The sequence below is a fragment of the Fringilla coelebs genome (assembly GCF_963513975.1).
Source record: "Fringilla coelebs genome assembly, chromosome: 3".
Classification (NCBI taxonomy): domain Eukaryota; kingdom Metazoa; phylum Chordata; class Aves; order Passeriformes; family Fringillidae; genus Fringilla; species Fringilla coelebs.
Genome location: NC_140030.1, coordinates 68,651,775 through 68,940,132, shown reverse-complemented (window position 1 = coordinate 68,940,132; position 288,358 = coordinate 68,651,775). Strand labels below are relative to the sequence as shown.

The window sequence follows — 288,358 nt, the reverse complement described above, 5'->3', positions numbered from 1 at the left end:
GTTTTTTGTAATATTAGAACTGGAAACACATTTGAAAGAGAGTGGAAACGAAAACAACAATTCTTTATTTCACCATTTGTTTTACATACATACTTGGAGACAGACATTGCAGCATGAAGACAAATGGATTGCATAACGTAGGTTACTATCATTCTCATGTCAGCAGAAGAGATCATTTCAGGCTTTATAGCAAAGCTATCACATGGAAGAGGAATGGATCCCAAGGGGCTGGGAAGCAGAAAACAGTTCTGACGACCAAGACCTTCAGTGCCTGGGTGGAGCAGAGGGGGAGCCCCATGGCTCTTTCCTTCCAGGGAGAAGTCATGGGTGTGGCTGTGAACTCCCAGGCAGGCAGCAGAGCACCAGGGGATGGAGAGGAGCACAACGCTGCAGCTCTGTGTGTGAGACTGTGACAGCTCTGAAAATGTAAAATTCCAGGTGTGTCTATGCAAGTGTGCTGTATGTCTCTGTCCTTGTCTTTTACAGATAATGATTTTTCAGTGGCTTTTTAAAAATAGTTAGCTGGAAAAATTTCAGTCAGCGGATCGGCACTTGACAGAAAAGTTTTGGTGTAGCTGATTACATGTGTATTTCAGGCCAGATATTAAATGTGTTAGGTATAGACAGCAACATTTTTTAATGCATGTATTCTTCAGTTATCTCACCAGATAAATCCACTATCAGGGGCTGGTCTCTCTCACAGTCCCATGAGATTTCTAGAGGCAGAAATTTAGCAAGGAAAAGTTGTTTGAGTTCATTTTCCTATAAGCTTTAGGTAATGTGTTGCTAGATTTTCAGTTCATGCCATTTGGATAATTATTTTCCCTTTTTTCCAGCTAATCACTTTTAAAGTTAGAGGTCTGCACTGGACTCATGTGACGGCATTTCTGAGAGGGGACACCAGGATCTCTGCATACCCACATCAGTGGAGCACCTCATTTAGGGTCTGTGACTGAAGATTTTGTTTTCCTCTCATCCACCTTTCCATCCATTGTCTGTTTAAATAAGGTGCTCAGGTTAAGAAAATAACTCCAAACACTTCTTTTCCTACCAAAAAATCCCCTAACAAAAATGGATGGACTGAACACAATGGATTTTCATGATGGGGTTTTGTGGTCACTTCTCATTTATTTTCAGCTATTTGAAAATGCAAGGAAGATACCATGACCATGGTTTTAGAACAAAGTATCTGCTTTATTTAAAAGGATGAAATAGTGATATATGCTCTTATATTAATGAAAACTACTGTCTTATTTTCATGAAATAACTATTTCATAGTTATTCATTTCATAGAATAAATATTCAAGAATGAGATTTTGGACATATAACGTTAGAAGAAATCTTCCAAACTCCTTAAAATAATGTATATATTCAGTGAAAAAATGTACACTTTCTGCAAACAGCCTGTTAACATCAAATTTCTAGCACCTGCCAAACTGCAGCAATTTTTTTTTTTTCCTTTTTAAAGTCAAGATTCACTCTTTCACGTCATTTATGTCACTGTCTGGAGAAGATGACACACAGTGATTCCAGTGAAATCCTGTGTGTTGTGTCAAATCTATTGCTTGCTGCGCCTCATCAACCATAGCATTCAATTCACATCTTATACATTGTGTTATTGGAAAGGGAAAATATTTTCTCTTCTGTTTCCCCAGGTTATAGTGTCAGTGCATCACTGTATTACTCAGAGTATGCCACAGACCACACTCCAGTAAAGTGAGATCACCCACATCATGATTTTTGGGAGTTAAATCCCTATGCCTGAGTAATAAATCAACAATGCCAGATGTTTGCCAGCAACATTGTTTAAACCTTATTTAACAGGCTGCAAGGGTCCCACCAAGAGGGTCATCAAAATGTAAATGAGCATCTTGAACCGAGGGGCTTCCTAGAGATGGGCAATTAAAAAGCTGCAGTCTTCATAAAGGGAACGACAGAGGAAGTGGTGGCAAAACATTGAATTGGTTTGTGTCAGCCTCAGACTGCGTGGATCACCCACAGAGGTGCAAGGAGAACCAATTTTTCATGCTTATCTTGCAAGTCCTGACTGTGGCCATGAGTTTCGATTAACGTGGGCCACTAGAAACTGTTTATTTACACAGGCATGCTTTCTGATAAGCTATCTCCATCTTTTTCATCCTTGTGGCATCACATTGAGGCAAAACATTGGAAAGTCCCAACAGAATTAATTGCTGCAGAAAGAGCTCTTGACAATGACCTACCTGTGAAAACAGTTTCATGCTGAAACTCCCAAGCAAAGTACTTTACCTGATCAATGCTGGTCATATCTCCTCTTTCTCTTACTTCCATGAAGCCTGTGTCCTTACACCTCGCTGAAAAGTAGCAAAACCCCCACTGACAAATTATGGCTATGCATGATACATTTCAAAGAGCTTTCTTGCACTCTTGACTAGCTTAATCTAGACTTAAGTTGGATGCTGCACACAAAAAATTACATACTATTTTTAATCAGCCTATTGAAACATCTAGTCCTATAAAAGAGCCTCCTTCACATGCAGTTATTAAAATAAGGTGTGGTGTAAAAATGTCCTCCTCCTACATGACAGCCCACACCATGAGGCTACCAAGGAACTTTATGAATATTTTCAAAATATTTGCAAAACTACCTTTCACTTTGGCAAGAACTACTGAGAACTTCACCCAGAACAGTCTGTGACACAAAAAGCCTAATGGCTGCTTGCTGTGGTGTAAGAAGGAATCATCATTTTCCAGACTAGTGCAAACAATAAAGCTCATGGAGAAGGTGAACCAACCAGCTCCTTTCACCTCTTAAATTATTTTTGCTGTCTTAATTGACCTTAGCTCTGTTGCAGCCCTTCAATCAGATTTTTCACTTGCATCAGCCTTACTTTAAACACTTGTCTCTCTTCTGTTGCTCTGATCAAGATTGCAATGAAGAAGACATATCGATTAGTTTAACAAAACATAGTTGTGTGCCCACCATCCTTCTGGTTTGTGCTCTTTGTCCCAGTCACTAGGTACAAGATAATTTGGCCTGGAAAAACAAACCAAAACAAAATTTTTCACTGACTGACCTGTTGGGGTTTTTTACTGTTAAGTATATGAGTAAAAGAAGCTTGAAATTACACCAATTTCTCTTGACCTTTTGGGCAATTTACGTTTGCCCATTCTTGACTTGAAGCTCTCCTATGGCTGCAAGAGCTTTGTCCAACACATTGCTGCATCGTGCTGTAGGACTTGCATCACTCCTCAGTGAGCCTCCCTCATTGCACAGTGCTGTGTTTGATTGTACCTTCCTTCAGATTTTCCATTTGCATCCTCCAGTCAAGTTTTACACTCACTGAAGGATCAGAAAAACTCTCCTCAATTTAAGCTTTTCCTTGTAGATGATTGGTGATGACAACAATTCAGGAGCAGTAGGATAAATCAGACAAAGGAGGCCGTGAGGACCCTGAGTGCTTGTTCTGGTTTTGGCTGGAATGAAGTAACTTTCCTCATGGTAGCTTGCACAGAATCAAGGCCTTTTCTCCTTCTCAGCCCACCCCACCAGCAAGAAGACGAGGGGGTGGATAACAAGTTGGGAGGGGACACGACCAGGACAGCTGACCCCAGCTGACCCAAGGGATATTCTGGACTGTGTGGCATCGTGCTCAGCACATCAAGCTGGAGGTAGAAGAAGGAAGGGGGACTTGTTTATAGGGACAATATTTGTCTCCCCAAGTAACCATGATTTCTGACAGAGCCCTGCTTCCCCGGCAGTATGAGCACCTGCCTGCCTGTGGGGAGTGGTGGATGACATCCTTGTTTTGCTTTGCTTGTGTCCATGGGTTTTGCTTTATCTATTAAACTGTCTTTACCTCAATTGACAAGTTTTCCCACTTTTACCCTTCTGTTCACTCTCCCATCCCATTGGAGGGGAGTAAGCAAGTGGCTGTGCAGGACACAGCTGCTGTCCAGGAATTAACCATAATGATGCTTTTTAAAACAGCTACATTTTCAGCTAAAAAAATAAGAAAAATCTTTGTTTGTGGCCTTAATCTTGGACCATCCTTTAGATGAAATGCACTTTTCATTTTGGATATATAGTTCCTTCCAAAGCATTAGTGCTTTTGGCTGGCTGACCACTACCTTCTTCCTACCAAATAATTAATGGCACAATTTATCAAAGCAAGTAGTCAGATAAATGGTTTGTCCTGTCTCCTTTGCTTTTTTGCTCTGTCAAATCTTCTTCCCACTCACATGGAAGGATGAATAACACAGCATATTCTTCTTCAGCCTTAACCTGAAAGAATTTGGGATTTGTTGTTTATTACTTAAGTGGGGGAGGAAGGACTGAATTTTGGGGCAGTCTTTACATAGAAAGCTAATGTGGTGTTAACTGTCCTGAACCTGAATTTTCCGATATGAGGAAAGCCTGCAGGGAGTTTTGGAGGGAGGCATACTTGATAATAATTTTTTCTGTACTGTTGTGACACTCATTTCTCTACCATTGCCAGCTCATTTGACCCCGCTGAACTGGTGGAATAAGCTTTTCAGCAAGTAAGTTATTAACAATTTAAAAATAAAAATTGGTACTTTGGTTCTAATTCAGCAGTAAGAAAATTATTCTTCTTCTAAAACAAAGGGGCCTAATGTCTGGCAATTTGTATTTCACACTTCTTGATTGAACAGCAGAACTCTGCCCCCTAGGATGGTGATGAACTCCTTCCAGGGTCCATTACTAATAACACTATTCTATAACCCATTCTGTCTTTAATTCTTCTGCTATTTGTTCAAAATCATGCAAATCACACACAGCTCAAAGCTAAGTTTAAATCTTTGCCTTTGTCCCCATGTACAGCCACTAGCTACCCAAGTTGGTCAGCTTTCAGAGAGAAAAAGAAGAATTATTCATTTTGTTTGCTAGTCCTCTTTTCATTATTCTCCTTAGAAAAATAATCATTTCCCTGTGGTCTCCAAAAAACTTCATAAAGTAGTTTTATTTTGTAAGTTCAGCAGAAATTCAACTCTTAATAGTTCCTTCTGGGCCAAGGAATAAGTAATGAACTCAATCCCACTACACCTCTTCTTTATTAAGAGTGTGTTTTGCAAGGTGAAAAATACAGTCTGTCTTGCTTGATTGCTTGAAATACACACCCGTTCTGGGTTTTAATTTTGATCTTCTGATTACTATAAAAAATGCATTGAGTAAGTGAGGAATTTTCCAAATGCTCTCTTTTCTTACACTGTGTTCAGCACAGAGTGCCTCTTCCCCAGACCTACATCCTGCTGTGCCTGAAGCTCAGCCCTGATGATGATGGCATGACTACCTCCAGCTGCACAACACACTGACATCCCCTAATGAACCATCCCATCAGACCTACACAATAGAAGTGATAAAAATGTGTGCCTTTTGCTCCTCAACTCTTCTCTGTCAGAATGATTTGGACTAGAAAATACCTACCAGTGAAGGTGTCCAAGCCATGTCTCCTTGGAAGCCACCTAGATGCTAACATGTGCCACTGAGCTGTGCAGCTCAAGTTTTTTAATGTTTCTCTCACTTTGATCCCCTTCTGGAACATGGGTTGTACCAATCTAGCATTTGGCACTTCACATTTCACAAGTGGGGAAATTAGGCACTTGCAGAGTCTCCAAAGGCTGTGAGGGGATGATGATGGTGTTTCTACCAAAGAGCTGATGCTTTGCCTTGCTGCAGTGAAAATTGCAGCAATGCATGAAGAAGTCACCTCTGTAGCTGACAGAACAAAACATATCCAAAACTGTTTGTATGGGCTCGGACTGGTGTTCATTGTAATCAAGCCTTTCTGGATGGAGAATTCTCAAAGTAATTTTTCATTGAAAAAGTATTTAAAGGACAAAAAAAAAAACTGGAATAGGTTAGAATAAATCTTCCAGACTATCAGGGCTTTTCATATTATGCAACGGTTCTTGAGGTACAAAATTTAAAAATAAGTTTTAAAAAGTTTGATGCGGTCCTATTGATTGCAATGAGATGATACAGGCAGCTTAAACTTTACCTGTACACCTTTGTCACCAGTTACCCCTGCATTAGGAACACAGTTTTTTGTGTGCTGATGACATCAAAGAGAAGAGACAAGTTTTAAGGGGAAAAAACTTACGTTTCAAAGCCACAAAGGGCTCTTTAAATCTGTCTCTACATTTAAAAAAAGCAGTACTTTGCAGTAGAAAGCACTCAGTGCTTTCTACTGGCTAATGGAAGCTGTTCAACATGCAATATGATGAGAGTCTTTCTTCTGTGTAGATCACCATCCATTCACTAAGAGAAATACAGAACAGTAGGTCTCCGTTCTGGCTGCAGACACATAAATGTAGGTTTGATGACATTTGCTATACCATCCCCTGCTAAGTAGTACTCAAGGCTGCAGAGAATATTCTGAGTTGTTTTAAGAGGGAAGTGTTGCCTTTCAAGTGGAAGAGTTATAGTCTGTAGGACATTTGCTTTCTGTCTTTGGAGACAGCAAATGTATGCAGAATGAGAAAAAAAATTATGCTCACATAATGCTTTTGTCAGGTTAATTGGATCCAATCCAGCACGAGATTTCTAATTTCAATTTAGATTCTATTATTTTGACAAAGGTGCTGCATATGCAGGGCAAAAATAATAACTACATTATATTACCTGCCAGACTGAACTGATGGAAGTGATGATTTCTGAGTTTGAAGCCACAATAATTTTAATTAAAGTTAAGAACTCTAAAGCAGTCTGGCCACATTACTAAATTCACTGTCATACTGTTAAATACTTTTTTGCTATTAAAAGATAAGAAAGCTGTCATATGCATTTGTTTCATTTTAGTATGCTTTCGAATCTGTTGGTAACATTCAAATGTTGCTCTTAAATAAATAAGTTGTTTAAAAGTTTAGGAAATTTAAAGGTGTTTTGCTTGTTTTTAGTGCACTCATTAGTCCTCATGATATTATTTTCTTGCTACTGTTAGAAGAACTGATTGCTTTTTTAGTCAAATATTGACCAGGAGAGCATCTGCACTTGTAATCACCTAGTATGCTTTCTCCAGAATAAATATTTATAGATTAAAAAAAAAAAAATCCTATTCCTGTTACACAGTTAGTCTAACTTCATGGACTTGTCCACAGCCATTTTTATTCCTTCACTGTCACAATGGGAGCCTAATGTACTGTGCCTGCTAATAGCTTTTCACATTATTGCTGCCCTGTGTCTCCTGCTTCAGGCAGGCAAGTAACTCCTACTGCTGCTGATAGGTACTGCCTAAAAAGAGTGCTGAAACAGTGTAGAGGTTTCTTTTCTTTCAGTATCAGCCCTTTTTTACATATTGCCCCTCAGAAAAGGAGAGGTAGCAGCTTTTGGTTGATATGGGAGGGAATATAATAGCATTAGAAACAACTTAAGATTTCAAGTCCTTGTGCTCCTGTCTAATCTTTACCTGCAAGTGGTACTCCCAGGAGAGCCTGGGTTCAAGTCTTCCTTGCTGAGCCAGCGTTCCTAAGGTCAAGGAGCTGAGTTTGTCTTGCAGCTGAAGCAAGAGACTCTCAGATGGGGCTGCACAGAACTGTAAAGGGTATTTCAGAGCTCGAGGGAAGGCTGATGTTTATGTGCACATAGTTGGTGCCACAGATTTCTGATTACTGATGTCAGTCCACAGGTCACGTTTAGATGATACAGCTGCCTCAGTTCTCCACGATATACTACAGCTCCTGGAATAGGCTGTGTTCAATAAATGATGAGGGAAACATGGAAAAAAAGCTCCCCATCAGCTCTTTTATCCACCCAATCTCATTTTGTTCAGTTTAACTACTTTACACAATTCAATTTCTATGAAGGTTAGGAAGAAAATAAGCAGGTCTTTTACCTAGAAGGCAGAAAAAGATTTGAAAGAACTAAGGACTTACTCACCAAGTGTTGGCTTCCCCTCACCCTGAGATGCCAAGTTCTTTGTTCTGGGATTGGGATCTGAGACCTCAGGGTTTCACAGTAAATTCTGAAACATGGGGCACAGGAGAGACCTCTCCATATCCCCCATGCATTCACCTTGACTCCTTTCCTCCTTGACTTTTTGAGAACTGGTTTTGTTGTTCTCACTTGTTGACAGCTCTGCGCTTGCTTTATAAAGAAACATATTGGCAAACTGGATAAAAAGGATAAAATAAAACAAAACATGTCCTAAATGTATACACCTTGGCAAAAGCATGATGATCTATAAATAGCTAAGAGTTTAAAGGATGGATTTTAAAGACAGAGTTGGGATAACAGAAGTCATCTTTTATGAAACATCGAGATTTTATAATCAAGTTATTGAGGTATGTTTATAAATGCTTAAAAAGAATGAGCTATTGGAAGTCTCTCTCTCTCTTTGCCCTTCTCTTCCATATTTCCAAAACAGGGATGGAATAAGCCATCCTTTTCTATAGATTACAAAATTACATGCTAAAGCAGCATTTGAAAATATCTCAGTTAATACCCAAAGAAGATATTCTTAAATGCAAAATGTGTCCAGAAAATGAGGATGGCCATAATCAGAGCTAGAAGCTGCTAAAGTCATGATCAGGTATCAGCTCAATGCCTGTGTCAACAAGGAGTGGGACACAATCCCTACCCATGCTAGAAGGGATGGCTCAAGAGGGAGCATGGATCCATCAGCTCACATTTAGGGTGCACTCCTTGGGAGAAGTTCTCAGGAGCTAGGTATGAATTTTAAAATAATTTCTAGAGGAAAAATCTTGGCAGCCACTCCCAGAACTCCTTCTGCTCTGCAAGCAGTGCAGCCAAGCCTATGGGTCTGCCCAGCCATATTCCTTCTTATGCTTTTTGGGTTTATCACTGTGAATCTTTCATTGCCTCCTGAAGCTTTCATTGCTTTCTTCACTCTGCTGTGGTCCCATTGGGGGGACTAACATGACCCACTACAAATCCTGTGACTTGCACCGAGGGCCTGGCAATGGTTACAGCGCAGTTAATAAGCTCCTGGCAGATGTTCTTTGTCTTAGTTTTTCACAGAAGGACACCAGTTTCTGTGCTGCCAGGCTGTTCCACACTGCAACCAAAGTGTGGAAAAAGCTGATTAGGACATCTGCTTTGTAGGTGCACTCTTGATCAAATGAAGCTTTTAGCATATGTAAAAATCCTCTTCAAACTTGAGTATGTTGCTTGGGCACTTTGAGGATGACGAATCAAACTTCAGTCCATATCATCCTGTGTTTTAGTTGTTCAGGCACTGTGTTCAGGCACTAAAAAAAGAATAACTTTTTTTCCAGCAATCCTCCTCCAGGTCAGGGTAGGTTGGGGGTCATTGTTCCATCCATGGAAGTAGCTGTTCTTAGGACATTAGTCACTCTCCTTCTGTTCACCCACATACACAAGGGCAAATCCAGCTCAAATGACAAGATGAGCTTAGAAGAATTTTTCCCAGCTTTTGTGATTTTTATTGCAGAACATCCTATACTCTGAATAATAAGGGCTAGAGAAGTTCCTTTATAATTTGCATATACATATTGAAACTTCTACTTAATCTGCAGCATATCTTTTAGACTACCTTTTGGATAGTGAGCTTTAAAGACTGGAGAACCCTGTATTTTTCTAGGCAAATTAGTACAGTGTTTTTTACTCTTGCTTCTAAATTGCATATAATTTCTATTCTGAATTTGTCTAAATTTAATTTTCAGGCATTGGATTTCATTATCCTTATTTTACTAAATTAAAGAAGTCATTATAGGAAGTCTTCTCTCCACTGAAGTACTTCTGAAGGCCATGATCACATCACGTGCTTGACTAATTAACTACCCTGAGTCCCTTAATTCTCTCTAGACCTCAAATAAAGCTCGTAGGTCTTTCCTGAACTTTTCTAATCCTTCAGCATCCTTTTCCAAAGTGTGGGGAGAATCAGACCTGCCCCTGCTCTGTAGGAGCCTCACTGTGGTGACAAAGGACTGTTACTTTCCCATCCTTTCCTGGCAATTCTCATCCCAAACTTTCAAGGACTGAGTTGACCTTTGTGGCTTCAACACTGCAATGGGAATTTGTATGGAAAATATTTGGCTCCTAGATGTCTGACTTTTATTTAGATATGCCAAAAGGCATTTCTCTCTGCTAAATCTGCATAACTGCTTTGTCCTTAGCAATGCATAGAAAGCTACCTGGTTCTGTGTAATTTAGTACTTTTTCTGATAAGGACATTTTATATTTTCTCCAGGTCATGCTTAGTGTTGCTGGAAAGCACAAGGAGCTCAAAAAACATATATGCATATGAGGATTATATAATTTGAACATAATGTAGCAGTGTTTAGGTTGTACAATGGAGCTTGTTTGCTTTGTCAAACAACATAGACGACCAAAGTATTTGAAGATGTTTAAAATTGATATAATACACAGTTACTAAAAACATTTCTAGATTTAATTGAAAATGGAATCTAAATTGTTTGGGAAGACTTAATTTCCTGCTCAGGCTCATGTGAATTTGCATGAACTGAAATTCCACCCTTTGGGTTTGCCCTAAGGAACATTCCTATTAAGCACATATACAGCTCAGGCTGTACACCATGTCACATAGTCAAGGATGAATCCTTGACTCCTTTGGGAGTATTCTTTACTCCCAAATTTCTATAATTCTTCTGCAAATCTTTTTTCATCAGCGATCCTGAAATGTTTAAACACTTTCAGTACCATTCCTGTCCCTGAATTTTATTTGTGATGTTTATTTCAGGGCTGTATTTTAACTTCCTGTGCCCTTAAAAAGAGGCATCCTGCAAACTTAATCAGGAAACCTGATGCCTGCACAAACAGCAAACACAAGACTCACAGCAGACCCTACTTTGCTGTGGGTTTGACTCACATTTTCAGTCCTAAATACATTAAATGCTCACTCCAAAATGATTACTTCAGCGAAGGAAAAGCCATCATTTGAAATTGGTTTAGTCTGAAAGTGTACCTGTAAATTAGTTTCATTTCTGTTCAGAAGATCGAGTACCTAAAAGCAGCCAGTTAAATATCAGGCACCTAGCAGGAGTGGGATTGGTTGTCCTTTCGGAAGGGCAGTGTACCAAAAATGCCAGAAAGCCTAACTGGGTCTCAACTGTATCCCAGCTACCACTTCAGTCCTTCCTCATTCCTTCTTTGGGTCTCACTGAAAAAGTTGGGGCTGGAGAGCAGGGAATCAGAAAGATCTCAGCCCAATTTCAGTGTTTATTTGGGGCGTGTTGAACAGGGTGTTTGGAAAGAAGACTACTTTCTCCATGTAAATTGAACAGGAATTTAATCTTCAAATCTTAGACATAAAATGATAAGGGGAATCCACAATGTCACTTCCAAAGTAATTTTGTGAAATAGTTGTGCTTTCAGAGCATTTAAGAAGGTACTTTGCTAATTTCAACATACTTTAACTATAAAAACTATTAATTGAAAAATACATATGACAGATTTTCTGTAGATTTATTAATACAATCATATTGAGCAAATTCAATGAAGAAGACTTCCAGGGAGGGTAATTTCACTTAACAGTATAGAGAAAAGGTAATTTATACTCAAATAAAACTCTGATCGGGATGAGCACATACGAACCCGCGTTTTTTTTCCATATTTTGGGAGTTTCCTGTGAATCAGACTTCTTCAAATTTTTTATTTTCTTTTATGGGATACTTAAATGATAAAAAAAAAATCAGAAAAGGAGTTTTTAAGACTGTCAGGGTGTCAGGTTTTCTATTTCAGTATAGTGACATGATTCATTCCTGCCTGAGAAACAGGCACGTGTAATCACACTTAAGAGGTTTCCATGAGAGGGAAGGTACAATCACTGCAACCAATACAATAAAATTAAACTACATTCCAGTCTCATCTAATTTCGATTGTATACACTGAGGAGGCACTGGATGTTCTGTCAGAGCAAATAGATTATTTTCCTATATTCAGAATGCATAACTGAAGGAACAGCATGCTCAGACATTACTCTGTACACATGCATAACCCAAAGTTCAGGAGCATTCTTTCCATTATAGAAATGCTATTTCTTTTTGATTCCTGAAAATTCAAGAGATTTCTTCTCAAGTAGTCTGAAAAAAAAGTATTGAGATCATCTGAAAATTTCCCAGGCTAGGGACACAGGTTCCTGTGTCAAGTCTTATTAGAAGAATAACTCATAATTTCCTTTGACCTTAATGAAAGCAGTGTAGTTAAAGCCACAGTAATAATTTTATGAGACAGAGCTAAATCTCACTCAATAATCAGCTGTAGCAAATTTTCAGTAATGTCAGAGCAGCAGAAGCAGATCAGCAGAACATACCAAAGCCATGGTAGATAGGCTGGTATTTGCCATGTGTCTATCTGACTAAGCAGATCAATCACTTCCATCGAAGGTATCTGCAGTAGAGAAAAATCACTTGAGTTTATAAAACAGTTATTCTTATAGCTGTTACTCTAAGTGCTGCTTGACAAATAATGTATCAATATAATACGACAAATATGGACTTAGTCATACAACTGTTCCTGGGAATGTGCTCCTTATTTACCCAGCTGTGAAAATAAATTCAGTCATTCCCTTGATAATTGGCACAATTGTATCGTTATGTTAATGACATCTCTTGAGGATGAGCTACAAAATGAAGTTTACTTGGGAATATTCCAGCAACGTATATAATTGCAGATTTCAGAAAACATTTTCTTTGAACAACACGCACTACTTCCTATGATCATCATTCTTGTGAGTAATTATCTTTTGATAGTCCCTTTAGAAAACTGATAGGTCTAATCAAAGCTTGCATAATTTCTGTTTAACATTTAGGAAAGTTAGCAAGTCTTCACCAAAGGAAAACACCTCTTGCAAATAGTACAACTCAGCTCTTTACTGAAAGAGATACATGAATGTATTACTGAGAGTTTTTCTTTTCTGGTAAAATTCATGTTTTGTTAAATCAAACTAAATTTGACTATGGGAAGTCTGGAGATTTATAACTTTTTAAAATAAATATTAATATTCCTAAGTATGAAATATACAGGAAACTGAATTCTGGCCAGCAGACAGATATAATCATCTGTGTAATCAGCAAGAACACTGATTATAAATAAACAGTCTTTGCTTAATGGCTCCATCCCAGTGCTCTTCAGCTGGTGCTGTTCCAGAGGCAGCCCTGCACAGGGGCAGTCACAGACCTATACACTTCTACCAAAATGCAGCCTGGAGCTAGGGCTATTGTAGGGGCAGCCCTCTGGTTCTGTCACTGTGAGATTTACTGAAGGATAGTTTTCCTCTTTAGTTTATTGTTTCAAAAATTGCTTGCCAGAAATGCTTTGATTATACTCAACTGCCTTTAATTTTATAGAGGCAGAAGTGCCTTTTACTGATAATGTAAAGCCTTGCACCCTTCTTGGCCCCATGTCTACTATTGCTCTCAAAATCAAAGATTCTGATACAATGAGGTATTCATGCAGTCTGCAGTTTTACTAAATTTCTTTCCTGAATCTTATCAGGCATAAAAATATAGACTAGCCCACTGATATATGTGAATACAGACTATTTTACTGTTGGAGCCTTCTTTAATTCTGTCAAAATGTTTTTAAGACTAATACACAGATGGATGTTTACTGCATGTAGTTCCAGCATCTTGAACAAACAAGTTTGAAATGTTTTCAAAGCACATTGCTGGGTAAAAGCATAAGCAAAAAAATGTTGTTTGTGCAGTAGTGGGTGAGAGACTTTCAAGTGCACTTTTTTTAAAATTAAATTTAATTTGAAATGCTATCTGTATAGAAGATTTTATTGCAGACCAGACTGCTGATGCACTGTGGAAATCCAGATTGAACAGAGCTAAGAAACAAGGTACAGGATTACTACAGGACTAACTTTTTATGATGGGGGCTTTGAGCATTTTTTTGTTCATATTATCTTTAACCTACGGAAGATCTTCAAGTTGCAGCTAAATATGCTTCTTCTAAATGACAATGAATGTGATTTTAGCAAGACTTAGAATACAGGAGACATATTATGCCATAACTACAGTAAAAAAAAGAGATGGATTTGTGGTTAGGATGTAGTAGAGAAATTCTCAGACCCAGAGATGCATCTTCCTTTGTGTTGCATTCCACTGCATTATGTATGCTAATGTAAAGGCTACCATCAAAGCCATACCTTCTGAAAGTTAATGCTTTCAGGAAGAAAAGAACTGCATGACAAGAATTATGGAATACTGGATTGGAAGGGACCTCAGGGATCATCTAATCCAAATTTTTTTGCCAAAAACACAATCTAGACAAGGTGACCCAGAATCCTGTCTAGCCGAATCAGAAACATCCAACACCACGAAATCCACATTTTTGCTGTCCCCACCCCTGAAACATGGTGGTAAAATGTCCCCTGAGCTCTCTCTTCCCAAGACTGAATAAATGCAGTTTTCTCAGACTTTTCTCAAGTGACAGATTTTCGTGTCCTTTGGTCATCTTTGTGACCCTTCTATGGACACTACTAAATTTTCTGAAACTAATATTTGTTGCTACAATAATGGCCATTGTGAATTCCAGTGAGTTCAGAGGAAGTTATTCAACATCTCATCTGTTCCATGCAGTGTAAAATAAGCATAATACCTGTTAATCTGCCTGTCAGGTGGATTTGAGACAAACATACCTTGAAAGAAGAGGCTTCAAAAACACAAATCCAGATAAGCTATGCCCAGTCTTAGACACTGTCTAGATGTTGTGCATGCCTCTTCCTGACTCATCAGACAAATTAGATTTCACTCACCATACCTTTGACACTGGACTTGTGCCAATGGCCTTGGTAGTCACACTACCTTAGCTGTGCCTTTCTGGATTTGCTTCTTTGCCCTTCTCACTGCTATTTCTTTTCAGGCATCAGACATGTACATCATGTAACTACTTAAAGCTACTACCTGACCATTTTAAAATATTTTTTTTTCAACAGATTCTTACCACTTATAAGAGGAATAAAATTTTAGTTTTCTATGGTTTTTCTATGTCTTTCAAACATATGCAAAAGAAAGGGAAAGCACTGGCTTTCTGGATGTGTCATTTTAAAATAGAATCTTAAAATATAGTGCAATCTAAAAATTATTCCCTAGTGAAATTCTAGAACTTCCTTTTTTTCTCCAGAAAATGATTGCTTCTCATTTAATTCAGGATAATTTAAATATAACTTCCTTATGAGTTCAAAGTATTTATTTGTACATCAAAAATTCCTATTCAGAACAGGATTAACAAAAACTCCTTATAAGAGATAAATAGATCAGCCAATGGAGATTTGAGTCATTAAAGATGCAATAAACTGATATTCATCATGAGATATATAGCTCATTCTCAAAAAAATAAATTACTTCAAGACTTCCATTAAAATGCTTTGGGTACCTAAATTTTCTTATAAGGGATAATGGGTGTCTGCCTGAAACAAGGTGTTCAGCCCTGGGCTGATGGACTCCTTTACAATCCCAGCTCCAAAAATCCTGCTTCTTGCTTCCTATTCTTTTTTTCCTTAGAACAAAAAAATTAATGGTACGGAAGAAGTAAGGAGCTAGCCTCTCAATTTAGCACTGACTTAGCAGTTTTTAGAGACTTTGCTATATTTGGAAGGATACCAAATAATGACTATTTGAAACTAATACTTTTTTTCTTCTGTGGTCAAATGGTCAGACTGAATGGTGCTTCAGTCCTGGGGGGTGGTCTGGGTTTCCCCATGTCACTGTCCTGGCGCCTGTCTCTGTACTTCAGAGAAATCTCCGAGACTGGAACAATTTCCCCATATATCCTATTAAGGGCAGCGTTGGTAAAATACAATTGCAGCGCTGTTGCACTGTAACTTCATTTATGGTCTGCATACATGTGTGCATCTGTGAAGAGGAAAGCCTGTTCCTAGTGCTGTTCCCTGCTCCCCAGCATGGTCTGCAACAAACATTATCTGTCCAGCTGTGTCTCTACAACAGACACTCTGTCTGAGCAAAGACACTCTGTGAGCATGAATTAAGTTACCCTCAGTATGAAAAGCAATTTATTGATCCAGTCCCTGATAGATATCCTTTTGACTTAATTTTTACCTGCTGTTAGCAAAGCATAGAGCTTTAAAGGGAAAATTCAATAACTGCTGTTCCTCTTGGGTACTGTGTATCTGGAGCTTTAAAAGCATATAAACTTGTAAGAGGAGTCCTATTCTGCATGGGTGAAAAACAGGAATAAAGAAACAGAGAGAAAGTGGTACCTTGCTTATTTGGGAAGATCAGGTTTTAAATATTGGCTTTTTCTGAGACAAATTTGAGAGACAATTTCAAGGAGCATACTAATTCGCCACCATCAGGCTGTAAGCTATTTATTTTGCCACATCTCAAAGAAAAGAAGGATGTGTATCAATAGCTGGACAAAACAAACAAACAAAAAAAAAAAGCTGAAGTCTTCTAAATGCTTCCAGCTTTAAGATGCATACCTACTACTGGAATTTTCCTTTGGAAGAAGTATTCTTCAAATGAACAATGCCTTGATTTATGATAACAACACCAGGAAGATTCCTGCTTTTCCGTTTGCTTTAAAGTACAGCTAAAACACTTTTGAAAGCTTTCATGTCATCCTAGTGAGGTGTATTAGCCGGGGATTGGAAGCAGAGCTTCCCTTTTTCTGTGTTCGCCTCCCTTTTTCCTCCTCTCCCCCATGCCTAGGTGTACTCTTCCTTCCAGGAAAAAAAATATTCCTGTTCTTTCTCCATCCAGATGAGTGATTAGAAGTTCTAATCTTTCTCTAATAGGTGTGACAGGTTGGACCCTGGCCCTGTTCCATGTCTGGGTCCGTGTGTGCCCCTCTGCCGAGGCTGGCTCTGGTACGCTGCTGCCGGCGTGCCGCCGCTCCCGTCCGTGCTGCCTGCTGTGCTTCTTGGCAGTTAAACAAACAATAACTACTTTCTTTTCCCTCTTCTTTATTGCTTTCTTGTGATATTGCTGCTTTAGTAATAGCAGGTGAGTGATATTGGCAACAGGCTTCCCACAAATGCCAAAATACTAATTGCTGGCTGCCAGCAACGGGACAGTATAGGTTCAGATTCTCAGGAATCACTGCTCTAACACAAAACATAAGGACTTTTCTTAAGACAAATACAACATATTAATTAAAGAGAATGGTCATTAACAAATACAACATATTAATTAAAGAGAATGGTCATTAGTGATAAATGGCTCCAAGTGCCCATTATATAACGGACATATGCAGGGGTTTGTGACCTCAAATACTCACATGCACTCCATGTTTACAAAGAATTACATTCTTCCCCAATAGCAGTAATACAAGGAAGTTTATTTTGTCATGCTCAGATTTCATAGAATAACATCTTCAAGTATAACTTCCCTGTTCTCAGTAAAACAAGAAAGCTTTTGTGTATTTCAGCACAAACACAAAATTCAGATCCTGAGGAGCATCTTAAACATATTGAGATGAATAAAAGATTCTATGATTTTAATATGATTTATTACAGAATATGGCAAAAATTACGAGGCAGCATTTGCCAGAATTTTTTCAGCAAAGCCATAATCACCAGAGGAGACACTTACTATGAAAATCATACCATAGGCTTTGATGAATGGTGAAGATAAATTACCTGAGTTAACAAAAAAATTGGATCAAAGTATATTTGATGGATTTAGAACAGGACTTGAAGTTAAAGAATGACACATAGAGAGAAGGAAAGATTTCAGAGCACCAGAAAATGAAAAGCCCATATTTAAAGTAATAGACAGAGAGGCAGGAATTTCATTCCAGTTCAACACTTGACTTGCAACATGAGCTCAACATCTCTGACATTTCTAGATGTCTCTGTCAGGTTTGGTATAATGATGTGGTAGTTTTCTTGCAGAAAATGCCTATTAAAAAGATGCTTTCCACTGGTTTGTTTTTTTTTTTTTCTTTTGTTTTGTTTTCACTGGAAACAAACAAACAAGAAAAAAATCACAGAATTTCCAAACATGTTGAGTAATAGAAAACCTGAATACGTTAAAAAAAAGTTAGAAGTTCCAAAAGAATTCTTCCTTTGCATTGTCATCAAGGATTTTCAAGGAATGCTATCATTTTCTGGAAAAAAAAAACCAAAAAAGTGTTTGTCAAGAAACTCATCTTCCCATTAAAATTAAGTTTTACTAGAAAAACACAGAGCAAATTTGGCCAACCAACATCAGTACATGTCTACTCCTCTATCTATCATGAAACAAGAGTTTTCAGTGCCCAGAAGGATGTGGCTTTCAACTGACCAGGACTGAAAGACAGAGCTAGCACATGACAAGCTCCCTCCTGCTCCCTCCATCTCCCTCCAGCCTCTGACCAGCAGCATGCCATACCCTTGGATGCATCCATGACAAACCTCCTAAGAATACACACGCAAAACAATTTTCTCTCAGCAACAACTCAACACAATTCCTTCAATGCCACTCATTTATTTCAATCACTTTGCTTTTAATTAGCCCAAATGATTGTTCACTGCTTTCTCACACAGCTCCCACTACCTCATGTGTAAAGTGGCAGGGTAGTGACAAGACTGTCTGCTCAGCTGACAAGATAGGATTATTTCTGGATTCATTCATACTGTGCTAACTGTTCATGCATCCCTCCTGAAGATGTCTGTAGTTTTCAGCAACTGGTTTGTTTTTGACAGAGCCAAATTTGAGGTTCCCCAAATATTTTCCTGGCTTCAGTGAGACTGAAGTTAGTTTTTGAGACAGACAAGAGAGGGAGAGTTCACTGCTTTCAGAGTTCACAGAGTGCTGCCTTTACACCCTTGGTAAATAAATAAAGCATGGACAGTCATTTATAGCACCTGCAAGATAACCTGCTTATCATCTCCTTGTGCTCATTATTTCTTCTAATGAATCCTGCCTAAATAAACTTTTATGGGCATAGCTGAGCAGTTACACCTTTCTTCAGCAGAAAAAAATCCTAGATGACTGTGAACTTGATTCCTGCCTGACGTGTGTAGTCATGCACAGGTAAGTGGATATGATGAGGGATAGTTAAATTTGATTATAAGGAATTGATCAGTGCCTGCTTGAAACAAGGTGTTCTGCTCCAGCCTCATTATCTCCCTTATTAATCTTCCTTAATTTTTTTGAATATATGAGTTAATCATCAAGTCAAGAGACTCATTCCAGGTGTAATCAGACAAAAGTTTGTCCAGGTCTAAGCCAGACGAATGATTGCCAAGTTTTGTGACCTGGCTGTCTGGCTTGAACTACAGCTTTTGCAGTGATAATTTTTTAACTGTAATTCAGCAATACAGATTATGCAGTGCAGTCTATCATGACCAAGTACCATCCAGAACTTCCCAGCCATAGTTACAAGGTCTCACAGTTCCCCCCAAACCCCCTGCCTTTTCTTTCCTATTCTTGTTTTCCTCAATTTGAAAAACTAATGTTTCAGAAGAAGTAAGGAGCTAGCTTCTTAATTTAGCATTGTATTACTCAGCAGCTTCTAGAGGTTCAAAACTCATCTGCTTTTTATCTCATTGTGCTCATTATTGTTTCTGTAGAGTCCAGACTAAATAAACTCTTATGTATGGCCACAGCTGTGCAGTCACTCCTCTCTCATGAAGAAAAATCCTAGATGGCTGCGAGCTTGTTTTCTCTCTGTCTTGTACAGCCATGTATAGGTAAGTGTTTATGAACTGTTGCTTTTTCAATTTAATATTTTTCACTTATTTTGGGAAGACATAAACATAGGAAAGCAGAAAGTTTTTCAGAAAGATTAAATTACTGGAGAATAGGATAAATCTTTAACAACTCTATGTAATCTATATAATTAACCAATCTAGAGCAATTAAATTTCTTAGAAATAGCAGAGGCCTGTGCTGATAGCTTTTAAAATACTTTTTCTTTATTTTCCTTCAAAGGTTACCTTTGATAGCTGCAAACAAAATGAATCACGTGTTCTTTAGGAAAATATTTATTATAAACATGACTGGCCTTTTAGTTAATCTTTTTCTGACTTAAGTCATTATTTAGATAATAGAAAAAGTAAACTTTTTAGGCAAAGGCATTATTTATAAGACAAAATAGACTTACATATCCTTAATTGGTTACTCAAGATTTTTGAACACATGAGAATGATTCAGTTTGAGTCTACCCCTGAAATGGATGATACTGACTTTTGAAAAGCAGTCCTTCATAATGCTTGTTAACTTGTTACAGGTAGTCATGTAAAGGCTGTCCAAGAATCTCAAATGCTGCCATGACGTCTCTGAACTTCCTTGGCTGCTCCCTAACCAATAAATGTGCTCTAGCACCCTATCCATGGGCCATGCACCAACAGGAATGAGAGATAACGTGAACAGCCTCTTAAAGGTTTGGGGGGATGCACAGATGGAAAATCTCTGTTTGAACATAGCTTCAAGATCAGAATAACACCATGTTTGAGTAAGCATTTATTTGCTATTAACATAAAATTAATCTTTTTAGGGTAATTAATATCTAACATAAAAAATAACCATATGCATATAGAGATAAGATCCCTAAACAACCTTTGTGACCTTTATCTTGGCTGATTTTTTGCTTCTGAAACATTTCTGGTTTGAAGGTTCCCTATCAGATAATTTCCTGTTACCATAACAAAAATGAAGTCAAATGCTGCTTATTGTGGTTCCTGACATTTGCTAAGCTTTTGCTGATATTATATTCTCACTGAGGGATATTTTTTACTGTTCTTATATAGCCCTATAGTATTTAACACCTATAGACTGACTAAGTGAATGGGCATTGAATAACAGGGTAGTAGCAGGAACAAATGCTGCAAATGCAGCCTGCTCTGATCATCTGCTCAGGAAACTCTGCATTAGGGAGTTGATACCAAAAAATGCTGACCTTCACAGGCTCATCCTTTTTGTACTTGCTTCTTTTAGGTTTCCTATAGTATTTGCACCTTGCTCTCTGGTAGGCTTACAGTTCTTCAGAAAGACTTTCATGGGCCTGTGGAACTACACAGTGTATGACCTACAGAACTAATCTCCTGCTCTCAGGTAAGATTTATTTGTGTTTGTGTGGCATAACTTGTCCTGACCAAAGCTCTTCAGATGTGCTTCAAAATCAGAGGTTTTCCAGTCATTCTTCACTCAAGTGAATACTCAATATTCTTGCTGTGCCACAAGATAACAAAGCATATTACACTAAATTGTTATGTTTACATTTACAGTTAAGGCCATAATATTACAATGGCACAACTAAAGGCTGCAAGGCATAGAGTTCTTGAAAAAAATATTTATATGGCCTGTAACATTTCATTACTCCTGCTACTTCCTCAGGATCCAGGGTTTGCTTTCCTAGGGCTTCCTAAAAGGCTTCTGAAAGGGTCTATGTTTCCTTTCTGTAATAATTCTGAACATAATAAAGAAGGAAGTTAATCAGAGCAGTTAATCTGATAACTCCATATTCTGTCTTGTTTCTATATTAATATTCTATTTTAGCAGTCCCTGTCTACTAATATGTAAATTTGGAGTAGTTCTTTTTCTACATTTTAACTCATCATGATCCCTATGAACATATACATGCTTATCAGTATAAATATGTACATTTTAGGCCTTGGCTCCACAAACAATTAAACCAAATATTTACGAAATATACACAATAGAATTCTACATTTATTAGTGTGATTCACACTTAACACTAGCATGTAATAAATCCATCTCTGTGTTGGTATAACCATTTGCTTGTACTTTTAAAATTCTCAGGATTCAAAATAAGGAAATTGTCAGTCCTCTCTTTCAGATGTGTTACCCTGATGAAAAATATTTTCTAGAAAAAGTTCTCCACCAAACTTTGAGAAGAGTTTATTATGAGCAAAAATGAATGTGTGGGCATTTGGAATTTATGATCAGTCAAATTACAACAAGCACAGCAAACTGAAAAAAAAAAAGGAATAGGGAAAAAGTTCCATCTTGATTTGTTTGGGTTTTTGTTAATATAAACTGTGGCACATCCTCTGCCTGAATCTTAATCTGCATTAGTGCAAAGTGCTTTTCAAATCTGTTAGTTTCTTAATCAACTTTCCTAACTGATTACAATTTCTGCTGGAATGCCCCAGAAGAATATATTAGTTTATGGGCATGGCTTTTGAATATAAATATGAACATAGAAAATGTATGTAAAATCCATTACTGACTCTGAAGCAGATAATTAGCCTCAAACTGAAAGTTGTTTAAAAAACCCCAACAACTTGATTTGTGAACCTTTTGACTGCATAATTCTCATAAATTTAATTATACTGCAAATTCAGAAGAGTGGGATTTCAGCACTTATAGATTAGCACTTACAGCACTTTTATTATTCAGAGCCCTCAAAATAGATCACAAACACTGATTTATTACCCATGAACTAATGAAAAAAAAAAAAAGGTCTTTCTGCTCTTTCCATCTTTCCTTTCAAGAGCTGTTTCCCCTTGCTGCCTCAGTCCTGAAACCAGCATATTGCTGGCCCACTTGGAAATAACTTCAGCAATCCAGACTAACCTTTCCCTCTGAATAATTTCCACTTGAATATACATATCTTAGGGAAGCTGCCAAATCCTTTTCCTACACTGCTCAGCTGCAGGGATTTTGCTGCAGAGATGACATCTAACTATACCTCAGGGGACTTTTATGAGAATTTGTTAAGGCTCCTGAGGATGAAGGCCAATCATAATTGTTCACTCTTTTTTCAGATCTTAACAGGATCTCAAGTTATTGCTCTCTAATTTGCAGCAAGACATGCTCTTTTGAAATGATAGAGCACCAAAATACACATTTTTCTGTACCAAGTGAATTGGAAAATCATGTGGTTTTAATTAGCTGTAAAAGGACAGTACAGCAGCTGGTACTACAAAGCATATGAAAAGATTTGCCTTGCTTTGGTTTTGCACTTAGAGAATCAAAGAGTTAAGTGCCTGCTTTTGTACAGTGAGTGATGAATGTGAATTATGTGGATTGGAGGAGTGGTGGGGTTTCAAACACAGACTCTTCCCATTTCACTTTGGTGCTGCTGAGTGGCTGCTAATTAACTCCTGCTCTAGTGCCTCTGTCTGGATCATTACTGAAACTGTGTTAGTCACAGACTCCCTGAGATGTTTTACAACATTTCTTGAATAACAGGCAGCTGGTGCACAGTGACAGCACAGCATTCAGGCTCCAGTCACTGTGTACTCACTTGTATGTTCCCAGGCAGGGGCAGGCAAAACAGAGAAACCCACAGAAAAATCTCTGAGGGGTAAAAAAGGAGGTGTCTCCAGAGTGGGATTTCTGCCTCCCTTTTCTGTAAATTGCTTTGTGTGAAAGAAAGAAAACAGGAATTTCAGGTGGTCAGGCGGCACATTTCCCTTCCTTGAACGTCTGCTTTTGGAGAAGCTAAGGAGCAGTGCCAAATGTGCTCCATTAATATTTCTTGAGGCTGTATGAATTTCTCTCGTGTATTCAGTGGTACTCATTTTAGGAGAAACAAACTTGTCTCAAGCTCCAGCTTCCCAGCAATCTGCATTAGCCTTACTCAGGTGAAAAGGATACTGAACAGGGTGATTGAAGATTGGAATGTGCAAGAAATGAACATTAGAAGCCAATTAATATTTTCTCTGTTTTGCCAGAGTTTGCCTTCAAACTTTGAAAGTATATGCAAGGAACTTTTATAGAGTCAGAGAATCAAAATTCTTCCAAATATCTAACCTAAACCTACGCTCTTTCAGTGTAAAGCCATTTCCCCTTTTCCTGTCACTACATGCCCTTGTAAATAGTCTCTCCCCATCTTTCCTGTGGGCTCCTTTCAGGCACTGGAAGGCTGAAATCAAGCCCCAAGCCTTCTCTTCCCCAGGTTGAACAACCCCAATTCTCTTTGCCTTTCCTCATAGGAGAGTTGTTTCATCTTTCTAATCTACTCGGTGGCCTCCTCTGGAATCTCTCCAACAGTTCCATGTCCTTCCTGTGCTGGCACCCCAGAGCTGGATGCAGCACTGCAGGTGGGCTCTCACCAGAGCAGAGCAGAGCAGAGGGGCAGAATCCCCTCCCTGGATCCCCTCCCTGGATCCTGCCCAGGCTGTTTTGGGTGCAGCCCAGGGCATGTTTGGTTTCTGGGCTGTGAGCACACACTGCTGGGTCATGTCCAGCCTCTCATCCACCCCCAAGTCCTTGTCCTCTCAACCTGTTTATGCCTCACCTCCTATTGATGCTGGAGGTTGCCCCAACCCCAGTGCTTGCACTCAGTCTTGTTAAACCTCATGTGATGCCTGCTGGACCACTTGTGTCTGTCCAGGTCCCTCTGGATGGCATCCTGTCCTTCAGGTGTGTCAGCTGAGCCACTCACCTTGATGTCACCATTCCCATCATCTTCTGCCTTGTGGATACACACAAAAAAATGGGTTTGTAGTTTTCCATGTTGTTTCTCCTTCTCACTACCATTTGCAGATACAGGCAGCATTTGCTAAAGCTTGTACAACTTCAGCTCCCTTCAGGATCCAGCATCCCATCACCAGTTAGCAATATTGCACTATTATAATACTATGGAAATGGAAGATGTGTATGAGCATTAAATAGCCAATATTGTGTATTGTTATCAAATTTATATACCTTTCAAATCTGCAGCCTACAACCTTAAGGCTCTAGAAATTAATCACATTTTTTAGCATATTTATTGGGTTTCATATATCACATCCTAGGTACCAATGTGAAGAGTTTCCATGTTTTGATATCTGCTGTTATCACAGAATATTTTGCTGACATGCTAAGGTCCTGGCTAAAGTTGCAGTGACATAACCACAGATTTCCTATGTGTATGCCTACTTTAGTACAAATTTCACACTGATTCCTCTAAAGCCTTTTTCTCCTTCTCACAATTTCTGTGCAAACCACTATACTTTCAAAATAATCCTATTTTGAATAGAGGTTTTTTTTCATTGTTTCTGGTAAAAATAAGGGAAAGTGAATTATTTAAAATAAGGAGTAGCAAACACATAGTTTTAGAAAAATTTCCAGGTCAATGACCAAGAAATAGTATCTACATCCTAAAGGTGGAGTTGCATGAATTGGCAGAGCGCTGATTTGTTGCAATGTGAAGAAGTATCTCAAGCTCATTTGATACTTCACTGAAGAAATTCCTCAGTGTGTTCTCAATATGAGAATTGGACTCAATCAATTTCCATTAGTGGGATATCTACCTCTGGAGAAAAAAAAAAAAACAACCAACTAAACAAAAACCAACAAAAAACCCCAACAAATTTTTAACTCACAGAAACAGCATGTAATTTTCTTAAACCTGTCAAACATTAGAATCTTTGCTTAAACAGAACTCAAAAGTGGAGATACTAGGGATAAATGAATTGATATTTGTATGACACTATTCCAGAGTTAACTTTTGCTCCCCCAAAACTTCTGAACTTCATTCTTCCAAGGTATTCTTCCAAACAGCACCAAATAAGCCCCTAGATGTGTTGGCTTTTCCCCATATAGTACATGTACCATTGTGGCTGTCCACATAGATCTCCCAGCAGCATTGCAAATTCAGCTGTTGGGACATGGTAGCTTAACCTTGCACAACTGCCAGGCAGTTGCAGCGGCTCTCTCCTAAATCCCCTCCTAGACAGAGACCACTCACCAGGTATCCTCATGGGCAAGACACACTTGACTTGTTAAGTATTAATTTAGCTTATCACCAATTAGCAACAGTTCTGTATGGTGAGAAATGGAGGGCAAAAATTAAAACACCTTCCAACCACCTCTCACTTTTTTTCCCCCAGGCTCAACTTCACTCCTTCATTTCTAGCTCTGCTTCCTTTCCCCCAGTCCCGGGCAGCACAGAGGGTCAGGACAGGGATCGCGGTCTGTGCGCTGCAACTCTCCCATGCTGCTCCATCCCCTTTGCGCTGCTCGCTGCTGACCCTCCCCAGGGGCTGCAGGGAAACCGCGCTCTGGTGCCTGGAGCAACTTCCCCCACGTCCTGCCACTCTCTCTTTGCCGTTCATTTTGGTGTTTTTCACCATTTAAAAAAAGTTGTGTTTGCCCCATTCTGAAGCACGCTTTCCTGAAAGCAGCCGGAGCACAGGGGCAGAGCTCAGCCGAAACCTGCGGTGGCACCTTGGAGCTGGCTGGAACGGGCGGTGCCAGGCTGGATATGTTCTTCAAGACCTGAAGTGTACAAAACACGGAATAAGCTGAAGGTTTTATCAGTTTTAAATATTCTTTCATAAGTGCTTCAAAATTTATGCTAAGCAATATGATGTGCCTCTGCTTTCTGGCCAGCAGACCCTCTCCCAATGCTTCCATTACCAAGTCACCATCTACACCTGATTGATGGTACTTCAGGGTTTCACAGTCTGAGATTAATCACCAAGTTCCCACATCTTGGTCCTCTGATTTTGATGGAAGAAGCGGAATTTGAATTGTGGAGGTTAAGAAAGGAAAATATTTTTCCTGCCTTGCAATGGCTGAAAGGTCATTCTTGAGCTCAAGTTGTTTAAATAATTTATTGTGAGCTACTGAGTCATAACAGAGTTACTGATCTGTCTTTTACTACACTGACATTCTATTTTTTCAACTCTATATTTTTTTATACTGTGGTATTAAATAGCTCTCAGTCTGCAATAACCAGAAATGTTTAAGTGTGCTGCAACTGCATAATGAGGCAACAGATCTGTACCTTTTACAGTGCGTGTAGCAGAGAAGCGTCGTGGTGGGATTACATGCTAAAAAGAAGTGTTTTGCTTGGGAACAGCATTCCTCTACCAGCTTGAGTGTATCATTTATTTTCTAAGCAGCCTGTGCATACTTGCTTTGCAAAAGGAGATGACTGGAGACTCCAGTGCTGATCTATGTTTTTCATTTCTTCATTGACACTGAGAGCTTTCCTACCTCATTAAACTTGTTTTCTTTATTTTGTGTGCTTCAGTGTTTTGTGCAGTCTAGGGGTTGATATATACCTTATTAGTGTTTTTAGCAACTCTGAAAAGTTGCCTAGAAGATAAAATTGCTGGTATTTCACAAATTTAATTTTGTATTCAAGTTAAATAACAAAGTGTTTTTATTTTTCCCACCTAACTTAAAATATTTTTCAGTACTGAGGACATTGTGGGTCACATTAACTGAGAGAATATGGAAATCCAATCCCTTGAAAAGTGTTTCTACCAAAATTACTTTCCAGTTTCTGACTACTTTGATTGCAAACTCTTCCCTCACCATAACTGCAAATGCTTCTAGTTCCTGTTGAAAACAGTCAGAACACTTTTCCTCAAGAAAGACTGCACAATCCTCCTCTTCACACTTGTTTCTTTTTTTTCTCTCTTTTTTTGACCCTGAACAATGATTATGGACTGGAGCTATGGCATCTGCAGGGATATGGGTCTCATTATGAGAAATAAAAAGTAAATAGCAGAAAATAAAAAGTATAGGAGAAAAAACCACAACAACCCACATACAAAGAAGAAAAGAAATGCTGCATCCTATCATGAAGCTGTTGGGCTCCATGCAGAGCTGGCTGTATTTTGGCAGCATAGCCTGGTTGAGGACAGAAATGAATCAGTGTGGGCAAGGGACCCACAGGGTGCCACAGACTTCCACCCTTTCAGCTCTACAGTCCAATTCCCCCATCAAGGCACTGGAGTCCCACCTCATGCAGTTCCCTCTCACCCATCCTGCACAAAGTGCTCTGCCCAGACTGAAGTGTGGAATCCTTCAGAGTCTCTTCCCAGCACAGAAAGAGGTGGAAGCTTAAAACAAGAAAGGTAAAGAGTATGAGAAATCATAATCCTGAAAATGAGCTAGAGAAAAGCTGCTTTTAAAGGGAAGAACTGCTGTTAAAATGAGCATACACAGTTCATACTTCTGCTGGGCATTAACAGGTGTCAGGAGAGAAGGCAATAAATGTATTTTTTTTTTAATCAAGTTAAGAAAAAGCCCTTCATTTCTACTTACTTCATTGTTACATCTTCTATTGCTACTGCATGCATTTCACAATTAGGAAATAATGATATAAAGCTTACAAACATCTTCAAAATATTAATTAATTGTTTTGGATGTGTTTCCCATTATGTGAAATCAAAGTGTTACAAAAATCAAATTACTATGTTAACGACTATTTGGTCTAGAACTTGAATTGCTGTCTTGAGTAGACTAGCTTTATATAGACAAGGCCCCATCTGAACATGCTTTTCTGCTTGTATTTGTTTTCCTCACAAACTGTCAGATCTTATATTCAACGATGTTTGAAATTATCCATTTGGAAAATTTTGTACTACTGTCATCTTTCTTGGACATTTTCTGAAACCATTATGAAACCATATTCTTTGGATGTATTAAGAAATCAGCACAAATTGTGTCTTATTGTTTCAGCTGTGCTTAGTTGCTGGCTTTAGTGTGACCCTGATCATTAGCCATTAACACGACTTTTATTTTGCTTAAATGACAAGGATTACATGAGTTTATGGAGTGGTGTGTTACCAGTGATTTGCATGATGAAAATCAGATAAAAGGCAATTTTAGTAGATTGTGCCTAACTTGATCCCTTTCTTTATACAAGATAATTTTCTTGACAAGGATAATTCTGCAGACTTGATCTATTTGGCACTCAGTAAAGCTTTTGGCACAGTGACACATGGGAAGCTGTTAGTTAAGCTGAAGAGGATGAGGATTAGTAAAAGAATGTCAATACAGTAAGGCACTGGACAAGGAGGAGACAATGGGGTGTGTTGTGTTGTGTTGACAGATCAGCTGGCTAGATGCATACTGCTGGTGAAATTCCTTACAGAGCAGCAGTTGCTTGGCCTTGGCCAAAGGGAGGCATTTGCCAGCTGTACCTCTTGGTGAGACAAAGTTTAGAGATGCTGCCAGGGGCGACTGATGAGTATGGTGATTGGACCAAAAAAAAAAAATAAATGGAGTGCCCATAAGGTTGCAGTAAGACACAAAGTGAGAAAGACAGTGAAGCAAAACAGAAAGTACACATAGAAGCTAAAAACAGGAATTTCTGTTGTGAGCTGGACACTATCATTTAGAAACAAAAGAAGCAAAAGAAATTTTTGTCGATACTATAGGGCCAGAAGGTAACTATTAGCCAGCAATGTGATTGAGCTGTGGAAGCAGCAGAATGGGCACTGGTTTATAGTCTAGGGAACTCCCACCACTCTGAGCTCTTTCTAGCTGGGTGTATTTAGCACCTTGCCCAAAACTGGTATATAATTTCACCTATATTGAAGGAAACTCAACCCAAAAACCAAAAAAAACCCAACCAACCAAACAAAAAGACGATACAAAACCGCAGCTTGGATAAGCAGAAAAGAGAAGGACCCCATTTACAAAATAAGCCTATGAAAGCACAGGTTTAAAGGAGCAAAAGTACAGAGGGGGGATTATAAAGACATTAAAACACAGGAGAATGGTGAGCTAGCTCATGTCAGGCTTGTATCATCAGGCAAGACGAATGGGAATAAAGTACTCAGAAATAAATTAAAGCTTAAAATTAGAAGTTCCTAACTATTATAGATGTGAGGATCTGCTGTTCCAGAAGAACAGAATGGGCAGGAGCAAAAAGTAAAAGATGATCGTTATCATCTGATCTTCTGAATGAAATGACATGATTCCTGATTCCATGTAATGAATAAAACCACAGACAAGGAAGTGATGTCACCCAAGAAGGTCCTTCAAGGATAACTTCAAGGAGTGCTCAGTTGATTTCTTAATGAGCCTTTTTGTATCTTAGCTGCAAATACATGACCACAGAGTATCCAGAGGATGAATGCACAAATTCTGGGAACAGCAATGCCATGAACACAGGCACAAAAAGCACAGTAGTACCCCAGTAAGATTTCCTTGTTAAAAAAACCAAACCAAACTAAACAAACAAACAAAAAAAACCCACCAAAAACCCCAGCAGCCTTCTAATTCATCTCCATCTCTGTGCCTTCTTAGGAATATAATGTAAAACCTGTATTATACCTAAGAGCTGTACTGCGCAGGTTTAAACCTCTGGTCTCTGCTCAGCTAAAGAGCTTGTTAAAGTCAATGGATATTATCTGTAAAGAGTATTATTTAGCAGTATTATTGCAAAATTTATTCCCAAACCTTAGGCATCCCTAACCAGTTTGTTGACTGCCTTGAGACTTACTTCTTTATACAGACATTGTCCGATACGGGTTTTCTAGGATCATTGATTTTAGTGTGTATACACTTGCTTCAAAGGCTCACTTTGCATGACTCAAGGTTAAATACATTTATGTTACACAATTCTACTAGGCAACAGATCCCTGATTTATAAAGTATTGATATGTGCCTTAAAACATGGCAAATTCAAAACCAAGCTGATCTCAGCTTGCTTTGAATCTTAAAATTAATTTCTAAAATACATTCTGTGTTTTGTGCATAGATGACTTTAGCCACAGTCTCAGAAATTAATGAAGCTGTGGTAGGTAGGTACAAAGCTATGCATTTTTTGACACTGGTCTAATCATAACATAATTTACTATCTGGAGTGGTTTTCCTCCCCCTTATGAATCGTCTCTGCATTATAAAGATATCAGCCTGAGATTACCTTATCTATATTTAGCATTGTTACAGCTGGGAAGCCCTTACACAAATTTAACAGCTAATACAAGTGACAAAAGGGAAAAGATGGTCGAATTTTCGGCTACACCTCCAGCGGCACAAAAATAAATGCACTATTTCCAATATAATCTTAAAAGCCAGGGGTGCATCCTTTGAGCTCATCTCCAACATGTGGGGCTGCTGAGGCGCAGAAACACCGAGGACAATCACACTGTGAAGGGTCACCTGAGACGACTCAGAGGGGCTCACAGCTGTGCTGAAACCCCAGCTTCCTATTACACGGGATAGAGCTTTTTCTGAAGCTATTTTGAGATGCAAGGTAAAAAGAAAAGCATAGGCAGGTAGTAAAGCAACATACTCAGAGCTCAAAAGCAGGGGAATCTTTGCACAGCAAGGCGAGATCTTCATTTTTTCATATGTAAGTAGTTTGCAGTTTTTGCTTTTTCATCCCACAGGTATTTCTTTAGAGCGCCATTAATTACCATTGCATTAATTTAAAACCAGCAGATTAACAAATTTTCTTTCTAAGTGCTGAAAATTGATAGCTGGAATTTTACATATTCTTTCACAGGCTCTGGTCATGGTCATCCGTCACGACGGATCCGGTGGCTTGTTCTGTGAACAAGGACATAGAGCACGGGTGATTCTTCCTCACTGAACACATAAGGTGCAAGATTGACCCCAAGTTTCTAAGATTTTGTTCTGAAGGTAGTAGGTAATCTAAACAATACTATTTTTAAGAGTAACAGAGAATTGGTGCCCTCAAAAGGATATACTGCTGTTTTGTTTCTGTTCTCCAGAGCCCTACTTTGTAACTTTTCTCTTACACCTAGCCAAGAAATACACAAACAGGCAAGCAGAACACACCCTGCTGCCCTATGCCATAGCAACTTGGCAGCCAGCAATATTGCCCACAAAAACAACTGCTAAATGCTGAACTTCTTTTGTGTTGAAGGGTTTCAAGTTAAATTTATTAATCTCTATGACAGAAGAAACATGGCAGTGTGAAACACCTCAATTTGTCAGAGCATGTTATCACATACTTCTACAAAAATCTTTTAAAATGCAGATTTCTTACATTCTTCATGTTTTAATGGAGTATAGGCATATATTAATAAATTATTTGGCTTCCTATGAGTTTGTAGCATACCCTGATTAGCTGAGAGGGGAGAATATTTTAAGCAGACCTTTCGAAAAGTTGATAGTAATGAATAAATACCACATTAATATATATTACAGAGCTACATGAGGGTATGTGATTTGATGTCTCATTAAGAGGCATATTTAATATGCAACAGAGAATAATTTACTCTCCACAAATGGACCACAATCTTCAAGCAATAGCTGCTCACGCGTCTCAATTAAAACCAATAAAAATAGATTAGAAAATTTGCGTGGGGAGGAGGAAAAAAAAAAAAAGAAGAAACCATCGCAGACTGACGGAAGGTTTTCCCACATAACCTCGTCTGTGAGTCCTTGCTACTTCGCAGGTTGTTGGCAAGGGCGAGGGACGGCTTTGGCAACCCTGTGCTTTTAACTCCGTGCACGCCGGGGCGGGGGCTGCGGGCAGACTCCCTCTCTCTCGTCCCCGCCCGCCCTCCGCAGTGTCCCAGCAGCTCAACCTCGCACCTCGGCGGAGCGGCCGCCGCCCGGCAGCGCTGCCCGGGGCCGGGGTCGGCGGGCGGGGCGGGGCGGGCGCCGTGAGGTCACGGCGGCCGGGCCAATGAGCGCGCGGCGCGGCGGCGATGGGGGGTCCCTCGTGCGGCGGCCGCCCGGGGAGGGCGGCGGCGGGTCCGGGGCCGGTGGTCCCGACGCGCTCCCGCCCACCCTCGGGCCGGGACTGAAGGGGCGGCGCCGCTGCCGCTGCCCGAGCACAGGTGCGGCGGTGTCGGCGGCGTCCGCGCCGCGGGCGGGTGCGGAGCGCCCTCCTCCCGGCGGCGCCCGGCGGGGGATGTTCCGGCCGCCGGGGGCGCGCCGCCCGTGGGAAGCGCGCTCCCAACGCCACCTGGGCGTCGCAGGGAGCGCTCGGCGCGGAGCGGGCGGTGTGGGGTCTCCGGGAACCGGGCAGGTAGGAAGGAGGAGAAACGCCGGTTCGGGCGGGTCTCAGGAGCTTTTTGTGTGTTCGCCCTCCCTGGCGTGCGCGGGTGCCAGCGGTGGGGAGCGGCGTGCGGCGCAGCCCGGGCGACAGGGCTCGCCGCGGGGAAAGTTGTGCGGACGGTCCCCGCTTCGAAGCGGTTGAGGAAACGCAGAACCCTCCGTCCAGCCGGGGCGGGGGGCTGAGGCTGTGGCAGCGGCGGCGGCCGCCGGAGGGCTCCGCGTTCCGCGGCGGGGCTGCTCCGCTCCCGGGGGGACCCGGAGCAGCGGCCGCTCCCGGGGCTGCTGCGCCCCTCGGGCAGCGCGGCTCGGTGCCGTGCGCCCCGGGCTCGGTGGGGTCGGGGATCGCGGCCGCACGGTGCGGAATGCCGTCCTGTGGCGGCTCGCCCCGCAGCCCGGAGCGGGGCTCGACGTGCCGGCGGGTGTCGGGCTGGTCCCGCTGGGGCAGCGCGGAGTGCGCGGCGGTGCTTGGCCTGCCCCGGGCAGGTGGCCGATCGTCCCCGCGGCTGTGCCGTGTCCGCTCCGGTGTGGATCGAACGAGGTTCCCCGGGACCGCGCGGCGGAGTGCGGGCTGGCGTGCGGCTGGAGTTTGGGAAGGCAGCGGTGGGTAGGGTGTGCGCTGCCAGCGCACCCACAGGAGCGTCTGAAGCAGAGCCCAAGTGTTTACTTAAAACCAGAACTAGCCGTATTGCCTTCGCTGTGTAAGTGTCGGGGCAGAGAAACCCAAACGGACTCGTGCGTAGGGCTATGGATCGGCTAGTGTGGGTTTTCATACTGATTAACTGCCTTCTGATTGCCTGGGATTACTTTGGAAAAACGCAAATCCCAGCTAATATCTGTGCTGACCATATATAGAAGTAGTCACAGACAGAAGTACTATTACTTCAATATTGCTGACACAGGTCGAGAAACTTTAAAAACAGCGAGCAAAAGCTGGGATTTCTCCTGAGGATATTTTTGTCCAAGAGATATATTTTCCAGTGTTTGCATCCTACATTGACTGAATTATTTCTGCCTTTTGTTTGTTTGTTTACCTGCCTATATACCTCGAAGTTAGTGAATGATATATTGATTTTACTTTGTCTGCCTCTATTTAATCTGGCAGTGTTTGGTTTGCTTACTTGTGTTGGACCAGGACTGCAGTAGGGAATGCTGCTTTTTCTGGAATGGAAGCTTGGTTTGATGGCTTTCGGAAACGTGCCTCAGTTGGAAGCAAGCACGTTGCTCGTACAGTAGCAATTTTCCACGGCATGGAAGAAGTATTGTAGGGTTTTCTGATGTTGTGTGTTCTCTTTTTAAAAAAAAAAAAAAATACATTGGGTTGTTTGTTTTTTAAATAGCTCTGCAATTACCAGAAGCTTTTATGTGTACATTATTGTCCTGCAGAGCAATATGAAGACCAGTGCTGAATCTCATTCAAAGTGTTTTTATTTCAGTGTCATGAGCATGTTAACAGAGGAACTCCAGCAACAGGGAACAAGAGTCTGTTGACTTGAGCTGAAAGCTGAAAACAATTCTCTTGGACTGTTTTGGGTGTAGCAGTTTTGCTGGATTTTAGTAACAAAGAGATGAATTGCTCCGGGGATAATCCAGCATGAAATTCATCTGATTTACTGGCAGCTATATGAAAACATGTTGCAAGTTCTCATCTTCTACCAGATACACTATGCCATCAGAACTAGAAATCCAGTTTTGTACGTTTTCACATTTATTTCAAAAGAAATAGAACCTAACTTAACTTATTACAGAAACTGTTGTGAGGTGTAAATTCCTCTCATTTTCAAGTAGATGAATAGTAACTTTCTGGAAGGAGCTGATTGCATATGTTGTATCATACATCTGTATATTGTCAAGTACAGTGCATTTTTCTTTCTATTACTGAAAAAAAAAAATCTTGCTCATAGCAATATAGTCTGCATCCAACAGCTTATTAAAGTATTTTTAGAGCAGCAGTCTCAGAGGTAGGTTTTCACAGTGAAAACCAACCATGACCATATGAAACATCATAAACACAGTGCTCAATGGTGCCTTAAATTACAGTTCTAGGTATTAGTGTTAAGGAGTAAAGTGTGTTGGTTAATTTGTAAGCTGGTCTAAAAAATTGTCACACTTGCTACTCTTTTAATTCTAAACCTATAGTAACCGCTCTAAAACCATCCAGTCTCCCTCTCTTGAATTAGTATTTGGGTTTTAGCCCTAATGCCATGAATGTTTTCAGGGTCAAATCCTGAAACGCTAAAGCAAATCTTGTGATGACTAATGTGAAAATTTCTTCCACATGAATACTACAGCGTTATGGTTCTTATGTTCATATCTTCTATTCTTCCTCAGTCTTCATTGTAGCAGACAGCCTAATTGTGTACTTTGTGCCAGCAATTACTGTGCTTACGCAGTGTTATGTGACTCAAAAAGGAAGGGGTGCAAAAGGTGCCTGACACCAGGCAAATGTTTGAAGTGATCTGGATGACCTTAATTAATATTGTTCATTATCCTATTACGTCTTGTTTGCCATTAAGAGGAGATGGTGTTCTGAGGAGGAGGCAAAGTATCTGCAATATCTGAAGGCAATGAAAGCTCTGCTCAGAGCATGTCAACCCATGGCTGCTTAGTTTAGCCTGAAACATGGTTGAAGGGTTTACTAATACTAATTTTGCTGTAATGGCAGATTCCTATCTAATGAAGATATATAATTAATCTTTAAAATAAGGAGCAGTATCTATAGGATTATGTGGGGGGAGGATGTGCTATGACATCTCAGTATCCTTATTTGTATTTAAGTACCATAGTTTATGGCTAGGTGGCAGATGTTTGAATGGATCTGTAGGCTTGAAATAAAAAGAAAGAGCCTGGTAACACCAAAAGTTGTCTGTTTCACAGATCCATTCAACAATGTTGCTACTTTCTTTGTGACTTTGTTCTATGTCGTTTTCTATTGAAGAATATCAGTTCTGCTGGGCTGCATGGTAGCTGTAAGTGTGAAACTGTCAGAGGTGCTGGGAGAATGTCCATCACCTCTACAAGCAAAAAAATGGTGCCTCCCAGTCCACCCGACAGTGTTGCAGCATATACCAGGCTATGTTCCTGATGGTGTTGGAGTGCAAAACATAAATAAATTTACTGTAAACCTCGTGTGCCATGATTAGATTAAGACTTTATGTTCAGAAGTTGTTTATGTCTTATTTTTGTTTTAAGAGAGTTTAAGGCTGCAATATTTTCTATTTCTTGTGCCTTGGTTGAGTGCCAGCAGAATGCAACCTTGTCCGTGCACTCTTGGCTGGGAGATTCAGTGAGGGCAAAGACAGAATCCACTCTTGGGAATGTAAAATGTTGAAATTAATGACTGTAAAATAGGCGACGATGAGCGATTAACCCCCTCACATTTTCTAAGTATGTAGTTAGTTTCATGCTGGAGGCATCTGTTGGTGTAAAGGAGGGAAGGCTTGAGTGAGTTTCTTTATACAATGTTTGCAAACTGAAGGCAAAGTCTTTTCTGTGGTTGGAAAATCTTTGGAAAAACAAAAGATGTCAGTTATATTACAAATGATAAATAATTGGTTGCTGCAATGAGAGCAGGAGGTAGTTTCATACTTGTCTAAATTAATCCTGATGGAGATAGTTACAGAGAAATAATTAATAGTACAGCTTCAGTATGGATTATCAGAAAATGTTTTCCTGGGTATGAAAACACAGGTACTTGTCAATGCCATTACCTTTCCTTCTCTGTTTTCTGTGCCTTCTTGGTTGAGATGGAGTAAACAAAACCTTTTTAATTTAAAACAATTTCCTGCAAGCAAATTCAAAGTTTCATTCATTTAGCTCAGTGCAATACAGCATTTTAGCCACAGTATCAGAATTCCATGCCCACCAAATATCTGATAAATTGTCTATTCTCTGTGGTGGGTATTAGGCCCAGTCTTGGTCTCCAGGAGGTTGTGGCTGCTCTGCTAGTTTGTAGAGAGTTCTTGTGGGGGTAGGCAATGGGACAGGGGGCTTCCAGGATTATTGAGTTATGTTCAGCAAGTTGATGGACTTGTGCTCCATAATGATACATATTTCTATATTTTTCCTTTTGCTCTCAGGATAAGAAGGCTGTATGATGATGGTGTGTAAGGTTAACCTCTCGCATTATTTGGATGCTACTCTGTCCTTCTTCATTCCCGTGGGAAGAAGATTAATTATGGCGTACAAAGATTTGTAATAATGAAAGTCAAAGTTTACCTCTTACAGATAAGTTCGTAGACAACTGAGAAATTTGAAAGGGAGGGATTTAAAAATATGTTTGAAGCTACTAGGACATGTCTCTGTGCGTACATCATTTCTCTTAAAGAAAACCATCTAATCTTGGTGCTGGGGTTGGCCAAGGGGCTTTGTACAATGTTGTTTACCTGCTGAGCTCTAGCTGTGTTCGTGTGTAACATTTTGTCCATTACTACCTTGTTTGACAGCATTAGGTGTACTGGAGCCAGATGCTGACCACCTTTAAGGCTCCATGTGAAGTATGGAGGGACAACTTTTCAGGTGAAATGTATAAAGTCGTGACAACATACATCGTCCTGCAGGCTCATTAATCTTGTCTGTCCTTCTCATAAGCAGAAGAGGACCCTTCCATCATCTAGGATTAATGGGTTTTAAGAAAGCCTCCCAACATTCCTGCATGAAGGTATGAGGTTTCAGCTGTAGCACCTAAAGGAAATAAACCTGACAGTTGGGAAGGGTAAAAATGCTATCTATCATCCACAAGGATTTATAAAAAGCCTCCATTATTTCATTATGAAATAAGGAAATTTGAGTTCAGTAATTATGTGGGATTCTAATAGCGGGAAATACATTATTAAGGCTGTCAAATCATACATTAAGAAAAATCTCACTAAATATATACTGAAGAAGCAAAGCATTCCATTTTCTTCTGCCTTGCACTACAGTCACGTAGAGCCACACTGTATCCTTTATAGGATTGAAATAACAAGCCAAGCCGTTAAAAAAAATCTAAATACCGTGTAGAAGGTCCTGGGCTACCACAAAACCAAATAATTTGGTGAGATAATAGCAGTCTTGGTGTAGAAAATTAATTACCTCTTTTGGTTTTGTATGACCCGGAAAACACTTGTCTGCTTCATGGCTGTTAATCAAGGATGAGAATAAGCCGGTCATTACCTTGAAGCAACATACTTTGATTCACTAAAAATGCCAAAGAAAGGTCCCTGCAAAACACTGAAAGAACAGTGTCAAATCTGCAGAGAAAAGTATTCTATTTCCCTTCCTGATACTGTTGGAGAGGAGCTTGTCCTACAGGGTTCTGTTATGACTGAAAGGAGACACATCCCTGTGGTCTTCTGGGAATTCCTGAAACACAGCAGAGGCTGAGTCTGTCTCGAGCTTTTAAGGCAGCAATATTCATGCTGCATGTACTGAAGCATGAAATATCCATTATGCTTGTTTTATAGCTGCGAGCTCTGTAATGGTCACCTATGCAAAATCTTACTGCCTTTTTTTTTTTTTCTTCTTTTGGGGGCCAGAAGCCTTTTAGCACTTCCCCATGTTTCTCTAGTAAAAATTAATAGTGCTAATTGCCACTTCTTTTATCATTAATTTCTGAATCAACACAAAGTATTGCTATAGCAACAAATCCTTTTGAACTTCACCACAGACAATTGGTAAGAGAATTCAATCTCAATATGTAATAAGCACAATTGTAAGAACTATTCGAATGATTAAGGAACTTTCTTTTTAAAAAGAAGGGGAGTAATGCAAATACTCAAAACTGTCATGAAAGAACAGAACTTGAAAATTTTCAGCGTTCTCTTCTTATTAATCATCTCCAATTGCTGTACAAAGGTGCATAGTTGCTTTGAACAAAGTGTATTACAGCATGCTGATGCTCCTCAGAGAAAAAAAAAGCATCACTGTGGAATAGTCCAGAGATTTTTGTCTCTTATAATAAAGATTTGACATAAACTGCTGCATCTTCTCTCAAAGTATGGTTGTTCTTTAGCCCTGACAGTACATGTGCAGGAGAACCCTAAGTAGGTTTCAGGATTGGCTGGACAGCAAATAATCCAAATTTATGACATCAGAATTAGCTTTGCTTTTTCACCAGTTGAGGCATTTTTTTCATCAGAGTGGATTGTTATTTGCATTTTGCTTCGTCATCTCTCTTGATAACAGGGACACAAGGGAGGTTATGCATTATATGCACATAAAAAATCAGGAGGCATAAGGTGTGTGGAAGTGAGAAATACCTGAGGAACACTGGAAAAAAAGGGAAAGGTCTAGCACTGCAAGTCTATGATTGATGTTATTACCTGTGATAGATTTTGAGTCAGTGAAAGCTTATAAATCTTTAGGGGGAGCTATGCTTCTAAGGATGCTGATTGCATTGAAGAAAGGTTGTGTGAGAAGAAGCTGTAAGGACAGAGGAAGGATAAGAATGATAAAATCAGAAATTAAGGCAATTAAGAGGGTGGTCAAAGGAGGGGCAGTGCTTGTAAGAGGGGAGTCTGAAGGGAGTGTCCTGGGAGCCTCTGGCTCTTGCATACACACAGGACAGAGAAAAGAAAGAGCAACAGTGAAAGACCCAGAAAAAAAATGGAACAATGTGACTGACCCTGGCTGCTGAGGGGAGAATGTTCCTGTGGTAGACATCCTGGGAAGGTCATGGTGGTTTTCTGGGCAGTAAGGGTTGCTTTGTGGATTCTTCTTTCACCTCATGAAGTCAGTGGCTTCATAATGGTGCTTTGCTACCAAGGCTGCTTCTTCTGTGTGTTATCCAAGTATGTTTCTTTACTAGCAGTGCCCCCAGCAACCAGCAGACCATCTGTGGTTACCCTGGCCAGACTGTTTGCTTTGCAGACAATAATTGGGAGGAAATAAATACTGAAAATGCAACGGCATGCAGGGCCACACCTCTGTAACTTTCTCCTGTCAGAACACCTCTTCTTGGAGATCCCTTCAGAGCCCTCTGCAATTGTGTCAAAGTTAGCATTTTCAAGCAAAGTTTTAAATGCAAGTTGTTCAGGTTGTATCTCTTGGTTCTTCCTTTTACTAGCGTAGTGGTGTGGCTTTGTTAACTAGGAAATCTTAAAGAAAATTCTGAAATAAAGGTTAAAAGAACATTGCAAAAGACAGCAGTGAAGAAATTCTGAGTGTCTTAATTCCAGGATTCTTGGAAGACAAATGATCCCTAGGCTATTTATTCATGTGAATATTCTAAAATATCTCCTGCAGAAAGCATCTAGTAGCTCTGATTGCATCTGGGGAAAGTCAGTTTAGCAGTGTCTCTTAAGAAGGGATGGATAAAAAGGACTGGAGTCCTGTCTTGGGCTTGGAGCTACTGAGGTAAATTCAAGAAAACTTTAATCTAGTTTGGAGGCTTGCCGGGGAGACTTCTGGATTTCAAACGTCTTTGTATTATTTTTATGATCAGTTTTGTATAAAACTGTCTTTTATTTCCTGTGGAAAGAGATGGAAGAAAATCACTCTTTAAAAAAAGTCAGATTTTCTCTGGAAGAGGAAAGAAATTGATCTCTTGTGTCTGGATACAGTATTAAAAAAGCTAACAAAGAATGACTTTGGAGCAAACACTGGTGAAAGGTCTACACTGAAGCAAATATGTGTCAAAGAGAAACTTGTAAAACTACAACTCAAGGGGTAAGTGATTGTGCTGTAGAAAATAGCTGCTAAAAATACTGCTATAGAATGCCAAGGGAACTCATATAAGTAGAAAAGCAATGAGAATAGTTAGTACCTCCCATTTCTGGAAACTGCAGTTCAATAGCTGCTGGTGATGATGCGTTAGGCGCATCACTGGTTCTTCTTTTTCTTGGTGTTCATTGGCAGTGTGATATGGGATGCATCAACAAAATCTGAAGGCAGTGTCTGACTTTCCTGTTGATGGACAGTCACAGGTATGTGCCTTGGATTGTCAGGTGTTTCCTTTTCAGCCCCACATGCAGCTTTCACTGGAAAAACATAACACCTACTAAAACTTTCAAATAAAAATATGAGTGACTGTTAGTTTTCCTCCTGTTCCAAATCTCCAATTAAAAAAAAAAATGGTTGTTTTGTGAAAGCAGGGATATGGAAGGTGAAGATGAACTGTACTTTTTAGAAGCAGCAGACGGCGTTTATACTGTTCACTACGGAGTCAGTAATTTTCTTTCTCACTCAGCTCAATGAAAGCTGTGTTTGTTTGCCAAAGGGAATGCTAAAGAGGCAAAAAAAGAGGGCGAGCAAGATTGAAGAAAGGTTTATTGGGTTAATGTGGCTGGATTTTGGTGGCAGGGGGGATGCAGGGGCAGGCTCTTTGTGAAGCAGCTGGAAATGTCTCATTTGTCAGGTGGAGCCAGTGTCAGGCAGCTCAGAGGTAGTCCCACTGCTGGCCGTGCAGGAGGCCCCTGCCAGAGCAGGTGGATGCTCAAAAGAGACTCTGACTCTGTGCAGCTCCTGGTAGAGCAGGATTCTGGCAGGATCTGTGGGCCCACTCTGGAGTGGGTTTTCTGTCACAGAGTCAATGTGTGATGAACTGTGAGTTTTTCCTAATCAAGGGAGAAAAGTGTTTTTATGATTTGGGTTTAATCTTCATTATCCTACTCCACTTCTGACAGGGAAAATTTTACAACTTACTACCAAAGTGGACTTTCTTTTGCCCGTGTTGTCAGTCAGTGAGTGATTTCTCCCTGCCCTTATCTTAACCCTCAAGTCTTTTGCTGTATTTTCTTTGCCTTGTTCAGTTTAGGAAGGGAGTGATAGAGCAGCTTTGTGGGCATCTGGTGTCCAGCCAAGGTCAACAAAGGTTTATAAATACAGCAGTAGGCTGAAGCTTTACATGCTGAAGCTTTTCAGGGCACTGAAATCTGCTGCTGCTGTTTATCTGCCAGGATCAGCTCTTGAATTATGGTTATGGTAAAATCAAACTTTTAAATGTCTGAAATGGAAGAATGATGTTTATGTGACTCTTGTAGGCTAACAGCAACAATAAGGAGAAAAAACAAAAATGATCTCAACCTGAAATAAAATAGGACACCAAAAAGCTCATCTCGGCTAATTTCCTTCCCAGTTTTGGTAAATTTACACAATTTTAAGTTGTTGTCACATTTGCAAGCTAAGAAAATGGAATTTCAAATATAAATATGATTAGGTTTTAAATATGATTAGGTATGTTTCCATGAAGAAAATGTTTGAATTGAAACAATTTGAATGTACTGAAGTGTCTTTTTAATATTGCTGAATATCTAATACCTAGCAACCTGCTAGTATTGGCATGCAGAGGTCTTATCCTCATTACATCTGTTGGAAACTTTCCATGTACAGTGAGTCATGCAGGTGATCAGTATCCTTTTCTGTGTCAGATATGATCAGCTTTTTTTATTTGATATGTTGTTGCTTGGTGGATTTGTTTGGTTCTAGGAATAATGCATCCCTTTTACAACAGCTGTGCAGTCTTGCTTCTGCTTCTCTTAAATTTTGCTGTTGTACTGTTTTTATAGAAGGTAAGGAGAGCAAAGGTTCCTTTAAAAAAACCCAAAAAACAACAACCCCCACCAAAAAAACCCCAAACAAACAAAAACCAAAAACAATCCCAAAATATTGTTCTTTTGATTTACCAGATGGGAACATTTCCTGGGTATGGCTCACATAATGGGATGGATAATAATTTATTTGCGTTGTCTATTGATTTTTGTAACAAGAACACTAGAATCCTGAGGACACTTGGGCTGCAGTCTTTTGTGGTTTTGTGACTTGTATGACCCTGATTCTGCTTTCTGATTCTAGATGGCATTGGGTGTTGCAATGTCATTAAGGAGAGGGTTTCTGAATCTTAATGTTTGGCATACTGAAACTGTGGATTTCCAGACTGGTCCTTTGAATTACTCTTTTTTAATTTTTTTTTAATTGACCATGTGTTTGGACCTGCAGTTGTGTTTCTTTTTAGCCTGAGCAGATATTTTTTATTATATATTTATTTTTTAGTACTGTAAAAATAACGTTTGATGGTCTTTCACTTGATTTTTCAATTGGTAATGCTGCTGCTCCTGACCTGAGTGTAAACACATTCAAGTCTTTGTGGACTCATTGGTAAGTGACTTGAATCTACAATGTTAAATTGTTAATTTAATTTTTGCATGGATCATGAGAAGTTTTGCACCTAAGTCATGGCCAGTTGCAGGTTAACATTGTCAGTTTAGGGAATGTAAGATAATTACTGTGCTGGTTTTGACAGAAGTACTTAAAAGAAACATTTCTGTAGGGCTTTTGAGAATTCTAATGGTTAAGATGATAGGTCGTGCTTGGGCCTGAATGTGTTTACTAGAAAACTGTCTTGCCTTTTATCCTCCTGTTTCTCTCCTTCTCCCCCTCTCCCAATCTTTAATGCCAAGTGCCCTGGATTATTAGTGATCAAGAGCAGTGAATAAATGCAGAAGAGATTCACTAGTCATGTTTGAGTAGCTTGAGCAGAAGGTTGAACTTAAGAGGTACAACATAAAGAGGAAGCACTACAGGGGCATCCTTACTTATGGCAGTTGTATGTGTGCACCATCTGACTGTTTCTATTTTACTTAAACATTTGGGGTAGCACCAAACACTGTTAAGCTAAAGGTTGGGTTTTCTTTCTGCTTTGGATTTGGACAAGCTGAAGTTTCACTTTAGCCTATATTTTACTTTCTTTTACTTTTTTTTTTTTTTTTAAGCTCAGACGGAAGAAAGTGTGGGGGTTTTTTCTGCTCAGTTTTATTTGTGTGTTCCTTTATAATTGTTTTTGAGTTTTCAATTTTTTTACCAAATATATTACTCTCAGGTTAAACTGGAAGAGAAATCTGAATGTTAGAAGTGTGTGGCCAGTTGGTCTTGTTTTAGCTAATGATGTGCTTGGAGTGTACGTGTGCAAAATATACTTCAAGGCTTGTCCTAATCAACTTAAGAAAAATAAATTGAAATAAATATCCCCAAACTATTTGCAGCTGTTAAATTATATTAATTTAAATGAGATTAAAGCTATAATATGTGTAGCTATTTTCATATGAAGATAAGCTTAAGCAATGTTCTTCCACTGATCCTAGTTCAGAGTAAGAATCAGACCAGAACCTTTCATTTGAGGATTATAACTTCCCTTCTGAATTTCTGTTCTTGTCTTTTTTTCCTTCTGTACATTAGCTGTATGCAATTTTTCAAAATATTCTTGTTTATATGTTATCTGCAAATTTGTTTCTGATGCAGTGATCCATATATGTATATTAAGACTAGTGAGAATCATGGAACTGGAATAAACATTCTAAATAGGTAATTAAGCACAAAATCATAAGAATAGAGGTTTTTATTCATAACAGCTTGGGTAGGAAGGTTTGGTTTTGTGTGTGCTTGTTAATAGATGTCAAATGTGGAAAAAACCATGAACCATTGGAGAAGCTTGAGTGAAATGCCACACATGAAATGGAACTGAGGTTCTGTGGAAGGAATCCCTGTTGTGTTGTGTTGCTGTATTGTGCATGTGAAGGTATGAAAGTCATATTCTGAATCAGCCTGTGAGAGTGAGAGATCCTTGATACAGTGTAGCTGTATTAGTAGTAGAATTAATGATGGATTTGTTTTGTTTTGGCATCTGTTCATTCCAGCAATATTTGGACAGAGCTGAGAGGGCTGACTGAGAGCTGAGTAATACACAGAACAAAAAGATGAGCAGCTAGTGACTCTTATCAGTAGGCTGTTGAAAACTGCTCGGGGTTTAAATGATATTAATAGGTTATTTGACTGCATTATTTAGTAGCAAGGCTTCACCTTGCTTCTGAATTCTTACCATCTGGATTTAGTGAAATGTTGTGGCCGCTGGAATATCGTGTAAATATGTGCAAATGACTTCAGCAGAAATGTAGTGCAGAATTCTTTAAAATGACTATGTTAAAGTTTTATTCAAAATAGTTATTGAGTATTTGCTAGCCGTCTGAACTTTACCTAAATTGATGATCATATAAAGCTAACAAAAATTTCAGATATAGGCAGAGAAAAGGTGATTGAAACAAGGAAGTTATGTTCCTGAGTCTGCACTGTCACCACAAGATAATACAAAATTGAATGTACACAGTATGTTTGACTGAAAGGCTCGTTTTACTTCTGTAATTGTGAATATCGTGTGCAAACAGCCATAGAAGTATTTTGTGACATTTTATCCTGAGAAGCTTAATTTAAAAAAATGTGTGCTCACATCAGAGTGGTTATGAATTAGCCACGTCCCGTTAGTTCATAGTTACTAATATCAATTTTTAGCTCCTCTGAAATCATCTACAGAATACCAACTCTGTGCACTCAGCTTCTGCCACCCCTGAGAATTCTAAATAACTACAGCAGAAGCTCTTTAGGCCTCTTGAGGGGGGGAAAAAAGGCACACTGTAAACAGACCTGTGTACCAGCTGCTTTGTTTTCCTTTCACACACCCTTGGTGTTAAACACTTTTTGCTTCTTCCTGTATGTTTGTTGATCTTTCTGAGGTGGAAGTCACTGAAAATGTCACCTGAGTGTTGCAGTTCCCATACTGGAAAAGCAAGTGTGTGAGTAGCGAATTGTGAATTCCCCTGTTTATATTTATATGCTTTGACTACCAATCCTGTACTTCAGGAGTTCCTTGAATGAGAGGTGGGCTGAGCTACTACTAACTTTGAGTGCTACAAAGTGACTTCATTACATAGCAACTTCTACAAGAAACGTGAAAGAAATAACTCTGGCCTGAGGAATTTGTTTACTCTTCTGACAAAGTCTGTAAAAATTACCTGACTAGCTACAGTCAAGGGAACTTACCTGATTTTTCAGGCATGACCTGTGAATCTCTGCAGTTCCACAACAACTGTATTACTACCTCAGGAAACTTTTAAATTCTCTAGTTTACACAGCAGATGAACATGATACTGTCTATTTTTCACTGAGCTAGTGCTATGGGACTTCCCCTTTGCTGTTCCCGTTAATCCTCTAGGTTTAGTTAATATTCAGAGAAAGGAGCTGAGGACAAATATCTTACTGCAGAGATAGGCTGGCCACCCAAGAGAGTTCAAAGTTTATAATGACTCTAGTCATTGAGAAGGAACTGTCATTCATAGATCTGCAGTGTGATGCTTTCAAACTTTGCCATTCTCTTTATGCCTTGAAAATCTAGCCTTGAAAATTTAGTTTCCACGAGAAACTAAATTATCAAGTTGTCTGATAGTGAGCTATGGGTACCTGGGGATAATGGCAGGCATGAGATAGTGGGAAGTGATGTTGGAATAGTTCCCTAGCATGTATCCCTGACTTGGAAACGGGTAAGCATTCTCAAAGGCACTTCTCAATGAGGGGGAAATGTCAAGATTTGGCTCCCGGAAGTCTTTGTGTATAATTTTAACATGACTCTATCATGGTAGGATGCAGCTGTATCCCAAAGTACTTGTGAGTTTCTAAACTGCTCATTACTAATAAATCTTCAAGGATTAAATTTTTTTGTCCCCTGAAAAGTGGAGCTGGTAATCTACTTCAAAAAAATCTCCCCTCCTCCCAAAAATCCGCTGTAATTTTGTGGCAGCTAATCCAATGAAACATCGGCCTTGATGTGGATCATATGTTTGTGGTTTTTTCTGGGTGTTTAGCTTGAGGAAGTAGTTTGGAAGTGTTTCCAGTTTCCCAGCCACCTGTTACAGCTTTCTTTCTTGAAACTGTTTGTTATTTCTGAGGCTGCTGTATATTTCTCACTAAACTATAAGCCTGTAGTAGTCAAATATTTCCACAAGCTGGGCTGCTGAAAAACCCTTAGGTGACAAATGTAAGCCGGTACTAGGTGTCAGTATAGCAGGTGTGTTTCACCATTAATGTGAGCTACAAACAGAGCCATAAGCATGTTACAGGAGAGAAGCAAACTGTGTATATTGGAGAAAAAAGAGTGAGCACCACAAGGGTGGTTGTGGATTAAGGCATTTGGAAACTCTTTTACAGGGAAATTGATAGGTTTAGCAGTGCTCTTCTGCCCTATTGCTTTTGCTGGAATCAGGGTGTAAAGAATTCCTCTGCATGCTCAGACAAATTGATTCTCCTTTTTTTCTTTTTTCTTTAAATTTTATTTTTATTATCATTATCTGTTTGAGTCTGCTCTATGTAAAACATGTTCCTCAGTTGCAGACCACCTCTCCACCAGAAGCACAGTGGTCTGACAAGCCAGCAGAAGGGGTGAGGACATGGGCAGCAGTTGCCAGACCGTCATAGTACATTAATTTTACCTAGATTATACTTTGGCCCATGATTAATACAGGTCATTGCTGCCTGGTCACATTGTAGATCATGCTGAAAATTATACAATGACAAGTACAATTCCTCTGAGTCATTTTAACTCCATGGCTTAAATAATCATTGTTGAATCACAGTAAGGAAATTGTTTATTTTGAAAATGTTTCCAAGAATCCTAATCACCTTTTGGGGTAAATTGAAGAGTTTCTGCTATGGGATTACTCTTAGCTGTAGAAAGCAGTTAGGTTGAATACTGAAAAGGTAACAGAAAAGGTAGTTGTTTTCATTTCTCAAGAAGTAAAGCCAAAAAAATTTATTGGGTTGGGTAGATTTGCTCTTTATTCGCTCTTTAAGGGCTGAGTGGGATATCTTTGCAAGTCAAGACATGAGTTGATCAGGGAAAAAATGTGTTCTGGGGAGAAGAGTTTGGATGAGGAATGCTTAGAAGCAGTCTAGCTCAATGCCTGCATAAAATGATGGTAAAATCCATCACTGGAGAAGAAGGGGGAATCATTAGCTTAGGATAGATGGTTCATTTGCCATACAAGGTAGCATCAGGTGCCTTGTTCTTAGGAGTTTTCCATATTTCTCCTTTTCCCAGAGGCTTCCTCAAAAGGAACTCATATGCCTCATACAACTTTTCTGGTTTGCATTGCTTGTAGATCATGGTTATACCTTTTGTAACCAGCTGGCACATACCTGAGCAAGAACTGCAGCCTCGCTGTCATATCCCTCTTTGTTTCTTAGCAAGCATCCCTCTTTCTGTCTTCATTGTAAGCTGGATGTTTTCTTCCTCCATGTATTTCATATCACATGGAATAGCTTCACCAGGAAGGTCCAGTGCCTGTGTCTCAGGAAGGTGAGAGTTGCCTGTGAGTAACTTGGGGGATGGCTGCCTGTTAGCTGCATCCCTTGCTATCATTACACTGACCAAAGAGCAGCCTTCCAAGAGCCAGGCTTTGTCTTGGGCTTTTCAGGTAACCACTGCTTTGTCCAAAAGCTATAAAATGCAGAAATCCTGGTGCTACCTCTGGAGTAGCTGGGCTGTCTGGGAAGCAAGAGCAGGAGCACAGCTGGGGCTGCCAGTCTCTGTGTGTACCTTGTTCCTGTTCATCATTCAAATCAAAGCCTTTGGAGAAAAGTCTTGCCAAGGAGAAAAGTCAAGTCTCAGCTGTGTCCCTGTGAAGTCAGAAATGAGTGCTTGAACCCACGGGTTCAGTTCTGTGCTAACTCTGAGGATACTGTTTGGCCTGACTGATAACTGTAAACTCTGTGCATGGGCTCTTCTTTCAGATATGTGTCTTTATTTACATGCCTTTTCCCTGCTGGTTGAGCGTAATATATTTACTTGACAGAAGATGATTCAGTTTGGTCTCTGTTTTCTAATTAAACAATTTTGAAAAATAGTAATTTGGGTTAAAACCAATTGATTGCAAAATGGAATCTATTTGCTTTACAATTTCACTTAAAAGATAAAAGATTTTATACTCTGAGTTTCTTGCGTGGTTATATTAAAAAAACCCCAAAACTTTGGGAACGGATTTAAAGTTAAGTCATAAAGCAAAGCAAATTATTTGTTGACAGCATTCACAGCAAAAAATATTTTAAAAAACCCAAACCAACAATGCAAACCCCTTTATGCATAGTTGTGAGTTGTTTGCTGGCACCTTCTTTCAGGAGTAATGACTAAATCCATGTGTAAAAGCTCAGTTCTGTGACCCCTACTTCTTGTTCATATTGCAGAAGCCTGGCAGAACCTTCCATGAATGATAGCTGCTCTTCAGTTTTAATTGCATGTACATAGATGTGATATGTCTTTAGAAGCTCAAAATTCCCTTCTTGTCATCATATACAGTTATGTGAGAGGTTTTTTTTGCTCATAGGACCAGATAACTTGCAGTGATGAGCAAGTGGGAGTAGGAAGAAAAGAACTCTGTTCACTGAGTCCTATGTAATTACATTTAAAATGATGAATGAGTCAAGGCTAAGTTATCTGGGCATCTATGCATACTGCAAGGTTAGTGTAGGTAATTGCATTTCTTAGATAATTTTCTTATTCTTTTTATGTAAAAGTTTGCAAGAACACAAAACTTGCATTCAATAATAACTTTCCATCACTAGGCAAAAAATTAACATCAGAAAGCTCTTCCTGGTATACTTAATTCTATACACAAAGTACTTGACTAATTTGGCCACAGAAGCTGTTCCATTCTCTCATGTACATATATTCTTCATTGCCTTGATATCTCAGGGAATTTTGTTCTTGGGTGGAAGTAAACAAAAATGTTCCGTCCGCTATTTTAAGCAACAAGTGGAAACTTTCATGGGTGAAACAAAGAGTTGAAATATAAACTTAAACATCTTTCAAGTTTAAGTTCAATTTTTGGGGTTATAAGCTGCTTTTGTAAGACTTCACTGTAGCTTCATTGCTTCTTACAGATGCATGATCTTGCATGACTGCAAAACACTGTTAGCATTTCCCTGAGGTAACAGGAGGGGGAAGAGACTTGTCTGAGAAAACTGAGGAGCTGCAGACCTTCACTCACCCATTTGAAGTCTCTGTTGGCTTCTGTAGTGGGAATCAACTAATGAAGAAAGCATTTTACTCCAATCTCTATCTGCTGTTTTTTTCCTCATCTTCACCTATTTTTTGGTCTTTTCTAAGTGCTTTGTACATTGAGTCTAGAAGAACTCTGGTCTTGCCAAGAGTGCTCTTTAGGTGCTATAAAAAACCACTTTTGTTTATGTCCTCAGATTTTTGCAGGATCTTGTCTTGTATTACCCACTGTCAAGATAGAAGTTGTAACTACTGATGTGCCTCATTTGAGCTCCTGTTTTTGATTTGCATTTAAGCTGAGGGTGCCTGCAATTGCATGTCATGTTTAGTATGTTGCTCTGCTATAGAGATAACAGCCAAATAGAGATACTAATCCGGGGTATGAGAGTCATAAAATAATCATTCAAAGCTCATAGGGATCCCAGTTTGTCACTTTGGATGCTGAATAGCCTTTTCTGGGGTGCCAGTGTAGATCTGTAAGAAATAAGCTGAATATCATTTTGATCATCAGATGCTTACTTAATAGAGATGAATGATGCTGGAATTGATACAAACGTTGTGCCCAGTCCTTTCCCAGAAACATGCTTGAGGGAAAAGTGCACTGAATTCTTCCTCTGTAAGAGCCAAAATAAATTAATCAAGTCACCTCCACAGCAAGAGGGCCCAATTAGGTTTAGTGTGTTGCACTTACATTTTTTTCTTGATATTAATATTAAAAAAAAAACCTTAAGAGGAAAAGCTAGTGGCTGTTACTGTAGAGGTATATTAGAATTGTTAGTGCAGTTTCAATCCCTTACATCTTTCAGGTTTACAGTATTTATGTAAAACTTGAAATAGAATGTTGTGGTGTTTGTGGTCTGTTGTGTTTTCATCTTTAGCATCATTTTACTCAGTCTGAGAGAAGTGTTTATCTTTTCTAAAATCGTATTTTTACTGTGCAGTTTTGAACTCTGAAAGCCTGATGGACTGCAAAGCAAGAATACCTAAATTAAAGTTCAGTTTATTTTCAGCCTAGGGCTATAGAACCAGTACTAGGGAGTCTGAATAAAAGCATTCAATTTTTTGAAGACACTCCCACTTTAACGTGGTTTGAATTTTCTGTCACAGACCTTTTCTATTCAATTTCCCCATTTCTTAAAATTCTTGGAAAAGTGAAAGCCTGCACTAGGTGAGCTAAAGATTTATTGACTTAAATTCTTTTGTGTTGCATGCCTGGATTAAACAATGTATGTTTTTATTTTTAGCAGAACTCATTTTGAGTTGGAGCAAGTAGGAAATAAGGTGTAATGTCAGCAATATACTTGTTCTGCTGAAGGTGTATCAACAGATGCTGTCAAATATTATGTTTTAATAGCCCATTCCCATATGTACTTGTGAAACTACTGATCCCATTATCATTGCAATAAGGCTTTTCTGTGAAATATGGCACAGATATGGAACCATGGTGTTAACTCATTCTAGTTTCCAAACTGAGCTAAATATTACTCTAATCATAATTATGCTAGTCTAGTAATGCCCATGGATGTTGCGGAGATGAAGTGGTAGCATGCAGGAGGGATGCTGTTGTTGTGGGAATGGTTGAAGCACAAAGCTTTCTGGTGCAGGAAGGCCTTTAAAAACTACAAGGATGAGCATGCTCCTGAAGCATAGCAGCCTGAGGCCACACACAGGACAGGTAAACCTCTGACATATGCCAGTCAGGAAAGGTGAGGATGCATTTAAACTGCAGGCATGATACAGTTTCCTAAATTGAAATTTTGTTGCTAGGGGAAGTTTAAGGCTTATCTCTGTGGCCATCATCAGATATCTGGTTACAAATAACAAAGATTTGGTTTTGAAAGTATAACTGAAAAGTTTCCACCTCTGTGATGGTTCTCACTAAGAAGCTTTTGGGTGTTTATTGCAGTGCTGACACCCATAAGAGCGACTTCCACAAAGAGACCATTTCATGTACACTGCTTGGTGCTCTTCCCCTGAAATGTCTACCTAATGCAAAATGTGGGTGTTTCTGTTTTCCTACCAAAGCTTTTGTCTATGACATGAGAATTTGTCACACCTTTTTGCATGCTGTGAAGTGCCTAGCTTATTTATTTTGTATGATGGTTTGCATAATTTTGTTTCACCAATATAGGAATTTGTTAAACATTGTGAAATGCTATGAAAGCACTCAAGCTTTCATACATATCTTTAAAAAGTGCCAGTTTAAAACTGTAATTCACAGGTGAGATACTGGAAACTCCATGAGATACTTCTTTCCAATTTATGTATGCTGTTGTCCTTAGGACTAGATGAAACTGTCCTCACATATGTGGCATCATGTGTTAGTACACGTTAGAAAAGAGCTGGAGACTTTGCTTCAGCATTTCCCTACTCATATACCTCTCTCTTGTTTCGTTACAATATGTTACCATTGATAGCTGTTTTTGCTAAAAAATATTTCTTTACTTGACATGAGTACCACTGTTTTTCCTCCTTGGCTAAAGTAGACTCTTTTAATCTGTTCTACTGAAAGCATAAATAAAGGTTACATCACCATGTAGTAATATTCAATGTATGCATCTTGAACTGTTAGTGTGCCTTGCTCTTAATTTCCAGTGTTTTTCCTTGAAAAATTGCCTAGTTTCAAGCTCCATATTTCCTTTAAAATAAATACCCAGGAACACAAATGATGAACATAATTTTTGAGAAATAAAATATAGTAAATTGAGAAGACAGGAGGGGTTTATTTATTTTCAGTTAGAAAAATTAATCTGATTTTTTATTTTTTAGTTTATGTTTTTATGTTGTTGGATTAATTTCATGTGAAATAATAAAAAATGCCACTTTCAGATATTCATGGGAAAATTTGAAAAATACTGATTGAAATCTAAGCCTTCAACTAAGACTATGGCCAACATCTAGAACTACCTCCAAAGGTGGTTGTATGTTTTGTTTGTTTGAAATTATGTTGATATTTAGAGTTCATAGAAGTAATTTTAAAGTGATACTTTCAGTTTATGGATGGTCTATAATGATACATTCAGGAGATGTTTCATGTGATGCTTAGAAGGCAAAGGAGGTATTTGCAGATTTTCCTTGGTTTTTTTTTTTTATTTTTTTTTAATTTTTTTTTTTATTCTTTCAATTCTGTTTATGGTCTTATGTAAATTTAATGAACTTTCTTGGTCTGAAATATCTCTTGGAATAAATGAAATTTACGACTCATTCTGAAATTTTGTAGAGAAAGGAATAGGCATGTTTACTCAGGAAACATGAAAATAAATGAGGCCAGTTTAATTGAGACTGACACTTTAATCTCTGTCTGAGTAACTGTGGTATATCATGAGGCTGCTGCAGTGTCTCACACAGTGGCATTTATCTGTATAAAGCACGGCAGTTGTTAATGTGTTGTGCCAGCCAGTTGTGTCCTGCCTTGTTTAGAAATTAAAGCTGACCCAAAGTACCATGTATCTGCTGTTCTCTAAAAACTGCTTATTTTGCAAAAGTTCGTTCTTCTTCATTTGTTTTTTAAATTCATCTTGGAAGTGAAGCAAACTTTGATCTGTTCAATTAATCCACCTTGTGCTTATGAGGCATACCTAGGGCCCACTACTGCAGAGTTTGTCAGTCAAGTGGCTTAGATTTCAGCTGTGAGAGGATGCAGACCTCCCCTTTCAGTGTATTTTTATTTACTGTTCATTCGAATAATTCTGCTTTATTCTAGTGTTTTTAGTCTCTAGAGAGACTGTGCAACAGAAGAAATGAGCACCTAAAGTGCAGTTCAAAATTCAGGAATTTCTGTCTAAAGAAATTTATACCTTGCTTGTTAAGTGGTAGTTAAAAAATGTCTTGGTGCACTAATATTTCTGTCACAATACAGTGAAAAGTGAAACAGTGTGTGGGAGGCTGTGTGCTCACTAGTGCTAAGTGATTTGGGAAAGGCAGGGGTAAAAATTTAATGTTGCCTGCAGTGAATGAATGGGGCCTGGAAAAAAAAAAGGGAAGCACTAGGGAGCTTTCTGATTGTTGGCCTTTCTCTGTGTATTGGAGAGCATTTCTTCCCTTGACTCCTTCAGACACACTAAAGCTTTAGGTGGCCCAGGCTCCTCAAAGAATGTTGACTGCCCTGGTGAGGGCTTAAAAAGAGCTGGCTGGGACTGGTGCTGGGAAGTCAGCCCAGGCTGTACAGCCAAGAAGGGAAGGAATGTCACACAGAGGAGAAGGAAAACATGTGAAGAGTCTGAGGACCCGCTCACCTCTAGAGGAAGATGATGTAAGATCAGACTTCTGGAACTGCACACAATGTAGAAAGTTGTTCTTTGAGGGGAGGTACCTTATGTGTACGGACTGGAAGGCAGCAGAAGCAGCACAGCTTTTGCAGTCTCTTGGTGCTTGCTGGGGAGGCTAGAGCAGCTTTTGTTCCTTGCTTCCAGGACAGGTTATATGTTATTTCTGGTGAGTCCTAATATAAAATGAGTAAGCAGTCCCAGAAGCAAAGAATGAAAGTTGGGAACGTGCTCATCACTTTATTGCACTAACTACGTTACCAATAAAGCATATGCTAAATGGATTAAGGATGCCATCTCAAAAGTGTCTCTTCAAAGAGATGCCTCTGTCTTTTCAGAGCCTGAAATAATTTTTGTTAATGATCTAGAAACAAAGATGAAATCATTGACAATTATGCTGTCTACACATTTCATCAAAACAGTAAACAGCTATGATGGTGAAATCAAAGGAGTTTCACAGTTGAAGCAGCCACTTTTTAAATCTGAGGAAATCAGACAGACCCTGTCCTAAGGCTGGGAATCACAGTCTAAAACACTTGGACTTTGAAAGGGTCCTTGTCCCCTAGGTGGTGCTGTAGAAAAAAAAGATTGTGATATTTGTAGTATTTGTATATTAATGATGTATATATGTATGTATAAGAATATGCATCTGTATATATATTGGAATATATGTACACCTATGTGTTTGTATATATTTATAAAAAACATAGTTGAGATCAGTGAATGAGGAGGAAAACATGGAGAAAAGCAAATGTTCAAGAACTTAGGATAAATCTCTCTAGGAAAAAAAAGACCAAACCAAAACAAACACCCCCCCCCCCCCCCCCCCCAAAAAAAAAAGCAAACAAAAAAAACCCACAACAAAGCAAAATTTCCTAACAAAATCAAAAATTGGAAGTTAACACAATAATGGTGCAGAGGAATTTTGAAAGCAAAAGCCAGGTATTAAAGCATTTTCTTCTCTAATGCTGTGATTAAATGCAGGATGGCTGAGAGCAAGGTCCAGATTTTAGCCTCAGAAGAGACAAATTACCAGATTTGGTGGGGGTTCTCCAGACCCCAGCAGTCCTTCATCACACCTTTGTGCTGTGCTGACAAGCCTTCTCTGGCAAGCTAGCACTAGCAGACCTAAATACAGCAGATTCAATGACTGAAGTGAGATTTGCAACATAAAGGAGATCAGAAAAAAAACTTTGGTTTTTAGATACATCTTCTGACCTTAAATTTGGTTAAATGCTGTTATACCTCAAATGACTGTTACTGATGTTTTACAGTTAAATTGACTCTTGGCTGCTGTTGTACAGTAGAAGGGGTAATGGTTTTAAGAAGTTAGATTCAGATTACATTCAAGGAGGAATTTTCTTACAGTGAGGATGGTGAAATACTGGAACAGGTTTCCTAGGGAGGTGATAAGATGCCACATCCCTGGACATTCTTCAAGGTCAGGTCAGATGGGCTCTGAGCAGGTTGGTGTTCAATGTAGTTGAAAATGTACCTGTTCCTTGGAGAGGGCTGGAATATATGAGCTTAAAGCCCAATGTATGACCTTTCCAGTCCAAATTATTTGATGATTAATTTGTCTATACAGGAGTTGTATGATTGCCTTGCTAATGAGGTGGTTTTGGTTCAAATATAGTTCAGTTGCATTGCATCAGTAGGCATCACTATTGGGCACGTTCTCTTAGTGCCTACAGCACCTCTGTCTGACCACAGACAGCTTACTTTCTGGTTGTGTCCTCATGACACAGGATTTAGTTAATCTTCTAGAACAGCTGTTATTACCTCAAAATAAAATGGTCAAAAGAGAGACAGTCTTCCAGAAAACTTTGATTCCATTTAAGTCTGATTCTTTCCTTTGCCTTGGTTTTATACCTTGAAAATGATTTAAAAAATCCTCATCTTTGACCTTTTTTTTTCCAAAAAGTTCTCAAAAAGGGTAGAACTTGGAGTTTTTTGCCTTTGCATAGTCTCTGTATTGAGATGTTTCTAAAAAGGGATATTATGGGCATTTAATACTTTTAAGTCTTTGAGTAGTGTTAAAAAGGACTGCTTAGTATTTCTTCTAAAGTAATATATTTCTGTGGAGATAAAGCTCTCAGAGCTTACTTAGCAGTGTGTTTTGGTTTTGTGTTGAAGCTCTAACTTCAGCTATTAGAACAGAAATCTGGAAAGCTCTAATTAAAGCAGGGAAACTTTTTTTTTTTAATAAAAAGCAAAATTGATAAAATGCATAATCCCAAATTTGTGTCTCCTTGCTCTTGATTTACCAAATTGTGTAGCACCAATGCCTCTTCATAACATTTAGTTTCTCATTTAATGGAAAAACATAGGAAGACCTAATGAATATCCTAGTCTTAACTTTTATTGTGATGGCTCAGAAGAATTGAAGCTAATGGCACATTAGCCTCATGTGCTAGTTGTTTTGGAGGAAACAATAAGGGAATAATTCTTTGATCTTGTGCTAATAACCAGAAGATGTTTAAATTACAGTTTCCTTCCATGAAACAATGATTAATTGGAGTGTTAATAATTTCTATTCACTTAAAGAAGATTAAGTAAAAAAATTCCCCTGTGCTTAAAGACCAGAAAAATATTTTTAAAGTTTAATGAGAGTTAATTAAAAATGCTGATTTTTCAGTTGCTTCTGATATTTCATCAGCAGTAAACTACTTGCCTAAAGAATCTTTCATTAGGGTTAGTTATTAACCTAGTAGGAGTTGTGTTGGGTTTTTCTTGTTTTTCTTGGTTAAACTTCCCAAACCACTACTGTTGCTTCTTATCACAACAAACCTAGAAGGGAGCAGGAGAGCGGAGATAGATCTCTCTTGATCTGTACCCACAAAAATGATGCTGTTTTTCCCCTGCTGCACCAAATGCTGCCAGGGACTCTTCATTCAGCTCTAAAGAGGAGGGGAATGGCCACTTCCTTACAATTTGTCTGATGAAAGAGATGGAGTTCTTGAAAAAGAAAGCCTGTTTTCTTTACTTTCATCAGTTTTCATTCAGTATCTCTGAATAGATGGGTGGCCTCTGAGCAATCAAAAATGTCAAAAAAGCAGCTACCTGTTCTCCATTATATCATTAAAGTAATTTAAAAGAAAAGTAAGGAATAAAAAATTAATTTGGGTAATGTTAATTCAGCAGCTGTTTTGGATATGTTAATATGCTAGAAATCCTGTTAAAATAAAGGAAAGAATATTCAGGCTGTAAACTTCCAGCACTGATCATGCAATAGTATTATTGGTACTCTTCTTTTTAGACTCTCACCTTGTTGAAGCAAGATTAAAGGGAATGCAAGGCTCGTGTGCTAGTGTGCATCTTATGGCTTGCTCAATCCTTATGCTATTAATCACTAAGCTATTAATCTCTGGGGGAGTTTTGTTTCTAGTCTAGTTGTGTATTTATTGAAAGCAGCATTCCAAAGGATTTTGAAAATTATCATTCTTTTTTTTTTCTCTTTGACCTCGCATGCAGTGCATTTCCTGAGGTCAGTACACATGTGAACAAAGAATTATTTTTGCATTATTTTCTGTTCAACGGTTATATCATTACCTGCTGATCCCTTTCTTATGATGTCTTCTATGTGCTTTCTATCTTGATGTTTGGCTTTCTGACTGTCTGTACCATAGGTTTAAGTTCTTTTCATATGGTGAAATGCTGAGAGAAATCATTGTATTATCAGGGATTTTTGTGGTAGTAAAGGTAAAACATCAAAATCTCAGAACTGTCTCTCAAGGATGCTTTGTTGTTCCAAGGAAAAACAGTTCTCAAACTAAAAGTTTCCCAAAGCACTTTCGTGAAGGTGCTTTGAATGGCAGGATACTCCAGCCTCCCAGACATTTGTTTCTCCAATGAAATTCTCAGTCACATACAGATAACTGGGCTCTATCTCAGTAAGTCTTCCAAGTATTTGTGGCTTCAAAATCCTTAGGTCTGTAGTATAGCTTTTATCAACTCTTTTTTCCTCTGTTTTTTTTTTTTTTTTTGTACTTCTGCTTTTGGCTGTCTGTCATTTCTTTCTTATTTATTCTGTAGACAGTTTTTAAAATATCACAAAAAAAATTAAGTGAAAAAACCATTTTTGGCCTAATTCTTATGCTGTCACTTATCTGTGTTGACATCCTGTTATTTAAAAGGGAAAAAAAGGGGTGACTTGCTTCTTCCTTCTCAGGATAAAAAGCCTTTAGTAAATGGAAAGTGGGATGGGTTGGGAGCCAGGAGACTGGGTGCTCTTGTCTCTCCTCTGTGAACTGAGGTTGATTGTTCTGGGCAGCTCACAGTCCTTGTTGACCAAAACCTCTGGTCTCATTTTTAATGTTGATTTAACAAGCATTTTGTATATATTTAACTGATGCTATACTCCATCACTGAAGTGAATGTTTGAAACAGGCATCAAATCTCAGCTGTCTAGCTTGCTTTGATCTCATAAAACTTGGGGCATGAATGTGCCAAATACACATTCAGTGGTATCCGTTAACATCTGGCTTCCTTAGTAGGGCAGGGTTTTGCTTTGGAGATGAGTAACTCAGGAACTACAGTGTTGGACCTGCCATTGTCCTGTGGCCATAGGGTGTCACAAGCAGTGGCACAGAAAAGTGTGGGCAGGAAGGTTGTCAAGGAAAACAATGAATCCCATGCTAGCAGGTAGCTGTGAGCATCTTCAGGAGTCTGTGGCTCAGCCAGCTGTGTGTTCCATTCCTCTTTAAGCTTCTCCATGACCACTGGAGGCAGAGAGAGAGATCTAAAAGATGTGTTCATATCTGCCTGATCCACTCCATGAACAGGATAGCGAGGAATGGGTGTTTGCTGGGAAAACTGTAAAAGCAGGAGCAGTGCTCCTGACCCTGTGCGTTACACATTTTGTTATTAGAACTTCTTGAGCACGTCTGCTTCTTTGTGCTACTTGCTGTATGGTTTCATGGTAATAGTAACATGCTGAAGAAATGGAGGATTCTGTTTATAAAACAGATTAGTAATGAAATCTAGTAAAATAAAAGTCATTTTTTTAAACTTCATTTTTATTTCTTGATCCCTTTGTGTTTTCTGCCATGTGCTGTTGTGTAAAGAGAAATAGAATTACTGAAAGGGAAGATGTGCTGGAAGTTTTGTGGTTTGTTAAGAAAATAACTGTTGGCTAGTGTGCAATTAGGAAAATTTAAAAAAAAAACTTTATTACACAATTATGAGCAATGTAGCACTCAAAATATTTATGCTTGTAGTTTCATATGAAAGCTCAAAGACCTGTTTAATTTTATTAGCTGATAAAAAATGGGATTGCAAAGCATTTAGTGATACCTATACTTGATTCTATCTGAGAACCATTCTGTAAAACAAAGAAAATACAAGTTTCCATTTTGTGGGAAAAATACAATAAGAATATTTTAGATTTTTGACAGCAATAATAAATTCTTACACAATGGCATTATTTAACTTTCAATGCAAAACTTGCATAGCATCTAAGCTAAAGAAACAAACTGAAGAAAGGCAGATGAAAAAGATTTCAGAGGAATCTCCAAAATGCACACAGTTTGCCTGGCATGAGCAGTGTGAAGCCTGGGGCAGAGAGGCCTGCTACTGACATAAGCATTATTTTCACTTTGGACAGGGATACTGCATTTATAGAACGGTTCTGCTTCTCGCAAAACTGAGCAGAAAAGAACATAACGTACCTAAAAAAGAAACATAAGTACACATATCCTGGAAAATGATTTGTTTAATAAACTACTACATCCCCTAGTTGGAATAATTTCCTTGAACATGATGGAACATTGGTGTTGCTTATATACTTGACACTGACACATGATTTTTTTGGTGCCTGAAGTTGACACAGCTGAACAAAAAAGTATTTTCATGTGAGTAAGCTAGGTACTCTAGTAGCTGAAATGGAATCCGTATCCTTGAAGGCTGAAAGCAGTTTAAGTGTAATTCTGGAGAGCACATCAGGAGCCTCCTGTGTTTCCTAGTGACATTTGACTGTGCAAGTAGAGATGTTTTACATAAAAGTAAATTTAAAATCAAACAAAACAAAAATGACTCAAGGACATTGCACCACAGAGAAAAATAAACCAGTAAATATACCGTGACTTAAGACTGCATCAGTTAAACCTTCATAGCTACAAATGATGTGCACAAATGGTGAAAAAGAAGGCCAGAAGCCTTAGATGGAATGGGGGGATGAAAGGGCAGCCAAGCAGAAAAAGTATTTAATAACTTCAGCTTTGACGTAAAGCTAAATGTGAATGCTGTAGCAAGGGTGCTAAAGCACTCAGGAGGAGGTCCACGTAAGGTCACTGCTTGGATTTGGGTTTTTTTGGACCTGATGTTTTCTACAGCTGGTCCCTACCGTGCTGCTGTGGTGAGGCTGTTTGGAGGCTGGGTCATCAGCAGCACGCACGGAGCCTTTCCCTCCTCCCTTCAGTTCCTGCTCTTGCGTGCGTTGGTTTGACAGCAGCGCTGCAGGCTCCTTCCAGGGGCTCCATCACGGATTTGTCTCTGGCAGCACCTGGTAAAAGTGCACTGACACTGGTGTTTGTAAGTCACCAAGCCACCACCAATGCAATTGCTGTCACAAACAGTGTGCATGTGATCTCTGTGGCTAAGGCCGAGGTGCAGCTCCAGTGGTGTGAATGGCAGAAGTACCAGTCATGTAAAACCGAGAATACTACTTCTCTTACAGGAGAGCTGGAAGCTTTGTCATATTGTCAGACTTTCACAAGTGAAGTTGATTAAAATATCTAAATGTTTTTTTTCTTATGAACTAAACATCCATTGTTTTCTTGTTGATGATAAATCAGAATTTTTAATATTGATCTTATTTTAGCCTTTTTAAAGGAAAGGGAGATAATTTCTTTTTTACCTCAGTTTGTGCATGGTAACTATTGGGGGTTCTGTAAAGCTTCCTAGCTTTTTAAAGTATGTACATGTTCTCCTATCCAAATAAAATGACAAAATCAAGAATTTGCCTAAAAGAAAGATTCCAGAGTGTATGAACAACTTCTGGGTTTTTGTGTTTAACACATGACTTTTATTTAATATTGATTTTAAAACTACTTTGAAGGGTATGGATTGATTCATTACTATTGGTGATTTCATCTCCCTAAACCTTTCAAGCCAGTCATACTTCCTGGCAAGAGTACAGAACTTTATTTTCCTCTCGGTCTTCTGATCTTACTGAATTCTGTGACAGGATAACAATGTTAATTAAACACACAATTTTGTATTTATAAAACAGGTCTTTCTAGACTTTTTTTTTTAGGACCCAAACATTGGTTTACATACTTTGCCTTAAGGGGTTACTGTAGTTCACCTGAGCTGCATTTTGACCTCATTTGCAAGGAACTGAAGTCATGGATGTGGTTGATGATTGTTGGTTACCTGACGTGCAACATCTGCGTAAGTCATGAGAAGGTAAATTTATATCAGAGGTCTTTTCAATCACTATCCAAACAAATCTGACTGCAAATATTTTTTTTCAACTGTGCCACACAGTGTATCTACCCTGGAGAGCATGTTGATCCCCTGAATCACTGATCTTGAATAATTAGAAAATAAAGCCTTATGTACTTGATTCAAATAGTTGCAATGTCCTCTAAAGAAAATCTTGTTTAAGATTAAAATTTTTAATCTTTAAAATTTATTTTAATAGAGCTTAAAATGCTTCTTTTTAGAAAAATATAATCTTAAACTATACACAGATGGGTGTATACAGGTGATTCCACAAATTTAATAATTCAAATCTAATTCATATTTTCAGTAAAAAGGATTGGAGTGCTGATGGTTTTGGCATGCAGGCAGCAGATTGGTTCTTGCAAATAGGTAGTTCTTTGTGTTATAAGTAATGTTTGCAGTTTTTGTATTCTTCAAATTGTGACACTAAAAGTAAAACCATAAAAACCCCCCAAAAAACCCTTTACATTCTACACCATAATGGAAGCCATTGACATTTTGAGAGGAAGACTTCCATGGTCAGGAATAGACAAGCATTAGGTGGAACTCTGGAGAGCTTGCCCATGGGAGAAGGGGGAACCTTGGTACCCATCCTTTCCTGAGGGACCCTGATGGATAATCAAGCAATTCCTCTGGTCAGGGAGCTATTGCTTGAGGGGTAGTGCGTGTGGTATCACCTTACCCACTCTCTTCTCCCACAGCCCCTCCTTTTTTTGTTAAGTAAAGGAAACATGAAAATGCTTGTAAGGTAGGGAGGGCTCAGTTTGGTGGATAGTTTGAAGATCTGTGAGGAGTTAAGTCGGTTGTTGCTTTATAATTGTTGGACCACTACGGCCAGGATGGAATTGGAGGTTGGGCGCTTAGGGATGTTTGTGAAAACCTAAATCCCACAGGGCTCAGGGACTCAGCAGGATATTTGAAGGCTTCTGCTTTCCTCATAGATACCTGAATTTCTAACCTACCTCAAAGCACAGAGGATAAAAATCTTTCCTAAATGACAGGAAAAAAAAGATTGTTTTAATAATTTTACTGAAACCACGTATCCCCTGTAGATGAACTCTAATGCAAACCAATATGTTATGACATTTAAAGTGTGCTTCAGGGTGCAATATTCATGCTTCTTTCAGTAAAAAGGTATAATGGGTTGCAGAAGTCTGAGGTAATAACTCTATAAAGTTGCTTAGGACTTCTTTGACCTGCAGTATCTGGCCTTCCTAACCCCCAAGTTACATTTGTAACTGTTGATAAAATTAACTGAGGGGAATAGAAGAATTCAGCAAAACTTACTATTGTAGTTGTTTTTCATACATAATTAATCAAAGAAAATTAAACCTCTACAAAGGCAGAAAAAACCCTTCCAATATTTAACAATAGTTCAGATTGTGTAGTCTTTTAAGAAAGTAAAATAACTGAGGAATAGGGCTTAATTCACCATGATGTTTGCTTTATGGATCTGTGAAATAAATTTAATACATAATTTCTTGAATATGAAAAATAAAGTTTAATTGCTATTAAGAATAGTTTAAATATAAGGATACAAACACTTTACAAGAGTCATAGGAAGGCATGGCAGCATGTAATTGAAAATTTTGTGGTTAACACTGCAACTATGGATTGAGTTTTTCATATATGATATATTCAGATCACAAAGAGCTTTATTAAAATGTCAGTTTTGAAAAGAAAAGTGTATTAAAGCACAGTTAAATTTTTTTTTACATAAAATTTTCAAAGTATGTAGTGCATATCAGCAGTTTAAAAATAAGGTTACTGAAAAAATAAATGCCATTTTATGGAACACTTTATTTAAAAAATTATATTATTAGTATTCCAAATGAACCCACACACATGCTTCAAAAACTAACAGAAGAAATCTTTTGATATTAAATGTCAGCACAATGGATATGAATTGTGTGCAGCATTTTGATTTCAATAAGGCAGCATTCTTTGGTGGATAATTGTTTAGTTGTAGTTTTTTCCAACTAGCTCTAGTATTACAGTAGCTACTTTTATTAGTAGCTATGGACTTTTAATTTGTGTACATTTTATTTTGTGTGGCATATTTCTATTTCATCTTAGGAGTTTTATAAAGATTAAGCTTTATAGAGCCCTTTTCTGGAGGTCTTATCCCCATTACACAGGAAGGTAAGCAAATACAGAGGAAGGTTAATTGAATTGCCCTGCTGCAGTATGTGACTATTGGAGCTGGAACTACAATTTGGGAATGATCATTCCCAAGTCAGTACCTTAATCTAATATAGCACAGGAGTCTTTCCTCTTGTGTTGTAAACATAGAAAGAAAAAGGCAGAAAACACAAAGCTAATAACAAAATCTTCACATTAATCTTGAAAGTATGGTTTTGCATCCTATTAAGACTGTGTTTTCCTGTTTTTCCTGTTTCCAGTAACAGCCTTCTTTCCTTCATGCTGCAGCAGGCAAGATGAGTGGGACCAACTGTGGCAAATAGGAACCTTGCTGTTCATTTTAGGGAGCAGTGTTTTAGTTGATCTTACATCATGGTTATGTTTTATTATGTATTTGAGTAAGTGACAAGGCACACATTTTTAAGGGACTTGGAAAGCTCAGCCTGGCAATGAAGACCACTTTAAAACCATCTGTGTAATTGATTGTCTCGTATTCATGGCAATGGCTTTGTGGTACCGACTGTTTAAACAAAGTATGTACGGTCACTTTGGTGATAGAAGTAAATCCTTTTATCCTTTTAAAGACACTCTTGAAAGCTGTAAAAGTGATCTGTCACAGGTACGGGTGGTTGCCTTCCAGCAAACTGGTCTAAGGATTTGTTACAGCTTTAACTCCTGTTAGGTGTTCCTGTTTCACCTAAAGGAAAATTGACAGTTGAGATCTGGTCACAAAGTGTATGGCATTGATTCTCTGATTTTGGAAGAATTATTTAGTTGCAGCCTCTACTTTTTGCTTGTGTTTCTGTGAATCACTTGGTTAGGTGATCTTGTTGGGCTTACAGTGGAAATTGAGGTAGGCAGTGCTGAAATGGCTCTCATTTAATGCCAAACCCCTGGCAAGGAGAAAAGGGGAGCACAGCAGGGAGGATGGCTTTGATCCTTCCCAGAAAGGAATCCTCGTGGGACCTCTATAATAGCAGCAGCAGCCACAGGTGCTGTGCTCTCTTTCACAGACCCTGCTTAAAGCAGCCTTTGGGCTTTCAGGGAGGGAAGGAACAGCTTGTTAGTGGCTGGGAAAGGGATGTGCTCGATATTCTGCTTTCTCCCTGTGTTCTTGGAGTGTTGATGAGAAGCAAGGCTACAGATATACTGCAGCCTTTGCAGGAGTAATAACTTTGTATTTCTATGTTTTAGCTGCCTATTATCCTAAGTATTTAGCACAAATATGTTTTTGGAAAATTTAAGACTTTTATGTGGTAGTGAAGTGGCAAAAGTTCCTCTTAGTTCTGGAGGGTTTTTTAACAAGAAGCATTTTTTCTACCAGAGTAAATGCCCAACTCCTGTCCTACTTTTTTGGGACATTTTAGGTTAGTGTACCTAGATTTTGAACTGCATGTCAAAAAATGATTTACCACAGCATCTGTAAAATGTTTTGAAGACCTTGGCAAATACCTGATAGTTTAGGTCCATGTCCAGATACTAGGTCCTATCCTCAAAATAGATTTGTGATAAATGGATGAAAACAACTGGCAGATAAGCCTGAGTAAAAAGAAAAAAAAAAGGAAAAAAAAGTACTCCAAATTAATTGTCTTTTTTATTCTTGAAAAGGGTATTTTTAGTAGTTTTCTTTTCTGAAACGTGTTGCTAGAGCTACTATTGTGGCGAAACTTGCTTACTTAGGACCATAATTTTAATCAAAATTTATGTGCTTCTTTTTTCTTGCTGAAACTTCTGGAAAGAGGACAAAAAGTACTACAGCTCTGTTATTTCTCTGAAAACCTGGAAGATACAGCACAGTCCAGAGGGATTAGTATGGGTACGAGAAAGTAGGATAACTTGTTCTCCATGAGAAGTATCCAGGGCTCCTTGACTTGCCTCCTAAGGAAAACATCTTTTTATACAAACATGGTGACTGTATACTAGGGAATGTTTTTTGACACTGACAAGCTCAGGAGCTAATTTATTCAATGTCATCGTGTTGGTCTGAATCTGTAATTAGCCTTTAGTCACAGTGTCTCTTGCAAGTCTGACTATTTTTGCTGTAGATTGAAATACTAGACCTGTATGAATTTGTTTCTAGTTTTCATGCCTGTGTGCTAACAATAACGGTGGAATGTTCATTTTTAAGGACACAGAAATACAAGCGTGTATTGAGATACTATGAAACACACTGTGAAACAACAAATTTTAAAATCTCTGTATTGAAATGCCCCAGATTATTCCTAATGGGTGCTGTTGAGCTGTGTTTAGTGGGCTGTGGCAGTGCTGGGCCACCACATGGGACCAAAGCCATGAGGACTGGTAACTCCTGCTCTGTGTAATGGTCACCTCTGGTCTTCGCTGCGCTTCTGTGGCTTTTGAGAAGCTTAAAGTAAAGGATTGCTGTGATAATTCCTCACTATCCTGTGATATCAGTGGTGTTTGCCTGCGCTGAAGGATGTGGGAAAGGCAGCCTAGTTGTTCCTTACAAATCCTTTCTGGAGTAAAGGCAAGCACTAGCGTTGATTGACCTGGGCACTGCAGGCTGAAGTTGTCCCACAGCACCTGATTTTCTTTTACCTCTCTGTAGCAGCTTGAGAAATTTTCTGGTTCAAAGTTGCCCAGAAGAATTTGGAGTCTTTATGTAATTCTTTTTACTCTTAAGCTTAATATGGCCTGGCCATTTTTCCCTAACTCCAAGGCTCACATTCATGATTGAGGTAAACTTTTCCTTTCTCGCTGTTTTTCTCCCACACTGATTCCATTGTCCAGTGTAAATGCCTTCAGAGTGAGGGAGAGCGCTGTTCTGAGAAATGTAGGGATCATTTGTGTCCTGGACTGTTTCCCTAAGAAAAAACAAAGTAATCTGTCCTGTACATACTGTACAACAGAAGAGACAGGATACAGTTGGTGGTACAACTATCTTTGATTTGTTGGTCAGCACTTGCCATAAATATGCTATAAAATTAGGGGAAGTGTATTTGTTTCCTGTTTATGAGAAAGAGGTTGCTATTTTTGTCTGATCATTGACTAAAATTTCACAGTTCTGTGAAGAAATACTTTGTAGGGAAAAAATATTTAAGGAGAACTCCAAAAACAAACCTGTCTGACTTTTAAAGAATGGACTGCATGCAGTAGCCAGGCATGCACAAACCAAAAGTTCCTCCTACAAAAAAAGTTATAAGCTGCTTTCAAGGTGGGTACCTTTTTATGAGAATAAAACATAAACAAGATAATTGACTCTGTTCTGCTATTTGTGAAATAATATTTGGAAGGTATGCTGCTGTTCAGTTAAAATATGGATTGGGAAAAGATGTAAGTGTCGGTGGGGGAAGATTTTATTCCCTTCTGCAAGCCCCCAGCAGGAGAAGGCTGGGGCACTGATCTTGCAGACTCATTATATGTCTAGTCCTTGGGCTCAGCCCTGCTGCAGGGTGTCTGGGCAGCGGGGAGAGTGTAGGGCAAGGCACAACCCAGCAGGCAGATGGTGCATTTCTCCTTTTGCCCACCTCCATTGCAAACATGATCTTTACTAGCCAAACATTGCCCTGGCTTTGATTAGCTGACCGTGTCTCCTATAGCCAAAGGGTGCTGGAGTTACTCTCCTCTGTTTGGACAGCTTCTTTTTCCCCACCCACGCCAGGCTACTATCAGTGGTGTCATCATCTCCTGGAACTGCCTTCAGGCATATCCGGAGTAGAGTGAATCCAACCTGCTCAGGGGGAAAGGCCAGTGGGAAGGGTGGGAGGCAGGGAAACACCAACTCATGAGCCTCTGCCTGGCACTGTGTTGGTTGTTCTTGTCTCAAGAGCTAGAAATTGGGAAGTAGTACCTAAAGTTGAAGGGAGTGGGCATTTCATTCACTCCAGGGTCTCTTGGACTGTAGCAGTCACTGGTTCCTGAAAAACCTCCCTTTTGGCTGAGCCTGTCTGTGAAGGCTCCTTTGTTGGGAGCTGGCTGGGTGGTGTGTCTGTATGTGCAGACAGGGCTCTGCTCAGCACTGATCTCACCCAAGGGGTGTTTACCCAGCAGGCTGGGCAGGGCAGGTGGTTGGTGGTGCCTCTGCAGCAGCAGCAGATGGCAGGGCAGCCACCGACACCTCCAGTGCCAGCCCTGCCCCACCGGCTCAGCCTTCCCGGCCATGTGCCTCTCCTGCTGGAATGGCTGGAAACCACAACAAAGTGCTCTTTGCTGCTTGGCTGATGTCTTGGGGCTCTCAACAGGGCCTGGCCCAGATGTTCTCTTCTCTGAGGTGTGCAGGAGAAAATCCTCTGAGCTGGAAGAACTTCCAGAAGGAGCAGGAAAAGAAACAAACTCAATAGTTTTGAAATATCTTTTTACTGGATAGTATTCACCCCTGCCATTGCTCTGTGTCTTTGAGTCATTGTATGTCTGGCAGCTCTTCCTCCATGTAGGAGCACAGGTTGTGGGGCTTCCCTTTTACAGGCAGCAGAGCTGACCCAAAATGCTCTCTGCAGCTCTTTCATTTAAGAGCTGGAGTCTCAGGGGTTTGAATAATAAATCCTAAGAAGAGTCCTATGTACTTGAATGGAAAACAGCTGGATAGCTTTTTATTTGTCCCTTCTCACATTATAATCCCATTTGCCATGTGCTTCTTTTGCACTCTTTTTTCCTCTATTTTTCTTCTTCTTTTTTTTCTTTTGCATACTTAAAGCAGTACTACGGAAAAAAATCTTAACCTAATATTTGCAGAGTCTGTGCAGGTACACAGTCCTCCCCTGTGAGGTGAGGAATATGCAAGTGTATCCTTATGCCTTGTCCTCAGAGGGGTTTTTTTTTCACCTCTTTCTCTGCTTTATCACATTAGTCTGTGTTGTAGAGTGTTTCCAAAAAGTTGTGATAATATACCTCTTGTTTAGAGGGAAGGAAGAAATGCTTTTTTCCTTCAGTTGTGTATTGAGAACCTATGCACAAGTATCTGCAAGTTTTGGAGGCCTAGACACCAAAATGCAGTATTTCAGAGTGCCAAGGGAGTTGCTGATTATAATAATTATGCAGTTATTATTGTACCAGCTGCTCCAATATCCTGCATTCCTGGAGCCCATTTAACATCAGGTTGCACTATCAATTCTCTTGCAGTTCTTATCCGAGAATTTAGCTAGTTTTCTTTTTTTTTTTTTTAAGTTATCACAAATTAACCTGCTCTAGGCTGGTAGGTTTCTTCAGTGACTCTTCCATTGTTCCAGTTTTAGAAATGAGGACCTAAAGCAGAAAATCATAAACATCCACAATTCTTGGAGGTCAAATGCCTGGGTACGTGGTACTTCTAGTGCAGATACTCTACACGGGCTTTAAATAAAGGTAAATAAATTTATCTGCTATTGTTTTCTCAGTTTGGGATATAAATAAAACTATTTTTCTGTTACCACTATTTTACTGTTACCAGTATTTCTCTGTTATCCTATAAAGTTGGTCAAATTTAACTAAATTTACAGCTACTCAGTGTTCAACAGTAAAAATTAAATTGAAACTTTGGAGTACTTTTTTTTAAAAATGATTAGACTATTAGTGTAGGTAAGCTATTACTTTTAATAACTGAACTAGTTCTAGTAGCTAAAACTAAAAAGTGAAGAGCTAAATGGTCTCTAAGGTTTGAAAAGGATCAGTGTTGATACTTTGCATTGGATTTTAACACAAGGGTTCTGTTTATTTTAAGTTTGTTACCATAGAAGTGTAAACTGAAAGGTAGCAATGAGGACTTTGTGTAATATATTAAATAAACTTTCCCCGTTAGCACAGTATGCAAAGCTTTATTTACATTTCAGTAAACTGCTTTCTGCTGCATTTACAATTCTGCTATACAGATAAATTAAGGGATCTCTTGACAGTATGATTTACTTTCTCCTTACAAACTGAAAAACAATATTTTTAAATCAATTTGCCTGAAGTGCTTGCATTAAATTTTCTGTTGGGCAGCATCAAATCTACCATCAGATGAAAGTCAGTCTTATCTTCTTGTTCCTATACTTAAAGGATGGGCAAATATTAAATATTGTGTTTAGAATTCATTGTTCTTGCAAACAGTATTGAATAACCCTTTAAAATATGTTCCTACCCTGCAATAACAGATGAGCTGCCACCAAATAAATAAATAAAAAGATCTGATAGAATCACACATGAAGCTTTGTTTGATTTTTTTTATGTTCTACAAACTTACTCTTCCAGAAATCAGTGAATTTGTGCTTCAGGTTTGGTCTAGCTGAACAGGTGCAGTTGAGTGAATGACTTGATCTGTAATATTGGTGGTGATAGATAAGCTGCAAAGGAAACAGCCTGAACTTCCAGTCTCAGGATGATTTGTAGGGCTGGTAAATCAGAAGGTGAGGGCAGGAAAGAAGTATTTCTGTTTACATAAAGGAGCAGATGTTGTCTGCACTCCAGGTCCAAAGGCTGCAAAATGTCATAGTCCAGCCTTTTTATACAATATTTTCATTAAGGTGCATCCTTCTGACATGGTGCAGGTACAACTCCTTCTGTTAACACTGTTCCTTTAAAAAGAAGTGTCAAGTATGATTTAATTTCACATAGAGATAGAGATGGTAGAATTAATTTGAAATACCTCTTACGCCTTTCCACTAAAAGCTGTTTGACAAAACACAGGGTAGCCTATTCTGTTTGTAAACTTTATCACTTTTGGTTGCTCAGCTTGATGCAGGTTTTATTCATTAGGAGCTTTCAGCCTGGCTGTTGGAAGAAGAAGGATGTTCCTCTTGCAAAAATCTGACTCCCTGTCCAGGACACCATATGGCAAAGTGTCCTCTATGAGACCACAAGCCATTAAACAATATGAGCCACCAGGTTCCATGTAATTTGAAGTTACAAACTCTCTAGCTAAAACATTTAGAGGATTTTAGTTATCTGCAAAAGTTTTAAAGATACATGTAACTAATGCAGCTCTTTGATTTGCAGAATCTCCCTCCTTTGCAGACTGAGGTGCATACCTGGCTATCATGAAGGCATTAAGCATTCATACATTTATTTTCAGAGCATCTAGGAGCACAAGAGAAACCTCATCTCTGCTATGCTCAGTTGAATGTGCTGTGATCCACACTTAGGTTTCTGTGTTCTTCTGGCTGGACAAGTTTCTTGGTTGCAGCTTGTTTTTTGGGCATATGTGGTGTGATGCCATTGGATCCAATGTCCTGTGAGCTATAGCTGTTCAGCCTGTTTCCAAAAAAATTCCTCCACTGTTGAGGTTTGGTTTAAGGCTTGTTGAGCACAGCAGGTGGCGGGACTAGTTCACAATGAAATTAAGTATTGCTATTTGGAAAAAAACTCTTGAAATTACTATAGTTTAAAATAATTGGGCAGTGGGAGCTACTACTTGTGGTCTTGAGCAGATGGCTGTGAAAATGTTAGCCTTTATCTGGTTAACTATTTGCTTACATTTTTTCATTTTCTTGTTTTTATTTTTTTCTCTTGTTCTTTTTCTTGAGCAGTTGAGTGGGGCAACAAACTTGCAATCTTTTAAACTATTTTCCTCAGTTCTGTATTCTAAGTAATACTCAAATTTGGATTCCATGGAGCTTATTTTCCAGAATGAGCCTCCTGCTATGTTTCAGTGGAACAAAAATTTGCAAAGAATTTGCATTTGAGAAATAAAAATAAACAAGTTTACAAGAAAACTTAGAAATTTCTGAAATGTGCTCTAATAGTTTCTTTCCTTTATCTGAAAGCATTTTAGAAATATGATCTTTCTTTTGATTACTGTAACAAAGTTGTAGTACTGTGACATGGTTTTAAATGAAATATTTTTTAGTTTTTATAAAGGCTCTTATGAAATTTAAAATGGTAAAAGAATAGAACAAAAGAAAGAACCAGTCAGCAAATAAGAAGTAAGAAATTATGTGTAATTGAGGAAACAAACTACATTTTAGCATCTGAGCTGGACACAATGACTTAGCTTAGAAATTACAAGGTATTTGACAGCAACTGCTGCTGATTTGAAGTTTCATTAGAAAATAGTAATATTTTTTGATATTTGGCAAAGGTGAGCTGAAATGATTTGTGTAATGTGCCTGTAGCACTGCAAGCTGTAATTCAAGTATAAATTGTTACTCCTGGACCTCTCTGTGCTTTCTCTGTCAGTAGAAAACCAAACTGAGAGCAGAATGCTTTATGCACTCATCAGATAATGCTTACAAAATGTTGTGAATCTGACAAACATGGAAGAGTAGAATACTTTGAAAGACAGATTAGCTTTCTGTTATTGAACCTGTCTGTCTGCAGTCTGACCATGGACTCCTAGCAAGGCTCAGAGCTGCCTGTGGTCTGGGTTGTCTCTGGCCTGTCAAGTGTCTCACTTGCCTAATTGAGGTACCTCAGAAATGGCATGAAAAGAAATGGCTCTTACATGTTCATCTTATTTAACACACCTGAACATGGGTGTTCTAGGTCTGTCAAATAAGATGGACATTTATAATCTCAAGGTGGACCTTGTACTAGGAGCTTGACATTTTTCCTTATAGCATAAGGCAATGTTACCCTACTTTTTCTTAAAACACAATTCACAAGATCACGTCTGCTGTCAGTGTTTCTGAATGTGAATCTCCCACTTTGGTGAGCATCCCCTTTAGGTACTTTACTCTGACATATACATGTATAAAGTTTCTTTTCTTTTTCTGCTTAGCTTATGATTTTATCTTTTCAAAATAAAAGAAAAAAACTCATAACTTTTCATTACTTCATTTTATCTCTTTGTTATCAGTGCTAAACATATGTACTCACACTCATTACATCTTTTTTCTTGCACTGCGAGGCTTTGGAATATGTGTCCATTTATGTGAATTGGGCATATTTATCTGGATGTTTTTGTCAAATAAACCCTCCCACCATTTTGCTCATTTCTGCTGCTCTGATCTATCTGAAGCAGTTTTCCAGTCATGTGTCTGATAGAGACAAGCTTCAGCTTGTTTTTGTATTTTATCACATTCTTACATAGCTTAAAATTATATTGTCTTTTCTGTAGTCCTCCTCTATAAAATTCAATATAATTTCAAATCAGTTTCCTCCAGGGCTCTTACTAATGTTTCTTTTCCCTTTCTCTCTTTATAATAGCTTATTATGGAGACCATCAGGTAAGAAAGGCCTGGTAGTGTTAGAAAAGAAAAGCAGGAAAACAGAGGTTAGTCCTGTGCAGGGAGCAGGAAAAAGTCACCGGGGAGCTGTTCAAGTCTCTAAGATGCATGGGCACAGAGACCACTTTTGTTGTCATTGCTGTAGTTTCTTTCATATCTAAATCTCAATTTCTTTGAAGACTTTATTGTTAAGAAATAGCCAGGTTTTATAGCATTGCTTTTTGCTGTTACACAAGAATATGGAAGTATTTAATTTAATTGATACCACACATGTTGATGCTTGCATTATGATGTGTACAGCAGAATATTTAGTTGAAAAAATAAGTGTACATTAAAACTGAACATAATTCAAATTCTTTAGAGGATTCTATTATTCAAATTCAAAAAGGTCTTATCTTTCAATAGATGTCTGGTTTCCCAAGAAACTTTCTTCTTATCTAGAGGCTTTGTAAATCACCCCTGTCAGCATTAGGCTAGACAGTTCCCCTAGATATTTTTATTTCTTATTGTTCGTAAAAAGTCACCTTCCCATTTCTCCACAACTGACCATGTGAAACAGTTTTCAGGAAGATTTTGCATGTGGGTGCAATCATCCACAAAGTGCTGAGAGGAGCTGTGGGTGGCTGCACTGCTGGCATCCTGCTTCCCAGTGCCCTTGAGGCCGCGGGGCTGCTGCCATTCCCGCAGTTACGGATGGGATGCGTCAGAGTTAAGTGGCAAATGACCATAAATGTTAATGGAATTTGGCTGCCAGAATTTCTTAGGCCACTTCTAAAATTTTAAGCTGTGATTGTCTGTTTCTTGGGAAAGAGATTTTCTCTAAATGCTCATCTTTTATTGACCAAAGGAAAGTGGGTTTTCGTTGTGCTGGTTTTTGAAGCAATTTTTCTCCATAAAATACATAATCATGTAATTCTGAAAGACGGTGCTGTGTTTTATATACCAGTCTTTCCAAAGCTGTTTCTGTTGACATATCTGGTCTGTTCATATTGCCTTTTAAATTTTTTTTAATGATATCACGTGGACTGGTGTATTATTTTTATATCTCATACTTCACGTAATATTAGGCTCAAGCATCTACCCTAAATATTTCATTTAATATGATAACATACAATCTAGGCATTCCTTTTTATTTTTTTAATTTACATTAAAGGAAATTGCAGGTTGCTTGGAAGAAAGTTCCTCTTCATTGCTATGACCAGTGTAAACAGGTCAAGCTGTCAGATGGGCCTTGGTGTCTGGGTCCTGGACTGACCTGGCAACACCAACAGACTCAACCAGCTTTAATCCAGGGCTGCAGGTGGGATGAAGAGAGGCTGCAGGGTAAGGTGTGTGTCAGTCACATGGGCTGGTGGGGAGCAGAGTCCCTTCTCTTCATCCTTTCTAAGAAGTCTGCTGGTGATTCAACATAATGAATAGGTAAATACTAAAGCTGTATAATGACAATTCTTTTCTTAATAAGCCAAACCCTTCCAGTGTGGAAGAAGTAAAATCTCAGAATTGCTACTGGGAAAAAACATGTCAAATATGATATTCACCTGAAGCAGAACAATTAGAGTTAGGTATTTTCTGGCTTTTTGTATGTGTTTTTTTGGAAGTGTTTTTTTTTTTTTTTTTTTTTTTTCCATGTATTATTTGTTTATTTCATTTATTTACGTATCAATTTTATAAATAATTTGTATTATAAAAGTGGTGAATCAGGAAAGGACAAAGTGGCTTGGTTCTGCTTTTGACAATGCACTAAAATATTAGCCTGGTGATGAGGGTGGTCATGTTATGTGTGGTAAACTCAGATTCAACTCACTATTTTTGCCTAAGCACACTTGAACGTGCACCTTCCCTCTCTGAAGAAAATGCTCTGATAACCAGACTAGAAATAACTCAGAAATAAGGTTTGTTGTGCTGCTCTGTATACAAAATTAAACACTCAGGGGAGCAGGGATTGGAACCAGATGTCTCATTTCCCAAGAGACTAATTTTGCCACCAGGCTAGAGAGTTGCATTTTCTCATAACCCTTCCCTTCCTCCATTTACATACAGTTTATACACAGGAGACAGTTCCAATTATCCTGGAGTATTAGACATTTTCACACTGGCATATAATTTTCCAAAGGGTATAATTGGACCATGTCTAATTCAAGTGCAGGAGGGAATGATTAGCCAAAAGATACTTGAGTAGGTCAAGCACCAAGATCTGCATGGTTCTTCACAGAGACAAAATGTTACTCTTTTAACTTGTTTTATCTGTGAAATTTTTGTGCCGTTGTGTTTGCCTCAGGGAGCCAAGAGACCTTCAGTTAGAGTTGGAACCGAAATGAGCACAGGGACCGAGCTGCGTTAGGACAAGTGTTGCCTGCACGTTCAGGGAGGAGATTGTTCCCCTCCTTCCACCCTGGTGAGGGCACACCAGCAGGGCCAGACTCAGCTTCCCAGTAGGAGAGATGTGGGCACGGTGAAGCAAGTCCAGCACAGGGCCTCCAATGGGATGAGGGACCTGGAGCATCTTCTCTCTGAGGAGAGGCTGAGAAAGCTGGGACTTGAGCCTAAGAGGAGAGGAGTCAGGGGAGCCCATCAGTGTAAAGGAATAGCTGAGGGGAGGGACTGAAGAGGAGGGGGACAGACTTTTCCATGGTGCCCTGTGACAGACCGAGAGACCATGAGCACAAGCTAAACCACAGGACTTCCTGACTCAACATCAAGAAATATCTTTATACTGTGAGGGTGAGAAAACACTGGTGCAGGGTGCCCAGAGAAGCCATGGAGCTTTGTTCTTGAAGTTATTTTAGACCTTACTGCACATGAACTTGGACCATCTACCTTAGGTGACCTTGAGCAGCTGTGTTGGATTAGACAGTCCTTGGATGCCTCTTCTAACTTAATTTTTTTCTCTGAAAATGTGTAGTTCTCTATTCTTTCTACTCACAAATACTCCTTGATGATATAAACATCATGTACCTAAGTTTATTATTATGTCATAATAAAATATGGAACATAAATTTTAAAAAAAAGACAAGTCCCAAACCAAATTTATTTAAAAAAGTGAAACCATAAATGAAGCCTTCCCTTATATTTGTAGGTGAAAGAAGCCAATCAGGCCAATATTATTAGCATGATTACATAAAGCACAAGAGACCTTTGGTATTTAGATAAACCCTGAGGAGTTGTTTTTGATATCAGGGATTATGACACAAGAATCTTTCCTTTGAATCTGCAAAGCATATGTAAGTGATTTTTTTAAGCATCATTGTGCTTGTTTAGACAAAATAATTATTGGGGAAAAAAAAGGAAGCTCTTTGTGCAAAAAGGTGGAAAAATGTGAAAGCAGAAGGTTCTGTTCAGTATTGCCTGATTACTTTTGACTCCCAGATTGCTGGGGGAGTGAGGAGCAGCACGTGCAGATCTCCCAGCACAGTCACTGGGAATTTCGATGCGTAATTTGGAGACGAAAAGCTGTAGCGACTGTACTCCTGAATACACTTATTTCCATGATGTTTGCATGACATTAAAGCTGCAATTGTAAAAAAGTTTTCAAAAGAGAAAAAGGTAAATTTGTTTTCATTAATATATTCAAGGAAATGGAAGATTTCAATTGATTCTGTTAAAAAACAGCAGAGCAAGGGGTGAGTCAGAAAGATCATCTTCCAAATTCCTTTTATTTACCAAGTCTCGTCCTCCCATTTTATTAAACTAAATCCTTTGCAGTATATATCCATCATAGTTTATAACTTGAAGAGGGTTGGTTAATATTTGATTAGGGTAGACAGTGCTAGTAAGTTTATTGACTCAGTCCTTTACTACTAAATGAGACAGCACTCTGAGAATGAGTGGCATGTTCTGTCACTTCAAAAATTTTTATGACATTTAGTATCAATTGTGAAAAGAAAAGCTATATCCTCACTTTTATGTCTTCCTTCCTATGGATAAATGTACTTATGGTTTTTTTTTTTTTACCTCCTTTCAATGAATCTGTTCCTTCATTTATCTTGACTGGTGGAAAACATTTGTGTCATTTCAGTAGCTATCAACAAGCAGGCTGGCACAGCATAGTTGCTGCTTGCTTGTATTTGGTGCTTTCATTTCAGTCCTTTTGGTGGTTTTTTTCTCTAAACGTTATTAATGATAAACCTTAGGAAAAGTTGATTTTTTTTTTTTTTTAAGATGAACTGTGGAAAGAGAAAAAATGCATTATTTATTTTGTTAAAAGAAGTTTAGAAACAGGCAGAAGATATGCATGTCTATTTGGGGAAGAAAGGGAGCACAGGTGTAAAACTGAAGCAAATCAGAAATTTCCCCAGTTATATTTGGACTACTGCTTAGGCTACACAGGAACTAGGTACTGAGGTACTCCTAGGCTCATCCCAAGTAAGCAAGTTTGATTGGCAAAAAGAGTTTTTTTCCACCAATCTTATTTAAAAATAACTTTAAAAACTCAACAGATTTTAAAAATGGAACATTCATGAGCTGGAATCTGAGAGATAATTCATTTATATTGCTTCAATGCCTATTATAATTTTACTTTGTATCAATAGAAGACAGCAACAGCTGAACAAACGGCGTGTCCAAAGAGGAGAGATTTCCTATGCTTACATTATCTGTTAGCTGCAAATTATATTAAAATTAACAAAATCAGGAAAATAGAAACATTTGAATTACTGAAATTTCTCTTTGTAGATTAGGGGAATTGAAAGTGATGGTCTTCTTGACATGAGTTTGATGAGTCATTTCAGATAATTTCATTTCAGTGGTCAAAAATGGTTTAAGAAACTCCTTGTTTTCCTTAAGAAGTTTGTTTTCTTTTTTCCCCTTTTGTTGTTTTTCCTGCTTTCATGCTCTTTTGAGAGCTGTTAAATTATTTCCACTGAAACAGTTTATGGCTAAATGTTCCAGGTCAACTTTGCTGAAAGGTGTAGGTGAAAAAGTGAAAATTAGTATCAGCCTCGCCTACTTCAAGACACATCCTGCTCTGACCACAACAGTTTCTTATAGTTAACAATGTTTGATGCTGGTTTCTTGACATTCAATTCAACTTCCTAGAACTGCATTTTCCATAAGAGAATGTAGCGTGATCTTTAAATGAATTTTCAACAGCAGCTGCATTTGAACTTAATTTTCAGTTAGTTTACCAAATGGAAAAGGAAAAAGAAGCCATGTGGAATATCAAGGAATATTTATTATTTCAGTGAAAGAATTCAGATTATTTAAGGATTTCTGATGGGTGTTATTTCTGTTGTAATTTTCTTTTTCAACCTATAGAATGTTACCACAGTTGAAACAGGAATAGTAACAATCTACTCTGCAACCATTAGTCATTTTACAATGAAAGCCTGGCCAATATCCCTTTTTTTTTTAAAAAAAATTTTCCTAGTAAGCTGCTTTTAACAGATTTCTTCAGTGCATTTAATTTTGCCTTAGCAATGGGTAATACCTTCATGCTTCCTTGAGTTGTTCTCATGCATGTTTTATTGTCACTAAGGAGAAGAAGCTGTGCTGGAAGTATCCATTGTTAGTAAATTTTGGTTTTCATTTATCCTGAAAAACACAGAAAATTTGTGTCTGCAACTCGTTGATCTTGCCAAGGGAAGGATTCATGGAGTTGTTTAACAGCTCCTTTTCCCAGATGTTCTGTTTCAAACCTCTGCTGCTGTTTATCCCTCAGCAAGGCTGCTTGGAACACGTGTGAGGTGATACTGGAAGTGATCATTGCATGGATGGGGTTCATTGCTTATCTGAAAACAGCAAAGCCAAATCCTTGCCTTTTCTGGCACAGGGGAGGTTCTGCACAATGCTAGGTGCATCCTGAGCCCCAAATGCTTTGCATTAGTTTTTCTCCCTGAAGTTACTTTCACTCTCTCCTCCGGCATTGTCAATGAGCATAGAGATTATTTTTTAAGTAACTAATTTCATTAGTTTTAGTAGGATAACTTACGTATGTAAAGCTGGACAAAGTTGAATACTTTGTTGAACCAAAGACCAAATTTTTCATAATCTTTTCTTTATTTTTAACCTCAGTGAGTGGGTCAGTCTCAGAAACCAGATGTCTTACTTTCAGAGCTCTGCACTTTGTCAATTGTGATCAGCGTAATTTTTTTTTTAATAACATTTATTTTCTTCCAGTCTAGAAAAAAATGAGATTTTTTGCTTAGTTAACAGCTCTTGTAAAGAAGGCATAAATAATTAATCTGCTGAATTAACTATAGCTATACCTCAGCAGCTCAGATTTGAAGTTGCAAAGTAATATTTAAATTTCTTTAGTGATAAGGACAACTAATTTTAGACTCTCTTTTATAGGTATCTCTGGCATATTAAGGTTAAGTTACAATAAATGAGCAAGGTATTCAACATTGACCTGTATTTTGTGCATGCCAGGCCTTCTGGAATTACTGGAAAATTACATCTGGCTGAGTTAAGTGTTGTATAAAGTTTTGAAGAGATGCTTCTTGAACAGGGAGAGTGAAAGATTCTTAGTGTCCATGTTTCCTTGACCTAAGAGATGTCTAAATTGTAATTACAGTTAAATGTCCTACAAATGGCAGTATTTCCAATTGTATAGAAGTTTTGGGTTTTATCATAGATTTCCAGAAATTTTTAGAAGCTTTTTAGAAGCTTGTTAGCATTTGGAGGGGACACAAGTGTATTGTGGTGTAAAGTATGTTTTTCCTTTCCTACATATACCCTATACAATGTTATCATTCAGAATCCAATGAGTCATTTGAAAATATTCTTCATATTTTCAATTTTCTGTTTCAGCAAGGTTTGTTAGAAGTTCTTAAGAGTGAAGGAATGCCTGACTTTTATTTTAGATTCCATTAAGACTGCCACAGTAAGTTGGCTGGTATTGCATAGCCACAATATTTGTATTTAGAAAAGGAAACATTCACTTCCTTTAATATGAGAACAAAAGGTGATTAATCTAAAGTGTTACAGTAGACACTGGTCCACTTCAAGTCTTTAATGAGTTTATTATCGCAATATTATTGGGAAGTCAAAAATCCTGACTCTATCTGCAACCTCGATGTAAATTATGGAGACCATTGTAAAAGTAAAAAGAGTAATTAGTTTTAATCAAAGACAGGTGCTTAAAAGCAATTTCAAGAGATGAATACTTTTAAAATAAAAAATTATGTCATCAAGAATTATAATTTTATAACATCTAATTTTTTTCCTCTTTAGTTCTTAAGCAAGTGGTAAAACCCCAGCAGGTATTGTCTTAAATTGACTGAGCAAGTTGGAAAAGAAAGAACAAAGAAATTAATACCTGCTAGGACTAATTGCAGGGTATTTTCTAAATTCTATTTTTCAGAGCAATTCAGTGAAAGTTGTACTGTTTTTTTATATTGTATTAGTTTCTTAACTGAGATACTGTGTTGTATCAGATTTAAATAAAGCAAATTTAGGATCGTAATAAACTTAACTAAGTCTATAATCTTCTAAATGTAAACTTTACAAAATTAAGGTTCCAAAAACTTGAGTAATCATTATTTATATTGAGTTCCATTACTGCTTTTGATTATTAACACTGTTTCTGTTGTCTGACCAATTCATATTACCTGTAGGTATTTTTTGTTTACAAATTAATATTGCTAAATTTTTCTAGCGTAGCTTTCAGTCTTCTGGAAGTGTTGCTGAATTCCAAGTGGCAGTTCAAGGGACAGAGCACTTCTTAGCCATATCTTATAATTTTTTATTTTAAATAGCAATTTGAATTTGCTGATGGAAAGTAATGTAGCTGCTGCTTAGCATTCTACTTACATATTATCATACTAGCAAATACATATTAAATAAATATTGCCTAGCTTTGAACTGCATATTGGTAACTTATGCTATTTGTCTATTACTGCTTGTTAAAGTGTTAATATTTTGTTAAAGTTGTTTTATGTTTCGTCTTCATTGTATGGAATCCTGGGTCATGTCAGTCTTGGCAGTCACAGGTTTTTCAGTAAGGATTTACAACATCTATATACTTCCTGGAGAAGTAGCCCATCACTGGAAAGATTTTTTTTCAATTATAGATAAACCATTTGATTACATTTGATCCTTTTCAGTAGAACTAGTTTTACTCTTAAAATAAGACAAAACAACGCTCTTTCACATGTGCATGAAGGCAAGATGGTAATAAGTATTTTATCATTTTAATGTATTCTTTTTATAGCATTTCACAGATTTTTAGGAACAAATCATAACAGATATTTTTCCCAGTATATTTCATTAACTCATAAATACCCCAACTTATTGTTGTCCATTTCCTCCTTAACTAGTTGAAGTCTAAATTTTGCGGAAGAATGGAAAAATCTATTTTCGTTCAACTTGGCTTCTTGCATGACATTTCTGGTAAAAAGAGACACGTTTTTATACATATAACCAGATAGTCACATACCTTTTAAAAAGTGTGTTCTGAGACATAAGCCTGCTGTGTAATTGTAACCTTTCATGTGCTATTTCTGTGAAGCGCTTTGGAGTTCTCTTGCTCTTAAAATATTCAATTCCATGTGCTGGCCTTTATCTGTCTTTCCAGGGTTTTTGATATCTCAGTATCAGTGTATCTTTCCATGCATTTCTTCATTTTCCTTCTTCAGGTTTGAATATTTCTTTCCTATACCTCTAATTCATGTCATCCCTTCATGCCATTCCATGCCCTCTCATTTCAGTATGGATTTCTGCTAGATTCCTTTCAGTAGATTTGTTTCAAGGAACTGTGAATAGTCAATAAATGAAATTAAATTGCTTTTATGAAACTCTTCTCCCTTTCTGAGTGCCTGTCCTCAATTCACAAGATGTTCTAAACCAGATACTCTTGCTTGCATATTAACTATACAGTTCTTATTTGTATTTGGAATTCTAATACCTTTGTCATTGTCTCTTTTGTTGCCATTTGGAAGTTTTGCTGACAGAGTATATTCAGGTACTGAATCTCCTGTCTTTAAAACCTACTTTAAAGTCCATTGCAGGGTAGAATTAAAATAATTTTGGCAGATTTAGTCTTTTTTTTCCCTTGAATTTCTGTCCCTTAATAAAGCATAATTTAGAATAAGTGCCCTTTTCTGCTTCAGTTGGTTTGTGTCAGAGATACTGCAGGTCAAGGCTGAAGGACGTAAAAGCTTGCTCAGCACATCACCACCCTTTGTCTTATCACATTAAACTTGTCTTAATATATTTCATGAGAACATTTAAAGTGAAAAAGAAACATTAGGCTAAACTTTTCGTGAGGAAAAATACAAATCATCTTCATTTTTTGCTATCATATAAGTCCCCAGAACCATGAAAAACAGCATATTCACTGACCTTTCCTGGGACCTATGCTTTCCCATTTTTGGACTGGGTCCTTAATCCTTGAACTATAAAATTAAACTTGGTAGCTCATTTTGGTCCTTACATAGCCTGGTAATGACTGCACTGTTTCTCATTGCTCATCTTATTCTGAACTTAAGTATAAAATAAAGATACCTTCTTATGACAAGACATAAAGAACTTAACATTAATCAGGGAATCTGCTTTGGAATGCAGTAGGCTTGTTTGGATACCATCATCTTGGGTAAATGTGAAATGATTAGTCTGTATTGGCAATTCATTTAGTTTTGCAGCTTTATTATGCACTTCTGAGTAATGAACCGGTTAAGCATGGCTTGTGTTATCTGAACTCACAAAGAAAGCAGATCAATCTTTTTATTTGGTGGTGACTAATTCTGATGCTTTCATACTGTTATACTGTAGTTACTATTTTCTAATGATATAAAGTCTGATTACAGGTGCCAGAAAATGCTGAAGCCATCTGCAGTTGTTAATGTTGGAGACATCAAAGTCTTGGTAACATTCATATAACAGAGGCAAGCGCTTAGTAATTTACAAAGAGAGAAAATAAAGGGCTGTGGGGTAGATGGCATTTTCCAGATCCACTCCGCAAGAGACGCTGATTCCCACTCCCACATGTGAGCTGATTCCTGAAGGAGGAAGTGTTATAAACAGTGTGACAGGGTAAATTGCATCACTTGTCTTCCCAGTACAAGCACACAGGAAGGAAGTGACACCTGTGCAGAGGACACGCTTTTAATAGCGCCTCTGTTTTATCTCAGGTGGCAGCATCTAGTCGAGGGGCTCGTTCTTGCATGTGTTCAGCTCCTGAGCCCTGCTTTTTTTTCAGCCCCCCTGACTTACCCCTCTCACTCAGATGGGCTAGAGTCCTTGACTTTTTATGCCACTCTGTCTTCTGTTTGAAGTGTGCATTTCGGATTTTTTTGGAGAAAGGGTAATCCCCCTTGTAATTTTTTTTCCCTTGTGAATTCCATAAGCTTTGCCCATGTGATTCAGAAATTCCAGCATCTCTAAAGTAAAACACTATTTGATTTTCTTTTGTGATATAAGCAGCTAAAGATTTTTGTTACTTTTAGGTCCCAAATTATCCTTCTGTTACACTAAATAAGTGTATTTATATGAGTAATTGTAATTAAATGTGGATTTTCTCCACAATGAAATCCACTCAGTAAGAAATATATTTCTCTGACAAGGGTCCTGCAACATCAAATGAATAATTGAAAGGGATGACTGTAGGTGGTCATTATGAGAGTATTACTCAAAAAAAGTAGTGTTAAATGGCTTTCTGGTTGTAAACTTTTTCTGGATATATTTTTCTCTTACCAATTAATGAGGTATTTAAAACTGTGGCTTGCAACCTTGACCTTTCATTAACCAAACTTTTAACTGTTTATTTCCTTCCTGATTTTGCTTTTAATTTGAAGAAAAATATTGATATTAGTAGCTAAGTTGGCCGCTGTCATGTTATTTTAACTTACCTTATCTTAGAACAGGTAACTTGCGACTAAATAACTCTACTTGTAATAAAAGGGCTTTGTGGTCATTCCTGTAGGTATGAGGAATATGTTATGATAGAATGGATCAGAAAAAAGCCCACAGACGTGGGCTGTATTTTAAATGTGCGTTGGTTATCCTAACATGAAGCCATGAAGAAGCTGGACCCAGTGTGTGCCGTGCAATTGATCCTTTTCCTCTCTCCCATCCACAACCAAGCCCTTGTCCTTGTCTCCCAAGCCCTGTCTCTTTAAGGAAGCCACTGATATTTTAGAAGAGTTTTTATAAAGCTAATGTGAAGAACTGGTTATTTGGTTTCAAAAAAAGCAACAGAAAAGGAAGGATGTGTTAAGAAAACTACCGCAGATTAAGTAATTGTCATCTTTTAATAAAATAATTCTGTAACTTGGGCTTGGTTCCTTCCTCTGCCTGAAAGGTATTTCCTCCCTGGGACGGTGCAGTGACTGCAAGGCTATAGGATATTTAGATGTTTTGAAAGGCTGATTACAGATGGCAGTCCTCTTAATTTCTCTAGGTCATACTGTTTCCTTTTTATGCACTTTTTTGCAAAGTTTGGAGGAGGAAAAAAAAAGAGGTTTTCTGGGTATACAAGTGGGAGGAGCAGTTCCAGGCATGTTTGGGCAGGTGTTTCTTGTCTCCTGTGATGGTGAGCAGGGACTAGATGTTCACAGAAAGCCGATTTTTATCCCCCTTTCCTGCTGTCAGCACAAGTGTTACAGCAGAGGTGTTCAGGGGCTCGGCAGGCAGCCCCTCTCTGATCCTTCCACCGTATGAATGACCACCCTGCGCGGTCACATCCTGTGACATCCCATCACCCCCTCCCACTTTTCTTGGAATGACATTTTCCCATTCAGAGAGCTTCTTAGTTACAATTCTAGCTTGGGTTCCTTTTTTTGGCTTCTGGTTTTATGGTTCCTGACAAGCCCTAGTATTGATGGGGCTGGCAGCATGCCTGCTCCCTATCCTGTGGGCACACCTGCGGGTGATCTCTGTACCCTGCCTGGAGAAAGCCAGTGCTGTTCAGGTCACAGGAGTTACACATGGAGTCTGCTTTAAAGGTGTTCAAAGGCAGGACTGCCTCCCAAAGTTCGTTTTTTAAAGACATTATCTGGATGTCTCAATCTTAATAAATAGCACTCATTGCAGGGCTGTGATTTGGCAATAAACACCCCCATGAGTGAAACACCGCAGCTCCCTTGTGCTCTGCTGAGGTAGGGACACACTGCAGGGTCAGTAAATACTGTAGGGTTTGCAGCACCTAAGAGTCCAGTGCTAGTATGACAGGGATTTGCTGAAAACCACAGAGATTAATTCATCTTGCCTTTAAACTGAGAAAATTATTCCTTGATGAGCATGTACTCTGAATTTTTTTTGGTATTATTATTAGTAGTAATAGTAGTATTGTTGTTATTATATTTCAAGTAAATTATTACACAATCTCAGTTCAGATCTGCAGTTTCAGAATTTTTGTGGCAATGTCACTGCAATAGACAATGCCTAGGAAAAAATGGCCAAATGATTAAATGCAAATGATTGTCAGAAACTTAGAGAGAAGGGATAGAGAAAAAAAAGAAAAAAATGCTGTTTAGACTACAGTAATATAAATTTGGACTGCAGTGGGTAGATACATTCATTCAGACAGCTGGGACAGACACAATTTTTAATTCTGATATGCCATGGCCAAAAATGGGAACAGTTATTTTCTCCCATAAAATGAGAAATCCAAATTTTTTGCCATCCTGGTCAAATTGTTTTCTTTTACTTACTTCAAGGTGTATTTTTAATGTACAAATGATGCCATAATTAGTAGAATATTTATGATAATGCCAAAATTAATTATTTCATCAGTAAGAATTATCATCAGTAAGAGATGTGTGCGATAATCCACGCTGGATTTCAATGCATGCGTCTGGACCATTCTCTAAGGGTGAATGTGGAATCAGGTGCAGATATGATAATGCATCTAATCATTTTTGGCTGTTATGATGCTGTACAGATGTGTGAAAATGGATAGGTCAGAGGTATTATAGTATTAGCAGAAACTGTGAGTTTAAGTCTCAATGTAAACACGTGAATCATTTGTGGTTTCTTACTCCATGCATGTTGCATATGAAGAGGCTGAGCTTGATGTAGGGTTTCACCTACACTGTTTGTCAGCATTCTACTTGTCAAGGGACTTCTTTCAGAAAATGTTATTTTTTAGGTGTATTTCCAAAGTAAGCATTCTTTGTTTTTCTTTAAGAATACAACTGGGTCGGGAGGCTGTACGTGGTTATTTGCATTTTCCCTTAAAAGGCAGAAATTTTAACCACCCATAGAAATAAATGTTAAGTATTAAAAGACACTGCAGCTCTTATTGAGAGTCTAAGCAGCTACTGTAAACACCTTTTTTTCCTTTCCTGTTAGTTTTTTCTGATCAGATATGTGACATTTTGTGTTGCAGGAAGAGGGCTAATGGCTATTTCATTTCACCCTAAGTCCGTCCAATATTATCTTATCCCTTTGAACTGGATTCCACATTATTGTGTCCAAAAATATTTTTGACTTTGAATAGTTGGTTTGGGGTGTTTTTTTGTTTGGTTATTTTTTTGCTTAGAGCACTGTAGAAAGGCATGTCACAACACTAAAAGGGCTCGGTTTACCTTTTTTTCCCTTCTGTGATTACACTCAGTACCTTAGCACATCAGTCTAGCAGAATTCATTTGCAAGATGGGGCACATGTGTGAGTAAAGATTGGGCTATTGTGTCATGCACTCTGTAAAACATATGATGTGATTTCAGTCTTACTATGCATCTACTTCATAATTTGCAAAAGTTTTTTTCTAGATACATTTCTGAAAGAGGCTTTTGACTCAGCCTTATTATCTCCAAACTTGACTAAGTTATGTAATTTATTCAGATGATATTTAGTTCTGCCTGGATTTCTGTCACTTTCATACAAGTTACCTTTATCTTCATTTTTAAAATTAAATGATAAGGGAAAAAAAAATATCTGAACAAAATTATTTCCGATTTCAATTTGGTACTTCTGCTTCAAATTTTTAGTGAAGACTCTGTTTGCTGTTTTAGTGTGCTGCCTTTTTTCATGACAAAAAAAAATTGTTTGCCTCGCTGCAACTTGCTAGCATACCTCTAAGGACGGTGTAACTGTGAGCTGTTTGAAAGAAAATTTGTGAGAAGTGTTGCCATGTGCTGAATTACCAGCAGTGAGCTCTGTCCTGTCTCCATCTGGAGAAGCAGCAGTCTGCTGCCCAGTCTGTGCCTGTAAAGTGAACATCCCTGAGGGACATGGCCTGAAACCTGTACCTGGGAGCTGGGGAAGTGGGAGGGAGCTGGTGGCCTGGCGGCATTTCCTGCAAGAGTTCAAAACTCACTGTTCCAGAATGCGTAAAATGTAGTTGCCAGCCCTCTCCCGTGGAGCACAAATGTATAAACAGTTATCCTGTTTATATCCTGGAAATAGTACTTCTGCCTCTGCATAGTAGGGTTCTTCCAGTTTGTCTTAAGAAACTTTTTTCCACTACTTTTGTGCTTCTCTGTGTTTCTGTTCACAGCGAATGTGTCTGCTCCAGTCTACTTATTTTATATGTAGTGCTTCATGAATTCAATTTCCTAGTGAAATTTCTTTCCAAATATGACTTGAAAGCACATTTCTTCTTCACCTTTCATGGTAATACATCTTCCTGGCTTTAATCTACTATTTAATTCTGTGATACTATTACTTAGAACTTCATATCATGCTAAAGTTTCTGAGAAGCCCAGTGTATATACATGCACACTGTTTAAAGCTGGTTAGAAATTTTCTGAAAGCAAATATATATATATATATATATATATATATATATATATATATATATATATAAAATCTTGATATTGGAAATTGACTGAGGCTAAGTAGCTTGTTTTAAATATCTGAGTTGAAAGATCTTGGCCACTTTGAAGGCAGGAGTCTGACAAGAACCTGGCATTATCAAGAGCTGTGGCCTTCTTCAGAATGAAAAAAGTTTTGGGGAAAAAAATAATTTGGGAAAAGGACATAATTTTTTTAACGAATAGTTAAAAAAGAGGGGGGGAAAGGGCACAATTTCTAGCTCTTTGTTCCTGGTTCTGCAGAAATACCATAAAACTGATGAGAAATCCACTCTCAGTTCTGATATCCTGGACCCAGGTCCTTCACAGCAGATAGCTCAAGTAAGTCAAAAAGTCTCATTTTGTATATGCAAAGCAACTTCAGCATAAAACAGAAGAGAGAAGTGAACGCTGGTAAATAAAGATTAGTACTTGGCTTTGAGCCCATACTCCTGAAAGTCCCATTTGTCTGATCCCTCTGGGATCAATTGTTAATACCATCCTAAAGCAGTGGCAAAATATCAATTTAGTCCTAGAATTCTTCAAACCACAGCAAGGTCTCCTTCCAGAAGGAGTTACAGCTGGTTGAATTTCATTCTTACACTTTCTGTATATCAGAATAGATCGGTGTTCTTCACAAATGAGTCCCTTGGTTCAGGAAAGTGCCAGCAAATGGCATTTTCCCTATGTATATATTCATTCTGGCTATCTGTTGACTCTTAAACGTCAGGACTGAGGAAAAGAGTAATTTACAATACCTGCTTAGAACATTGTTATGGGAAGTGGCACCTGGGTTTCTCAGAGGCAGGGAGTAAAAACCACTGTTGTGGTCCTCCGTGAGAGATGATTTTTCAGCAGAACTCCTGGTACATCTGTGTGCACTGTGTTCTGCCAAGTGAAAATAATTGAGCTAACTTGGAATAAGCAGTGCCTTGTCAGATGTGAGTTCTGCTCAGGTTAAATGCTGCCTCTCAGCAGTGCTAATTGGAGAGTTGTGCTAATACTAACTAAACTGCCTTTCTTCACATCAGTGACCTTGCACTTTTCATTCAGCTCTGTTTCTGTGAGTTTCGACCTTTGGGTGCCCATACAGTTCAGGATATTTTCTGGTCATTTTTCTGTTAGAAAAAAGTTGAGTATTATGTTCTCTGAATTTTTTGATGTCATTAAGAGCATGCACATGTGCATAGCTGGATTTTTGAAAAATGCAACAGTACTGCATGCCTGAAAGTAAAGCAAGCCAACAACCCCCTCCCCCCTTAGTAATTATACCTTTCCAGGTTTTCTTATTTTGCATTTCTTTCTATCTTCTTCAAATCCTCATTTTAAATGTGTATTTTTGACCCAAGCGAGAAACAGCTGAAGGGCTGTTTCTACCAGCTGTTAGAAATAAAAAAAGAGAGTCAAATTTATAGCTTTATATGCTATATCTTCTGGAAAATATGTTTTTATATTTTTGACTGTATAAAGTTACAATACTTTGGTATTATATGTAATTTTTAATGTGTTCTTTAAATTCTGGATTTAGGATCTAGAACCTGAGCCAAGACAAAAACTAAAACCGTCCTCCTCAAGAAGATTCACAACACTGTGAAAACATAATTTATGTTTTATGTGGTTTTGTGCCAACTTCCTTAGAAAAATAGACTAAAAATCTGAGGGCTTTTTTTTTTCTTTTCTATATTTGTTTTCATGGTTCAGGAACTTGCTAGAGCTGTATTTCTGTACAGATGCAAAATCAAGTATTTCAAGATTCTTTTTTGTGGTTTAGGTTCAATCAGATTTGCCTTGTAGCCCTAACTTCTGAGGAGCCAACCATTTTTCCTTTCTCAAAATTTGCATTTAGTTTTAGCCCTTAATGTTAAGAAAAATCACTGTACAGTTCCCAACTAGCAGGATTTGATGCAGTGGTGCAGCTGAGGATTTACCTACCTGATAATCTGATGTTAAAGTAGTGAAAAAGATCCCTCCTTAACTAAGCCATGTGTTGAACTGGCATCCTACGCATGGTATTTAGCAGCATAGCCCCCACAAGTGGTTTCTGGCTGAGACAGTGTAGGTTGCCTAAAAATCACTTGTCAGCATGGGGGAATTATGATTCCTATGATGGTCTTCATATGTTGCTAAATTGCAGGGTGAGAGAACTCTCTTTTCTCAGGATTTACTTGTCTGTCGTGGTCCAGAGTTGTTCAGGGACAGGCTTCTTGGAGGAGCAGAGGAAATCTGCTGATATTTTGTATTACAGCACTGTAGTGGGCAAAGGACAACTTCTGAATGTGGTGCAAAACCATAGGTTGGGTAAAGTGGAGCTATTAATAAAAAGATACCTCAGGTGTGTCTTTGATGTCCTGAGGAGTGAGAGCCGTATATTCAGGCTTGACAGCAAGCAGAAGTAAAAGAGAGACTTAAAACAAGATAATTATTTTCCTGAAAGTAGTAGAGGTGTGATCACACCTGTGCTGATAGGAAAGAATCCTTCATCCTGGAGGTTGTCTGGGAGAATCCATGATAACTCAGCTGTGCTGTGTATGTAGGGGAGGCCCAATAACAACACTTGATATTAATACTCTGGGCATGTACATGGTGAAGACCCTAATAGCTTAAGCCAGACCATAAAAGGATGGTAGATCATAAGTCTGTCTTTCCAAATGCTGTGTTATTGGCGTCCTAATTTATGGCATGTGGCATTATCTAATGGTTCTGCTCATAAATGCAAGTCTTTATTACAGTTTCTGTAGCTTCATCATTTTAGAAACCAGCTTCTGCCTCTCTTTGATGCAGCCAGATAATCTGAATTATATCATTAGCAGGAGAAAATGTTTTCATGCCAAAACCTCTTGCTTAGCATCATCTCTTATATTGCCCTTCTACTTTACTGCTGTTCTGTGTGACATTTCTGTATGTATTTCTGCTGAATCTCACTGACTTTTTTACCTTTGTAATGGCTTACCATTCAATTAAGCTAGTTGGCTGAGTAGAAAAAGGATGAGCAATGATTTGGAGGCTATCTGTACCTGAGTTAAAAATATTTTTATCTTAATTTGCTACAGCAGATATTTAGGTTAATATTAAGAATAAGGGCAGTGTGGATGGGAAGGGCTGTGGAAATTGGTTTGGCTTACACTAGGGAATGAAATTATTATCCCTCTTCAGAGGAGAACAGTTCCTGTAAAGACTACTATTTGGACAACTTATGGATTTCTTTTTGTAATTTATTTCTTTTGGAGGGTGGGGAGAAAATTCTTGAAATACTTTATTTACTAAAGATGCAAGTATATAGTATTAAAAGGTCTAAAGCTGCTGTGGTGCTCAACTTAATGAGGAGAAAATGATGTTTAAAATCAGGCTTGGCTTTGCCTATTGGATGTACTTTAGCAGGCTTCACCAGAGTTCAGTCCTGGTGAAGTAAAGCTTAGCTTTAGTGCTGCCTGTCACATAATGCTTCCTTTGATCAGCACAGCAAGGACTGGGCCAGTGTGGGAATGGCTCTTCAAAATGAAATTTTCATATAGTCAACCTTTAAAGTTATTCAGTGTCAAAAAATTCTTGTTGTCTTTTTTTGTTGTGTGGTTTTGTTTCATTTTGGTTTTATGTATGTTAAATAATATTTATCAGAAGAATGAAAATGAAGTTCCCTTGTGAAAGATTCTTTGGTTCCTGTGCCATGGTAGATAGCAGGATCTGTGTTATATGCGCACTTGAGAGACAATTGAAGAATCATGAGATGGTGGTGAAACTATTTTAAAGAGAGAAGAAGGAAAAACAGGAAAAATATATCTTGTAATGTTTATATCAATTTGTCCAGTGAAGCACTACTTTTTTATTCCTACATAATTACTTTTAAAAGGCTCTTCTGTGTTTAAAATAATTTATTTTTAAAAGAATCCTAACTGTTAGACTTTGTTAACATGTGCAATGTTTTCCATCTTTTTGATATAGTAAAAAACTGTGGTAATAAGGTTTAGTGTTTAGCATTTACTTTGCTTGAATTAATATAGCTGCTTTGAAAGGCTTGGTAATTACCCTTTCTTGCAAATGGCAGTTCAGACAAAGAGGGTTCATAAATCTTAACGTATACTTAGAAGGACAGCAATTGTTCATGTGCCAGGGGAACTAGGAATAATTCATTTTCCAAGAATCTGCCCTGTCCATCCAGTTAAACCTATTCTCTGTGAAATATAAACTAGACAGGTTCTAGAAGACCTGCATACCAAAATAAGACGATCCTTTAATTGTTGGAGAATGAACAAAGATCATTGAATCGCAAAGGTTCAGTGTTGTGGAGATTTACGGGACAGGGCTTTGCTCTGGTTAATGAGGTGAAGGTTGAGCACTCGGCACAATGTTATCAATTTTGTGCAACAGCACTTGCAGCAGGTTGACAAAGCTAAAAGGACTTAATAAAGTTAAAAGAAAACAAGTTGGAAGGATGGGGCAAACTCATCCACACACAACTTTGATGTTGAATATTATTTCCTAGTGGGAGTGTTCAAAGCCAACAGCCTTGGGACTAAATTGCTTAAGCCTCATTCTGTGTCAACTCTGCTTTTAATGGTTTTTCCTCCTGAGGAACAATATCTGGGCTTTGCAAAATAAGTTGGCTTAAAATAATTGGTTATGTTTGAAAACATATTTAGTAACTAGCAACTTTGCTGAGAGTCAAGGCAACTCTAAGGAGCCCAGGTATCTTAGAAATCTGGCTGCTTAGGTGGATTGACCAATAGTAATTTTAGATGCTGTGCTTTAGTTATAGCAGGCAGATTCCTTGATCATATAATTCTGCATTGGTCAAATCTAGTAACAGGTAAAATGCTAAAAACCGTCTCTTCCAGGTAATATGTATATATTAAATTATATTTTTTAATTAATAAAATTAAAATTGAATTCCTAATGACTCCTGGATTTTTTTTTTGTCATTGAGAGATCTGCTTTTGGGTCCATACCTTTTCCTCTTCCACAAATATAGTCATGCAGTAGGATTTGTTTAATGGTATTTTCAGTTTTCTCTACTGCACAAAGAAGTGGTTTATAGTTTGAAAGCAGAGGACACAGTTTGATACCTCTAGCTCCTCTTCAAATGTAACTAAAACAAAACAAATGTAATTAAAACAAAATAATGAAGCTAATTTAGGTCTGGTTAACCAATTTCTTTAAGGAACAAAAGTATATCCATGGCTGCTTCCATGGCTTCAGCTTTTGTCTTTTAATGAAAAAATAATTTTGTTGTGCTCCAATATTTTATCCCTCATTGGTTGCATATGCATTACTGTTTTTCTGATCAGTGAAGTGCTTATAACTCAAAGCCCCTGTGGGTCCCTACTTACTGAATGTTGCTTTGTTACATGGTTTTGACAATCATGACCTGGCTTCTCAGAGGAAATTATACCAAAAATCCCATTTCAGATCCGCACCAGTGGAGTTTATCCTGATCTCTTTTCTACTCAGGGAGATTACATTACTTCCATTATAAAATTGTTTGAAACTTTAGCTCAACCTTATAATTGTTTTTAAGCAGATAAAACAGAAAACATAGAGCCTTGTGCTTCATAATTTTCTTTCTCCCCTTCTTGGTAGTTTACTTTTAAATTAGTATTTAAATTATGGCTTGTTCCTGTTTAGCAATTTTAGTGTTATTTTTTTTTTTTTTAACATTTTCTTATTGTTGAGTTTTGAGATAGTGCCTCTTTGTGGGGAGCACTTGTAAAGAGAATAAGGTTCCTCTAAAATTCACAGTGGTAAAGCCAAATTTTAATTTTTAAACTTTTTAATCTTTTAAAAGTGTGCATAAATAGTTAGTGGGTTGTTTAAAACTACTCTAAAGGAAAATTAATTTTTTTTCTGCCTGTGTATTTTGAGAATTGGAAGCTAAGGTTTCAATTTATACCGGTTCAGAGACAACACTTTTTTTAAAATTTGCTTTTGATTAGTTAAAATGTGTACATAAACTTGAAAATTAATTGGTAGGGTAATTGTAGAAGTAAAATAATAATACAGGCATAAAATACATCCTTTAAGAAAATATTGCAAGCATCTTTCATTTGATTTATGAAAGGAATTGAAATATGGTGCAGCATTATTCTCAACACTGTTTATATCTAATGGGCAATTAATTTAAGCTTATTTAAGAAAGTGCAGGGAAGAAACAAAAAGGTTGGGCTATCATTAAGGGAGGATGTAAATATCAACCACGGTGGATCAGAAATGAGTCAGCAATTTGCTTTTTAAAAGCAGATGTCTGATGTGATCTACAGCTTTCAAATGCTTGGAGCTGACACTTGATATAATGGATTATTGCTAGTGCTTCTTGAAAACCAAAATATTGCTTTTTAGAAAGCACTTTGAAATTTGTGGTTTTGTTCCAATGAGGAAACAAAAATTTATGGAGTCCCCATTTTGTCTTAATAGAAGAGTAGATGCATGCACTTTCTCCTTCTCCCCTCCATCTGTGCAGGGGGATGCAGGCCCAACTTCAGGTAAATAATTTTTCTGGGTTTTGTGTGGTGGCTCTCTCTCTTTCCTGCTTTACAAACCTATGTACTTGATCTTTTGAGAAACATTTTTCATGAAAATATGAGCATGGGGAGGCTTTCCACTGAGCCTTCTTAAAGTTCCTAGCAGACAAATATCTATGCCAAGAAAAGAAAATGTCATTATAAAGATGGTTCTGCTGGGAATTACTGGCCGTGGGTGTGGTGTTTGTTTGTTGTTGCTTTTTGGTGGTTTTTTTTTTTTGGGGTGGGGGGGAAGTTGTTTGTTTTTTGTTTTGGGTTTTTTTTTTTTTTTGACTTATGTCTGTCTTTGTCTTCTCTTCTATCCCTTGCTGCACTTGGGCAGAAGGAGCACTTTGAAGCCTTCCCCAGTTACCAAAGCAGAAGGAGGCATGACTTTATCACATTGGATAGACTCAGCTGGTCTGCTAGTATAAAACAAGCAAATTCAAGTGCATTATGGGTTGTTATGCACATCTAGCAAAACCAATCAAAAATAAAATAAAAGTAGGTTTTCCAAATAAATCGCAACTGTATGTTTGACAGGTGATGTTGTTCATAAAGAAATAAATTACAGTTTGTTTTGGGGAGGACATGGAGAAGATCCATAGTGTTTTTTCAGAAAGGGCATCTAATAGAAGGATCACCTTGTCACCAGGGCAGTCTGTGACAGTGCTCCGTGCTTCTGTTGCACTTCAGCTGCTGTAAAGTGATGGTGAAATGTCACTGGCAAGGGGTCACTCCAGTTCTGACCAGTCTGCTCTCTGTTGAGTGCTGGCATTTTCTAGCACATGAGTAAGTCTTTGGGCAGTGGCTGATTTTACAGCTTATGCTCTTAGGGCTCTTACCTGTTTGGCTTATGCCAGAAGGGAGGCATCCTTTATTTCAATAAAGATTGCATGCTTATCTCTCTTTCCTTCACAAATGTCTTAATGTCTCTCAGACATCTCTGAGAGATTTCTGATTGGCTCCTTTTTGTCTCCAGCTTATTTTGGTTTTCCCATTATAGGCACGGTGTATCAACGTGCTTCACTAAATGTGTTTTGTGACAATGTCCCCTCTGTATGGCCAGCTGGCCTTCCCAGTGTCACAGAGGCACCATGTGACTATGGTTGAAGCCATCCCTCACTCAGGCTGCTTCTGCTCTCCCTGTCAGGTGGCTGCTCCAGTTTCCTTTCAAAGCAGACCTGGTGTGAGCATTTGCTGATAGCACAGACGTAGCCTTGTGCTGTACGGCCTGGGAGGCGCTTTTGGGTCCGTGTGTTACCCTAGCTGCATCCTTTCTCTTCGTGCACTTCTCCTTCTCTTCTCCCTGTGTAATCAGGCCTAAAGACAAAGTTTTCTGAGCAGTCCCTTGGCTGGGCAGTGAGGTGCCAGGGTGGCCAGGTGTGAGGATGGTGATGCCCTGCACATCTGGGGTGACTAAGGCTGGCAGGTCTTCCTGTGTGGCTGTGGGCAGTTTGTCATCCTGGGGAAGACCCTACAAAACAAATGATCCCTCTTTGGGGGTTTTTTACTGCTGTGTGCCTTGCTGTTGCCTGCAGAAGGGTCTCACCCCACAATCTGCTGCTGCAGTGCCACGGTGTATGTTCCCCAAGGCCAAAGTAAGCCTGGAATGAATTGCATTTTGGAAGTCCAGGGCAGGCTCTTACCCACGGAGAGACCACGCACCCAGAGCCTTTGTCTGAAGTCTTGGTTTGGGCAGGAGTGACTTAGAGGGCTTTTCCCTTCTATCAGTCCCTCCACTACAAACAGTCCTGGTATATTCTTCCCAGATGCCACTCTCCTTCTGAATTAAAAACTAAATGTAGCAGTCCTGAGTGGTACAGTAACAGTTAATTGGAGTAATCCTGAGGGTTCTGTTTGATGTGTAAGCTGCACAGTGTGTTGGGACAGTGTCTTTTATTTAGTCTTGTGGTCACTCCATGCATCAGAAACATCAGCTATGACAGGAAAATACAAAGTGTGGAAGAATTTAAAAAACAGATTACTGTATTCTACCTGATAAGCACCTTAGTGAGAGAAAAAATTCTTTGTGTCCCTACCTCTGACACAAGCTAGTAAGGTGATATCAAGGACATAATTGGAAGTTCCTCATTCTCTGCCTGAGATCACTCATTCACTCCTGAAGATTTTCAGGATGTAAATGTAGTTTATAGATCTCTTTGAAAGGGAAATCCTGCTTTTTGACTTCAGGCTGTAACTTCTAGGGAACAAGTAATTTGTCTTTTATGTGATCTTGATGTTGTCCCATTGCTGATTGTTGATTGTAGTGTAATTTGATTTATGCCTGTCACTAGAGGAATTATAAAAATTCTGACAAGTTTAGATTCTTTTCCTATTACTACCATTCCTGCATCATGGAGACAAGTCTGCTGTGCAGAAAGAGTCATACTGTATTGCATGTAATAGAAAAGGGGAGGGGGAAATTGATAGGAATAAAAGAAAAGCTTTCTACAAAGTGAGAGGATTAAAACTGGAAGAGGTATGAAATGCAGCTTTAAACAGTAAAAATGCAGAAAGCTTCGAAGCTTCATCGGTTATCCTCTGATTGTAAGGCAGAGCCCCTGTGTTGTGTACTGCCAATAACTGTATATCAAACATTCAAACATTGTTGCATCTGGATGTTTTCAAGAAGGAGTGAAAACTTGTTCACAACATTTGATTGCTACTTTACAAATAACCGAGTACAAAGCAATACTAAAAACACTTGTCTGATAATGCAACATTGAATGTGGGATGTGGGATTTGTTGCAAATGAGAAACATCTTTAGGTTTTTATTTTCCTTCAATTGTTGGAACCATTCTTCTCTTTTATAAGCATTTAGAAAAAAATAATTCTGGAATGTCACATCACTTCTGCTGGCACAAATCTGAAGGAATATGCATGCCTCTCTGCCTTGGTAGACAGACACACAGATTCGCTGAAAAATCTTTATTGCAGAAATTGCTTTTGATTGCAAAATAAGTACTTTACTCTCAGTTTTAGTCTCTGAATTCTTGACTGTGACTTCAGCTCCTCCAGTAGAAATCACCATAGTTGTGGAAAGCCACCTGGAGGCACCATAAGTTAATGCACTGGAGCGGAATGGAGAAGTTTTATGTTTTCTTGGCTTTCTGTTCCTGTAGTTGAGGCCTCCTCCCTGTCAATTTCTGACAAAACCATGCAAAGTTAATGATGATTTTATATGTAAAGGCTTCCTGTAACTCTAACAGACATATGCATTTCTGAGATAAAGGTATTGGGTACCTTGACTCCCTTCGTTTGGCCATCCTTTTTGGTTTATTTCCTTCATTTTTTTTCTGCTGTCCTAAACCAAATTTATTCCAGCTGGACATCAAAGTAATTAGGCAGAATTGAATCATCCATGCATCTGATGAGATAAAGACATCTTAATGTGAAGTTTTGTTTTAATTGCCTTTTATGGAGCACAAGAGGATTGTAAATAGCCAAATAAGCTTTCTGTGATTAGTAAAACTGGCCATTCCCGGAAGATGACAAACCAGAGGAAACTTGCATTTTGACAATAGAAAAAGGAAAATTATGGAAATTAATTTTCATTTTTCATATTATTTGACTAGATGCCAAAGCATTTTAAGTGTTTCAGAATTGCTCAACACGTTCAAAGCAGGAAGCAATTAAAAATATGTATTTAAATTTTCACCTTTTTCAGAAACAAATATACACATTTAAGAAATGGGAATCCCTTTTAGGAAGATTTGATTAATTTGAATCCTGGTATATCCTGATTAATCTTTGGTTCTTGATGTCTTTTCTATAACCTGATTTTTGAAGGTGGTGTATGTAAGTGGTTAAGAGACTTTCTCAAGGCCTTGCAGAAACGGTATTTTGAAGCAAGGAAAGGATCATCTTACTGATGAAAGTCAGTCTGGTACCCTAATTACAGCAGCATCTGCTGACACTGCTGTCTTTGAAAGCAGATCTCTTCCTGACACTCTCCCAGTATACACGGGTGACTCCAAGGACGTGATGTGTCCAAATTTAATTTAGGTATCTCTAGCCAAGCAATGAACTGAAAAATTAGTAAGTTACCGGTGAGATGTTAGCAGATTTCACAGAAAAATGTACAATTACAGCTCTCTACCTGGCACAAGCTGTAAGAGAAAATTTGCCTTTTACTTCTTCACAGGGAAAAAAAAAAAATTCTTTAAAACACTTCTTTTTCTCACATGACATTGCAGGTGGCTTTGTATGTGGTAGGTCCTTTCCATGCCTTAAAATGAAAATTTAAAGCATTTTACATATCCTCTGATTCTTTGCCTTTAGGAAGTGCAGATTACATTTTTTTTATTTGTTGATATATGGGTATGTGCAACTGGAGTTTTGTCCAGTCATAACTTAATGAAACTCTTTATGATATGCAGGGTTCTTTAAATATCTTTATCTGCAAATCCAGAATAGTTTTAGTAATCAAAGAAAGACATCCTAGACCTGAGAGAGTACATACTGAGAGTGGGTCCAGAGAAGGGCCATGAGGATGATGATGGGTCTGAAGGACCTCTCCTGTGTGGAAGAACTGAGAGATGGGGCTGTCCAGCCTGGAGACAAGGAGGCTTTGGGAAGACCTTACTGTGGCCTTTCAGTACTCAAAGGGGACCTAAAAGAAAACTGGAGAGAGACATTTTAGCAGGGCCTGTAGTGATAGGATGAGGGGTAATGGTTTTAAAATGAAAGGGGTTCAATTTAGATTAGATATAGGTCAATTTTTTAAATTTTTTTTTTTTTTTTTTTTTTTTAATGATGAAGCTGTTGAAAGACTGGAGCAGGCTGCCCAGAGAGGTGGTGGATGCCCCATCCCTGGAAACATACAAGATCAGGTTAGACAGGACTCTGAGCAGCCTGGGCTTGTTGAAGGTCCCTTCTAATTGTAGAGGGATTAGACTAGATGACCTCTAAAGGTCCCTTCCAGCCCAAATATTTTGTGATTGTCTTTTAGGCAAGAGAGATTCTAAAAGCTCTGCAATGGAGAAGATATGACATTGTTCGTTCAGGCCCAAAACTGGTAAGCAATGTTTATGCTGATACCATGTCTGAGAATCAGACTCTCTTAAGGAGACATTAATCTTTTTGTCTGGAGCCATGTCTTACATCTTCTCTGGGCCTTTACTATTTTCCATGTGTGATAGCCTTGAGTGAATGCTGCTGCTGCTTTCTCTTCACCTATGTCCTCTTCAGAGCCAGCATTTCAGAGAAAAGAAACAGACAAACTGTTTATTCATTTCTTAATTCATCCCTTTCCTGCCTCTTCCTCATTTGCAAAAGAAGCAGGAAGCCATTTGTGACAGTGACTCACCACCAGATTTTTTTAGGGGATTGTGCTGAACCTCACTGATTCACACGTTCTAGGCTTTCTTGGAGGTCAATGTCTTGGCAGCATTCCCCTGTAAATACTATACAAGCACCAAGCTGTTGATACTGAGAGTGTTAAGTTGTTTCTGCCTTCCTTCTGCTGTGCTTTTTGCTCTCAACAGTTGCTGGCAGGGGGGCAAGGTGACAAATTTTGTCCCTGTATCAGATATAGAAATTGGACATTCAGTTGGTGTGCAGGTACCTGCTCAGCAGCAGCTGCTTCCCTGGAATGTGCACTGATTTTTATTTTCCTTAATTTACAGAGCTGTTGTGATGAGCCCCTAAAATATGATTATTGTTCATGGCTTTTCACTTGGTTAGTTTTCCTTGCCTCTTGCCACAAGAATGCTTCCTGGCCCTTTAAGTCCATTCTTGCTCTGTGTCTCAAGGTACATTCTTCAGGTTGCTTTAAGGGGTCTTTAAGATCCTTTAGCATAGGGAGGTTTCCACAAATTTCAGAGTTATGCAACGGAATCCCGGCTGGGGATTTGGCATTTAACTCTTTGTATTTCTGTAACACTTCCTGCATATTTATGGGCACACACAGGAGCAGCTGTAGTGAGCTGTGTGAGCTGTGTGTTCAGTAGCATTTGGGGAGGTCCAAGAAGCAGTCCCAGTAACACAACTGCCTCATTAACTTTGTTTTCCTGAACTCTGCCAATGGCACATTACTTAATTTCTGGCACAATTGGCCACGATGCAGGTGGTACCCAAGACTTTGAAAAGGTCATTTGAAGGCTTCCCAACAGTGCAAAAAAATAACAAGTGTCCCATAGAGTCAAGTTTAAGGTGTTCTTTGTGTTGTCATAATTTTCTGATTTTTAAAAAGTTATCTTTCTCTGAGAACCTTGGAATAATGAGGTAGAATAAAGGTGAAAAAGACTTACCAGGTGTGAATACAGTCCTTTGCTATCTGACACCCCTTGTGAATCTCACTCATTCCCCTGTGTTTCTCTGCTCCTGCAGGACATTTCCTTGCAGGCTTTCTGTCTTTCCTGGAAATAAAGATCTCCTCCAGATTTCACTAGGCAGGTGCAAAAGTTCATTGGGCTTGGAAAGACTTTTGTATAGACAAGCTCCTCACCAGGCATGCCACTGGATGCTTTGTTTAACTTGGTGATGGGGACTGACAAGATTCCTGTGATGGATAAGATGAAGAGCATTTTCCAAGTCATCCATCCAACCCCAGGAACACTTAGTTTTGGGCAGACCTGCATCTTTGCCTCTCCAAGTATCTACCAGCCAGTCAATAAAGTCTCTGTAGGAAAATAATAACGGACCATTTTTCACAGCAATATGAAATGTGACACATTTTTTTATAGAAGGAAAAAAAATTGTGTTTTCTAAGCTGTATTGCTTTCTCTTTTCCTTTTTCACATGCACAGGAAGTTGAACCATTACCAGATGATGGCTCTTACTCTTTGCTGCTAAAACAGAATCTATTTATCTATTTTTTCCCCCAATATAGGGATGTTCAGTTAGATCTGGAATTTGCAAAAGTTTGTTCTATAAGCAAAGAAAATAACTATCCTTTATTAGTTGTTAATTTTTTTCTGTCTTATGTCATCTACATTTTCCTATCATCCTCTCTCTGGGTAGACCTGATTTGGAAAGGACAGATCTGCAGATACTTCTGGTGCCAGCAGATGGAATGGATGCAAGGCAAAGCAGATTAATACTTAGTGTTTCTTGGCCACATTTATTAGCCTTATTTCATTACTGCTGTCTGCTTTCACTACCTATTCATCCTGAAACTTGTAGAAACCTCACAAGTTAGATACTAGACTCATATATGCATTCCATTTATGGTGTGGTTTTTCTGAGAACTCAGAAAACAAATAACAAATTCCCTTGTTCTTCATCTTATATTATCTTGATTTTATTGCAGATATCAATTAACTTGACATTAAAAATGCTCATTCAGGTGAACATATATTTAATTGGAGACCAACTGAATGGCAAGGTTTACTGATGGTGCAAACTTATTTGGGATAGTGAGCAAAACTGAAAGGATTGCAGAGGGATTTTAGGAGATGGAGATGATACCATACACAGAAGCCCCCACCATATGTGTCAGTAATTCTGTGAAGTGTCTGGAAGGTGGGGAGTAGATGGGTTATTCTTGTGGATAATTTGCATTACTGCCTGGGCATTTGCTTTTGGCCACTGTTGGAAGTGACAGTCTGAGCTCATTGGACTCCTTTCAGAGGCAGTACAATTCTCTTATGTTCCTATAAACTTCTGAAATAAATGTGTTTAAAAAGCCAGTAAAGCTGTTTCAAGCATGACAAAGAGCTAAGCAAAGAAAAAGAAGCAAATGAAAACAAATAAAAACAACATGAAAGCAAATAAAAACAAACCAGACCCTCAAGCATAAGTTTTACTTGGGAAGAAACAACTATAATTTTGACAATTTATGGATGTACTTCTTATTAGGAAGTCTTCAGCTTTCTCACTTTGGTTGGTTGCACTCTGCTTTATAAAGAAAAATGTTAGCATCTTTGTAAGAATCAAATGTTTTCTGTTCACAGGGCATGAAAATCTTTACTTTGGCTGGATGTACAAAGTGAACTTCAGCACCAATTCCTCAAGATGAGATTAAAATCATACATTTACAATTAATGTCTGTTAAAAACCTTTAGAGAAACAAACTCCGTTACAAAAAATTTTTTTTTTTTTTTTGCCTGGAAAGAGAAGGTCATTAATGTTTGGCTTATCATGGTCACTATCTAAAATATAAACACAGTTCCCTGTCACCAGAGTGTCTGAGGAATTGCTGGTTAATTCATCTTGGAGGGAAAAGACATTGTGTTTTAGATCTTGCCCTGTCAGAATTGTCAGGTATTGTTGCAGATACAGGTGTAGACAGTGTTGGTTTTTATTGATTTCATTTAAAAATGAATGGACAACAAATTTAATGGGATTTCTGTGAAGAATGTCTAGAAATAGCATCATCTTTTTATTAAAAATGACAGCAGTAGGGAAATACTGATGCGAATGAAGCACTTAAAACTATTTTAGTTATTCAGATTTTTTTAACACACACTTGACTCTTTGTTAAAGACAAAACTAACCAAACAAATACCTGAATAAAAAAAATTTCCCCCCCTCCACACCTATAACTGTTCCTTTGGAAACAAACACAGCAATTTTTTGGAGTGTGTTCAAAACTTAGACTAGTTTTTCAGAATGCTTTATTATTTAAAAAAGTGTTTGAAACGATAAAACAATATGGTTAATCATCTTCCACGCATAAAGGATGTCTCTTAAGGAAAAAAAAACCCAAACAAATAAATACAATTTTAAAGTTTTCTTAAATTTGTACTTCCAGAATACCACATGCTCTGGAATGTGCCTGAATGAAATACAAATCTCTTTTTACTTGTAATCTGATTAAAAAAAAAAAAAAAAAAAAAAAGAAAGAGAGACAGTAAACAGATTGTAATTATTAAGTGGAATAATTACATGGTTTCTATTATTCTATCAGTCATAGCTGCTTTTCATTTTCCCCCTTACCCTTTTGATCCCAGTTGCAAAAGTGTTTTGTGCTCTCGTAGGATCCCAGTTTTGTTCTCTTGTAGGGTTTGTTAAGTACACAATTATCCTGTTATTCTGTATAAAGCAGTTACAAGCTTGTATGGTTCTGTGGGTAGTATAAATGATTGTGGATAATAAGGGATAAACTGTGACCAAAGATGAACATTGTGCTTTAATGGAAGCATTTTTTTTTGATGATGTTCTATTATTCTGGGGTTTTTTATGTTTGTTTATTTTTGATTGTTTTGCTGGTTTTTTCATGGATTTTGAAATAGAATGTAGAAAAAATCCAACAGCCTCTCTTAAGCCTCTTCCAGCCCTTAAATCATTCTCCTCTCTAATGAGTTAGCTTTTAAGTGATAGCAAGTGTAGCATTTTCGTGCTGTCTCTCTTCAGCAGTTGCCTATTTCAGACATGTGCCTGAAGTTTCTGAAGTGATTATCTTTCCATATATAGCATGTTCTTCTTTGCCTTTTGGAATTTTTTTTTTAATATCTGAAGGTTAGCCTTTAGGTCATAGCTTTTATAAGTTTAGCATAAGCCTTTAATCTCTCTTGAATGATTTCTGTGTGTAACTTAGCCTCATAATTATTACTAATAAAGCTACCACATAGCAGGGAACAGTACGTCCTTGTAGTATCTGAATTCTTTATCTTATTTGTTTAGATCATATTAGCAGAACAACTATTCTCTGTCCCTTCTTATTTCCTGAAAGAGGACCTTCCTAGGCAATGTAACAGAGCAATGGTAATGCTGAAACAGAATATTAAGGTTTGGCTAACAACATCTCGTTTAGGAAAGCACTGGAATTTTGAGGGAAAATGTTGCTTATTCTCTCTCTCTGTGTTTGGGATTAATTTAAAATAAGAATTATGCTAAAACAGTAATAAAAATAAGTTTTTAAACATTGTGTTTTATCACCCATATAGAAATCAGTAATATAACTTGGTTATCTGAAATTTGTACAATATGTACTTATGCCTTAGTAACAGAAGACATCTTCTGAACTAATTTGCTCAGCAATTTAAAGAGTGTTGTGAACTGATGAATATTCTCTGCTACCTCAGATTCTTTTGAATATTATATGGCTTATTAATTATACAAAAATTACTTGGTCCTTAGTGATTTTGAAATATAGTATTTAAAAAAAAAAAGTGTAATGAAACTTTATAACTCACTCTCTTTCCATCTTTTGTGATTTTACTCCTACTTTCAGGGTGCTGCTTCCAATACAGTTGTTCTAGAAATGAGAAGAATTGATGACCCTTTGTCAGGTATTCCATTATGTCTCTGGTCTCTGTAAGGAAAAAGTTCTGCCAAATGGGCATCTGCCTCCATTCCCCAAGAGACAAAGAGTAATTTTCTTGGTTCCTGTATTCCATGGTTTGAGGTTTTTACCTCCTCTCTCCCCAAAACCTGCACTCTGAACAGGTGGCTGTGAATTAGAACATCACAGGCAAGCTTCAGGGTAGATCAACATTTTAAATGTTCAGTAAGTCATCCACGAACAAAGTAGGTGAAGTGCTGTACCAACAATTTTTAACTGCCTCCCAAACAGCTTTTAATTTCTTTTCTCTCCATAGCTGCCTGCTGCACCCTTTGAGGAACACCCCTATGTTTCTAGTCTAAACCTCTATCTGTAAGATCCTTGGGGGTTTTTAACTACTTGCTTTTACCCCACATCTTAAATTTTCCCTTTGCTTCAAAGAAACCAGGATTGTTTCCAGATTTTGTAATCCCAAAAAGTCTATATGGTGGGTATTTGCTTCACCAGTTTGGGTTTTCTTCATGGTACTGTAGAGAAGGATGACTGACTTCTGAAGAGGTTAAAATCAATCTCATGCCCTCACTTCTGAGTCTAAACCCATGGAGCTGCCATGAAGGTGTTACAAGCTGATTTCTCCTAGAGAAGTTATATTGCAATATAATTAATATATCACAGGGAGTACTTAAAGGTTGGGGTTATTTTTGTTTGGTTTTTGTGTTTGTTTGTTTTTAACAAGTGATTATATGGCTGGTCTGTAGAGGTTTATTGTTAACTGCCCTAAAGGATTGGTTTTGGGGGCACATGCTAAGCACAACCTCAGTGCAACGTTGTGGGAGTAAAATGATTCTCCTTTCAAACTTCATCCACAATCAATCCTGTATAACAATTATTTCTGGTGGAGAAGTAATTTTTCTTTCCTCTTTTTACATTTTATTGAACTATAATGGCAAAATGCTAGAATATATGTTCAAGCCACCACTTCTGAGTTTATACTTTGTTTTTTCTACTTTATTCATATCTCACACAGGCAAAAAGAGTTAATTTTTGTAATGAACTTTTTTTTTTTAGGAATCATTGTACAGAAAAACTGCTCATTTAAGTGTTACATAGCACAACAGCTTGCATGGGAATTTTTCCAGCTCCTGAAAATATTATTTAGTTAATATAATACGAAGATAGAAATACTTGCTTTTCCAAACAATTTGTTACTAGAAATTTTTAATAAATTACAATGTAATAGTAAATATTATATATCTCACAGTGTTGAAGAGTTGAGGCAAATAGCCTTAAATTCATTACAAACACTGAATGAGAATATAGTAGGGTGGGGGATCTCGGTGAGAAGAAAGCAAAGAAAGATGCAAGAGAAATGGAAATTATGTTTCATAGTTTCCCTTGCTCTGCTACAAGCATAGTCACAGGTAAATAGTCCTTTCTTCCTTTGAGTGAAAATCTGTTGTTTGGAAAGTTAATATCAGCCAATTTTTTGTGAAAATTGCTAATCTGTATTCTTTCTGGATGCTTGTATAGCTGCATAGGACACTCAGGAAATTGCCAATTTTTAGAAAGGTCTTTGTGGCAATGACAGTAAGACACAGGTACAATCTAAAACTGTGTACACAGGGAAGTGAATCCAGGACTAAATTTTTCTTTATCCTCTGATACCATCTGAGTCTTTTTGCGTTCAGCTTGGAACCTCTGCCCTCGGAGCAGGCTGCCCTTTGTCATGGAGGTGGATACTGGTGCCAATAACCAGATTTTTTTTTTTTTTTAATGCAGGCTGCCATATGTGTTTTTAATTAACTGTGCTTCAAATGCAGCTTTGTTCAGTTTTTTTCCTACTTTTTTTTCTTTTTGGAAAATAGTATTTTAATGGAAGATCATCTTCTTTTTCCTCTGAGTATTCGATTTTTTTTCTTAGAAGTGCAAGATGAATTGGTTAAACTTTGAAAATAGGTCAGTGGCTAGTACAGTTTGTTTAAAGACCAAAGGACTCATTATCATCATTTATCAGGACTCATTAGATGTTGTGGTTATGAGGTCTCACTCTTAAAACAAACTTGAGAGTTTCAAGCAATAATGTGCTATCCCACAGTTTAAAATGTTGCCTATTCATAACATAAAACAAAATTTGATTAAAACAAGTTGTATTAGTTATTAGGGGCCAAAATTCTTGGTCATTTGAATACAATCCAGTTTTGATTACTTTAAGGAGACAAATGCATCCAGGTTTTTTGTGAATAATTAATATATCATTATTTCTCAGTGTGTTAGAATAATCAACTGCCGTTTAGCATGTTGCTGATGCAAATTTTAGTAGAGCTAAACCTGATGAGAAGTTTTCATTTAAAAAATGAAAACTGTAAAAATAGCAATCAGTTTGAATAAAACCCATGACTGAAAACCACATGTAGCTTACTTGTTTTTGTCATGAAAGCTCTTTAGCACCTGTTTGCATTTACGTGGTGTATCCATCCTGCTTTGCACAGTGTGCAGCTGGCAGCACTGTTGGGTTTTTGTGTTTTCTTTTTGTTATGTTATACCAGGTAGTAACCACTGGTTTGACTGATTGAAAGAAAAAAAAAAAGAACAGGAGTCAAGAATTATGCTTACAGTTAGAGGTGCTGGTACAAAAACTGTTCTCCTCAGTGTTACACTTTTAAGGAATGGAAATTCATGGTATCCAGCATCCAAGCATGGCTCCAACATGCATGGTGGCCTGCTGGGGTGCCTGCAGAGCAACAGAGGCAGGCTGTGGGAATGGCCACATTCCTCTCTGCCCCTTCAGGTGAGCAGCGCTGAGACAGCCTGGTGTAAACTGACAATAAAGGGTGCTCCAGTGACTTGTTCTTTTTATCTGTACAAGCTGAGCCATTTGCAGTTGGCTGTTCCAGATTAGCCTTTCAGTGAGTGTGAAGTACAGCTATGTACCTATGGCTTCTAATTAGTTTTCAGCGCATGTTGCTCGTTAGGAAAAAAACCCTTTGCCTTTGTTGAAATGACAGTTTAGATTTCATTAGAGAACAATGCTTGCAAACTGCTTCTGTCAGTAATGTTCAGTTCCTTCAAAGCAACTTTTCTAATTAATGAAATCAATTGCTAGTTTGCCTTCCATCTGGGTGCTTGCGTAGCTGCATAAGACACTCAGGAAATTGCTGGTTTTTAGGAAGGCTTTTGTGGCAATGACAGTGAGACATGCACAGCCTGACACTCTTACCATATTTCTGAGATGTCAGTCTAGGAGAGGATTTTTACTTAATTCTCAGATTCATTCTTTTTGTATTTTGCAGACTGCAGAGGCTCTGCTCTTGAAGCAGGCTGCCCTTGGTGCTGAGGTGGGTACCAGTGTCAGTCCCTGTAGCTGTGCTGGAGCACTGCTGATCTTGCAGGAGCTGGCTGAAGGGACAGGTGATCCCAATATAATGCTGGTGCACAAAGGATACTGGTTTTTGTCGTTTTGAGACTGTAATTCAACTAAATGTCTTGTGTCTAGCAGAGGAGTCACAAATAAATTCTTACTGTCCACCTGCGACACTGAAGTGCTGGGAACAGATTAAGACTCTGGCTACAGTGAGCAGATTTTTAGTTGTTTGTATTTTGGGTGTTTTGTCACTTTTGTTAATATTTAGTAGCTTCCTTAAAAAGCCTCTTTGTAGGGAATAATACCTTATTTGGTTTTGTGCATACTCAAAAAATAGAACGATGTTAGTCGTTGCAAATTTTTTTTTTCCTTCATGTTCTTAAAGTATTTGAAAACATCAAAGTCTTTTTATGGCTTTTTATTTTATGGGCAGTCAGAATACCACAGGATGGCCAAAACTTGTATTGTTTTGGCTCTGCAGACATCTTCTTGACGGATTAAGGCTGTCATCAGAATGTGTAAACACCATTTCCAGCTTTTTACATTGGTCACCAAAGCATCCCTAAGTGCAGCTCAGGAATCTAGTGCTGCAAGACAAACCCCTCAATCATGTGACTGAATGATGGTCAGGGCCTCCTGTTAAAATGTTTTAATAACTTTGCACTTCACAGCAGTAAGTCAAGTCCCTTGTATTTGAGTCACAGTGCTTGGTCATCTCTATGTGGCTAGCCCACGGACATGTGAGTGCATTTGCTTTAAACAGCATCTATCTCCAAATTAAGGGAGTGTAATTACTAAAACAAAAGTGTAGTTCTTCAGAAATTATAAAGCAACTGCAGCAGTTACCTTACCAGACCCTGTTCATTGTGCATATTGATGGCTTTCTACATTCTACAGTTTCTCACACTGCGAAGAAGAATCTGCAAAGTTCCCGAAAATTTTGTGGAATATACTGCTTTATAATGTAAAAAACCCTCTGATTTCTCACGTTAATTTTCTATTTATTAAAGGAAATAACTAGGAGAGTGGGAAATTGTCTCCTCAGTTTTCTTAAATAGTGAACTTTACAGGTTTTTGCCTAGTTTTAATGTTTTTGTTTGGGGTTATTTAGTTTAGTTTTGTTTTTTAGTTCTTTCATCACCTGGAAGGAAGTCCTTCAGTCTGATCAAGGAAAAACTAATTATCTGATTGCCCACCTTACTGTCTTGTCAGGGCAAGACAGTACTGGTGCTTTGTCATAGGTGCACAGATGAAAATGATGAATGAAATAACAAATAGATCACTTTATCTAAATAAGTTATAGAAAGAGCTTATGATGTAGGTATGGTTCTAATAACTGTATTGATTCTGTTACAAATTTTTCACATTTGATATGAATTTCATTTTGTCTTTAGAAAGCCTAAAATTTTAAAAGCTTGTAGTGCATAATGCATTGACATAGCAAAACTGTAAATATCAAATACTACTTAAAAATACTAATATGTTCATGTAAATACTTTCTTTGCCGATACAATACTTTTTCAAAACAAAGGGTGTATTTGGATGTGCGTTTCACTAGTAACAATGGCAGGTGAGGCACTTTCTCTTCCCTCTGTGCCTACTCCTGTGTACCTCATACATTACAGTAGTATTTTGGGTTCAGTAGTATTCTAAGGGGAGAAAACAGACCCGCCTTTAAAAAAAAGAACAAGTTTTTCCCATCTTTTCCTTGTATTGGACTAATTCCTCACTCCTTGATAGCTGAGATGTGAGATGCAGCAGCAATAAGTAGCCTGTTGCAGGACCTGCTGAAAGTTGCTAATTGTTTGAAAAAAGCCTTACTATACTTGAAAATACATCATTTTGTCCTGTGAAAGAGAATTGGACAATGACTACATGAAAATATTTAGAACACATATAAAAAAAATTATGTGTGAGTAAAATGCCTTTACCTCACCATATTTGTTTTGACTTTTATGCTGGTCTCCACCATGATAAAATCCTCTGACGGTTAGGAAAATTAGGAATTTAATTCCCTATAAAAAATCTGAATAAGAGTTGGTTATTCTATTTGGGTGATGATGTTTTCTACTCATGTACACTCAATTGAACTCATCATTCAGCATTTTTAGTGGGTTTTTAGAGGGGAAGAGCAGAGTAGGAGGATTAAATGTTTGGAAAGCTCACGTTACTGTCCTTAAATTATCAACAGAATTTAGACATGAAATTGCAGAAGAGGGAGTCAAAAGAAAAGCGTGATCGATACAGAGAAAAATAGTCCATGGAAAAATTGTCAGAAAATTATATTCATTTTGCCTAAGTTGTTCTCATAAAAGGTGAAAAGAGAATCAATTTCTTAGCTTTTAAGTTCTTTGCAGTTCTGTGGAAAATGTAAAACCTCACTTCAGAGAGATCCCTGAAATCTCATGAAATCTCATTCTCTATCTGATGAAAAGTGTGTTTTGGAACATCTGACTTCAAAAGAGTTTCATGAGAGAGGAACCACTGTGCTGGGGTCATCTTTTCACTTTAATCCAAACTTTCTTTTAACCTTAGGTTTGATATTAAATGTATTTAAAATTGAAAGCCTCTTTTGAGAGGAAATATTTAAATCTGATTAAGTTCAATCTATTGAAATAGCATACATCTAGAGTGGTGGAAGCCTCCCATCCCTTTTTGCTCTGAGGAAACAAAATCCAAAAAAAACCACCAACCGGACAATAACAAATAACCAGCACACAAACCCCTCCCCCCCAACAAACACAAACCACAAAACTCAAGAACCCCAAATTTGTCTGTTTTTTTGCTTTGAGCCAGTGTTTCAGTTTAAATTGTAGCACTTTCTGGGAACTTTGAGGAACCATGAAAAAATGGTTCTGTATAAAAATTCTTTCAAGGAGGCCTACTAAGGATTAATAAAGAGAACACAAGATTCCTGAAAATTGCTGATGTGAATTTTTTCAGTGAAGCTCCATTGGCTTTTGCTTCTGTGCTATACAGCCACTTGGCATGGAACCCACCTCTTATCATTCTGCCCAATGAATGGGCATCACCAATATTTAAAAATGCAGCTCTGGGATCAGTTCCTCAGGCAAGCCTTGTAGCACTCTGGCCTTAGTGTTTAGCAAAAGAGAAACAAGGAATTAATAGTTGCTGTTGATGGGGTGGTGGTGTGCCTTGTTCTGCATGTGCTGTTAACCCCAGTGGAGTAGTGTATCTTGTACTAGAGGTGTTGGCTTTGTCAGCTGCCTGCTCACATGCAGTGGTCTCCCCATCATTCACCTTCGTAGATAATTTTGGCACGTGGATTTTGTGTTTTGGTAGAAAATGTGTGGTAGAGTCCTGCAAAAATGAAGCAAGAATGAAAATAGCACTTGAAAAAATACTGTTTTGAGAAAATGCCAATGCGTACAACTGCCGCTGTTAAACAGCACTGAATAAAAGATATGATCCTGAAGTCAGCTGGATGTAAAAAATCTGTAAAAAGATTGCAAATGAAGTATCTGAGCAAATATCGTTGCAGTGGTTGTAAGAGAATGTGTATCCAGCACTTGCTGGATGGTAATGATGTAGAACAGGCTCTTTTGTTACTGTTGTTCCAAAAGTATGCCTTAAACAGCAGTGAAACTGTATTTTAAATATGAAGCATTCAGTTTTAACTTCTTCAGTGTGTGATTATCTCTTGTCTTCTTTATTTTTATTTTTAAGATCTTTATGGTTATGGCAAAATCTTTCATCAGCCGATGGTATAATGGACTACCAGTTGGATGATACACAGTCGTCTGAAACATGATCTGTACTTCTCCTCTTCCGTGTCCCTGGTGAGTTTTGCTTCTGTGCATCTATATTAAATGCTTCAGAGGAGGAACTAAAACCTAAGTTCTGGAAATAACTGTATAGAACTTTTCCCTTTTTGGGTGATTTTAGAGCTGTGCAAAAATTCTGATGCACAACTTGAGAAGTTGTCTTTCCCTTCAGCTTGAAAGCATCTTCACCTTCATTTTGTGTGTTTAGTTCAAATTAGATTCCAACCAAATGTTCTTTTGGGTCAGACACGTACCACAATGCGTTTAAGAATAAGCTAACTGTAACTGTGTTACAAATATATTATAAAACACTGGTAAAGAAATTATTTGGAGAAAATATTTGGAAATAATTTGTCAGTTTTGGTTTTTGTGCTGCTTCTGTTTTGTGCCTAGAATTAATCTGATTATAGTATCTGTGAGTGCTGGTAGGTATTGTATAATCAATAATATTGAAAGCAAGGCTCCTCATATCATAACTGAATTATTGCTTCTGTGTCTAGACATACAATAATGAGATCCAAAGCACTCATTGTTCATTTGGCTAAACACATTGACAAACTAGATTTGTGTTCCACTGACTACTCCTTAACACACCAGAAATTGCAGCCCAGTCTTCTCTCCAAAAATCAGATTGAGAAATTGAGGTTTAAATCTTCACTCTGTCACTCTTCTCCTTTTTGAGGGTTTAGATATGGTTATGAATAGCCAGAGATTGGTTATGAATGATACTGAATTGTCTGGAATAGTTGCTTAGCCACTGTTAAAATTTGCCTGTAAATGTTTGTTACCCTAAATTTGTGTCTAGTGTTTGGGTTAGAAAAGATATGGTATGAAAGGTATCTTTCCTTTTCTGCTCCAGATTTTAGAGTTCTTAGAAGGATACAGAAGTAGTGAAAAAAGTAAAGAGAATAGAAGAGGCAAATATTAATTTGTCTAATGCCATAAGGCATTTAGTCAAGGCTGTTCTTACTACATGCTTAATTGCTGTAATGAACTAAGATAGAAACAATGCACTTTCTAGTAGTGCACTTGGAAATAGAAAGATGTGTTTAAATATCCCATATAAGTGGATAGAGATGTTCACCAGCAAAACTGGTTACTATTATTTTTGGTGAAAATGGGCGTTTACACAGAGAAATGGACAGCCATGTAGCACATTTTCTCATCCTGTGGAGGGCATTTTCTTTCTGCTTTTCTGTTACCAACTTCAGCTGGCTTTGCATTTCACATTTTCCGCCTCCCAGATAGTAACCATAAAACTCTGGAACCAGGGAGCCAGATAAATAGCAAAAAGAGCATCACCTTGCTTGTTTCCACCTGCAGCTTTTAAGGGGAAAAACTTGCTATTGTTTGATGGGTTATCCAGCACCTGTTGGTTCTGTGAAGCATTTCCCTTGGTATTTATTGAGTTCTGCATTGCTCTCTAACCAAGCTTTATATTTTCCAAATTAGCAGACTTGCTTCACAGACTTGACCTTTTCTTTTCTCTTTTTCCTTGTTATCAATGTGCCATTTCTTAGCCTGTTTATACATCCTGACTGTGCACTGATTCATCATGAAATCAGGGCTGTGTGACAAATCTCATGGAAGAACTAACTTCTTTAAACAGACAAAACTGTCTGTCCCATATGTGTAAATACTGTAGGAGACATATCTCCTTTTGCAGATGCCTGCTCCACTACATTTTACTGCCATTTTACTGCATTTATTCCCTGTGTCCACCAGTAGGAGAACAAAATCCATTCTAATCCACAGTGTTTCCCTTGAGGCCAGATTCAAAATAAAAAGGTGTGACGACATCTTCAATTGTTTAAGAAATTGTCCTGACAATTTTAAAAACATTGCTTTGGCATTATTGTTTGAGCTGTCCTTCGCAGTTAAAATCTTCAAACAAAGAGAATGTACCTTGTGTAAGGGCATCCTCCTCTCACTTCTGCATCCACTCAAGGCTCACACAGGCTCTCAAATGTTAGAAGCAGTTACACCAGTGCTCATTACTAACCAGAAGAAAGCTAAGGTGGGCATCACAAAGTAAACTCTATGCCATCACATAGGATGTGAAACCCAGAAGTTTTTCTACCCTTACCATAGTAGCTTGCAGAATGAAGTTTGGAGGATAAGTAAGGTTTGCTCATCAAATTCAAACCTTACAAGAGAGAAAACAAAATTCAAGCAGTATATATTTAAAATATGTAAAATAATAATGATAGCAATATTTCTAGTTTGTTCCCCAATCCTTTGCCCCATTAGATAGACCAGGGTGTCCTGTTACAATTAAGTCAGACTTTTGGAGGGCACAGTGGGATTTGAGAACTTTTGTGAAAAGGAACTAGAATCTCTTATAAGGAATAAGTACTTTAAATACAAATTTGTATATCATCCTGTAGTTGAGTGCCTTCTGATTTTCATTCTGCTTAAGACTAACTGATATCAACTTTAGTAGGGGTTTTTGGTTGCTGGAAAGAACTGAGATTTTAAAAAAATTTCCTAATGAATCAAATCCCAAACAACAAAAACCAAACCAAAGCCAAACAATGTAGGGGGATACAAGGAAATTAAAGGTAGTTTAGAAAGCAATCTTACCCCTAAGGAGTTGCAGCTGGGCCAATTATTAGGGATTAGGAACAGGCCTGACTCTAACAGGCTGCAGCTGTAGCCAATAAGAAGAAAAGGGTTATAAAAGAGTGGATTGGTTGGTGGAAGGGGAACTGGAGTCAGCTGGCCACTGCGAGAAGAAGGAAGAGTCAGTGCTTAGAGGAGCTGCCTACAAGAAACATCCAGGAGGTACGAAACTCCAGCAATAAGGAACCTTTGCAATATAATGACAATAGAACCTCTGCAATATAGTAAAACAACAATAAGAAGTGTAAATCTTAATTTTCTGCTATATATTGAGAAAATTCATATGGTATTTTAATTTTGAAAATAATTTTTTTAAGATATTCTGTGTACAAAGTCAGCACAGGATGAAAAAGAAGGCATAGAGAACAGAAGCCAGGTGTGGTTTGGGAGATGTTTATGGTAATTGAAAAGAGAATGTATGAAACATTAAAAGTCAGGACATCTACAAACAATTTTTCTTTCAGGCCATATGTTAAGGTCTAAGAAAAAAAAAGAAATATTTAATATAGAATTGCCTTCATTTACTTGGAAGACTGAATAATTCTAGAAAGCTCAATTAAAAAAAAAACCAAACATAGCAGGTATTCCTAGTATTTACCAGCTGTATTTTCTGAGTCTTATATTTAATAAATAGCCACTTGAAGAAGCAATAGCAGCTGCTGCTAAGTAAGATTAACATTCTGTTGCCTAACTTAAAAAAAGGGAATAAGAAAAAAAGACAATGAGAAGAAAACATGGAAAAAATCTAGCCCTGTGTCAGTTTCTCAACCCAAAACAGTCTGTCAAAAAATCATGTATTGAAACCTCCTGTACCATCACTGAACAATGGAATCTTGTGTTTTGCTTGGTTCTGCTTCTGAACTCTTGTTTCAGCTTCTTGATGCTGGAGGCTCTTCAGAGTTTACAGATGGTGTTGTAACTGAGGTGATCTCTTTTAATTGTAAAGCATCGTTAAGAAGTATTAAAACCAGTTTTTATTATTTCCATTGCTTTCTACCTATAGTGGCAATATTCAGGGTTCTCTAGACTGTCATTGATTTTGCTTAGAGCAATGCTCCATCAGAGTTCACACTGTGGATTCAGTGAACCTGAGTCCATCTGTGCCACCTGCTAGTTTGGCTGTCCAAACACATCATGGACTTTGTTTGGATGACAGAGTTAATGGCATGGCAGGTACACTGAAAAAAAAAATCAAGATGAAGCATATATTATTTATTAAAGTAATCCCTATCCTACTGAGATATATGCTGAACTGAGGTAATAGAAACAAAGAAATAATGCCAACATTTGTCTTGAAAACTTCTGGTTTGGGTGAATTTAAACTCCTGTTGCTTCAGTACATTCAAAGTAAGAACTCCCTTTTGCCCTTGTTTCCCTACACCTTTATGTACTTAATTTTCAAGGTGATGTTGTGATACTCAAGGACTGCACTGTGTCAAGAGTCTTGAATAAATTATGTCAGAGAAGCTTTGAAAGCTACTGAGAAATTGACCTCGAGGTTAGGTGTTGGTTAAAGAAAGGCTTGATAACTGAAGAAGCATTGCTGCTGATGTGCTTTGTTCTAATGATTTACTATTAGTAGGGAGTCTTGATTAATGATTCGCTATCAGCATGTCCTGATAAACGTGCTAGTCAATGAATCAGTGTGTCATTTTATTTTCCCTTAAAGAACATCCTTCTAATGTGAGTGTGACAGGAATTGGTTTTAAATGAACTGCTGCAAGCAATTTCTTTATCTGAATGGAGAAAATATTGTCACTTTCTAAAGTTTTGAATTCCTGCATAATTTTCTTCTGAATTCATTAATTATTTGTACCAAGTAACTACTGCTGTGAGATTTTTGCATTTAAAAAGCATAGTAAGTTTTTAAAACTGCTTGGAATCAGAAGAGGTTCTGTGGTAATCTTAGTGTTGTGTTTAAATTCTATACTCTTTTAACTGCAGCAGGCTCTTAAAGAAAAAGCTGGGTCTAAAGCTTGAGTAAGCTTGCTGAAAATATATTCAATGTATTGATGTTTAATTTTTAGCTTTTGTCCTGTGCTACTCTAAAAAAGCAACAGCAGCCTTTTTCTGCAGAAAACTTAGAACTTGCAGTTTAGTTAGGGTGAAAAAACCCACAAAAAACACTAGTACACTAATTATTTTTTTTTTAATTTGAATATTAATCTAGTTAGGTGTGGGTTTTCTTCTCATTAAAAATATTACAAGAATATAATGAGTGCTTGAGATCTGTTTGGGTTTGTTTGTTTTTTGGTTTGGTTTTTTTTTTTTAATAGTCTTGCTATGAAAATAAAGTTTCCAATGGATAACCAAGATGCGGTACAGAACTTGCAGAACTATCCAGCACGTTATCAGTTTGATAGGGGAGGGAGGATCCTGCAAAGCTGGAAGTGTTTAAGTGGTGCATGAACAAGCACAGCTGTACCAGTGATGAGCTGCTGGGTTAAACCTTGTGCAACTGCATGCAATTGGTGCAGCTCACCCAGTCAGACAGCATTTGGAAGGGAGAGCTGGCTCCTTTTGACAGTCAGTCACTGAGTTCACTGGTTTGTGGTCTCACACTGCCACACTCACAGCGCTGAAATACGCGCCCAGGTGACCTGGCCAACATCATTTTTGTCCACATCTGGAGGCCAGGAAATGCCAGCAGCTGCATCCCCACCACTTCTCTTGGGTTCTTCTTGGTGGCAACAGATGAGTTCTAGGGATTCACCCAAGAATTTTGGTTGCTTCAGCCTCTGTAAATACTAGGTAAATCTGCTGCCAGATGTTCTTTCCTGTTTCTCAGGGTGGCTGTGCTGGAAAGAGGAGACACATGGCGTGTTGTGTCACCTCTCCTGCCTGCATGCACTCCTGACTTGCGCAGCAACCAGGTTTGCAGTGTAATCAATTACACAGTTTTAATTCTGGATACATAGCTTGAGAAGATATGCTAAATTCTTACAAGAAGAGTTGAGGACCTAAAAATAACCTAGGATTAATCACCCAAAAATATGCCTAGAAAGTGGAAATTTGTATAGTCTAAAGATAAACTAAATATTCACATCTCCTATATGCTGGACATTGAGTGTTGGGATCAGGTAGTGCTTCCAATATCTCTGAGAAACTTGAGTTTGATAATTCCCAAATTGAATCACTCCAGAAGTGATTCAATAGGGACTTCTGGGGGAAAAAAAAAAGTATGCTGTTTAAAGAAATGAGTCATTTTTTTTCTTTTTTCTTTCATATATAGCAGGTAGAGTTCATTTCTGAAGGTTTATTATTTTGAATATTTGTGTTATATAAATATAGATGCTGGAAATATTTTTTATAAAGGCATAATTCTTAAATAAATATTGTGATAATGAGATATTTAAAAACTATTTGTCCAGGACCATTGCCCACCTGGATGAGGGCAGATGTGGCTTCTGCCCTTGCCAGTGCTCCTGGCCATCCCTTCCACACCTGGTCCCTACTCATGCTGAGGGTTATTCTGTGACATGAACCCACCTTGGCACCTAGGGTAGGAGGTTTTTGTTGGCTTAAACCTCAAGAGTACAAACATCTTCCCAGCTAGGGACACTGCCATCAGCTGTGTCAGCACTCCCCCTAATTTACTGTCAGTTGTTGCCTCTTGTGCAATCAGCAGGTCAACAATGTAGTTATTGAAAAATATAGGCTGCTGAAATTTGCCTTTATAATGAGGCAAGAATTAATTTTTCATTTTGTTTTAATTATTGTCAATATATCAATGATGTTGTATAGTTTACCGAATAGCAGAGAATAGTTATAAGTACATGTACCCAAATTAAGCATAATATCTTAAAGACTTATGTGAGAAGTGCCTTTGCAAAGCACAATGTGGAAAACAGGTAGGAATCACTGCAGTTCTTTGATTTCCAATTGATCAAATGCATATGATGTCTATATCTCCTCTAACTGGTTATTCCTGTAGCCAGCAATATCAAAAATGGTAGAAAGAGGAAACTGGTAGACAAGATAGAGCTTCTGATAATTTATATTTCTCAGCTCAGGGAAACAAAATCTAGGCATTCAAAACCTAATTAAGTGTTTGAGAAGGGGACAAATAAGATTCATAAGTTTAATTCATGTTGTTACAACAGGCATCCACAGTTCAATTTTGCATTCATTGCTTTGAGATGAGGTTTGTATTAAATCTGAGCAAATTTATTCAGAAATCTATGTAAGGCTCGGGGTTTTGGATTTTTCTTTTTTCTTTTATTATTGCCAAATAATTTTCACCATCTAGATATTTGCAATTTTTTAGCTTGGATAGAACTATCTAAATGAGATCAAAGCTATATCAGTGCAGATTTTCACAAGTAAATCAGTTATACTTTCTGATAGAATTACTAATGATTTTTGATAATCACCTTTTCAGACTCACTGGTTTCAGTTAAATGCCCTTTGATATCCTTTTTTACCAGAAAATTAAAGTCCCAGCTCAAATCCTGATAACTTTAAGGAGTACCTTTTGTGGTGTTGCTTTTGACGAAAGCATTTAGGTATCCTTCTCTGCTTTTTGTAAAACTATGTAATACTTTTTCTTATTAGCTTTCCTCTCATTTTATTTCCCTTTGTATTATACAACTTTCTTGAGTTTTACATAAACATGTCTTCTAACTGTATTTTATGGGAATTGACTGCATTTTACAGCAGTTTTTAGCTACTAATTTGGGCTATACATTTCTGTTTACAAGCATTTCTCTTGGGAAAGTTTAACTTTTCTGCCATATCATTTGCTTAAATGGGGCAGTAAATAGATTTAGTATTAAAAGTCATTCTTTTCCATGCTAATATGGAAACAATTTAGATGCTTCGGAATACTGATTTTCAGTACTTGGTACCAATGGCTCGAGGAGACAAGATATTCATTGTTCTAAGAATTAACATATGCTGTTATATCTTAATTTCATTTCCTATACATATTTTTTTGTATCCTGTGTATGTGTATGTATAAATGTGCACATACATAAGAAGTGGAAATAATAGCTTAAATTATACAGAGGCACTTCAAAAAACAAGTTGTTTTGGTGGGGAGAAAAAGAAGAGAAGAAACTTGGAAAATAACCTTTCATTCAAAATTATGCTTTTTTTTTTAGTTGCTTGCTGTTTCTGAAATCTGAAGCCATTACTGTGTACCTCTTATTACTCAGTTCTCTATAATAAAGGTAGGATTCACCTAGGGTTTCTAAGTTCTCCATGGGGAGAGGCAGGTGACTTCAGAAGGCAATTCTTGTCTTACATCTGTCTTAGATACTTATCATAGAAGGGGATATATTACCCTCTGGGTAATTGTCTGTGCATGCAATATTGTTATTTCCTGTTTTAAAATGCAAGGCCAAGATAAGCCTGAAGAACTCAATGCTTCCTTTAGTTCATTTTATTTTGTTGGAGCTGCAGTAATTTCATCTCTGGAGCAACCCCGCTTGTTCAAATGGATTGTGCATTTTAGGTACACAAGAGGTGTCTCACAATGATAGAAATTCAATGGTTTGAGTGTTTACACTTTCCATTTTGCATGCTACCTGATGCATTTTTTATATATAAACAGAATGTTAACTTTATTAAAACGAGGAGTCTGTTTAAATAAATTAAAAAATGTCATGAGAAGCAAGACTTTTTGAACCATTTTCTACTTGTTACTGAAAAATGTTTACTCATATGTAGTAGAGTCTTCATTTCCTTTGCTCAGTGAAATGAATGTTTTGGTGCCCTGTTAAATAGTCTCTATTTCACCAGAGCAATGTGGGCATTTTAGTGGTGTGGAAATTATTACCCATTGGAGAATATATATAGCTCTTTTTGGGAATTAAAACTTACAGCCCAAGTCTCACCTTCAGCCAAGTGAAGTTAATGGCCTGGCTCCATTATACAAGACTTTCTTGTGTAGTTCTAATTAATCAATGCCATACTTTAAAGCTGAAACATTTTGAGTGAGAGTTAACACAATGGTTTAGTCTAACTATTGGTACTAATAGTTTACTTCTGGTTTAAAACAAATTATATCAATTCAGATTATCAACCACATTTCAGCTTACATCTGGTGTTAAAATCTTTTTATAAGAATTTCAATTATAGTCTCTCATTCTGTTAATTCTTCCTCTAAGCTGTTCTGTCGCTTGGCTCTGGTGAGCAGCTGCTGTGTCCCCTCCTCCACGTGGCTTTGCTTCAAAGGCTTGTAAAATTATTCCTCTTAGAAATAGGTAACACCACAAGTATTTAAAATATCTCATGGTCCACCTTTTCCTGACTGAAAGATTGTTGATATTTTGTCTTTACAACATTAAAAAAGACAAAATCATTTTTTATGTAAGGGAAATAATTTTATTTCTTAATGTGCTGCCCAGCTACATAGCTCTGGAAGAGTGGGTGAAGGCTTTTGATGAAGAGAGGATTTGTGGGTGTTATTGTCCTTTGAGGAGAGGAAGTGAAGGACCTGCCTCAAAGTGATAAATCCTGTGAGAATTGAGGCATCAAACTTTCCAACAACAGCCTGGAGCAATACATTAGCATCTACAGCAGGTGATGGCAATGATTCTGCAAAGCTCAGATTAAATGAATTCAGGTGTTGGTGTTAGAAAATCGGGTCTCTAAAGAATAGTTCTCGTTACTATGGAAAGTTGTTCTTGCCAAAAGAGATTTGAAGGTAATTTAAGTGCAAGTCAGCTTTATGTTGACTCCAAGCAAGGCCATAAAATAATCGTGTGTAGGATTTAGTTCTGAAAGTGAGTCAGCTGTGGAGAAGAAATACTCACAGAATTTCTTTTGTTTGGCAAATGAACATACTTGAGCTGATTCAAGCACAATTTCACCATATTTATTAAACTCCTAATACAGATTTTTTTAAACCAGAAGAACTAGAGCCAGGGGAGACATGATCCACAATGGGTGACTTAATTTCTGTGTTTAGGATGGACAGGGAACTGCGCATGCAGTGACATCGTCCAGTGCTCCCAGGCTTTTGTGGGTGACACAGGTGGAAGAAAGCAGGTGCATGTAACTGTATGGCTGTGTGCATCCTCTTCTATGATGTATGTGTCTGTGATCCTGAGCAGTTTATAAGATAACAGCTAATTCATTTGCTCACAAAGAGTCACTGTTATTTCAATGTATAAATAATGCTGTCATGTTACCATCACATCAGTGAGTATTATGAGACTGCTAACGTTGACTTCCCCCCCATTTGGTTAAAGAAAGCTATGAACTTTGCTTGTAAACTGTTTTATGCAGCTGCTTTTATATCATGTTTCTGTATGCCATATAATTGTTTACAGAGATTTTTGGTTATGTTTGACTTTCACTTTTGCCCCTAGTGTTCTATACATTTTGGACTGAATTCATGATTATACAGAGTGTGATTACTGATAAGCTCCTAAACTGTTTGAAGGGCTGAAATAAGCTTCTTTTACCTTTCCTCTCCTTTTCCTCTCTCTTTATTTAAATTTGTCCTGTAGGAGAAGAAAGTCAAAGCAAGACACCAATGTTGATGTGCAAATTTGTCATTATCTGGTTATTCTGCTGCAAAGAATGCTTTAGTTCAGATGTATTGATACAAACCACTTAAAAAGCTGCCTATACTTTGGACTAAATTATTGGAAGAATTTATCACTTTTCAGACTTGATGAACTATAGAGCTATAATTTTTTTTTTCAAATTCTCTAATTTACACTTAAGCTTTCACTTTCCTGATGTGATAGGTGAAAACTGAACTAAGAGAAGAAATGTTTTTGTGATTGACCATTCCAGCCAGCAACAGCATTGGATCTCCAGACTTGAGGAGAGCTCATTCCATGCAGCAGCTGAATGTGCTCCCCATTTCCTTCCTCCCCTGTGTCTGAACCCTAGGCAGCACAGAGATCGCTATCTCCCAGCAATTTTTTTCCCATCTCTACCACTTCTTAGGAACTGTGAGCTTCTAGGAAGTTTTTGAAAACTGAGGTTCTTGTAAGTTTCCCATGTCCATGTTATTTTTTTGCAATGTTCCAAAATAATGTTAAAGCATTCTGTGAATGCTTTTTTTGCCACACTAAATCCACTCTACTTTTCCATTAAATTTACTGTAAAACTATTCTGGTTTTCCCAGAGAGGGTTGTTGTGTTATGTCAGTCAAAAATCAATGAACCATCACATTTACCCCCACCCATTTAGTATTAGTGGGGATTGCAGTGTAATGAACCCATTATCCATGATTTAGTGTCCAGTATCCATGATTACCTGACACAGTGTGAATCCTCGTGTGCCACCCAGATCATGTGAGGAATTGTTCGAAGCATAAGAGCTTCAAAGTGCCTCTGGTTTGGTAGAATAGTGCTGCTTCCAAATATGTGAGCACCTCTCTGTTGGCTGTAACCCACTTCATTTCAGAGATTATGCTCCCCTGACTCCACTGAGAGGATGGTAGTTCCTGTGCCCTGGCACATGCTTGATAGGAAAAGGCTGTTGTTGTTTCAGAGGGTTTTCAGGTTCAGGAAAACTGAAGGAAGAGGCATCTGAGGAAACAAAAAGCAAAGATAAAGCAAGGCTAGCCATTGTGGAATAGTAGCTGTCCAGCAGAAGCTGACGTTGAGGTTCCAAAGGCAAGCCCCATGGCATAGCATGATTTTATGACTTCAGGATTTGTAGCTGTTCATAGATGAAAAAAATGAAGTTAAGGAAATTATTTAAAAGATAGGATGATTTTTTCAAGAGGTTATCTCACTTCTGCAGTATTCTCAAAAAGTTGGTCAGAGCTCTTTTGTAGCATCTTGGAAGTTTGGCAAATCCCTGAGATCTGGGGCAAACAAGGGTCTCACTGGGATGAGTTATTAACTAGCATTATGTCTGTGTATGTTTTCACTACAGTTGTGGGGCTTGCTCTCTACTTCTGGAGTACATGGATACCTTAATATATAATCCAGGAAAAGAATAGGTGAGATTAATTTGAAACATGTTTGACACAGTGGAAAAAGCATGCAAATCACTTTAGCAGCTAGTTTGTGTGCTCTTGTGCATGCTGGAGGTAAAAGTAGAGCAGAACTCAGGAATAATGGGAGGAGGGGGGAGTGCTTCTTTGGAAATGTCTTTCTTAGAAAGTAGGTCAAGCAGTTTCTGTCACTGTGATGTTTTGTTTATGAGGGAAAGGACAAAATGAAAATAATTTACTAGCAATGCTTGAGAACTGTCACCATCCACTCCTTGATGGAGTGCAGATAATAAGTGAGCGGTGTGTCGGGGTACAAGTTAAATTAGCAGTATTAATTAGCTGTCTGAGTCTCTGTTGTTTTTCCTGCTGTGAGTCTTTTCTAGACACATCTTGTGGGTCATACAAAATATAAACAAAGCAGTTGACTCTACTCTTATTTCTAAAGAAATATATATAGTACTTTTTCTCTGGTTTATAGCTACTTGCTCAAATGTGCAAACTGCTCTGATTAACTCTGCTCGGTTGATCTGGTGTAGAGTGATGCTATTGTCTCAAAATCTTTGTGCTTCACCACGGAGATTTTATCACTTACTTTAGTTTGAAAAGGAAAAGTTCAAGCATGTGGACTAATATCAGCTGGTAAGGGGGATGTGCAGAGGGCATGTTGTGCAGACTTAGCACTGCTCCTGTGCCCCTGATTGCTCATGTCCCTCGCTCCTGAGCTCATTCAGCGCTAACAGCAGAGTAGTTACTTAAAGTACTTTTTGTAAGTCTGATTGGGCTTGGGTTTGTTTCCTTTTTGTATTTAGTGATTTGACAAAATAAAGATTAAATTGATGACCAAATCAGGTTTACAGTGGGCTTTATATGAATAGAAAAGCACCCTTCTTTTTTTGGGAATTTTAATGGATCTCTTTAGTATTTACTTAGTTCTGACTTATCAAGTCTCTGCTTTATCTTTGCTTTTATACTGAAAGAGATAGCAGTCTATATTTTCCCCTTACTTACATATGTATCTAAACTGGTTATTGCTCTGTTTGTTTCAACTAGTTGTTTTTCAAATTCTTTTGGCTTTTATTGTGGTGCTGATTCAGGGTGGGTTTGTTTGGTTTGGCTTTTTTTGTTCCTTAATGAAGACCAACACTCATTAAATGAAAGAGTAATTTTATAAATGATGTATAAATGTAGTTCAGGACTTAGAAGAGAATCTCATCATCATTAGTGCAATTGAACTATGCAGCCACCTTTGCATATAGGTTATGTTCAATATGAATAATGAATTTATTGACCTTTTGCTGCTGAGCCCCTCAGTATCTGAAGCTCCCCTTGCTAGATCTGTACATGTACCATCAATGGTTGACAGGTGGCTTTTAAGAGTGTATCTACTTCTGTAATTTATCAGAGCCCAGTGAGACATGATGGCATAGCGATGTAACAGGACAGATTTATGGTCAAATCCTGGCGTAAGAACAGCATTATTTATCTTTATGGGATCCCCCTGAAAACAAGCAAATACAGAACTTCCCAGCTCTTCTACAGAAGGCATCAGGAAGAGCAGGATGGATAGTGTGCTGTCCCAAACTAAGTATTTTTCTATAGGCTGTCAGGATTTAGTAATCTAATCTGTTGTGTCGATGAGAACTGATAGAGTTAAGCACTACAGGGTAGGGCCAAGAAAAGAGTCATGAGCAGAGGTCTCGCAGGACTGGGCAAGTCTATTGAAATCACTCATCTGAACAGTGAACAGAATCACAGCTGCCACAGTGGCAGAAATGGCTGGCAATGTTTCAGCACCTGAAAGGCATCTCAAGTGTCTCGAAACAAACAAAAAAAAAAAACCAAAAAAATCCCAGCTATAGATGTTAAAAAGGAAGATGTTAAAATATATTTTTAAAAATTTCTTACAGATTTTTAGTGTTTTTAATCTGACAATAGCCTTTACTGAAGGGTTGTTGTATATTGGAACAGGCTGCCCAGGGAAGTGGTGGAGTCACCACCCTTGGAGGTATTTAAAAGACATGTAGATATGGCACTTAGGGACATGGTTTATTGATGGACATAGCAGTGCTGGGTTAGTGGCTGGACTTAATGACCACAGAGGTCTTTTCCAAACTGTGTAGTTCCTTGGGATCAGGGATGGTGGGTCTGTGTCCCTGGGCCCTTGTAGATAGCTGAGAGACATCCCTGTCCCAGGGGCTGGTGTGAGCTGTTACCTGGAGCCTGCTTCTCAACATCCTGTCCCAGCTTTTCCTTTCAGCTGCAGGATTTTGCACAGATACCAGAGGTCTGTGTGACTTGTGGCTCCAATGCATGTCCTTTGATCCTTTCACCAGGACACCCAAAGCCTTAAAACAAGTTTCTCAATCACTCTTTCCCATCATACCTGGTACAAAAGGTGAGGATTTCACTGGGGTAAAAGGTGGGGATATTGTATATACTGACAGCTACTCCAAGTTAAAAGCTTTTGTAATTGGACTTTTCGTTTCTTTTTAATTTTTTTTTAATTTTTTAATACAGTAATGTTGAAGAAACTAAGGTGCTCTCAGCTGCAGTGGTGGAAGTATTGCACTTTTATGTGATGCAAAATCAGGCACAGAATATTGTTGATCTCTTAGCTTAAAATGCCTGTTCTCTGGTTTTAAAATGTCATTGCAACAATTTTCTAGGATGTTCTAGCACTGATTTACAGAACTGTGACATTGTGCATTATAAAATGCTGCTTGAAGCTGGGGGTTATTTATTATCTCATCCTTCTAAGATGAAAACCAGTGCAGAGGTTGTCACTCAAGGTGCAGATTACAATATGTAACAAAAATTATTTAAATTGTTTCTGATGTGTTTGAGCAAGAGATATATATGTTATCATATAAAATATGCTAACAAAATTAAAACCAAGTTTGTTTTCAAATAAAACTGATGCATTATGTAACATTCACATTTCAGAAAATATGGTCATAATAGTGACAATACTACTTCTTTTCATCTGAAAGATATGTAAAGATTTAGCTACACAGGTAAAAGTGGTCTTGATGTTTGGCTTTTTTTATCCTATCCTCAAAGCACTAAGTCTACAGAAATTTTCTGTAGATTGTACCTTCAACTTATTCAACTTTTTTTCTTTTGTCTGCAACTTGATGCAGGGTAATTTTAACACTGAAATGTTAAAAGCATTTTCAGAGAATAATTCTTGCAGCTTTATTGCTTATGTCAGTGGTGAAAAGGAAAGAAATTTACCAGACCTGGGTAGTTGTTAAAAGGTAGTGTAAACTTGAATAATTTTGTGAAGGGTGCGCACATCCTTCGTGGCTCAGAAGCCTGCAAGCTGGACAATAATTGAGGATATCCTTCAGGTTTCAGTTTCTGCCTTTCTTTCTGGTTTTGTTGGCAGTGGATGATATTGCTGAACTTTGAATGCTCACAGTATGTTATGCAAAACAATTTTCTTATGCTTGTCAAATTTGGGAGCATACCTGAGCCATGAGTGGGGCTGAGAGGTTTCTCTGACCCTGTTAATATGTCGTAGAAAATCTTGTCTACCTGGATTTACCTGATTCGGGGAAATCATAGTGTTAGTTTTAAACAGCTTTGCTCATTTTTAAAATAGCTTTGCATTTGCAAGGCATAATCTGGCCCTACTGTGACTTTCTCTCTGAATTTCACCAGAGCTGCTCATGTGTTTAAAATAAAACGTGTGCCTAAGTGCTCTGGTGGCCAGGGGCCAGATCACTCAACATGCTACAGGGCTGAGCCCTCAATGCATGCTGCTTTAATGTATAGTCTTCTCTAGCCCAGGAAAAATCAGAAAATCAGGATTAACTCTATAGGAAGTGTCACAGAAGTATGAGGAAAATGTCTCGCTACGTGGAGGGTAGCTCAGGCTCCTGGCAAATACAGGCAGCAGAAGCAATGCCAATGCTCTTTCAAGTTGTATTCAAATGAGATGCATTTTGTGGCTAATGAATTGGTCAGTTAATTTTCCCATCACTGTGTTTGAGCTTGTTCCTGCCACTGAACAGTCTCATTTTTTCACACATTGTTGAAGATGGCATTAATTTAGCCTTCTTTCCTATTATAAAGCTTTAAATGCCTTCACATTAATGTCTAATAAATGTTACTTGTGGTTTTATCTGTGCGTTATTGCTGCTGAAGAATCAGAGGGAGCAGGTTTGGAGATCTCCATTCTGTCTTTTCTTCTCATTTATGCCAGAGACATTCCAGGATCCTTATCACTAAAGCAATTTGTGTGGGTTTTTTCCCATGGTAATAGTGACATAAAGTGGGAAATACTTTAAACACGCATTTTGGCAAGTGTTCTTTGGTAAATAAGACTTCAGTATTTAATTTCATGCATATTCTGTTTTTCTGTCAATATCTGTGAGGGAACTTTCCTTGTTTGGGGGATAGCTGAAAGATAACATTTTAAATTATTGTTAATAGCTTTCACGAAAATAAAATTGGTGGTGTTTTGCTTTGGGTGAGATGCCAAGAGACAGAAAGATGGTGTTTAGTAGAGTGTAGTTAGTTTTTTTTAACTGATTGCTGAACTCTTGGTGGCTGATTCTGTTTCTTAGTTGACTAGTCCACTCTTGGTCAGCTTTTATTTTTCTTCTTTTCAGTCAGCTAGTTTTACATAAATTTTGACACAGCATACTGAAGAGGCTCTTTTGAACTGTTGCTTTCCAGAGGATATTTCATTCCTCACGCTTGCCAGTGCTGGCATGTTGCAATAGGGGTTTCAGCAATCTCACTGGGCTGAACCATTTAGCCCCAGAGCTCAGGAATCTCCAGGGGCACGTTTAAAGCGCTACACAAGCAAGATTCAGGAATTGTGTTTACTCTCAGTAAAGCATGGGAAAGGAGCAAGTGGCTTTCACGTCTCTTGGGGGGAATCTCTTGTCTTGTTGACAGAAGATGATATTATGGACAGAGGAGAAAAATAAAATGGAGTGTATGGAGCTAGTAAAGCTTAAAAATATGAAAGCCAGCATGTATAAACAGGGGACTGGTAGTGGGGCATGTTTGGGGCTGGAACTTGCAGAATGCAACATGGGAGAGGACCACAGCTGAATGTCTATAAGGTTTTGGGGTATTTTCTCAGAAAAACTCAGAAATGAAACCCAACCAACCAGAAATACTGCAGTCTCAACTGTGGCAATGAAGAGTTATAAGTAATACTAAAAAGACACCAGCAATTCAGAGTGATTTGCAAAGGGTTCCCTGCAAGGGATGTGCAGGTGCTTTTTGTTCTATGTAGGGGACTGTTTCCCCCCCACCTCAACAATTACTCAGTCCTCAGTTGAACTTCCATACAGTCAAATATTTTGGCTTCCTTAAGTTCTGTTGGATACTGTGGCCGATAGATTGTCCTGGTGCCTTCCAGCTACTGTCAAGTGGCCCAACGTGTCTTTATGCCCCCACCTATTGGTTATTTCCAAGCAAGTTTAATTGTTTCTAGTGAAAACATATGCTGGCATCTGCTAAGTGCAGAGTGCTTATGGTGAATGAAAATAGAGCATACAGTTTGCCTCTTCAGATATTGTAGCTAGTGAAATAACAACTGTTAAGGCAGGCTTTGTGTGGTGTTCTGTGCTCTTGGCAACATGATCTACTTTCCAAACATGCCTATTTCTCCGCAGTAATATTGAATCCTACTGATTACTTGTTTTCTTCACCTGCTCCCTTTTTAAGCAGAGATCAAATCCCTTCTTTCTACAGTTTTTAACTTATTTTTATTTTCACTGAAAGGATGGGAAAAGTAATGTATGTGAGCTCCAGGGATCTTGTGAGAAAATTTTTGTCTTAGATTGCAAATAAAAATATTGGATGAGGAAAAGTTGTCAAAAATGAAAAACAGGAAAAAAATCAAAAAGGTATTTATTAAACATAAAGCTGTTTTATGAATATATATGACTTGTGCTTGCCAAAATCTACAGGTTAGGAGGTAAGAAATAAACACATTCCTGTCTCTAGGGAGATATTCCTGTATGCTGTTCAAGTAGTCCTTAGCAGGTATTACTCTCAGCATGAATAGAAGTTGGCACATGGGTGTACAGAAAACAGTAAGAGCTAATATTGTTATGCTCAGGCCTTTGCACTTCTCAGAGGTAAAGCAAAACAAAGCAAAGGCTGCTTTATGGTGGGTGCAAAGGACCTCTGGAGGTACCTTCTTCAGTCCACTGCTCTAGGCAGGGTTAACTTTGTAGCTGACTGGGCTGTGACCCAAGTCTTGGCCATCATGCATTGTAAATGCAGGCCCACCAACGAGGGGATAGAATGATGCACCTGACTCCATGTTCTCAGAAGGCTAATTTATTCCTTTATTATACTATATTATATTAAAGAATACTGTACTACACTCAAGAACACAGAAAGGGTACTTACTGAATGCTAAAAAGATAATTATGAAAACTCGTGACTCTTTCCAGAGTCCTGACACATCTTGGCCCTGATTGGCCAACGAGTCAAAACAGCTCACACTGGAGTCCAACAACACAATCACCTTGGGTAAACAATCTCCAAACACATTCCACCTGAGCACAACACAGGAGAAGCAAATGAGATAAGAATTGTTTCCCTTTTCTCTGAGGTCCTCTCTCGCTGCCTTTCAGCTTCCCAGGAGAAAAACCCAGGGCAAAGGAATTTTTTGAGAGAATGTGAGTGCCACACTCATGTTTTGAAATCATCCAAGGGTGGGCTCTCTCACTCTCCCCAGTTTCTGGCAGTGCCTCTGCTCATCCTTCTGATCCCAGCATGGTGTTGCATCTCCAGGAGCAGACAGACAAGTCAGCTTCTGCCTGTGGAGGACCATGTGAAACCTGTGAGATGGAGAGAAAGAACAGTACACCTTAGAGCTGACTGAACAAAAAATGTTACCTTAAGATTTGAAAGCAAAATAGTGGATGAAATAAGCAGGTTTATTCCAACAGCAGGTGCTGTTTGCTTTGATTGAAATCTGGAATGAGTACACTGATACCTTACTAGAAAGAAATGCTTGCATCTTTCAAAGGGGAAAAATTTTTCATCTTCTATAATTATGATGAACATCAAGAGCTTTCTAACCAATGAAATCTTAGCAGAATACCATAAATTGTGATAAGGACTGTTTTTCAAGATTGCAATAAAAGATGCCTATGTGGAGCATAGCTCAATCTTTACTAGCTGTATGTCTCTGTGAAGTGGGTTATCACTGCCACTAGTCAAAATCTGGTCTCTGTCACAAGCCTTGGTAACTCGCTGTGGTACAGGGGTTCTAAAATATATTTATTTCTCTCTGAAATACCCTCAAACACCACACCCTACAAGATATTTCAGAATAGATGGTACTGCAGTAGTGGTTTTATATACTGTAAGAAATAATAAGCTTTCTCGTGGTTTATTGATATTTAATATTTGAATAGTCAATATTTCTTACCACTAAATATGTGTTATTAAGAAAGAGTAAGGTGATGCTTGTGGTGTAAGTAATCCTACATAAGAATGATTAGGAACATTGCCAATTGCTTTCTTTTTATGGAACATAGTGACAGACTTCAAATGTGTTTTTACTGAGGTCCCTCGGAAGAAGCTCAGCATCCACAAAATAATGATACCAGAAAGCAGTTTGTGTTTCCACTTGATTAGCTCGTGTCACTTTTTTTCAGTTTTCTGAAATTGCTGTGAAGTCCTGCTAAATCCTTCCCTAGCTCCATGTGTGCCTCGACCCCTTCTGTCAAATCACTTACGAAAGCATCTTGCTGAATTATCTGGAGCATTTCTGGACTTTTCCTGGCTGTAGCAGGGAAGCATGCTGATCCCAGGGAGGGCTGGGGTTGATGACAAGGAAAGGCCTGTCCCTTGGAGGGAAGGGGGCTGGCTAGCTGATATCCCTCCTTGGTGGTCACTGGGTAAAGCCTCTAGCTCTTTAGGAGGAGATTATGATGCTGTGGGGACACCTAAGTGTGTGCTCACAGCCACGGTCCCCTTTTGCCTGTCCTGGAAAGATTGCTCTGAGGCTGCTCATGACTGGGTGCCCTGGGAAGGTTTCCTCTCTTCAGCAAACTGCACAATGAGCTTTCTCCTGTACTTAGAACAATTGGTTCCAAAATGGTCCGAGCAAGTGTTCCTTTGATAGCCACCCGTCTGTCAGTGCTAGCAGCCAGCAGCTGTAGTAGCCTGACTTGGCAATGAAAGTTACAGAAATTTGTAAAGGGGCCTCGTGGTTGCTTTGTCTCAGAGCACTTCAGTTGTTACACTTGTATGTCCAGCAATAGCTATAGGTCTGTTGCTTTTTCCTTATGGTAATTCTGGGTGATCTGTTCCCCTCCAGAGTGAGGAGAGGTCTGGGTATGTGGCAGAAAAGAAAAATCTTGTTTGTTTTGGAGTGATACTAGAAATGCAATTGTGAGGAGATATTTCCATGAAGTTCGAGAGTCTGGCTGAATGCTAACCTTCAAGCAAGTGACTTTCTACTTGGTCAAGTCCTTGTGCTGTGGTTATTTAACAGAGATTTATTTTTTTTCCTTTTGTTCAGTGAAATGGCACTAAAAACCTAAATCAAAAGTAACCTCTGTCCCAGCCGCCCATAAATAAATAAATTTACCATTTATAATATTGTTCCAGCAGCACAAAAGGGGCAGATAACGTTAAGCAGTGGTATTCAAAATTTCCTGTGTTTTCTGCAGGCTTCTGTGTTTTTATATCTTTGATTGCTACTCCTCTCTGAAAATAACATGTATAAATGTTTTCTAACAATGTATCAACAGATTATTCTAATTTCTGAATTCTTGGGGTGTGTTCCCTAGCAAGTATTTGGGGGGGGAAGAAGTAATTTTAATAATCTCTGTAATATTTCTCATAATGTATCACTTCTAAGAGAGGCAAAATCTCTATTAGAGAGATAGCTATAATACCAGTTAGAGTTTAATAACACCTACAATGAAACTCAAGTTACCTGTAAATGTTCTGTATCCTAATTTGTCATTTTCTGCCGCAGAAGTATTGATGAAGTGGTGAATCCTTTTAAAGCCTTTTCATGGCTTGCTGTCTTTAGTGAGAATCTTGCAGTCTGCAGCTGGGGTCAGGGTAATATATTGTCCGTGACTAAGCATTATGGAAACTTCAGATTTGCTCAAGATCTTTGAATTCAAAGCTTTTACCTCTGTGTGTGATTGCTACCTTAGCTGATTATAGACATGTGTGCACATCCACGTTCCACAGAGCTGAGTTCATACATCACAGTTAAAATGGGTGGAGCAGAACTTGGGCATCCAGTGCAAAAAATGTCCCAAATCCTTGGTGAAGGATAGCTGAGAAATGGAGAGCTAAGGCAGTCCAAGTCTGCAAGGAGGCATGGCAGGACTCCAGCCTCCTGCCTGAACTTTCCATTGTGACAAGCAATGAAGAAAATAGCTCAGGCCTCTTGCAGCTCGGAGTGCTACAGCAGAGAGGCTGCATAAGAAACACTGGGGATCTGGGAACTAATTACAGGGCCACTGCTGCAGTCTGTTCTGGGGAAAAATGGGAGGAGGAGAGGTGCCACTATGCTTAGGTACAAGTGAAAAGAAGGGAGGATGGAATGTTCAGCTCGTTGAAACTCCTACAGATGAAAAGTCCATATCCTTGCAAACTGATTTGGGTATTAAAAAAACACTCCATAATAATCCTCAAAAGAAAACTTGGAGAAACTTAATAGACCGCTTCTATATAAAGCAAGAAAAGAACTATCAGGGAGATTTAAAATTTCCATCCCAGGACAGAGAGGAAATATGGATACAAACTCTGGCTTAAAATCCACTGTACTCTGAGACAAGCTGGGCCAGCCATGGTTTGCTGCCCATCCATGGATCCCTTCACCTCCTGAGGCTCTGCAGCCAGGCAGGCACCCCTGCATGGTCTGGGCTGCCTGCTGCCTCTTCTGCCCAAGGCCCTGGGGATGCCCTCACTCAGGAGCAGCTCGGTGTGATGTGCTCAAGGCATCCAGGAGAGGTCAAAGGAGCTACAAACAATAATGGGAACACTGATTTTCATGTGCTCACAGCAGAAAACAATAGCTTCTTGCCTCTCCTACCTCTGAAGGGTTGGTCTGATGGATACAAATAGTGCTCTCTCTCATCTTTTTCCCATTCCTCACCTCTGCTTCAGTCCTTTTAATCAGTCAAAATTTTGCAAATATGCATTTAAAATAAACAGGAAAGAAAATGTCATTTAACTCCTGTTCAGTCTCCGTCTCCATATTTTTTAGATAATATTAGAAGCAAGTAGTCTCTTCCATGCCAGATTTTCCTTTCCTTTTTTTTTTTTTTTTTCCTGTATGTATATGAATGTAACTTTGCTTCCAAGCCTAGCTGTGATCTTCAGCAGGCGCTCTCTGGAATCCCAGAGATGAAAAGCCCATGCCAGGCATCCAAGCCCCATATCTGTCTTTCAGAAACAACTGCCCTTGAAGAGGGGCAGTGGCTTTCTCCTGTGCTTACACTCCTTCCTCCTCAGGGCCTTTGCCTTTCGTGTCATTGAGATCATTAATTGGTTTCTGGTGTCTATTCAATTAATCCATGAACTTTGCCTGGGCAGCCCAGCAACAGTGACACTTTTCTACAGACTGTGACATCCAAGCTGACTTTCAGCTGGATGATATCCCTGACTTTCATTTTTCTCTCCATATAGTTGTAGACCTCTGCCAGACAGCTCAAATATTTGTATTGTCACGTAAGTGTAAGAGGTATACTGGTAGAATAGATCTAGAACAGTCTTTGTGGAAATTTATTCAGACATCCAGACACATTGGTCCTAGATCTTTCTTTAAATATTTTTTTACATAGTTCTTAAAATTAAAAAAAAATAATTTAGGACATCAGCTGTTGTATTATTGTGGATTTTTAAAATTGCTTTCTAGGCAGGTAAGTACTAGACTTGGTGCTGACTTTGTCTTCCATTAAAACAGTATTTTACTGGGTCTTTTGTGGTGTCACTAATTACATATGCAATTAGGTTTGTTAGTGTAAAAAGCTTGACAGTAGTATACAAAAGATAATTGGTAAGATTTGCCCTTACAATTACTCATCTTGACTTGACTGTGATTATACATGTTGTGTAACACGGTTCATGTAATAGCAAGGAACCCCATTCAGCAGCTCAGGATATACCTTCTGACCCTGCAAAGTTAATGACTGAAACTCAGTAATATTTTCTGCCTTTTACTGACATTATGCACTGGGATTCTTTTTAAGAAAATAAAAATATGTTCACTTGTTCTGTGGTGAAGCGAAACTCAGAAATATCTAAGCACACTCATCTTTTTTCCTGAGGTTTCTCCCCATCACCCCAGGTGTGGATGTCGTAAGAAATAATTCCCCAAAACTTTCCCTTTAGGTAATGGCAGTGTATTATGGCAGTGTATTACAGCACTGTACTGCTCCAAGTATTACATCTCTGGTCCTGAAATGAGTGTACAGATGAGTCAGAAGAATGCTGGATCATATTAATAATTTATCCTGGGGACAATTATACAGGAAATAAAAGGGACAGAGAGGGCCATAGTCTACTTGCATCATTTCTGAATATTAGGAGATGTATTACATGTCTGATGTGGGTTCTTAATGCAGCTTAGAGACATTGGTTTTTAACTGTGCAGAACACCTTAGAGAACTACTAACACAGCCCGTAAAATGCTGAGGGACCAGTTGCTCATTAAAGGTCTGAGCATCAGAGAGAAATAGTGCAGCTTTAAAAGTTTTACTTGGGCTGAACAGTGAAGTTTCAATTAAAAAACCCCTAATAATCGTTGAAGTAATTTAATGTTAGCAATCAGCCTTGTCAATAGCTTGTGTACTTTTTCACCAGTAGATTTGTCATTCCCAAAAATCATTTTTGGAAGACCAGAATAATGAGCACAGAATTATCTAGCAAGGTGGGACAGGCATTCTGCTAACTTCCACAGATCCAGATTTCATTCTGGCTTCTTCTTACAGACTGAAGAATCATGTATTCATCAGTAAAAAGTCCTGTTTTGTTTATAAAATATCCTTTCTTGCATTTGAAGAGACCATGAAGATGACTCATGGATTGAAGCCAACAGGGAAGGTTGAAGTGATATCATCAGCTGATTCCAGCTGAATGAGAGATATTTTCCCTACATCCCCCCAGAAGATATTTTAGACTATCCTTACACCCTCTTATAACTAATTTTGATTTTTGAACTTGGTGGTGGTGAATCTTAGTGTGAATGCTAATGAAGCATAATTTTGTCCAAATTATTTGGAAGCAAAGCACCTCGCACATTGTATCTAAGCTAAATGCTGTCTCTGATATGACAGGACTGTTTTGGTGGTGGTAGTTTTGTTTTTATTGTTTAGGAAGGAGAAACTAAACAAACCAACCACTTTGGCCCCTAATCTTTTTTCTTTAATTGAACTTTGAAGAGTAGGTTGACCAAGGCAGGTGATATCTTGCTAACTATTTAATTTTAGATGCTTATTATTTTTTGAGTGCTTACATAGTGAAAATTCTTTATCTAGAGAAATTGCCCACAATGCCAAAATTGAGCTAAGTGGCAAAGCCCGGTCACTGAGTCTCATCTCTCTCATTTCAGGTCAAAAAGCAGGTAGGTTAGTATCACTCATTTTTTCCTTTTCATTATAGCTCTTGTTTTCTAGTGTTCTCTGTCATGTTTTAAAATCAGTCACTGGAAGCAATGTGCCCTAATTTCTTCGAGCTTTGCTGAAGCCTTGAGACTGAACTTATGTTTTTCTTGGATGGAATTGAACTTGATACAACAGCATGAGACAACAGGCTCTCTAGGCACGCTTTTCTTACAAGATCTCACCAGAGACCTGGTGAGGAATTACTGGGGCAACTCTCCATCCTGCGTGCAAAAGAGAGCAAGGTTTCAGCTTGCTCTCTTTATTCAGCTGTCCCCCATGCACACCCCTCCAGTTTCCTTTTGTCTCAGCTGCCTTACCCTCTCCTGGATACTTCCCACCAAGCAGCTCTGCTGGGCTGCTCCAGAGGCTGCTAGCTGCAGAGCATCAGGAGGGGAAGTGCTGATGGCCGGGCTTTAAACCGTGACTGGTCCTGTGCATCTCAGGGATGAAGGATGAATTTGAAAGCAGGGTTTGTATCCAGACATTTTCTCTCTCCTGGACGGTGATTTTTAATATGCCTTGTAATTTTCCTAGCACCATAATAGAAATTCTCTATTAGTTTCCTTAGAGTCTGCTTGTGGGAATTGATGCTTATGGAATGTTGTTAAATCTGTAAAGTAGTACAAGACAAAGCTTTCTGTTACTTCCATTGCATGCCATCACCAGCCTTTTAATAGGTAATATAAACCATTTTCATGTGAGTGGTTTTTGTTTGTTTGAGAAGGAAGTTTACTGTATCTCCCTGAAGAGGTTCAGAAATTAGGGTTATTGTCTCCAACTTTTTTTTTTAAATTTTCAGCTTAAAGCTTTTATCCTTTATCTGATACAGAGATACTGTAATGCAGATAAGCAGACTTTTGAAGTATAATAGACACTTAAACTGAGATTTAAAAATTGTTTATCATTACAAAGAGATTCTCTGATGGAATCATGGAAATATGGGGTGGGGGAATCCCTCCTCTTTCATATAATATCCCTAGATTGAGTTATTTACCTGCACTTTGCGAGGAATAATTGATTTTGTCATTGTAGAGAATGTTTCCTTAGATATGTAACAGCAGTCTCTTTGTAGAACAGGAATCAAAGAAATCAGTTTGAAGCTTTGGAATCAGGGACATAAATGCTGACTTATGACTTTTTTAGGTTAGGTTGCATAGCCTCTTCTTAGCCAGTCAGCATGATGTGTGCTGGCTAGGGAAGAGTCTTTTCCTTTTAAAATTCTGTAAGCCCACTTTTTTCCTTAGTGGACATCCATGTCCATGGCTGAGTTTTTTGTTTATAACAGAGAGGGTTCATCCCCATTCATAGGCCTAAAAAAAGTTTCTCTTAGACCTTAAAACATGTGAAGTTTTCAAAGAACTGCTCCCTCTTAGGATCTATTTCAGAGGTCTTTGTTAGGACAGCCAGTAGCATGTGCTCTTCTGAATGGGAGTGTAGGCTTCTGGACAGTGTTGCAGAAAAGGAATAGAAGGCTGGTAATATTTTACTTCATTCTAAAATCATAAGCTGTGTAAAGAAAACCTTGAAACTGTAAGACTTAGGAAAGGTAAATGTTCGTGCCTCAGGAGAGGGATTAGTGGTTGTTGAAAAGAAGTTGAAAAATCATAGTTCAGTGGTTTGATGTTTTGATTTGCGTATCATAGAACATTTATGGTTGGAAAGGATCTTAAAAGATCACCTAGTTCCACCTCCAGCTGTGAGCATGGACACCACCTGCAGGCTGCTCAGAGCTCCACCCAGCCTGGCTTTGAACGCTTCCAGGGATGGGGCATCCACCACCTTTCTGGGCAAACTGTTCCAGTCACTTCTTCATCACTTCTACAGTGAAGAATACCTTCCTAATAGCTAATTTAACTTATTCTATCTCTGTTGAAAGTAATTTCCCCATGTTCTGTCACTCTGTGCTACTGGAAAAGGTCCCTCTCCAGCTCTTGTAGGCTCCCTTTAGGTACTGGAAAGCCAAGGTCTCAATGCAGCCTTCACTTCTTCAAGCTGAACAATCCCAGCGCTCTCAGCCTTTTCTCATGGAGAAAAGCCCTCTGATCATCTTTGTGACCTTCCTTTGGACTTGCTCCAGCAGCTCAAAGTCTCTCTTGTATGAGGAATCCCAGAGCTGGGCACAACTCAAGGTGAATTCTCACAAGAGCAGACTAGAGGAGTAGAATCCCCTCTCTTGACCTGCTGGTCACTTTCTTTTGATGCTGCCCAGGATGCGGTTGGCTTTGTGGGCTGCAGGTGTGTGTTACCAGGTCATGTTGAGCTTCTCCTGCACTAATACCTCCAAGTCATTTTACCTTTTGTCCTAATTCACTCAAGGTCATGTGATTTTTGGGTTTCTGGGTTAGACACGTGTCCAACTGAATAAGACTAGTTGGAAATACTTAAAAAACCTAGATTTTTGCAGCAATTTGTAGAGAAGACAAGATGTTTAATGCCGTGGTCCCTCTCCATCTTCCCTGCCCTTTGCAATTGGTGTTTTGCAATGCTGAAAAGTTACCACAGATGGTATTTCAAATCTAGGTGTGTGCACTTCATTGCAACATTTTGCAATCCTTAGGAAACATTTTAGTAAATAATTCTGTAGTGGATAATTTAGGAAAAACTGAGTTTACCAGAGGTGATGATTTCATCTCAGGTCTGCTAGTTTCAAGCTGAGTTGCCAGGAAAAGAAATACTATGGTTCCTGCTTTGATACCAAAATAACACCATTTTCACATTGTCCACTTATGTAATAGGTCATTATCATAGGTGATTTCTATCAATTTAGCTGCTAAGCAGAAGAGCTCTCATTAAAGAAGGATCTTTGAAGTAATTGATATTTTATTATGTCTCTTCTTTTAAGAAACCCCCATTATGTGTATGCCAAGATCATGAATACTTTTGTCATTTCAGGAAAAGTGATCTGCTCTTAACTAGAAGGGCTGAGGAAATGGCTTAAAATATTCCAGGAGCAGCCGCTTTTCCAGACCTCCCAGTCTGGCCGGGCTGATACGCGTGCGTTCCCAGAGAAACGCTCTTTTCAGCAGTGATAGGATAAGGCATGCAAGCCATGCAAGTCCCATTAAACTATCAAAATGAGTCTTGTGACTCAGATGTTTCTGCTGCTTTAATGAGAAAGAGAGAGAGAATCTTCATCTTAAGTAGCTCTGTAAAAGAAATACAGGGTGACAAGGCTAGCTGAGTTGTCCCTACAATGTTTAACATGGTCTCATTTCAGTGGGGTCCTACCAGTGCAGTTCTGGGGTGGTGGAGAATCCTTTTACAAGCATATTTGGCTGGTCAAGCACTTCTCTGCCTTCTCTTTTGTTACAATTGTATTGTAACGTCTACTTGGTGATGATCCTAATTAGAGAGTTCACTGGCTCTGTTCGTGGGCTCTGTGAATTCTTCTTCCATATGAAAGGCTGGATCTTTGTAAGCACAGGCAACATATGGGTATAGGTAGGATTTCCCTGCAACCTGCCTCAGCATTTCACACAGATCATGGAACCACAGAGTGCTTTGAATCTTCAAAGACCACCTAGGCCAATCCCCTGCATGTGCAGGGTCATCTTCCAGTAGATCAGATGGTTCAGGGCTCCACCAAACCCTGAGTGAACATTTCCAGTGGCGTCTGATTTAGGAGTCTCACAGAACAGCAGGAGATGGAAGGATGCACTTGCCCTATGGACTTCTTTGGGGCAGGCAGAAAAGAGAAAGGTAAATGTGAAAGAAAGGATGTACTGAAATTCAAACACCTCATTGTCCTACTACTGTTATTCATCAGGCTGCTGTCTATTCTGAGGTGCCTCCCTATTGTCTTGACTTGTAATTTGATTTGGGAGAATGTCTGATTAAGAACTTTGTACTGATCCAGGAGCTGCCTTCATTCATTGTAATGGTACCCACGAGATGTAGCTGAGTCACCAACCTGGGTTATTTTTTTCTAACGTACATCTGTGTTTTATTTAATTATAAACTCCAGATCCTCCTGCTTTCTGTTACAAGCTTTTTATCTTACTCTGGTCATGTCAAAATCAATTTGTAATTCTGTGGTGTACACGTGAAATTAGTTTTAATTTGCTATGTGTTTCCAAGGGTGACTGACATTTAATATTTTGTTCTGAGGGTCTCATTAGCACTGTGTACCCATAATCTGTTCTATGGGTGTAATGACAGAGGGTAAGGGAGCTATTGAACAGCATCCATCTGTCCCCATAGCAAATGGCCGGAGGGAAATACAGGGGAAAAATAAATGGATGATTGTCAACATCTCTGTATTTTGCAGCTTAGAAAAGTCAAACACAGGACTGCAAGTTTGCTGTGAGCTTCAAGGATTTTGCCTTCCATGACCCAGAAGATGCTTCTTAGTAACAATTTGTTCATGCCAAGGGAAGGGCTGCCACTTTCATTATGTGTATTTATATTGCACTGTACAGGGGCAATGCCACTGATTAACTTAGCACATTGAGAGAATGTTCACTTTACTAAAACATCATCAGATGTGGCTATATGCTTATTATTTTTCAGTGCTTGGAAAAAGAAGCAAAGAAAAGTGCAATTAAATTATTATGAGATAACAGAAACCAGTCTGAAAGTAGGCAAAGAAAATAATGACTTATTTATAAAGCAAAGTATTTCAAACTTCATTGTCATGGAGAATTCTTGAGGTTATTTTTTTCCAGATATTCACTTACATCACATTGGGGCATAATTCACATGAATTGTGTTGGTGATTTTGGTTGCGTGCTTCTTTAGAGAAAAAAACAAACAAAAAATGTGCAAGGTTTCTTTCCTCTAACATTTCATTAGATTCCTTTTAAAAATCCGTTTTGCTTGTTATATTGTTCTCCATGTCTGTCTGATAGAGTTCCCCTGCCTCACTGATTATTGCTGAGGTGCCTATCATGGTGATGCAAGAGCAGGACAGATGGCAAGGGCAGAAGAAAGAGCAGATTGTACTGTTCGATTGCAAAGTTATTTATGCCAGGGCAAAGGACAAGCAGAATTGCTTTACCAGAACAACTGCTTTTATCTAGACATTTCCCAGTGCTTTTGAAGTTGCATCTGCTGCTTGTAGTGAGTGTTGTCACAGAGCCTTTGGCTTCCATCAGTCCCTGTGACCTGCAGTAGTACATTTTCTCATTTGCAGAAATGCTGCTCTGCACTGCAGAGCGGCTGCTTCAGTAATCTTTATGTATGATCCTGATATGACTTCTTGCTTTTGTTGTGAGCATTTCCACATCCTTTTTACAGAGAACTTTTTAGATTTTTTGGGGTTTTTTTCACAGTGAATTCATGTAGCTCGTGAACTTAAATTGTAAAATTATATTAGAATTTATATTTACATATATGTTCACTTACATATTCTATAGAAAATATATTCAGCTATGTAGTAAATACTAGTAATTATGTCATGCACTATTTACCCCCAAATCTTTTTATAACATTATATTAATTATGCAGTGTTAGCCATTACTTGTGTCCATATAAATCTTAAACCCAAAAACCTCCCCATATTTTCATCTGAAATTTTTTAGCAAACACTTGAAACTGCAAAAATTTACCATAAATACACATATCTTACTATTAATTTTCTCCAATATGCTTTTAATTTTTACTTAATTTGTGTATATTTACTTCATATACAAATAGAAGGTTTGTTTTTAAGACATGGATATATATTATGGCTTTATGTTTTTAATAAATTTGAGTTGCATTGTTATATAATTTATAACCGTAATATTAAGAAATGACTTTGTGACAGGAGATTATTAAAAAGAGGGTAAAAGAAAAATTAAAGTACGTGTCTTACATTTGGGTTCAAGTTGCCTGTAAAAGAAAAGTAAGGACTTAGGTCTCTTATCTTAGGTCAGAAAGTCTAGCCTATTCTTTGTCTCATTTGCTAATCAGTCACACTGAGCTCCTCTCATGGCCCATAGAAGAAAATTGTATGGAGCTAGAAGGTTCAGTTTTGTGCTAGAACCACCTTTCTATATGAGAAATCACATCAAAGTATATTGTGAAGGTGGTTTGATTGTGTATGGAAATTTTCCATCTTTATATGCAGCTACCCCCATTTGTCTTTATGGCATAGAATAGAAAAGAAAAACCATAAAAGTATATTCTTGACATTTAAAAGTTAAATTTTTCATTTCCTTATTTTTCTGTAGTAATTTTATTAGAGTGCATTGTCTCTCAAAGAGAGACAATGTTCCTATCAGCTTGTTATCCTTTCAGTGTCTGTAACAGCCCTTCTAAATTATTCTCCCAAATGTCCTAATCATTTGGAAGAACATGTGAAGGGATGAAAAGTTGGAATGGAGAGGTCTGACTTCAAAGTTTGCTTTTCTAACAGATAAGTGAAATATGGTCAGCAGTATTACAGTAACTGGACTTCCTGGCCTGAAGCAAGGCTGCTGACTGCATTTTGGCCTATCACAGCAATTACATCACTTCAGAGTTCTGTTAAGCTTGTCAAGCTTGTCTACACAATTTAAGTATAAGACAAGAAGGACAGGAGAGAAAAATAAGGGAATAGGGATGAATTGCTTCATGAACAGAAAAAAAGAACAGAGATTTAAGACTGTTTAAAAGTATGTTTAACATGTTTAGCTTGTTTTTTTTATGTGGAGCATGTTAAGCACCGGCATCCTGACTGGGGTGTTGGCCACTTTCTTTGGGCTCCTGAGACAATTTGCTTGTTCTTACAAATTCAGGGGGAGTTTGCCTCTTGCAAACTCGGTGCTGCTGATGGACATAAGTCAGCAATGTGTGCTTGCACCCCAGAGAGCCAGCCATGCCCTGGGCTGCATTGAAAGGAGCATGGCCAGCATGGAAAGAGAGGTGATCCTCTCCCTCTACTGCCCTGTGGTGAGATCCCACCTGGAGAGCTGTGTCCAGCTCTGGGCTCCCAGCACAGGAAGGACATCATCCTGTTGGGATGAGTCCATAGCAGGGCCACTCAATTAAAGAGGTGAAGCACTTCTCCTATGAGGAAAGTCTGAGAAAATTGGGATTGTTCAGCCTGGAAGAGAGAAGGCTTTGGGATATCCTAATCAACATTTTCTGTACCAGGGGGGAGCCTACAAGAGAGCTGGAGAGAGACTCTTAACAAGGGGGTGTAATGACAGTGCAAATGACTTCAAACTGAAAAGGGTAGGTTTAGATAAGATTTAAGACAGAAGCTCTTCACCTTGAGGATGATGAGGTGTTGTAACAGGTTTCCCAGAGAAGTTGTGGACACATCATCCTTGGAAGTGCTCAAGGCTGGGTTAGATGGAGCTTTGAGCACGCTGGTCTCATGGAAGGTGTCCCTCTCTAGGTGCATGACCATTTTTTCATCAAAGAATGCACACCACTAAAAGAAAGACATGGAGATGTTGGTTTTTTAGCTTAAAATATTTTCTTCACACTTGATTCCGAGTTTTAGAAAGGAGTAAAGAAGACTTAGAATGGAAATTTTGGTCTTGCCAAAAAGGAAATCCTGTTTCAGTTGAACTGTCTTCAGCTGAAGTGAGTATTGGTCTTTTCTCATTGTTTCTAAGGTAGATGTCAGTGGTCATTTATACAGATATGAACTATATGTTTATATAAATATAAACTACGTTATTGTCACATAACAGTAAAAATTTTGACTTTGCAGTTCAGCAGAGTTGAAAGCAAATATTAAATGTCACAGTCTATTACAGGAGCTGCCTAATGTGACTACACATGCAAATATCTTGTTTACATTTTCATGCAGAATAATTGTAGGGGTAAGGTGGTTGACAGAAATGATCTGTGACCTTTCACTGGCAGTTGAACTACTGAGAGTTTTAGTTTGGTTCAGCAGTGCACCTTTGGAGCAAATTTCCTCATCTGCAATTTTCTTGATGTTGCAAAGCCATTTTGTTGTATACGAAGTAGACATAAGTGATGAAGCTAAATTGCAAGAAAAGCGCAGTTTAGAAGGCAAAATTATAAGTACTTTGTAGATTCTGTATATTTCAGTGTTTTAATTCACTGTAACATCTTTCTCAAAATGTTTCACTTGTGACTTTCAATTTTTCCACTGAGTGATGAAGGAGAAAACACTTGCATCTGCATTCTTTAATTTTGGCCTGAAATATGTCCAATGTTATATGCAGCGCATTTGCAGTGTTTTTGGGTGGTTATCAGCATATGAAATAAAGATTAAAATAAGACAAAAGAACAGACAAAACAGACAAAAGAAAAATCTGAACACAACAAACATTAGTATTACCCTAGGATTCCTTTTCTCTGGTTACTGAGGGTTTTTAAAATAATGCTCCACAATATTTTCTTATATGCCAATGAAGCAGAAAGAAGTATTGCATTTTTTTTCTGTCTCCAACCCTTCTAGTCATCCATTAATGACTTCAGAATTGATTTTGGTGTAAAAAACAAAAGGGCTCTTAATAATTTTTTATTGATTATTTAATTTCATGTTAATATTAAGAATGTCCCATTATGAAACCTTTCCCTTTGGAAGTATTCTAAAATAAACTATAGAAAACTATAAAAAGTTGTAAGATTCTCAGTCTTTATTTCTGGGGCTTCAGTGTAGTGTTTTCTGGAAACCAACAAAAAAAAAGACAATTTGAAATCTTAAATGATCTGTTTTTCTCTTTATTCATTATCATTGGCTTGAAGTTTTAGATTTATTTAACTTGAAAAAAAAATATGGGAGCATAATTGTTGCAATCCTTGTTGTAAGAGAAATAAAAATTATAATCAGTCTTGAAGCATCTATGTCTATTTGGAAACAAAAAACCCTCTTTGGAAAGTTTTGATATATGCAGGATTAAAGACTCTTAAACCCCTTGGAGTTTTCATATATTATATGTAGGATTAGAAATATTTGTTGCCATGTTTGGTGGTCTGTTTATCAGCATTTCCTAAGGACAACTCCACACTGGGCTTATTTTCAGGCCCCAGATTTAAAAAGCAAAAAGGTAAATCCTGAAGTACTTAAACATAGTAAATGTAAATTAAAGGGCTTGACAAGGCAGATGAAATTCAGCGAATCATTTACTCCTATGATCAGGCTATGATTTGGCTTTATTTGAAAAAAAAAAAGGTATGTATGTAGAAAAGAAAGAAACCAAAATATTTAAAGGAAGGATGTATGTCAAAGCTGTGGTGACATTTTTATTTTTTCTCTTTTTGAATGAGATGGTTACTGAGTAAGTAGGAGACTGCATATAAACTCAGTGCTTTTTAATTTTCAGAAATTTAGTTGGAGCGATGTGTGGCTTGCCACTGAGGACTGTCTGGAACACACATCTGTGTTAAACATTGTCTCAGGGTTGTCTCCTTTACATTAGTTACTAAAGACAAAATTCTCTATCACATATTTTGCAGAGTAATTCTAAGCAGGGAATTAAGGGAGAATATTCTATGAGAGACTATATGTGCTTCTGCTTATCAGTTCTGACCTTTCTAAAATTTTAAGACTGATGTAATTTCAGAAAAAGCATTTATATGAACTAATTAGGTGGCATTCATATGAACTAAAGGTGACATTTAGATGTGACATGATAAATGATGATATTTACAAAACCCCTTAATTTATGTTATAAATCTTTTAGTATTTTCATTTGTGTCTCTGTAGGCAGTGTGAGAAGATCCTGAAATATCCAATGTGTGTTAGGTTGATATATATATATATATATATATATATATATGTATATGCATATGCATGCAGTGGGCTTCTACAGAATTTACATTGGTCTGACATTAGCCAGAGCAAATTTCAGTTTCAAAAAGATCCAAGGCAGGACTCCATACTCCTCCCTTTGAACTCTCAAGGTGATGTAAACTTACTGACTTCCCTGAACTTGATACAATTTTGTATTCCATTTTTTTGCCTTCTAAGTGAAGATTTTTTTAATATGTAAGAGTGAATGCCATATCTCGCTGTTAGGTGTTAAGTATACAATAGGCACCTGCAGGGCCTTTTGTGTTAATTCAGGGTAGGCAGCAGTGGGTGGGACAGTGAGGTGTTGCTGATGTAAAGAGATCAAAAAATAAACTATACCAAGTCACCCTGTGATTCATTTGCTCTGGTGTGGCAGCAGTGGGAATGGGGACTGGTCTGGCACCTTGGGGCTCCTAATTTGCTGTTCACCCTCTTTACCCCACCTGCTCACTGCAGGGACTCCTGCAGTGCTTTGCTAAAAGTTTGACTGAACATGAAACACTGGTTGGCTAAGTTTTGTTAGAGTGCACTTTCCAGCCAATAGTAATAAAACTAGAGTGAAACTGGGGGAAAAAAGAGGAAGGGACAAAGTATGTGCAAGTCATATCGTAAGGGAAAATCACCTGTCATTCTCAAGAAGTTTATTCTGTTTTGGAGAAACAATGTCAATATTAAAGATGACAGGTGATGACAACAGATTTATACTGCAACCTTTAATGGTATCTTACATCCTATGTGTGTACTCTTAAGAAGAGATATGAAATATATGACTTTGCTGCTTTGGTTCATCTAAAGTTCAAAAAGATAGGAAAAGCTGTCATTTCAAAGTAATACTTCAGCCCAGAGATGTGCTGAGAGCACAGTGTATATCCTATCAAAAGGGTAATCTCACATGCTATTGTCTGTGTATCTCAAGGGTTTTCAAATGTATAATTGACTTTTGCAGCCATTCCCAAAACTCAGCTTTTCTGATCTTGTCTGGTTTTCCTGTTGTGCAACCAAACCAGAGCCCTGGGGGAACCTCTGACAGCCCAGAGGTAATTAATCAGGTGTCTTCTTTAGGAGTTTGGGGAAGGTTGGCAGAACAACATCAAGGTGGAGAATGATGCTTTTAAGTCCTGTTTTTACTGCTTCAGGATTTTCCCAGCTGTAACAGAATGGAGAATTGGTCCTCGAGACTATTTTGAATAGTAATGGTTTTTCTTTTGCTAACTTTGCTGAGATGACTGTTGAGAAATTCTTCAAATTTTGTAGTGGTCTCATAACAAATAGGAATTTGCACATTGTCAGAGATATGTACTCTTGAAATACAATTATACATTGAGAAATATAGGAGCAGCAGTGACAGCTTGAAATATAACCTTCACTACATGGAAAGTCAGAGATAAGTGTGAAGAATAGTGTTGGTAAATTCTTTACCCATAGAGGAATGTCTAAATAATGAGGTGTTTTCACACTAAGCCTTCAGGTTCGGTTAAATATGAGAATTCTATTGTCTGTCTAGTTTTAAAGAATTATTTTCTGTCACCTCTTGCTCAGAGCCCTCTGTCTCCACACCCTCCTGCTAGCAAACTGAAACTGGACTGTTCAGATAGATTTGAGTTTTTTTTCTTTACAGAGAATCCTATTATCCACTGTTGGAACAGCAAGCAAATAACCAGTCAAGATTACAAAGACAAGAAAAAGAACAAAACAAAAAAAAAAAGGCTTAGCTATTCTCCAAAACTTTATCTAATTGAAATGATGCATGGCACAACTTTAAAGTTCACTAATGTAGCTGCAGTCAAAGATTTTTTACTAAGCATGGCTGACACACCAATGTTTAATGGAGTAGATTTTATTTTGTTTGTCAGAAATGTGTGTCTTGCTCCAGCAAAAGACTCAAAGGATTTTTCCAGGATGTAGCCATATGACTAAATGTTGTTTTCTGTCTAATACCTAAACAATTCTCAGTGCCTTTTTTCCTTTGTTTTCAATCCACTTTCAGCTTGTGTATTTTTGCCAACACAGAAGTTGCCAACAACTCTGAATGCCCACATTTTAATTTTGTTCAAGTGCAAAATAGCTGTTAATAATGACTTTTGGATTTGAGGAATTTAGCAGGTTGTTTTAATGGTGTGTACTAATTTACTGAGTGCCAAATTAATATGTTTCATTTTGCAAAGCCTTAAAGAAGGCACTAAAGTTAATGTAAGCAGGTTAGATTTTCATGTGGAGTCCTTTTTTTTTTTTAAATATGCATTGGAAATTGGAAACGAAGATAGATTTCTTGTTACAAGATATTTCTATGATCTGACATTCTGCTTACCGACACATCGTTATTAAGTGTACGATTATGTGTGAGTTATGTCTGTAACAAATATTGCATTTCACAGCTTGACCAAGAAGGGGTGAGAATGATCGTTGAATGCAACAATAATCAGGGAAATACTCAATTAGATTTTCATATTAAAAAAATTCAGTGGAACAAGAGGAATTTACTGAACTGGAATTTTCTTGTAACTGTTACAAGTTATTAAAAATAGATGTTTAAAATGCATTCCCTTTCTTATATGTATGCTAATAAATTTTCTATTCTCAAGGTAGTACATTTGCATTAGTAAGTACTTGTATCTAGTACAATTTTATAAATTCTATTTGCTACAACAACTATGTTGCTCGCAAAAATATTGCCCAAGCCAGGTAGTTGATGTTTTTAAAGCCTATTTCAGAGCACATAGAAGATTTGTTGGAACACTGAGGGGAGGTACATAAGTACTTTCCATTCACATCCACTTTTCCATCGGTGCTCAGAAGCAACCAAGAGCCATCAGATTTTAAACCAAGTTTCTGACTTGCTCTGATTTATTCTGGTTTACGTAGCAGTCATGCTAGTTTCAACCAAGAACCATCAGATTTTAAACCAAGTTTCTGACTTGCTCTGATTTATTCTGGCTTACGTAGCAGTTATGCTAGTTTCAAATATGGACTCGAGCCCCTTTATTGAGGGAGCTGGGGTTGTTTAGCCTGGGGAAAATGAGTGATCTCAGGGTGATCTTACCACTCTCAACATCTCCCTGTAAAGGGAGTGGAGCCAGGTGGGAGTTGGTCTCTTCTCCCAGGAAACCACTGACAGGCTGAGATGACACAGCCTCAAGCTGTGCCAGGGGAGGGCCAGGCTGGACAGCAGAAGGGATTTCATCACGGAGGGGGATGTTAAACATTGAAACAGACTGCCCATGGAGTTAGAGTCGCTGTCCTGGAGGTGGTCTAGGAGCTACTGGATGTGGCACTCGGTGCCATGGTGTGGTTGACAAAGATGGTGGTGGGTCAAAGGTTGGATCAATGATCTTAGAGGTCCTTTCCGACCTGAATGATTCCGTGATTCTGTGGCCAGAAGTTTCCCAACCAGCTATTAAGTCACATCTTGGGAGATTTCTGCTGGTGAGGGGGCGAAGTTTATAGTACGGTATTACTACTGTAGTAACTTTGTTACCTTCCCATCTTTTTAAAATTATGAGAAGCAAAGACAACGGCAATGGAATTTAAAGGGATGTATAGATTTTAATGTACTTTTTAATGCGATTGCTAGCATTTTTGCAGTGTTTTTCCACATGCAAATGATGCATGCAATCCAGTCTTCTGGCAATAACAAGACACAACAATTTTTCTTTTGACACAGCAATCTAACATAATTATTGGTGTTTAGAATCTGTTATTTTCAAATAAGATTATTCTGTTAGATTAGTTTCAAACAGAGTAGGTGAGCTTTTGTCCCCTTTTCGCTATCAAGCCTACTTGTCATCCATGTAAATGAAACTCAAAACCTTTCAAAACTTCTCAAAATGGCTGTTTCTGTTCTTTGTGCATGCATATGGCATTCAATGTTTTAATCTGCTGTTTCAAGTCACTGGGCCCAAGACTGACATTAAGCGGCCACTAAAAGTTGAGTATTCAGCTGAAGACATGAAAAAACAGATTCACAGGTAACTTGGGAAATATTCCATGTAAATTTTCAGAATAAATGTTCACGTTGGCACAAATGTTCACACACTATCTTTCTGAATTTCAAAATGGCACGCTGTCAAATGCAGTGCTTCACAATTTGGTTCAAAAAGTGTTTTGCCACGCGGCAAAGTCACAGAGTTGGTGTTACTTGTTAACGTAAAGAAGAAAATTGACTTTTTCCATCTTGTTTGAAAGGAATAGTTCATTTACATTAGACTGGCCTAAAAATCATCATTCATAAATTATTTTCCCATTTATAAAATTGCACGTTATACTTATTGTGGAATGTTTCCTGGTGAGGCCCACAAAAGGTCAGGTGTTTAATAATCCTGGTAAAATGTATCTATAGCTTATGAACACAGAGTTCTCTTCCAACTGGTGTTGCTTCTAGCTCAACCTATGACTCTTAAAGGGATTCTCTTCTATATCTAATCATGAACAATAATTAGGCAATTGTTTTCTATTTCCCAGATCCATCTTATAAGGATGTGATGATTCTATAGTGTCAATAGGTAATAATTGTGCCAGTAGTAAAGTTGCTTGTGCACTAAAAAAAGGGGTAGACCTTCAGAGTGATATTCAGAAATAAAGCAGATTCTGCTTTATTTCCCAGTTGTGCACTCTCAGTTCCTGCAGAGGTGAACTTTAAGAACTCTAAATAATTAATTTGTCTCAGTAACATCATGTAAAGGCAAAGATACTCTGTGGTCTCAGCAGCACCAACACCTTCAAAGCAGCATTGGTCTTGGGTTTCACAGTGCAGGTATTCAGCCATGCTGAGGTCTGCTATTTTGCGCCTGTCACTTGTCCCTGTGTTACCCCAAAGCTGTTTGGGCAGCTATGTGCTGAAACAGATTGGAAAAGTGATCCATCTTCTTTTCTTGTGAGGTAGAAAGTGGAGGAAAGGAAATTACCGAGAGATGGTCTAATTTTTTATATCATAAACCATATTTCAAATTTTTCTGTAGGCTTCCAGAGAGATTGCTTGCTGATTATAACCTCCATTTGACAAAAGTGATATAAGTTACACTTTTTAAAGCATCATTCAGAAGCATTTTGCAATTAGGTCTAGAATTGAGTGTGTAAAGTTAAAAACTGGTTAAGTGTTGTGAAACTATTTCTCTGGATACAGAGCTGTAATTGTGAGTAACTCTGCTGCAGCCATTTGATACTAAAGCTGCTGTTAACCAAAACTGACAGAAAACTGTTTTCAGACATGGAACAGTACCAGCAAAAGTAAAAGTCGATTAAACCATTTGAAGCATTGTAGTGCTAATAAAAAATGTTAATACCTTATGTACCACCAATTAGCACTTTCTTTTATAAGGTGAAAAAAAATCCATTATTACACAGAGATCTTTCTGAGTTCAGTATCTCAGGCTGTTTTTTCATAGTCATTATTAACTGATCTGTACCCTACAGGATTACCCTGTATATACAAAATATATACCCTGTATATACAAATACAAATATGTGCCAAGAGGCAAGCCCCTTCTGTTTGTTTCTGTGCAGATTTTTCAACCCATGTTACAAGGAGTTGCTCCCACCTTTTATCATTGCATACATCACAGCAGTACAGCCAGCATGTAGGAGAGTAGAGAAACCCATGGAAGTGAAAGCAGGAAGTTAAAAATATTAGCCTAAGGCATTCCTAGCCCAGAAATGAGCATCTCACAGTTTGCAGTCAGATGCTTAGCAAAAGTCAACATCAAGCAGGGGGCTCTGAGAGTGCTGTATGAAAGGTGACAGAGAAAAGCAGTTTATGGGTGCTGCTGTGGAGCGCAGGCTGGGTGTGAAGGCAAGCTCTGTCAGTGCTTGCCCATGTATTTCCCAGGCATTTCAATAGTTTACCATGACCTGTTCTGTATATTTGCCTGTTGATCCCACTTCAGAAAGCAAGTTGCAGTCCTGCCTTTTTCCTGCAAAGTTCTGCTGATGTGTGAAAAATGGAGAAGCTGCTACCTGTAGTTATTTTCACCATACTGGAGAACTGAAATAAGAGACCAAATGGTGCATTCTGTAACAGAGCAGGCATTTCAGGTCTACAAAATTTCTAGAAAATGAAGATGGTATTTTTCTAGCATGCTCTTTGATATGCACAGTGCTGTGGAACGAGAAAACAGATTTAATAGGAGGCATTCAGGCACAGGAGGAATAAATCTTTTTTTAATATTTGAAATGGATTGAAAATCTGGCCCAAGGAACTAAAAATTAATTTATGTAAAATCAATCAAAACAATTGTATTAACTGACACTATCAAATTATCAATAACAGTATATAAATTTTCAGTTTATTCTAGTAACTTTTTACTAGTATCTTTTTAAGTGCTTTAATCTGCTTTAGATGCAAAACATTCAGTTCATTGATATCAGAATTGAACTTGCTTGCATCAAAACAAAATTTTCTACATATACTCGTATTCTTGAAGTGTATTAATTTAAAATTAGTTAGAAATATCAGTGTTTGGATGTCAATTTTTTCCTGAAATTAGTATTGGAGATAAATGTGAACAGGAAGCATTTTTGTACAGGATTTGCCTTGCTGCTTACACTAGATGTGGTTGGGAAAAGTTGTTTTTATTTCTTATAAGAGATTCAATTGCTTGCAATCAATGAAATGGACTGAAACAGGAAGAGAAATGTGAGAAGGCTCTCAAAAAAAAAAAAATTTTTGTCTTGGTGGTTGGCTTTTTCACAGCTTTTACTCTTTTCTGATTCTTCAGCAAGTTCTTTTGCCAGACTGACTCATGTGATTTTTACAACTTTCTGTAGAAATCTTCTCAACCATTTTAATGAGACTTAGTAGTTCTTTCTGATCCACTTTGGTGTTTTGCTTTTATTCAAGAGCCTTTTCTTGGCAAGGTATAGTAAGTACTACATCTCAATTTTTCTGTGAATATATGAGAACTTGTTCAAATTTAAATATCTTGTCAAGATTTATCATATTATCATCTGAGGAAGGAGATGTACTCTCTATAACTCAAACTATATCCTCTTGCCTTTATTATTAATTTTCTGAAGAAGGTTGGCTTTGTTTTTTTTTTTTTTTTAATTCATTTTTTTTAAACAGGTTTGTGAAAGCAAATAGCATATCTAGTTCTCTGTTCCAGTCTTATAAGATGGTATTAATCTGTAAATATCCCTTGATAAATTTATCAATTCTTGGGCTTGCTTTTCTCCTTCCTATGCTTATATCAACACAGATTCCCAGGGTTTTTCTCTACAGGTTTCACACTCACATTTCACAATTGACAGTGTGCCTCATCACCAGGTTTATGTCCTCCTTGTCGTACTTTATAAAGGACATATGCAGAAGTAAATAGCTGGCATATATACTGAAAAGGTAAATTAGAACAGAGGTAATGCATTAGCTCATTTCTCTCTCCATGGCAGTTAGGGCAGCTTTTTGAAGTATGTCCAAATCCTGTGTCCTTTCTTCTCCCTACCTGAAGGCAGAGGAAGGCTTAGCTCTGCTCTGGTTCTGTTAGGAGCAATGGGGGTGTATCTCCATGACATGGCTGAGTTACAAGGCACTTCTTGGCCTTCTGAGGGCACCTGCCAGTGAAAACTGTCTGGGGGTAAAAGCAGTATATTTAGTTTTTCCTTGTTTTGAGGCTGCTGTTTGCAAACCGTCTCCAGCACTTTTGAGATATTTTTGTGCCTTTCCTTCCATCTTTGCTTTCTTTCAAAATCCCTGTGAAAAGTCCCAGTCAAATACAAAAGTTAAAAGTATAAATAATAAAATAGTCTGTGACAGAAGAGTTTCTAATGTCCCTTTTAAACATGTTTAGTTTCAAAACTGCTGTGGCACTGATGCAGCAGTTCGAGTGCTCCTTGTTGCTGAAGCAAAGATCATTGAAAGGGCTATCAAGAAATTGCTGAAGGAGAGAAATGGCTCAGAGAGGACTGAGAGCTAGTGAGAGGAAGGAGGAGGAGCAGAGAACATCTCAGTAACAGGGAAAGACAGAGGGGAAGGACATGAAATTAACAAAAATTATTTAGAGGCTTAAGGGGCAAGATCCACAAAAAAAATAATGCAATAATGCTGCAGATAAAGAAAAAGTAAGTTGAAATTTTCTTTACAGAGGTGGAAAGCCAAGTAAGTCAAAGGCTGAAAGATGGATGACAGAACACACAGACTTCATTTTTGCAAGTATTTTTAAAAATGATAATCTAGTTTGTCCTTTTCAAATGTGGCATGAAATTTGTATAGTCAGGTTCAGACCAAAAGCTGCTGGGTTTTCTCTTTAAAGAGTTCTTTGAAAACATATCCTACCTAATTTTGTGAGGGAAAAAGGAGTGTTGCTGCTGCCTTGCCTTAAAACAGTGGCCCAGGCAGCAGCTGGGTTGGTCATGGGTTTGCTTCGAGCACCCTCAAGGGAGAAACACTGTTGATCAAGTGTGCTAAAAAACATAACCAGAGAATTGCACAAAGAAAATGTTGGCTCTGAAATCCAGTTCTGTCAATTACAATGTATGTAGAAGTAACCTACGTTTTGCATTGACTCTTGTACAAAAATTAGTGGTTTTTTATTTTTCCCCTCCCATGCATTTTATAATATTCCTTTATATAGTTACTGGACTACTTCAGCTGTCTCTTTAGAAAATTGTGTTCTTTTCCATTTACTTATGTTGTTTTTTGACTTCTTATCCTACTTTAGGGGGAAAAAAACCAAAACAAAAATCCAAACAACTGACCAAAAAAACCACAAAGAACAAAGGAACAAGAAGCCCACTTCAAATTCTATTTAAAAAAAACTCCTGTCATTGTGCAAAGTGCTCTCTGCATTTTAGACTGCCATAGCTCTTGACCCTGGCTAGTAACACTATTCTTTCATCTTATCTTGTCAGAGCTGGACTAAGATTTGGTAAATACATGGAGGTAATCTTTAAGCTGCCAGTGTTTAATGATGATCCCATGGTTGCTTGGAACAAGAAAGATTCCAAAGAAGTTGTCATCCTTTGTAGGAAAATATTATTTAAATAGTCCTGTACAGTACTTTTTATTAGATTAGGTATGTAATCAGAAAACTTTTTCAGATCCAAAACTTTGAGTGCTTTGAAGTCACAATTAAAAGGGAAAATTGTCTGCTTGTTTTAGAAATAAGTAGTAAAATATTGATGGAAGTGCTGGTTCAAGGACAGAGCATGGGTTATGGACTGTCTCTTCTTCTGACCTCTGTGTATATCTCTAGGAACTTGTAACAAGACAAATTCCCCAAAGCAACATTCTTCTTCTGTTAGTGAATTTAATGGCTACACAAACTGCTTATTTTGGATCTGTGAACTGTAGAATTCAGTTGCAGTTCCCTAGAAAGAATACATACTTTAATTAGATTTCAACCAATCTTATAAAGTATGCAAAAGCTGAAGAAAGTATAGTTTGTCTCTTCTTAAATATATCTACACATTTATAGGTGCTATTTCTGATTGCTGAACAAACATTTATCTAGAACTTTCAAAAATGTTGTTTATCTGTCCATTTCACTATTTGTTTATTACCTGCTTCTAAACCCGATACTGGTCTTGTTCACAGTTTAGCTCCCCAGGTTCAAGTGAAAGAAAAAAAACCTTGTTAATTTTGTACATTCAAACACAAAACTAACGCAAAGAATAAATAAAGCACTCCCATCACATTTCATTCCAGGTATTCATAATGCCCCAGAATTTTGCTGTGTCAATAAGTTAGGTTTATGTTATTGTGAAAAAGTGTAACTAATTGGCAAGATAAAAAAAAAAAATAAAACCAACTTCTTTTTCTTGCTAATAAACTTTTAGGTTTAGGTGCAAATGTGCTGTCACTCGTTTGCTATTCATTAATTTTAATCTCTCTTTTCGGTTTTGTAAATCTTCTGATCAGGGTACAACTCTGCAGGGATTGCCAGCCATCCTGTCCCATCAGATTCTTCATCCACTTTTTTTCCTTCTTGGATGGTGATCACAGGATGTGAATGGCAAGTTCTTGAAAGATGTTTTCTGACACCTGGCTCTTGATGGGCTCCTTAGGCAGCTGGGCTTGTCTTGCTGGAAGAACTTCTGAGCTATCCTCATTACGAAGTGACTTTTGGCCTTTTAAATGTGTTCTATCCAAGTGCCCTTTGGAAGTGAAATGATCTGCATGCTGTATACTGCCAGAGAGCCCAAAGATGCAGATTGTTATACAGCTGGGAGCTGGAAATGTTTGGTGTGATTTGAATATGCTGCACATCCCCAAGGCATGTGGACAGTTGGGTCGCTGTTGTGATGGCCACTGTCTTTCACACCGTGTGTGAAAGCCTCAAACACATGAGTTGTAGCAAATAATTTCACAAATTATTGGAATAACATGGCTCAAAGTAGAAGGAAAGGAAGAGAAGGCTTAGACACTTAAGTTGGAACTGAATAGTTGCTTTATATGTGAGATTTGTCTGTACGTTAATTTTTCTTTTTTTGGTGTGCATTCTTTGGGGGATAGTTCTGCATTGCAAGTACACAGCTAGGGGTGCTTTGTAGCCTAGTGAGATTTCAGGGAGCCTGAATGAGAAGGTTCATCTGTAAGTACAACTCAACTACTATCTTTTTTTTTTTTCTTGGTATGGAAATTCTAAGACAGCTACAAGTGAATGTCCTGCTTGCTATTCACGACTGCAAAACGTGTGCCAGCCTAGTATTAAATCACAGGATATTTCATGTTAAAAGGGACCCACAAGGATCATCAAGTCCAATTTTTAAGTTACTGGTCTATAAGGGAATTGAACCCACAGTTTTTTTGTTATTAGCACCAGACTCTAACCACCAGAGACAGTCTCAGGGGCTGCTGTGTTCACTTTGGTAACAGGAAACCTAAACATAGAAAGCATCTCTTTTTGTCAATAAGATTAAATTGTTGTTGCCTAACAAGCGGGCTTGACAGTTACTTGTAAATAATTGCTTTCTGTTTTTTATCACTGATCATTGTATTAGATAATCAAGATTGTTGTCTTGATATATATTTGAAAAAAAAAATAGAAAAGAAAAAATAAAGATAAGACTTGAAGAAGTTTAGCAATCACATTTAAAACAAAACATTGAAAAAATACAGGGATAAACCCCAAACCACATGTCAGTTGAGCAACTATTTTCTACGATACTTTTCATTTTTTTTTTCAAAGTGAAACATTTTTATGCATAAATCAAACTGATTATAGCTAAAAACTGTAGAGCTCAAAAAAAATTCACTTGCAATAAACATCTAAAATTGGAATATTTTTATATCTGCTTGAGTTCTATTTGAAGAAATAACCTTAATTGAAAAGACTGCATATGGCTGGATTCATTGAATTCCTTTAGCAATAAAAAGAACTTTAATCTTCCAAACAGTAACAGTACAATGGCATTAGAATGCTTTCTGGTAAAGAGGAACTTGTTTTTTATTGATGCAACTGAAAAAAATGAAATCCCAGAATACATTAGGAGGAATGAGACAATTTTTAATTGTCCTTTTTCCGTTTCTTGCTATAATGTTAGCATTTAAAGGTATATAAACCTGAGGTAGGAATTTGATTTTTTTTTTCACTTCTGAACAAATACAAGAACTTCTGTTTAATAACAAAAAAGGCTTTTCATCATTAAAACCCTTAAAAGATTTTAGTTATATATTTCTCTGGTCAAATAGACAAAACACTCCTCAGAATCAGCTGAGATATTATGTAGAGTTTAAATTTCTTTGCTTTCTTTTCTTTTTTATTTATTACTTTATTTGTATCTATATTTTAGTTTTGATATTATATATGTGCTTAAAGAGGTTTTTTTGGTTTTTGACTTGTATCTTTACAGATACAGAATTCCCAAGCAGCTGATCTTCTCATCCTGTGTCTGGAAATTAAAGTTAGTAGATACAATTAATCTGGACATAAGAAACTTTATTGGTTCCCTGACAAAAGAAAAATTTAATTTCCTTGTAGTGAATGAGTTACAGTTCAACATATTTTCAGATATGACTTGCAGGGCAATGTTCTGGAATATTCTGCTGCAAATCATGTAGCAATCTTGCCATCTTCCCAATTCTTTTAGGAGAATTCAGCAAAATACTTTCTTAACTCAAGAGATGGAGGCACATTGAAGGGTGTGTAGGTCCTGCACTGTAAGCTAGGGGGAAGCTGTCCTGTGTTGAAGAAAGGCAAAGAAAGGGAAATCAAAGAAAAGTGTAACTGGAAATTTCTCTGAGGCTTTGTTTTGGAGCACGTGTGTGTGTTTGCTGTGTTAACTCTGCAGCTAATCCCGGCTTAAAACTCACTTGTTTGTGAAGAGCCCAGCAGAACTGCTGTGCCTACAAATGGGTCAGCATTAAGGCTTGCAGGGTGCTCAGTGCAGCAGAAATATTGTAGCAAAACCTAAAAATTCCTTTCCACATTATAACACAAATCACCTGAGCTTTCTGGTTCTGTAGAATTTGTTTGGGCTTTGGGTGAATTGTTTGGATTTTTTTTCTTTCACTAAAAGCTTTTGTGTCTAGGAGTGAATACGCATGAATTTCATCAAAATAATATTTTAAGAAATAGTGACCTTCATTCTTCATCTTGAGCACAGTGCATTTAGAAGTTGAAAAGTGAGCTTTTCTTGTGCCTCCTCCTTTTGAGGTGAGCTTTGGCTTGAGTATTTAGGTTGAAGCAGTGTAGTAACTGGGGTTACTGTGCAGTGAGGATATGGCATCAACCAGCCACTTCAGAGCAGCAGGCTATGTTGATGGTGAGCTTTTTTCCTGTAATCTAATGTGGGTTATGGGGTTTTTAAAAATCTCAGGCTTGTGAGAAGAAAACTACAGTAAAGTCCAGCAAGTCTGCTCTGTTATCTGCTCAGTACTGTTGCACTGTTAAAACAACCAGAAACAAACTGTGGAAGATTGGTGTTGAGTGGAGTTTCCCCCCTTCCCCCAACCAAGGGGCATGCTTCTTCACTCAAGTATAAAATCCTAGGGAAAAGGTCGTGTCTAAAGCAAATAGGCACAGATTGGTTGCACATCAGTTTGCTGGAGAGAGTATCATGAGTTTTCCAAGTCATTTGAATGCTAGACCATTGTAAAAAAGGTCTTATTTTAAGTAAAAGTGATTGTCAAAGTCATGTCCACTATAAAATTCTGTTCTCTGCATGAGCACAAATCTCTGTCTCAACTAACTCTGCTTTGAAATTCACTTCAGTTATATTTGCAACTAAGCAGCCAACAGCTACTCTCTCTCTGCCTGAAATAAAATTATTCCACCTGGTTAAAAGTTTGTAAGCCCCAACTGGGAGCTTGAACTGCTGGACCCTTACTATTACCCATCACAAGTTTCCTTACACTTCTTTCTTTTCTTTCAGAGTGGTAGGCTTTTAAATAAATGGCATTTTAACATCTGATATACATATGACACTGTTTGAGGCATCAACACACTTTTTATGATTTCATACTGCATTTTGGATTTACAGTCTTATTAAAATTTTGGCAGTTGTTCCTTTCATTTGCTGGGCTGAGAAAGAGCTACTTTTTTGCAAATAGCAGAACCTTGAAAAGTTGACTTGTTTAAATTTATATCGTAGGGAAAAAAAGGTTTTGTAGATGGAATTTGTTTATTTGCTGCAAGGTCTAAAGGCTGTCCTTGAAAATTACCAGCTATTAAAGAACCACCCTATGATCTGAACTGATATTGCTATTATATTAGCTCCCCATAAGAAAACTGTACTATTTAAAGGAATAGGGAGCACCTGAAACAGTTTTCAGCAGTGCTTTGCCAGTCTTCCAGAATAGTACCAATATTGAGCATTTAGGAGTGCTTGCTTCTCTTTTTACCTTGTTTTTTTCTTCATGGGTGTTGACATTGGATTTCTTTCATTGACTTAGTGTAGATGAAGATTATGACCTTATTCCTGGACTGTAAAAAAAAAAAAAACAGATTTTTTTTTTCTTAAAAAAAAAAAAAGAAAGAAAGAATATGAAGACATTCAGAGTAAAATCTGCTGCTGAGCTGCTGTTCCTGTCTGTAACAAATATATTTGCTTGGCTGGCAGCACTGTTTTAAAAAACAGGAGGGCATGAAGTACTGCCTTAAAGCTGGTGGAAGCTACCTTCCTTTACCAAGGAAGATATCTGGAGGCCAGAGAACCTGTGCTGAAAGAAAGGTGGCATGAGTGGTGCCTGAAGGGTGATACTGCAGCCTGGAGTTCTCAGAATGATCTGCTCAATGCAAGGACAGTCCCTTTCCTGTGGATGAGGGTGGTTAAGGGGTACATTATATTTGGAAAAGATGTGCAGAGTGACACCAGGCTCTCCTCCCTGCTTCAGGGCTCACTCCCACAACATGCCATCCTTGGTAGGGTTCTTGTCAAAAACCAAAGTTTAGCCATGCATCCTGAAGCCAACAGATTTCTCCACTGGCATATGTTTACAAGGACTGGTGGTATGATTTTCTCTCTATCTAATATTACCTGTTACACAGTTACATACATCTGACTCATTTCCTCATTGCACATTCTTAATGCTTAGATTTCTGTTCATAAATGCTGCTAATTAAACAACAGCAAAATAAATCAGGTAGAAATATAGGAATTAATGAGTGAGTTTAGTTACTTTGGTGACTTAGAAATTTAATTTAGCAATCAGTGGATTTCAGACTATTTTCAGATGGTGGGGAAGAGGGTGATATTTTCTGGCTTGATATATCTTCAGACCTTGAAGCTGTCACTGCTCTATAAGAAGGAAGGGGATAGATTTTTATTCAGACTTTTGGCTTAGTTTTGGGTAAAATCCAACTTGCCTAAAGTTACCCGTCTAGGTATTGGGTGTTTAATCTAAATTAGTAAATGGGCTTTTTCCAATGATCCTGGGAGAAGCTCCTGCAAAGAATGATTCACATCAGAATGAAATAAATAGTTAAGTTACATGGTATCAACAGCCCTCTTCTAAGCATTTCTTACATCTTTGGGAAGTTTAGCCATAGAAATAGTTCTGATGGAAAAAAAATGAGTGTTTTTTGGAATTGATGCACTTACCATTTTTGTATAATTGGAGTGGTACTATTCCTCCTGAATGCAGTTAATTCAAAAGATACTGACACATTTTTGGCAAGGAAAAGACAAGGCACAATGAGTTCTGTTGGTTATTTTGCATTGGTATTTTGTTATACTAATGTCAGACTTAGCTCAGCCTTGAGGGTTTTCACTCTCTCTTTGACTTTCCTTTTTCTGCACTTAGAAAAATAGCTGAGCTTTCTGTCTCATTTTCTGTAATGTCAGCAAGATGCCTAATTTCTGTAATTACAACTGTTAGCTTGTAATAAATCAGGACCTTACTTGACTTATGAACTTCATGAAGATGATCGCAGAATTTTTGTCTGATAAAGTCTTCCTTAAGTAATTTAAAATCTTATCCCAGTGAGAGCCTTTGTTTGGGCTGATGGTGTGCTAGTATTATGTTGCCTTCCAGAGGCAGAAAATATCATAAGGTAATGCTGCTAAAGATCTTAATTGTCTCAATACATCCTGGTGTTCTTTAATGCCTCTAAATTAATTATGCAATTTAATATTGTTATTAAGTCTTGAATTGCATTACTTCAGCAGAAACATAAAGCTAATGTGATTGTGTACCACAGGAATGAAAGTACCTGTGGTTTTAAGGATTGTTCCCCAGCATTGCAATTATTAGGTAATTTCTAGATCAGAAAGTTCATAAACATTTTCCTGATATGTTCCTGGTGGCCACTGAATATGTAACTTAAAGGGTCAAAAGCCACAATTACAGGGTACTTCAGAAAGAGAGTGTAAGAAATGAAGGCTGTTGCCAATAGCTTAAGTGTCTGTAGAAGTGGATAAGATGCTACATAAAATATTATTTGTGGGAAAAACACTGCTTTTCATAGTCCAGGGAAAGGCAGTAATAAAGCCAAACACAGCAGTTTGGCTGCTGCCAATCTAACCAGACTACTTTTCGTCTTACCTTCAGTTTTGGCTATTGGCTTAAAGCTAGTTTAGTTCAGTTTTTTACAGAATCTAGCTAGGTACCTGAAAATTTTAGTATTGCTGGTAAGTCGCATTGGTTCATACCACTTTGGGATTAGTATGGTATGGTTAAGCTTTCCCTGAAGATGAAAATGGTTTTCTACTTCCATCCTTCAGCCTGCAGCAGGCATGAGAAAACTGGTATGAGTCCTTCCCCCAATTTCTAAGGCATCTACATTTTCTGAAATATTTTAAAAACTTAAGTCACCTCCAGTCGTATGATCTATCAGAAAAAGGCCATCATTTTATTTGCTTTCCAAAGCAACCCTGTGAAAACAGAATCATTATGCTTTAGGGAACATCGCTTCGACTTTGAATGTATAGAAACCACACTTTCTCTTTGATTAAATAGAAATACAGAAGACAATTAAATTGAAATATAGAAGGAAACATGATAGACAAAACCCACGTTAATTCCAGCTAGAAAATGTGGCTGGGGTCGCCATCAGTTCTCAAGAGAAATGTGTACTTTCACATTTTGTCTCGGTGACAGCACTTCCACTGCTATAATGACCTGTGAAATCACGGGATGGCAAAGCAGAGCTGCAGGCAGGAGTGATTAGAGTGGATCAGTCAGGAGTGCCTGCTCCTGTGACACTGCCCCCAGTGTGGAGTCAGAGCACACAGAGCACATGGTCTGCCCTGATCCCCCATCCTGGTGAGGGTACAGGTCATTGCCCTGTTTCATAGATACATCCCATTAGAGCCTCATCTCCTGTGCCACCGAGTTTCTATACTTCTGAGCCATTTACACTGTTTTAGTCATATTAACTCATCTGAATAAATGTATATCAACAACAGATGTTGATTACTACTGCCCTCAGGAGTAATCGGTTCCAAGCTTTTCCTAATACTCAGAATTAAATAAATCCTGAGCAAAGCTAAACCTGTATTATCTGAGCAGAAGAGTTAAACTGTGATAGCAAAGCCACTGGCTTATTTTCCCTGGGCTGTCTAGTTTTAGTAAAGCATTGGGATGATACAGTATATTTTGTAATTTTGGGGATCTGATTTGTTGTTTAAGTTGTAAATTTAATGAAAGAATGTGGCATGACACAAAAGCCTCGTGTCAGGGGTTTTATCTTTCCGCATATAATTCCTTTCTTTTTTTTTCCCCTTTCCTGTCCTTTCTGCCCACCAGGCAAAACGAGTTTAGCTTTTTATTTTGTATAACCAAAAACCCAAAAAAATCAATATATTGATAGAGAAAGAAATGATTGAGCTGTTTTTTCCAATACTGGATTTCTGTATAGTAATTCAATACAAAATTTATAACAGATCTTCAACTTCAGCTGCACATTCTGCAGTGATCATTCTGCAAGTGATCTTAAGAGGTTAACACATTTTCAGACACGAGAAAACTCATGTTACAGTCCCAAATATTCTCTCATGGGGGTCAGGACTATTTCCCCACAGTGAAGCTTTCTCTTAGTTTTTGCCCCTTCAGGTGGCGCAGGGGGACAGGGATTGTGGTCAGTTGATGGTAGCTCCTCTCTGCCGCTCCTTTCTCATGCTGCTGCCTGTTCTAGCCTGAGGCATCCACAGGCTGCTGTCCTTCAGGATGAGCCTGCTCCAGCCTGGGCTCTCCATGGGCCCCAGGGATGTGTCTTGGATGGACCACAGGGCCAGTGCAGCTGCAGGGCTGATCCATACCCTGTGCTGGTTTCCCTGGAGCTGCTGGAACAGGTTGCACCTGGCATGAGGCATTCCCTGCCTTTCTTGGCAGAGGGCCCTGCAGCATGGACAGGGATGCCCAGAGTAGAGGTGAATCCAAGGCTTCTTAGCAGATTTCGTTTTACTGTTTCAAGTGACATTCACCCTGGGGCTTGTGTCAGCACTGCCATGTTTGCTGCTGTCCCTAGGACATGCAGGGCTGTCTTCCTTACCTTCCCAGGGACCCTCTGGGTGCCTGGGAATAACCTCAGGAGATGGGGTGGACATCTCCATCACAGTGTCCCAGGGTCCTGCCCCCAGGTAGGGGAAAGCACCTGCTCCACAAGAGTCCAGTCCAGGCTGCAGGAGGGCAGGTGACCCCATGCCAGGCTGTTGGCTGCGCTGTGGATGTGAAAGAGGGGATTTTGGTAGGTGAGAATCCGAGATTATTGCACCTCTTGTCAACAACTTGTCTCTTCTTTTTGCTTATAAACATCATTAATCCCATAATTTCTCATCAGATGTTTCATTAAGACTTTTTTTTGGGTAGTTTTGTGTATCCATGATACAAAATGGAGTTAGAAAGAAATCCATCATTACTTGGATTTTCCTGTACTGCCTGGCAGGCATAGTTAGGAAAGGCCAAATTATGGGACATTTCCTACCTGGGTATTCCAGTGAGCAAGCTGCACATTTCCATTAACAGACTTACAGTCCCTTTTCAGGAAAGTCCATCTGCTTCCAGCTGATAAAGCAGCATATTACTCACTGCACATTCAGCTGCCTCATGATAATTCAAAATTTTACTTATGATTTCCCACTCTCTCAGATTTAACACACCAGACATATCTGACATAAGTCACACCCAAATATTTTCTAAAATATTGAAAAGTCTACTGTTTCGTGAGACTTATTTTATGTGTTTAGAGTGATCAGTTACAGTAAAAACCACATTGGGGGGTGCTTATTAGTTGCAGAGATGGGTGGAGAAATGGCTGTCAATACAGGAGTCATGAATATCTTGAAACTTTTAAGTAACTCTTAAATTAAAACTGTGTGAAAGAAATGGAGCTGCATGTTTGCTTGGGACATCTTTTTCAGATAACACTGAAAACAAGAAGGGGTAGGGTTTTTTTCCCATGTGTGTAGTGGAGCCTAATCTCACTTTAACTGGCTGGATGGATCAGAATATTTTGTTTAAAGTAGGGATTCTCATGAATATAGGAAAGGAATTTTTGTTCAGGTCATAAAATGTGATTTTCCATTCTGTACCTGGAACACCGGCTGCCTGCATGTCCTGAGCACGGTGGTTTTTGGTATTGAAATCACAGCTGTATTTGTGGCACCACAAATTTCAGTGCTCTCCTCTTCATGGTGTGCTCTCCCACGTGTGCAGAGTGTAACTCACATTCCTTGGCAGTGCTGCCTCCCAGACACACCCAAGCTAAAATCCTGCTAGGACCAGTCCCACGGTTTTGGGGCAGTTTGGGTGCCAGTGCCAAGAAGCACCCCTCCAATTAAATCTTCTGGCACAGACATAGTGAATGAGTTTAGAGGTGGCTGGTGATGGCAGAAATAAGTCCAGGGTTCATGCTGATAGCTAGCACGGGGCTTTGTGGGCAGGATTGTTTAACTGGAGCTTGATGCTCTGCGCAAGCTGGGTTGTCAGTGGGCCTTGGTCACTGTTCCACAAAGAGTAGAGCATATTAGCTTTGGAGCTGAATATACAAACAGCACGAGCTAATTTGAGGACACTCAGTTTGTTGTAAATTAAGGCAATGAATTCCAAAGCTCTGAGTCACAACCTGCATTATTAGGAGAGTAAAAATGGAATCTTGGTAGTAATGGCATAAAACTAAAATATAGTAGAAGGTTATTGGGAAGGGTTTTTTTAAAACTGAAAATAGCTTGAGAAGCTAATTTAATAAGAACTTAGTTTTTTTCCTAACTAAAAGCATAATAAATTAATAAGAGGGGAATTCTCAAAATTCAGATTTTAATTGCCAGAAGCTTAATTTCCCCAAATAAAAGGAGGCTTGGCTAACTAAAAAAAGGCTTCTCTTTTCAATTGTTTTGCAGTCTTTAAAGTTTGCAAGTTATTTAAAACTGACTTTCATCATGTAGCAGTTTTTTAAGTTATTTTTCTGCATTGATAGTGTAAATAAGAAGTTTTTTTCAACTTTTATACTTTCTGAATTTAAAAAATTGATCAATTAATTTTTAAACATTCAAGTTTTTTAAGATCAAATTTACACTGTTGTTTCACATTGTTGACACTGTAAACATTGCACTAAGAACCTCTAGGGACCTCAATTAAACAAAATTTGGTACATGCTGTGCAAATTCTAGTTTTACAGCAGGAGTGAATTATTACTGCTGCACTGCTGGAATGAAGTAGTAAAATCAGAACTGCTGTCTTGAGAAGTCTGGAACCATCCTTCCTGGGCCAAAAGATTGAGCTCTAGCTTCCAGAAGAGTGTTTGACCAGAGGGGGGGTGACCTTCATGGTTAAAGGCATATCAGAGCTGTGTTACAAGTGCTGGGCTGGCATGCAGCAATGTGCAAGGGTGGTAAATGTGTATTTTCTTCCCTTCTGAAAATTAACTGGAATGTAGTCTCAGCTTTGTTAGTAACCTCGCCCTTACTGTTGCTGTTGAGTTTTGGTGGTGGTTTTGGGTTGTTTTTCCTGAGAAACTTAGCATGCAGCATAGCGAATATATTCCCTCTCTGGTCTGTTGCCTCCTTTTTGTAACATCTGGGAGTAAAATCTCTTGGCATTCTGGTAGAGGCTAAGACAGTAAGCAAAACTGTGAAACATCTTGATTAGATTCACTCTTTTGTGTTTAAATTATTCAAAGGGGTCTGGAAGCCTTAGACTGCAATGGCATGCAATAAATGGGATAATAATGGCACTTGGCTGTAATTATATGTAATGAAATGGAACAAGGTGGTCAATCTTTCTCCTACACTTCTGAATTCATAAATTTACAACTTCTGCAGAGGAAAATGTTTTGTTTAGGTTTTAATTATTAGTATTTTTGCTTCCTCTTTTAGATTTTTTACATGAAAAAATGGTGTTCCAGACCAACTTTCTAAAGTGGTTAGCTTGAAAGACTGCATAATTTGGGGAAGTAAAGGAGACCCCAGTTCTTAATGCTACCTTTGGGGTGACCTGCTCCTTGGGCACATCCTGCCTCTATGCTGGAGGTGTACATTTTCAGACACAAGCTACACAACTTTGCTTGCTGATGCAGCTGCAGCCTTAAGGTAATAAGATCCAGGAAAGTGGTGGATCCCCCAGCATTGATTGCTTTTAAAATTTAGTTGGACAGTATTATTATCCTGTATTATCTTGTCAAGATTGTGCTTTTGCCAAGAAAGGTCCAACCTCATATTCTATGATTCTATGACTGTTTGTACTATATTGGAGAAACTGTTATCTTTACTCCAGTTTGCTCACCAGGTTTGAAAAAAAATAAAATCTGAAAATACTGTGATCATACCTAGCCCTTTGGAGATAGGAGTGAGCAGCCCAAAGGCCTGTCAGTGCCATGTTATTACCTCTGCTCCAGATCTCTCTGTGATGAATTTGTGCTTGAATTGTTCTATTTCCAACTAGGTCTCTAGGTCTCTCAGTTTGGGAAAAAAAAAAAAAAAAGAAAAACCAGTATTATTTGACCATAAAAAATATTAAAAAATTTTGTCTTGTCTTCCTCCAAATTAGGCCTTTTAGCTTATATGGCTGTGCTTTCCCCACGTTTCTCTAATCTGTTTTAATAATTGCTCCATCTTTTGCTTTGTTCACAGCCTACATGCTGACGCAGTACCAGTTTTGTTTCCAAAAGAGGAGTTCACAGAATTACAGTGTCTGATCCAGCCAGCTGCTCTGATGATCCTCACTGGACCATGTAGGTAAAATTCAATAAACCCTATTTATATCCACACTGTATCTGTAAAAGTATTCAGCATATTGGAAAACATCTGGGTTTTGGCAGCAGTGCTCACATTGTGGAGTTGGGGTCTTTTGGAATTTATGGATTCTAATATCATCAAGACCCTGCAACTTTTTGATGAGCTTTATTGTCAACAGAAGCACAACAATAGACTGTAATATGTCACAATGTGTTTGGTCTTCTTGCTACGTCTGTTTTAAGTACTTGCAGGTGCTGGCAACAGGTGATGCCCATCATTCCTGTAGGGTAATTTAGTAGCAGCTGCAGTGGTGAAAATTTCAGCTTAGGCACAAAACCCAGCAGAGAAATTGAATGAGTTCTGGAGTAGCTAGTAAGTCTTGAGCTTCTTGTTGCTACAGCCACACAGCTACCAGAATGAGAGCCAGCCAGGTAAGTGCTAGGCTGAACAGGTTTACATGCATGAATAATTCAGTTTTGCTGCAGATGCGCTGTGAATCCAATGATTTATATTCCATTTCTTTAAAAGTGTATTTTTCCTTTTTGTTTTGATATGCTAGTTGCATTTGGTTTCAACTAGTCACCTCCCTCGAGCTAGCAGACCTAGGCAAAGAACTAAATTGTTCTGATTAAATTGCCAGCATTTATTGTCTCTTGACTGCTTTCTCCCTTGTATGCTATGCTGTTTTATGTCTCAGTTGCAGTGGCACTTAAAATAATTCACATGAATTGGTAAGCTGCACAGTTTATGTCTACATTATAATTGGTGTTTCTTTTACATTCCTTACACTGTAAAAGCTCTACCTGGTTTGCATTTCTAATTTTATGGAATTAGCTGTAAACTTGGGTGTGTAGCAGTGGTTTAGACAGCCTGTATTTACCCATGCTGGCACAGTCTCTGCACATAACAAACAGCTCTCCTCACATTCTCTTTTGGAACCGTGACACTGAAAGTTTATTGTGATTGTTTCTGGAGCATCTTGAGATTTCAGTCACTCAGTTCTGTCTGGAGAAGGTTTCTAAGTCATCTCAGTAAAGCATCTTCAGAGTGCACTGGCTGAATTTTTTACAGCTTCAGTTTTAAAAACAGGTGCCTCACATGAATCCTGTAACACTGTTTATACCTGCTGTTTTATCCTGAAACTATGACAAGGTATATTGCATGCTGTTACAAACACAGCTGCCTTTCATGTTGTGTTGAGCATGTGTTTCAGGTATTTTGTGTTGAGATGTGTTTCAGGTATTTTGCAAAAAGTGAAAGGTTGTGGTTTGGGACTCCTTCTTTATTTTCTTTTGTTTCCCTAGGATGGCAGTATTTTTATTAATAAATACTGAAAACAAATTTTTCTGTTTTGGCGGTTAAAATTAAATTTAAGTGATCATAATTCATAAATGCCTTGCTATCTCCATAATGGAAAAAAGATTAATATTTTCTGTTTTGGGAATCTGCAATCTTTCGCAGTTGTAACTGATGGGTAGGGAAGCAATCCCAAAAGACATTTATTATGCTGGAGAGGATATCAAGTCTGAGGAGAATGATAGAATATCTTTTTTTTAGGTGTCAGTGGCATAACTGTTCCATTGCAGAAAATTTTATAATTGATGCCAAATTTCAGGATACCTGAAAGAAACTGGAACTGTGCTCAGTTTAGTCTGAAAGGAAAGTAATAAAGAAAGTATCTAAACTCATATAGTTAACTTCTGTACATTTTGTTACTGGCCAAATCTCTCTTCCTGTATAGACATGTAATGTTTATCACTTAGACACTGATGGGACCATCTGAAAACAGTGAGCCAAAAAAGAAGGGTTAAAGCACCAAGCCATATAATCCATTTTCAGAAAAGCCAGGGATTGATATCTGTTGCTTGGGTTTTTTCTTGATAAAAAATTAATGGCAACAAAGCCATTCATGAAAATAAATCGAATGGTTTTCTTTAGATTTACACTGTGCTGTCATGCTACCTCTTAAGGGATCATATCTAAAAAGAAGTAATAAAATAATGGTTTTTATTACCCACAAGTGTGCAGAGCAGTAAACAGAGTTTGTCAGTTGTGCTGAACATGTTACATTCATCAAGAGTAGCAGCATTATCTTGTTTAGCACAGATACTTTAGCTAGACTGGGCTGCCAGAATCTCAAAACCTCACCTCAAGTGCAAGGGTAATGGTCACTGTGATGTGCATGTGTCATGTAATGCAAGTAGTACTTGTGCTTGAGTGGCTTCCAGCAGAGCACAGATGTTTGCAAAGGTTGTGGTGCATCTTGGATCTCTAAAACCAAGTGCAATTTCCAACACAATTGGTGTAGCTTTCAAGAGTGAACTGGATAATGTCTGATCTAAGAAGGGCAGGGTCTGGGAAGGTGGAACCAAACACCAAACTGCACAATTCTCATCCAGGGGCATTTCCAAAGGAGTCTTTCCTAATACAGTAAACCATCCTGACCTGAGCCACAGGACTGGTTGCTCTCGTATTTATGTTTATTCTTAAAAGGTTTGTACAGTAGTATATGGAGAAAGGTTATTTTAAAAAACCCAATTTTTAAAATGTTACCAGTAGGTAAGGCTTTAGAAAGGCTCCAGCCTGTTACTTAGGCTAAGTACAGGGGAGGTGTGGGAGATGGACTCAGCTGGAATAGGAATACAGAGAGAAGGACTCAGCTGGAATGGGAGGAGTGAGAGATGTGCTGTGTGACTGCTGCGTGTCCACATCGTGGTGTATGGTAGCTGGCTCACTAGGGCTTGTTGTGCCTTCAAACTGTGTAAACTGATAACCTGCTAGCTGCTTCAAAAGGCTGGGTTTTTGGCAATAAAAAGCACTCCTTTGCACCTGCCTGGGGTCTCTGTGTCACACGTTACCACAACAGTAAAAATTAATTCATATTTGTTCATAAATTCGATTGTAAATATTTTAATGGATTTAAATATCTGCCTGAAACTTTGTGGTATTGATAAAATCTACCAACTCAATCAGAAATTAACACCAGAGCACTGAAGTCTGTTTTACAGAGTAGCTACAAAGAAACATTTGCTCCTATATATTACCCTTTGAAAAATTATTGAAGCGCTTAATCCAAGACTAATGAAAACTTGTATTTTAACTTATTTCTCTAGTTATTTATTTATCTACTTTGGCAGTAGGTTAGAGCAGAAGAGTGGTTTGACAAAAGGCAGGGTCATTTCAAAGCACATGCAATCATGCTGTAAGCAGTTGCAGTGTTTAGTTGTCTATTCCCTTTGAAGTGAGTTAGAATGATGTTACTTCAGGAGAAGCATCAGAGCTTAGACTGTTGCATGTCTGTGTTAAGCTAGTAGCTCATCCATGAGGGTAAGGTACTATTATGCTTTATAAAGATGAATAATGGCCAAAATTAATTTTCTAGAGACAATTTCCTCTTTGTGTCTAGTTATTTCACCAACTCGTTGCAGTAGCTGGTGATGGTGAGGAGAGCACATAGACTGGAGCTCCATTTATTAATCATAGCTGCTTATTTATGTGTAAATAGATAACTTTAATTACTTTGGGAATAAAAGGTGACACAAACTAGGCATTTGTAATTTTCCTCCTGAAAGAAAGTTGGCTCTTTGTACTAGAATTAAATTTATAAGGATTTTTTATTGAAATGAAAGATGGAAATATTTATGTGTTTAAACTTAAGTATACAAAATATAATTTTTTCCAGCTGAAACTCTCTCTAGGGTATCGTATAAACAATTATTCTTTCATTATGTGCAATAAAAACTCAACTGAAGTGACTCTGTCTGAGTTCCATTCCCTCTGAAAAACATAACTTTTATCAACAAAGATCTTTCAATAACTTTTTTTGAAGGAAGACTGTTAGTTTGCAGAATTACAAATTTTTATTTCCTCTGGCATTTAAGAAAAATCTCAGGGTTTTTTTGTAACACACTTCACCAGACAGATCATATTTAACTTGCGAGGACTGACTAGCTTGCAGCTGTAGGTGGTATGTGAAATACAGACTTCAGGAAGAGCATGATTTCCATAACCACTTCAAAGGAAATACATTATAAATAAAGTACATTTCTCTGGGGGCTTACAAAACCATTCTGTTTATAATTTAAATTACATTAAGCTAAATAAAATAGTACAGTAAAACCCCCAAGAGAAAAATACTTCATTTAAGTTTGAACATTACATTACTTCCATTAATTGCAAGTATTTTATTCTCTCTCTAATAGTTTATTTTTCATTGACTATATATAATTAAAAGTATTGTCGTTGCAACAGGAGCAGTTCTTTCCCATCTTGTGTTCCAAGCCCCTGTGTTCAGTAGCTCACTTTAGTTTTATTTGCCTGCCTTCCTTCATTTCTCAGAGCTTTATTAGGAGTGACTAAGGCTCTGAGCATCAGTCTGTGATAGAGGATTGCCATCGCTGTGTCACGCGTGTTCAGCTTTACCAAACCCCTCCTGGAACTGTCTCTCAGCTCAGCCTGAAGCTTTGCATCAAAACAATGAAGGGGGTGAAGCTTTCTTCTGTAGGAATATTTTAGAATCTGCTCATCCAGACTTTGCTGCTCGCTCTTTCCAGAGTGTTTGCAGGAGTAACTGTTGAGCAGGGACTGCAACGCAAGCAACAGGATCCATTAGTCTCCCTAATCCATAAAGATAACTTGCAGGCAAGGGAGCCTGATAGGATATGAAGATAATATGTATTCTAGGAGAGGAAACTATTGGAAAAGCTTAGTGAGCTATTTAATTGTAAGAGTGATTTATTCTGCCTTCCTTTTTCACCCCGTGACGAGACTTTGCAGGCAGAACCAAATCAGGCTGTCATTCCTAAGAGCAAGGAGGGCAGTAAATCTGTACTGCCAAGCTCTCTAATATTGACAGCTTTGCAGTATGGGTTTCTGTAGAGATAGTCTAAGCACATATAAGCTTACAGGAGCAGAGGCAGGTTGTATAATAAAAGCAGGCCAATCCCATATACGACACTTATTTCCACTTTTAAGTCAACTTTAAAAAAAGCTGTTAACTTCAAATTAATCCCTGCTTAAGTCTAAAATGTGCTTTTTGTTTCATATCACTTAATTATAAGTTATTAGAACTGTTTTTACATAGGAAAATAGTTGCTTACAGCTAGATATTAACACTATTGAAATATATAAAAAGAGGCCACGCACATATTTTCGCCTAATTTATAATTTTTTTTAGTGCTTTCAAAAAGCAATAGTAATTGAAACTAATGCTAGATTGAATAAAAATTTTGACCTGAGAGTTTCAAGTAGACTAGCTAAACCTCGAGGAAAAAAAGGTAGTACAAAATATCAAAGCTTAGATATGTTTTCTGTTGATGACGAACTTAAGTTTTCTGGAAAAAGTATTGAGACTCAGTCACAAAAATCTAAACAAAAAAATTCTTTGGTAAATTTCTAAGCTTTTTCATTAAAATTTAAGTAAGATCACAGTTTTGTTGTATATACTAAGGAAATATTTATTTTTCCTTTCTCCTCTACAGAATTTTTTCCCTCCAATACTATTTGTTTGCAATTCAAAAGTAGATTTTCTTCCTACTGTAAAGGGTTGCCAGGCGGTTAAACAATACAGGTAATGAACTCCAATGAAATACCAAAGATACCATACTGGGGAAAATGGGAGTTTTTCTGTGTTATTTTTTAACTTTCTCCAGAATTGGGCATACTGGTGAATGAAAAGCTGGACATGGCCCAGCAATGTGCTCTTGCATCCCAGAGAGCCATCCATACCCTGGGGTGCACTCAAAGCAGCGTGGTCAGCAGAGCAAGGGAGGGGATTTTGCATCTCCACTCTGGTGAAACCTCACCTGGAGTGTTGTGTCCAGCTGTGCAGACCTCAGTACAGGGAAGACATAAACTTCCAGATAATAAGGACTGGAGTTTCTTTTCCGTGGGGAAAAGCTGGGAGAGTTTGGTTTGCTCAGCCTGGAGAAAACTCCAGGGAGACTTTATTGCAGGTTTTCATTGCTTATAAGGGACCTACAAGTAAGATGGGGATCGACTTTTTATCAGGGCTTTGAGACAGGACAGGGGTTAATGGTTTTAAACTGAAAGTGGGTAGATTCAGACTAGGTGTGAGGAAGACTTTTCTTTTTTTACGACAAGGGTAGTGAAACACTGGAACACATTGCCCTGAGAAGCTGTGCATGACACATCTCTACAAGTCAGTCATCAAGACCAGACTAGATGAGACTCTCAGCAACCTGATCAATCAGAAGATATGTGCGCTGATTTCAGGGGCTGTTGGGTTAGATGACTTTTAAAGGTCCCTTTCAAATCATTATTCTGTGATTCTGTGAAAGATTTTAAAAAATAATTTTCATTGGACAATTAACCTCACCATACTTTTTTTCTTTTTTGGTCTCCTATCCCTTTTGACCAACTTTACTGTAAACAGATAATAATTTTATTTGTTAACAAAATATTTTTATTATTTAAAAAAAGTTTAAGCTGCATTTATGATGCACATATCACCACATATTTTGTTTAGTTCTCTGGCTGGGATGGTTTGTGGTAGGCTGAATAAAAAGGTAGTTCCTAATTAAAAATTGGAAACTTTTGTGCAATGGGGTCTATATTTCTGTAGGCATGTGTATGTTTGAAAATCCAATAAATTCAACAGACTAAGATGGTTCAGGTCGCACTCTAAGGGCTGATTGCTTGACTATAACAAAGAAACAAAAGTCCTAGGAGAAATTCAGGTTGATAGCAAACATTGGAGACGTGGTGTGGGAGGGCAGCAGTCCCTTCATCCCTTCGCCCAGCTCTCATTGCAGCTGTATTCCCCTTGCATTGCCTGCCCCTCTCCAGACCAAGGGTGCACAAGGGGACAGTCAAGTTCTCCTCGTGAACCTTTGTGTGCAAGGGTTTAGGGAGGAACTTACAGTCATTATCACAGTGATAGAACCTTAGGATTTCACTGAAATATTTATATTGTTGTCATAGAGGTGCATAGCCAAAGCAGTGAGGAGCTGTGGAATTCCTTTCATGAGGAACTTTGAAGTGACGATGTTTTTGGAATTAGCAAATTTGTTCCCTTGACTAGTTGAGCACTAAATCATTCACAGTCTTCGTGTGCACTGCCACCCAACCACCAACCCATGCTCTGAAAGACAGCAAGGCAGTAGATGGAGTGCTAGAAAATTTATTCCAAATACAAGTCATAGGCAAACAAAGTTGTAGGTCCACTGAATCTGTTGTTTGACTGTAATTTAAAGTCAGCTTTCAAATGGAAAATTAATGTGGAAAGGAAAATATTCCAATTCCAAAATGTTCAAAAGTTTCACAACAAAATATTTTCAATCCTCTGTATGTATGCCAGTCTGTTTTTCTAGTTACATTTTTCTGAATGACTGTGCTCATCTCATATTTGTGCTTTTCATATTGCCTCTCATGATTTTATAGCACTGTCTTGAAATATCCCCTCAAATGATACTTTTTTAAAATCATTATTTTGAATGCTGTGGTGAGCAATTGAAATACTTCAGCATTGAAGTCAGAAATACTTCAGGGTGTGTTAAGTAACCTAAATGTGCAAAGATGCAATGTAAAGCATACTACACTTTTATAGAGTCTAGCCATCTCTTTGTTGTATTTTGGGTTTTTTTATCCCGTGATTTTTGTGGGGAATGCATTGTGCATGATGTGTTAGTGGCTGCTATCAAAATAAAAATATTAGCAGATATTACTTTAAAGGTGTCAGTCCAGCTGCAGTCAATAATCAATGTTGCTTTGAAGCACAGAATGCAGGAAGAAAGGAAGTGGTTCAGACAAAGAGTCTGCATTTGTACTGATTCTCTTGGATTTTTCAGGCTTTTTTCCATTGTAGACACCATTATAAAACTGAGATCTATACTCCATTCCTGGACACAGTACATCATTTGTGCATGAAAGCTAGCGAGGTTCACAGGTGACTCTAGCAAGATGGTCATTGCTGATGTGCTTGGTGCTGGGGGAATTACAAAGCTCATGCTTTCATGCCAGTGCACATCTTCTGAAAAAATGCCTGAATGCCATTGGGACCCTCTTGCAGGAATTATCATACCCTAAGGTGTAGTGGCTCTCAGCGTCTGTCCCTATACTTATTTAAAGTTAACTTAATAAAATTGTTTGCATAGGGGGAAAAAAATTAAAATTCTGTTTGTTCAAAGTGTTTTAAAATATCTTTTTAGTGAGGGTTTTGAATAGGTGGCTGTGACTGAAGGTCATTGTTTGAGAGCAAATTAAGCAGGTACACCGATGTAGACATGCCCTGGTGCACTGTGCATGAGCAAAGAATTACACTCTCATTCACTGCAGCTGCTTTGTTGGGGAGCTTTGCAAGGCTTGCCCTAGTGATTGATAGAAAAGAAGAAATTAATAGCATGCCTCTACATTTATTTTAGTTGTGGATATTCCATACCTTGTATTAATTTATATTAACAGGTTGCCTGTGTTGACAGACTGACACTAAGGAGCAGAATTTAAGAATGGTTGTGTTCTAGGAGTAAAATAGTTGATGTGTGGTGATTCTTGAATTTGAAACCTTTCTCAAAATATATTAAATTATTAATTTAAATAATTAATTAAGAGTTGTTGTTGTTGCTTTGATACTTATCTTATTTGATTCATTTAAGGTGAAGTGAAAAGTATTTTCAAGAACAGCACATCAAATTTGTATTGCCACACAGTTGCCCAGAATATGCTCAAAACAAGGTTTTTCAGGATTTGGGAAAGATCAATAGAGAATTTGTTCAATGGAGAGCAGGGTGTTCTGTGGCAAGAACTCAGACTTGGTGACCAAATGCCCTTTGCTTTTACTTGTAAATGGCAGTCTGGCAAAGCATTTTCAAGGCTTGTTTCAGTTTTTCTCTGGGCTCACTTTTTAGCATTTGCCTCATAGTTTGAGCTCCTTTACACAGAGGGTGGCAGAGCCCAGATCCTCCCAGGGAAGTTGTGGAGTGTCCCCTCTGGAGACATTAAAGACCAACCTGGATGCATTCCTGAGTAACCTCCTCTGTCTGACCCTGCCATGGTCATGGCATGGGACTAGATGATCTCCAGAGATCCCTTCCGACCCTAACACTTCTGTGCTTCTGGGATTTTTCCACACAATATTAGCAGACGTTGCAGGGTTAATAAGAGCTAGGTGAACTGGAAGGACCCAGAGGAAAGAAATAAAAGGTATTTCATGTGGGAGCACCAGGATTGGCTGTGATATACTATATTGTTTTATTTCTCTCTTGATAGAAAATATGTTGCATTGTATACCAAAGTATTCTGTTCAGCTTCTTGGGGTGAGGATGTAGACTCTCAAGTTTCTGGTTTTATTTGTGTAAGTCAGTTTGATGAACTGCAGTTTTATTTTCCTCCCATGCATGCACTCCTAGGAATTCTTTTTCTATAGAGCAGCCAAGGTTGTCCAATCATTATTATCCATTTTCTTTAGGCTTCTTTCATTTGGGGACTATTTGGATTATATGCCTAAACCCCAGTCAGGATCAAGAAAGATTTATAGTACTGATAATTTAATTTTCTTATTACTCTTTTTATTTAATTGGGAAAAAAAAATCAAAAACCTAGGACCAAGAATCCACAAATCCCACTTTCTCTCTTGCCAAGATATTTTGCGTATTCACAGGTTCTATTAGCAATTTTTCAGTTCTTTGTAATTGCTGAAAAAGCCTTTGGGACAAACTGTACCAAGCATCTACCAAAATTTATGAAGTTGCATAATGCATTAGTTGTCATTAAATGCTTAAATTAGGTCCCTAGTGCACACATGTACAATCACTGATTCTTGTAATATGTCTCAACAGTTTTAGCTCTAAAAATTTCACCTTAATCTGTAGTAGCCACTGTCATTAATTTCCTCAGACTGTTTCTCAGTACACATAGGGATTTGTAGGAGATGTCAATAGTTATTTTGATATTGGCTGAGGTTTCTTCCTCTTTATAAAGATAGTTTTAAATTTCATTTCGATGTTTTCAGTGTGTCTGATGAGCTTTTTGGAGTTTAAAGAAAGTAAAAGAGGACATCTTAACTGGGAAGAAATGCTTGTATTCCTTTGGGGCCTGATTCCACTAATGCTGCCCATGGACTAGAACAATACTGTAGAAGAGGGTCTGTTATACTAAAATAAAGAATCAAAGAAATAAAGCTGCAGATCTTCAAGACAAGGAGGTGGGGAGCCATCTGTAAAAGAGAAATGTATTTAGAAAAATGATTTCAAGGATTTTTTAGGATTCATTTCTAAGGGGGGGGGGGGGGTGGAAGGAGAAAAGATGTTATATTTAACAACACTTAGAGGAGATAGGACTTCACCTTTTAGAAGTCCTGTGGAGGACCCCTCTATGCTAAGCTACACAGAATTTAATCTACCTTTGAAAGATGAAAGGTTGAGATGAGCAAGCCAGAATTTCAGCCTGAGCTTCCAGGGAGTCCAGGTTTTGCTACACTAGTGATTAGATCTCAAAGCTACTTTCTATGGCTAAAAATCTCTCTAAATCGTTGCCTTAAAAACTTGTATGCAAACTGAATGTATCTCTGTGAGGTAGTGAGGAGCTTCCATTATTTCAATGTAGGGAACTAGAAGATCAAGATTCAGGTGTTTGAGAAAAACACAAACTACTCTTGGTTGGTTTCTTCTTTCTCAATCCTTTTACATTTAGGACAATTTCCACATGAACAAATAATACATTTATTTGAATTTACTTTCTAGATCAGTTTGGAGTATAAAGATCCCAAAAATGTAAGGAAATATATTTCTTTTATATCGGATGTACAAAGTTCCATGAAGATTAATCAAAAAGGATTCCTTTCTTTACCTATTTATGTAGATATGCACTTGGTTTTTTTACATTTGCTCTCATATCTAAAAAACTGTGGAATTCTGATGTTTCATTTTTTATGGGGCTTGAATAAGCATATGATAATGGAAATACAGAAAAGCAGGTGACTGTTCTTGGTCTCTTATTAACTTAATGATTTAAAAAAGCTGGACTTTGTATTTAGATTTGTAGTAATAGTATCATATAAACCTTACATGAATTAAAACATCTTTTTTCTTGAAACTTATGGTTCAATGGAATAGCACATATTTTAATATTTCATTTTCATCATCAAAAACTGATTTTTAAAATTGAAGGTAGTCAGAGATTTCAAATGTTTTTTTATCAGTATTTTTTGTTTAAAAATTTTATTTATTTTTTCATTCTGAAGGCATCTAAGGGAAGTTAAATTTTCTACAAGATTTTTTTTTTGGGAGAAACTATATGTTTTTGACAGCTTCCTGACCCAGAATATCAAACTCAGTTGTGAGTGAGGATTAAGTCAGTGAGGAGAAGTACATGATTTCTGAGCTTTGTGCTAGTGGGAGGGACATGAACCCAGGATTTTTCTGCCCCATTTACAGGGAGCTGAAAAGCAGCAGCAACAGTATTGCCCTGGGAAAATATATGCATTATTTCATTTCCCACCCCTGTGCAGACATATGAAAAGTGGGGTGGTGGGGATAGTCCACTGTATCTATTTTTCATCAGAAAGAAAACCCAAGCCCAATCAATCTTTGTACACGTGCAAAGACACCCCTTGGAAAAGCACGTGCATCTTGGCCAGCGGCGACTGAATGGGCTCGTATGTGTCTCTCACAAATGTACCAGGTCAAGGAGGCAGAACGTTTCTATGACACTGCTAATCTCAAAATGGCACAGGAGACTTTAATCTGCAACTTCTGATAGTGGCTGGATAGGAAGCATGGATAGACTGTTGGAGGCTGCCAGCTCGGATGGGATCTTGGTAGCAGGGATTTGAGAACATCATTGTCTGACAGCAAGCGCAGCACTCTCGTTTGTTCACAGGTGAAGATTCTGTATCTGTTGCTATGCTTAGCCCTCCACAGAGGGCTGTAACAACTGGGCTGGAGTGTGGGTATGGTCTAAGCTTCAGTATGATTTTAGAGGGGGTTAAAGAATTAACACAGATCAGCATTGCAAGGAAAAATTTCTCTAAAATCAACATGCTGTATGCGTGTTCTGTTCAAAGCGTGACATAGAGCAAGCTGACAAGTAACACAAGGGCTCAGGTTGCTGTAGCACAAAAATTGCACAGAAGTACAGCTGTTTAATGTCACTATGATTTCATGATTCTGCTTTAATAGTTGAAAAGTGAATTCTAGCGTAATGGTCTTCAAAGGCCACTAGAAAAAAAAAGCAGTAATGACACTGTATTCAGGGTCCTTCCCAATGTCTACAGACAGGATTAGTAATTCTAAATGTATGATTATTTTTTTTAAAATAAGCTATTTTCTATTACAAAGACTGAAACTGTAAAACAGTAGAACATAACTCAAACTTCTTAATCCAGGGTTTTTTAGAAACGTTTAAAAATTCGGACCAAAATATATGCTCTTATCTAATAAGCAATAAAGTTTGGAAACACAAACCACTTCTTGCTTTATACAAGACATAGTGATTGTTTCCTAGATGCTGTCCTCCATCTCTTTTAATGCTGTCCTGCCCACAGCAGTATTGTTATATCTTTTGGATGCAGGTTGATAAGTTATCACACACACAAAGAAACACACGTAGTATTGTGTTCCATTGTGGAAGGTGTTACCTGAAGCACTCACACGGATAAGTACAATAAAAAGTGTTGAGGCAAGACTGTGCTCATCCTTTGTTTCTGTGGGAATTTATTCCTCATGTTCTGGCTAATTTCAAGGAAAATTTACTCTAATTTCCATGTAATCAGTATCTCCATAGAAATTTGTGTTTTCCCAAGAAAGTAAAGTCACATGTTTGTAAAAAACCCAAGTCCCTAGAGGACAACTTGAAATATTACTCCCAGATGGATCAGCTTGAACAATGTATTGCCAAAATGTAATCACATTTAGGGACCTGCCCATGAAGTGATACTGCCATTAGTGTTTTGTTGTGCAGATGAAAATATAAATCAATATTCTTGTCACAATTACCTGCCATGTAACAGTGAAATTCTATTTTTATTTTGAGTGACATTTTCCCAGTAAATTGCTTTCCTTCAAAAACAAAGCTTCTGCCATGCTCTTTGTCACCTCCTAGTCAGTCTGAACAGGGACAAGTAAATTTGTCACAGTGGAAGCTTTGGAAGAGCTGCAGGAAAATGGTAAGCAAATAGATATCTCTCACTGAGGTCATTTCCTGCTCATAAGCATTCAGGAGGGACAAACTTTGAATGAAGGAGAAATTTGCTTGATTTTCACACATGGAGAGGGATCAGAATCCTCCACTGTGCTCAATATTTTTATATGTCTAGGAAAAATCTCTGATATACTATAAGCAATGTTGCATTTCACTTAGCCATTAGAAGCCCATCTTCCACTAGATATTAACCTTTGATGAGATGAAGATACATAAGATTTGTAAAACCCAAAGTATTAAACAAGAGATATTTTGCATGTATATCAATTCTATTCTTGCTGTTTCTATTGGAGCAAAGTCACCTTTTAAATAAGAAAAATGCCAGCTCTGGCTTTACACCCCTTGAGAATTAAACAGTATCTAAAAAGTGCCTGTGTGAGCCATTTTCAGACTTTCCTCATAGACCAAAGTTATTGCACATATACAATGTGGCAAATCCTCCTTACTGGCAAGGTTTTGAAACCACGACGTTCATTTTTCTCCAAAAAAATTCAGATAAGGGCAGAAGATAAAGTTTTAAGACTGTATTGTCATGTCCATGTAAAGCACAGTTCTTCCTGTTACTCTAGAGGAAAACACTGTCTGCCTTTTAAAGTTTTAGCATTTTAACATTTCTTAACTTTTCTGTTCCTGTTCCTACTTTTTTTCCTTTTATCACATTAATGCAGACATGCCTAATGAATTATCATGTGCTCACTACAAATCAAAACACTCTCAATTTCTCATTTGAGAATCTCATTCATCTCACTGTTTCTGTATACTGTTGTGAGCAATCTTGATATCCTGGCGTGGCCCATGTTTTCAGCCTTATTTTCCATCATTTCAGTTCTGTCAGCCACAGAGAAATGCTGTTAATTAAATCATTGTTCTCTTATTCCCAAGCAAAGATGCAGCTTTATTTTTTATAATCTTATATACAGTAACATATCCTAATTTGCATTGTCTATGTCAGATGGGGTCAAAAAAAGCAGATGGATTTTAGAAAAATCTGAAAGGCATTTTACTTTTTTTGGTTTTTTTTCATTAGATTGACATACCTCTAATACTCTAAATATTGTTTTTTTAATGTTCCAGTGCATGTGACTGTGAAGATATGTGCCTCTGTCTTTTTTTCTTGTAGACTTTTTAGCTTTATAATATCTATAGAACTGTTTGGAAAGTCAGTTTCTGTATTTCTCTATGCATCCAGAACTATTCCAGGAACAGGAGGACATTTTCCAAAAGACCATATCTCTATTTAACCACAGTTTAAACTACTTACACCAGTGTTTAGATTAGCCTATCACACATACTTTTATTTCTAGATTAACTTCCTGCTTGATTTGAATCTGGTTTAGATAACAATTAAATGATGTTTGCAGACCTTCTGATTCATGACTAGGACATTTTTTTCCCTAAATAATACATTATGCCAGCATGGAATCAAGGTGACTGAGCCAAGGACTGATCCAGGGGTGGACTGACTTTGGATGAGTACGAAAGAAGGTGGGGAACTGTCTTGATTTCTCCTTATGTAGCATAAGCAGGTGCTGAAAGCATCAAGGATCTCATACTATGGAAAATGTAATCTCTTCCTGGTTTTGCAGAAATCAGGAAAACTGGATCATAAATTCTAGGTTTGATACATATTTTACACTGGGGGGAAAAAAAAACCAAAACCAAAAAAAAACAAAAAACCACCAGAACAAAACAAAACAAAACAAAAAAAAAACCAAAACAAAAAACACCAAAAACCAAACAACCCAAACCTCATAAAGAGCTGGTTTTCCTCAAACCTGGTACCTGCTATTCCATCTACTTTTTGTCTCTAAGCAATGTGCATTTACAGTTCTTCTTGGGCCCCATGAACATAGTTGCCTTGGGTTCTCCTTTCTGTCACCAAGCTCTTCAGGAATTTGCTGCTTTAATACCTTTGAGGGTCTATACTGAAATATATGCAGTGAGGAAAACTTTAGTGGGAACTAGGTCTCCATGTGGTGGGTAGTTGGGACAATTAGTATAAACAGGCAAGTATAAATCAGTCCTTGATTTATAATGGCAGTGATGTATGCTATCAGGGAAAATAAAGGTTCACTTCTCTTCCATATCCTTTTGATTTCATGGACTATCTCTTTGGTTTGCTGCCCGTCGCTATTTAATTTTTCCTTATGCCTGTGTTCCACTACTTTTATTGTAATTTGTTAGTCAACGGCATTTTCAAATTTGAATGGCAATTGCCATCAGTGGGAAAAAATGGGAAGAAATAATATGGGACAGCATAGCTAGCTGTTGGTAGCAGGAGCAGATTTATTTTATAGGCCAAATTCCAAGGCAAAGCTTGGTTTGTGTTGCTTCTGTTTGGGATCTCAGATGAAAGCATAATTACTATGGTTCGGTCTATTGTGTTTTTTTTGGAGTAATTGTATTCTATAAGTGTAACTCAAAAGATGTCATAAGATCTAGAGTCTACAAAGCCATTGAGGAATGGCTGCCTTGCTGCAAACTGGAGTAGCATAGTTTGCAGGTGTCTAGGGGATTTTTGCCAGAGTGAAAAAGGCCCAGTTTGATCCCTACTAGTCTTAACCAGCACAGTGTATTTTGTATTCTATATTAATAGTGCTTTTGTGCAGGTGGCTGTTCTGTTCTCTGTAGTAAGGTTCTATTTCCTGTTGAATTATTATTTAGAGAAAGAAACAGTTATAAATTTTGTGGTCTTTTTTTTTTCCTTAAAATCCATAAAATAGGTGAAAGTTACACTAATCTGTAACGTTTCATAAGAGTAAACTGTGAATTTTTATCTGTACAGAAATTGGCAAAACTGGCTGCTGGTATCATTTTACTGCAGTTCTGCCTCTGAAAACTTTTTTGGCATCTTTCATTGAGGGAAGAGTAATTCTCCCCCTTTTGCCACATGCAAACACATCTCAAGAGGGACATGAAGTCCTGCAGTATTGTAAAGTCTGGAAGGAGAAGAGTAAGGGGCAGCATCTGTTGCTACTGCAGAGCTACAAAGTGCCTAATGCCAGCTTGCATTTTCAAGGGCTTCTTTGAATCTCTGGTGCTTAGTATTTGTTTTAGCCTTTTCCTAGCAGAGTTCATGTAATCAGTAATTCCCTGTGGTGCTCTTTGTATGAAGCTCACTGGAGGAATGAAAGCAATTGTGGGGTCCTTGGTGGCAGCACTGGAAACAAGTGGCTCCCCCTCTCAGAAAATAGTAGCTATTACTTTTTGATGATTACAGTCAGCATTGATCAGTGAATAAACTGAAAGAATTGTAGAAATGAGTGCAACTTGTTTATTGACATGACCATACAGGTGTTCCTGACTTTTAGAGACATCATAATGAGGACTATAAAATAACTGAAGCTGGTAAGATTATTCTTTTAAAAGAAAGTATGTTCCTGTACTTGTAATATTGGACTGCGGTGTTGTCTTAGAGATAAATATTTTCGAAGGGACAATAATAACAAGGTTGGGCTGTCAGCCTAGCAAAGAGCAAAACCGAAAAATTTGAGTCTGATAAAAATTCCAGTCTCTTATATAGGCTAAAAAATCACAAACAATCAAATTTTGCCCATATAATTGACATTTCTCACTTTTACAGCTCACAAAAATCTTTATTGCTTTCTGCACTGTATATTGCAGAGAAATCTTCAGCATGCATCTGTGTCTACAGTGATGGTATGAAGGTTTGAGTAGAGGACAGCTTGCTAAAACCAAACAGCAGGAAATCCTTAGGTCTCATTGTTTAAAGATCAGTTGGTCCCATTTTGCTAAACTTCTTGTTCTACACCGTTGGTACGTAAGGTAAGGTAAGGAGAACCACAGCATTTAAAAAAATAATTATATAGGATCAGAGAATTGTTTAGGTTGGAAAACACTTTTAAGATCATGAAGTCCACCCATTAACCTGGTATTTTCAAGTCCACAACATTATAAGCTAACATACTAAATGCAAAAGCTGTTTTAAAGAAATCTGCAAATTAGGTTCTGATAAAATGAAACTGTGATGCAACACTAGCAGTTTAGGGATATTTTGTCTTATGTGTATTTCATCTCAAAGGTAAATTTAAAATTTTAATTACCAGTTTTTCCTTTCTATCTTTCAGTTAGTAAGGTGAAAAGAGCACAGTGGCATTGTGAAAGGTCCTGCAAAATGTATATTGGTCTGTTTTCAAAATAGGCCAAGGAGTATTTTTCCACCAGACTGTGATAAACTGATGGCTGTTGCTAGTGTAATCACTCGAGATAATGTGCCTCATATAAGCACCTCACAGCTCACTCAGAATTGCTGGATAATTAGTGTTCAGTTCAAGTTGGCAGCCCACATCCATATCCCCCAACCTTCTCGGGCAGGCTGTGCAGTCAGTGTGTTAGCTGACCCTGGCCCTCGCGTCACTGCAGGCGTCATTGCCTTCTGATCATCACACTAAAGCCTCCATGCCTATGGAACTGCTAAAGCTTCCAGAGTTCCAGTTGAGCAGGGAATGTGAAATGGACCATCAGCAAGAGTCTTTGCCTTGATTTTAGGTGGCTTGTGCACTCACCATCGCACCAATGGATTTTTAACCAAATGGAATCAGGCAGTTAAGACATTAGAACTGAAAACGATAATAAAATACTTCTGCATTTCTTCCTTAATGGCAAACTTTATAGCTATACTTCAAGGTGGGTGCAAGATGAATAAACATCCCTTAAGAGTCTTTAGTGTGGTAATACAGCAGATTCCTTTGAATTTAAATCAGGATGCTCTGCAAACCCTACTAACGTTGGCCACGTTGGATTTTGAATTATGCCGATTACTCTGTGATGCATGGGAATATTTTCAGGCATCTCAATCTGTTTTTGGCACTGCAAAACCAAGACCAGGGAATGTACTGAAACCTCATGTTTATTTTTCATACAATACATCTACATTCTGAGCACACCCAGAATGCATTTTTATTTAGAGTCTTCAGCCTTGAACTACAAAAGGCAAGCTACATGGTAGTCTCTGTACAGAAAGTCTGAGTTGTTTCAGCAGGAAGCCCAGACTGAATAAAATATGGCTCTTGTAGAGTTTTCAAGCTTCAGAGGTTAGGTTTTTCCAGCTAAGCAGCAATGGCAGACAGGCTTTGCCCACTGACACAGTTCAGAACTGTGTTGCAGCAGGAAGTTGCTCTGTAGTCTTACACACTTCCAGAGACATTTCTTCTCCTGCTTTTTGATCTATATGTGCATGCTGGTTGCTTTTCTCTCAGGCTCATGAGGTTTGGTGCCTGCTTGGTGTGCACAAGTTGCAACTTTATACCTTCACTCAGTGCCCTTTGGAAGCAGCTCTGCCTTTGTGATAAATGCAGTTCTTTACAACAGCCAAATGGGCAGATTCTCTGTGAATTCCCCTCATAATCTTATGATACTATATAAGCAGAATTTCATAGTAAAATATGCTTGGCTTCAGCATAAAGGAGAGTTCCTGCATGGGCCTTCTCAAATTAGGAGAGGATCTATATGGGATTTATTTGGCATTTTGTTTTTATTCTTTGAGATTTTTGGGGTTTTTTTAAGAATTCTCAAACACACTTACCTCTAGATTCACATTTTTTGTATGTGTTCTCAAGATAGCCTATCTTCTGCCTTTGTAGATACCAAATAACCTCTTGCTTTACAAATTACATTTCAGAGGGACGTATTACTCCTTTTACTCTCATTAAATGGGAGTAAAACCCTTGTATATTTCTTCCTGGGTGCAAATAAGGGAAAAGTGTGGTCTCAAAACAAAACTGATATGTGAAATAATCTTCTTTCTACTGATCTTTCCCGCTCTTCCATCTCAAATTACAAATTAAAAGTTCAATAACCCATATGTATTCATATAAAATTACAACATTTAAAAACTTAAAAAACCCCAAAACTAAACCATTGTTTTACCAAACTTTGATGAAAGTTAAGCTTGGCCTAAATATTGCTTTTGGAGCACATTTTTTATTTTTGCTTGCTTGTTTTTGTTTGTTAGGGCTTACTGTGTGCTGATATTACACAAACACATCTAAGTTATTCTGTTATTTTAGCCAGAAAGCATCAGGAGTCAGCAAACAGCTCTGGGATAAGACACACCACCAAGCAGACTCAGATGTCAGTAGTGAGTGTCAGCAGGGCGCTGGGCATGAGCACAGCGTTCAAAGCATACTTCTGCAGGATGGGGCTGGGACATCATTATTTTGCTGCATCCACGCTTGTGCAAGAATCCAGCGTGTTTCCATTCCTTAGATATCATTCAAAATAATCTGCTCTTGATTAAAAACGTGGAAATATTAAAAAGAAAGTAGACTTTACAAAAATATGTGATGTGCCTGGAGAACTCACCGTCAGAAAGTGCTTCAAGACACAAAGTTATATTTTCTGAGATTTTGCATGGCATGGCAAACATGTTGAAACTATAATGATTATAGGATGTTCCATGAGCTGTTTACAGTAGGCCTTCTTTATTAATTTGTTTTTTTTTTGGTTTTCTAATCTGTGCAGAGATTACAATTAGTATTATCTCCTACTGTTCTTATTTATGAACATTAGTTTTATATTGTTACTGGTTTGGGTTTTTTTTTGATGGGGAAGGGTCCTTAAACTGCAAAGGGCAAAGAATGAGCATTCTAGTCAACAGTCCCAAATTTTCTATTTTTTTAAAATAATTCATCTTACCTAATGTGGAAAATTCATCTTTGCCTAGAATGTTCAGGACATGATTATACAAGTGAGTATATGCAGTGAAGATACTAATCTATGGTAGATTTCTCAAGTAATACTTATGTTTATATTGAAAGCTTATTTCACTGAAACTGAAATGTATTGCTTTATATGGACAAAGAGAAAGCTAAAATGTAGCTCATGAACTTATATATTATCTGTAAAAAGAAAGCTTAAAATTCCTTAATCTCAGGATTTATCAAATTATATTTAATATGTTCCAGATGCTACAATTAATCTTAAAACCCTCAAAACTGTCTCTATTGGTGTTCTTTCAGTTACAGCTGAACTGATTTAGATCCATATATTTTTTTTTTCAAATACCTGTTTTTGATGGTAACTTATTTATGGATCATTCATAGTTAATTCTGTATTTTTTTAGTTTCAATCACAAATGTGGAAAAGATGTAATTATCAGGACCAAATTATTGTCTAACCAGCTGTTGAATAATTGAATAATTTTAAAGGCCATAATGATCAAATGTTGCATGTTTTATGATTCCACCGAATACCATATATCAAATATATGTATACAAAGTATTTCCTGCCTCAAAGTTAAAATTATATAAAATAGTTGCTTTTGATTTTTAATTCAGGCTCTTTTATAATCTTTTGGCAAGACCATAAGCCCTAGACATGTCAAGTCTTAACCAGCTGTTCTCTGCAGGACACTGACTATTGGAAAACTGCATTTTTGGCTGCTATACTATACTTAGGAGAGCTTAAGCTGTAAACCTAGCACCTTCTACAGTATATGGGAAAGGGCACCTAAAAAGGCATCACAGTGTGTGAGATTCTCCCTAAAAGAGCCACCAGAACATGCTGACTAGGGAGGTGGGGTCTGTAGCACATCTCTGATGCAGGATAAAGGGGAACATCATTCTTGAGTTTTCTGCTGTGCTCTGTGCAGCCTTTGGCACTCGTTGTAGTTGGAGGGGAAAAATATCTTTTCAATGTAGGTTTGAGGAAAATCTTTTGCTTGAAGAGATCACATACTTCCTGCTCCCAAAGAGTGTCCCAGCACAGGTCTGGAGGACAATCGTTGGGTTTTCCCCAGCAGTGCTGTCCTGCACTGCCTAAAGCACCGATGCAGAGCAGTGTTGGCAGATCTAAAGCACCATGGCCTTCAGAGAGCAAGGGGCTCCCCTCCCTCCTGGATAACTTGAATATTGTCATGCAAACAAAAAGATCTGCAGTTTGTATCATCTCTTTTATTCTGCATCTGTCTTGGTGACTCCTCTGAAATCCTGACCCCAGGGAAAGGTGTCAGAGAAAGCCAAAGAAAGGGCTCTGTGCTTCTCCCTCTTTACATGTCTTGGAAGGCTGGGAATTTTAAGGGGCAGTTTTATATTTTTGAGGGGAGTTGTGGGTTTGGGTTTTCCTTTCTTTTAGGGCATCATTTTGAACTCAGTAGCACATAAGGAAGCAAGGTTATTGAACCCTGTGTAGTGTCTTTATACTCAGGGTTATTTTAGTAGTCAAGCGTGATTTTAATAACTGCAAACTGATGCCAAAATATTAATGGATTTAAAGGATTTTATCCTCTGAGGTCTTCAGGAGAATAATTTAAAAGTTTTATTTTTCCTTGAAGACTTTTTTTTCTTTTTGAAAGCTTTCCATTTTCACATATCAGTGTTTTCTATTTTTTTGATACACTTGAAGGGGTTTTGTCAGCTCTCAGTAAAAATTAAGGTCTTTTCAAATGACCTGATTATCCCTCTACAATATTGTTGATCTAGAGAAGGAAGAGGAGTGGGAGTGACAGCAGCATAACAAATGAGACAGGGCTGAAAGATGTAGACTAAAATCTTGTGACTAAGGCTTCACAATAAATGAGTTTGAATTCCTTCAATAAATTATATCTAAACCTCAGTTGAAATCTCAGTAAATAGGATGGAAGTTTTGTTTAGGGAATGGTCAATATTTCACTTATTTGGCTTCCCAAAAAAAAGTCTGTTGTTTCTGCAGACTTTTAAGATTGATGATCCTTTCACCTGTCAAATCCCCAGGGAGCATTTCAGAAATTAATTCTGCCTTCACCCACCTGCCTGTGGCAGAAGGGCTTTAGCTCACACCTGAGAGAGATTTCTTTATATGCTGGGACTTGACCTTTTCAGTTGTTTACACTCATGGCTTGGTTAGGGATGCATTTTTTTTCTGAGCAACCTAGGTTTGCTCCAAGTTGCAAGGATTTTGTCCTGCACACTATTTATGAGAAATGCTTTCTTCTTGAGGAATAATGTGCCTCCAGCCTCTCAGGTTAGACTGCAACTCCTCTCAGCAAGTTTCACCAAAAATGGTATTATCTGTGCAAAAGCAAAGGCTCCTTCCAGCTTGCCATAGATAACAAGTGACTGTGGTGAGGGCTTGCCCAGCCCAGAGCAGCTCTGCCCTGGCAGCTCTCCTGGATGAGCAATCTCAGCAGCACCTGTGCCCTGCCCCAGCTCAGCCCTGTGCTGTGTCCCTGCTCCTGCATCCACCTCGTGTGCAACCACAGGAGGCTGCAAGGGGCTGACCAGGCTCAATAATAATTGCTTCAGGCCTCAGGGGTGGGGGACTGCAGCAACCTTTTCTTCAATTAAATTGCTCCATGTTTGGGGCTACATCTACTCTAGGTACCCTCCTGGAAGTGCAGTCCCTCTCCTCTCCCACATTTGTGTTTCTCAAGGACCCTTCTCAACCCTTTCTGCACAAGGAATTAAATTGAATGCAGTTGTGCTGTTGGCATTTACTCCTCCACCTTCTTGTGTTCCCTAAACTGAGTTATAAAATCTGAAGCTTCCCTTTTCCTAGACATTGTATCTAAATTTATATTTTCACAGTATGTTTAAGTTATGTCTTTCATTTAAGTAACTTTTAGTTGCTCACAGTGTTTTCATGACTCGGCAGGGGCTACTTCTTAAACTGCCCTGAAATCTTCCATGAAAAATTGATGGTTGAGATGTCAGGTTGGGAGCTTGGGGTGCATTCCTCATGGTGGATTTGTCCTACTCTTTCAACTTTAGGAGCACATCCCATTTCTTCTTCAGGAGGGCACTTGCTTTCACAGTCCCTCTGCATTCAGCTCTCCTGTGTGAGCCTGGGTCCCTGTTTTGGGTTTTTTTTTTTCCCTGAAATACAACTGAAGATCAACTCTTTAAGGCTTACTCTGTGTTTAATGCCAACATCCAACAGTAGGCTGGGAATCATTTTGCATCCAAGTAGGGACAGTGCAATCCCACAAACAGTGATTAGTTTCCAGTTCACTCCTCTGGTCCACAGGTGTGTCAGTGGTGCTACAGTGACAGAGGTTAGTGACTTGAGGAAGCAGAAGCCCAGGGTATCCTTGATTTAAATGAATTGTAACTGCTAAGCCACACTAAAAATTTATATTCTGAACCTGGAGAAAGCTGACAGACCAACTAAACTGCTGCCAAAGACAAGTTCCCTTTCTATTTCCCTATTTCCAAGATTCAGAGTTATGTGACATCCTTTATCCCTTGTCTTTGTTTTTAAAAGTAGAGGTAGATATCTCTTGCACAAGACATATTGCACATCACAGCCATGAACTGATGTGCTACCATTTCTTTTCACACTCCAGAAAGAATCCTTTCTTATATCCTTTCTGATAAATCCTGACTGCTGGGCTCGAATGAACGAACAAAACTCTGGGCTGACCACTTATCTGGGCTTTCACAAGAAATTTTATCATTGCATGGAACCCAGAGACAAATATCAGTTTACATCTGGATATAGAGTAAAAGGGGTGGTACCTACATTGCACATGGCTGTGTCACTAGGTTCAGAGTATTTATATATTTATATATTTATATGTCAATGCATAGAATTCTTCAGTCTCCTTGATTAGATTTGGAGCCTGATGTGTATATACAAAATTTGTGGCAGGATTTAAATTGTCTTCATCTTCAATTTAAAAGAAGATTTAGTGCCAAAACAGGACTTCATCAGCGTATTTTGGTGGGCTAGTAAGTATCTGCAGAACTACTGTGTGCTATAAGATTACTAATAAAAAATTATAGACTGAGTATTGTCAGATTCCTCAGCAGAGACCATGGAAGGATATTCCTGCATTTTGTCTCTGCCAAGGAAGTGATTGTCTTTTTTCCACAAACTCACCGTTGTGTGCAGCAGTAGCCACATTTGCCTGTGACTGAGAATTGAGATAGTTTATGCTGTTGGGATTTTTGGTTGTACTCAGGTTGACAGAAAGGAGTTCAATCTTTCATGACCTTTCAGCTGTTCCAGAAAAAGCCTACTTAATGAAACACTTTATCATGGTATTTGCTGTGTTCTGAATTTATTCCTTATACTTAGCAGAGGGATTGCTTCTTAAAAAAAGGCAAATCTATCTATTTATCCCTAATCACTGATGTTAGCAGTGCTACAAGTGGTAACAAAGAGCAGACATAGAATCACTCAGCCTGCACCAGTGCCAGGATAATCTTTATTTTACTGCTGCACATTAGCACTTATAATAATAATTCATTTCCTTTTAATTTATGCAAACATGACAAATTATTTAGCTGTATTGCAGTGTATGCTCTTTTTTTGCTAAACTTTATTTCTCATGAGATGATGGCAGAATGTTTGTTTGTGTAATATTTCCATAGATGTTGACACTAAAATCCTATGTTTGTATGTCCAGAAGCTTAATTTTAATTTTGTGAAGTACTGCTCATCGTAACTTCTTAAAAAAACAAAAAAAAAACCCAAAAAACCAAAACCATATTTTTGTCCTGTGGTTGTTTTTTGCTGACTTACACATAATGCAGTTAATATAATACAAAAAAGTAACAATGGTCCCACTGTTGCTGATTGCAGCAACAGGATATGAAAGTAATATTTGCTATCTTTTTCTACTAGAGCAGTATTAATGGATCCTAAAATGCAAGCATTTTCCAAATGGAATAGCAGATGCAAAATTCTGCAGCTCAAAAAGGGAACTGTCCAAAAGGTCAAATCAGGCATGGCTACATTCAGGAGCAGAAGCCTCATGGCTTTGCAGGAAGGTGCAGAAAACAGGGCTCACTGACTTATTTGATAATATACTTACTTCTATCTGTGCAAAACCTTCTTGAGGGTTTTCTGGATTATTCACTCTTCTGAAAAATTTCACTGTTTATTCCTTAGGGATGCTGTGTTTTTCATTGATCCACAGGCTATATTATGGAGGAATTCCTTGGAATTCTTTTTTCTTGGATAGTGCTTTCATTGTTTTAGTAAATTTAAGAGGTTGTAAGGAAGGAAAGGGTAAATAGAATTTTGTTTTCATATTGAGAACCTAAAGCTCATTTGGGAGATTCCTCTCTGGAGAGGCAGTTTTGGAAATTATGCCAATCCTTTCAAAATTATTGTAATTATATTTGCATAAATATTATGCAGAATTGCTGAAAGGACGACTCTGGATATGATAAATTTCACAGAACTCATTTACAAGGCTCAGGAACGGTAACATTGCATTTCTATACTGACTGATTTAATAGGCATAACAGTCTAAGTTCATGGTTTGTTCCTCAGTTGTCCTTTTGGTCCTGTCATATTTGCCATTTCTCTAACACATACCTATCAGTAGGCAGTCTCTAGATTAGATCTGAAGTAAGTTTATTTTTATCAAGCCACTGGGTAATTCTGACTGCTTTGTCTGACATTTTTAGTATTGTGCCATGGCAGCTGACCTATGTAATTCAGGGATTCCTCTATGACCAGCAGCCTGAAAAATATTTGGAGCATCCTTTCAGCACATGCTTGTCCAAGGTAAGAGAGGGAAAGGCTTTCTGTGTATTAAAAATGTAATAAGTGTTATGTGGAATTAGGGGATAAGCTCTGTTTTCATTCTCAGTTTATGAAGGCTTTGAAGGAGCAGCTGTGTGGGCCTGTCATGGCATCACATTAGTTTTGTGCAGATAACATGCTATTCTTACTGCGCTGTTCTTAAATCCAGAAGGAAATTTGTGACAAGTTCTTCTTGAAATCTGTTACAGTACTGGGAATGTAACAATATAATGTGGCAAAACTGTTTATTCCTTGTATCAAGGGGTTTTGCCTGTACAAAGTACTTAGCAGCAGCAGTATGTTCTTGGTGCTTTTATTTCAGCTCAAAGAGAAGCATTTTCTCTCTCTGTGAATGCTGAAACAGACAGTATGTTTTCCTTTATCATATTTAGTGTTGCACGAGGAGTAGATAATCCTCAATTCAAGCTGATAAGCCTGAAAGGGATTTCAGCTGCTTGTTTTAGCAAAAAATCTTTTCTCCACCTGCTTTAGTTTATCTTGCTCATGAGTTCTGGTAATGAACAGTTGTATTGTCAATATAACAGGAGGGTATATTTTTTTTCTAGCATGACAGACATTCTGTCTGGCTGACCCTTCAGTCTGGTGCAAGATACATCAAGAAAAATAATTAATTCTGATCAAGGCAAAAATATGGTTATGAATCATTCTCATAATGTGTAAAAAAATTCTGTCCTCAGTAAGAAACATCATTTCATAAGCAAAATCAACTTGTAGAAAACAGCACAAAAATATGCTCTTAAATAGACATTGAATCATCCAGGAAATTCACACAGCAATCCTTTACAACTAAAGACTGAGGTAGTCAGTAAATGAACTGGCTTTTGCATTAAAGATCTTCTTGTCATATACCTTGCCATAGATTTATGTCAAGAATGGGTTTCAGAACTGAGCATGCAGTTTGCATAAATGTTCTGTTCTGGTGATGGCCTCTCTCAGAACAAAGGGCACTAGTTTATACTACAAGACTGAGAGCACTTCCTTTTACAGATCCCAGTTTTTTATCTTCTCTGTAGCATGGGAAATGCAGATCATATGGTGAATACTTCAGTAGTTTTCACAGTAATCCTCGATTATAAATTAAAAAAAAATAATGTTTTCTTCTGCCTGAAAGCCAGGTTTGATGTACAGTTCAGCAAGGAGAAAGCCTAAGTGATGCTGAAATTGCCAGCTACTGCCCCAGCCATTTTCATGGCTGTCTTCGCTGCCTGGTGGTTTTCATAACAGTGGCTGCCAGGCTTTGGGTCTGGTTTAAAACTTACATTTCAGGCAAAGAATTCTTAAGTACTCACTTCCTAAAAATGTATTTTCACTTTCCCCTGTTAGGAAGATATGCCATATTAAGCATGTTACAAATATTTTCAAATGCTCCAAATTTTTCTTTCATTTACCTTTGTTAAAGCATAGACAGAAATCTCCAGTGAAAGCAGACTAAGACAGGCTTTTACATTAGGAGCATTATAAGGTACATTGCATAATGCCATTTGTGCTGATACAATTTTGTTAGATGAGAAAAACAGAGGAGAGAGGAAGAAAGCCAAATTCATATCAAGTCAGAAGCACTAATACTTAATGGAATTGTTCTATGCACTGCATATTAAAAGAATAAATGGTTTTTCATATAAAGAGCAACCACACTCTGGAATTTTTAGAGCTCCCACTTACATGACTAGTGCTTTTCCATTTGTTATAAAGAAAGATAATGTTTTAAATCACATTATTGGAAAAAAACATTAACAAAGATCCTTCTGTAAGATATTTCATTTGAGGAAGGCAAAAGGAAAGAAAAAAATGTATTTGGTGGTTCAGTGGTTTAGTTGGGTTTTTTCTCTTCATTAGTTGTTTACTAGAGTAAACTATTTCAAAACCAAGATGTAAGTTCAATTCCTTTTCTACCCAATCCACCAAGGGGTGATCTGGGATTTTTTCCTTCCAGAAACTGAGCAGCATACTTGCTGTCAGGATCAAATCACCTGAATGGTACCTGCATCCAACTACCCTGTTCCAAAACCAGCACCTATATACTCCACCCTGAGTAGCATATGATGTATATTCTAATACAATAACCATGTCAGGAAATGCAAATTCTAATATGTTTTTTTCATCCTAGACTAGAATGATTTATGATGTGCATTCTCTAATGTTAAAAAACTGGTCACGATGAAGTTGCTCAGAGCATCTTATTCTATTGCCTAAATTGTGATCATAGGAATTCTTTCGAGGAACACATCCATTTCAACAAAAGAAACTGCAATTGTGTCAATAGCCTGGCTGCCCTGCCCACCAAATCCTCTTGATATTTCTGTATCTGAGCCAAGATTTAGATGGGAGATGTAATGGGGAAAAATAGAGGTCAGGATGGCAAAACATTTTCCTGTTTCTGCAGCCTGTTAAAATATGGCTAAAATAATCTTTTAGATATTGTAACATTTTTAAAATACATAGACAATAAAATCACCTAAGTCCTCAGCTTGTGTGCTGTGGAGCAGCACAGTGCTGTAACAAACATCTAGGTATGGCTCTGTTTGCTGGTTCTTGTGCTCAGAGTGAGGACCTGTGTAGTTTTACAGAAATTATTTAATGTCCTCATTACTTGAACTGTAAGATAAGTCAGAGTTTCCTAGACCCCATCTCAGCTCCTTTTCAGTGGTGCTGAACTTGGCTCTGAATTCGTGTGTGCTTGGCATTGTTTGTTTTCTCACTTCTCTCTGAAATTTCTGTCAGCTGCTTACAGTTTACTATTCCAACTAATTAGGTGACAATCTAATAATTGATTTGTAGGTGCTTGCTAATTAAAGTTAATCATGTATGCACAGTTGTGATTTTTTCTCATTTCAAAGGAGTGTGATCACAGCCAATGAAAAGATGTCAAGAGGGAATGATTCAGCGTGTGTGCATAATTTTCTTGAAAACCAAATAAATGCTTTTCAGATTTTTAAATGCTGGAGATTTATCTACCAGTTGAGCTGAAAATGCTGCCAGTGACTGAACAGATCAGTGTCTTAGGGTGTACCTTAGCTATACTAACATCAAACTATAATTGAATCTAATGGAAGCCTTGCCTGAGTGGGTACAACCTGGGACTGGGAACACTCAGACAAATCCCCAGGAGCATAGAGAACATGTAATGCAAGCTTTGGTGGTGTAAGTGAGAACTGGGAATTCTTTTCAAAAATTTTTCAGTATCAGCCTCCTTCTGTACATTCCTGTACCTGTCTTCATTCTCCAGCCTGTAGTTTATCCTGTAGGTGTAAAGCATTGGAGAGTTGTAGTCTAACATTAGATGGTAAATGTCAAGGGTTGTCATCTCCTAAGTGTTAGCTGGTAAATATATCCAACATGGTTTTGAAAATCATTCACTGAGAGATCCTTGTGGATGACTCCCTTTCTGTATACCACTAGATTTAAACTCTTTATGTGGGGTCCTAGTCCATCATATTTGCATCTAAATCTTGCTGTGCATTACCCCTGCTGCAGTTGTAGATGGACATTGTTTAACTACATATTTTTCCATGGCTTTTAATCTCCCCTGGACTTTCATAAGAATGGAAATTTCCAGCTTTTTTTTTTTCAAAATAAAGGGGATAAAGGATATACAAAGCACTTATTTTCTATTCTCTACATGTGAGGAAAATATGATTTTTCATTCAGCTGGTGACATGGATTTAATTGGTTCTGAACTTGAAAAAAGTCATCCCAGCATAAGGAAATGTGGGCTTTGTGTTTCCACTGTGGATATGACCATGAATACAAGTGCCAAAGTAGAGAGCCACGGTGAGGCTGAGAATGTAAAGGTGAGAGTGGTGAGAGTGCAGATTTGCAGGTGGGGAGGTCACCTTGTTACCTCCTGGCCTCGACAACAGGTGATAAGTTCTTTCATTGTTCTAAAGAAAATAAATGGGTAAAGAGGTTCACTCTCACTTCCTGCCTCAGAAGTGGGCTGGCACTCAGCCAGACAAGTGTATCAAGGGAAACTGCATCCCTGCAACTGAGGAGCTGTGGATCAGTTTCTCTCAGGCAGCACAAGCCTAAAGTGCGTTTAGTACCTTTGCTATATCCCTGCCACCTTTGTGCATGTTCTGCTTTCCCCATCTCCTTGGTGCTTAGTGGATGTCCCTTTCTCACCACCTAGGAATTTTCATTGTTCATAAGAGTTTTCACCCAAAAGTGAAGTGTGCTGAGGTGCTTCAGGAAGCTCAGCTTCAGCCATGGCAGTGTAAGTGCTTTGCTGAGCAGTGTCTTACAAATTGCAGGTGTGCATCAGAGCCACATTTGTTTTCCAGAGGTTTTGCCTTTCAGTTTTATGCTTTGGGATTTTTTCCCCCTGCTGTTTTAGTTACAGCTCTTGTTAGAATTGTTCATCTTTTTGTACAGCCTGTATTCAGTGATCCCAGTGCTGCTCTGTGCTGGGATGCAGCCAGGCACAGTTGTAGAACAGGAGTCAGGGTGAGCCATCGTCTGCAGCGCTCACCAGCTTTGTGTGAGGAGCAGCAGCTCCAGGGCTGAGTAGCAACCTGGAAGTAATTCTAGATGGCTTTAAGTGCAGAAGGGATCAAAGGAGCAGGAGGGCAACTAGTTTGCTTAGTCTTGTGCAACTGCTAGGGAAGGCGAGAGAGGACAGAGATGGGAAGAATAAGCAAGGGTTTTTCAAATTGCTTTGTGCCACTTGTCTGTGATAAGTTGCTCTGTGCCACTTTGGTGATGCAGAACAGCCATAAAGTTGGTCTAACAACATGTTTTTTTCTGCATTTACTGCTTCACCAGAGCACTGCAGAACAACTGGAGTGTAATGATGAATCAGTCCTGTTTATTTAATTTTGTTTTGCATACTTGAGCTTTACAGCAACAATATTAATGGCAAAAACTTGAGAAACATTCATCTTTGTTTATAGAGGAAGCTGAAATAATTGGAAAAAAATGTTTTCCCCTGTTTTTCAACTGTTTCAATTAAACTGCATTTGAATTTTCAGTCTGTTGGGACTCATTCTTCATTATCTTTTCTCAGGGTTGCATGTGTTTGTCATTTCCCCAAAACTGAACTCCCTAGGGCTGAGTCACTTTACATATTGCTGAAATACGCGGCAATGAAGAAGAAATACATTGAACAAATAAGAGCAATGCTGTAGAAGTACTCCTCACCTTATGCAGTTAGAATTGTTACACGTTGAATTCTTTTGTATCTCTTCTTTACCTTGGATATCCTCTTTACATAACTTTCTGTTCATATATTGTACTTAACTGTAACTTAACTACATATCGGATCAGTTCTTCAGGAAATAGACTCTGCTGGAGATGGAGAAATGGGAGGTTAACAATGTACGTGTTGTGAGTCCTGCCAATAACTTCTGACTGTTTCCATTGATTCCAAAGGTGATTTTAGCAGTTTTAACTATGGAAATGAAACCTTGAAGTGTGGAGAAAATTATCAGCTGAATTCTTTAGTAGCCCTATAGACAGCTTTGTTTCAGTTTGGATCTTCTCTTGGGCTAAAAGTTTAGCTTTTTCCTTTGTATTATATTTATTGCTCCACTGCTTCTTATATAGTTACAAATTACCGGCAAATCTGGAGCAATTCTCTTTTTGATTGCATTTGATTATTTGTTTTCTAAGACAGTAATTTTACAAGCCAAAAGTTGGAAGGTGGGCTCCCCATATTTCTGTTCAAATTGGAAGAATTTCTCTATACACTCTTTCAGTTTATGGTAGTTGTCTTAATTCAGCTCTGTTGTTTCATTCAGCTCTAAAGGAAAAACTGAGGATCAAAAATTCCTAAAACTGAAGTGCAATGAAGTAAATATAATATCTCATTATACATCCCCTTCTTTCTCCTTTCAGTGGCTTCACCATCATGATGAAATTTTAGGAAGAGTCTATATTTGTTACTTTTCTTACAACTTACAGCCAGAGTCTATCTTGCTTTATTGCAAAAGTTGAGTCCACAGAGATTATCCTGCATTCTTGTGAACAATGCTCCCATCCACCAGCAAGAGCTCAATAAACATCTAACTCTCAAGGTCTGTCAGCAAAACACAGCAGCCAGCTTAGGGGTTCTTATATAGCAGATGCTTTACTCCAGAGCATCATGCTCCAGAATGTGTGGAATGATGGATACACAGTGCTTGCTGGGGAAAACACAAGTCACATAGATCAAAAAAAGCATTACATTCTTTGCTGGAAATAAATCACAATGATACTTCAAAACTGTAAACACTTTATTTACCTGTGGATTTTTAAATGTGATTCTGGATGAAACACAACATATTCACATGGAAAGCATATTGAACTTAAGTTAAAATTTTGAAATTTTCATGGTTTTCGGTGGCTGTCATTATCCACTTCATTTTTAAGAGCAAGTTCTAGTGAGAAATAAGCCCATGATTACATTTAGACACTGAAAGCAGAAATTCTATTGCTTCATTAACCAGGTATAAGTAAGTTCTATTTCACATCTGAAATACTTCCTGTAAGTCAGACAATTGCAAACATCTGGAATAAATCCACATAGGAGCCTGATTTTTCTTAAAACTGCCTGAGAATAAACATACCTGAAGAGACAACCTACTACTAGTTCTTTTTCATCAGGTTCTACCACTTAGAAGTCATTAGTTTTAAAGAATGCATAATTTTTACTCAATAGAGAAAAGACACCATCCTCTTCTTTGGAAGAATCCATGCAAATGTAAGAACTTGTGTGTATATATAGCTATCTTGTAATTTCCTGTTACCTTCTGCAAATTTATTTCATAGTAAAGTTTATCAGTATGTACCAATGGAAGGACACAAAAAGTTCCCTTTTTTGATAGTACAAAAGTTTAGCTCAATTTAACTTGCTTGTAAGCAGCACATCTCTTGTTTTCTTAAAGTAAGGAGACTTCAGAGATATTCGTGATGGGTTTTGACACTTATTCTTTGAAGCTGGAATGTCACCCTTTGTTTCACTTTTCAGTGAATTTGCTGTGCTCCCAGGTCTTGGCATCAGCCTTTTCTGAGTTCTGCATCCTGATGAGTGGCTGCTTTCAGGCTTGCCAGAAGCAGTGCTGCCCACATCCCTCTGGCTCTGTCCCCAGGAGACCTTGATGTCCACCTTCACTGGGTGTCACCAGCGTGTTTTAGGGAATGCTGTGAGGGTACTGCCCAGCCATCTGGCAGGGAGAGAGGTGTCTTGTGACTGCTTCCAGGCTGAGTGTGTGCAACTGAGTTTTAAACCAATTGCTTTCAGCCTCAGGATCACTGGCACAAAGTCTTCCAGGTTTGCTTTAGAGCCAGGTTCATGTGGGTGGAATTTTAAAGCGCGTTAATTGTGTAAAGGCTGCAGTCTGTGGGTATGGAAAGCAGCCATTCAGCGGTGGCTGCAGAGCAGCTGGGATGCTTGGAAAGCCGTGCTGGCAGGGGCTGCAGGAGCACTGCCCCGTGCCCCAGACGCTGTCAGACACACTGGGACTGGGTGTTCACTGAACAGCTCCAGGGCTGGAGTGGGGAATTGGCACACAGCTGCCCTGCTGTTTCCCTCTCTGCCTGAGATGAAGCCCTGGGTGCAGCCGAGGGAGGTCCAAGCTCTGTGCTAGTGCAGGATGGTCTGCTCGGATCTGCCGCGCCAGTGCGGAGCAGCCTGGTTTGCGCTGACAACGATACTGAGGCAGCAACAGCTTGTTTACTGTACTTACTTTGATCTCAGTTTTCAATTCTAGATTTCCAGGGGCCTGTTTGAAACTTGGTGAAACCTCTTTGGAGGTTCTGTGCATTTAGACTGAAGTAAAATAAACAAAATCTTACTTTTCTGTTCCAGAGGAGGCACTGACAAAGTACAGCTTTTTTAAAAGTATAACTTTTGAAGTTGAAAAGTTGCCTGCTTTCTAAGTAATGACACTTTCAACTCACTCTGGAATTGTGAATTGTTTACATTTCCTCTGGCAAATTTGAAGATTTTTTTGTTTGTTTGGTTGTTTTTTCTTGATGCTTATTGGAGGATTTGTATGTAAAACTGGCAATATACTTAGGTAGTTAATTAGGTTTGTGGCTCTGCATCGACAAGGTCACAGTGACTTTAATTCTCATTTGGAATCCAAGTTGTCATGGGTGTTATCAGACTTCAGTTCTCTAAAAGTGCACAAGATGTAGTAAATTTGCTGTACAACTTCATAATTTGTATGAATAGAGTTGAAGCACCCTGGTAAAGTGAACATGTGCTGTTTTCTGTGAAAATGTGATTTTTTTTTTTTTTATTTTTTCTGAATCCTTGATAATGGTTTTATTCAAGAGCTTAAGTCCAAGAACATTCTATGAACACAGCTATAATTGCTTATGAATATTCCAATTATTGAGAAGGCAGTGGTAAATCATCTTGTCTTCACAGAGAAAGAGGAGCATCATTGTGTGATGAAGACTGTAGGTGGGTAATCAGGACTTTAGAATTTGAAATACTCTTTTTTGCCATTTATTCTAACTTTCAGCAGTCACTTGTACTTTTCTTGCTTCAATTCTTCTAAATATGTCAATAATAGAAAGAGTCACCTTAGAGGGATACTTAATATTTGCAAAATGCCTTTCAGCTTTTAGCAGAAAAATGGAAGAACAGATAAAAAATATTTTAAACATATTAATTATTAATTTTCTTCTTTTACTAGTGAAATACTAAAATAAAAATGAAGTTAGTTTTCAAAGTATTCTTTATGTAAAATTCCTATTAATGAACATTGTTTAATGATCTTTGAAGTATGGAAATACTAATATACCAAAAAGCAATACAGCTTTTTTTTATTTATTAAGTTCTGGATTCATCATTCTTCGCTAATAGACCATTTTGGTTCCTATGGAAGTAAGAGTAAACTCAGTTCAGTTTATCATTTATCAATTTATCATTTATTAGTTTTTCCATTGCCTTCAGTTGAGAATTCAATAACATCAAAATAAGAACAGCAACAATTTTGAGGACTTTCAGTCAATTATTAAGAAAAAATGAGTATTCTGTAGCCAAAGGAGTTCTGAAAAGGGTTTTCAGTTGTTGGCAATTGCTTCATTGTTTTCCTCAAGTCACTATGATTGGAAGTACCTTACATTTCAGTAGGTTTAACTGTTATTTGTGCTTCTTTTAATTATTTGTGAAACTTCAAGTGAAAACACGGTGTCTAGGCAGAGTTAAGAAAATCATTACACATAGTATCTACAGTTAACATGTTAGAAGTACAGAGATATATAATGGAGTTTGGAATATGGGGGAAAACGTTTTTTTTTTTTTTTGGTTTTTTATGTAAGCTGTGTGACAGCAGATCAGAGGAAGAATGACTGAACAGCACAGATTGCTAATTATATCACTCTAATTAGGGATATTCTGGTCTCCTACCATGAGAAAGAGATGAGGAAGAAGTAAAATCCCACACAGCTCACAACCCTCTCAGTGTAAGCTCTCTCCAAAGATGTAAAAGTTTTTGAAATTTGGGTTCTTCAATTCCATCTGTCTTCATTTTAGATCTCTTCAGAACTGTTAGGTTGATCAATATTTTTTCTATATATTTTCTAAGGTAAACATGTTTTTAATTAGTGTCATGTAGATCAATTCAGGAGCTTCCAGCCCTGATACTATTATCTATTAAAATGTGAGACTCACATTCAGATGAGGACAAGGTGGAACTTGTACTAGATGCTTCTCTCTTACTCATGTAGTCAGTGAGGAAATTTTACCTTATTTTTTTATCTAATCACAGCATACTTTTTGCTTAGTGTGTAGGTGTTCTTTGTGGGTTATCTCCCCCTCTTCAACTCTTACTGCCTGAAGTTCACTGTCAGTGTCTTAAGTGAATTTAGTGTCTCAGGTGAATTAAGTTTGTCTGCTGATGTGTGACTTTATTTCTTGTTTTATCAAACACCCTGCATAAAACTGATGAGGTAATTCCAGGTGAAGCAGACCAAACACCCTCCCAAAATACTGTTTGAGTTATTAAAAGAAATGCTTGTATGACAGTTTAGTCCTTCTTTAGAGTGATAAAAACACTCAGGGCAATATCTGCAATATACTTCCTATATGGAAATAATTTTAGAACGTCTTCCAAAATATATGTGACATTTTGAGAAAGATGTATCTCTTCTGTGAGGAGTGTTATGGATAGTATCAGTTATAGTACAGCATGCAATATCATTTAGAGCTTCAGAAAGTAAAATGCCCTAGATCTGTTCGTCTGAGAGAGGGGAAAAAAATCATTCATCATCGAGGAGCTTCCTTAAGATACAGAAGCGCACTATATTAGAAGAGTGAAATAGATGTCAATTAACCATATTTACTGTGGTTTTATGATGGATTGTTACTCACTGAATTGCATTGAAGCAGTAATAAAACATGGAAATGGTGAGATCAATCCCAAAACCCTTTTTACGCATTTCTTTGGTTGTAGTCATGTGTTCCAGCTGACATCTCCTTGATGAAATGAGCTGCTGCTTTCCCAAGTACCCCAGCCTGTGAGCTCAGCGCCACTTTGTGGAACACAATTAGTGAGACTAGTGCAGTTTTACTGTGTAAGAATTACTGGTGTATCTCTGACAGAAGGATTGGTGTCTTTGGGCTCTGTCAGGCAAGAGGATGGGACACATCCTCAGCACTCTTACTCAGGGACAGAAGGCACTCATGAGACCAGCAGATACATCTGAAATATGGAAAGCAAGTACCTGAGCACAAAGCCTGCAGTGATAGCATTTTAGCACTTCATATGCACATGATGGCAAAAGAAATCAGTAAGCATGTGCAGAGCTCATGGACAGCCCTGAGAGGTGATGGCCATCATATCTAACTGAGCAGTGAAATGCCTGTGATAGATGTGTGGCACCCTTCGTCCTCCCAGGAGTCTGGCATGTTGATATGAGGAGAGCATCTCTGCTTCCCTCTCAGCATGGACTGGTATGCCAGATGTGCAGGCAGTACTCTTGGAAGGGGGAGAGGAGACTATTTTGTGCTCATAGTCTCTAATGAAAGCAATCAATTAATGTGAAAACTCTTTTTTGTGTGTCTGTTTAGAAAAATAACAAGGTTAATTCTGAGTGTTGGCCTTGTGTTAACCTGTATTATGTAAAGGTACACTGCCAAAATATATGGATTTGGAGCCAAAAAAGACAAATCCTATATATAAGAATTTATGAAAAAAATAAAACCTAGATTTTAATCGTACAGTGGACACACAACTTTATGAAGATTCATTTATTTCATCTTTTATGCATTTCTTTGTTGATCATTGTTGATTAATGAAATGTCAAAGCTCTGGATATTCTTGTATTCTAAACTGTTGATCAGGGATAATCATATTTAATGATGGAGCTTCAGAATATGTTTTGAAAAAGGGAATTAAATATTTTTATGTGCAGTAAAGCGATCATATTTAATATCTCTTTAGTTATACTTTAAATAAAAAGAGTTTTTAATATCCCAAGAGAGCCTCTTCTTTTACTCTTTACTCCTGTTTTAGATCCTGCTTTTTCTTGCTAAGCATGTACATTTAGATCATAAAAAGATTCTTAGCAAGGTTGTGCTACTGGTTGATATTGGGAAAACAATTAAGTATAAATAGGCAGATAAGTCAATTTCTGTGTTTTGTCTGCATTCTTATATACAACTGTATATATGTATATGTACACATACATATGTGTAAATATTTACATGCATATACTTTTAGTATTTGGCTAAGATAAAATGCTGTTTCTATTAAAGTTTGGGATCCAGACTTGACAATTACATTAAAATTTACCTTTTTGTTTGTGTTACTGGAGAAAAGTTAGTGATATTTGATTCTGCTCAAAATATCAAAGTATATAAAACTTTCAGACCAAAAAAATGAAATTGGGAAAATGCCTCCACATTATGATCTATTGAAAAAATGCTTCGAATTAGCACCTGCAGGGCAATGAAAATTACTCTGGCTCTGTTTTTAAGAATGCCTTTTGGAAGTAAGTTTCAAATAAACTTATTTTGAGTAATTGAGTCAGCAAAAACAAATTTAGATTTCAACAGGAAAATAGAAGCTGTGGGAACAGCAAACAATAATGGTGCTGCCACCCTAATGACTGTGGGCAGGAGAAAGCGCTTTGAGGGAAACATCTTTCATGTTAGCATAATACATATTTCATTTTCCTTATTTGGTGTGAAGAAAAAGCGATAAATTGATGCAATCTGTAAATCCAAAATTAAAATCACATGCGTGAAATGAATTCATACCATTTATGAGTTGAACTAAGTGTGCTTTTCTCTAAGAAAAGTATAAATAAGCTCATCACATAACCTTTTTTAGACATGGCAGATGTTTTGCTCAAACTATACTCAGTGGAGTTTGTTTCACAGTTAACTACATGACCTATTTGTCATTTCTGATATGTCACGAGTTCATGTTGTGTAGGTCTATCAAATCACATGTGAGATTGTGGATTTTTCCTAAAGCCCACTACGGAGTGACTTGCTTCTCAAACTACCCAGTAGACATCCTGGTGACATTCAGTGCATGGAAAAATAAGGGAAAGTGAATTCAACAGTAGAAGGGCTGCAAGGAGAGCAAAATATCTCCAGCTTCAATGTGTTACTGTTCAGACAAAGCTTCATGACTGCAAGTTTTCATGAGACTGGGCAAGACTGTTAGTAAGATAAGTAAATATGCATATAGTTACATGAGTTTGCAGAAGCATTGTTCCTTTCCTAACTTACCTCAGTTTGTGTTTCAAAATCCAAATTCTTTCACACACACAGAACTAATACAGGGAGGAAATCAGGCATGTTTTAAGCTTGAGTTCTCTCCCAGGACTTATCCTCATGCCTGTGACAGAAATGCAGACTTTATGTTGATTTTAGATGAAACTCATGCCTGTGCCTGTTTTTTCTCACCTGCAGTGAAGAGCAGAGTGCTTCTTGGCCCACTGGTGTGATGTGAAGTTCATCAGTGGAGTGGCTGCAGGGTTTGTCTGGAGTCTTCTCCAAAGCCTGGACAGCAGAGTGCTCCTTCCAGTAGGTGTGAGCACCTTCTACCCAGAGCATCAGTGCATTCTGCTTGTCTGTGGGATAAGCAATGTGTCTCAGTCCATTGGAGGGGAATTTAGTTTTCAACTAAATGAAAAATGCAGGTGCTCATTGCAAAAAAAGGGTAATGGACATTGTCAGAGCTGTAATAGGGAGCCCAGTATAGGAGCTAGGGATGCAGGAGAACTGTTGGGGTGGGAGAAATTAGTGGGAAGAGAACAGAGTAGATAGAAGAAATATATTACATTGATAATGTCTTTCTCATTTATCTGGCCTAAGAATGCTTATCCTAGTTCCTTGATCTTGAAGAGGAAATTTGTTTAGTGGCATTTCCTTTAGCCTTACACCATTGATACAAAGCAGTCAATCATCTCTCTAGTGCTGTTTTTGGAGATAAGCACTGCAGAATTGCAAAACCTGTGAACAGTGATGTTGAGTATGTTGAGTGCCATTCCTGTGTAGCCAGCCTGAGGCATTGCTAAGCCTACACAGGCTGACACACTGGGACCTGCCTCTGCTCAGTACTCCCTGCATGTTTTCTTAGCAAGCTCCCTTTTCTGAAGGCTCTGCAAGAAAACAAGAACAGAGTTTCTCTGTCTTTATCCTTAAGAACTTGCTTTTTAGTTTGGAGGTTGAAATTATACCTAATCCCCTCTTCCCACAGAGATGCTTCTAAAACAGTTCCTAGAAATAAACCTGGCTTCTTCCACCTCTCTGCTAAGAGTTTTATGTAGAGCCTTTATCCATCTATCTTTTCTTCACGTTCTTTGAACAGAATGATCCTGTTTTCACTGCAATCTTTTTCTTTCTGAAACACTGCTATCAGCAAGTCAATCCCAGTCACTCTGAAAAGGATCATTACTTATTCATTAATTATGAATTATTCATAATTCATTACTTATTACTTAACCTTCAAAAGCAAGCAGAAGGTCACACGACAATAAGACTTTGTGCATGTGACTTATTCATAAAAGCTGGTAAGAAAAAAATAAAGTTTTCCCCTAGGTTTGTTAGTTCCATATCTGATAGGCAGGAAAGACCTTTCCTGCTTTCAGGTTCCTTGTATTATCCCTGGTCAAGCTGACAGCTTTTGTGATCATTGCCCTGGAAGCTCTGAACTGTTTGCTACACTTCTGTCTCCACCCCTTTCCCAAAGACCTCCAAGGTTTGATATTCCCTCATCTCTCTGTTCTCCACCTTGGCAGTTGTGTTGTGGACTGGACAGGACCTAAGAGTTGTTCCTGGGTGGGCTGCTTGATTGCATTTTTTATTTGCTTGGACGCTCCTAAGCAGCTTCATTGCTTTTCTTTCTCTATCAGAAAACCTGTAACATTTCGTTTGCTAGCAGTTTGCTGTGATTGCAAACGCACTGAAGCTGGCACTGAATTCAGAAAATACAATGTATTTTCATACCTCTGGTTTTTTGTTCAGCTTGGCTTTGCACTCTGCCTCAATAGGTGGTGGTAAATTTGAAGGTGGTCATTAAGCTATTGGTAACAAAGAATAAAGAAGTAGAGAAAGAAACACTCTGGCTATCTACATAGGAGAAATGTCTTTTACCAAAATAGTCCAGGGAATGGCAGAAATCACAACCCAAAAAGACTCTTCAGCTTCAGCTACAGTTTGTTGAGATTGTTAAATAGTTGTATGCCAGTCATATTAGAATAATCTTCCTTAAAGGAGCTAAAAGAAAAAAAGTTGTAGAGGATGAACTGAAAGGGAAGGTCAATGAAAAGCTGGGAAGTATCAGGGAAATTGCTGCAAGAAAGCAGAACTTTCCTCAGCTGTGGGAGAAGTAATTCCTGATGTACATCCATCTTTTTTTGTTTGTTTTGTTTTGTACCCAGTACAGATATTTTTAAGAAAAAATTTAAATTTCGGGATTTAGAACATCCAGAAATCATTAAATTTCACCAAGGTATTCCTGTGTTGATCTAAAATGCTTTAAACTAAAGAGTGACCTTCTGAATTATGAATAAGACATCAAGTGACAGAGGATTGGTTGCTAATTTTGATGGATTTTGTAGTGGATGACCATGCTCCGTGACAGTGTGTGCATTTTGCTTGTTTCCAGACGTTTATTTCAGCTCCAGGTCACTAACTCCAGTGCTGACAGCATGAAGATTGCTTTGCTTATTTCTCTTTTCAATAGAATGTATGCACTAAATAGGTCATGGATCTGGGTTTTTTTGAGTAAGGTAGAGAAAGTTCAGGGGTTAAAAAAAAATAAATTCTGTATTCTGAAGCTACTCTTAATTTTCTGTTTCTTTTATAACATTACCACCAGAATGTATTTTTTCTTATGTTTTCTCAGCCACGGAGACTAATTCCTCTGTATACATCTGTGCAACCACATCCCTTATTGATATGCTTTATTGATCTTATATTCCTTTATGAAAGGATTGCTCTAGGAACATCTCTTAGTCTGCTTGAACTAAGAGGTCTTTATATTCACTATTTCTAGGTTGGGTCCCTGCTCAGTAGATAAAGAACACCTTTAAAATAATTTTTCATGGAGGTCATGAAACCACAGCCTTCTAGACCACTGCCCCACCAGAGGAGTTCCACAGACTTCTGTGGAATCAGAGATTTCACTTCATGGAGCTGGTCACAGGAAGAGGCTTTTTCCTAGGAGATTGTATCCATGTATGCTTTACCATGAATTTGCATGCAGTATTATATTTAATATGCCCTTTTGCTTCTCTGCTGTGTAACACATCTGGTGACACCAAAGAGAGAAAAAAACCCAACCCACAGTATCTCCAATGTTCTTGTTAATTTTGCACTGTCAGTTGTAATTCCTGTTTGCTGAAAAGATTTTATTTCAGTCTGATTTTCACTGCCTCTACTCTCTGTGCTTAGGGCAGAGAAAATATATCAGTAAATATTGAAGAGCAAAACTGTATTATGACTGACAGTTATCCTAATCCTTTGAGATACACTGGTAATATCTATTCAAGAATAAAGTCCCTAATTTCACTTTGTTTTGGTTACAAAGCTGATTTGTTTCAATCAAAGAGTGACAGCTAGTATAATTTTTAAGGCAGGTGTCATATGTACTTTATTTTTATAGTTCTGTGGTCCAAAACGGCAAATAAATTATTTTCTGTGGTGTGGTAATATATAAACACAATTATGTAAGAGCATATACAAGAACAAATCAGTGCATCATCTGTCTCAGATACATCCAGTTTCCAAATACCTCCTGACCTACTGAGGAACTCTCACCAGCTCTAGGGCAACCATGTGGGAAAATAGAGAGTACAGAGAGTTCACCCAGCTGTTGTTGCAGGCTGCCTGCAGTCTTCAGCTATCTCTGAACTTCTGACAGGCATGCCTCTGCCCCTCCATTTAGTGCATGTCTGCTCTGAATCTCTGCCAACACCCTTCACCTCAGTTTTACTTCACTGTATCCATCCTGTATCCATCCTGGTCCTGCTCACCTACGTTTCTTTGGCTTTTCTGCTTGAGCTTCTTAGTGCCCCCTTGTTCCCCCTCTTCCCTTCTCAGCATCTTGTGTTCTCCTTCCCATTGCAAACCTAACATTTGCTGTGACTGCATTGTTCACATGGCTCATTTTTGCATCACTTTCTCCTCAGCTACCTATATTGTTTGCCTAGTCTATAAATTCTTCAGGATAGCTGAAGATACTGCCAAATCCTGTGAGGTTCATCTTTTGCATGGTTTTAGGCACTACTGTAGTAAAAATGATTAATGTTCTAACAGCAAACTGTAATGTACTTGCTTTATAACGGTACCATAAAGGGAAATTACTTCTTCACACAGCTACTGATTGTACTTTGTATTTTGTCAACTGTAGCTGTAGATATCACTCTGCAAAATAGTTTAATATTCTAATTTTTTTCTGGGCTGAAATTTTAACACTGATCTATATCCTAGCTATTTTAAACCGAGTGAATCCAACTAGTTTGAGCTCACTGAATTTCATTACATTGCCCCTGAATCAGGTGGAATATCTTGTCTGGCCATTAGAATGTTATTTAATTGTTAGTATTCACAATGTGTGCTGAATGGCCTTGGCTGGATGCCACATATACCCCAAACTGCTCTACCAGTCCCCCTTCTCAGCTGGACAGGGGGAAATGCAAAGGAGCAGAGAAAATAAGATGGAAGACAACTCATAGGTTAAGACAAGGCAGTTTGCTAAAGCAAAAGCAAAGGGTTGTGCACGCACAAGCAAAGAGAAAAAAAAATACTCTGTATTTCCCCCTCACCAGACAGTATTTGTCTGCTACCTGGGAAGAGAAAGCATGTGTAGTGGTTTCTCGGGAAAGCAAACACTGTAAGTAAGGAATGTCCCCCCATGGAATATCCCCTTGGTCACTTTGGGTCAGCAAGGTGTGTCTCCCCCAGGACTTCCCATATCCAGCCACCAGATGGGAGGTGGAGTGATGGAGAGACAGCTCTGATGCTGTGCCAGCGCTGCTGACTGTAGCAGAGCCCTGGATGAAATCAGCACCACCCCTCGGTCACAAGCACATCTGTGTGTGTGTTGTATCCCTTTCTAGATGTCCTGGTGTCTCACAGAGCCATCAGGCTACAAACAACTCCTAGTTCTGCTCCCAGTCTAAGTCTGTCTGAGCTGTTTCAATTTTGCCAGCCTTATCTACCTGTTGGTTATTTCAGTGTTGTTTAGTGGCTCAGGTTTTGGGCATCTGTGTCGTGTCCCTTCAGAGTCGTGTTTTCTACCCCTGCAGTGGTGTCTGGCCGCAGTGCAGCAGCCCAGGTGGGTTCCCCCTGCCTTGCCCATTCTTCCATTGCTGCAGCCCCCTGCACTGGGCATTAGCCACCATCCAGGAGTCAGTGTATGCCCAGAGCACAGGCCACTTTCTTGTTCTGGTTGGGTGGCTTTCACTTCTGCACTGTCACTGCACTTGCCTTCTCTTTTGGCAGTCTCAACAACTTGTCAAGGAGCTTTCTTGTGAAAACACAATAAAAATACTGAAAATATAAAGAAGATGAGCTGTCCCATGGACTTAGAATTGAGTTTATGGAAACAATGAAAAACTACTCCCTATGCCTACACCAGATGCACGATCTGTGTGCGTTGCCTGGTTTTTGGAAGTTATCATTGTGGTGGAAAACTAAAGGGAGACATTTTTAGGAGCCTAAGCCAGGCTGGTTTTTTATTTCATTAATGCTATCCCAGGTATCTGAGGACCTCATTTATCAGGGTACTAAACTGACTCCAGGAACCTTAAGAATTGTTAATGGTAGCTAGGGAAAAAAAAAAAAAAAGTTCAATGTTCATTTGCAAAGCACTGAAGAGCTGTGGGTTCACAGAGACCCCACTGTGATGGGGCACATCTTTGTACTCTGAGTTATGGTGAAATTAGCTCCAGCTCATCACAACTGAACTATAAAGAGCTGGTATAGCTCCCTTTGGAGATGGCTCAGTAGCTGCATGTGCTGTTTATTGAACAAAGAAGCAGAGTTTATGCACTACATCATTGCCATATTACCCACACCAGTCTGCTTCTCAGAATGCTACGGGGTGCCCTGAGTCCTGACAACCTTTTATGTGTTCTATTAACAGTCCTAGTCATAGCTGTTCCTCTCAAGTTGACATACTTGCTATTGCATTTTGTGTGTTTTCTCAAAAGAATAACATCCCTCCTTTCATACTCACCTGTGTGAGTACTCCTCTTGTGGCAAGGTAGTCTCATGCGTTCATTTTTTGTATTTTTGGTCTTTTGTTGTTAAAACAACATGGTTGTGGTTTCTTGCTGTAAGCCATTACAGAACTCACTTCTTGTATTAGTTTGTTGGGGTTTTTGGGAGGAAGAGTAGGGAAATTATTAATTTCCTTTAAACTGAATTATGCTGCCATGTTGTTCTAATGAAAATATTGAAATTACCAAAAATCCCATCTGTATTCAACCATTTAAGCACACAAATGACTCACCATGCCTCACAAGTGTTTTCTAATATCAAAGACCAAGCGTGAAACTTGAAAATAAATTTCTGTCCTTAATATAGATCTGCATATGTTGAGTGTATTCCATGTGCAAGTCTATTCAGAATACTGGTACAAAGGGTTGCTTGTGGTGGTTTTGGTCCAGTTGAAATCATGACTTCACTAAGAAAAAAGCAATTCTTATCTGAAAAGAAAATCCTGTGGAATTGTCATGTCTATTGTCATGCACAATTGTCATGTCTAAAGTGCATGAGAATTCATGCAGTTTTCCTGCTGATGTTCAGCCAACCAGACTGGTTGTGAAGATCTTACTGATGGATATGCTGCCCACTCCTGAAGCAGAAATCACAGATTTGCTGTGCCAAACTGAATTGGAAATCTAGACTTTGGAAGTTTTCCATAAATGAAAAAAAAAGATGATACAGTTATTTTCAGACTGACAACATAGTGTACAGTATATGCAGGTAAATAAAGACAGTTTAAGAACATCAGGTGCACAGGAGCTAAAATACAGATAACATTGAATGGAAACCATTTTCACTTAAAATTAGTTAATAAGTAGAGAAATGAGCCCAAAGATATGAGTTCTTATAGTTTTAGAAATGGGTTTCAAATATTTGCCCCTTCCAAATGCTTTTCCCCTCCCAAATAGTAAAGCTTTGCTATTTTTAATAGGAAACCTTAACTATTTGGGAAGGGAACTAAAGCTTCCTATTTTTAATAAGAAAATTTTCAATTTTCTTAAAATTGAAATGAAACTTTAAAACTATGAGTTAACATTATAGCTTCTCTAAGATTCTAGCCTTATTCCTTATTTAATTTATTTAAAATGTAGGGAGAAAAGTTAAAATCTTGTTTCAGCTTATGTGGGAGAAGGAATATTTATAAAATGTCTTCCAGAGCTCCCTTAAAATTGCCTTAGGGAGTTCAATTGTCTTCTATGGCTAATACATATGAGAAAATACATATGAGAAAATAAATGTAGGTGGCCTGAGAAATGGTAGGTATACCCAAGATATTTGTATCATGAATGTTCTGATGTACATTTAGTCTAGAATTTATGTTCCTGGTGTTTCCCTTGTAAAAGGCCTCATCTTGTCCCAGCTGTGGACATCCTGGGGAGAAGTGCTTGTGGAATGAGTGGCCCATCCAACAAGGCATGGTAATGAAGGCATGTGGGGAGAATAACTTTCCCAAGGAAGGTTTTGTCTCTGAGCCATTTCCTCCTAGAGCTGAAAGCCAGACATAAGCACTGGATTCCCATTAATGAGCATTTATTTATGTTCTGGTATCCTAGTCTATTTTAGTTGCTTACATACATTCTCCACATAAGTTTAGTTAGGAAAAAATATCTTTTCACTATGAAGTTATTATTATGAAGCTTGTTTGTTTTGTACAATTGCACTAAGAAAACATAAATATCTATGGTTTAAGCTATTTTATATCAGTTTGCAAAGCTGAAGAATGTCCTTGGCTCTAATGTCATTGATAAGACACCTGAAGAGTAGGTGCAAATATTTATCCCAGGTAATGCTGATGATTACTGGCTTACAGAAAGCAACCTGTGTATCTTCAGTCTTGGTCTAATGCTTTAAATGTTAGAAAAAATATGCTTTGCAATGTTCAATACTCTAAACACCTAATCCCGTAAGTTTTTAAATACTCCCTATGCTTAACTTTGACACATAAAATTAATAACTCCAGGCTATGAAATTTAAAGGCATTTTCAGGCTTACAACCTGTTATTGTTTGCATTTATATTTAAATGCTGCAGATCATTCCGTTTTGGGGATTTTTTGTTTGCTTTTTTTTTTGACAGTGGTTACTTTTATTGATTGACAGGACACATTAAGTAAAACATCCATTTGTATTCTAGCCTTTAAAATACAAACAATGTGAAGCACTGTAAAAAAGTACAAAACTTGTGCTATGGATTTCTTTGACAGCAGGGAATCATGTCTCTGCTCTTCTGGTAATAAATCCACTAAAAGGTAGAAGATAAAGAGTGTGTAGGGAAAGACCAAGAAAGGAGATAGCTTTGTGCCCCTTTCAAACCAGGTAGTCAGAACTTTGCTCTCAGATTTGTGGTGGAACCAAGGTAGAAAAAACCCTCCCAGTTATTTTCCATTACAATAGTGCAATAAAAAATAAATTGTTTGATATCTTGTGAAAGTGTTCTGAATGGAAAATGCCATGATGTGAAATGCAAGGGGCCCATAGCCTCTCACTCCTGCCTTTGGGTATCATGACAGATTTGCAGACGTGCCGTCAATCACACCAAATCACAGGTGTAGGAAAACAAGATTATGGAGCATCACAGACACAGCTGCAGAGTTCAGGTTCCTTAGTTGGTCCCACCCATGACAAGGACATTGTAGAATTTGAGTTAAAATGCTGTAGGCATCACTGGAACATAATAATTATCGTGGTAAAAGGAACCTCTCTGATTATTCAATAGTTTTGGTGTGATATTTTTTGTTAAGAAGGGGATAAAATTAGCACTAAATACTACACAGGCATTTTACAGTTACATAAGGTAACTGAAGTGGTCAAGATAGACACCCTCTATATTCTTATGTAAGAAAGCAAATTGGCAGTTAAGCTTTCCTAATGATAGTCTATCATATTCCTCTCCAGCTGACATGCTTGCTGTTATATTTTGTATGTTTTCTCAAAAGGATAGCGTGCCTTTCTGCCAGATAGCTCTATTGGCTGGTCAGTTTTGAACTAAATATGCTTCCTTTAATAAATGTATGTCTTGCTGATTAGACCATGGATCCATTGCTTGCTATCCCTTTCTTCTGAAGCTCTGTTTTATGCTCAGTGGGAAGACAACATTATCTTACTCTCATGGGTGTGTATTGTATTGTGGGGTAATAGAAATTTCCCTGTCTTCTCTCTGGTGGGAAACAACCCTTTCTAGTGCAGACTACTGTAAAAATCCATCCAGCATTCTGCTACTTTCCATCTGTCCAGGCATCCTGACAGTCAGGTCTGCTGAAAAAGGACCTGCTTGTGATGCTTTTGAGAGCCCACGACTGGCTGCTCACAGAACAGCTGAAAGCATCTCTTGCTTCCTGCAGCAGCACTAACATGGTTATGAGAAATGCTCTAAACTTCTGCAAATTAGAATAAAGGCATTTCAGGAAATTTAAAATTTAAAAGCCTTAATTTGGCTTCACAGCTTCTGCAGGGTGAGTGATTTGACTTTATTTATGGAAGAGGAATGCAAGATCACACTCTGAATGCAAAATTATAATGAAGTTTCAGCATGCTAGAATAAATCCCTGCCACCAATGCTTAAGAACCCTCACTCTGTTTAGTTTGGTTTAGACAGACTTGGAAACTGTTCTCCTTGGTAGATGTTAGATAGTGGTTCAGTATGACATGCTATCTGAAATGACATATTAATTAGCATTTACTTTCTAACCCGTGTTTTCTGAAAGACCTTTAAGACCAAATTTTGTCCCACACAGTTATTCTGATTTTAAAGGTTATTAGAATCTGCGTGAAGATCTCCTTCTGCTGTTATTCTCTCAGGCCTGAAAAAGGCTAAGAGACATTTGTTGGCACAGTGAGGCAGATGACTCATAACTTCTGGATGTAAGAGGGGGAAGTAGCTGCCTGAGAAGATAGACTCTAGGGTGTGGGCTCAGAAGTCCCAAAGTTGTCATCTTAGCAACCAACTCAATGAAATGAAACGGCATCAACAGAACTTTTAGGCTGAAGTTTACCTTATCTTTATTGTTACTAAAGACAAATCCCTGAAGGGCACTGGACTAGGGTTTTGTTTAACTTCTGGACTCTACGGAGAGCAAGTGACTAAAGTACCTGTGGACAGAAGGGACTGCCAAAGACTAATGCAAGAGGTTTATGCCAGATGAGCAGAGCAAGATCATAGTCCTGATCTAAGTGATTGCACCAGGAAACTTGCACAACCCAGTTTTACCTTTCTCTTAAGTGATGTGGGCTTTCTTGCAAATATTTTTGTTAAAATTTTATTTTCCTCTATGTTATTTTATGCCTGTGTTCTACCTTGGCCTCACTGTGTGCAACATGCTTAGAAACAGAAATATTTTTGGTTTGCTTTTTTGGTCATTTTCCTGTGTAGTATACAAAAGAAATGCATTCAAAGTGAATATAGGAGGAAAATAAGAGAAAAGTAACTGAAATAATTTAGCTGTATTTTCCCTCTGACATTCTAATTTCCCACATGAAAAAATGTCTTGATTTATATTATAAAAATAGTCTCTTAAATTATTTTCTCCATACAACTGATAAATTCATTTTGTCCTTCTTTAAAGCATCTTGCTGCTGAGCAGAATTTCTTTGTTTCTGAGCTCAAATCGTTTCTTCTGTCTGCAGTTCACATCAAGTCCAATTTTCCTTCTGTTCCATCATAACACTTTTTGATGAGATTCTTATTCTCATTATCTTCAGAGAACCAAGCCTAACTGTGCACCTCCTTTTATAAAGTTCATATGTTCCTGCAGTTTCATCTCCTGAAGAGACACTGTTTTCTGTTATGTTCAATTGATTATATTTTTCCTGACCACAGCTGAAATTCATGACAGTTTTGGCAATTTCTGTCTTTGCTATAGATGATTTTTTTTTGCTGACATACTTGGAATATGTGCTTTGAAGTAAGAGGAATTGCTTCTAATCTCTTGTATTTGTTAGTTTATTACTTCTAATAGTTGTTAGAAATTGAGGCATATGTAAATCCCTTACAAGAATCATCATCAGTATCATTAGCAAAGGTTAAGTAGAGTGTAAGAATCCATAACAGAACACACAAAGCTATTTCTGATCCTGCACTGTGCAGTTTGGGGAGCAGAGGCAACGGGACATTGGTTTGCAAGCTGTTTCACTTTCCAGCAGTTCAAAGCTAAATCAATATGGATACAGGATCTCTGGGCTTTTTATCAATTTAAACATTTGTAAGCAGATAACAGCAGTGGATGTGCAGCCAGAGCTTATTGTGTGACACTAATACCTGTTTGCTACAGCACTTATGGATCATTGGAATGGGAATATATCCTAAGGAACTGAGAACTCAGAATGTATTCTAAGAATGGAACAAATCTTGCCTTGTATTCACCTCAAATTTAGCAGGAAGTTTTGTATTCTTAAATTGAAATAAAGCTCAAGTACAGTCCGTCTTCATCCTAGTTATCTTTATTCTCTCTGCTTTTACAGCCCCCATAAACTATTAATTCCTTTGGATATTCTAGAGCATCTCTTTCTATTACCATGTACAGTCAATAGTCATGTATATATGGTTTTAGAAGTGAAGTTTCTGCAACCTGTTTCTGTTCTTTAATTCAATGAGATTCTACGTTAAATTTTTTATTTTATGTAGCTCCTGATGTCTTAGGAGTTTACATTCACAACTTCCAACTGCCAGGTTAACCCAAGAGTACCATTTCTTCAGTCTTTTTTTTTTTTTTTCAAAATTGATTCCATTTTTCTTCTTCAAATTGCCCTCAGTTGAGTGTTTCTAATTAAGAAATATGAACTGCATTTCATAGAACCATCTCTTTGGCAAAAAGGATGGAAATTTACACCTAAAAAACCAGTTAATTGCATAATTCTTGCTTATTGTTCCCTTTGCAAGTGTTATAAACAAGAGAGTGGCAAACAGATGCAGTCACTAAAGAGAATGGCTCATAAGGTGATCTCTGTACAGCACAGAATTCCTTTTCTAACATTTTCTGAGTGCCACAGAAGTTGAAGTCATTGGTTTTATAAAGCGTATGCTAAGAAAACTGAGTTACCCAGATCCCCTCTTAGGCCATTTTTCATTAATTGTGTCACAATTAGCTTAACATAAGCCATGTTGGATTTACTTTAAAGTGAGAATGGAATCTGCCTGCACAGCACACTACTGACATTCAGTACTATAAGTCTTCTCTTCCTCTGCAATGAGGTCACTCCCAGGCCTCACTCAGGTACCTCCTCCCATGAAGTGTTATGTCTCCCTCTAATTACCAGCACAGTCTGCTCAGCACCATTCATTCCAGAGCTGAATTGAACAGCCTTGTTTGTGCACCATTCATTCCAAACATCACGTGTGGGCACTCTCACAAATACTCTGACTGCAACAGCCTGGGTGATGCCCATTTAGGAGGGAAAGCTGGATTGACAGGTCTTGCTAAGTTGTGCATGCTAAAAGGTAAGGTAACATTCATTGGAGATTAAAACCATGAATTTTCAACATTTTTCCTTATATGACCTAGATGTAGATGCTGCTTGTAAGAGTTAGTGTCCTGGACAAGCTGGAGAAGAAGGCCCATGAGAAAGGTTTAACAAGGCAAGATTAAACAAGTGCAAGGCGCTGCACCTTGGTCACAGCAATGCCTGGAACTGGGAGATGAGCAGAGAGAGCTGCCCTGCTGAGAGGGATTTGGGGGTGGGGGGGGGTTGAGAGGCTGGACATGACCCAGCAGTGTGTGCTCACCGCCCAGAAACCAAACGTGCCCTGGGCTGCACCCAAAGCAGTGTGGGCAGCATCCAGAGAGGGGATTCTGCCCCTCTGCTCTGCTCTGACCTCCCCTGCAGTGCTGCATCCAGCTCTGGGGTGCCCAGCACAGGAAGGACATGTTGAAGTCCAGAGGAGAGTTACAAAGTTGATTAGAGGGATGGAGCAGTGTCTCTCAAACTTTTCTCCACTGAGGAAAGTTTGAGAGAATTGGGATTGTTCAGCCTGGAAAAGAGAAGACTTCAGGGTGACCTAATTGTCCCCTTCCCATACCTGAAGGGAGCTACAAAGAAGATGAAAAGTACTTCTTACAAGGGCATGTAGTGAAACAAGAATGGGGAAGAGATTCAAATGGAAAGAGCTTTATGTTAGAAATAAGAAATAAATTCTTTATTGTGAGGGGGTAAGGCACTGGAAGAGTTTGCCCATGGAGGTTGTGGATGTCCTGTCCCTGGAAGCTGTCAAGGCCAGGTTGGATGGGGCTTTGAGCCACCTGGTCTAGTGAAAGGTGTCCCTGCCCATGGCAGGGGGGTGGGAACTAGATGATCTTTAAGGTCCTTTCCAACCCAGGACCTTCCATGTTTCTCTGATTGTTAGATTACTGTAGTTGTCCTGCTAGTTTGTATTTGAGACACTGACAGTCATTGGTATCTATACTGTATATGCTGCACTATATCATCCTATGCTATACTCTGTCTATAAAGCTGCTTCTCAGCTCCAGGGTAGTTGGTAGTAATAAAATGAAAGTTTTCCATCACTGGAATATTTTATTATGTGATGTTACAAACACAGACAGAGAGAAATCACAGATAAAAATCTGTATCCTTCATTAAGTGGTAGCACAGGAACTTTTTAAAATCTGAAAGACGAAACCGTAAATGAATTCTTCTCTTTTCTCTTATAACACTGTCTCCTTCATGATTCAATGCTGGAGACACAAATGTCATCATCTCACTTTATTGGATGAAGAAAGTTGCCTTATGTCTCCTGTTGTTTTCTGCTTCATACCTCTTTTTTTATCACAGGCACATCTGATTGGAAGGTCACCACTTTCCTTGGTTACAGCATCTGGCGTATACCTACAAGTAGATAATGTCACTCCTCTTGGTGTCTCGCATCCAGGTGTTCAGTCAGTTTAAACAAGTGACTTGCTCTGGCAAATGATCTCAATTCAAGTAGTTTTGAGGTGATCTGTAGACATTTCCCCAGATCCTTTTAAAATTTAGTTCACCTAAGTCCAGAAAGAAGAGGTCAGAACATAGGAGGTAACCATGGCCTTGGCAAATTGAGCCTTGTACAGTTTTTCATGTATATAAGAGAGAGAAAATAACCCTTAAGATCACCACAGATTCTGGGTCCTACTCAGGTTACTGGAGTTAGGCACAAAGAGACGGGCAGAGAAGCATAACTTCTAGATCTTTTATTAAATACTTTGCTATTTCCTGAATATTCTGATCACTATTACACAATGTGGAAGGAGAATGCTTTGGGAAAACTGTGAGTTTCCAGTTGCTGAGAATAGTCAAACCATGCTGGGATTCCAGCTGTTATTTCCATTTGGGCACAAAAGAAGGTTATAATACCTGCCAGCCTTCAAGAAAAGCAGCATCTGCTGGGTGATTTATCTGTAAATATATTGGCTAGAGTGACATTGAAATGTGGCGCCTTTACTGTGTTCTCCTCCATCAGGAGAGACACCAAATCTGAGTGAGTAGTTTGGAGAACTTAGTAGTATTGGGTAGAACTGCTGACCTTTACAAAAACATTATTCACACTAGTGTTTGCAGTAGAGCTAGTGGTCTGTATAATAAAAGGTTTGACTGATGAAAAAGCAATGTGAGGTTTTTTCTGCATTATTTCTGTCAGTGTGGTTCACACTGGGAAAGTACCCACATAGCAGCAGTGGCCTGAACACAAGCCCTAAGCTGGCTTGACTGAATTCTTGGAGATATTAGGAAAGAAACTTGGCAAGCAGAAGACTTTGAAGTAAGGCAGCATTTATGTCTACTTGTGTCAAGGCTGCATCATACTGCATTTCAGACATATTGTTTGTTTTGTAGTCCAGCCTATTTTAACTTGTTTGTTATACTGAAGGTGAACACAATAAAACAATTATTATATAAATGTTATAAATAGTATTATTTATATTATATGAAATCAAGGGAGGAAACTTGCTGAAAGACTGTTGCTGAGTGACTGTATGGTCAGACTTTAGGGAAGGAAAAACAACAGTCTAAACTTACCATACCATCCTGGAAAATCTGAGCCTTACAGTAGCTGCAGTCACTCACTGAAGAAGTAGTGAAAAAGTGTGTGATTTCTGTCATCCAGCCCCCAAATAATGTCTGCAGTCTCATCTGTATCAGCTACTCATCATTTCAGCTACCTGGACATAGGTATCAAAGTGCTACCTACCTAGTAATGAAAAATGGGCTTAGGAACGCACTGTAGAAATAACTCCACTTCTACAGGAGACGTTCTTGAATATGTTTTCCTAATCAATTGTCTTTAGAATGTTTCCTCAGTCAATAGGAATGAAACTCTTCTGAGAGCTCTAATGAGATTGGCTAAAGATGCCCTGAAAATGACACCAGGAGGGATTGCAAGGGATAGTCACTGCAGTTACTCAGGCAATTTTTCTTCTTTTTATGCATCACTGTTCCTTCTCTGAATCAATCCAGAAAAATGTGAAAAAGTCCCCACAGGTTTGGACTGGCATCTAAAAATTTTTCTGCTTACATCTGAGCACTGTGGAAAAGTGACATGCTGTGTGACAGCTTAATTGTGTGCAGGCCTATGAACCCCACAGCCAGATCCATCAAGCTTTTCTTTTGCTGCAATTTGCTGCTGCCCAGCCTGTGGGCAGCTGGACTGGGGTCAGAGCACAAGAGTGCCCTCATTGTGGTTACTTTAGTTACAGTTTTGTCCATTTGGGGAGGATATCCAGCTGGTAGTGGAATATCTACTAAAATGCTACTTCATTTTTCTGCACTTACAAAGGAGCCAGGAGCTATAGTCATGAACCAGTGAAACGTTCCGAGCAGTCTTGGCAACAGCAGTATCAAAACCCAATATCTCACTGTTCCATATTTGTAGTTGTTATAGGTTGTCTTGCTTCACCACGATGACCTGGAATACTCTGGATGTTTTATACCCCTCATTCATATGAATCAGGACACACAGCCCCATTTACCTTCACAGAAGGAATGTGATTGAGATTGCTGTTTGTACAATGGAGATTGTACTGCAACTCCTCATAGAGCTGTCAAAGCCCAGCCTTCCATAATGTTTCCTTTTGCACTTCTGTGATGTCAGAAGTGTTGCCTCTGTGCGTGCCTGTTCTGGTAACCAGCACAGCAGTGGAGCTAAAAACTTCTTAAAGGGCTCAATTCTGTATGGGATCCTATGCTGATGGGCAAGCAGTATGCAATTCTTCTGTGGAGAGTACATCTGATGGCAGTGGTCACATTTGTGTTCATATTTAACCAGTGGTTTGCTTTCAAGGATGTGAAAGCCATATAGAGTGTAAATCATGGTCTCCTGCCAGTAAACCTGAGCAGTTAGAAGGCTGAAAGCAATGGGCACTAAACAGGGAGAGCAGCACTGCTGGGTGTTGCCACAGCTCACTGAGGGGTTCTGCTGGCATGCAGGCTTGGTCCCACAGCCCTTCTCCCCTTCACTCACGTGGTGCAAAGGCCATGTAGAGCAGCAGTTTGGGAAAAGCCCAGCCTAAGCATCACAAATACTGAGAGAGTCCTCACATTCCTTTAATCTCTTATGATAGGGCTTGTATTTTGTCCTGATATGCTGTGCATTTGCAAGTAATTTTTTTGTTATCTCCTCTGCCTGTGGGATGCTTTCCCAAGATGAAATTTACTTGATTGTAAACAAACTCTCTTTTGGAACCATAGTGAGAATCAAATGAAAATTAATTACACTAATCTACATCAGATCAGGAAAAGGAGTCTGAACCTGATGCTAAAACTCTAGCATGGTGTAGGGATTGTTAATAAAGTATTACTTTAATTCTCTTAAAAACTCAAACCTCCCATTCAGTAAATATGACTAGAAGTCTGCCCTAGAGAAAGAGCAGAATTCTAGTCATATTTATAGAGATATTATGCTTGAAAAAAATATATTTGTTAGGACCAGATTTATGTAGTGAAATACAATTGGGTGCATATGAAGAAAGAAAATAATGTTACAAATGACAGTCATGGTCTCTGCTCAGTATTGTAGATACTGTCTGATCTGAGTCCATGCAGAGCTTTGCTTTCGAGGGATTTTTGTACTGAAACAGATTGGCTGAGGATGGGGTGGGACAGTTCATGTATTACACTGTACAAACAGGATGAAAATATTCTGGCTAGGAATCCTTTTTGGTTACTTTAAATTATTGCATACTCTCCACTTGAAAAAGGGTGGTGCATCTTACTGCTGATTTACACGTAAGTCTTTCTGCAAGAAAGGGTTCCTTCCTCCTTTGCATCGTGGTTCAATAAAGCAGTCACTTCCTGTCCCAGGTACTTGGAGAACTTTCTTGCACTGCCTCACAAATTAAACCCCTTTCTTTTTTAAACATTTTAATGTGTTTTTCTGGTTAAAAGCACATATACTAACATATGAAAAAACAGAAGTTTTTTTCTAAATTGAAAATCCTTATGCAAGGGCAGCTATTGTTTTATGGAAATATTAAAGTAAGGTATATCTGAAACAGGAATTTAACAAGTGATTATGTGTATGTTGCACCTATTTCTATTCCTGGAAAGGGCTGAAATCTCAACCTAAAGAGTATTCATTGAAAGTAGGTAATAGCAGGAGCAATGCTGTGCATTGTGGTAAATGTGTGAAATATAATACACTAGAAATCTGCCTTGATGGGTCAAAGAATTAGTATGGACAAAAGAAAAATTACTGAACCTTGGTTTAGCAGCTAAATGACCTGTCTAAAGTTCTTTTAGTTCCTACCTAAACATTCCAGAGGAGACACAAAGTATCACTCTAAATACCTAAAATGTTCCAGTACTTAATCATTGGATGGGTTAAAATGACAAAAATGAAAAAACAAGCATCCAAACAATAATTTGAAGAAAACTTTTCTCTGGTCCAAGTAGTGTTCTGAATATATAACTAGCTAATGTTTGTCTTGTTTAGCTTCTTAATTGTATTATTTTGGTTTTCCATATGGTATTTGCATGCTCTACTTTCAAAATATTTGTTTAAATTTAACACACAGTTGGTGATTCAGTGTCAAAAATTAGTTCCTTTCCTTTGAACTCCATCTGTGTTTAATTTGCATTCATCCCATGAAGATGCTGGTTTAGTCTGTAGTGTGGCAAAACAAGTGGGCTCAAAACTAAGCTGTTTCTAAGAGAATCCTGGGGAGCTGGTAATATTCTAGGAAGAAAAAGAGGAAAAGATTTAGAAAAACACAAGTTTAAAGAACTTAGGCAGATTTAAAGGAATCCCCCTTGATCTAAGGACTGGTTAGTCTGCCAGTAAATGTGACCAGGAAAGCTGCCTCTAAATAAATGTGTGCTTATATTTTTACTATATATAGTGTTCATCCTACTTTGAAAATAAGGATGCTCACGTGTTTTGGCTAATTGTGACTGAGTGGAAAACAACTGATGTGAAGCATTGTGCTTCAGAGCCTTGCTTCAGAGGGGGGTATTGAAACGCCTTACCTCACAGTAGACAGGGAATACAAATGTATTTGGCCCTTTTGCAATTTTGAATTACTCTGTGGTGAAGGACATGTTCATTTTTATTTGGGATGAATAAACATGTTAATTCTGGGTGTATTCAATTCAGTACAAAGTTTAGTTGATAACCATAGTAATAGTGGAATGATGGTCATATTTCCAAAAACAGTAAATTTCACAGGAAGTAGGTTGTTCCCTGGAAATTGTGAATGTTCAGGGATAAAAAAAACAAACATGTAACATTACATTAACTACTATGTATCTTAGAGAAGTGAAGGCTCATGAAATAACAAATGCTTCATTAGAAGAAAAATATATGAAACATACAATATTTTTTTTAAAAAAATAAAATTATTAGTGATCCAGTAATTTAACTTCTAGAGTGCTTTTGATACTTCACATTAAAAAAATCATTAATATATGCTTAGGGAGAGGAGGAAGTAGGATCACCTCTCTTAATTGGAAAGCCACAGACATTTGACTGATCTGAAGGTGAAAGCCTTATCTATACCTTTAAAGAACATTCTCTTTATATAGATAAATTTAATTAAAAGTATACCCGTGAAGTCCCTGCATTTTCTTTTTTATCTTTAAATATTTGTATCTTGCTTGCATTTTCTCCACAGAAGACACAAGCTATAGAGTACAACTTTTTTTCATGAGGTATCTGGCCAGTTTGGCTCATTTCAGATTCCTTAGCAGTATATTTTTTATGTTTTTCCTTTACGAGAGGAAAAATATTAATCACTTAGAGAAGAATGGAAGTGATTCACTGCCCCAGAAAAAATCTGCCATAAACTATGGTAGAATTTTTTATTCTGTATTATTTCAACAGCTTTGAAATGAGTCATTTTATAGAATTACTTAATGGTTTGTTTTTATCTCTACCAGTATCAAGTTTTTAGCATGCTTGAGTTTAGTAAAGCCTCTGTTACTGTTTTGTGAAGGGAAAAAAAAAGAAAATTAAAGCTGTTTGGTCTCAAGATGTCTAAAAAATTGGTGCACAGTCAAAGAAAAACAGTTACTTTAAGAAAAGTGGAATTATCCTTTTAGTAAAATGCTCAGTTTGTCTTCATGGAGGAAGCTGTGACAGCAAGGAGATTTTCATATTACCCGGGAGGTCTTCTAAATGTGACAACTGAGTAATGAGCAGGAATTTCAAAGGGAAACTCTTCTTGCTAAGTTCAAACAAAGTGTACTTGACCTTAAGATTAGTAAAATTGAACCTTGTATTATTTTTATAATGTATTTACAAAGCAACTTTCTTTGTGCCTGCAAGACAGTGCTGTCCCTGGCACATTAGTTTCACTTTTATCCTGCTTGAGCCATCTGAACTATTTTTACTGCCCACGGCACCTTGGGAATGGAATGAAATAGCCTGGGAAGCAGAGGCTCCTTCTCATAGCATCAGCAGTCTTTTTCTTTTATCTTTTTTTAATTAAAATTAATTCTAGATTCAAAGTGAACCAAATTTGTTAATGTGGTTCCTTCATGTTCAGGAGTGTTCACTAGCCTGTGGGTGAGGTTGCCACAGTCCTTCTGCAGAGGGGAAGAGCCCAGCAGGAGCTGCTTCAGAAAGGGATTGTGCACATGAGGGATTTTCAGAGTGCTGGAACTAGACTGGAAGACCATTGAGAGACAGCAAAGCTTCAGTGTAGCCTTCCTTTTGAAGGTGGAGAGGAGGGAGGAATTACATTATTTGATTTCTTAACACTACCTTTGTGATCTAGGAGATGCATTCTTGTTCTGTTTTCCTAACATAAAGTTGCATTAGGTCTAGAAATTAGAACAGCTGTGATGGGGAACTACTAGCAAATAAATACTCTAAGTAGAAAGAGTAAGCATACTTCAGGAGATAAAACAGAAACTCCACAAATACATTTATAACCAGCCTTCACATTTCCTTGTTCTGCCCTTTAGAGAGTCCACTAAAATGTGAGTGAAGGTCACATGCAAGATTATTAGCAGTTCCTAATCTCTGTCCTAATTCACAGAAGTCCCAAATAGCAAATAAAGAAGCTAATTAAAGACACCATTGCAATTCCAGTGAGGCTTTGTGTTGCAAGTAACTCAAAAATTGTATAATGAGCCACCATTATCTCTCAGTGATTTCAGAACAAAAGTTCTGAAAACACTGAGAACAAAAGATAACCCAAAAGAAAAACTTTCTCTTGTAAAGTCTCACTTGCAGTGCAAGTCTGTGTTTCAAAAATGAGCTCTTGAAGCTCATATGTACTTTGGTTGTTTGTTGGTTCTTCCCAGATAGCTATACATCATGCCAATATAACAGGCAGGAGAATTGAGCAAAGTCTTTGTTTCCCACTGGTCTTCCCACTCCAGGGTTCTTGTCCTGCTGGACACTCCCTGCATGCATGTGCAGATCTGCCTTGGTATCCTGTGGTCTCTCCACCACTACAGGTGCTCTGATAGCGTCTCAGAAGTTCAGTGTCAGATCTGGTGGGCTCCAGTTTGTGATCCTTCTTCAAGAGCCATGTCTATTCATGCTTTAAGAAGCAATTTAAAATGATAAGAAAAAGCATACTTCATGTGCAAGTAATGAGAGTAGGACAACATAAATTTAGGAGGGTCGTAGACTTCATATGAATGGAGCAGGTAATCTTCTGCTATGGCCAAGGGTGGTCTTGCCAGTAGTCAGTGAAGCCTTAATGGTTTATGTAGTGAATTAAACCACCAGAGCCATGACCCAAAATCTGTGAACACATGTTCCCTATAAAAGAATGTTTACAGTCCATGAATCCTGCATATGCTCAACCCAGTGGGTATGTTATGTCTTGCATATTCAATGCCCTCTTGGAAATTTTAGAAAAGCAACAGCTATGACTACTTCAACAGACAAGTGACATAAAAAGAATAAAAATACTTTACTAGTGTTGGAGGCTGATTCTTCCCAAATAAAGACCTTCCATTGGGGTTAAACCCAATCATCATCACTATGAGATGCATAAAAATGTTTTTTAGTAGATGAGTCTGGCAAGTGAAATTCAAGCCTACCCAGGTTACCAAAAATAATGGATTCAGTACAGAACTTGGGTTTGTGTCTACTTACAGTCGTTCTGCTGCCACATCTCTCACTCTCTGTTTCCAAAAAGTCTCCTTCTCTGTCACAGTCTCTTGGCCTATCAGTTCTTCTGCCCTTTAATTGTGCCACCTGCCTGTTTTACCCAAGTGACTGAAGAACATTTTAATTTAAGCGAAGGACTCTTTGCCTGAGCTGTTCTAACCTAGGACTTTGCTTCATGTAATTATTTTGTATGAGGTTAACTCAGCAGCCTAACCCTATCAATGAATCATTTAAACAACCAAACCAAACAACCTAAAACAAACAAACAAAAAAACCAAGAAAAATAACAAAACAAAAAAACCCAACAACAAAAAAAAAAGGAAAAAAAAAAAAACAACAAAGACCAAAACTCCAAAGCATTAACAAACAAGAAGCCACCTCTCTGTAACAGGGGTATTTTTTAAACCTGGATTACATCAGTTATAAAATGCCTTTTGTGGCCCATATGCAGTTCAGTAGTGATGAGTTTGGGGAGTTGCAATAAAGGCTTAGAATATTTTTCACATTAACTTCTCTGACAAAGAAAATGTTTCATGCAAGCCTGAATCTGAAAGCTACCTGCTTTTCCTAATTATCTCAACTTGTCTAATAGAAGATTAGAAAATAAAGAGATTGCCTGTGCCTTCAGGCTGTTTCTTGTCTATGCTTACACCATCACAGCTGCAGAAAAGCTATGTTAACAAAAATTTAAACTTTTTTCAAATTCATTTTTAGATAAATAGTAATTTTAATAGCAAAAGACCCACATTTGTTGAAGGAAAAGCTGGATATTTTAGAAATCATTTTTTTATTTGATAGCAGGTATAGTCATTATTTTATTTTTGCAGGTGACTTAAAATTCACAGATCCAAAATTGTTGTGCTTACCTTCAGTAGTACCTTTCCCACTATTGATTTGATGTAAAAATGTATGCAAGTTTACTGAACATCTCCTGCAAGCTGTTTCAAAACACCTTGTGCTTGCTCATAATCTGTACTTGTATTTCTCATCTCAAAAAAAAATCCTAGGAGGCTGGAGCTCTAATCCCATATTATGAACATCTTAGTAGTGGGTGCATCACATGCAGCTTTCTTCATATTAGCATTGATTCAATTCTTAGTGTAAGGTTAGTAATATGAAATTAGTTTTCCTGTCAGCAGTCACTAATCCAGTTGTGCTATTGATGCATTTTTGTGTTTCTATCCTATGATTTTTAGGCTTTTTTTTTTTAATTTCTTTTAGGAAGAGAAGCACAGCAAGTACAGCAGGGCTGAGTTTGCTGGGGAGGGGGCCAAAGTTTGGTGGTAGCTGGGCAGTCTGCAGCAGGCAGGGGGTGAGGAGGGGAGCAGCTGGGGCTCTTTGCTGGAGGCTGTTTCCCCTTTCCCCCCTCAGGCTGCAGCTGTCCCTGTCTGGCAGATTATCTGGTATGCAGATATGTATAAACTGAATCTGATTTCCAAGTGTGCCACCCTCTCTTAAAAGAGTATGCAAAGGTAAATTTAAATATTTTCCTATCACAATGCTGTAAAGAAACAATGAAAATTAATGTATGCTTGTTTTATTATCTCTTGTTAGTTGTAAAATTAGCTTAGATACTGAGTTATTCCACATTAGGCTAGTACTTTTAGCAATGAAAAATTTTGAAAATCCCAATAAAATTTATTGGGATTTTTGGTTTAGGTGTTTTTTACTTTGTCCTCAGTGATTTCCATCAATGCTGTTACTCTAAGTAATTTTACATTTTTCCTTTCCTGTTTCATTGTTCTTTCTTTTGAATATATTAAAATATTTGACAATAATGTTTGTCAGGTAACACGGTTCATATTAAAATATACTAGGATATCTAAAATTTTATGTGGTTGAACACCAGACCAAAGACAGTGACATTAACAGCTCCAATATAAAAGGTAGAAAAACCTGTTCTGAAGAATACTGAGGGCTTTGAATTGTAGTTTGGTTTTCTATCAGAATTCACTGTCTAAATTCTTCATGCTTCCCAGTAAATATAAAATCTTCTTTGAAATTATCAGCATTATCATCTGACATTTTGATAGATTCTCTAATGTTTATAATTTACCATGTAAAGCAAATATCAAAAACAGATGTAATGCCAAATTGAGAATCATGACATTTTATTTGGGATAAGTTTTAACTGCATATATTAATACTTTCAATGCATCTTTAAAAAAAAAAATTTTGAAATGTTGGTAACATTCAAATTGATTTTTAAAAATTGGCAGTTCATTTAGATTTCGTAGATTTCTATTATATCATTTGACAGAATTTTTTTAGTTGATGAAAATTATTTCTTTAGCATTTCTAACTATAATTTTTGCTTGAAGCTTTGTAACCTCTTGTATCTTCATTTACAGTGCCACATGGCGCAGTCACACAGTGCCACATTTACTCTGTACACGTGTGTCTTATGTATCAATCAATTTAGATTCAGGATGCTGCCTTCTCTTACTTTGCATAACTGTTTTTCAAACCACATCTGTCAGATATGCAAAATTAGTGAGGTTACCCATCACAGAAGTGTATGCCTTAACTCTATACAGAGACATTGCAGAAAACATGAAACTTCAGGAGGAACAATGAGAAAGAAAACAGTTTAACTTTCTCACAGCTGTGGTCTTATTGGGGACTTCCTAATTATTGCAAAATGTGAACTTGTATTTTTATTTTATTATTGTGTCTTTCATGAGACCAACATTCCAAAGGACTCACTGAACCAAATGCCTGGAACAGGAGCTTTTTCATTTTGCTGCTTTCTTGTGGCAAATTTGCTTTATGCTTTACAAACAGCAGAGAGAAGCCATTCTTTATTCAAAGAGGTGTTTGTGTGTTACTGCATGCTGGAGAAGTCCACAGTAAGGAGAGAAGCTAAGCCAAGGCAGGTTGTTTGGATATGTGTGATGATGAGGGACATGCTTCATCCATTAAGTGAGGGGAAGGGAGGGAGCTCCCAATGCAGGAGGTGGGATGCAGGAGCTGTCCCTCAGGTGGACCAAAGGACCAAAGGAGCAGAAATAAATGCCTCTGCATGCTTCCTGAAGAGTGCATGCCCAGAGGGAAGTCAGATGGCTTTTGGGTGCCCTTTTTCTTCATCCCTGTGGGGAAAAGAGGCCAATGAATCCATCCCTGATAGAAAAATATATTGTGAGGTGTATGAGAGAGAACACAGGGGACAGATCTGACTCAAAACCAACTACAGAAAAGTGTACCTAAACAGTCTGAAATCTTTGAATACCATCCTTAGATCCACAGTTAAAGGAGAATTGGGGATCTATTAACTTTAGCTTTGTCTAACTTTCTCTTTGGCAGATTGCAGACCAGCCCTAACCACATAAATAAATATAAAATAGGTCACAACTGGCTTCATGTCCAAAGCCTTTCTTTCTGAAAAGGCAAAAATAATCAGATCCTTGAAACATTCATAAATTAATATCTGTGTTTTCATACATTTCTCTATCATTTTATGATTGTTGTTCAGTGATAGGATACTCAGAGAGTTAACAGAACATCTCTAATATCTTTCTCAAGCTGTTTTATAAGTGTTAGGATCCTTGCCACTCTGTATATGTTTTACTGACCTTTCTTTAATTGTCCTGGCATTTCCATTGCAGCATTTGAAAATTGCCCTTAGTTTATTTGCTGAGTTGCCAATGCTTGTATTACATTTGCAGCCTACAGAGAAGTGCAGTAATACTTGCTGATAATATCACACATTATTCTTGGCTGTACTTTGGCTCAAAGATGGGGAGTGTGGGAGGAGGGGCTGTGTGTCTCTCCTCTAGCTTCAGCGTTCTGCTTTCTTCCTAAATAAAATAATTTCACTGAGATACAGTGTCTCTTTCCACCCAACAGGCAAGTTTAAAAGCTCATCTTGTAGGTGTTATGTCTGTGGGAATTGTACACTTTCTTCTTGTCTTTAATTTGACATTATTTTATCGTGTTATAGCATATTTTACCATGATCCAGAGTGGGTTTTTGCAAGCTTTTTAGTGGAATTTATTAATCAAAATCACAGGAATTCAGGGGGATAGCCAACCAAATCACAAATGTTTTTTCTGAGAGGAAGATAAGATCTGCAAGCATTTGATGGGTGTAAGCATTAAAATAACTGATTGAAATACTCCAGATGGATTAGGCTCGATGCAGTGGAATAGACAAAAAGGATTTTAATTTGACAGGGAAAGGAAGTCTTTTAGCTATGGGATCTTCAAGGTGTTTTAACTACTTAAACAAATAATAAAAGCTTTATCATAGAATATCTACTATTTTAAATAATAGTAGAGGATGTGAGAGGATTAATTTTATATAGCCAGAGGAGGAATGAGATGATTTTCTGATAATAATATATCTCTGATTAGGTAACTCCTAAGTAATCAGAATAAGATTTTTCTTATGAGAGTTCATGACCTGTGTCTAGAAGTGCGAGAGAAGCACTGGAGATTTTAAGAAGTCAGATTAAAGGAGGGTGCAGATCTAAATCATGTAGGCATGAGAAGGATTCAGAACTCAGTTCCTGCTGTCCTTGAATCAGCACCAGGACACTGTGCAAAATCAAGCTGAATAGCTGTTCCATTTATTCATCTAATACAGCCTGGATCTTCATGTTGTGTCAGGAGAGATACAGGCACTCATTGTCCACAGCAATATATTACTGGGTCTACATTCATGTTTGAAGTTAAAATCCAAGAGAACTCTGAGAGAGGGCAGTTGTACATCCATTCAAGGCTGGACAGAAGTTGAGGTTGAGAGAGCTGACTCATGAGCTAATAGCCTCTTGTTCATTATCTAGACCTGAAGCATTTTAATTTCTTGAGATTGTTATATTCTGTCCTCACTTATTCTGATACAAAGTAATAAAGAGTTGGACAATTTTCTGTTTTCTGAGAAAAAAAATTGAGGCAATAATTACAGATTACATTATTAGCTAGAAGTAGGCACTTCTAATGTATTTAATATTACACCTGAGGAAATACTATTATTATTAACTCTGGAAACTTGTTGTTATTGGCAAAGCACGCCTTCCTACATCATATTAAGCTAGTGAGACAGCTTTTCCGCTGTAGCAGATTTCTGAGATTTTTCAGGTCTCTGTATGAAAATTTATTCTGACAGCTCCATGTTTGGTCCATCACATTTGCTATCTGTTCTCGAGTTGCTAAGCAGTTTTTTGCATTACCTCCCCCATTTTTGAAATTAACACTTTTGATTCTTCAAGACTTCAGGGTTTTAATGCTTTTTGGTCACTTTTCACACTACCTCTGCACAAAGAAATATTAAATATGCGAAGCAATGTTTTATGCTTGACTGTTGTCTTCCTTGAAGAATGCTCAGCATAGCAGCAAATAATATCAAATTGAGATGAGTCATGCTATCGTATATGGGTCTGATTTTAAATTTCTGGAGAATTTGGATCTGGTGCCCCACACGGTAAATACATGCTTCATTTGTAGCTGTATGCCATCCAAGTTAACAAAGAGTGAATATGGCATACATATTAGCATGAAAAAGAAAAAAATATATAGAAAGAGAAATGAGTGAAGCTTTTATTCAGTCAATATATGTGTTCAGATTGAGATTCTTGAAGATACAGATTCTGATGTTTTTCCTATAGTGGATACATTTTTATCACTTCTTTGCAATCAGAGTTTAGAGTCTTATTTCTCCTGCTTACCATGTAACAGTGTCTTTTTTTTAATAGATAATAATGTGTAGGCATTTCCTACCTCTGAGGTCTTCTCTTCCACATCAAATGTGAACTAAATTAGCATTTTGAGAGGAGGACAGAAAGTACGAGGATGACAGAAAAAGCACATATACATACGCATAAATACAGTTTTATGCCTAAGCCATGTCTGTCAAAGAAGCAAGGCTAGAAACTGCACTTAAAAAAAAAAAAAAAAAAAAAAAAACCACACCAAAAAAACAACAAAACAACCAACCAAAAAAAAAACCAAAAAAAAAATCGAAAACAAACCCAGTTCTTAAATGCCTTTTGTCCTTCCAAAGTCAGGTCTGTCCTTAATGTATATATTCTTCCCGTGTTCTAGAGAAGGGAAATGAAGAGATAAGAAAACCAAGAATCCTACTTAACAAAAAAAATGAATGTGATATAGGTTTATACCTGATGCCAAAGCACCCTGAGAAACTGGAGACAGCACCTAAATGATGCAGGCCTTATTGTGCCCTGACTGCAGAGTTAAATCCATTATTTAGCTCAGATACAACTAGAGAACAAGTACAGGGAGCTCAATTTTTATAAAATTATTTTTAATCTAAAACCACTGGTTGTTCTTCTTAAGTGTGAAATCCAGAAATAAGAATAATTATAGGAATTATATGATACCTTTATCTGTCTAGTCAATTAAAGCATTGTTTCATACAGGCTTTGGTCTCAGACCTGCACCCATTCTCTGTGTGGTGTAGCTGTAATGCAGAGCAGAGGTGCAGCAAGCCACCTCCTTCAGCTGGAAATTCAAGGGTCTTTACATCCACTGATCCCTGTTATTAGTTCTGCTCCATTCTCTGAAATATATTTGTCACCCAGGTTCTCACAGTTCTGTACACACATCTCTGCCACAGTGCAGAAGAGGGCCGGTGGTGAGGGTTTTTGGAGTCAAATCTTCTATTGGCTTTCTCTAGTTACTTCTAACACAAAAAAGAGAGTTTAGGAATTAGGCAAATTTGCATCTCAATTTTATCAAAGTTATATTGAGGGAGACTTGCTCCCTCAATTTAATGCTGGCTTTCTACCACAAAATTTCTGAGTTTGTATAATTAAGACAATCATTTTGAGTAAAGACAGCCTGATATTTCACATAAGACTTGACAGTCCTAAGCAGAAGTCGTGTTGCTATCTGCTAACATGAATGCTTGTTGGATACTGATGATGTTCCCAGCTGTCTCTGAGAAGTCCTGTGTTAGTCTAATCTACAATTTCCCAGAGATACAAACAGCAGTACCTTTGAAGATGTGTTTTTTTCCAGGACACAGTCCATCTGGAAAGGTTATTTTGGATTGCTTTACCTGGGTTTGAGGAGGATCACCAAGACCTACCTTAGAAAGTCTTCCTGCCCCATTGGTGCCCCACTTCTTACATGGCTGGAGTTTCTTGCAAAACAGGGGTGCAGGATGCACACTGGTCAAGAGCTCCTGAGGGCTGGTAGGGTGTGAGTTTCAGCTGTTAAACCTTACAGAGTTCAGATCTTAAAGTAGCAGTCATAGAATCACAGAATCATAGAATGGCTTGAGTTCCTTGATCATCTAGTTCCAACCCCCTGCTGTGGACAGGGACACCTTTCCCTAGACCAGGTTGTTCAGAACTCTATCCAACTTGAACTTAAACACTTCCAAGGGTGGGACATCCACAAGTTCTCTGGGTAGTCAGTTGCAGTGCCTCACCACCTTTACAATAAAGAATCTCTGTATAACATGGCATTAAAACCTACTCTCTTTCAGTTTGAAGCCAATCCCCCTTTGTTCTCTCACTGCATTTCTTGTAAAAAGTCTCTCTCCATCTTCCATGTAGGCACCATGTAGGCATTTCTTGTAAAAAGTCTCTCTCCATCTTCCATGTAGGAGCACCACAATTAGGTCACCCCAAAGCTGCCTCTTTTCCAGGCTGAACAATCCCAATTCTCTCAGACTTTCCTCATAGGAGAGGTGTTTCATGTTTCACGCCTACTTCCTTTTTCTTTCGCCTCCTCTTCTTTGAAAATTCAAGCTTTCAGTCAGGGGGCATCAGAGGTCCCATGAGTGCTGTCTTGTTTTCTCAAAGGAACTCGTAGACAAATTTTATTTCTGGGAAAGTGATATTTTGATATTTGGCTTCCAGACCTAAAATTCAATCTTGTATTTAATTATTTTTTTGCTCAGTATTAATGTGGCTGAACTGTAACACAGAATTTTAGTGACCAATAAAATATATATAAAGTAGAGATTTAACGTATCACATACACTTTATCACATACACTACTTTAGCTGAATGAAAGTCTGATCAAAATTAGATACTGTATATTGGAACCAAATTGTTTTGAAATGTTCCCAAAGTTTAATCAAAGCAAAATATTACAGATATTTCAAGTCTGACATAACGTTTTCTAATGAAAAATCTTCCATCAATTATATTTTCTCTAACAGTCTCTGTCTATTAGAAATTGTTTCTTGTAGGGAGAGCATGACATTTGATTCATATAATTCATACTTGTTTCCAGGAGATACAATACTGACAGATAACTTCAATTAATGTATGACACCTGCACTGTGATCTGGATAATGTAGTGTTGCTTCTTCACTGCAATGCCTTGCAGTAATTGTACCTGCACAAAAATGGCAAGGGAGGAGCTCTTTAGCTAATACAAAAGGAACATAATGATAGAAAAGTTCTCTGAGAAGAAGTAGCCATTTTCTCTTGTTCACCAAACCCAAGCTTCAGGCCATCAGCTATGCTTCTCATCTGGGGCTTTTTCTCTTGCTGAGTGTCAAATGAAAATAGGGGGTACAAGGATTTTCTGTGATAGAATTTCAGCTATGAATATCAATTTTTCAGACTCTTGCACACGGTTTTGTATGCAGACCAATAGTCTTTATTTGCTTTATTTTAAATAGATATAAATTAATATTCTGAAGGGGAATGGAGAAGGTAAAGGGTCAGGTTACCCAACAGAACTGTTGCTATTTCCCTTGTCAGTTTCTAGCAAAGTCTGGTGGGCATTTTTGCCAAGAGCTGTTCTGCGTGAAGCAGAGTGCTGGCCCTGACTCTATGCAGCAAACCAGGCAGAGCAAACCACATTTATAGCTGGCAGATCTGATGGCAAGCCACAGCTGGTTTTAGACAGACTGGGAAAATGGCAGCATCTGGCAAAAATGCAGAAGCATCACAAACGTGTGAACTTGGCTGCATCAAAGTTTACTTGTGGTCTAGATACAAGTCAGAGCCCTCCATCTGAGTAATTCTGGGTTAAGAGAGGATTCAGGGATTCTTCCCTCCATTGCCAGCTCTGATACCAAACCATCTCAGAGGGAAACTAATTTGCAACTCTCCTTTTCATAAAAGGCACTCTTTAAAAGGAATCTCAGCAGTCCTAAAGGCTATTGACTGTTCAACTGAACAATGGGATTTCTCTTTGTTGGTTGGTTCTCTTCACTACCTTATCATTTACTGTCAATATTTGCCACATTTTGGGCATTTCCCCCTCTTTTCTCTGAATTCCTTTGCACACAAACTTGCACAAATTGCTCTGTGACTGGTATCCTGTCCTAATCTTGTGTGCTTGATGCTGCATTGAGACAAGATGATAGAGGTCATGCTCATGTCCCCAGAATGTAGCCAAAGGTATTTAATTTTTTTGGTATTTCTGTCATTTTAGTTTGGTTTTAGGGGGTTTTGTTGGGGTTTTTTTCCTGTTTGTTTGTTTGTTTTTTAGTTTACTGCCATTGTCAACCCTGAGTGGAAATTGCCCAAAATCTCAAATGGTTAAATACCCTCAAAAGGATTTATAGCTTTAAATGAAGTGTAACATCTTTCCCTGTGGCTGTGGAATTAACTGAGTTCCAAGCTATTAAGGTTTCAAAACTTTTTTGAAATATGAGATGAATATGTTTCAAGCTCACTAGACCTTTCTCATTTCACTAGATGGTGACACTTTACAAATTGTCAGATTCATCTTTGTTTACTAACAGAGGATAAAATTATAGCCACTTTAGTTTGACTCATCAGTTTTATAGCCCCTTTATATGTCTGAAATTCTGGAGACTAAGGAAAGGGGTCTGAGAAAGGAATGGTTTACAGCATTCTTTTCAATAGTTATTTAATTGGTTGTCTCAGAGGGGAAATAGTCAGCTAGTCATATGACCTAAGGAAAAGAAATATCCACATATATTTGTGCCTCTCTCCTACCCTTGTATGTTTTCCTGAGAATTCATACACATAAAGCCATGTTTTGGTCTGTAAGCTGCAGTATTGTGCATGCAAAATAGGATGAAAGGTGCAGCTTCTGGTCATCCTTGTACTTAGCAAGAGAGACAGCTACAGGGAAACCCCTGTTAGGAGATGTTAAATACAATACTGCATTTCTTCCTGCATTTCATCCTTGGCTATTGAAGAGAACCATTGCATGTCATTAAACATGATGTGTTCGTTTCACAGAACAGAAATTTATGGTAGCAGAGACCATGTCAGAATGAGAGCACATGGCTGTGCCTGCATTGGGGCTGTGCATGGACAAGGTCCCCCCATTTGCTCACATGCTGTAGACATGGCTGCCTGTACAAGCATCACCAGACAAAATTTCGACTGATTATCAACTCCTTTTCCTATTGCACTAACAGAACTTTTCCACTCTCTGACTTTCTGGGAACAAAAATCCTATTTTAATTCTCCTACATTGCTCTATTATTTGTAAACAGAACAGTAATTTTAACGGATGGCCTAGCTAGCTTTTGGTTTTTTTCTTTCAACTCCAGGGCATTTAATGCATCTTTTAATCTTGAAAGAGCACATCGCTGCACAGATTCATGGTAGGCAATTGATATTTCTTCACTCTGAAGAAGTTATGGTTCTTTAACTAAGAGTATAAATCTAGTGAAATGTATATCAAGAGACTCAAGTGAAATGTACTGTGCAAAAAGGGTAGCAACATTCTAAGTCACATTTTCAATTGATCTTGGGATGTATAATGGAGAGGAGATTTAAGCATTTTTTGACCTTTGTATGGTTATAGTCAAATACCACTGTAACTCCCTTTACATGTTTTTTATAGCATTGTACTATGCATTTTCCCTTCAGGGGAGGGGGAACAAGATACCTGCTGCTATGTTCATGGGCAGAAATCCTTACCTAATAGTCCTTAGTCACAGTGCTGGGCTGATAGTTGGATTTCTTGATCTTTAAGGTCTCTTCTAACCTTTTTGATTCTATGATTCTAGGTCACGCTCCTTAGTCTCTACCACAGCTCCACTCCTAGGATGAATCTGCTTTGTTCTCCTCACAGATTGTCTCTGCTACTGCTGTGTCCTGTGGTTCGTCCTCCTGGAAGACAGGAGGCCAGAACCACATGAGATATTCCAAACCATTTTTGCTAAATTTGTCGAATCATAGAACATTTTGGGTTGGAAAGCACCTTTAAGATTGAGTCTAATAATAAACTTAACACTGCTGAGTCCACCATTAAACCCTGTTCCTAAGTGTGACATCTACACATTATTTAAATATTCCTGGGGATGGTGACTCAACCACTTCTCTGGGCTTACTAGCTGTTTCCATGAAGACATTTTTCTATTATCCAGTCTAAACCTCCCCTGGTACAACTTTAGGACATTTCCCTTTGTGGTTCTTGCAGCTTGTTGCCTGCAAGGAGAGACCAACTCCCAGCCTCCTTTCAGGCAGTTTTAGAGAGCAATAAGGTGCCTCCTGAGCCTCTATTTCTCCAGGCTAATGAGCCCCAGCTCCCTTGGCTGCTCTGCACAGCAGGACTTGTGCTCCAGACCCTTCACCAGCTCCATTGCCCTTCTCTGGACTCACTCCAGCACCTCAATGCCCTTCTTGCAGTGAGGTGCCCAGAACTGGACACAGAACTCGAGATGTGGCCTCACAACAGGTGTTTTGCTCAGCAAAAAAAGTACAGCTAGTTCTTCTATGGGATAAGTATAATCCTACTTCAGTTTAGAACATATTTCCTGTCTTTAATATCACATCTTTTCTTGACCATCCTCTCAATTTCTTTTCTACTTTATTTCTACTTTGGAAATTATATTTTGCCATTTTACTTCTTTTCTATTCTCTGGCACACTGTGTGTACTTATCATCTTCCACACATCATCACATAGCTGCAGCACGCTTTCATTTTCCCTTCTTCCCAACCGTACCACACTTCTGCAACTGTGCCAATACTGATGTCTTTGGGCAAAGCATCTCCCTTTATGACATCAGAATGGAACTGTTCTGTCTAGTCTTTCCTGAAGGGAAGGTTTTCCAGATGTAAAATCCCTGGTATGCCTGACCTCGTATAAAGTGAAGGGACAAGCTATGATTAATGACATTTAGTTTTGACTGTGTAGTGTCTATGTTCTTTGTTAATTAAGATACTAGCTGCTCAAAGTGGAGCAATTAAGGAAATTCCTTAGCACATAAATATCTTAATGGTGTTTTTTGCTCCATTTGTATTGGTTTTTACCTTTCCCAAAAAATGAGACATGACCATGTATTCTACTTCTATTTGGACAATGTTGGATCAGAAGGATTATTTTCCCACCTGACTGAAGGCAGTGATGTCTCTGTTCTGTCACGTTATGCGATCAAGTCAGCATTTCTCATGAAAGATCTTGCTGGCTGCATCCTTTGGGTTTGCTTAAGAGAAAAGAGTATGTATGGATAGAAAAATTCATGATGCTGCAACTTAAACTGTCTCATATCTTTATGAAGAAGCTGTACAATGCCAATTATGAAAAGCTGCTAGGCTCCAAGCTCATAGCAATGCCTTTCTTGTTGGGCCCAAGTTTCTCCCAGGTCACCAAATTAAGCACTGATAGCCAAACCCCAAGGATAAATCTGTGCTGTAGTCAGGAGGCCCTAAACACATAACTCCCTATTCTGTTATGAAATTCTCTATATAACCATCACCAATGGTTTAATCCATCCTGTTTAGCTACCTGGGGGAACTAACATTTCTCTGTCTCAAAAGATAGAGTCTGGAAGTTGTCCAGAGGTTATGGTATAGTTGCCATATAAACATGTGAAAAAGAGAGATTTCTACCTAAAAATATTTTTATTCCAAAAACTGGAGAAATATTTTGAGATTATGCCCTGAAGGGCATGAATTTACCAGATTTCCTAATTCTAACACTCAAATATTAAATTCCTTTAGAGGGGGTTTGCTATGAAGTCTTCTGCATGGTGGTATAGTGCCTTGCAGATCTAGCACCTCATTCTTGGCCTTACCATAGTTTTGTTTCTTTTTTAAATCAGGAAAGTTTCTCTTTATATCGGAATAAGAATAAGAACATTTACTGCTTGGGAATTCTTGTGTACCAAATAATCCACTAGATCCCTGTTTTGTTTCTGAAATTAGTTTCTAATTGGCTGCAGTTCTAAAAAAATATGGTGGTCTAGTGAAACTCATCATCTGCAGGGGATGAGGGAACATGTTATCAAAAGTCTATAGATCCTAGGAAGTCAGCTGTGTTTGAAGATCTAAATTTTTTTAAATAGACCATGCTTTTAGGTGACTTGTTGCCCAGTTTTGTCCAGCTCAGCTGCTCTCAAAGTTAAGAAAACAAAGTGGTGTTTTGGGTTTTTTTTTTAATCAGTAGACTGTGAATCAGAAATACATCCCTACAGTGCAATAAGCATACATTGTTTACATTTATTGTTTGAATTGCATATTTCAGGTCTAGAAGACCAACCTCCCTATTAAAAAAAGAGGATTGACAGAGAGGATCTCTTCCAGGGCTGCCTGGAGCCTTTGATCTGGTTGCACTGTAGAGGAAATATTTTATGCTGGATGTTTGCTGCCCTGTGTTGATTTTGCCTCTGCCACAGGGGAACAAGGATGAAGCTTTGTGACATTTCTCAGTGCATTCACAGACCAGCTCCTCTTTGTGCTGCGACTTGCAGGTGGTTAAATACCAAGCTGAGATTCAACCCCAGATTATATAATTGGTTAATAAATAAGAACACAGAAAAGGGAAAAGCAGTTGTAAACAAACACACGGGGCTTTGTTTTGGAGTCTGTAATTCATGTTTCTATTGCTAAGATCAATGTAGTGCAAGGAAATTCACATTTATTTTCTCTGTACACGAGTGGTTTTGACACTTCATCTTGCAAATGTGCATATAACAGCACCTTCATTTACTGGTAATGTCAAAACCTAGAGGCTCACAGCATCTGTGGAATGCCTCTAGAGTGCTTAGAAAAAAGGCTTAAAGGAAAAACCATTCTAAATTCTTCTGTTTCTTTCAAGGGGAGCATGGAGCAATCAGACTTGTATGAATCAGATCTATATAGTGCCAGTCAGGAGTAGTATTGTGCTTTCACCAAATACTACACTAATATATGGTGTAAGAAACAACATAATTATCAAATTTGAGCAGAAACCTTACTTTTAAAAATAGTTCAGAGGCTTTCTGTTTGCAGGTTTTAAGAAGTATTAGTATTGTCAGCCACTACAGAGACCATTTATGATGTCTGCCAAAGTCAGAAGATGCATTCTTCAGTGCATGCAGCTTCTTAAACAGCTACAGAAGGCAGCCAGCCTTCTGCTCATGGATCGTGGCAGCTGAGGAGTTTTATCTAAAATAAAATAAATGAAAGATAAAGTGATATGCTAAACTATTTTTTCATAAAGAATTTCATTCTCCTCTGTTAACTTTACAAATGCAAAATATGAATAGGGAAATTTTAATTTATAAATGAAAAATTTTTCAGCTTCATCAGGGTTTTTAAATGTTTAGAACAATTTATAACAATCCTTAAATATTTTCTGACACTTTTTTTTAACCTCGGTTGTAAAAACAGTACTTTCAGCACTTAACTGCACTTTTAACTAGCAGAAGACATACAGCATTCAGAAAATTGTAGATCTCATTTCTGAATATTTCTAATTTTTTCCAGCACACAATATAAAACCACCAAGAACTATAAAAATTATTTTATTCATACCAAAAAAAATAAAAGGTGCTAGAATAAAAGCAAGAGAAATCTAGAAATCTGTTAAGTTCATGTCTTAAATGAATTGGTTGCTTTTTAAATGAATGCTTGCTGACTTCTTTCAACTCAAATTCACACTGGTTTTTTTTTTAAACTGGTCTGGTTGTAGACTTGTAAACAATTTCCTTTATACATCTGTCTAACTTGCAGTTATGATTAGATAATTGCTTAATGCTATGGCATTTATTTATGGGACTCCCATTACTGCAGTGAAGACCATGGGAGGTTTCTGGCTGAATTCCCTTCAGGGGTCTGGAGTGAATGCAAACAGGAGTGGCAGCTGTACTGTCTTTTGGAGAGACAATCCTTTCTTCATCTGTTCCACTCCCAGCCAGCTCCACTTGGCCAGGTCCCTATCCTCACTGGGCAGGGAGCACAGATGGCAACCTGTGGACTTTCTCCAGTTTAGCTGAAACTAGGTGCCCAGCTTTCCTGGGACAGGACATATTTTCCTACATATTTTTGAGTCTCTCATTGTTTTTACATAGATTTTCTTATAAGTGAACATTTTGGAAACTCCAAAAGAAGCTGTAAATATTTCAGAAGACTCAGAACTTTATTCTCACATTTTTGGATCAATATTCTTACCCAGTTTTCATCTTAGAAATGATCTTGTACAGGAGGTACCCAAGAGAGACACTGATATGCACTGAACAATAAGTGCCTACTGTGAGAGTTGTCATCTGACATCCAAAGGATCCATAAATTTTTAAAATCCTCTCCTTATAGGTCATAACACTTTATTTATTAATATAAATCATTCTGGGGAAAATGCAGCCTCAGCAATAACCAGTGGTGAACTAAGCTGACTGGAGCAGCTGGAAATCATCCAGGTTCCTCTCCAGTTGTGGGAGCTGCTTCTGCTCATATTCACTCCTGCTATAGGGTCACATCCTGTAAGTTCTGAGGGCTGGTATAGCAGGAGCTTCAAGGTTATTTGGAGAGAAAAGAATCTGGGTGCCTTTGGAAAAAGTTCTCAAGGCATGTAAAGGGGAGTGAAAGAAGGAGAAACCAGACCAATTTGTAAAGCTCATTTAAGAATTTTATTATAAGGACATTGACAGTCTTATAGCCTGATGGAAAACCAGAAAATAATTTCTCAAAAAATCAATAAACCCCATAGATAGTTCCAAAAGGAAAAAGAAGTAATCAAAAGGCTGAAATAGAGAACTGTTTAAGCTCTTGGATACAAGGGAACAAGCTGTTAAAAATCAAATGGCCTCAGCTCAGTTTTCTATATTACACTATGTTATGAATCTATCCTATTAAACTTTCATAAAATGAAACAGTGACAATCTTTGAAAAGGAAATGTGAGACTAAAATAAAATTTTCTGTAATGCTTCCTCATCGATATTTCAATAAAATGTTTTAATTAGGTGGGTGAATAGGCAATTAATGAATTACTAACCTGACTAACCTGAGTACCAATCAAAGTGCCTTCTTGGAGGATTTCTTTAATTTTTCCTGAAGTTAATTTGGCACATTCTTCTTGTATTATCAGATTTTAAGTCCATTTAATTATTCAGGAAGAGTTGGGAATATATTTGGTTGCAAAAAGGTATTTTTAAAGCAGTGAGCTGTAACCACTTCCTGAGGAACACAAAGGCCTTGGAATTCACTGAAAAAGTTTTGGAAAAGCTTCTGAGACAGCTCATGCCTTTTATGGGATCCATGCAGACAACTAAAAAGATGAATCAGATTATCAAAAAGTTAGAGAAACTCTTCTATAGATTATACCATGTTTTAGGATTATAGGTTGAAAATTGTTTAGAAACTTTTAAAAAACACCAAAAAAAATCAAAGTTAATAGATTGTGATGCAGGGGTAGCATGATTAATGGTAATGAAGTAATGGCACACTGAAGAACTGGATAAAGATAAAGCCTTTAAAGCACCTGACGAGAAAAACAAAAACAAGAAAAACCCCCAAAAAACCCCAAACTCAACAAGTTTTAGGTGTCTCTTTCCATATCTCAAGTTCTCTGCTGTATCTTTCGAGCTGGAGAAACATACACTAAAATGGGTTAAAAATACCATCGTTAATTTTGTGCAGCATGGAGAACCTACTTAAGGGGAGACAGAGCATGACCCAGACTTGCAAACCAGATCAACAGAGATAGATTTCCACTGTCTTTTAGCAGCCTGCAGTCCTGCACAGTGTAGTTGCTCACACTCCCACTTTTCTTACAAAAGCACTTGAAGGGCTTCTCTGCTTGCAGTAACGTAGAGTGAAATCAAATACAAAACATTAAGAATTTTTCAGAGGACATAAATATCTTATTTGTGCAGTTGTTAACTACTGTGCAATTGTGCTTCTTATGTGCCTCTCACAGTATATTTTTTGCCTTGATGTTACTGGTGTTGATATGACTTTGCTTCAGAAGAATCCTCTGAGCCTCCCACTGTACATTCCTCGCTGGGGTCCCTTTGTGGTTGTATGTGGGTTAACGGGATAGGGAAGAGTCACATCCCAGGGAAGAGGTTAATATCACCTTTGCAGCTGCATCCAGCCCTTACTTAGATGTTGAAAGATAAATATAGGTAAGAAGCCAAAGTCAGTGTAATTGTTAACTTCACTGCTCGATGACTTAGCTTCAAGTCTGCTATTTTTCTCCCATATTACTTCAGAACTGTGCTATCATTTTAACTGATTCTGAAGGACCCAGCACCTAGCTTTTAAAATTCTCTGATTATGAAGTCCACTCCCACAGAGAGAGTGTTATAATAGAATGCATCGCTTTTAGATGTTCCTGACTGGAATTTCAAGTGCTGTCTCATTAACCTATGTAATTATTACACTACTAGTTTTCACCTATCAGGAGCCTGGAAGTCTGCTAATGTAGCTGAATTTTGAAATATTGCTGTAGCATATTTAACATCTCTGAAATTTGAAAAGAAATATTCATCACTCTTGTTTTACAGAGTGTATTTGTTTAGTTATTATTCAGTTTTTAAAAGGGTGGATGATTTCAGGTTATGTACCAAGCCTCTGCTCTGGATATTTCCTGAGGGCGGTTTGTTTTAAAGCAAACGTCATGCACGTAAGGTTTGAGGTAGATCCCATTAATGATTGATCCTTTGAAAGCCTTGAGCTTTTACTGTTCAGGCACAGTGTTCCCTGCTATGTTCTACAGTCTTCTGTCGAGCACTGCTTGCACTGTTATTAGTCCCTGATGATGGGTAGCCCTCCTGTCAGTGACACAGCACTGTTTGTTTCTTGCAATGGTCCCTGGGACACAAAAAACTGATCAGCAGCTCGGAGCAGCCTGCAGGTCTCCAGTCTTTCTGAGTATTGGCGCATTCAGGGTTCACAGAGCCAGGTGGAGCTGCCAGGAGCAGTGCTCCTCTCTAGCCCTGGCTGTCCCTTCCTGTCCTTCCCTGGGGCCCCACCAGTGGTTCTGTGACCCGATCCAACCACAGATTCATCTCATGGGTGATAATGTTGTAGATGGAATTTATCTACAACAGCTGATGTGAGGTGGAGGTCAGAAAGCTGGAAATGAAGAGGAAGGTTGCCAGCAGCTTGTTCTTTTATTAATGGAACCAAGACATCTCAGCTGCAGAATGAGATGTACTCAAATGAAGGGGCTTGTTCTGGAGCTGCACAGCTGAGGACAAGCTGGTTGCAGCCACCTGGCTGGCAGCCAGCTTTCTCACCTCTGCAGGACATTTCCTCGTGCAGGGACAAATCCTTGGAGCCTCAGCATGCAGCCTATTTTCCAGAATGACCTGCCAGGCCCCTGTTTATTTGGTGCTTATCAACCACAACAGAAGTATACCACAGTTTTACAGACTAGCTTTGCCCAGCTCATTGCTGGCTGAGATAAATGGAGAGGTTCATCAAATTTCATCCACACAGTAATTATAAAAGGGGAGGATGGAGGAGAGACAGGGAAAAAAAAAGGAAAACTGCAATCATCAGGTTTTCTCACAAGTCTGATAGATCAAGCTGAAGGAAAAAAAGAATTTGTTTCTCTTACAGCTCTGAGACTTAAACAATGTCTTTATAGGCACCGCAGGATGCCAATCAGCATTTGACAGGATCTCAGAACCACTTCTACGCTGCTCTGATATGGATTTGTTTCAGCTCTGACTGTGAAGGCTTGTTCTTTCAAGTGCCTCTGTTCCACATTCCCTCTTCAGAGTCCAGAAAATCAACAATATGCAGCCACATGTGAAGGCTGCCACACCAGGGCATGGCCAAATATGTTTATGAATGAGACTGTAATTCTAGCCTGGGTGAGTTGAAATTTGACTGAGTTTTGTTTACGTAGGTTGAGGTGTTCTAATTCAAGACAGAGGTTGTTAACTTTTGAGTGTGCCACTGAAGTTTGAAAGCAGCAACTTTCCAAACACACACTCACACATTAAATTGAGGTGAGGTTGCAACTGGGGATGTAAAACAGCAACTTCAACTGCAGAGCCATAAGTGAAAGAAAGTTCCAAGTCTGTGATGAATGTAAGAAAGCCAAACATGTTAAGATACAGGTAATAGCAGTCAGATCTTCCAGAAACCTTGCCATTCTAATAAAGGATTAAGTGCTAAAAGTAAAATGTTAATAAGCAACTTAATGAGATTATAAATACTACATTAGTTTAATCATTAACAGTATACATTAGCATGATCTCAGGCAAAGTTTATATTTGATATTTTTAACAGGGTTTTTTGTTTTGTTTTGTTGTTTATTCTGATCTTTGCAATGCTTGCAGTGTTGAGGAAAGTATTGCCTACCTCAGTAAAAACCATTAGGTGGTAAAACACAGAAGGTTAAAGCCAGCAACACTTTCTGGGTGACATTTGGTAAAACAGTTTTAAATTTTAGAGTGAACTTTTTCATACAGTTTCTGTACCTATGAATGCAAAATGAGAAAACATGCACAACAGAGACTGAAATGGGGCCTGAAAAATAAAGAGAGTCCCCAGCTGTCCTACCTAGTGTTTTGGACAACCCATCCATTAAGAAAGGCTAACTCTGACCGTACAGATTTATAATTTTGGGTGATTATATGAGATCAGTGTTGTAGAGATGAGTATGTTGTTCAGAGCCTCTTTTTATTTTTCAGTGTGTCATGTTGTTCCAAGGGTAAATCGCCAGGTCACCACTCCTGGAGCCCAGGAGTGACAGTCCCCACATGAGTTTATTCTTGGAAGGAGAGGCTGAAAGAGTGGGGCCAGGAGCAAGTGATGTTGAGACACACAGCTCCTCTGTGAGATTACATATATCCTGAGATGTTGTCTCAAGTTTGATGTCAAAAGAGTAAGGTGTAGTATAAAGTAAGGAGATATAAGGCAAATCTCATTGAAAAATCAAGAAATGATAAAAGAACATACAAGAATGTTTGAAACTACGATATATCAACTTGACTGTCTTCTTTTCCTTGAATGACCCTGTTTTTTTTCTATGCAGTTTTCAGATACAAATCTTTCTGAACCCTTTTCCTGCCTCCAGCCTTTCAGTTCTCATTTTCTGTAGGACAACTAGGACATAACATTCCAGATAACCTTCTGTCATTTTATTGTACTGACACTTGTCCTTCTTTTCTGTTTATTCAGTCCCCTTTTCACTATGTGAGTATTCTTCTAATGTCACATTAAATCACAACCGTCTGCCCTTCTGGGCAGCAGCTGTATCTTAATTTGGTAGTGGGTGACCACTTGTTGAGGCTTAAGTGGTACCAAACTCACTGTAAATGAAGAATGGGTAATGCTTGAGTAAAATTGTATTAACATTAGATCACAGAGCCACTGAAGTCTCCAAGGAAAGGTTTGAATATAAACCAATTCATCCAGGGTCTACTTCCCTTTTTTAACCAGCTTGCAATGCAAGTTACCTTAAGTGTCATGTCCTGTGATATCCATTTATTTATTTCTGAGCAAATATATTCTGAGAGGCAGTTTCCTGCTGCAGATGGATGTCTTTGTGTTACCATTTCCTGTTTATTTTTCCCACATTTCATTTTCTTGTAAATCTGAAGTTTACAGTTCATGCTATGAGATCAGAACTGGTTATAATACTTAAACAGCATAGTGAGAATAGCTGAAAGTCAAACTGCGCTGCCATTAAATCACTTTAGCAAATCCTTGATACTCAATGAAAGCCCATTTCATATCACTTCTCTTTTTATAAAGTAATTTATTTTTTAAATCAGCTTCTCTGACTCATTTACTGAGATACCTGCAGAAATGAGGCCGTTATTTTTCTGATCAACCCTCTGCTATTTTTTAAAAAAATTGCTAAATTAGTTTTTGAGAAGGCAATAATGATTATATGAATAGTTAAATATGTTGCATTCATATTGTGTTACATATAAATCTTTTATTTTAAATGAATCTCAGGTTTTTTTGAAGCACTTTAGATCTGCACAGGTATGTGCCTTTTCAATTAAAAGTCAGAAGCCCCTCAGAGCTTTCCATGGATAGTGGTAGAATTTTACCAGATTTTGGTGTTGTGCCTATTGATCAAGCCACCATTATTTTTCTAACTGTTGATAGAAGAAAGGTGAGTAAGGTATGATTAGTTTGAAGATAGGAGAGTTAGTGAAGCTGAATAGCTGCCTTAGCCAAAAAGAAATACTGCAAGGAAGTGAATGATTCTTTGGAAATTGTTTTGAAATGTTCAACCAAAATTCATGTTATAATTGCATGTAGAATTTATTTAAGCTAGCAACAGGAAAAAATGACAGAAAGGAATGAAATATGGCAGTATGATTTGTAGTTTAAAGGGGAAAAAAATCACAATTTCACAACAAAGTAAGCAAAACAGATTCTAATGGGTATGTTAGATTATCAAAATTGCCTGTTATGAGCAGCTTATAAGTCTTGCAGACACATATCTTTACACAGCTTTTGCACAGATTTTTAATGTAGAAGCTAAACTCTCTAAGTTCAGGAAAATGTTTTTAAACTCATAATTTTCAGGTCATTGCATGATGTTCTAAGTTATAACCCCTTATGCCATTCCCTCCATAGTAGATTCAGAGATTAAAAGGCACTTGGTGCAACTTTTGCTCTGATGTGCCCTACTAACACGTGTTTATTGAGGCATTACAAAGAACAGCTGTAGCAGCCACTGTACAGTGCAGCACACACTGGTTGTCATTTCTGAATCCATGTGGGTGCAGGGATGAGAATTACAATGTACCATTCTTAATGTGGTTTCTCAGCTTGTCCTACTGTTTTTGTTTCTTTAATAAAGATAATTTTTAAGCAGCAATTCATATAACAAGTTCTTAACTGGCAGGATCCCTGAGCCCAGGGATTTCTGGCAGGAGAGCTGGTGACATTGCTTATGGCACCAAACAGTCTATATCATATCCAAGATAATGTGCAAGAAGAATACTGAGATGGTTCTTGGAAACTCATCTCTATTTGCACTTCCTCTTGTCTTTGTCCACCACCAAGCTTTCTGTCATTTAATGTATGCAATGATAGGGCTAGCTTGTCTGTTCCAAATTAGACCATTCAATTATTTTACTTTATGAAGTTCCCAGCCTATGGATAGCTGCATACTAGGAAAAAAGTTTAGCCAATAGTTTGTGAACTTGGAAAAGGGGGCATTTGAATGAAAATGGAATTGACGATTAACCTATGCAAGTGGGGCAGAGATTATTTTTGAGGTAATACTCAAAAATACATTTGGGCATAAAAGATTTCAGTATTTGCTTGTACCAAGTATATAACACCATCCAAGCTCTGGAGTTCTGCCACAGCTTCTCTTTTTGTTTTGCACACTGTGCCAGGCAAGCAGAAGGAGCCCATAAACTTTTCAGCACACAGAATTGCTGTGAACAATGACTCCTTTTATAAAAGTAATCTTTTGTTTGAGGTTCATAGAAACAAAGCCAATTTCAAGGTAATTGTAACCTGAAAGGAAATCATTCTGGATTGTGATTCTGTGGTATTAAATGACTGTCACAAGGTTGGAAGTAGGTACACTGGCAAAGGAGTCCCAGGAATTCCCTTGAGGTTTCCTGGGAATTCATGGGGAGTTTCATTGTTAGCATGATGTATTCTCCTGCTGTATGAAATGCAGCCAGCCCTCCATTTCCCTAGAGGCAGAAGATGAGTCCAGAGTAGTCTGGGCACCCAGATAAGGCAGCAGAGTTTTCTGGTTTGGTTGGATGAAGAATTCAGGTCCATGTGCTGTCTGTGTGCTCTGGGAGGTCCAGCGATCACGGAGTGACTCGGAGTTTCTGAATCAGCCTGAGTCTGCACTCATACATTGAAGCATTTACGTGTGGGTTTATCATGCAGTTTTGGCACAGAGTTTTATTTCCTCAGGAAACAGGAGCTCATCATCAGCAGGTCTGCTGCTTTGTGTACCATATTTACATAAGTGGAGGCTCACATTTAGAACAGGAAAAAGTGTTTAGCTGTGCCAGGGAAGGTTTAGACTGGACATAAGAAAAAACTCTTCAGAGAAAGGGTGATTGGGCATTGGAATGGACTACCCAGGGAGGTGGGGACGGTGTTTAACTGAGTGCCATGGTCTAGTTGACAAGATGGTGTTTGGTCATAGCTTGGGCTGTATGATCTCAAAGGTCTTTTCCAACCTGGTTGATTCTGTGATTGTCCTGAAAGGACTGCCATGAGTTCATAGGACTGGCTTGCATTAAACTGTAGGTAACGATCGAGAGTAAGGAAAAAAAAAAGGAGTAAACTTGAATAAAGAGGAATGAGATAAATTAATTGGAAAAGCAGCAAGAAATAATGTGCCTTGGGAAAATTACCAAAATGATCTATTGAGAGTGATATTATGGAAGAGCTACTGTAATTATGTAAAGTAGTCAGCAAATTCAGGGAGCTGTCACATGTTTTATCAAACTGGCTAATTTGCTCTGTCGTTTCTAACATCTTCATTCTGCATGGTCCATACAGGCATGCAATAATGCATGTTTCCTTCATATGGTAAAGATTTTTTCCTTTGCATTTAAACCAACCAAAATAATCCATCAACTTTGTTGTCAAAAGACTGCTGATAATTTAGAAATAATTAAAAGCTTGTAAAGAATCATTAATCCTTCATTTACTGAAAAGATCAAATTCCTATTAGAGGTTTTCATTCTCTTTTTGATTAGAACTGCCTGTCCCAGCAAGATCTTGTGAAATCCTTTCAGTATGATCAACACAACATTCAGTCAAATGTCAGACTAAGAAACATTTGAGTGCTATAACTGTTTATCAGAAATCAGTATTCTGAGCACTGGTTTCTCTCAGGCTTTTTGATCCTTGACCTTCACTATTATTTATTTATATATTTATTTGCTGTAAATTAAGTTTGTTATTAAGTTTACAGTAAATTAAAATCACAGTGTGTGACTGTCTTCTGTCTAACAAGGGTGGAATATATACTGAGACTAGCACTACACAGAATATTCAGTGTATAATTGTAAATATACTTTTATATGTACAAATCAGGAAAGAATCCTTAATGAAAGAATTTTTCAAACAACTCAGGCTTTTGATCTTTAAAGAGCTGGAAATCAGAATTATGTACAGAACTCCATATTAAAAGGTCTATTATTAGTGTTTCAGTATCAAAAGCTCTGCAAAAATAGGAAGTGTCAAAACTGAGGTGATTTGTGCATATTGATATGTACCCTTGATGCTTGACAACCTCACTGCAATGAGTAGCTGGAGGAAAGGTGACAAGAATAATTCCTTTGAGCTTTTAAAGCCTTTCTCACCTCTACTGCTCTCATTCCCTTTTTCCACCCCTACCCTCATCCTCCACCGTGCCCTCTCCACATTGCTTCTTGTTCTGCTTTAATTTTTCAACTTGTTTTGAAAGACAACAAAAATTTCCTGTCAAGGTAATCTTTCAAGAGCTGGAGAGGAGCAGCCAGCTCTGACTGGTGGAGCTCTTGCAATCTGCTGTGCAGTCTGCCAGGGTCATGCCGTAGCACACCCACTTCCAGACCTTCCATTTTCCTACACAGCGCTCCAGCTAAGCAGAGAAAGAAACTCTTTCTTTCATATGCTCCTCCTCCTTTGTCCTGTTAGAAAGGACAATTCAGAAAATAAACATTACTCTTTACAGGGGCTTTGCAACATTTGCATGTGAACCACATAATCTAAGCATTGAAGCAAAACTAGCAGCGTGGATACAATTTGTGTGGAAGCAAAATCTGGCTGCTATTTAGGTATTTTAAAAGCAGCTGAGCTCTGCCCAAACGCAGAATTTAATCTGACTGTGCCAACCATGAAAACCTGGCAACACAGATAAAACTGAGATCAATGCATCAGAGATAGCAGATAATAATCTGCCTCTAGAGTCACCAGACAGGTCCCACAATATCACAGATCCAGGTTTCATCTGCTCTCATCAGACAGGGCAGTGCTTCCAGGGTGCTCATAAGCTTCCCAATCTCTTAGGAGGCTCTGGGGAAAGCAGAGGGCAGGAAAAGCAGAAGGCAGCAGCAGCAGTGGAGGAGTGCTGCATGCAGATCCTTCAGCTGATCTCCTCCTGAGTCATTCCAAAGGAAATATTTACGTGTCTAACCTACAAGTGTGAATTCTTAGACATCATATGGGAATCTGATAAATAGGGGTTAGGAGGCAGAAATCTCTTCATCATGGTGAAATACTTCAGAGTCATCCAAAAGGGTGATTTTGGATGTCTTTGAAGCACAGAACCCATATTTGCACTAGAAAGTGAAAGTCTCTTGCTTCCAGGAGCAGTGTTTATACTGAAGACTCCAGTGCCATTTCCAGAAGAGACAAGAGTTCTGTGTGTCGTGCCAGGAAACTTCTTTGGTAATTTAATGGCAATTAATATATATCAGTACAACTTCATAGTATGTTGTAATGCCTCTTTTTGTGACCAGAAGCTCTATTGCCTAGGGTTTGGAAAATGAAATTAGTATTTTCTGTGTGGCAGACTCTTTGTGTGTTGCTTTTGCATTTCATGAAATGAAATTATATAAAAGTCTGGGCTGTCATTCTCAATTTTGCACATGACTCTTATGGAAATAAGGAAAAAACCCACCAATTTTTCTATTGTGTTTCCAAGGAGAATTCATAACTAAAAGGAAAAAAAATATTTATTCCTGGAAAAAGCCAGTGCAAATAACCACAGGACCTTTCTTTATTTGAACAACACTCCACCAAGTCTCTTTACAAACCCCAATTACAGTTGCTATAACCAATCTTGTTTGCTCTGCCAACCTGTAGAAATAGTTGTCAGAGTTTATTTTATGAATGCTACACAATGACAGGGTCTGTATATCCACAGAAATATCCAGCATACACTGCCTGGTTCCCTTTGCAGACAGAAAAGGGAAATGTTAATGCCAATCAGCTCCTTTTTCACCAGAGCTGGGAGTGGATAGTTTTAGAAATGAGAGGAAGAGGAGTGGATAGTTTTAGAAATGAGAGGAAGATGCACAGTCCAAGTCCCTATTCCTGCTTGTTATCTGTAGTCAGCAGTCATGTGCTTGGTTTATGTTATTCCACGGTGATTGGATGACTTAGTGAAATTAGAAAAGAAATGCTGTATTGGTTCAAAGTATATGTCTTAAAAAATGTTTGCATAAGTATATGACAAAAATATATTCACCCCCAAAGGGAGCTTTAAAATTTTGTCTTTGCAGGACATTTAATATAACTGTGTGAGAGAAGGAGAAAGGAAGAAAAGAGTACATGCAGAAGGCAGCAGGTTTTATAAGAGTGTCCTTCCTTCCAAATCAGTTAAATGGAAACTGCACAATTCAATATGAAGGAATTAAGAATATGACTCCTAGTCTGGAAAGGAAATTTTAGCATAATGTCTGGAAGGTTACAGTTTAGGATGTGGTTAGAGGGGTGGATCTGTAGGCGCAAGTTGTACCTTAGTAAATTACTGATGAATAATTCTGATAATGAAACAAAACTAATTATCAGTTTGTGACAGCAGCTGTAAAATATAGTTTTTGCTTGATGATACCAACAAGGCTTGACATTGATGAAAATTAATTTAGACTGGAGGGAGCAATGTTTTGAAAATTTAAATTAAATCAGAGCTGGTTTAAGTTGCAATATTTGTAAGGAACATACAAACAGGTGTCTCTCCAACATGAACATCAAACCAGGTGCTGCTGAAATGGATTACTGTCTTTTAGCCCATCTTCCAAAGTCACATATTAGAGGATATATCAACAGCTGTATGTTTACTCATACGTCCTTAGCTGTGATTATTCATGCTCGTCTTGGGATTTCAAGGATTGATCATAGGAAAATGATTATTCTTCAGCTCCCAGCACCCATCTTCCAAGTTACCTCTAAGCAGGGCAGAAAATTAATGGCAGCTCATTTTTCTTTTGAAAATGACATATTTGCAGAGCCCTGTGGAAATTAAATACACTGAATAACTTTGATTTCCTTGAGTCTTTGCTGCTTTTTATGGGACAAATCAAGGAAAGGAAAGATTAATGGGACTAGGTTTTACTTTAGGTCACATCAACTTAAGCTTGGAGTGACTGCTGCCTTCCTACTAAGATTGCTCTAAATTTACAATGATACAAATCAGAAAATAAATTGACTGATAAGATTGCATGTCCTAATTTTTTTTTCAATATCCCAGAGCTTGTCTTGCCACTACCCTGAAATTTACAATGCAATACAGAGCAATTAATGTGAATGTTAAAATAAAGGCTTCTTGCCTTTCCTTGAAGGTGATTTAATCTCAGTTTAGAAATTAATTATATTTCATTTAGTTTTTTACTACTTTGTTTTTAGAGTCACCATTTCAGCCCATGTTATTTCAGTTTCAGCAATCAAGTACTAAGAAATACTGCTTATCAGACATCACTTTGTAGTAAAATAACCAGAGGTTTTGTCAGCCTGATTCCTAGATTCCTCTGAAAGCAGGCAATCAGTTCAACAGATAGTGGTAAAAACCAAAAAATAATTGAAACATTTGGTGTGGTTTTCCCATCAGACACAATTTAAATTGTAACACTGTATTCCTTGCATACTTATTGGTGGTATATAGACAACATAATTTTTCCATATGAGAACAAGCTAGTTCTTTGTTTTAATGTAAAATGTCTTTGTGTCATGAGTAAGAACTGGTTATTTTTATTGTGGCAATTAAATTGAAGTGATGCATTAAACGAGCTGGTGTAATATAGGATCATTTTATGCTTGCAAAGTAAAATTCAGCCTTTAATAATAGTAAAAGAACTTATTTAGCACTTACTGCTAATAACGAGATGAAAAATAACAACAGGAGAGCTGTTAGAACAAAATGTGTACTTCCTATTTTTGATTTGGAGTAAGACTTAAATGCAGTTCCAGTTAATCATTATAATCACGGGAAAGGAAGCCAGAACATAAGCATTATAAAGTTTGTTAGAAAACTCATTGGGTTTTCTTAATGTTCTGCTGCTTCTGTAGAGGCATGGGAATCTCCAAGGGAGGAGGGGGAGGGAGGATGTGGGCAGCAAGAGGTGAAATATTTGTTTCTCAGGAGGTTAAACTGATTAATCAGCTTTAGTCACAGCTCAGAAGACTTGTCATTCCACATCTGAAAACTGAACTCTGAAATGTGTAACCATGCCTTCTCTTCATTTGAGATAAAAGCAGAGATGACAGGTTTTACCACCTTCCACATGTTAGAGCACACCATGAAGATTCAGGAAGCTTTTTTCCTTTGGCTGGAAGCATTAGGTCAGTTGTAGACTGAAGGCACAACTGTGCCTGGAGTTATTGCAGAGCCAGTCTAGGGTGGGCACCAGTGCAGGGAGCCGCTGTAGAAACAGGCAGTGAAGGGATGGTTTAGGACCCAGTTTGCTGTCAGAAAGCCTAACAGAACAGCACCATCAGTCACAACTGTTCCTGGTGTTTCTAAGATTGCCATGGCACAATTTTGCCTTTATTTTTATGTAAATAAAGAAAATCCTACAGAAAAACTCAGGACCAGTGAAATGAAGCTGTGATGTTCCAAGCAAGCCTGGCTGAATATGCCAGCCTTCTCACTTAAAGGAAACTATATTTTCAAGAAACAAAATTCAGAACTTGGGGATGTATTCATGCTGTAACTTAAATGAATTTAAAATTATAATTCATTATAATTATAAATTATAATTATAATTATAATTAATTATAATTTAAAATTATAATTAATTTTAGCTATCACAGCTCTTTTTTTTCTAATTTTATTTATAAATTTCCAATTACCTTTTATGATAAAATATTTGAAAGCTGAGCAGGCTTGGTGATTTTTGATTTTTTTTTTAATTTATTTCATCTTTGATGAGGTGATAATTATATGAAGTTTGAATATCTTTGGAAAATACAATAAATGAAAAACAGTACTTTTATCATCCCATGTATCTAACAGCCCTAATATAGATGTTATACTCTTATTTGGATGCTTTTATCTTAGAAACTTAATATGCTTCACAGACATATGTAAGCTGCTGAAATAGTGTATAAGGTGAAGGCAGTTTGTAGAGATAAAATCTGTTTTGTAAAAACCAATACTGGTTTGGTACTCTTTCGATATTTTTGTAGAGAAACTGCATTTTTGTTAATGCACATTCACTTCCATTAGTGAATTAAAGCATTCATTTAGGAAGAAATAAAGCTCTATTGAGAAGACTAATACAGCTTTAGGAAAAAATTTAAGTTAAACTCATATTAGGACCTGGCTGCTACATAAACGTTTTGCTACCTTTTTGCATGAGCACATTTTCCATTTTGAAAACATAGCATAAAGATCTTGAGTTCTGAAATTGATTTTAAAATTGAAGGGGATTTAAAATGAAAATTATATGTCTCTATTTCTGTTTTTAGTTTGTGTTTTAAAGTCAAGAAGTGGAGAAATCCCTGAGGAGTGGAAAAATCATTGTGTATACAAAACCTCTCTAGTGCATTTTTTGCAAGGACAACCTTAGATGTAGCAAGTACAGCATTTTTAATACCTGAGCTGTTCTTAAAATTTCCTTATACAGTTATTATTTTACAATTAGATTTACTCTGTTGGAACCTGCATTGAGACCTAGGGAATATTGGCTGCTATCCATTTCCACGTTTTGCAAGAAAAATATGTTCTGGGTCTGCTGGAGGTCTGTTCCTTATTGCTTCAGGCTCTACATCCTCCTAAGGAGGCACTATGCTGAAAGAGCACCATGGGCATTGGGTTTCCTTAAACTGAGACACTTCCCCAGCTGAGCTCCCCACAGGTCATGAATTAATCTCCTGCTTGCTGCCTCGGGTATTTTAGACATATTTATGAGTCTCCTTGGCCATCCTTTCCTCCTTGACTTCTCCCCAATATACAGATTTAGATTTAAAGGTGGATTGATGCAGAAGGGTCTTCCTTCTTTATCTCAAGTGCCCTCCACTTCCTAATAGCCCTGTGTGCAGGGGGATGCCCATCTCCACACTGCCTGTGGGAGCAGACCCTGGTAACTCCCCACTGTGGTGCTTATGTCACCTCTTTGAGAAAGTAGGGAAAGTTTAAGCTGGCCCATACCTTGTGGTCAAGTCTCAGCCTTGTTTAACATAATATAGGCTCAAATCTATAGAAAACACCCCTGGGTCCCTGCTGAGGTGAAATTAGCTTGAAGGGAGAAAGGTAGAGAAATCTTGCACAGCACATCAGAATTGAACTCTTTCTGGCTCTTATCCCCAGCAGCATTCTCCTCCTAAATTTATTTTGCTTACAGAAATGGAAAGCCTTTAGCCCAGTTTCTATATAGATCTTAGTACAATGTACAGAACTGAGCACCTTGAATGCATTTATTAAACAAATAAATCCTGTTTCATTAGGACTAGAACGATTTTTCACTTGGCTTGCTTTCACTCACAAACCTCTCTCTTGATCTTTCTTATATTTCTTCTCTTCCTGGAAAACCATCAAAGACTGATAAAACATATGTCTACTGATATTTCAGATTTTTATTAAAGTCTGTCATAGATTCCAATAATCCTGCACCTCCTGTGCTGCTGACGACTTTTGTGTATAAGATGCCAGTGGCACCCAAAGAGGCTTCTCTGTTATGCTGTTTGTGTTCTGATATTCTGGATTTATAAATGCCCAGGTCAATATGAGTCAGTGCAGGATGTGGGTGTGAGACTGGCTGGATACTTTGTAAAAGGCCAGGATTCCTGCAGCCCATCAAAGAGTCATCTCTTTTCTTCAGTTTTTGCTGCTTTTTGGTAGGCACAATGTAGAGCTGGGTCTGGATGAGAGGCTGATTGCTGCTCTATCCACCCCATTCACAGATGGAAAATTGCCATTTGCTCTGTGCTGTGGGGTGAAATCTGTGCAGATGCCACATCCATTTGAAAGGTGATTGATATCTGTTGGATACATGGATTTGTCTTATTCTGAGGTGTTGTGGGCTTCTAAAACAAGTATCCAGCCTTGGCTCACAGTAGCTGACTAGGTGTAGGAAGAGAAGTCAGCCCTGAGGAGAAAAGCAGACAGCTTTCTTCAAGTGCTTTTAGCTGATGTTCAGGCCTGGCTTTCCCACACTCTCCATGGTTTGTTTAGTGTAGAGGACTGTGGGACAAATGGGAGGGAGGCAGTTGTTGATGAATGTCCAAAGCTATAAAAATCATGCAGTATGTTCACGTGAGATGATGTGATGCAATGAAATAAACTCTCCAGCTCAGTTTGTGAGCTGTCTCCTAATGTATTTCATATCCTGAAGGGCTCTTCTTGCCTTTCTGAAACTTTCCTGAGAGAAGTCACAATCTTAAAATCTTCTAATGACTGTGTCAGCAATAAGTAGCATTTTACAGTATTTTTGCCTTTGTAATCAAGGAAACTGGTTGTTATGTGCAGCAGTCACAGGAAGGAGAGCCACTCCTGATGTGAGGGATCACTGGTTTTCAACTTTTCTTTTAAAAAATCCAGTAAAGGTATTGACTATACTTTAGGAAATGTTGCAGATCCAGATCACATGGATTGCATTTGAGCTCACATACAATCAGCCACACTCCTTAGCTAGAGGTCAGTCAGTGTTCACATCAAGTTCACATCACATCTCATCTCCTAGTAAATCTCTGGAAATAAATGTCATCTAGTCAGGCTACTCATCATCTGCTCCAGGTTGGGCTACTCTATGACAGTGTCAATTGATCTCTTAAAAGGAATAGACTACCACTTTTTTCACTTTTGCCATTTAAAAAAATAAGGGCGTAACTAATCTGCACACAGTTTAACACCCTGCAGAGTTGGTAGCGAACAAGCTGCATTCTCTTTTTTTTGTTTCACAAATAAATAGAAAATATTATTGAAACAGTTTCTTTAACAGAAAGGATTACAAATGTAAAGTCATTGGACATTTTGTGACTATTCTACTGTTCTCTGCCATTATTACTTGCGGAAGGGTCTTTCAGTTTTTATTTTTCTTCCGTTTGGGAATAGCTTATTCTTGTAATTTATCCCTGCAGGGATTTGGTATCTCGAGCTTCCTTTTTAAAGGATATTTCCAATTAGACCAGCAGTCTGTTTATATGCTGGCATAAAAGAAGCATGCCACTTTCAGTAGAATGAATCAATTTTTAGATTGTGAAGGAAATGTGTTAAGGATGTCTAAGATCAAAGTTTTTAACAAAACTAGCAAGAAAGCTTGTCACAAATGAAAAAAAAAATCTTTCTGCAGTGAAGAAAATCTTTATAAGAATTTGGTCATAAATCTAAAGCCCTAAGTACACAGACTCTAAAGATATGTTCATAATTTTTGGTTTGATTATACTGAGAAGATATGCAGTGCCAAAACTAGGATGAAATGTTTTTGTTAGTGATATCTGTTATTTTTCTATGAAGAACCACAGTTAAAAATACAATTATACACTGTGATGACACATTTCTAGTATTGGTGGAAGGCAAGTAGGAGTGAAGGGGTAGCAAAACTTGCCACGTGCTGAGCATTTTGTCTGTGGGGATGCTAACAAAGAAATGCTTTTATTCATAGCATTTTTAAAGGATGAATATATTTTGCCTAAAATGATTTATTACTGCATTATGATACTTTCATCAAGTTTCACATATAAAGCACAATAGAGGCTTTACCTGGACATCCAGTACATTTCCTACTTAGTTTCCAAATATAGCTGTGCTAGTGTTTACATAAAAGAGCCCTATCAGCAGTTAGAGATAATTCCTATAAATAAACTGTTTTCTTTTGTGAAGCCAGTATGAACTCAATAAAACTTTGTATTGACTTGCTGCACTCAGAAATAGCTGTATTCCAAAGTCATTTACAACACAGACCATAGTTTATAAAGTTCTCATTAATGCAGTAGTTTTATTGATGGAAGTGTATTTTACTACTTGCCTTTGGTATTGCTTTGCTTTATTTTTAAAGATAAGCTGTATGAAATAGTAGTGATATGACTGGAGTTTCAGAATTGCCTTTTAGTTTCTTTTATTGATCATCCTTTTACTTAGTTCATTGAATTTGCAAAGGGTATTTAAATAACTCCTCTCAAAATATGAACCCTCCAAACCTTGTAATTAAAATTAGTCTGAGCTCTAAACCTTTGTCTCAACAGACTAATTGAAGCATAACTCAGGGTAAGAACACCTGGTGTTATTGGATTGTTCCACCAGCTTGTTTCCAGACCCTGAATCATATCCCTGATGTGGGTCCTATCCATGTAATCTGAATTTCTCATATTCCCAGGAGGCAAGTGAGCTGCATTTCCCAGGATTCCTGCTGTTTATGTGTGACTGTGATGCAGGAGGGATGTTGTTGGACTGGGCTGATGCAGGAGCAGAGCTCTCTGGAATCTCCTGCTGACCGCTCAGCTGGTGTGTGGCCCCAACAGCAGGAGGGCCATGGCACACCCCCCGCAGGGCTGTGACACTTCCATTCACACTCCTTCACTTCACCTGAGGAAGATGAAAAATGTCTCTGCCTCTCTGAGCTGACATCTTCACCTCTCACTCTCTCCTCGTTATTAAGCTGTGACAGAGACAGGTTTTCAATAACTCCTCACTTCCACCAGTCAAATAAAATTATATGTATTCTCTGATTGCACTCCTGCGGTTCTCACGGCAATTTCAGCGCCAGCTAAAAGAAACGAACAGACTCAGAATTAAATATTTGAGGAAGTGGGATTAAGAAATTGCTAAGCACTGATCTTCATCAGTGGATGTAGTCCAAAATGATAGTCCCTAAATATCCCTACTCCTAGTACAGAAGTGGTTTAGCTCCCATTGTCATCATTGTTCAGCTCTTCTTTCATTAGATCTTCATGTCTCAGGCTGGCTGTCCTATAGCACAGGCTTCATCTGTAGATTTCAAAGCAGCAGGATTTTTTTTATGCTGGATATAGTCTAAGTGTTCATTGGTGGGAACAATTATTCAAATTACTGTTATTAGTACTTTTTGCATGAATGCAAGCAAACCATAATTGACTAAAAAAAGCCCTAAAGGAATAAAAGCATTTTTTATCGGAAATGAAAACAGACAAGCTCCTGCAAGCACAAAAAGGCACAAAAATGTGATTCCTCACAAAAGTTGTTGTAAACCTTTTTTATTGTAGGTAAGAGACCTTCAGAAGATGAAAACTTTAAAACCTGTGATCACATTTATATTAAATTTCAGGTGTGAGTGTTGTGAAGTAAGCCTTTTTCCTTACAGTTGTTCCTAATACAAATAACATTTCATCTGGCAAGGTAAATATGTTCCCAGAGTCTATAATAGCAGAGAACAAGTCTTTAATTCCTCTGCTATTGGATTCTTCCATTGCAAAATATTTAGGTGACAAATATGTCTTTCTCTCAGAATAAAATTAAAGCTGTACATTTTTCTACACTTGAAAATACTTTAGATAGCTAAAACACATTGGACCCTCTAGTCCACCCCTTTGCTAATAAGAGTTTCTTTCCTATAGTACTTCTCACTTGCCAGTTTAGTCTGAGTTGTTTGCCATTTTGGCATTTTAAGACCTTTCTCTAGAATTCAAATGTATCCTAAACACTAATAGTTCAATAGTTCTTCAGTAGCCAGATGTCATATTATAACCCCCAGTTGAAACCAGGACACCAGGAAATAATCTTCACTTTGCTCAGATGTAATTGAGTACCCTCCTTATAACACTAAAGTTCTCCCTTTCTTGGAGCTGCACTGTTGGGGGTTTTGACCCTGCTGTCAGCCTCTTCATTATTTTTGAGACACTTGTGCTTTATTGCTGCAAATAATTTCTTTTTGAAGATGTTGGTACAACCTGTGAGAATAATCATGTTTCACTTATTCTGTTATAATTTCCAAAATTGCTTGGTGCCCTTCTACACTTTAAATATTTCTCCTGTTCTTCTCATTTTGTTTAAACAATGTTTCATCACTCTCTTCCCACAACTCAAGGACTTCTACTTCTTAAACTTTTCTATTTTTATTTTTTTTTATTTAATCTTTAGTTATTTTGCAAGTATCTTGTACAGATTAAGTTGGCTGGAGCAAAACTCTTTATTACATTGTGGTAAGACCAGATGTATCTTGCCACCTTTCAGTCTTCTCGATATGAAGTATCATAGAAATTCACATTAGGCTATGGGTCATGAAGATGTCTAAGGCAAACTGAAATTAGTGCAACTAACTAACAGGTAAATTAACTAATGGTAAATTAACGCAATTAACTAAAAGGTAAAATCTTGTTTTGATAAAAAAAAAAGTCATATTTTTTTTTATTCTTTTGTTTATATGTCAAAACTTCAGAACCCGAAAGAACTTTCTTCCTTAACCGCAATATATTTTATTACTAGTGCTGAAGTAGAGTGAGGCAAATAGCTCCCATGTTGGCTTAAAGTGTTAAGGAAATCAGGTTCTGCAGAATCAATTTGAAACTCTTACCTTGAAGTCTATTCCTTCTTGAGATGTTTTGAGTTCACCTGTGAAAAAATTACTCAAATAAGAATTTTTTAAATAAAAAGAAATACATCAAAGGCTGATGTTTTCCCAAAGTATTTTTTGTAATTCCTGCAAATTTCAGGATTAATAATATGAATTACCAATTTAATTTGGATAGTTAATATTTTAATATAATAGGACTCTTAAATATAGAAAAGTTGTAAAAACTAATTTCTCAGAAGAATGATGTTTTTAATTCTTTCTCATTTCCCACTAATTTTCTTTTTTTTACTCTCTATTCTGTAGTCTCAGATTTGTAACTGATATTCCATTGTGGAAGTCAAAATCAATAGCATAGACAAATTTTTTTTCACATTGGGAATTGCACAGATATTTGCATAGTATTTTTTTCTGATCAGGACCAGTGGGTTTTGCAAAAGATGCTACTGGGAAGCATTTTGGTAGTGCAGAGGGACTATCCATTGTTACTGCACTGAAATAGTAAAGAAGTTGATGCCATATCCATTAGCAATGACTGAGTATCCATTTTCTTTCCATTATTTTAGCCATTGCCCACAATTTACTTGCTGCCTGGCATTTAGGATTCTGATTCATTAACAAATGGGAGAAAAGAACCTTAATATTTCTAGTCAAATAGTTTTCCTAATGAAATTCAGTTCCAAACATCTGTCAAAGTTGTGTTTTATGTATAAAATATGCAGAAATACTTTTTTGATATGAAGTTTTCTAACTCATACACTTAACATCTGGGGTTGTATTCTGACTCGTTGGAAACATAGAAGACAATCTTTTTCTTTTTCTTTTTTTTTTTTTTAATCTGTAAAAGTACAGTTTCCGAGAGGTACAAATATTTGCATTAAAATTTTCTGTAGAAGTATTGTCTTGTTAAAAATCCATATGAATTTTTCAGGTAGATATTACTCTATAGGTGGTAACTTGATTTCATTTTCATCTGGACTCAGTATGCCCTGGAATTTTCTTGCCTCTGAGTATTGAGGCAGCTGTACTGGCCAGAAAACAAAAATGGAACTGGTGAGCGCTGCAAGGCTTTATTGTCTGTGATGTAGATGCAAAGTGCTGTAAGTCATTGCAGTCCACTAAAGGTGGGCCAGAATTAAATACCACAGCATGTCAGAAATTCCTTCAGGAAGAGAGAGTTAACATTTCACTGATTGCTTCTGGCTTCTGGTTGTTTAATTGATACTGTTTGCTAGAAGAGGAATTTGCAGGCATATATGCTGCTGTAATAAAAATATAAAGTATGTGTTGATTGAACATTTTCCTAGAATTTTGTAAAGTTTCAGTAACCATTTTTACTCCCAACCAACCATTGCACATACTGTAGACTGCAGTCTGACTGTTGTTATCAGGAAAAAAGCAGCCAAACTTGCTACATATGGCTGGTTCCATTTGGTGCCAGGGAATCCTGTGTGCAGCCCTGCATGGCTGTAAAAGATCTAAGAAGCTTCAGGGATTCCGCTTAAGTGCCCTTGGGGATCTCAGAGGGAGACACAGAAGCAGAGGAAAAAAGTAAATGAGAATTGGCAGTGAACCAAAAGGAGTGTTCAAATGAAGGGGACTGACCACCCTCAGGACTTCTCCTGGAGCTTGGTTTATTTTTTCATTTCCAGTTAACATCCTTATCATTTGGCACTCTATAAAAGGAACAGGAAGCTGCTAGCCTTTGTGTACAGAATCTCCATTACCACCCAGAAAATCCTTATCATCTCAGCATCCAGGAAAGAAATCTACCCCAGCCTAATTCCTAAATTTATTCAAAATCGTAGGTATTTGGGGATTGCAGGTTCTGCTTAGTATGCTACAGCTGATGCAAGAAAACTAGGCACCTTGGGCAGCTACAGCCTGAGTGTGAAGGACCAGTTTGGGGATGCAAATTGCTTCTTCCTCAGAGTTGCTGAAATCTTACTCAAGGTTGTGTTATTGCTAATCTTGTTCAGGCATTCAGGGCAGGACGGACAGAAACTGCAAAAAGCTGCTGTCCCCCTGTTTGTGCAGACATACACCTCCAGCTGCTGCTCTCTCTGAGTGAGATGTGTGTGATACCTGTGCAGAGAGAGGTACCAGTCTCCTGGAAAGCAGCAAGCTGAGCAAAGCCTGTTGTTTCTCAGCAGGCAGTGTACCTCTTGTGCCAGAGAGCCAGTAAGAAATCTCAGTGCAGCCTGCCTCCTCAGGAGGAGAGAAAGCTCTGTGCTACAGGCAAGCACTCATGCTGTAGAGAATTTATTCCTCTCATTTAAGCACACAGAAAAAGAAGGAATGCTGTAGTAGAAGCTCAGTGAAAGATATAGATATGGATGATATAGAGATAGATAGATAGATATAGATATAGATATAGATATAGATATAGATGTTATAGGTAGATATAGATGATATAGATATAGATATAGATATAGATATAGATATAGATATAGATAGATATGATCGATAGATGTGCATATATTATATAGATATAGATTATATAGATAAATATAGATATAAATATAGATTAGATAGATAGATATAGTGTTGCTCACAGCATGTTTGTAGTTGGATGGCTACATGTAGTGGATCTTTCGGTTCTTTGATTTGTCTTCTTAGTTATTTCCTATTTCTCTTGTGTCTTACATAAAATGGCTGTGAAAAAAGCAAAATCTGCTGTGTATAAATAGTACAGGTAAACGAGGGAGCCATAAGAAAAGCTGATAACCATTCTGTTCTTATTTAGTGAATATTCCATAATCCCTGAGAAAATATTCTAATAGAAAGGTGTATGTGTGAATGAATATGCATATGAGTACACATATTCTCATATGCATGTCTTCACTCATAATTGCACTACACAGCTTTGATAAATCTGTCTCTCATAATAAACTGTTACAAAGAGTTAAAGATGTGGTCTGAGAGAAAAGAGACAATCTTGCCAGCAGTCTCTGTAAATACACTTATGCAGTGACATTGGTAGTAATAACTCCTATAATGAATATATGAAGCTGTCCTCTCTTCCCTCCTGTTATGATGTACTTTTAACTTTCCAAAACCTCTTCATTTCAGTAAGCTAGACTGTATGTGTTTGTATAAATGCAAAAATGCACAATATATAGATCCCTGGCAAAAATCAAAGTAGTGATCTGTTTGGTACATGGATGCTGCCAGACTGGAAAAGTGAAAGACAATATTTGGGCAGATACCAGTGCAGGGCTGCCTTGCAGTAGTGGGGTAACAGGAGTGTGGCCCTCTGAGGAAAAGGTTTCCTCCTGGATATAAAGCCGAGCTGTAACACCATGAGATATAGAGCTGGCAAGGTTGCCAAGTATGGACGAGCTGGTAATTCAAGGACCTGGGCAATTGCCCTTGATAGGAAATGTGTTCTGTCAGGAAAAAAAAAGAATAATCCCTGCTGCAATATTTGCAGCATTAACTTTCTTTAAAAGGTTAGCCATCTAATGCTCTGCTTTATTGAAAAATATGATCCATGACTTCTGTTGTGGTACTTGTTATAACTCTGCTGGATTCCATATTAAGATTTTTCAATCCATATGAAACTATATTTTATGTTTGCTTGGATAGAGTAGTTTGAGATGTTTAGAGATAATAAAAAATTCAAGACAAATTAGCAGTTCTTTGAGAGTTGAGGAAATGAAAAATTAATTATATATACTCTGTGGTTTTGTAAATAATTAGCCATAGTCTTGACAATGAAATACATTTGGGGTTTTTTTTTTTCTACTTGACTAGAGCAACTGAGGCACAAAGCAGTTATAAGCCAAGATCATAAAGTTTACATGAGTCTGCATTTTGATGTTCACCTTGAGGCATCTTTAATCTTCTGTACTTTCCAAACACACAAGTCAATAGCATAAGGTGAAAAGCTTTGCTAGCACTGTTTGAAATTATATCAGGAGAAACTTTGTTTCAAAGTCCTATAGTCACTCTAAGAGCTAGAAAAAAATTTTGATTACTAAACTAAATGGATGGGAGCACTGCCTTCTCAAAAGGCAGTGTAGCAGAATCCCTTTGTTGGGGGATTTGGGAGTTGAGGCCTAAAATTATCACCTACCTTCTTTTTCCTTGGAAGTTGATGAAATGGTCCTCCAAAACCCTGGGACTTTGGAGAAACCTCAGCTCCATCTAGTTTGCTGAAGTTTGAAAGTTTTGGTTTTAATTATGATTCAAATGAGAATGATCTGATTGAGTGTGAGATGCAGTCATGGGACAACACTTGAACGCCATATACCACATGTTAATGGTTTCTAAAAACTTACAGTGTAATTGGCACAGCCTTATATCTGATTCTGCCACTAGACAGTATTCCCATATTGTCTCTAATGGTTTTCTTCTGTGCATCAAGACAGATTTCTGTCACATCTTTGGAGCACTGATGCTTTCATTCCTTTGGTGGCAGTTTTTCTGATTCTTCAGGTGGATCAAAAATGAATGCTATTGGATCAACTTTTCACTTTGGGCATGGGTATATTTTAGAGGACCAAGGGAAACACACTCTCTTGTAACTCAGTTTGTTCTCCTGAATCTCCTATGGGCCTTTTAGGTCAGTACTGCAGTCCTTGATGGAAACAAAATCTGATGCTTGATACAAGCCTTTTAAAAAAGAGATGTAGAAAAACTCTACTTTGAACAATTTCTAATAAGATTGTGCCTGCACCTCACTAGAGGAAGACATAACTTCACATTTATAAGCCTTACAAAGGGAGCTAACCAGAAAGCTTCAGGTAGGGAAATTTCCTTTGCCAAATGCATTATTCAGGAAATGGAAGACTTTCTCTGGAATCTAGTAATTCTATTTACATCTTTTGGATGTAAAAGGGTACAAATGCATTATGTAGACTAATGATTAATTAACTACTGATATTTTTAAAATTTAAATCTTTAAAACACATAATGACATTATGAAAGTAAAGTCTTTTGGCACTAAAATAGTTTTTCTACATTGTCGATACAAAAGCCTGCTTGGATTCCAGATAAAATAAAATAGGAAAAAGCCCCAAACCTGTCTGAATTTGAACTATTGCCTTTTAATTCCAAGAAAAAAATTGAAGAAAAAGGAATATTTCTTCTGAGAAAAAAGGAATTTTCACATGCCCAATTTTATTCATGGTTTGTCCTGAGCTGCTCCAGACATTCTATTGAATTAGTATTTTTAAAGGTTTCTCTGCTCAAACTCTCAGGGTTTTTACCATTTTTACACGGATAAGTCCATATAGTTTTTGCAGTTTCATTAAGAATGTCCGGAAACACTCTGCACTTGGAAAGCTGTTTCTCAAACTATAGTTTTAGAAGTCCAGATGCACTTTACCGTCCCTTTGCCTGAAGACATGCATTAATTATTGCCTCAGGATTACCTAGAAACCAAATTTAGTTTCACTGAGCTAAGAAAATGATAACTATCTTTAGATTTAGAAAGTATTTTTCCATAGTTCGTAGAGCACCATTTTGAAGCTCTGCCATCAATTACGAAATTATATTTAAATTAGATTGTAGAATTCAAAAGCTTCAGTAGAAATAGGTAATACACAGTCAGAGAGAAATATATTTTCCATGCTGAGCTCTGGAAGCAGCTGGACTTCCTGTAAGTTCAAGGCATTTATTTCATTGGAGACATCAATTGCATTAGAGATGTAGGACCAATCCCTTTCAGATAAACTACTCAAATTATGAGAGGTTTTCACGGAATTTGAGAAAGCAGTTACCAATTTGCTATGATTTGTTGAATTCTCTTTATAGAATTTGTATATCTGGCCAGCCATGCAATGGCTAAGGAGATCAAGGGACCCGCACCAGGATTTGTGCAGTGTTTGTGTAAGAAGCAGCTGTGCTTGGCTCAGGAGATCTCCTTCCATTTGCTGTTGTAAGGAGAGTGCCATCCCATTGTGAGGAGAGGATGTGGCACAGAGGAACAGCTCCTTAACATGTAAATGTTGGCTGGACATTCACAGAGGCTGATGCTGAAAGGACAAAGTGATCCACAGACCAGATTGTTGTCAGGGCTGGTAAATGGTCAAAGTTCGGTCCTCAGCAAGAAGAATTAACTTTTTCAGTTCTTTGCTTAACAACTGTGCTTTCCTTGTAGTATGCTTCTCTAGTCCTTAACAAGGTACAGGAGATAAGGGATTAAAGCCCCAAAATAATAGCAGCAAAAACCTACCACACACAGTCCTAAAAAAAAATAAAAAATAAGCCATATTAAATCTGTTGAATGAGATTAGGATCAGTTATGCCACAGACTGGTTGAAATGTGCTGGGTTATGAATGGGGCTCATCATGGGTTTTTTTACCATTTGGGTGTGAGGGATAGAGTGTTCATTTAATCAGAGAAATAATCACTATGTTCCAGCTTACTGTTGGGAGCTTTATATAATAAATTTGCAACATTTCATAAAAGACTCAGATGAATGTCAGTTGTAGAAAATAGTTTCAGCAGAATTTATTTCCTTGAAATCTTAAAAGCACCTGAATAAAAACAGCATGTAAATCAGATTAATTTTTGTTTCGTTTTAAAATTGCAAAGCATTATTTTCAGGTTGCTTTATTTTTCAGGCTTATCAGTCATGACAAGGTGTGTGGTCTCTATAGCTAACATGCTCTCTCCTGATAAGTAGACTTAGGCACATTAAATCTGTAGTAGATTTAACCAGATTTAAGAACATGCATGCACAAAGAACACAGGCCAGCTCAGTGGGGTTTTATAGGGCTGAGCTGCACAGCCCTAAGGAGCTAAAGGTTTCCCAGTGGTCCAGGGGGTTTCCCACACTCAAGTGTCACCCATCTAATACTGACACTGGCACATAGTTCAGAATTAAACCGTCTCTATCTTTCCGGTGGTGAATTGCTACAGAACTAATTGTCCTCATCATTCTCTGACAGCAAAAAAAAAGAAAAAAAAAATCTAGTGGATAAATGTTACCACTTCTTTTAGTGCAAAAGCAGAAAAGTTGTTTGTTGTCTATATCCCACATTTGCTCAGATCTTGGCTTACCTATAATGTCAAATATCACCCAAGCATATAGAAAATATAATTTTCTTTCTGTATAATAAAAATGTGTAAAATACAGAAAACCATTTTGGTACTTTATATGTTTTATGCAACTTTAATTCAGTTTAGTAATTAATGTTTTAGAATCCATTTTATAAGCTGCAAGTCTAAACTTGTAGGGAAAGAAAGACCTTTTTACAGACATACATATTTGGAAGTTGCTTCTTTCTCTTGAGAGCATTTTTGAGTGAAAACACAAATGCTATCCATCATTTACTATCATCCAGACTTAATACTGTTTTTTAGAAACAAATACGTGAAAAATAATCCCTCTTCATTCTTTTATACTTTCTGAACTTATTTGCCTCTGTGAGTTATTAGAATACATCATAAATAAGAACAGTAGGGCTTTATTCCCATTTTGCATGGATGGAAGTGAACTGAATGAAAAATAAGAGGTCAATAAAAATTTTCAGAAAAGTCATATTAGCACAGATAAAGAAACTCTGACCTTTGGGTATGTTTAGAACAGGTTCAGGTGAAGATCTTACGGCAAACAGAAGAATAAAATAATGAAAAAGAAGTCAGGACTGTTTGTTTTTTAAGAGGCTACACCAAAGTCTATTAAGGGCATGATAGTACACAGCAGCCTGGAAGTGAGGAACATGAGTGGTGTAGAAAGGTCACTCAGAGAAGCTTTTGAGCACATGGATCAGGCTGCTCCCAGAACCAGGGGGAGTCTCCCATGCAACTCCCTTGGAGGTTGTTTCAGGCTTCATTGGTTAGCAGGAGACAAATACACAGAGAAGAAACCTGCAAAGTCCAATTTAAAAAATTCCAATGTATTAATCCAGTTGATGGCAACGCTCTGCAATGCTGAGGGGTCTGAATTTCCCCTCTTTACTAGGGTTACTTGCACTATCTGTGTCCGCTCCTGAAGATGAGGACAGGGAGCAGAGTCAGGGTCCTGTTGAGTGGCTGTCCTAATTAGGAGTAATAGCAAGACCTGGGAAAAGTATCAATATTCCACTTGGATTTCTCAAGTCAAATTGCATTTAGACATGCAAACTAGGGTTTGATATTTACCTGGCTTGAAGGAAAAGGTCAAATTAAATAGCTATTAGCTGTTTCCTATTAGCTTTAAGGACTTCTCTTCCAAAGGCATGAATATGTCTTGCAGAATAATTCAGCTGGGACTTGGACATAGTGATTAAGTACATAAATGAATTTTATACCCATTTATAAAAATAAGGGATTAAAGTGATTTACAGAATGGCACACCAGTGTCTCCTTTTGAGAATGGAGCTGAGTGTAACCTGTTGACTTCTCTAGCCATGTGATAATTCACACACAAGGATTCTGTGCTTAAGTATATACAGGGGAAGATGTTTGAGTGGGTCTTTTTACTGGAAAGTATTGATTTATGAACTGTTTTTTACAACATCAAGGAAACAAAAATGTTGGCTGTTTGGAAAATTCTTTATATGGTGGAAGAAAAAGAAGTATCTTCCTAAAGAAAGAAAAATCTCATTGCCACCCATTTTTCATATGCAGCTCTTAGGGAATTAAGTTGTCTGAATTTGCTTGCATTTCACTTCTGTCAATTCAAGTATACATTGCAGTGAAATTATTTAATGGAAAAATCTTTTTTTAAGTAACCTTCTAATAGAGAAATTAGTCTTTTATAACTTCCTGATTTTCAAAAAGATATTCCTATTTAATACTGATGTAGATATTTTTGGAAAGCAGTTAGGAGTTAGATTATACTGATATGTATCAGACTGTGGAAAGAAAAAGTACTTGATGCAGCCAGCAAAATGAATGAAATATATATATACACATGTGTGTGTGTGTGTGTATAGTCAAGTAAAAGCCCTATGAATTCCTTCCTGAATAGCTACTAAATGAGGCATCCCAAACTCCTGCCCAGTGTTCCTGTGTATCAGTTATCCCCAAATATTTTGCTAGCAATGTTGTTTTTCTCTCCACTTATGTGTTTAGGTTATGACTGGTGCTCCCTGCCTTTGTCTAGGCCAGAGGAAGGCACTGTAAGTGAAATCATCTGCAATTTATTTAGTCAGGTTCACAGCTTCCAGATTTGATCTCTTGGTGTTCTGATTGGCTCGATTTCTGGACAGAAGTTTCAATGAATAAATAAAAAAACCTAGCAAATACTGGCAGTCTCAAGTGAACTCTGACCTGCTGTGTTGTGGGGAAGTTACACTGTGGTATTTCCTGCACAGGATCCCAACCCAGCAGTGCACCTGGAAGAACTGCAGCCAGTGGAAAGCACAGGGAAATTAGCACTTGAGAGCCAGGCACTCAGGTCACAAAACTGAGACCCTGCTGCACTGGCTTCCCATACCTGGGGAGTTTTTGGCACATGCAGAGTAAAATCCCAGCCTTTCATCTCCTTGGGGTAACGAGGGCTTGCAAATGAGGCAATAGCTCTAGAGATTTTGTGTGCTGTCTCTGACCATGAGCTCCCTGTAAGCCACATCCCCATCATTCCCTAAAACCCTCATGTGCTAGAGACTGGAATATGGCTGGAGCTGTAAATGTCTTCCATTTCCCTCTTCTGATACAAGTATTTCTCTGTCTTCATCCATTTCTTCTTGGGCCCCACATTTCCAGATTACCTCCTCATTGCCCATGCCAGCAAATCTGCATATTCATGGCTCCAGTTCACCTTCTTCTAATGGCCAAATTTTTTAGTCCTAAGTAATAGTAAGGCTTGATTTATACTCCTTTCCTTTCCTTTCCTTTCCTTTCCTTTCCTTTCCTTCCTTTCCTTTCCTTTCCTTTCCTTTCCTTTCCTTTCCTTTCCTTTCCTTTCCTTTCCTTTCCTTTCCTTTCCTTTCCTTTCCTTTCCTTTCCTTTCCTTTCCCTTTTCCTTTCCTTTCCTTTCCTTTCCTTTCCTTTCCTTTCCTTTCCTTTCCTTTCCTTTCCTTTCCTTTCCTTTCCTTTCCTTTCCTTTCCTTTCCTTTCCTTTCCTTTCCTTTCCTTTCCTTTCCTTTCCTTTCCTTTCCTTTCCTTTCCTTTCCTTTCCTTTCCTTTCCTTTCCTTTCCTTTCCTTTCCTTTCCTTTCCTTTCCTTTCCTTTCCTTTCCTTTCCTTTCCTTTCCTTTCCTTTCCTTTCCTTTCCTTTCCTTTCCTTTCCTTTCCTTTCCTTTCCTTTCCTTTCCTTTCCTTTCCTTTCCTTTCCTTTCCTTTCCTTTCCTTTCCTTTCCTTTCAGAAACTTTGCAAATGTGCCTAAATTACATAAATAGACAATAAGTTTAAATTTCAAACAGAGTGTGTTGCAATAACCTCAGTGTTCCAGTCTTGCAGCATTGGAATTGGGGACGATATTTCCAATTACACTAGCATTTATTATTTCCCAACTCTCAGATTTTTACAAGCAAGCACACATTTTTATTTCAACTTTTCAGAAAAGCTTTTCCTCATTTTTGTGAAACAAAAACAAGTATTGATAAGTAGAGAGACTCTAGTAAAACATTGATTCATCTAGGTACTATGATTTGGAAGTTATTTCTAGTAGCAAAAAATAGGCAGTGTATTATGCCTTTTTGAAGAAGGTCACAGGAATGCAACAGTACAAACTCATTTCTGCTGACACTTTGTGTCTCAGAAATTGTTTCCACTGGTGCACTAATGATTTATTTTTTTTTTTTTTGCCCTTGTCTGACACATTCTACCTCTACCTTGGCAGGAAAAGTCATTTCCTCCTGTGAGTAAATGAGTGATAGAGGATAGATGAAAGGGCAGAAATGTGAAAGTGCCATCCAAACCTTCATTTTTGATTTTTAATATGCTGCAGCTGTTGGTGTGGAGTGTTTCTCTTGCAGTTGAAAGCACAGCCAGCATTGGAATATTGCTAGGTTTACATGAATCATAAAGAGTCACAGCTTATTGGTATTCACTAATAATGTAGAGCTTGGAGGATGCTGCCTGCATGGACACATTTTCAGCTGGAAAAATTGTGAAGCAGCAGCAAGGATTAGGGAAAGGGATTGATGGGGACACAGAGACATTTGGAAAAGCGAGCTCAGGTGAAAAGAGGCTACAGTGAGATTTAAGTGTTAGTGTCTATTTCAAAAGCTCAGGCAAACATTAATACATATCCAAGCAACTGTGATTCAACATAGTCCCTCATGGATACGTTTTGCCTTTTGAAAGTCTTACCAGTATTCAGGCAACAATTAATATTCTGAAGTGTCTGTAGTTAAGGTAATATTACTTCTTTCAAAATCTTTGAATTTCTTTTAATTAATTTTATTAATTTATAATTTATCAGTAACTTTAGCAGAAATGCAGATAATCTTAATCTCTGAAAGTGGGCCACATTTGCTGAGGTAGCATTTTTGCATTTTTGAAAAAGCTGGAGACACTGGATGCTAAATGCTTGTTCAAAGTCAACAGGTACTTTTCAGTGATGGGCAAGTATACCAATGCTTTAATTTTCATTAATTATGTAGTTAGAAAATACATAAAATTTGGCACACTGTATTGAGAATGGCAGGGAAATCCTGCACAATTTTGATGATAAATCCACAGTACAGCAAAAAATCTAGACAATCCTGCTGTGTGCTGATGATGTACAGAAATATAGCAGCTCAGGTGCATTCTTACGCTGCTCAAAGTTGCCTGTCTAGTGCTACCAGTGCTACACTGCAAGATCCAGGTTTCCCAAATGTTGATAAACATTAACATGTTCACTTGCCTAATAGCATTGCTATATCCCTTGCCTTTAGTTCTCACTAAAATATGAATATCATTTCCAAGAAAAAAAAATAAAGAAGCCATCTGGGATGTGGACTCCAGGTCTTTTGTGGTATTTCAGCATGGAGCCACTTGAGCAGCCAGCTTGTTTCCTTCCAGATGCCCTCTGCCCCTGTATTTCAGGTGGCACAGATAAATCCAGCGTATTTTCCTTGTGCCCATGGGTTTGCTGAAATACCATAAACTCCTCTTCCTCCTGGTAGCAAGGAGATGTTGAGGCTCCCAGCTACCACCATTGACTGAGGTGAGGTTAAGCCTGGAAATGCCTTCTTTTTCTCATCTGTCACTTTTAATGTCGAACTGCTTCATTGAGATTCAGTCCTCCCTGCCTCCTTTCTCCCATAAAATGATACTGAATCAGAGAGGTCCCATGCAATGACTTCTTCAGGAGCAAGCATGGTGGATTTGCTTTGTCTGCAGCAGCTGGGGTGGCAGAAAGCAGGATTTGACTCAGAAGCCCACTTGTTTATCTGCCATCACTTGGCTCTGGCTCACAGCTTCACTGGCTTTGCCATAATGCCTGGTCTCTTTGGAAACCTGATTCTCTTTTTAGCTCAGTTCTTCCTGCTGCCATACCAAGCATCTGCGATCAGATCTCAAGTCTCAGCTGAAATGGTGCAGATATGATGTAAGTGGGCGAGGGGTTTATGTATTTATTTAACAAAAAGCGTGGGTTTCCTGAAAGCCTGGGCGGCAGTGTGCCTTCTTCCTTCTCTTCCCTAAGATCATCACTGGCACTTCTGTTGTCAGACATAGGAGAAATAAGACATTGATCTGTTTATAATATATGCCAAAACAACTCCGTGTGCTTGTCTTGTTCTGATAGAAAATTCTGATATTAACAGAACCTTTGGTCTTCTCTTCCTACTCTTTAAATCTGTATTTCTACCATGACAAACAGAAACTTTCTGTTCTAAGGAAAGTGGTATTTTTCCAGCCATTTTCAAGCAATTCTTGCTCTTGAGTAATTCATTGCTGAAGATGCTTTCTTCTCTAGAAGAGGCTTACAAACCTCAGCTGTTCTTAACCTGTTCAGTCCATTTTACCTGGACTCCTCTCCTGACTACGTGTGGTTGTAATAGCCTCTCTCATAGTCATGAGAGCACCATAGGAAGAAGGAGAACTCATGACAGGGAATTGCTGCTCCAACCAATGGAAATGCCTTTTTCCTTCAAGTGATTCTGTTCCTGCTTTCAGTTACAAGAATCGTTATCCCAAAAGGAAGGATTGCCTGCATGCCCCCCCTGCTTTACCTGCAGACTTCCAACGTTGCACTATCACACATCATTGTATTGTATTTTATAATTTGTGTCCCTTTTATCTTTATCTAGGCTGGTTTTGTTTGTGCAGTGAAATTTCACGCAGGAGCTTTTAGCACACAAGCATTCACAACCATGTGCAGTTTATGCTGACCATTCCACTCTTCTCCTGGTACCCCTGCCCTGGATGCAAACCCTGGCCACACCTCATTCTCTCCAAGGGACATGCCCTGGCCCACAGGACAGTTTTTTTAAGAACCTAGTGACACTGCAGTACACACTTCTTGCTGAACACAAGGATCCAGCTCACAAGTCCTGCAAACTGAGTTTGAAACACGTCTGAGAGCTGTTACTCTGGTCATACCGGAGAACAAAGACAAAGCCTGCACTGGCCTTTCTGCAGCAAACCTTTAATCCTGCAAGAAATGTGGTTTGAAGGTACCAATAGCAGCAAGTGAGGTTTAAATTTGTCCTCTTCTCTGATGTCCACCAGTAGAAATCCAAAACCATTTTATCTTCTCTGGAGTCTGTCCATGGATTGTTGCAGATACTTACCTAATTAAGACTACTCAGTCCTAGGAGCTTTTACCCACATCTATCCCTGTAGGACTGCCAAGAAAGATTAAAGGAACAACAAACAAGATACCCTCCTGAGTAGCAACCAAACAGAGAATTCTTTTCTGATTCCAAAACATAATTGGTCAGCTAGACCCACAGCAGCCTAGAAGTACAGCTCCCTGGAAAATCAAAGCATAAAAGTGGGGCAGCTGGAAGATTCAGATGAATGGAAGGAAATGATGCAGCATTATTGCTTCTTTTTTGAGGCGATGGGACTTTGTGAAAAGATGTACAGCGTGTATCCCTACTCTTAGTTCAAGCACGAAAATATTTCTGACCTTGTAGAGCAGGAGGTATTTTTTTCCAGGTACAGATTCTCTTTCTTCTAGCTTTCTACTTTCTTTCTGAAAATAGCATAATATATTTGCCATTTGAGCAACCCTGTCTAAGCTAGGAGAAATATTTTCCTTCTAATTTATGTAGGACTCCTGATTTCAAGTCTTTTGTTGCTTCTCCTAGACTGTAATGGGTTTACAAAATGCAGGCTTTAGAGGCTTGAAAGGAGAAATGCAAACAATCATGAGTCCACTCAACCTTCTTATTTTAGAAGCAAAATCCTGTTACTTAGATAGCAACCTTTACAGCTAATGTAATTATATCTCCATGTCTTTCTATTTGCCATGTACAGAATGCCCAGATCCTCAGGAACAGAAACAAGGAGGGACTGCAGAGTACCATGACTGTGTTAGCTAGATAGGGAATAGAAAACTGGTAGTGTAATAGATGAAAACATTGTTGCTGGATTTAAAAATGGTCTTTTTTTGTTGATGGAATGATCCTAAAATTTTAGAATTGTGCAGATAAAACCCTTCAAATATATAGTTCAAGATCCTTCATTTTACAAAGCTGCATATATGGAAGTTGAGGAATGCCAGTAGTTTACTAAATTCAGCTTTGCACTACCCTTTCAAGGGAAGGTGATATTATTTTAAAGATCTGCATACGTTGCTCCTCCTGTAGTGTATAGAGCTCCTGAGACAGAATTAGGAATACAATGACTTCCACGCTGAACTTTCTTAATTTTGAGTCCTTCATTTTCCCTCCTCAGCCTTATGCCTCTTTTACTACAAAACTTCTAAAACCATCAGACAAGAGGGTCTTAAAGAAATCAATACTCTGTGGTGTAACTGCAGTGAATTGCTGGAGCAGATCCATTTTGCACACAGAATAAAATCACTGCCTTGTGAATGTGTATTCTCTATACTAGCACTGATTTTTTAAAACTGTAGTTCGAAACCTTTAGATTTTAGGGATACATCTCAAATGGGCAGAAAAGGAGATAGTCAAGCAAACCCACCTAAATCTTAGTAGGAAGAGAACCCTGTCATGAGAGCTACCAACAGGCATTTATGTAGAATAGCTAAAAATTATTGTTTCCTATTGCCTCCTCCCTCTCTGTCAAGTCTGCTTTCACTGGAGATGTCTCCATTTAGTGGCATCCCCACTTGGGCACATCTTTCCTCTGTTAACTCAAAAGAATGAACAACCACAAGGAACCCACAAGACCTGCAAACAAAGCTTAAAAAAGGAGCATGGCATCAGAGCATTATTTGATTACTTGTCTGTATCTCACTAAAGAACAATTGCTTGCATGCATTAAAATCCACAGTGCCTGCCACCATCGATTTCCCAGAGATTTACAAATTCCTGGCAGCATGCATAAAGGGGGTTGAAGTTTGGAATGGGCAATTTTAATTAATCTACAGAATTCCACTAGGACTTGCAGATGTGTCTATTCCAATGGGGAAGAAAAAAAGAATTTAAGTTAAACTACATCAACTACATCAGGGAACACAGTTTTCTGCTATTTGGCTCCTAGTTTGATTGAGACAAGTACTTGAATGACATGCATTTACTTTATCTGCTGTCCCTATCAAGGAATAGATATAATTTGGTTTGTAATTTCTATGTATGAGACAAAGGCTATATAAGAGACTGGTAAAGATTTTGTTGCAAAGTCCAGACTTCTCCTTCTGAATAACTATTGTGCCACCTAGTGAGTGTTAAACTGCACTTTTAAATAGACTTTGAATATACTGGTGAATAAAGAAACAAAGTATTTATTAAAATATTTTGAGTGACATGTTGCAACAAAAAGTATCTTACTTTTTTTCTTGATTGTTTACCAAAGTGTCTCACTGAGGTAAAAAACATTCCGTTTCAACCATAAAATAGCATTTTGTTTGCAAGTGTATTAAAGAAATTTAATACATAAAAAGGATGCATACAGAACTCTATACCTCCCCAGCAATAAATCCATTCCAAATAATTACTAGCACAATTCATAATCTTATCCGTGTGAAAAGATATCCCCAAATCTCAGATTATTAGGATTTCCATTCTGTAAAACAAATAAATTAATACACTGAAAATGTTATTTTCTGACCAACCGTGATAACTTGGCACCAAGAAAAAAATGCTTTTACACATTATTATGATTGCATGCTTTAAGGCATTATTTAGACGAAATAATAAGCAGTGTTTTATATTAAAATCAGAACATTCTGACACAAAGTTTCTCATCAAATTTCCTCTTCCATATAAATAGTTTGCATCCAAAAGACTATGTAGATTTCATTAGCCAGTAGCTTTTTCTTAGTGATTTCTCTTCTCTAACTGAAACCTCTCAGCAGGGCTGTGATGTTTTTTTCTTTCACTTTTTAAGTAAACCATCTGTCCTGTGTGGGTGTATGGGGTTTGCCGCAGTAGTTAGCAGTATTATTTCAATCACCAAAACCAATAACAGTAAATTTCTCCTAATAGAGAATTTCCTAGCATTTTTCAAGTCACTCTACTGCATCTTATGTTAAGTTGCCCCGCTATCCATCATCAACAAAGGCTAAGTAGATAGTCTGCCCTTTTAATGCTTGCATGCAGTGCCATAGTTACAGTAGAAGACCCAATGGTCAGCAATAGCTCAATTTAGAAACATTCAGATTCTCTGACACTCCAGGGAAGTTCCAATTCATGGTTTTTAACACATTTAAATGATGCATGTCAGAGATCTTTTGTATAACAGGACCTGACACCAGGTAAACATGACATTGGATCCAGAGACTCGGACAGCTCTATGCCAGACCTTGATGGAAACACAAACATTTTTATAATTTTCACTCGATGAACAATGGAATGGAGCTCATCTTCTTTCAACACTTTTTGTTGCAAAATATCTGAGATTCAGCTCTAAGCTGAGAGAAAATGGAATTAGTTTCTGAGGGTAAAAAACATTGTTTGGAAAAGAAAATCTGTTTGAGGGGGCTTTTTTTTTACAGTTCTGTTGTTGCTTTTGTTTGGGCTATTTCTTTTCCCACCATGAGAAAGATTTCCAGAAAAAAATGTTTTCCATTTTCTGGTTTAAAGTCTTGACAGACATTTTGTCATTTCATTCTCTTCTTGCAGACAAATGAAATTGAAAAGATTGTTTCAGGTGTCAGGTGAGCTTTTTTAGAGCTCAGTTGTCAGATTCTCTGAATTCTTAGATACTTGAAAAGTGTTTGTACAGTCTTCTGGTTTTCTCTGGAGGTGTATTGTGTAGTGAGCAAACAGAAAAAGCAAAAGTTTATTTCTTTTTAAGGTGTAATCAGTTTGTTACTTCATTTTAAAGCACTACCTTTTAAGACAGTAAAGAGGTCTGCCTATGAGGTTTGTTGTTCCCTGTGAAGGTGCTTAATGACTAACATTCACATTAAATATGGAATTTAAATGCATGCAAGTATTACTGAAAGTAGGGCAGGATTAGAAATATAACAGCATTTTTTTGCTTTATCTACAATTGATAACAAGCTCTTCTCAATATTGATATCCTCAAACATTATTATTTTTATAGAGGAGATGATTCCATTTTAGTAAAAGAGGAGAAATCACTTACAAGGCTTGATTTTTTTCTCTTTAGACACTATTTTTCCATGTTGATTCAAGGCATTCTAGCATTTAACAACATCTGGGAAAATCATATAATTGAGGCCATTACTTTATTTCACAGAGTGAAAATTTTAATGTGATTTTAAATATCTCATTGGGAGGATTATCTATGGAGTCAATGGACAGTGTTTCATAAAGAGAGAGCTGGAAATCTAGATCAAAAATCTGATCTATTATACTAATGAACAAAATATTAATCAATCCTGGGTTAAAAGTGCATTCATAATAAAAGACTGAAAGGAAGTCTTTAAGATGAAGGTTTTATTACAAGAGAAAATATGCACTACTCACAAATAGAGGAGATAACTGAATGCCATGTATTCTTCTTTCATTTAAATCTAATACCATATTTATATTCAGTGTAGTAATAAATCCTTTCTCCAAACTTTCCTGTCCCCACATACCTGCAAAGTCAGTTTGCAGTGGTTTGCTCAAAGTGAGTAAAACTCTTAGTATTTGTAATTCTTACTAACTTCAGGCTGCATGTCTGTTTCCTCCAATGTCAATTAGACAGATGGGGTGTCATTCTAATAAAGCTCACTGAAACTGCCCGGAATTTAGATAATTTCCTCTCTTTATAGAATTATACCTCATAGATTTAACAGAGCTGATTGTCAATATTTACTGTAATCTTAATTAGGCAAGGCTTGATTTGCTGCTGTTTTCAAGCATTTAAAATCTCTAGACACGTCCAAACTCAGGCTTTTGAATATTTCACCTTATTCTGTATGAATTGTTTAGACAATAACCACTAAGTGCACTTGTCCAAGAAAGACAAGTGCCTTTCCTCTGGCAAGTCTGCTGCTGCCACTTGTGAGAAACCTGCACTGCCCTGAGGCTTCTCACAGGTGAGATCAGTAGCTCAATTCTGAAACTTTTGGGAATCATTTTAGAGGATTTCAAGATAGGATTATTTTGAAACTGAAATTCATGGTGTGAATGAGTATTGGGTCATGGAATAAATAAATAATAAATAGTACAGAAACACTTATTCGGTAAATCTGTGAAAATCACTGTCCTTTAACTATGCAGACAAGGATGTTTGCTATAGATGGCATATTTGTTAGAAAAAATATGCAAGAAAATTATGCAGGTTGTGTAATAAGTTCAGTCTTTCATGAAGTCTTAAGTGAAAGAGATCAGAAATGCATATCTGGATTTTTGCACAGATGCAACATCTGAGATTTTTCTCCTCTGGTCCTAATGGCAACAATGTACTTATTTTTGAGACCATGTAAATAAGCAGATGTTTCCACTGAAGCTACTGGCCATTAAAATACATTACTATTCAAAGTTACATTTCTACCATGATATAAAAACCCTCAGTGAAGGGTTCTTACTACAGGAAATAAGGTGTTTGGAAGAGCAAATTCTGTAAAAGCAAACACAGTTTAAGCAATCACGTCCCCAGAGGATGTGGCAGGTTCAGCCAGGCAATATGACCATAAGTCTCCCTCTCCTAGTAAAAAAGATGGTAGGTGTTTGGCAAAAGCTAACTGGCAAATTAAGGCACAAATTATGGCCCAGCTTTAGATGTGTTTCCTGGCTGTGCAGGAATACAGGTACTCCTAATGTGCCGTCCTTAGATGTCCCAGCAGGAACACTGAGGTAGCATTCCCTTGCCTCTGCCCCCCAGGAGGGATGCTCCTTTCCTCTGACTGCAGGGCTGCAAGGGAGATGGATCAGGGAGCTCAGTGCTGTGCATTAGCTTCTCTGTACACTCTTCAATGAAAAGGATCCGTATGGTTCGAGAAATGAGCTCCTAATTTGCTCATGCTAGACTTCACACTAGCAGCACAAATAGAGTAAGCAAATAATGAGCAAATCTAATTTGTTAATTTTAAAGCACTGGCATTTAATTTAGGTGAATTTAGAAAACAAAATATATGTATGGATAGAAAATGGAAGCATTTGGGTTGAAGTGTTACTGGGATATGTTTGACTGAACATTATCTGTATTAAGTTGATAGCTAATTAGTGAAAGATATAGACTTCCTTTATAACAATATTTGGAATAATGTGACAAAATTATTTGTATATATATAGTTGCAGATATATGTGTGTGTATAGACATAAGTGTATATATACATATATATAAATACACATATACTTTGTATATATACATATATATACACACATATACTTTCATCTGCAGCTCTATATACATGTACTCGTCACATTATACATGATATACATTTGTATGTAGATATACTTATGTGTATATGGACATATATATATAAGTATATGACAATCTGTTTTTATCTACTGTGAAGGTGCAAGACAGTGGCCAGGATTTTTCCCAGTGTGTTTGATTTCTATGGTTATGTATTCTCATTCTTCAAAGAAGCTAAAATATACTTAGTGTAATGTATTTAATATAAGTGTAATTTAGTCATGGTAATGCATAAAATGCCTAAAATCTGAGGTTGTGTTCACTGATAATTACACTGTGCTTCCTGTTACCACCTAAATATTCTTATGGAATCCTTTACTTTGTGCTACACTAGCTTCAGTTGGTATGAGCTACTATAAATATAGAACTGTGAATGCTTTAATCTTCTATTACAACCTTCTAAAATTCTTTATTGCATTTTGAAAAAATACACTGTATTTTGAGGGGAAGAAAAAACAAAAAACAAACCGCTGTGTGTTTTGAAAAATTGTTATACATAATCCAATAATCTTAGGAAAACCCTGTAATTCAAATATATTTTTTTATTTTACCAAATAATAGTTTTGGAACAAAGTATATGTGCTAGTTTAGGTAACTGTATTAAGCATTCTGGAGGCTTCCTTTCTCTGTGTTAGAAAAGACTTTTATAAATCACTGTATGGAGCTCTCTGCTGTTTAGGCTAATGCGTATATAAGAGCAGTGCAGAAGAAAATGGAAAAAATAAGGTAAGCAGTTTTCTTGGCCGTGTAAACAGATGCAATGTGAAATTCTTCAGCCATAAAGGCTTGCTAGTTTTGAGCTCACAGATTGCCAAGCCCATAGATTGCCATCTCACTTCCCAGAAAATGCTTCTTAGAGCCCTTTAAAGACAGCAAGAAAAACAGGCTTCTTGAATAGGAAGGTTTGAGGAAAAGAAAACTTTGGTAAAATGTGGAGTATTTACAAAAGCATCTAAATCTGAAATAAACAGAGAGAAATTAAATGCACTGAAAATGTGTGACAGAACTGTTACTACTATTTATTCTATTTTGCTTTCTATTTACAGCAATGTGCAATAAATTAGACTAGTCAAAATCTAGGTTATACCCATTTATTGAAATCATTGACCATTTTTGTAGATGCTTTCCTCTGCCCTTCCAGTCAGTTTTAATGGGATATCAAAAATCTCACTCCCTCTGGCTGAGCAGAGAGCAGGTGTTTATGGATGGATGTGTTTGAAAGTCTATATAGCCATTGCCTGTACTGGGCCTAGGCTTTTCCTGAATAATTCTGGGAAGTGTACACTGTGTCTGAGGATCTCTGGCCTGTACCCTTCATAAAAGCAAAAACAAGAAGAAAAATACTCAAACCCACAGGAAATACCATTACTATGATCTTAGGTAAGTAATAATATATTCTTAGGCTAAAAGAAGTTTCCTTTGCTACTCCCTGCCTTGAAATTGTAATGTAGTGTATCCTACCAATGATTTGTAAATTCTTATCACGGTATGTAAACCTATAATCATTTCACAGTTTGATATGTTTGCCTCACTCAGGCAGTGCTGCACTGTTTGTTTTACTGAGGTATGTGTGGCTGCTTTCCCACTTGGTCACACATCATTCTGTCAGAGCTTGGCTGGCTGGGCAGGTGCTGGCGGCTGCGCTGCAAATCCCGCTGTCATCTTGTCAAAGCCAGGACACTCTTTCCCTGCAGCCCTTATACAGAAAGCAGAAACTGCATGGCAGCTTTGGAAAATGATGGATAATGTAGCTTGCCTTGGTTTCCTACAGGCAAGAAAATCCAGTTGTGCTGATCTGGTATGTTGTAGTGGTGGTGGTAGTGGTTGTGATATTTTCTTTTTTCTGTGCAGACGGACATATGGTTAATACATTTTTGTAGTGAATTAAATGGTTCAATTACAGGAGCTTGTAGAGGAGGCAGAATAACAAAACACTGTACTAATCATCCCACTGGCACTTCCATTTTATCAAACAGTACAGTCAAGGTGAACTTAGGGTTGCTTCTAATCCCTGCGGAGTTTAAAAAACCAAATTACAGATGCAGGATTGCACTGGACAGCAGGAGAGAGATGGTGGGTTGTTCTCAGTTTCTCCTTTTCCTCACTTACTGGACTGCTAAGGACTGTTCAGGTTTTCATTGAAACAATGACTTAGAGAAGCTACTTTGAAGTCCAGACATGAAAGAACTGACCAGAGAAAGGAAGGTTTGGTTCCAACACTACTTCAGAGTCTGAAAGACTGCAGCTGAATTATGATGATCCCAGGACTCCTTATCATGAGTCTTTTGAATCATGGCATTTCTGAAAGGATTTATCATTACATTTCCATTGGAACTCCTTTTCTAAGTCTACAGTTAAATAGAATTCACAATTTGTTTGTGGACTTAGTGATAGATAGTGTGGCATTTACATAATCATTTTGCAACATTATTTGTATCTCTTATCTCTTATGGTATTTGTTTTGGACTTCCAAGGCTAACACGCAGATTCATTCATGGTTGTGTGATGCAATGAATATATGTTACTAACTGTTAATTTTTATTTCTTAAGTAATATTATTATTTTTTACCATCACTTCTAAGTGATTTTTTTTTTCCTATCCATTTTAGTGGAAGTTTGATCTCCTTTATTGATATATTCTTCCTGATCTTTTCTTGTGTGTTAGATGATAGCAACTTGTCTTTTTTTTATGAAAAAGCAGCATAATGATATCTAAATGCAATCTAAATGTACCTATCAGGCTTCTCAACCAATACTTGGCTGGATTGGCTGTTGCCCTACAGAGGTTTCAGAAGTTTATGGCTGCAGAGCAGATGCTTTCTGGCTTTCATCTCTGCTCTCCGTCCCCAGTATGAGTGGAGAAAGGTCTGCACCCTATAACATTAATAATTTCTGGCATATATTTAGCAAATATCATTATTTGAGATCTCTCATACTATTCTGGTTTTGACCTCATCCTGTCTGACAGCTCTGGAAAAAATGCCTGCTTCCTAAATAAAACATTGCATGAAGGATGGTTTCCAGCAGTCCTGTCTTACCATTTTTCTTTTTAGAAGTTGAGCTGCTCTGAGTTTTCAATCATTCTATCAGGCAAAAGACCTAAAATTTAACTGTGTGATTTACCAGAGCAATATTTATTCATTATGACTGTGTTCATATTCTGAGTTATACAATGATGAATGCATTAAAAGTGGACTGAATTAGATAATAATATGGCATCTTCATTGTAACCTAATAAAACCTCATTTACACTAGATATTTAAATAGGGGAGAGGTTTGTGTTAGTTATCCTACATGAGCGAAGGAAAGGAATTGCTGATCTATTTACTGCATACATCAAAGAAACTGCCCCATTTAAAATCCCACAGTATCTTATGGCTTCATAACAAAACCAAGTACATTTCAAGGGAAAGCTGAATTTAGAAATTAATTAGAAAAACATAACCAAACTCTCCTATTTTGGTTAAATATTTTTATGTAAAATCAGTGCATTGTGGTATTCATTATTATCTCATGCCATTATATATTGACTCTGGAAGGACTCACATTTAAAAACAAACATTGACAGCAGATTTTGCTCAATTTTACAGTCAATGATGGACTTTTTCATCTGAAGTTTTTCTTCTTGATGATATAGTTCATCTACTACTAGGGATCCAGTCAGCTGACTAGAGAAGCTAAGAAATAGGAGAATTGCAAGTTCCTAGTCTGAGCATGTTTTCATTTTATGTTAGTACTGGGGGAAAAAGATTAAAGCTTAATAATTAATTCCTTTCATGCTTTTTTCTGCTCTTTTCCTTAAATGTTTAGTGATTGCTTTGACATACATCTGTCAAAATTTTTTTGCTGACTCTATAGACCATAATTGCAAAGGAACTTTTACCACGTGTTGCCCCCAAAGAAATTTTGAAGTCATTAGATGTGCAAAATCCTTAATCCAAGTATAAAAATATGCATGAAAAAAAATGAATAGTGGCATGTGCAAAAAATGCTAATGAGAATTTTTACTACTTTTATCAGATAGCTGAAAGGTAGGTGAAAATGGGAAGAGTTTTGCAGCCTCACAGGTTAGAGTAGCTTGACACAGTGAAATTATGCTGGCTTGTATCTCCATAGTTTAAGAAAAGGCAGAATATTTTTGTTTGTCATCAGCTATAGCTGGAGGCTGTGGCTATGTTTTGCTAGAGCCAGGATAGCAATGGGGACCGGTGTTGATTGGAATGTGGAAGATTTGTGGCTTCATATGAATGGAACTTAATTTTTAAAGGCTCCAGGATTTTGACATTTTGAGTTCAGGATGGATCCTGCAGGGCATGTTTTAATTCAGACTTAGAGTTCGGGGGCACTTTAATTCTACTGTACATTCAAATTCTCCTGGGATTTTGGTTCTTCTGTAATTGAATATTTGTAAGGAAGCACAATGTGATCACTATAAAGAGTTCAGATTAATCACAGTCTGGATATAACATGCAGGTTTGACTTGAAATGTGTCACAGGCAGCTTGGCTCTTTAAAGACATCTTTCAAAGTGCTAAAGTGATTTTATGTACAAGTATAAGGACAATTATTTAACATCTTCACCTGTTCACTTGATTTTTGTTTGGTTTTTCTCTGCTACAGACTATGTCAGAGAACTACAATGATCATGCATAATAACAGTTCATCCTCGCTCCTTTTACCAAATGTGAGCTCCTTCTGGAAGAGAGATTCGCATGGACCAGGACTCCTTGATGAAGCAGCATCACTCATTGGCAGCTATGATTTCCCTCAGACCACGGAGAGTTTCCCTTTCTCCACTGTGGAATCAACAAACATGACCCTAAATGCCACAAGCAAAGACCCTCTGGGTGGACACACTGTCTGGCAAGTAGTTTTGATTGCTTTCCTCACTGGGATCCTTGCACTGGTGACCATCATAGGAAACATCTTAGTGATCGTCGCATTTAAGGTTAACAAACAGCTGAAAACAGTCAACAACTACTTCTTGTTGAGCCTCGCTTGTGCAGATTTGATCATCGGTGTTCTTTCCATGAATCTTTATACCACATACATCATCATGGACCACTGGGCTTTGGGAAGCTTGGCCTGTGATCTTTGGCTCTCCATTGACTATGTCGCCAGTAATGCCTCTGTCATGAATCTCCTTGTGATAAGCTTTGACAGGTATTTTTCCATCACCAGGCCACTGACATACAGAGCCAAACGAACAACTAAAAGGGCTGGGGTAATGATTGGTCTAGCGTGGATCGTCTCTTTTGTTCTTTGGGCCCCTGCCATCTTGTTTTGGCAGTATTTTGTGGGGGAGAGGACTGTGCCTCCTGACGAATGTTTCATCCAGTTTCTAAGTGAACCTATCATCACTTTTGGCACTGCCATAGCTGCCTTTTATTTGCCGGTCACCATTATGAGTATTTTGTACTGGAGGATCTACAAGGAGACGGAGAAGCGCACCAAAGAGTTGGCAGGGCTCCAGGCTTCGGGCAGCGAAGCGGAGGCAGCGCGCTTCGTGCACCAGACGGGCAGCTCCCGGAGCTGCAGCAGCTACGAGCTGCAGCGGCAGAACATGAAACGCTCCGCCCGAAAGAAATACAGACGCTGCCACTTCTGGCTCACCATGAAGAGCTGGGAACCCAGCGCAGATCAGGGGGACCAAGAGCATAGCAGCAGTGACAGCTGGAACAACAATGATGCTGCTGCCTCCCTTGAAAATTCAGCCTCCTCTGATGAAGAAGACATTGCTGCAGAGACCAGAGCCATCTATTCAATCGTGCTGAAGCTTCCTGGTCACAGTGCTATCCTTAATTCCACAAAACTACCCTCCTCGGAAGATTTGCATGAGTCAGGGGATGAACTGCAGAAATCCGACACAGAATCGAAGGAAAAGAAACCTAAAAAATTGCACCCTCCCAAAGGTGTTCAGGATGGGGGAAATTTCCAAAAGAGCTTTACTAAGCTTCCAATTGAGCCGGAATCAGAAGAGACAACCACAGCTTCCGATGGCATCTCATCGGTCACCAAGACATCAACAGCCCTGCCCTTGTCCTTTAAGGAAGCAACCCTGGCAAAAAAGTTTGCCTTGAAGACCAGAAGTCAGATCACAAAACGAAAACGAATGTCACTTATCAAAGAAAAGAAAGCAGCACAGACACTCAGTGCCATTTTGTTTGCCTTCATCATTACCTGGACCCCGTATAACATCATGGTTCTGGTGAACACCTTTTGCAGCTGTATCCCCAAAACTTTCTGGCACCTGGGGTATTGGCTTTGCTACATCAATAGCACAGTGAACCCCATGTGCTATGCACTGTGTAACAAAACATTCAGAAACACTTTCAAGATGCTGCTGCTGTGCCAGTGTGACAAACGAAAACGGCGCAAACAGCAGTATCAGCAAAGGCAGTCCGTCATTTTTCACAAGCGGATCCCTAGGGAGGCTTCATAGAATAGTATTTTTTAAACAAATATTAAAATAACGAAGCAGGGATGTGATGGGATGGGACAAGATGGGGTGGGATAGGACAGAACAGGATGGCACGGGACAGGGCAGGATAGGCAAGGTTGTAAGGGATGAGACAGGATGGGTTGGGGTGGGAAGGTGGTTCCAGGGGGCTGATTCTATGATGTAAACATCAAGACATGAAAGCAGCTGCCAGGCTTATTTATCCTTTCAATAAATCCAGTTTAATATAAAAGTCAATCCACATTCAGCAAAAACTAAGAAACTTCAACATTTTTACTAAGGAGTAAGATTTAATAAAGTTTTCCTATGAATTTGCAAGAAGCTGTATAGCAATTATAAACCCATTACTGATCTGCCCAGCTCTTTGATTATAATCAACTCTGGGATCTCAGGTAAGCACATCTAGCTAGCCCAACTCTTCTTTTTCCAAGTAATCCAACAACTTTCCATTCAAGTTACATACAGATGTAGCAAGCTAGTGAAACAGGATTACGAAATTATTTGAGACACTGTATAGGGTGAAAAAATGCCTCTTGTTGTCCTGGTAGAGCTTCCTGTCTTCTTCTCTTCTGATATATTGTTAATTGTATCCCTGATTCCTGTTTTAAGAGTATCTATGTGTGCAGCTGATGTTATATGTGTGTGTGTGAGTGTGTATGTATGCGTAGCATACATTCACACCTCT

The 288,358-nt window shown here is 38.0% G+C and overlaps 1 protein-coding gene across 1 annotated transcript; it reads left to right on the top strand.

The window, feature by feature from the left end:
- Nucleotides 1–166,031: 166,031 nt before the first annotated feature.
- Nucleotides 166,032–287,655, top strand: CHRM3 (cholinergic receptor muscarinic 3; the record flags this gene model as incomplete). Its single annotated transcript, XM_084202461.1, is given in 3 exon segments — nt 166,032–166,087; nt 166,089–166,127; nt 285,834–287,655. Coding segments are annotated over 3 exon segments (1,917 nt in total).
- Between the last annotated feature and the right edge of the window lie 703 nt (nt 287,656–288,358).